Source organism: Spea bombifrons, chromosome 6 (assembly GCF_027358695.1).
Source record: "Spea bombifrons isolate aSpeBom1 chromosome 6, aSpeBom1.2.pri, whole genome shotgun sequence".
Classification (NCBI taxonomy): Eukaryota; Metazoa; Chordata; class Amphibia; order Anura; family Pelobatidae; genus Spea; species Spea bombifrons.
The window spans coordinates 44,492,373-44,724,995 of NC_071092.1; the positions used below are offsets into that span (position 1 = coordinate 44,492,373).

At 43.0% G+C, this 232,623-nt stretch overlaps 2 protein-coding genes across 7 annotated transcripts; both read left to right on the top strand.

The window, feature by feature from the left end:
• Window positions 1-56,018: 56,018 nt before the first annotated feature.
• Window positions 56,019-208,569, top strand: PTPRF (protein tyrosine phosphatase receptor type F). Of its 6 annotated transcripts, XM_053470075.1 has the most exons (35): window positions 56,019-56,136; window positions 85,552-85,708; window positions 122,397-122,542; window positions 123,170-123,311; window positions 164,855-165,040; window positions 174,406-174,423; window positions 176,754-176,864; window positions 188,889-189,158; window positions 189,310-189,891; window positions 190,375-190,508; window positions 190,814-190,958; window positions 192,224-192,529; window positions 193,023-193,216; window positions 193,951-193,977; window positions 195,031-195,148; window positions 195,296-195,874; window positions 195,963-196,060; window positions 196,501-196,754; window positions 196,840-196,930; window positions 197,317-197,523; window positions 198,453-198,607; window positions 199,527-199,642; window positions 200,564-200,596; window positions 201,630-201,727; window positions 201,825-201,948; window positions 202,038-202,213; window positions 202,712-202,831; window positions 204,192-204,346; window positions 204,505-204,790; window positions 204,921-205,099; window positions 205,213-205,339; window positions 205,741-205,866; window positions 206,250-206,404; window positions 206,745-206,880; window positions 206,972-208,569. In XM_053470075.1, the coding sequence occupies exons 2-35, from the start codon at window positions 85,627-85,629 to the stop codon at window positions 207,038-207,040; spliced, it is 5,745 nt and encodes a 1,914-aa protein (XP_053326050.1). In that variant the 5' UTR covers window positions 56,019-56,136; window positions 85,552-85,626; the 3' UTR covers window positions 207,041-208,569. The 6 variants fall into 6 exon arrangements, with proteins under 6 accessions (XP_053326050.1, XP_053326053.1, XP_053326052.1 ...); XM_053470078.1 differs by lacking the exon at window positions 200,564-200,596; XM_053470077.1 differs by lacking the exon at window positions 193,951-193,977.
• Window positions 208,570-214,879: 6,310 nt separating this feature from the next.
• On the top strand, window positions 214,880-228,658 carry KDM4A (lysine demethylase 4A). The gene is made up of 22 exons (XM_053468988.1): window positions 214,880-215,102; window positions 216,322-216,509; window positions 216,660-216,835; window positions 217,832-217,946; window positions 218,279-218,472; window positions 218,602-218,651; window positions 219,067-219,170; window positions 219,923-220,060; window positions 220,286-220,464; window positions 221,163-221,338; window positions 221,803-222,110; window positions 222,559-222,679; window positions 223,041-223,225; window positions 223,367-223,565; window positions 224,034-224,110; window positions 224,234-224,289; window positions 224,574-224,682; window positions 224,769-224,954; window positions 225,404-225,571; window positions 225,975-226,094; window positions 226,331-226,423; window positions 226,618-228,658. The coding sequence occupies exons 2-22, from the start codon at window positions 216,372-216,374 to the stop codon at window positions 226,756-226,758; spliced, it is 3,033 nt and encodes a 1,010-aa protein (XP_053324963.1). The 5' UTR covers window positions 214,880-215,102; window positions 216,322-216,371; the 3' UTR covers window positions 226,759-228,658.
• Window positions 228,659-232,623: the final 3,965 nt, after the last annotated feature.

Genomic DNA, 232,623 nt, shown 5'->3' on the forward strand with positions numbered 1-232,623 from the left:
AAATAGTTAAGCAAGATTCAAGATCTGACGGCTGTAATGTAATGACGTAGAGGATGAGGTTTGGATGAATAACAAGACTCAACTCATCCCAATAATGTAGTTTTTGGGTGTCAGGGAGCATTGAGGGGGGAAAAAACAGCAGGTAGCGTTATTTGACTTCACACTTATCTGGTGATGTTTTATGAGACACAGGGAAAGTCTTTCTTTGCAGGAAGGGCTGTAAAGTTCTGGACTCCACTGCCCATGGAGAAGGTGACAGTGGACAAAGTGGAGGCTTTTAAGGATATATATACTCACTATAATGGTTGACTTAATGGGTATCAGTGCTATCAATTTCTAACAAGAACCAGGAGGTCTACTGGGATGTCCCTGGACGAAGTAAAGTTGCTCCTCCGGGGGAACCGTACCACCAGTCACAACACACCAGTCGGAATTATTATTATTATTTATTGTTTTATATAGTGCCATCAAATTCCGTAGCGCTGTACAATGGGTAGACAGGACACAACAAATAGTATATAACATAACACATTGACTTATAGAGACAACAGGTGAGGAGGGCCCTGCTCAAAGGAGCTTACAATCTAGAGGGGAATGCCAGACAACAGACTTTATTGTGCCCGGGCATAGTCTGCATAGCCAGGGAAGGAGAAATCGACAAACACAAGAAACAGGAAAGGACCAACACAATTACCACATAACACAACGGCAAGGGATTCTACAATGAACATCGGCACCAGACTAATCTCACCACACCTTCAACATACACAACGGAGATTAAAGGGTTAGGGAAGTAACGCTAAAGCATAGACCAGACGGTGAATCTAAATACACAGAGAAATGGTGAAAACACAAAATATTAGAATTTATACCATATAAAATGGGGGGTCCAGCATCTGTTACACAGGTTACAGGTCTTCTTTAATGAAACAGATTGTTCTTCACGGAGAGAAAGGACCAGCGTTCATCTTGTTTGCAACAATAAAGTCCAGCAAGGAGATTTAAATAAAAGATTTAAGTACCGAACAAATTTAAAGGGGGTCAGGATATAAACAAAAATGGCAGTCCTATTAATTTTGGGGGATTAGTAAAGCAAACCACGACAGAGACTTCTATAAGATGTAACAGGGTCTTTAAGTCATTTAAGCAATGATTGCAACTTACATTTTCACTAAATATTCCGCCGATATAGAATATGGCTTTAAAGCGAACATTTAAAGGTATTAATAGCAGTTTTTACTCTCCTCTAATAAGAGGCTGATCTTAAGGATATTATGATAATATTTCGCCCGATACGGTAAAGCTGTTAATCTTCCATTGCACAGCAACAAAATAAACTCATTTACCGCGGCACACAGGTGATTCTAGCGATGGTTTGCCCGTTGTAAATGTGATTTACTCGCACAGTAATTATATCAGTTAAGATGGTAAAAGTTGAATGCTGTTTTTTTTTTTCATCATCCGCTCTCCTTTTCTTTAGAAAGACCGCGTTTTCCGTGGATGCCGCTGGTATCGCCCTACTGCAAGCCTTTGAACTCCTGCAGGAGACATGACAAAAGAGTTTAATTAAAATAACAGGAGGATTAGGAAAGAAATACATTAGAGTACATTAACAACTGTGTTATTATGCAAAGCATACATTTCTAGGGGGAAAAATGCAGTAAAAGATAAACTCTCATCAAATTTAGCCCAAAAGCATAACAAGCCGTGGTACGTAGATCCAAGGGGAGATGAGTAGGGGATGTAAGGTGACTGATATCCCTCGCGTTATTGTCTCATAGAGCAAGTCCCAGTCCGGGTTTCATGTAGAGTCCATTTTGGAGTCCATTTTGAATTGACCCCAATGACCCCCAGAGCATTCAAGAGCGGGAAGCATATCCCTTAAGGACAATGGGCGGTCCCTAAACCCATTGAAAACAATGCATTTTGAGCCCGTACATGTACGGGCTTTGTCATTAAGGGGTTAAGTACACGTCCTGCTCCTACTTGATTGCGATTACGCTCCCTTTAAAGCGCTTATTTCTCACCAAAATTAACGGGGATAGCAGCAGCCAATAGCATGTATGTCAGCCGGATGCTTTTATCGGCCGCAACGTGTAAAACGGACTCCGACGTGTGCTAAAACATTGAGAACGCGAGTGAGTCTGGGAAGTCCTTGTGCGAAGAAAATCATTAATTCTCATGTAAGGATGGCGGAAAATATTCATACAAGTCGGGGTGTAAGATTAGATGTCGGCGCATGCCTCATTGACTCGGCAGAGGTATTCATCAAGAATATCCTCTTTAAAGGACAGTTATTTCATACCACAGGTTTAGCTCAAAGAAGGAAATAAAATAGCGTATGATTGTCCCTTTGAAGTGGCGCTAACGTTTTTTTTGCACATTGTGTACTTAAATACATGTTGTTTTGTTTTATTATATATTTTATATAAATCTCATTGTTATGGGTTTGCTTTTCCTGATGTTTTACTTGGAGGTCAGTCAGTAAGTTTAGGGAGTCGTGTTTTTCCGCATAAAAAAAATCTTCTGATTTATATGTAACGTTTTCCATTGTTTTCAGTACTGTAGAAAAGATCTAAAGGGAGTTATTGTTTGTCTTTGTTTTTTTGTAGCGTAAATATATATATATATAGATTTAAGCCAATAATAAACATGTTTGATGCTCTCTGCCGTGGCTTTTACATATAAAAAAACATCACTACCCTTTTAGAGGTTTAAATAATACAAGAACACCACATATAGCAGTAAAGTATCTGTTTTCCCCCCCCTTTTTTCCTGGTTTCATGGCCCGTAACGCCGGTAACCAGCTCCAAACATTTAAATGGCGACCTCGCCCCTGTAAAACCTCCGACCGGAGAAGGCGGCGTCACGTTTTGGAGTTGAGCGGCGGTGGTTTGTTATGGTCACTTGCTTCCCACTCATATAAATGTTTAAAGGTCTTATTGGGTAAGCAGCGAAGACATTCATAAATCAGACATGACGGCTCGCAGTAAGCTGCCAATATCAGCTTTCAACAAATAATGTATCAGCTACAAAAACGTAGCAGTTATTTTATACGGTCCAAAGAGTGGCGGCTTTTCTGGGAATCTCCACTACATTTTGGGTTTTTAATGATTTCGTCGTAAATTGCGTAACTGTGTAGGAAACTTCTAGAGGAACTGTCATCTTTGAAAACCCGATGTTAATCTTTCTACCATAAAAAGTCTGTATGCTGCGTTCATATTTCTTTTTTCTTTTTTATAAATACATTTTGATAAGAGACTACTGTGGTGTTCTTCATATCAAGACAAAAGGCAAACGAGTATCCTTGTGATTCCTGCACCAGTAATAAGATGGGAAGTGCCAAGTGCATGCTGGGGCAATTCATAGTCTTACCACCATGCATGCTCACATGAGCTCGAACAGCCAGTGAGTTATCTCGCTGACCATATGTCACCCCGACTGAGAGTCTGCTCCCTAGAAATGTCTTCTGGACTTTTCGTAAGCCTAAAGGCCAGGTATTGGTTTCTGGGCTGCCTGGATGGTGCGATCAGATTGGTTTGTTAATGGAACGTATAAGATAATTATTATATTCGTGTATGTAGTAGTATTTTTAAACAATAGTAAATAAATTAAATGAATGTGTTTTAGCTGTTTTGTTGTAATGAATCTATATGCTGTGCTCTTTGCTTTGTAATTTGTTTGTTAATACCCCTAAACATGTGCTGGGTAAACACTGAATACACAAAAATGTATGTCTTGAGTGGATATCATAATATTTTTCACTCCTCCGTTTCTATATAACAAAAGTTATGGTGAGTAAAGGTGATGGAAAACCCTTCCACTTAAAATTAAGGGGGTAGTAGAAGCATTAATATACACTCATCTACAGACACCAGACAAGCCAGAAGGCCTGTTTTTCCCGCAGAAATCTCATGGTGCTGACACATCCACAAGGGATTCTGGGTAGGTTCATGCAAATAAGGTCAACAATGATCACCTGACAAAACTAGCTACTGCACCTCTTCCCGAGTTCTGTCTAAAGGCCGTCCTGTACAGCGGGCAATTACTTTCAAGGGATCCATGTATAAAGTGGATATAGAGGCAAAGGGTGATCATTGTTGACCTTATTTGCATGCGCCTACCCAGAATCCCTTGTGGTTGTACCTGTACCCACCATAACTTATGTAATGGTATTTCTTGGCTACCCCAAGCCTCAAGCACACAAGACCTGTTAAAGGTGAAACATCTGTCCATGAGCGGTGATCTGAAAATGTTATCTCTGGTTTTGTGTTAACACTTCTGTTGCAGAAGAAGAAACACTGATTCTCGGTTAGCATACATGTGGCTCTTGCTGTTCCTGTTCTTTATTGGTGGGGGTGCTGTGGAGCACCAGGTGAATCTTGGTTTGAAAAGCATTAAAGATACCACCCTTCTCCTCAACTGGCGTCCGAGTAAATAATGCTCCCTGCGAGCGTAAAATAATATGCGTATTTGGCTAGATCTTGGCTTTCACCAAGGGAGGGCAGTTTTCCAGGACGCATATAAGTTTAACATATAGCTGACCACCCCAAATAAAGTCCTGCCCTGTGGTATGGGGGATGTATGGACTCTTGGAAGGGATCCAATTAGTCAGTTATACATCCCCCATACTGCAGGGCAGCATTTTATCTGGGTTGGTGCGCAATATGTAAAAATCATATGTACCCTGGAAGACGTGGCCAATGTGGTCACCCTAGCGTGTGCTGCGTGGGGTTCCCTTAAAGCTGATGTTCCACTTAGACAAAGCATAATTGTACCCTGCAGTGTGTTAAGCAAATAACCCTCAGAATAGCTGTCATTTGATTCTTTTCTTGGAAAGTTTAATCACACTGAAATAACAGAGGAACGCCAAAGATTCTGTGATAATAACCAGTGTCTGCTTTCGTAGCGCGTAATTATTTCTAGGAAGCGCTTGGGCATTCAGCAATACTAGGAATGATCTTTCTAATGGTGCATTTAGTTACAAAGGTGTTCTGTTAAATTGAGTAGGTGGAACAGCACCTTTAATTTCATTACCCACAACCGTCCCTCGGAAATTACATTTTTGCTATGCAAACGCATATACAGCAGGCCAGGTTTGTGTTCCCCCTCTCTGGCATTCAGAGGGTTAATGGCATTAACAAGGTAAACCTGGCGCACGTTTGCGCTCTCGCCACGACGTATTCTGTACGGAGGAAAACAATTTCATGCGCAGCTTGGGCCTTCTGTATGTTTCCATAATGTATTATTTTGACAGTGAATCTGTTGTAAAGGAATTGCTGTAATATAATATTATATCGTTAAATATATAATCCGTATAAAGAAAATGGAAAACAAGAACGTAAATGTGTTTGACCCGTGCACCAGCATAAACACTATTCTAAAGTTTGTTATTCCTCCCCACGCCGTGCATCGCGTTTTTTGACATATTTTTGACATATTGTAAGTTGCTGTGTGATCTTAAAGGGACATCACCTCTTCAAATCAAAATGGGTCGTATGCCTTTAAATGACAGGCTGTGGTGCCGATACTAATGAAGTATTTAACGCGGGGTAGGAGCTTCGGGCTGCAGAGAGAAATACTGATTTACTCGTTTTTAGTCGTCTGGTTTGATTTTTGATTTGCTTTTCACGTCTGGTTTTCAGCCCTAACTCAGTTAGTGGACCCACAAGCAGCAAATGACATTTCCCAGTTCTTGTCTGGAGTTAATGTATTTGATTTGTTTGCCTGGTAGAAATGCAGATACGCCAGAGTCCTACATCTAACCCGTTACAATGTATTCAACCGCTCAAAATCCAACAGCCATGAAACACGGCTTATACATTCAAAGAAGGGAAAAAAGAAATTATATATATAGTAGAAGCATTATTAAACACTCATCTACAGACACCAGACAGGCCAGAAGGCTTGTTTTTCCCTCAGAAATCTGGTGCTGCCACAACCACAAGGGATTCTGGGTAGGCGCATGCAAACAGGGTCAACAATGATCACGTTTTGCCTCTATATCCACTTTATACATGGATCCCTTGAAAGTAATTGCCCGCTGTACAAGACAGCCTTCAGACAAAACTTGGGTAAGATGTCCAGTATTGTATTGTTGACCTTATTTGCATGCGCTTACCCAGAATCCCTTGTGGTTGTGGTAGCACCATTAGATTTCTGAGGGAAAAACAAGCCTTCTGGTGTCTGTAGATGAGTGTTTAATAATGCTTCTACTACCCCTTTAGAAAGGTTTGCCATCACCTTTACTCACCATAACTTATGTAATGGTATTTCTTGGCTACCTCAAGTGATAAACCTGTAGCAGGACCTCATGTTGACAAGTCTAATTAGGGGTGAAACAGCTGCCAGTGAGTGTGCCTAAATTGCCCTGATGTAACGTTGGAGTTACCGTGTGTGGTTTTGCACACTGCTGCACATGGTAAATGCATATTTTTGCACAGGCGCATCCTGCACTTCTTCCATTGCACCATTCGGGCATGGAGTGAAACTTATTTTTGAACTCGGCTGGGTCAGTAATGGCCTGCCCTTATTTATTCTTATTATTTATGCATATGTGGAAGCATGTGTGCCAATTTATTATTTGATTTGGATTTTCACGGTCACCAAACCTTATGCGAGGCCACGTTCACCTTTTGTTTTACGATTTGGCACTTTTGTTTTTGGACACTACCTTCTGGTGGTGAAGCCTAAAGGGGGTTACTTCGTAACGGGAGTGCCCCACGGCAATGGGGTCTCACCCTTCGGGGAGAGTCCCAAGATCCAACCCTCCCATGGGGGGGGAAAGGAATTTGTCTGGGTTCCCCTTGTGGGGACCCAGTTTCGTATCGGGCTTCTGCTGCCTCCTCGGAGCACAGAATGCGGCACCAAAGAAGCACGCACCTCGGGCTTCAAAAAAAAAAAAAGCTGCCAGTGAGTGTTGCTTGCGTCTTGGCCTTTTGGCAAAGATCAAGTGTAGTGCCTTATTGGAATGGGGGAAAAGCTTGATCTTAAGAATAAGGTAGTATGGAGCCTGAGGTGTCTTATTTGTTCCGGAGTTACACTCTGGTTGTCTTCTTCACAGCCCTGCACTTTTGTTGGTGAAGAATGATCACAGACAAGCATGGAAGGCCTGCTACAGAAGCACTTCACTCCTTGCCCCTATGGACCTGTGTGTGGCACATAATTTATTTGATTTGACTGCCTAACGGTTGACATCCATTTTTTTTGCACGTGTGCCAATGAATTTTGATTGACCTACGGTTTTCGGTTATGGCAACGTACACTGCAGTGAAGAAGAAAACTGGAATCCAGTTTCCTTTTGTTGGGAGAGGTTCGTTCCTCTTCGGAGCAGGCCAAGCAGGAACGACCCTCCTTCTGGCCGAGGAAGGAAGGAAAAAGTCCTGGCGTATCCCATGGGGGGTTGCCGGACAAATAGTTAAAGTTGGATCTTGCTCTGCTGCAGTTCATCACCGAATTCACAGATGCACTCCATGAGAAGCACAGCACCTCGGGCATCCAGAAAATAAATAAATAAATTACTTTCAAGGGATCCATGTATAAAGTGGATATAGAGGCAAAAGGTGATCATTGTTGACCTTATTTGCATGCGCCTTCCCAGAATCCTTTGTGGCTTGTCTGGTGTCTGTAGATGGGTGTTTAATAATTCTTCTACTACCCCCTTTAATTTAAGTGGAAGGGTTTTCCCCATCACCTTTACTCACCATAACTTATATGATGTATATATATACACACGCATGCGATTATATTTTATGTTCGCTGTACCAGTACACTGTACCATGTTTGTTAACATAGGCTTTGTTGTCTCTGTGCTTTTGGACGGAAATCCCTTTCACCGTTTAGGTTAAAGCGTATTCAGACGATGCAGGAATCGGGCTGATTGCCCTCTTCATGAATGAAATGCACAGCGTCGCAGGTACCCGGCATTATTCACCGGTGACCTCATCAGGAGACTCCGAGCATCCCCAGAAAGTGACAGCTGTGAAAAAGTGTTCGTTTTAATCTAATCGGTTGAAGGGGTTTCAATTTGCTTTCATCTCCTCTCTTGGTAGAAGTGAATGTTAATATTGCAAATAATTAATTCATTTATTTATTGTTTTGAAGGAAGCCACAAGCTGTGTTACATTAACGGCGTTTCATTCTGCTGAGACCTCTTATGAATAGAAAAGAATTGTAGTTAATTAAGCTTAAGATTTGTGCCTAAAACTCAGCTTTTTACTATTCTTTTATATTTTTATTTTTTTATTTTTATTATTTTTTACCCTTTCCATGCCTGGGATTTGTGAAGAGCATTTCTTGTATAAAAAAGTGGCTCAGTCACCATAGCAACCAGTGTCATTGTACTAATAATTACGCTACCATTGTACATGTTAAGCACACTTGACAAAGGTGTTATTTTAAAAGTATAAGTAGAAAAAATCAGGGTGGAAAAACCACCAAAAAAAACAAAAACATAAATTTTTTTATCTGTGAATGAGCAATACGGTGCATCCTGTGTATAAATATTTATCAAATTTTGACAAAATTAATTGAGCGCTCCAGTTCTTTTTTTATGCTAAAGGTTTTTTTGCTTACCTTTTACTTTTTTCCACCAATGCTTCTTCTGTGATACATTTCACATTAATGTCTAATAAATAAAACCGACTAGTTCTATTTCCACGCTGATAGGAGAGTGACTCTGCCTCCTCTAGAACGCCATCATTTGTCACTTGGTTTCCAGTTGTTTTATTTCTGGTGCGGGATTTACATGAAGTCATACACAAAAAAAAGGACCACTTTATACTAAAGGAGACAGAGAGCTTTGAAAATCCATAGACACACAATTTAGGACTCAAAGGGAGATGAGGTGGGTTAATTTAACAGGAGATAGGTAGATAGATGGATGGATGGATAGATAGATAGATGGATGGATAGATGGATAGATAGATGATGGGGAGATGGATGGATGGGTAGATAGATAGATAGATGGATAGATAGATGATGGGGAGATGGATGGATGGGTAGATAGATAGATAGATGGATAGATAGATGATGGGCAGATGGATGGATGGATGGGTAGATAGATAGATAGATGATGGGGAGATGGATGGATGGGTAGATAGATGATGGGGAGATGGATGGATGGGTAGGTAGATAGGTCGATGGAGAGATATGGACAGAGGTAGGCAATCCCAGAGCTATATGAATGCCAATGGAAACCGGACTCATCAAAAGCTCACTGGGTTGGCTTAGTTTGGGCTCCGGAGCTGATCTTAAATCTCCAGGTTCAAGAACTGTCTCTGTGTTGGTTTTGGGTCTGCTGGACTCCACCAAGTTCACTCTGGTTATGACAGGTATTTGTTATTGAGTTATGTTTGGGTGAGCCTGTCCTGTAGCCGGTAAACCCAATTGAGGTGCCATAGATTACTCAATCAAAGGTGTAAACCATATGATATTGCAATCTATACGATAACGTAATAGGATAATGATATATATAGAGCTAGGATAGCTGTCGAAATGTGTGGTCTAACGATGGAGAAGAATGTCAGGTCCCCTCCTTCCGCCATATGTTCCGGACTTGCTCCATCGTCAAGGAATGAACTTCCCAACACTCGGCCATTTGAGAGACAGAGTTCAAGCAGCACAAACCCAGCGAAGAAAAAAACAGCTTTCGTGTAGTTTTGAATTTAAAAATTCAATCAAACACAAGCAAGTCCACCGCTGTGACCACGGCGGGAGTAAATCAGGTTTATAGCCGTCAAACAAGCAGTCATTTTGGTGCGAGCTAAATTAGGGCCGTTCACGCAGCAGCCTGATGACGGGTTAGCCTTGTCGGAAGGTCTTAAACGATATCATAATCTTTATGTCTCCCACCTGTTCCGAATGTTTTATTTATACCGCTCCCTGATTGCGGTCGGAACTTGTTCAAACCCACACCTTTTCGGGTTTAATTTGTAAAAGGGCTTAAATGCAGCGGATCTGGAAAAGTCGGTTCCTTCCTCTGTGTTTGTTGTGCAAATAATTCTCGGGAGCGGAGGCCACTTTTTGTACGTATTTTAGTTTTATCATCAATGTTCCTTTCGGTTTGTTCATCGAACTAAAATAAACCATAAAAAAAAGTCTGCATTTCCCACCAGGCAGATTATTGTTTTCTACATCTTAATCTAGTAATGCCGGGGGCGCTAAAAAGAATCAGGGGCTTCTCGTGCCGTCTTCTCTATATCCACTAGACCGTTTTCACTTGTTGGTCCCATTTTTAGTGGCTTTTATGGACAGTTGGGATCACGGGACAGATCCACTTCTGCTGGGAAGCTGTTCCACTTCTCTACTACCCCTGAATTAAAACTTTTTTTGCAGCAGATCTATCAAAAGTTGTTCAAAACAGGATGCCCCCCGCTGATTTAATATATATATATATTTGTAATGCTTGTTTTCACAGAAAAGCTGACAAATGGCTAATGAAATGCAGAACAGTCACTATTTATTTATTTATTTGTTTTGTTTTAAACCATTTCCCTAAACTCTTTTGAGAGAAAAGCCCACAGTATTGCTCACTCTCACTGACATTCAAAAGATTTAAGGAGTATTTTTTTTAAATAATGAAGAAAAACCCTTCATTTTCAAATATTTTCATGTCGTAACAAAGCACAGCAGGGGGAGCAGAGTGTGGAAGCAGCGAGTAGCGCGCGATTCTCTCTTCTCTTTAGCCCCGACAGTTTCGATATAACAATCGCCTGCCCGGGGGGTCCTATTATCTGTAACTATGTATTTTACAGAGGTCTCTCATTTGCCATCCTCGTGAAATGTGCTTTTACTGAAAACAACATATGGAATCTCGTCTTTTATCATGTTTGCTCCTTTGCCTGTACTCAATTTACTGTAAAGTGTGCCATTTCCGGTGGTATTTGATGTTTAGGGGAACTCATTATATGTCTGTACCTGGGAACTGCCTAAGTTTGACCCGGATTCTCTGGATAAAGCTGCCAAACTTGGGTCTCCAGGTCACTTTCTTTCTTCCCCACGTAGGAAAGCGATATTTCTTCTTTCGCTCTGTATAGTCTGCCTGTTTCCCCGGCTGTAAAGACTCAAATCTTAATCAGTCGTTGGCCTCGTCTTAATTTCAGGAGCCGTATGTCTATCCCATGCATGTTTAATACCCTCACTGTATTACCCTCTACCACTTCTGCTGGGGGTCTGCTCTGCTTATCTACCACCCTCTCAGTAGATGGCATGTTATCAATGAGCTTTTTAGTAGATGAGACTTGATGTCTGTAGAGGGTATCCATCAGAATACCCTGTTGGACTGACCCAGGGTATATTAAGTTCAAACAGGACAGTCTTCCTGCTCGGCATTAATCTTTCTTCGGTGATATAAGCCAGTCTTGTAAAATTAATTCAGATCTACAATCACGGGGATGCGTGATTTGGCAAATTGTTTTACGCTTATCTTTTCCAGCATGTAATGAAATGCTTAAACCGATACGTAGCAGATACGACCTGCAAGGAGACCACCAGCGAGGAAAGAGTCAGACCCCCCCCCTTTAATCGAGATCTTTTTCACTGCTGCTTATTCTACTAAACGTTTCTTACGCCCAGTGGGAAAATCATTGTTTCCAGGAGCAACGGACACTTAACTGTTCTCAAGTGTTCCGTAATCAGACCTTTCAGACAGAGACCCTTCTGGAAAGTTTGAAAGCCTGTCCTCTAACTGACCAAATTATACGTGGGTTATCGTGTTTACATTAAATCGTCTCGGCTCAAATTATGGGATGCAGTTCATCAGCGCTGATTACATTTTCAATGAATGTGGAAAAAAGAATGTAATCCCATCCCTTTTAGCTTGAGAAACACACAATGTGTTTTGTTTGCTTACGAGGTTTTTAATATTTGTAATAATTCCCCTTAACATGCCCCCCTACTTTTCAGGTGTCTAAATCAAGACACCAGTGATGGAAGATGTCACAAGAGGTGGGTCAGGGTCTTGAACCGCACAGCACTTCATTGATTTTACAGATCAGAGGATCTCCCCAACCTTCTTGTGAGCCCAACTTGTGCATTCGTATCCAGGAGAACCTGAAAAGGAACACAAATGTTTAATACGAGTGATTCTATTGGTTGCCGGCAGGGAGCTCCTCTGGCATCAACCAATGAAGGGCAGCTGCTGTTAACTGTTACGGCGTTAACCCTGTGTTAACCCATCCTAGAAAAACAAACACGAAGAACATATGGGAACGTGCAAATATTCGTGGAATACAAAGGTTTTTTTCCCCCCCGAAGACGAACACAAACACTTGGCCAGCTACCTGGTCTAATCCCTACTGCCCACAAAAGCAGTACAATAAGGCAGCTGCCCATAACAAAAGGACAGTGCCCAAAAAGTGGAACTTTCCCTGCAAAAACTGGGACTGTTGGGAGGTATGACTTAGCATACTAATGTTTTGCTTAGCATATTCTATTTCCCATAGTGCACCTGACCTGCTCATCCTGATTGGCCATTAAGTTAAAGTCTTCTAAACCAGCAAGGTTATAAGGCGCATGCAAATAAGGTCAACAATGATCACCTTTTGCCTCTATGTCCACTTTATACATGGATCCCTGGAAAGTAATTGCCCGCTGTACAGGACGGCCTTTAGACAAAACTCGGGAAGAGGTGCAATAGCCAGATCACCGCTCATGGACAGCTGTTGACCTTATTTGCATGCGCCTACCCAGAATCCCTTGTGTTTTTGGCAGAACCATGAGATTTCTGAGGGAAAAGCAGGCCTTCTGGCTTGTCTGGTGTCTGTAGATGAGTGTTTAATAATGCTTCTACTAAGGGCTTCCTGGATCACTAGATCATCAATCACTAGATGTCAGGCACCTGAAATTTTGTGGTAGGAGACCCTAGTGCCGGTTGGTTAAACCCGACCCTTTTAATTCTCTGCCTGCAGAGGTAGTTTTTATCGGAGTCTATATGGTTGTCTTATGATATGTAGTACAGATTTTTTCTAGAATCAGAGGGGTTAAGTAATGTGTTCATTAATTAACAATAATGCTCCAACACCCTTAGAGATGTGAGCGCACACACAAACACGTCCCGCTGACTCGGTGCAAACATGCATTGCCTCGTCATGTTTCTCTGATCGCGGTCCCCTGCTGTTCCAAGGTGTGGAAAGACGAAAGTCAGACAGAGTTCACCATCGCACTGGCTTTGCCAGGGAAGCGCAGCATTCAGGCCCTTAGACATATTAAAACACCTCCAGGCCCGATCAGGGGGCATTAGATGAAATGGTTTTGGCAGAGGAGATAGAAAGTTAGCGTGTTATGTTCTTGTATATCAGGTATGGCACATCACTTCATTAGCTATTGGACTACAACTTATATCACATTCAAACAGTCCCATAGAACTAGGGGGTTATGGGAGTCATGTAATATTCAGAGGATTGTGTTTACCACAGCTTGACACCAGAAACATTTATGTGCTAAGACAAGTGGCAAGAGAAGGGACAGACAAGAGAAACCAAACACATTTAGAGATCGGAAGAGTTAAAAGTCCTATTCTTGAGAGATAGAGCTTTGGCTCTGTGCTTATTTTTTTTTTTTTAAGCCCCAAGGTCAGCGGCTCCGCAGGGAAGAAAAACCAAAAAGTGACCGGAGCTACCTAATCTTAGCCAAAAGGCCAAGGAGCTTTGTCTCGGCTCTGCACAGGGGCAAGCAATGCTTAACTCTAGAAGCTCTAGAAAGCAGGTAATGTTCAGGAAGCAGGTTACAACTTCCTGGTTGCGCTGACAGTAGGGTTCCAATATAATCTGCATTGAGGGATTATGGGAAATGAAATAAAATTTGAATTAAAAACCTTGCGGTGCACTTCATGGAGGCAGGTGTGATGTTTGACTCAAAAAGTACAAATTAAAAAAACTATAAAATGGGAACAATAACATAAATGCACATTTTTTTGGTTCTAAAATGTTACTTTAACACAATTAAAACATAGCACTCTTATTTTTTTTTATATAAGGGGGCTTCCTACAGAAGTGATTACATCGTTACATTGCTAAAAGCTATACAAAAAGAGAATGCTCACTAAGAAAAAGACAGCTGCCTCCTATGGTACATCCCCACCAGGGAGCATCTGAGAATTATTTGGTGCTGTTACAGAAGAAACATCCCCATTTACAAAGCAATCCAGAACCACAACACCAGGCAAGCTTCTCATGCATGTAGAAGATAAAACAACACACACATTTCATTGTCCTCATCAACAGATTACAGTTGATATGCTACTGAAGATAAGAGAGCAAAGAGGTCCACATCAGGACTCACCACTACACTTGGGGTGAACCCCAATAGGTCTCCGAAGGGATGAGAGGATGAGCTGATCTTCATCTACATATTAGTCTGATCCCACCCAAAAGGGCAGTCCAAAACCAAAATGAGAGGCAAATTTCTTCTGCATGAGGGAACCAACAACCCCAGGCATATGTTACATTCATTGGTGTCATAATGGGGGTACAGTTAGTATCCCTGCAAAAAAAGCTGCATAAAACCTTTGGTGACCTTGTTGCCTTTTGGCCGCCATCCCTCATAGAAGATCCAGCTTTTCTTTGGTTTTGGCCAGGCAGTGAATGAAGGGGCTACATTTCCCCCTCTGTGGGGACCTGGCGAGGCTATCACTTTGGAGAAATTTATTCACCTTTCTTTTTCCAGTGGCACACAGGAATCAAGAGTCACCCCAGGATTACAGGCATTTTTTCAAACAAATTAATGTAACATTATATATATATTTTGTTTTTATTAAATGAAATGGACTTTTTATAATAATACTGAAAACTTAGTTGTTACTAGTGTGTGTGGGAGTTGGATCATTTATTTGCTAGCTAACACTATTAATGTCCGGTTAATGTCCCTTTAAACTGCTGGATATTGATTGTTTCTCTGCTTTGCACCGCTTTTTTTCGCCTGGGAATTTCCTGTATTTTAAGAATTCTCCGAGCGGTATCCTTGTTTCAAGCAATGCTGCATTAGTTCTCATGCTGGCAGGAGATGCTAATAAATTATTAATCATATGGAAGCCTTAAACCTACCTATTATGGTTGCAGTAAAGGCGATGCACTCACCTTCTCTGCTGCTTTTAATGTGCTTTACATAATTTATGGGTAATGGCATTGATTGATTTGGGCTGAAAGCCCGCACTCCGGGACTACCAGGAAGTGTCTCCCGCGTTTACCATTTATTATACCGGCCCTGGTGATGGAACAGAGGCAGGAGATAACAATCAGATTCAGGAACGCAGGTGTCGGGCTGATGGACTTTTTAGTGGAACATGGAACTTCAATTAGGTGCCCATGAAACCCTTTAGAACGGACCTGTCCCTGGAATTGGGGGTAAAAAGGAAAACCTTGCATTAATAAGTAATTCATGTAAATAGTTGAACGTTTTTATTAAATGCATCTATCGACGTATTTCAGGTCGCTGCAAGCAGGGCCTCCGGACAAAGCCAAAAACTTTATACCAGAAAGCCCACCAGTGCAATAAAATACAGCACATGGGAAATACATTGGACATAAACTAAAGAAAGAGCCAGAGAAGGCCAGCACTCAGACCAGCATTATAACTATTATCCATCTTTCCACCTAATAGAGCTGGGGTGGGAAAAATAAATAAATAAATAAATCAAGTAAGTCACACATGCCACCATTCTGTCAAATAGCTAAAGCCAGAGGAATTTCATTCTACTATTTTTCCCACTTCACTAAATTCAGACCCGTTTTGGCTTCGCCTTCTTCTTAAAGATTTGGGTGCCTGTCCTTCTTAGGGGTCAGTGACCCAGGCAGCAGAAGACCCCAGGGTGAAGGTCTAGCCCTCGACTGGCTTTGTGGCTGTAGAGGTGAGGCGTTGGGGAGTTGCTAAAAAAACTTCTGCTTGGCCTTCTTTTGGAATTGCATGGTACGTTTGAGTTTGGCATAGATGTTCATAGCATAAGGACATATACTTCTAGCTTAATTCCTCCTATGTTTTGTTGATGGTGACCCTTGAAGCAGACTGCCCCTTAGGGTGAGTTCACACTCTGTTAGGGTAAGGGCCCTTTGCTAGACACTCTATGCTTGAGTCATCTCGTACTTTAAGTGAAGAGCAACGACTGACATTCCTCTGCTAATGGTATATACTGATTGTATCTATGTAAATTTACCAATAACTGTTTACTGTTTGCACAAGATTTGTGTGTTGCGCCCCCTGTTGGACCACCCGCAGATCGCATTAAGAATTCAGATGCCTGGAAATGAGAACACCTTAACTTTTAATTTCTCTCCTAGAGCTCCCCACCATAATCAGGACCCCTCCATGCAGATCACCGGAACCGGCAAAGCTAAAATTGAAAGCGTTATGTTGCTTTCCCACTAAACGACCTGCAAGCAATCCATACCGAGCATTTTCTCTGCATTTCACAGGCTGTTGCCTGTCCTGCTCTCTCTGCCATCCTCTGAGTGATGTTGTGAGTTTTGTGGACGGTTTGTTTCTCTTGGAGATCATTTCCAGACTCTATTTACCTTTCTTTTTTAAACCTTTCAAAAGCGTCGCAGTAGAGACCTGTTGGGACCTGTCTCCTCGCTATTGTCTTAGTGTCGGTCCCCACCTTCGCTGGAGCAGCCGGGAAGGCCCTTCGCACGCCTGCTCATTCTCATGCCACGGCCTCCCGTGTCTTTGGGGATTTTTACCTGCGCGGGCCGATAGACCTGATTTGTGTCTTTGCTTGTTTCATAGCGGTGCTGACGTCACGTCTGCGGTGCATTCTTGGCATAGGGTTTCTTCTAATAATGATGGGTGTGATATTAACAAGTACTTTCCAATAAATACATGTGTTTTTCTTACTGCCAGTTACTAATTCCTCTTTAGAAATGAACAACGCCAACAATCATTTGAGATAACTAATGTTGTTTTTTTTTTTTTTTAGCAGACATTCTCTCAAAGGTGAAATGCTTGGTATTATTTATTTATATATACTATATATATATACTATATATATACTATATATATATATATATTTATTCATTCATTCATTCATTCATTCACTCATTCATTCAATTTATTAATTATTTATTATACCAGAATAGGACATTTCGGTCCAAGACATGCCCAAGTTTGTGTGACTCCTCCCCGTGTTATTAAATTTACTTATTTATTAATTAACTATTATTATTTTAATTGTATCTTATTTCTCTGGTTAATAAGTGATTTAACAACATTGTTGTTGGGTTTGTGCGTTACGCGGTATTTTTCCCCCATGATGCAATGTATATGAAAAGTTTTTCCGCTGACGTGGCGCGTTTATTCCCATCTTCCCCTTCTATGCCATTAGTTTCTATTCCTGCTCAGTGCTTTTATACTTTTATACCACTAAAAAAACCCACAAGAAGATCAGACGGACAGAAGAGTGGCAATTATCAGCTACTTCTCTTATATCCTCCGAACATTTATTTAGACGTTTTTAATTTCAGTTACTCATCTGTTGTTTGCTGGCCTTCAGAGAGAAAGCGGTAAAGGGACCCGAAAAATAGGTACGTCGACACGTCATCCCTTTGCAAGTCGGATTTGGCAAGTGTTCATAAATGTATCTGTGTGTGTCAAAAAATAGAAACATTAAGTCATTGTAACAGAACGCAATGTTCATATTATAATAAATTCATTTAAACTGCATCTGCAATATATCCAACCCCCCCCAATCTTTTGTGCTAGCGAATGGATGTTTCTTAACTCTCATAAATGTAAAAGTTCAGAGTGGGTTGCATGGTATTTTAATTAAGCTTACCTTTATTGCATTCCACTAAGAATCATTTCCTTTGTCATTTAGGATTTAAAAGATTTCTCTACTTTTATTAAATAAAAAGAGTAACATTCTTAGTATTACACACACACCAAGAAAAGACAAAAGAAAATGCTAGACTAAAACTAACCAGTTTCACTTGTGTATTATTATAGCAGATTTCTACATATGTTTTTTTTTTTAAAGCAGCACTATGAGAAGAGACAGAAAATTAAAGGCACCCCCCTGCTCAAGGGCATTTTAAGCTTTAAGTATACGTGAGCAACGAGGTACTTGTCTGGATTCCCCTTTATACTTGTTGTGAACCCCAAAAGATCCCCCAAGGGGGGAATTGCATACAGAGTTTGAGAACTACTTACCCGTGAATGGACAACAACTTAATAGCTGTCTCTATGGCGCGTCCCCACTAAGGGGCATCTCCAGTTTTAGCTCACTTGTGCAATTACAAAGGAAAAAAAGGCCCACAAGGCCAGTCCAGGACTAAACAAGAGCCATAGATGTGTTTTTCAGCCATAAGACTCGTCAGTGGGGTGCGCTTGGTATCCCTCCAGGCTCACTAAGACTAATATTTTGGCCCTCTGTTGTCATTTCACTTGTTCTCCTACCTCTTTCCATTTTTTTTCCATTCTTGGAATTCACCACAAGTGAAAAGGTGAGTCCAGACGTGGACTTTCTAGTTCTCGTGCACCTAAAGATTCATCTATGCCAGAAACCTGTAGGGGCTGAAACTGATGTTTGGGGGTTGTAGTGCTGTTGTGTGTTGGACTTTGCCTTTGATTTCAGCTCTGAGCTGCCCGTTTTCTTTGTTAGTACCTGAGCGAAGACCTGCCATGGGGTTCTCATGCTGCTTTGCATAAATATTTTTGGATGTTTTTTAACCTGATCTGTAAGCTTTGGAAAACCCAAACTCCCTCTTAGTCAAAGGTTTCCTCAAGCTTCCCATTACTCTAAATGCAATTGTGTGTATACAAGGGCCTTATCATGTTTTGTGTTCATCTAATTAATACTATAGCCAAATAAGTGTTTGTGCGAGCTGTCATTTTGTTGCCTGCCCTTAAGATAGTTGTGATATTAGCTTTACAGAGAAACCATGTCGTTCTGGGCGCCCATGTGCAGCCTTCTCAAACAATGCAGATAGAGTCTAGGAAGCGAGTTACAACTTCATGCTTTGGCTGCCAGTAGAATTCTAGTACGGTCAGAGCTGAGGAACCATGGGAAATAAAGACGTGTTGGTATGAAAACGCATCAGCTACGCCTTTGGTGAATTTCAGCTGGAAAGTGAGAATTTGAATAACGCGAGGAAATGTTAAATAAGGATAACGCCAACTCAAGGCATAGATGATCTTCAGTTCTACGTTCGTGGTTTGATCTTAGATTTGACAGTTTCTCTTTGACGGGATTAAATATAACTGACAGATTTAAAGACAGGGACTAGTAATAGGTATCCTGGGGATGCCCGACTTAGCTTTGCCGGCTAATTTTGTTTCAGGGGCCACAGGGACCGCTTTTTGCCCGGCTACCATGGTAGACAAGCAGTGTGTGCCAGATGGTGCATGCTGGCTGCCTGCCCCTCCGTGGATTTAACTGTAGAGCAATCATCTCTGTTGGCCAACAATCAAAATTTCAGGCTAAATAAAGAAAATGAGTTTTAAGCACCAACTCCTTATATCTGATTAGATGTAATACCAGGTAAAATGCCCCTCGGTCCTTCCACATTCAGCACCCTGTAATTACCTCCAAAGCACATCGATCACTGGAGAGCGTCTCTAGAGAGACCTTTGATCGGAGACTTTTTGCCTTTTCTCTAAAAATAAAAAGTTGCGATAATGGGTGGTTTGCGACTTTGCCCAGGGGTGAGCTCTTCCTTTTAAATATATTTTATGGCAAAGTGCTGCTTAATAAGGGGACCCAATGCCTTTATTAAAAATATAGAGCATCGTAGGGGAGGAGGGTCAGGAAAAAAATTAACTCGGAACACTCTCCACTTCAAACACTTTCTACATTTAAATTCAAAGTCTTACTCGCAAAGTGTGTCATAGAAAGCCCTTTGGCAATCAGAGAAGGAGGGTGCCGAGTTGTACGAAGATGTCCTGTCCCAACACCATTTTTTATTTATCTGTATCTTTTTGCCATTGCTTTGCCGCTTTTAAAGATCTTTCTTGTCTGCATATAGATAAACAATCTCACGATGTTCAGCTGGCTTTTTGAGCTCTGTTGGGCTGCCTGAGCATTTTAAGAGTAGTCATTCACAACAGCGGTAGTCCCAACCCCCCCAAAAATGAACACCCAACATAAATAGAAGAGCGGACAGCGTGCGGTATTTGTAGAGGCTGCCAGATAACCATACGTTGTATGTAATTCAATATAAAACAATAAAAAGGTGCTTAGACAAATTGATCACTTACAACAGGCTTTTCTACAACTTCCAGTAACGCTTCTTAAAACACAGTTAGAGATCTCTGTAGAGTTACAGCGATCGGTTAATCAGATCAGACTCTGTCTTTATTAAGTATTACATAGAAAATACTATATTAGTGCTGGAGTGAGTGGGATACATCGTAACAATCATCCGATCAATGACTTCTCTCCTGCATACATAGCTCAGTCCAATTACATTGTACGCCAGAGATATAACGATATATATATACACACACATATATATATACACGAGCTGATATATTTCATAATCAATGGAGAATAGAGTAATCCAGGAGGCCCAATAATGTTTGGTGCATTGAGATTATTCAGGGTAAAAGCAATGATTCATTAATTAGGCCCACTCTGTAATATTAACGACTTTTAGCTATTGTCCCATGGAAAGCACATTGTGTCACGCGGCAGCATCGACAACATGATGTATAAACTGGGAGTTTATTGATTTCATGGAATTACCCAGGTGCACAAATTAGATGCGGTAGAAATTCATATGAGAGGAAATAAACATGTACCATACCTCCCAAATGTCCCTGTTTAGGAGGGCCAGTCCCTCCTTGGGCTCCAAATACTTTGGTCTCTCTTTCCTCCATGAAAACAGCTTTCCTCATCAGGGACTGTGCGGGGAATGGCTGGAGATTCATTTCTTTATGTTATTATGGGTTAGGTTGGTGGAAAGCTCTGCCGTCGGCCTCAGTAACAGAGAGCCAGTCCTACATATCGCTACTTAAATTGGCCATTTAAACTCTTTTGTGCTTCATGGTTTGCAACTGACTCGCCCCCCCCAAAAAAAAAAAAAAATTCTGACGTTCAGGACTAGGGACATACGATGGGGTAAAGTGGGGTAAAGTGTAGTATGCTCTCAAGTAAGTCAGTCATTTACTTGTGTTTCTTTTTCCATAAAAGCACAAGATCAATCCAGACGTGGACATCCTTGGTTAATGTGCCGAGAGTAAAGCCTTGATGAGAAATTGGTTTCTTTGCTTTCCAGATCTATAATTTCTTAGAAACATAGGACATTGAATTTGCTGGTAGATAAGAACCACTCGGCCCATTTTTCCTGATGTAAGGGTCTCAAACCCCTACCAGTCCTTGGTCTGGTACCCTAGTGCAATTTATTGTTCAGTATTGTTACTGAAATCTTGATCTATCAACTGCTCCTCCCTGGTCTATTACTTTAGTTACCCATTAAAAAAACCAAGTGACTTTGATCTTCCTGTAGTAAATCCGTGCTGTTTCTGATCTTACAAACCATTTGCTTCCAGATACACTGTATGGACAAAAGTATTGGGACACCGGGTCATTAAACTAACAGGGACTTCGATGACATCATACTCTAAATACGTAGTCAGTAATATGAAGTTTGCCCCAGCTATTAAGAAGAAAGACTATGGCACATGAGCTTATAATATAGGAGCCAGGTAGACATATTCCCAAAACAAAATGCTTTTCCTCTCATCTATTAAAATCTACAAACTCCTCTATGAAATAAACCACCAAACAGCCCAGCTGTAACCATGACTCCCATGACTCCTGGGACTTGTTAAACCCGCACTAAGGTACGTCCGTCACAAGCTGAATACGTGGGGCTGCCTTGGGCGCTTCTCATTCCATCTCTGACAGCTGCCCAGTCTTGAAATTTAAGCTAAATATGGGACCCTCGTGCCAGGTCTCCTGTCCAGAGATGGACGCAGTGGGCAGCCCAACCTTCTTCTTGTCCGGGCTTCTGTCTGAAAGGAAGTTTTAGGGTGGTAGATAAATGGAACAGCCTCCCAGCAGAAGGAGGAGGGGATTTAAACACACATGGAATAGGGATACGGCTCCTGAATCTAAGACGAGACCAACGACTGATTAAGGTTCTTTACAGCAGGAGAAACTGGCAGATGAGACGGGGGGCCGAATAGGTCTGATCTGCTGTCAAATTCTATGTTTGTATGTTTCACTCACATAGGTAACACGTCATTACTGATTGATGCGCAGTCTATCAACGACACGGAATCAGTCCCGTTCTCCAGTAACCTCGGAACATTAACCAGTCTGATGCTGGATTAAGCTGCCATCGGATGTGGCGGTCCCTTTATACAAACAACGCCAAGTTTTATACACTTATACAATTTCAATGTCTCTAAACTTCTATGATTACTAATATAGCACCCCCTTCCCCTCTTACTCATGCATGGGTAAAAATACTTCATGGGGCTCACTCCTCTCACGTATTATTCACCTATACTGTTATTATCGCAGTAATTGTTTCCAAAATGCCAACACATACCACAACGGGGTACAAAAAGTGGGCAGACAGTACACATTAATGTTCAAACAGAACGCCGTTCAGCAGATCCTAGAAGCTGGAGAGAGGAGGGATGATGGATACATTTACGGATCCCTAAGATAACCTGAAAGCAGCCAGTTCTTACTTCCGATATAAACAGACCTCAGTCTGTGTCCCCAATACCCCTGCTGGGGCAATATGTTTATTAATGGGAAGCTCGGAATCCTTTAGCGCGTATCACATTGTAGCATTGCTTAGTGAACATAGCCATCCGCACGTCTCATGCTGGCCGGCGTGGCTGCGGATTGGCAGCTGTAATTACAGTCAGCAGGATTGCCTTTGCTTTATGTTTAGAGGGTTGGAAGTGTGCGATACCATTATTGCTTTTTGGAAATGGAGAGCGAGCGGCGCTGCTGATTTTAATACTTAGGGCTTTGTGTGTAAGGAGGTGTCTAGTTTTTTTTTCCTTTCTATCTGAGTCTCAGCGTGGAACCCGCAGCTGAGCATTAGTATGAGAAGCCGGTACCGCGTCCTCCATCATGTCGGCAACGTTACCTTTAAAAGCCCCAAACAAACGAGTTTAATTATTACAATTTATGGGGACTTTTTTTCTGCTGTGAGCCCTGTATCCGGGTAATAAACTGTAAATTTTATCACCCGCGGAGCGCGTCTTACAAATTAAAGCTCGCTCTGTGGATTGTACATTAGCGTAAATGCATGGCTGGTGGGTCCTCTGTCCCTCCTGGGGGTTTATTGGGCTCAGAAGCTGGGGAGGGGGGGGGCTGGGCATGCCAGCTTTCTTGTCCAAAATGTTTTCTCAGGATGGTGTCTTTTTGGACAACTTTGTACTGATTGCGCTCAGATTCTGGAGAACCTCTGGTTATTCGAGAACTTCTACGCCTGCAGGTATTAAGGAGTACACCGTCAGTCACTCTGAGCCAACAGTGAGAGCTGCAGATGTTGTATTTCACTGCATAGACAGATATTTCACCCCTTTTTTCTGAAATTGGTATAAATCAAATAAGGTTTACCCTCTTGTCTGCCCACTTCCTTCCATCCACATTTTATTGCCCCAAGCCAAAGCAATCCCACCCATATATCAGTTTTTTTTCTTCTTCTTCTTCTTTTTTAACCCAAGCCTAGCTCGGTACATTTTATTTGTTATTTTTCCTCTTATTAGCTGTCCGTGTGGAAGAAACACACAATTTGGGTTCTTAAGGCTACAGCCATGCCCTATATTTTTTTCGAGATCAGTGAAGCCAACCACAAGCGACCACATGGATTTATTTTCTCATTTCCACAAACAGAACCCTCTTAAACCTGCTTATATCGCAAGCACTTTATCGCTTTGTTAAAGCGTCCTTTTGGTTGCACTATTCCAGAATTTCCTTGCCATGAAACCTTATCTCCCGCACGGCAGTAAGTCGAGGAAGCCGAAATCCCTTTCTTATTATCGACATCCTTTTAAAACGCGCTGGAGATTGACGTGGGAATACTAAGCGTCCTCAGCCGAGCTCGGGTTCAGCTACGTCTGGAAGGGCCAGAAAGTGTGTTCTTGTTGACCGAGGGGGACAGTTAACAAGCTCCAGAACGCGCAGCAGATGCCAGAACCAATCTTTCTCATACAGCTATCTGCAGCGAAGTGAAGTGAGGAAAATGTCCGGACCGAGAGGTTTATTCACACAAAGTTTTTTTTTTGAGGCAGAAAAAGTGAGTTTACGGTAAAGAGACGAGCACTTTGTTTCTTACAAGCAAATTGTATTCAATCGCAAGCAGAAGAAGACACTTAGAAATAAATTGGGCCTCTTAAAGCTGTTGACGTTCCTAGTTTGACTTTTCACATAAGGATCTTTAGGTAATAAATACGGACCTTCTGAACGACAGCCTCTCTCGCTCCGTCCATAAAGGTGACTTTTTGACCTACAGGCTATTATTTTGTGTTGAGTGCCTATTAAAGTCACAGTATGTGGCTGGATTGTGATATTAAGTAGGTTCCTGTTATTCCTTGGCAACATATTATATTATATTTCCCAAAATGTGGGGAATTTCGGCACTTTTCTTTCGGGCGTGAGGTTGGAGACGTGGCTAGGGATCTCAACGTAAGGGGCTCTTGTTGGCGGATCCCTCACACAGAACCTACTCGAGTGATCGCACATATAACGGCGGTGTTGACTTTTCATATCTACTGTATCAATATCTGTTTCTTAGTTGACATTGACACAATTTTCCAACAAATAAATACAAATGCTTTTTTTTTTAATACATTGTTTCATGTGATCGATCTTGAAAGTCTGGATGAATCTCTTTAGTCATAATGATACCTATTTTAGTTTTTTGTCTTTATAGAATGAGTTTGATTCTATAAACAATGTTTGTTGCAGTTCCTCGGCATCGTTCCCCATTTGATCATTTCGCTTGACAGGCTTATCTTTGCTTTGTACATCCTTGTGGAGGAAGAAGCACAGCAGGACATTGAGAACTAACATTTCATGCGCCAAGGAAAGTATATATCACTTCAACAAATGACTGTGCTGCATGAACAATACCCGCATCCCATACATACACTACTGTTCAAATGTTTGGGGTCACTTAGAAATGTCCTTGTTTTTTATTGCAATCTCTTCATAGGCATTCATCATTCTTTTTCACTCCCATCACTCCCTTGTTCCAATGGCCCTTTATCACTCCCATCACTCCTGTGTTCCAATGGCCCTTTATCACTCCCATCACTCCTGTGTTCCAATGGCCCTTTATCACTCCCATCACTCCTGTGTTCCAATGGCCCTTTATCACTCCCATCACTCCCTTGTTCCAATGGCCCTTTATCACTCCCATCACTCCTGTGTTCCAATGGCCCTTTATCACTCCCATCACTCCTGTGTTCCAATGGCCCTTTATCACTCCCATCACTCTTGTGTCCCAATGGCCCTTTATCACTCCCATCACTCTTGTGTCCCAGTGGCACGTTGTGTTCGCTGATCCAAGTTTAAGTTTAGAAGTCTAATTGATCGTAGAAAACCCTTTTGCAAATTATGTTACAGCCAGAAATGTCCTTGTTTTCCATGAAACAGCTAAGTGACCCTAAGCTTTTGAACGGTAGTGTGTGTTATCGGACTATCTCAGCCTCGTTTTGGGGGGACACCTGGAATTATACGTAAACCATAATAATTGTTCTTTCTTAAATTGGTGAGAAAAAAGGCTTTTTGTAGAGATGCATTTTTTACCTCTATGACAAATATGCTTCCAAGTCTGAAGAACGTGTCGCACTTTGCATTTACTTAGCTGGGTCTACGAGAATTATGTATTAACCGATGCAACGTAGTAAACAGAGTGCAATCGCCATAGAAACCATGATAGAGATGCGACTCCCCCCTCCACAGGCGCAGGGGGATTTTCTCGAATAAAGACCCCAATCTCTTCTACTTCCTAACATACAATAAATTGCTTTGAGCCAGCGTGAAGCCAAGCTTTTGGAAGAGTGCCTGGCAAGCTGCATGGACGTTGGGCAATCGTGCGCGCATGGTTGCCTGCATCTTTGATCAGCACTTCCCAACATAGTGAAGTAAACCAAGTTTTGAACTCAATATAATATGCATTTCATAAGTCCAGGCCGTCCCATAAGGGGTCTTTTTTTGCTACAGGTTGTCATTGCATGGGGCCAAATAATTCCCCGGCGGTAGAGTTTCATTACTTTAGGCCATATTGGTGCAGAGGGTCTCCAGTAATAATTAGATGAGAGAATCTCGCTGGTTAGTTGCCCACAAGTTGTCAGCTAGCAGTAAATTAACGTGTTTTGAAATCCAATTGTTTCACTTCCAGAGCAAATAAATCAACTAATCAGCCTTGTGCTGCTTGGAAATTTTAAATAAACGTGACCTCATGTGCCAGCAGACAGTCATGATTCATAATATGAAGTCATTTATAATATTGCATTTATTTGAGATTTATGTGAGCTTTTACCTCCGTGCCGGTTAGACAGAGGATTTTAGCGTCTATCGGGGCAACAATCTATCACATGATTCATGCAACTCGCGTCTGTTAAATAGCGAAGAAAGAGTCACGGCTTCCCACCAACATGTGCAGGGTTCTAGAACAAGTTGAAACATATATTTCTTCTAAATAGTGCACTTTTCATTTGCTGCTAGCCAGAAGCCTCCTCTGTGGTCCGACGTTCGCGTCACTGATTTTCCGTCTACCCGTTGTACAGCGCTACGGAATATGATGGCGCTATATATAAAACAATAAATAATAATAATGCGTTTTCCTAATACATCGTTGGCGCAGAAAACAGCCGGTGGGTAGGGAAAGGAGCGAATGCACACGGAGGAATTCTGCAGAAACCTAGCTGTGTTACCTTAACCCAATGTCTCCGACAAACGCTCTGACTCCTTATCACACAATAGAACGACTCGGTCTCAATCCCCCAGTCTGACTAATGCAAATCTAAGAACTCCATTAGCTTTGCCACAAAGAATGAGCTTGGTGCGGTGTCTGAGCGGGGAAAGTCACCCCCCAAAAAAACACGAATGACACCAATGTCGGCCTCCAGGTCTGCAGATAAAAGAGTTTATATAATAAGATAAAACTAGGTTTTTTTTGTCAATGCCGACCAACGTCACTCTATAAAGCAATGAGGTTTCTGCTCCAGGTTTTTTCTTGGACTTCCCCAATAAGCTCACACTTTAACCTGCTGTCATATTCTAAGGCTGTGATCTCTCTTCTGGAGTTTATCTCCTTAGAGCTACTCACTTCCTTGCCTTGCGCTTGTACTCGAGCCTCCGCTCAGCCATGAAAGCATTGAAAAGGTTAAGGGGATTACTCTTATCTGCTCTGAAAAGAAACTACCTTTTTTTTTTCCTCCCCTCTTGTTCAGATATCTCCCCGGACAGGGAGGAGGTGGAGGAAGATTCCCTGTCAAGAAGGGGATGCGTTCCGTGAATACGGAAAAAAGATTGTTGTGAAGAACATCAGCCCCTCCAGATAAACTCTAACCTAGATTAGCAGCGTTCAGACCAATTTGTCTGGAGAAGAAAGTCTCTCTCGCTTTTTCCTCTGTTCTGCGTAAAGTACATTTCTGCTCCCTGACAAGTTTAAGCTGACATTATTTTAGACAGCGAATGACTTCATAGTTTTCAAAGGTATTCTGACATCGTTTAATGCATATTTAGTGGGGGTTTTTTTTCCTCCCTTTGAAGCGTTTATTCGCTGTGCGTCACCGGCAGATACACGTGCCGTCTATTGAACCGGTCTCGGTGAGCGCCTGTCCGTGGAATTTTTGGTTTTAGACCTTTTAATGAAGCTGGATGGCGCGCCGACCTTGATGGCCACTCTGCTTCTTGTAACAAACGGACAAGATGCTCCCGGCACAGAACGGAAAACAGCATTTGGCAAAAGAATTACGTATAAGAAGGGGGGTTGGTTAAGTTAAAAAACAAACCTTTTAGGTAATAGAATGTATTGGTTCTTTATGTGTCTTATTTTCAGTAGATGTTCTAAAGGAGAAAAAGAGACTGGTTTGATTTTTCTCTTTACCGGGATCAGTGAAACAAGCACTGCATAGCGATCACTGATCCCTCTCTGACTGCTAAGCAAGCAGTCTTTTGTTGCTTTAGTGCTTGTTTTGTTTTTCTGTGCTTGCTCTGCATGTACTTCTCATTTGTGACAGTGCTGTGCTAAACCTAGACAGCCTGAAAATGCATCCACAGGGAAGACATTTGCAGACCACCATGCTTGTATATATATATATATATATATATATATAGATAGATAGATAGATAGATAGATAGATATATGTGTGTGTGTGTGTGTAAAAGCGTGTAAAGCGTACATATATGGCAATATCAGCATGTTCACATCTATGTGATCTAGGTAAAAATCACACCTCTGATGGCAGGAGCAGGGAGTGACTGTTGGTGACCTAATCAATGTCTGCAAGCAAAACCTGATCACTGTCTGCAAGCAAGACCTGATCACTGTCTGCAAGCAAGACCTGATCACTGTCTGCAAGCAAGACCTGATCACTGTGTGCAAGCAAGACCTGATCACTGTCTGCAAGCAAGCATTGCTGACCTACCTGATAAAACTGCTTGTTACTTCTAAAATACAAGCTGCCTACTTTTAAAAAATGGCTTCTTTTGAATTGGGAAAGTTCTAGGGAACAGCATACAGATAGACTTTTGTGACTTTTTTTATTTTTACCCGTATGAAACAGATATGTAGATACTTGGTTCATGTGATGCAACTAAAATATCTGATTTCAGCCTGTCGGGTCCATCGTATAGATGTCGGATAGATTATGGGAGCCCTGCAGAGGACATGGATGGTTTCTGCGCCTCGTTATCGAGTCTCTTCTCCAGCTGTTTAATGAGCTTTCTATGTAAACTCGCCGGATAATCCTTCAATAAGAAAAGGGACCCACCCCGGGCCACGCCATCCCCAACTAACCTGGATTCATTTATCTTTTTTTTTACCATATATTATTGCAGGATAAATGGGTAAATTATGCCAAGGCTTTCTGGAGGTGACGGCGCAGTCATAACTGGCAATTTAGCGTTGTAAAACCGCAAAGTCAGCAAATGTTGTCACCCGAGAGCCCAAGGCAGAACGACTCCATCAGATTGATCAGAAGGGGCACTCGGGGCGGAATATATAAAATCCTGATGTACCTACGGGACGGGATTCACGCATTCTCGTAATACACTTCTTGGCAGAGATGGAAAGTGTCTTGGATTTAAACAATGCTGTGTTGGTTTAATCTTCAAATAAAACGGTGACAACAAACATCGAATTATGTTCTTTACTTTTTTTTATTGTCCTCCATACTGGGTATGAGGGTATCGCAGGGTTCTACGGCCCTAAAAGCCCCAAAAATAGGAGACAGAGGAGTCTGTGAAACCGTTAAACTGGATTGGGAAGGAGAACCGATCTTCTTTAAAGTCTTGGATAGATTCCCGTGGCCCTGTCATGCTGCTGAATGCTGATGACTTTATTCGACTGAGAGTTGAGCAAAAATATATATTTTTTTCAGATTTATTGTATTATATCTCCTAAAAGGAAGGTCTTATTTCCCCCCAAGGGACACTTTTCACCGTTATGTGACAGTTTTGGGGTATTCCGCTAATGTGCACTCATACCGTTTGGATGTCCTTGTTAAGGTGGCTTTTAGCGCACGTGACAGGTGACAGATTTCCGTGGAATGAAAGCCGCGCGTTTCTTATAATCCTCATGTGAAAACCTGTTGGAAATAAATGCTTGATCCCTATGTGAGGAGACCGAGGGACACAGGCAGCGTACTAAAGCCCGGTTAATGCTCTGTAATTGGAATCGGTGTCATTAAATGCCGGTTTTTGGGATATGGGCAATGATTAGGACCTACACTGTGACTGGAAATCGCTGATGGCGAGGCAAGCGGATAAGGAGCGATCATCGCGGTGGTCCAAAGACCACCTGCCAGCTTTTATGAGTGGGTATTACAAGGAGGATTAAATCTAGAAAGGGATAGGAAAATCTATCAATTAGACCCATAAAGACCCTCGGCTGATTCATATCCACTGTGGGGGGGGGGCAAGGCGTCAGGCGCGTTTTGCCTCTTTAAAGAAAACACGTCACTAAAAACGTAATAAAAAAAAATATATTAAAGTGTTTTTTTAACATGCTGTAAAATTATCAGCATGGTGGGATATCCAAAACCCCTTTCTTCTCTCCGTGGCTGAAACCAAGGAAGAGCCAGATCTCCCCCCAACAGGACAGACCCTATTAAGTCTTCAAGGGAACATGGCGGCCAAAAGGCAGAGCCCAGTCATCCCACCAAAAACCCCAGTCTTTAGGGACCCGGTTCCACTATAGCATTTACAGCGAACGTAAAAATCAATTGCTTTTCTTTCGAAAAATAAGGAATGTTCGAAGTGACCCCAAACTTTTGAAAAAGTAACACTGCGGGAACACGGACCGTTCATCTAGTTTGTGCTAACTAGTTTCATGTCAATGCAACACTCCATGTGAAGTCTGTTCAGACCCCCATGCGCATGCACGAAAAGCTCTCCCACAGCCAATCAGTAGCAAGGGTCGTTGGACCACAAAGGAGGAGGGCATCTGCAAGGTTGCAGTTTCTAGCTAAGGTAAGCGCTTATTGCATATGCATATTCTCTGAGTATTCTTTAATAAGCATTCGTCTTTAGAAGGGGGTCTCAGGGACACCGAGCTGCCGTCTGTATTTCTTCTGTATTTTAGTAGGGAAATCCCAGTTATTAGAGATATCAGACAGTTTCCCTTAATACGGGATTGAAAAAAAATCAGAGATTAAGCTTTCCTAGAAAGATACTTTTTATCAATGACGAGTGATAATAATAGACTGGAAGTTCCCTCTGCGATATGCAAAATGTCTTATTGCAGGCCGTGAAATGTCCCTGAATGTTCATTTTTATTTAAATGTCAGATATCGGTTTCGCTGAGAATTTCACTTATCCGTTCTAATGGCCGGTCTTACAGAAATCCATCAAACCGGTGCTTTTTACGGGAAATAGACCGCTTGGCAGTCAGAGTATTGCACAGGTAGACAGCTCAGAGCTAATTGTACAAGTCAACAAATTACAGAATACAATAGCCCCTGTTTAAATGCCCCTTACAGCCACAGTAAGGAAGAATGCATGTTAAACTGGCATGAGGTAGAAGCTGCAGCACTGCAGCTTCCCTCCTCCTCCATGGTCTGATGATTTTTGACACTGATTGGCTGCCAGTGCTAGACCCGAAGACACCTCTAATGCATGGAAAAAAAAATTGGGGGCAGGGGCAAATGTAAATGGGGGATACCACAGATATTTAATGGGACCTTTCAGCTTTCATATGCATCGATGGTCATGTGATGGCTGGAGAATCCCTTTAATATATTTAAAAAGGCTTTGACCCTGCTTTATGGACCATATGCGCAATGCATTCAGGGTGATTTTTACTTTCTACAGTTAAAGTTCCAGATTTTTTTCCATGAAAAGAGAAAAAAAACCCAGTAAAGTCTCAGATGAGAAATCTGCGGGGATGAAGCTACCTAACAATTATTTAAGATTCATTATTATTGTTTTAGCGATGCGTTGTGTAGAACAGAAAAATATGCTACGTTGTCACTACGGAAACCAATCGGATTGGAAAACACGTAAGTGGCGAGCTAACAGCGGAGTGGGTATGGGTGCTGCGTTTTTAGGCAGCTCATGAATAATAGATAAACATTTAACCAAGATTTGAAGAAAGAAGAGAAAAAGTTAACAAAACATCAACAATACGTGTAGTGAATTTTAGCGCTGGGAACATGAAGAATTATAATTATTGGTTTCTACGACTGATAAAAAATATTCAGGTTAGAAGAAGGAAGCTTATTTGGGGTAAACTAATATTTATAAAGCATAGAGAGGCCAATAATACAAAATCGATAGTTTTAAATGAGTGGTGGGATCAAGAAATGGAGGGGCATATATTTTGGCTATTTTGGCCCTCCTGCCCCCTACAGTTGCTGTTTGGGTGCCTACGGGGTAGAAGACAGTCTGCTATCCAACACAGTTCCTGTGCATTTGCCCCTAGTGGCTGGTTTCAGTACTGCATCTGGTGGCTCGCTATCTATGCCACGCGGGGGTTGGGGGGGTCTTCATTATATCAATTACATGAATGTCAAAAAAACACAAGGATGTTCCTTTAACATCAGTTTTACCCCAACTTTTAACGTTTGATTGGATCCAGCACCGGCACAGAGGCCGCTCTTCATCGGCGGCGGGTGCCACGCAGAGGTTATGCCGTTTCTGGTGGCATTATTCATTCATGCCGCGTGAGTCAGCGACACTTCTCTGTAGGAGGAACAGATGGGTATTATTATTTACTCAGGAAAATAGAGGGTTTATGAGAAATAATGTTGAATAATTTAAGTAGTCAACTGTTTAAGCATAATTTAACCCCATCAAACCCAAAATAAATGAAGTCAAGTGGAAATAAAGTACATTGAAATATTACTTAACATTACGTCACATTTTCATCCTCCGGAAGAAAAAGAGATATTTCTAACCCCATTTTAGTCGACCAGATTTGTATAAATTCCATTGCCTGAACCAATCAGCAACAACAGGGGATAGAGAGATTAATGGGGAGGAATAATCATGCAGATCGCGAGAACAGGAAGTTCAAATGGGTGCTTCCGCGGTATACTCATAAAGTGGATACATTGCTTATTTTAACTGTAACAAAGACACAAATCTGACACATAATTAAACTCCTCATTAATAGGAAGCAGCTAATTTGGCTCTCACAGCGTAATCCACGCGTTAGGTTACAAATTATCGTCACCGGCTTTTATTTTTACACAAATCAGTTAATCTTTCCTCAAAAATTATGACATTACATTTGGTAAATTTTCCTGTCAGAATGACTCAAGTATGCCCCAAATTCAGTTCTGTGCAAATCGGAGGTCCGTCAGACCGCTGTAAATATGGGCAAGTCGTCGCACCTCGCCCCTGTCTGTGCATTTTATCCTCAGGTCCGAGTAATATAAAAATACCGGCAGCTTGCTGTGTCCGCCGAGAAGCTGTTGTTTTACTTGGATGCACCTGAAAATTAAACTCTTCACCATTTATTGTTGTTAAAGCAAAACGAAACCACATGCGCCGAAGACCAGAGTATATTCTGCCCAAGAGCGTTAATCTATCTCTTTCTATCACCATTTAGTGAATACGCCCCATGCCCTGATTTCGGATGCTCTGCGGAGCCCCGTGAACTCATCATCTGGGACGGGGGTCAGTTGGATGAAAGGCAGCCCAGGGTGAAGGTAGCGGCAGACGAATGCTTTCCTGGAACATTTGACTTACTCTGCAGCTATGGGCTGTTGAACTGAATAATCAATTATTTCCAAGCGACATAACAAGCACCGTGCGTCCGATCCTTCCTTTATGGAAATCCCCTGGCTCATAAAATACCGAGTTTTTACCCTTTCCCTCTGATCCTCTCTTGGTGGTCACAAAAGATGTAATTTTTCTCTTCCTTCTGAAATTGACCTAGATAGCAAGTAACTTATACCAGCGGGAGCTCACGGGATGCTGTCAGCTGAAATCTGGCACCGGTCGGTCATAATCCTCACTTTCCTACCGAGTAGAGACCTCTTAGGGAAGGGCGTCTGCTTTGTAGCCTCACCGGGATCACTCTCTCCGTCACCGGGGTCATCCGTCTCGCTGTTAAGGGAGCCGCTTGCAAAGCAATCACATTCACTCGCTGTCTGTCATTCATAAATCGCGGAGAACACTCTGTCATGGCCGTCGGTCGGCGATCTCTAATGGGATTTGCGAAGTAGATTCCACCGCGCTGTTTGTTTGTTGGGGTTGTTGATGGGAAACAAATCTCGTAATGATAAATAAGATATAATTGTCCAGTCACTGGCCCATTTCCTACACCACGGCCGATTCGTCTATGCTTATTATTTAGAAGGGGCCCAAACCCGCATCTCATATATATATATATATATATATATTTTTATATATATATATATTTTTATTATTCTATAATAGAAGTATCAACTTTTTTCTCTTTTCATGAAAAAAATCTGAAACATTAACTCTACAACAATAAAAATCACCCAAAGCGCTGTATTTGTTTGATAATTCAAGAGAAAATATCACCATACTTGGGAACTCCCCACGCTCTGCTATCTGAAGCTCTCCTTCTTCTGGGACAGTGGCTTCATGTAGAAACAGGGCTAGCCGTACACATGGGCGGGGTTGGCCCCAGAGGACCTTTAATAAGAAGGCGTGGCCACAAGCCACTCCCCTTCCCAGAGAGAGAGAAGAAACTGACCCTGAGACCCAAGCCATCCGGGCTTCGCCCTGAGACTCCAGGTCAAACCCAGAGAGTTCCGAGGGATGATGTTTAATAAATACAGCACTGCACAAAACGTACGCAATAACCAGCGGAATAAGAGATTCTTTAAATGCCGAGTATGCTTTTCTTAACAGACACGGCCTTTTATGTAACTATAAAACGGTGGCTTTATGTAGCTGTAGTTAGTTGTCGAGCGAGAACCGTATAGGAACCGTTCAGAGCATTAGGCCGTGGCAAGCACAATATTTCTCCTGCACAAAATAACCGCGTTTATCACTTTTTACTTAATGTTTCAATTGGCAATCCTAATATTTTTAGCTTTCCTCTTGCAGTAACTAAGCTTTCCACGGTTGGCAGCATTGGCACGGGGACAAGGATAAAAATACACAGAATGTTTAGCCTGAATTTGCCAAGCTCATCAAACCTGCAGAGCAATTTCTGTCTTCAGATGTTCCCTGAGAGTGCACTTAGGGTCGGACTTTATGCGCTAAAGAAAACTATAGCAGGGTTCCGGCTTTTCCATCCTCTGGCTGCCTACGTTTAATGCGGCAAAATTGCCTTTAAGGAAATGATAACCCGGATGCCGCGGGCTTTCATTTGCTTTCCCATACAAGTAACAATTTGCAGAAAAATCTTCTTTTTTTTATCCTAAATGTTTAGAATCCAGTTTTCCGTGTAGCCGGCTGGACGGTTTCTTTCCATCAAGGCTATGGATTTAGTGATGTTTTCAACAAAAGAGCTACGAATCCGCACCAAAAAAATACACATTTGCGGATGTGACAATTCCCAGGTAGCCATCTGAGATTAATAACCTTGGGTATTAATTAAATATAATTGGACGTAACATGCCATCTGAACTCGGCCCCCCGGCACCTGGGAGCATTCTGAACTCGGCTGGTGTATCGAGAAATAAATAAAATGTTCCCCGCGTTCAAATCCGTTGGCGAGTTCCTGCTGGCCAACGTTCTGGTGGAGATGCTATAAATTTCCGGCCGGTCAGCTGGGATCCTGTGAAGTTATTGGATGAACCTTGATGAGGGTCACATGTTACCATGAATAGAATCCTGTCCTATCGTATGTTGATACATCTTACATCACATTCTCGCCCCGGTCTTGATTATATTATATGTTAATGGGATTGCTCTTAAGTGGAGAAGTTGGTGTTTGATTTGAATAGCTATCTGGCATGTAGATCCTCTGAAGCTGCAGCTTCTCCCCAAAGTAAGTGCCTTATATTTTTAACCTTTTAAAGAATGGATATTAAGGTACTTATACGGTGTTTTATATGCATAATTCTTTGGCGAGTCTGTCTCTTTGTGGTCTTCTTCGGGGCAGAAACTGTTAATTCAGTATTTAGTCGCCAAGTCCCAGCCAGTCTTTTGCTCCGTGATGTTTGCTTTTGTGTTTGATGCTTACCCGTGTAATCACGCTTTGTGTGTCGCTATCGATTGTTTGTGTAGTCATATTGAACACTGTCAGAAGTATGTAGAGTAGAATATTATACACTCAGCCGCACTGTATAATCAACAAATAATAGTAATGAAGGGTCAGGAAAAGCACGATGATTAAGTGGTGAGCGATGCTAAAAAAAAAGGAAACAATGCAAGTCAAACATTGCGTATTTACTAACACCGTGCGGGGAAGCTGGGATTTAACCCTTTGGGATTCAGGTATTAAAATGCTGTGTTGTTTTTTGTTTCTGTCATTGTAGGGTCCAAAGTTGCACATATATTTCATCATATATATAAAAGATACACCTTTGTGTTACGGGGTGGAAAAAAAACAACAACATTAAAGCTGGATAAAATTTGCTAACAAATGCCCCTGCGTGTTTTTGATTTTGTGAAACGTTTTGCAAGAATGAGGACGCAATGTTACAGGAGTCTGCGATCAATGACAGCAGCTGCTTTATTCAGCATAGCCAAATGTTACTGTAGTAATCTCTACCACTTCTACTGGGAGGCTGTTCCACTTATCAACTGCCCTCTCAGTAAAGTAAAAGCTTCCGTACAATACAGCTTTAGACCTTAAAAACTGGTCCCAAAATGTCTTCCTTTTGTACTTTATGACACCTTGGTTATGAATGAAGCTGAAGCATTAGGTCGAGACAAATGAATGAAGTTTATGTATGAATGGCTCTTCCAAGACAGCGAGTGGGATGATGCAATAGGGATAAAAGAAGAACATATGAGTGGTTTGGGCTCGACGTTGCTGTTGTGCGTCTCCGACCGCTTGTGTTCACTGAATGTATTGACACCGGCGCTAGAGACGCTCTGCAGACTGAGGCGGTAATGAGAATGGATGAAACGGGTGATGTGCAGAGCTGTCTGGTGACAAGAAGAAAATTAGAATATGAAGTTAGAGTTATTGGTGGCCCCAGCGGTATAGACTGGATCTAATAGATTGTAAGCTCTCAAGACCAGGGTCCCCTTCTCCTTCTGCACCTGTATCTCTGTGTATGTGGTCAGTTTTATCTATTGTCAGTTTTAAGGTTATTGATCACTTTCCCCCCTATTGTAATAGCGCTACAGAATGTGCTGGCGCTCTATATACAATGTAACGGATCCCACAGCCGGGAGATGGGTCTTGTATCGACACTGTTATGGATTGTACAGGACGCAGGGATGAGACCGGGTTTTACTGTAGTTGTGATAGGAGAGCCCCTCTCGTGTCTCACGGATGCGAGACGCGTTGGAAGGTTGTAGGAAGCAGGTTTTGAGGATTAATTGGATGTAAGCCGTGAGAGACAGGACAGATTCGATAATGACCCCAAGGCAGTTCTTCCAACTATTTACAGTAAGATACGTTTATGGATTAGCTGTCCACAAAAAGAGTTCATTTGTGTAAAGTTTTATTAAATTATCTTCTTGATTTTTTCAATTCCTTTGTGTGCTCTTCTAGGAGTGTTTGCATTAAACCAGGAATTGCCAACAGGCAACCCTGTGAGAAAAGGCCCGCCGGGACACCAGGTACTAGCCACAGGTCTTCAGCGGAAAATCCAGGGCATGCGGTCAACCTATAACGAAAACATGTTTCATGTGATATGGGGAACCGGGCGCCAAAACAGTCGATTCCGGCTTATTTAACCCCTTAAGGACAATGGGCGGGCCCTAAACCCATTGAAAACAATGCATTTTGAGCCCGTACATGTACGGGCTTTGTCATTAAGGGGTGAACAGAAATATGAGTTTCAGAAAAAGACAACAAGGACCACAATCGCCCGTCTAGCTATTATGGTGCCCCGGTGGAGACCAACATAAATTTCCTGTTTACGCAAAGTATAGGGTTTTTTGGGCCAAACAATGCTATTTACCCATCTGACCCATACAATTGTGGCGAAAACTGGATCGTCTATGTGTGTTCTACGTAGCTTTATAATTTAGGTAATGATACGATTCCTTATATCCAGATCTCTAATTCAACAAAACACCCCAAACAGAAATGGCTGTAATTTCATAAAATCATGGCGGCCGACAGCGGCACAAACCGAGTGTCGATGCGTTCTTTAGCTTCATAGCTTCATTGTAGTAAAAGAAATGGAATATTTTAGAAGTCAGGGTGACTGTTGATTCAGAAATAACCCGAACATCACTTTTTTATAATATATTTTATATACGTTTTTAACAGTTATTGCTTTGTACAGACTCTGCGACTTCATGTCTTATTTTAAGGTATCATACAGCGTGGACTGAAATGCCCCCGTGTGTCCCCAGGCTGAATTTGTCCAGAACGTTTTTTTTTTCTTGTGTATTTTTCCCCATGCGTTATTTTTTTTCACGGAATTTACGGTTTCCTCCCAAGAGAGACATCGGAAGTCTTTTTTTTTTTCTTTCAAATAAATCCTTAATGGTTCCTTGCACCTAAAATGTGACGGCGTCGCCAGCTTGTGATAACGTGGTGATATTCTTCAGAATTGCTTATTTTTCTGCTTTTAACCCAAGAAGAAACAAGAATGCGATTCACGGCTCTAGACTTTGGAGAGCGGCCTGTTCGGAGCTGAGAGTGGCCGGGCAGATGCACGCTTTCATTATACAGCTCGAGCGCTAAAAGAGAGGGAATCTCTCCCTGGACATGAAAAACCGCTCTAATCGCCGTTCAGGTGTAAACATAAATGAGATCATATCACAAACGCTGACAGTATCTCCTCGTGCTGCGGAGTACGCTTAACCCACGGGCGACCTGCGGCCTCCGCCAGAATTCTTATCAGAAAATCCCATCTCGTGCCTGTCGCGTGATGGGTCGCGCAGGTATGAAGACATACTCAACCTGAACACATAAACGACCATAAAGAAGGGAACTAAACGCTTCATAGCTGAATCGCCAAGTGGTTTGGGATGTATTTGGGACACCTGGTAGTAGAGAGATTACATGGATGATGGTGGCTTATTTTATATATATATATGACATCATATTCTATAATTATTGTTTTTTTTTTCTTTCTTTGTTCTATTAGAAACACCCTTTCAGCGATAAGAATGCTTAGATGTTCAGTAGTAATGAAATGCCGGGCAGGCTTATCTTTTAATTCAGGTTGCCGCTGTCTAGATGAAAGGGGATGGCGCCCAGTTAGGGGACTAACCGTCCGTCTGAAATTCCATGGCCAGGGCTGAAGATTCTCGATTGATTAGCATTGACCGTTTGCTGTAATTTGTGTCTCTCCTCAATTCATTTGCAGCCCAAACGAGTAGATTGATCTGTCGAGGAATAATGTTCACATCCCTCAAATGCGTGACTGTTTTTTGTTTCCCGGGGAGATGATGGTGACCCCTTTCAGAAAGCCAGACGTAATGTTTTATGGTGGATCATTTAACTGTCCCATTCATCTGATTAAAAAAGATGCCAATGAGTGCCTCGGGGGAAGACGTTTCATCGCTGTAATTGTGTGCGTGTCACTATGAACTCTGCACCAAAATCCCTTCAATTAAACCGATGAGTAAGATCCTCCACGGTCTTTGCCTGTGCGTCCTCGCCATCCATTAATGGGACCGGTCCACTGGGAGCCATTAGTGATAGAAAGATCTCATGCTTTGCTGCCCGATGTGTATATAAGGCAGACCCGCCATGTATATTAGAAGGTTAAACGTGACATCTTTGTGGACTTCGGCCATATCTCGCTATTGAAATTAGAATGAAATACAGAGGGATCTCACGAGAGGGACCGGTCTTCTGTGTAATACAGTGTCCCGGGCAATTCTATGGGGTAAACTATTAGGTTTGTTACTATTTAATAAGCTTTGCTCTGACGCTGCGGAGCTTGGAAACACACATGCGGAAATCGTTGTCTGCATTGAATTTCCCCCGAGGGAGCGTCCAGCTAACGAATGGCTCTGTGGCCGTGCATGGTTGGTGTGGAAAGCGCAATAGATCTTGTGAGATGTACCTTAAGTCTGCTAGAACATGGAAGAGTTTTGTAAATGAGCTGAACCGGAAAACATGGGGAACGTTAACCCTTAATAACCCATCGCACGGTTTCTAGATGATGCCAATTAGAACTTGATAGAATCCTTCAGAATGCTTGCTCTATTCTTCTTCTTCATGTATCTGTATCTACTACTGCAACAAAAAACAATAAAACCCCAACTTCATTCTTGTTGACGCTGCTGTCACTTTATGTACTCTTCTGTGCTAAAATGAGTGTGGACTCCATAGCTTTAATGTCCTTATGTAGAAAATGTGTTCCATTACCACATGCAACACTTTTTGTTTGTTTTTGCTACATTTAATAGAAAATACATTGTGACAGACTTTGTGCCACAAAAATACTTAATAACTAATGTGGGTGTCACGTATGGACTGTTTATTTTATGACCTTTAAATGATCAGAAGTCTTTTTTTGTGTGGCGTATAAAGTGATCATCATACTCTAGCCCAGGGGTGTCCAACCTGCGGCCCTCCAGCTGCTGCAGGACTACATCTCCCATACTCCTCAGCCAGCCCCTTAGCTGAAAGAGCATTATGAGAGATGTAGTCCTGCCTCAGCTGGAGGGCCGCAGGTTGGACACCCTTGCTCTAGCCTATGGCCGGACGATCGTTATCGGAACAACTTGGGAACCATAGTTTGGCAAAAAGTCGGCTTTGGAAGCGACGCCGTCTCTGCAGATACCAAAGATCTTCTGAATTCCGAACGTTCTCTAGTCTGTCTCATCCTTCTTCTCTGACGGTCTCCATAAACAGGTCTCTTTTGATCTAAGAACTCTTACAAATGTGATACGCTTGACTTTAAGACTTTCTGTGTTGATCTGCAACATAAAATTCCCCGCACATTACTGCAGAAAATAATGCAGAGAGTTAACACTCGGCCTAAGATGAAGACATCATGAATCAGAGGTTCTAGCCCCAGCCTATACATCTCAGCTTGAATTGAATCGATTTCTGGTGAATATATGGCAAGGGAGGTTCTAATGAATTTGTCCTGAATATTCCTGCTGAATAGTTTTGTTTCTTGCACATCCTGGCCATTTGGTTTACTTATAGAGCCGCTGGCTAATGGAGGTATTGTAAATATGATCATTTATTTATTGGGAAAGCTCATTTGTGGTCGCATTGTGTATTCAGTGGGAGTTTATACGCACTGCCTTGTCATCATTTATTGGCAAATGCTCCCAAAACTCAATGAAAATATAATGTAAAATAGCCATTGTGTGTTGATAGCACTTTGGAATTGACCCTCTCTTTGTATCCTATATCGCCCCTTTTTCACTAATGGTTGAGTTGGCAGTTAATATGTCTTTGCAGAAGAATTCTATTAAAAAGAAAGCTATATTAATTTGAAAAAAAAAAATAAGGGTCCCCAGTACCCCTCTTAACAAAGAATATATACTCCTGTGTAGCAGCGCCACCTGGAGGTTTGGCGCTTGGCATTGCCTCCACTGTTGACTATAATACAGAACCGTGTATGGATAACGCAAAGACCCCAGGAAACTGGCCGCTTTACATATAACTGATTGTGTCTTGGCTGTAGAACCCAGCAAATATTCTGAGCTACTGAAAAGAAGGGAGATCTGAGGATGGAATCGGGAGTCGGGTCCTGAAGAGGGACTATGCGTCCTAAACATTGATGTGGGGGGGGTGTGCTGGTCTCACAGGACTTAATTAGCTGTTCTCCTCTGCTGTCAATATCCAGTTGTTTCAGAATGGAGCCCTGAGTCTCACGAGAAAAGGACTATTGATAGGTAATGAGTTATTTCCAGTACTGTATGGATAAAGTTGTACCACGGTAGCCATAACACGCCTGAAGAAGAGTCCTAGAGCTTGCAATCCATTATACTTCAGTTGGCCAATAAAGGCACCATCCCAATCTGTTCTCTTATTTTAGGTAAGAAACAGATAATTGAGCTCAGCTTTAGGGAGTAGGGTTATATTTCAGTTGGAAAACGAACAGAAACCATCTTAACGTTAACGTGACATTCAGTTTTATTAATTACATCCAAGTATCGGTTATCTGTCATTTTCTAAAGAAACTACCTTAAAATGACTAATGACGGTTGTGTGCGTTTGTGGCAGAGTGTGGTGTTTGTGGCTGAATGTTGTTGCATATGGTTGAGAGTTTTTATGTGTGTGTTTGGAGGGCTTGTTGGAGAATACTGCGAGCTTCAGTTTGAAAATAGTATGTCTGAATGTCTGAATGTTCGGAAGTGTGGCTAAGAGTGATATGTGTGTTTGAATGTATAGCGGTGTGGCTTGAGAGTAAATATATTTGATTTTAGGTTTTGCCTCTTTGGTTCTGAAGTTCGTCGTCCAGACCTCTCCATGTACATACTGCCAAACAGAGGGCCGACCTCGGGCCAGAATCCAATAATATGGAATTGACAGTCAGTGATACATTTCATTTACGCCAATAGTATAGATTCCTGTGTCAATGGCCATGTCCGACACGGGGATCTGTGCATTTTCTGTGACGCTGGCCTCGTTCCGGGTCATAAGGCCTTGTTTTATTGGAATAGATATAATCCGTCGTGTCTAACATCTCTGTAACGTACAGATTATTTAAATCTTGTCTGACGTAGGAGCCTCATAAACCCAATTTAAACAATAAAATATATGTATTTAGGTTAAAAAGTAGGACAACTCCCAAAATTGAGAATTGAGAGGTTTAAACAAAGTAAAATTTAAAATGTATCCATGTACATCTACTATACCTTTTAAATGAGTATATATCAGAAAAATAAAAATTATATTTATATGTCAAAAGAAGATAAAAGCCCAATATATATATATATATATATATATATTTATTATATTTATTTATTTGTCTAGAAAGGCTCTTATGCCTTTGTAAATGATATAAAACGGCCCCCAATCTCTCCTCCGTTGTTTTTAATCTGTTCTCTAAATCTGACTCCCACCCCCTACTTTTTCTTTGTGATTAGAGAGCGAGGCGCCTCCGGAGCCCAAACTAATCTGGACTCCTTTCCCTGCCCGGCATTCCCTGGCACCAGGTGGATTGCCGGATATTTATGGTTCTCCACAGTACGGATTACAGGCCAAGAGAAAAATGCCTTGCGTATTAGTGCCAAGGAAAACGCACCCTTTAAGTGCCAGCAGTGCCTTAAATTCTCAGCGTTTGACGATCCGATCGTCTTGTTTTATGGGGTCCTCGATTCATTCCATCCAAAGCGGAATCTTCCTATCAGCGGCTGAGGCTTGGACGCTTAGCGCGTCGGGTATTCTTTCGATAGAACAATAGCGTTCCACGTAATGCGTGGAAATGAAAGAAAAGAATGCACGCAATGTTGTCTTTTTATAACTAATTATTTTCGCAAAATACACACGAGTGAAACCCGAGGCTGGCATTACCGCCAGGGACATAGAGCCGCGCAGACTGGCTGCCAACCAAACTAATATTATTTACTGGGAAGTAATTCAGCCTTGTAAATAGATATGTATTTGTACGCAGACATATAATTTCACTGCCGTTGGGCTATTGAGGAACGATCACATTTCTGACACCGGTCTAGCACATTACATGCAGGATTTTTTTTTTTAACCCCTTAATGACAATTGCCGGTCCTGGCACGGCACGGAAAAGCATGTGCTTTACGACAATTGACGTGCCAGGACCGGCACGTCTTTAAACGGGTGTAGAAAGCGATCTACTATCGCTTTCTGCACCCAAAAAGCGTTGCTGAATGCCTCGACCTCGAGGCATTCAGCAACGCCGCGATCGGCACGAAGGGGCCATCTCTGGCCCCTCCACGGGGCGTCAACATCCGCCATACTTTGTATGGCGGCGGACGCCCGTTTTAAAAGCGTTTAGGAGGCGATCGACGATCGCCTCCTAAACTTAAATGGTGTCGCTAGAATGCCTCGATCAGGAGGCATCCAGCGACACCAAACACTAACCTTTTGATGGGCTGTGACCGCTCCGGAGAGCGGTCACAGCCGCAGCTGCCGGCAATCTTCGCCATCAAGGAAGATGGCCGCCGTCCTGTAACAGGAACCACAAAGTTTAAAAGTTCGCTAGATGGTCCAGACCATCTAGAGAACTTTGGCTCCACTTGCAGGTTGAATACAGGTACTGCATTCACCATGCAAGTCAATGGAGCCCAGCTTTCTAATCACAGTGTGATTAGTAAAAATAAATTAAAAAAATAAAATAAAATTAATAATAATTAGAAAAAAATAGTAAAAAACCAGTAAAATGTAAAAATCATTTCCCACTGATGTCACTATCAGGGGAACCTCCAAGTTGAAAAAAAATGTTAAAATTTTTTTAAAAAAAAATAAAAAAAAATATATATATAAAAAATATATTTTTGTGAGCAAGTCCTAAAATTAGCATATTAGCTTAAAACAATTCTCGCATGGAAAGAGTTAAAATACTGGCATATTAAATGCCCGTGGGGTGTCTACTTTTAAAAAATGTATGATTTGATGGGGTAAATTGAATGGGCCAGGTTCAACAACGTCCCAATTAACACGGGGGGAAGGATGGCCACACATCTAATTTCCAATTAGAAAAATGCACACGTACCAAATGTGGCCTTTTAGTTCCCCCAAAAAATGACACACCCATGCATGTGGGGTATCACTGCACTCAGGAGATGTTGCTGAACACATTTTGGGGTGTTGTGTGACAGCGGCACATACCAGGAGCTGTAAATTCATACATAAAGTAGGTGTGTGTGGGAAAAATACACGCACAAAAATATTACTGCAAACTTTGAAAAAATGCTGGTGGTAAAATGTGTGCATGCAAAGAATTAAAATACCAGCATTTAAAATACCCTGTGGTGTCTAGTTTTGAAAAATATATGGTTTTGTTGGGCACACTGAAATGGCCTGGCTCAAAGATGTACCAAATAGGGCATGGGCAGTGGATCCCAAATGCCAAAGTTCAACATTGAAAAAAGCGCATGCCCCAAATGTGGCCCTTTTGCCCCAAAACAGCCAGGCAAAATCATTCATGTGAGGTATCGCTGTACTCAGGAGATGTTGCTGAACACATATTGGGGTGTTTTGTGATAGTGACATATACGAGAACATTTTAATTCATACCTGAATCAAAATGTGTGTGGAAAACCAAATGCAAAAAAATGACTACCACAAAGTTTGACAAAGACTGGTGGTAGATATGGTGCATGGAAAGAGTTAAAATACTAGCATTTGAAATACCCTGGGGTGTCTAGTTTTCAAAAATATATGGGTTTATTGGGCACACTGAAATGGCCCGGCTCAAAGATGTACCAAATAGGGCATGGGCAGTGGATCCCCAAATGCCAAAGTTCAACATTGAAAAATGCGCATGCCCCAAATGTGGCCCTTTTGCCCCCAAACAGCCAGGCAAAATCATTCATGTGGGGTATCGCTGCGCTCAGGAGATGTTGCTGAACACATATTGGGGTGTTTTGTGATAGTGACATAAACGAGAACATTTTAATTCATACCTTAAGTAAAATGTGTATGACAAAACAAATGCAAAAAAATGACTACCATAAAGTTTGACAAAGACTGGTGGTAGATATGGTGCATGGAAAGAGTTAAAATACTAGCATTTGGAATACCCTGGGCTGTCTAGTTTTCAAAAATATATGACTTGATGGGGTAAATTGCATTGGCCGGGTTCAAAGATACCCGAAATGGCACAAGGGGGGAAGAATTACCAGATTTGGAAAAAATGGCTTTGAAATAGCAAAACGCTACCTGTACTTATTGCCCCATAATGGGTAGAAAAAAGCAAAAAAACATAAAAACATTGGGTATTTCTAAACTCAGGACAAATAGTAGAATCTATTTAGCAGGTTTTTTCATTACCTTTTATAGATGAGTAAAAGATTTTTCAACTAAAAGTTAGAAACAGTCATTTTTTTCTAAATTTTTCACCATATTTTATAATTTTTTTAATAGTAAATAATATGATACAATCAAAACAATGTCATCTAAAGAAAGCCCTTCTTGCCCTGAAAAAAACAATATCTAATGTGTGTGGGTTCAGTAAACGGGAAAGAAGAAAATTACAGCTAAACACAAGCAGCGCAGAAATGTTAAAAAGGCCATTGTCACAAAGGGTACAAAAAGTAAAATCAGCCTTTGTCTCGAAGGGGTTAAGTATCTGACCTAATTTTCCCACCTTCCCTTTAGTAAATTGGACTTTGTTTTTACTGTTTTATCCCCCAGCTGCAGTTAAAATACCAAATGGAAAGACATCGCTATGCAGCGCGATCACGCAGGGTCAGGGGGGAGGCGTTCGGTTTTTGTTCCACTGACGGCCTGGTATTTTTAGACGTGTTTATACATTATTCTTCCTGGATTTCTGTGAGTTTTGGTGCCAGGGAGCTGCGCTGCTTTAGTGGAGATTTACCCATCAGGGAACGACTTGCAGATATTACCGCTGACTGCAGAAATTCAGGATCGGGTCATAATCAGGACAGCAGCTTGCAACGTAGACATAATAAACTAAAACTACAGGACCAGGGGCTTGCATGTGAAGTACATCTTAATTTTTCCAGTAGATAAGTGCAACAGCTTCCCAGCAGATGTGGTAGATGTCTGTCCTGAATCTAAGACGAGACCAACGACTGAGTAGGAACAAGTGAGCAGACTAAATGGGCTGAATGGTTCTTATCTGCCGTCAAATTCTGTGTTTCTATCATGGATTCCAGTGAAACCGACTCGTAAGCCAGTAGTGTTTGAAATGTCCTCGGTGGACCATTAGTGGTCCCAGAAACTTCAAGGTTGACCGATAATATATTTACGTGTGCAGGAAACAGAAAATGGTGGAAAGTTTGGATTGGCTTCTTAAGTATTCTTTAAAAACGTAACGTTACATTTAACGTAACATTTTATAGCTACAGTATTTCTGTAGAGATTGGGAAGCATTTGGAAGGCCTCCTGAGTGTCCGCTTATTCTACCTGTTCTACCCACGCGGGGCAGGACTCTATACACCGATACACCGGAGCGTCCAGCCCCAGCAGCTGCCTCGAGAAGTTCTAGGTCATTTAATGATGATCAACAATTATTTATGAACTACAACTCCCATGATCCGGTGGCTGAAGGTTGGCCAGGGAAGTTGTTGCTCATGAACTGAAAATGTCTAAGAATATCTAATGGTTCTCTCAATCATCAGGTGGCATTCATTGTTGTTTCCAGATGGGATCTGAGGTCGGTTTAAGAGACATTAGTTTATTAAAGGGACCTGCTGCCCTCTCACTAACGCAGAACCACGTGGGGATCATCAGGTTCAAACCAATATATCCGCTGAACCCTAACGCATATGGCAGGGCCTTCTCTACTGAATGGTGGTTGTGTGACCCAAGATACATTCATCTGCATAAGAAGGTGTCATGATTTAATCAGGGGCCCCCGAGATGAATTTTATTGCTTCCTTTGTACTTGGTGGCAGCTCTCGGGAAAGCAATATATTTAACAGGCTGTCTAATTCCTAACGCTTCTTTACTGTCACATTAATTAACAATGGGGTCCATTGCAATAGAGCATAAGCTGCCTTAGTAAATGTGAAAGGGTCTACAGGGGGTACCTGTGTAACGTCTGGGGTAAGAATTGACCCACAACAATCCTTTTTTAGGAACTTATACTTTCCCCTGTTTTTGGAATCCTAAAAACAGGTTATTAAAGGAATACCGCATTGGCTCGATGATAGGCCGCACCCTTAAAATTTGGTGCTATTTTAAAGAAAATTTAATTTTTAAAGAAAATAATACACGAGTGGAATAGTAAAAAAAAATACACGAGTGGAATAGTAAAACAGGAATAGATGAATTTTAACATTTTTGGTATCTATTGTGCAGTTTGTCAGCATCTGTTATATACAAACAGAAATTTGGAAAACCAATAGCCCCCTTAATTCATAATGCACCGTACTTATAGATGTGCCCCCTCTGCCCCACAGATATGCATTATGTCCCCCAGATATGATATTCTGCCCCCGATATGCTTTATGCCCCTAGAAATGCCACTCTGCCCCCCCCCCAGACTTACCAACGCATCCCCAGACTCCCTCGTGTCTACCAGGGGCAGCTGGTGGACGTCTGCACGATGTGCGTAGACAACCTCTGCCGCTGCTCGCCACTTCTGCCGGGCCTTCTGTGGAGCACCGGAAGGTTATGTCACACTGGTGCTCTGTTAAAGAAGCCCCCGGCAGCAGTGGGGGTTGTCTGCATCGCACAGAGCTCCACCGGCTGCCGGAGTGGAGGATCCAGGTCTCCTGCAGCGCTGCGGGGGATCTGGATCCTAACCCTGCTGCTTACCCGCAGCAGGGATAAATGAAAAGAAAGAAAATACACCGCCTGGTGCCCGGAACTGCATGTCCCGGGTGTCGGGCAATACGAATTGCGCTAAACCCCGATTATAGGCATAAAATGCGGCATATATTCAGGCCAATACGGTAATATTCTTGCAAAAAAAATGTGTTGTCACCTTCAATAACTAGTCCTAAAATCCATCAAAAACTTTTATTCTTTTCTTTCTTCTTTTCCTGCTGAGAAGCATTTCCCGTGATTTATATGCGATGTGATCTGTATATTTACTGAAGCTATACATCTTCTCAAATCAAAGAAATTGTCCGAACCGAAGCTACCTGCCATTATTGCAATTGTATTATATATTTTTTTTATTATTATTTTGTTTCCTTTCCTCATCCTTTATGCCTGATCCGAGCTTAGCCAGCACATTTCTTTGTGATTTGCAAAGCAAACAGACTTCCTTGATCTCCGTGAGACGATCCTCGCTCCACGTCCAGCCATCGGCATCCAAAAATAAAAACAATGCTCCTCTGTTTGCCCGTCAGAAAGAGCCCCCCGTCAGAGCGTTGTCTTTGTAGCGACAATAACATTCCGTATTTAATGTTTCTTTCACCGGGCTCTCTATGTCAGAAGTGAATTAAGGACAGCGTTACCACCGAGTCCTGCGTTTGGATGAATCAGCATCACCTACGGTGCCAACAACAGTGAACTAGTAATTAAATCAGAGGTGCCGCGTCTTCTGCCTCCCCGACAGACTAAGTAAGGATTAAGGCAGGTGAACTATAAGCTTCCCCCGTTCTGTGTGCCCTCCACACGTTTTATTTCAGGAATATATTCTTTTTTTCTTCTTCTTCGTTTCTTCCCCGTGTCGTTGGTAAGAATACCGTTGCTTCTCTGTAATTTATCGAAATACATTTAAAGGGACAGCGAAGGGCGTGGAATACAAGTCACACTTTTACGAGGATAATTTAATGAGTGCCATGACAACCCAGTAAAAAGTAAAGCAAAAATTAAATTTTATTCATATTTTAATATTAATTTTTACACTTATACAAGGCGAGGAATCTATCAGGGCTTTAATGGGGGATGAAAAGTAAAATGAACTGAAACTCATTTGTCTTGCAAAGCAGCAGCTATTCTATTATCCTGTGTATTGTCCGGGCTTCACAGCTTTCCTGAATATTTATAGGAAGGACTTTTTATTTTATTTTGGGAAAAGAAGAAAAGTCTGTAATAGTGCGGCTATGGTCTTTTTAAAGGTAAACTCTGCTTGTTTTTTTTAGCTAGTGATAGTATGTGTGCGTGTGCGCGTGTGTGCATGCGTGTATATACACATACTGGATGACTGTTTATTTAAAGGGGAACTGTTTTGATTAGGACAATCAGGAGTATGTTGTAAAAACCACATGTTATTAGCATTGCCATAAAGCATCAGCTCAGTGTGGTGTTTGGGCCGGGAAAGTCATCCAAAATATCACATGACTGACAGCGATGGCCACCTCCAGGTCAGCAGATAAAGGGAGTTTATTGGAACAAATGATATAAAAGCAGGGTTTTTTTCCCTAATGTACTGGATTTTATCGATCAGGAGACAAATATATATTTTTATAGAACTCGCCCTTATGTTTTTTTATTGTTCTTATTGCAGGGAGGGTGAGAGAAACGCCAGACTGATTAATCACCATCAGGATTTTTGTGTCACTGCTGATCCTGCACTTTTGGAACGAGTTCTTTATTTTTCACATTTTTAGATTTCTCCCAAAATAATAATTAGCACTTATAAACTACCGAGGTGTCTGGGGAGCTATAATTTACACTACATTTTATTGCCCTCGCTGACAAAGAGCCAGTCTGTTTGGGCACAATCCCTCACATCCATGCATTGTGTTCGCATTATACGAGAGGGCTTAGACATCCCACAAGAAAGGGATCTGCGGCCGCGCATAGCTTCCACCGTGATCCTGCGTCTTTACACATCACTCGCAGTCACCTTTCTTTTAAGCCACCGCTACAGAGGGAGTCTTACCTGAAATTACAGGTGCAAGATTGTCTTTCATTAAAGAGGAATTACCTCCATATTCCTAATCACCATTAAATGCATACTTTCTAGAATACTTGTAGCTTTTTTTTTTTTTTCATTATTGCATTCAATGTCATTGTTTTAAAGGCATTTCATGACATCAAAGTGTTTGCCCCCTCATTGTGTCACATGACCACAGGGTAAGAATTTAGAAAAAAAAAATTGGGACTTTGTGTTCATTATTTTTAGGCAGATATGGGAATTGGGCTGAAAAGGACGTTAACGGCGCAGAGGCCTCTCCATCACGGAACAAGTTAACTTTCCCAACTCGTCAAAAGTGATTTGTCTCAGAATCACCATTAAAAATGAATCATTGCCGGCAAGCGTCTGTGATGTTTGATGGAAGATGAAATCGTTTCCAGGGAGGAGACAGAATGTTTGTCTGCCCTTATTGTAGCAGAAAACAGATTATTGGCAAAGTACAAATAAATAATTGTACGCTGGAAAAAAAACATGATTCATGTGTATGATATACGGAGCGGGGTGTCTTATTCCTGTGGCTGAATTATATGCCATCCCCAGCCCCGACCTTGCGAGTGTCCAAAACATGGGAGTTCCCTGCATATAGTTCATCCAATGCGATAGAAACCCTTGGGTCCGTCTATCGCCCGTTTCTCCTGCTGTAAAGATTCAAACCTTAATCAGTCGTTGGTCTCGTCTTAGACTCAGGAGCCGTATGTCTATCCCATGCATGTTCAAATTCCCTCACTGTATTAACCTCTACTACTTCTTCTGAGTGGCTGTTCCATGTATCTACTACTCTCATTCTGAAAAGAATCTAAAGGGTTCTGAAACAAAAATGTGTTTTCTTTCAAAAACAAGGACATTTCTGGGTGACCCCAAACTTCTGAACAGAATGCTAACTTCCTTATATATATATGTGACTATTCCTCCCCATGCTGATTGCTTCAGGCTGCGTTTGTAAGTCTGGAGTAGAATAGAAGGGAGAGAAATTCTAGACGGGAAATTGATTAGGTGATGCCACACATCTAAGCTTCTATTGTGTACCACAATTTGGTATTAAAAATGCATACATATAGCAAATATAAATGGTGTATTTTCTTGTGCTTGCTTGCTTTGATACAAAAAACCCCAATATTATTAATCTATGATACCAGTGATAATAAAGCGGGGGGGGGGTTCCCTTTAAGCGCCCATCTCGGTTAGTGACATTCTGCCATTCTCTGCTGAAATTGTGCGCTCTCACACTGAAGTCAAAGTGACAGCCATCCCCGTGTCACCCGTAAATCCCACGCTGTATTCTATCAAGAGATTAAACGGTGAAAGTCTAATCCGATAAGAGCCCCCTTCTAATGCCAAACGCTTGTCAAAAGCCAAATGCGCTGTTCAGGGTACGGCAGCTTTGAAGAAGTCGGTACTGGTTCTTTAATTAAAACTTTTAACAATAATTAGACTATTAAATTAAAACATTGTAGGTAATTGGTATTTTTGCATTATTTCCAGTTAGTGAAAATAGTTCATGTACTGAAACATACCCTTTGTGTGGTTTTGGTTTAGTAACATTGTATCCATGCCAGGGCTTTCAGACTGGAATTTCATGGACAGTTTGCCGGTGATCGGTAACACGGCAGTCTCTTACTGGTTAGTCGCGGTATTGCGTAACATTATGAAACACATTTAACATGCACAACTAAGACAGAAGGGGTTAAAACTGGGTCACTTACCGAGGTAGAGGGATATTGGGGACAAATTTTGATCATATGTCCTATATTTTGATAATTGGCCCATTATATATATATTATGAATATTATTATTATTATTATATATGGTGTGTTAAAGCAGGTCTATCACTTTTTGTAAATATTTCTAGATTTGTATACACTAACTACATCTTTATTAAGATATTTAAAGATTAAAGTAGGCTGTATTAAATCCCACCTTGTGAATATATCATCGATGTATCCATCTCCTGTCTCTGATGATTTTTCTTCGCCATTAAATTATCTCTCTGCTGTAATGTTGCTGATTGTTGTTGATTGGATCAGGCAGCCTGGAGGCAGGGGAAATGAGCTTTATGGCAGGAGAGTGATTAGTTTAGTAGACTTTATAAACATTGACGTTATTCCCATCATCCACTAGACCCCCATCCTGACTATGATGCTCATTTGATTCTTTGTAATCCTTTATAATCAATAACTACCCAGGTTAAACCCTTCTTCCCCGGGTCTCTGGGTCACTTTCCACATACAGGGGTGCTTTACATGTTCTGATCTGCAACATGTGAAATGTATCTTGGAACAAACGGCCAATGGGGTCACCCTAATGCATGTTTGCAAATGCAAAATAGCAGGAGGGGTTTTAGCTGGTTATGCCCTGGGTTGCCATCCTCTCCTCATGATGAGCCATGCACCTTGGGCATGCGCCAGTTCACCCAGCTGTACGTCAGCGTATTCTTGATCAGTTCCATGGCAGGCATCTGAAAAATTACTGTAAAAAAGGCTCAATAAGGTCAGCACACAGTTAAAGTTAACTGCTTGTGTGCTGTGCTCTCTATTATCAATTTTGCTGGCACGCCCACCCACCACCAAGGGGTTAAAACTCAAAGATGAGATTATCTGGCTTTTTGCCCACCGATTCCAGAAAAAAAGCCATTATTAAGCACACCTGGTGCAATGACATCACCCATCCCGACCCGTCCCAGACATCCCAGCAGGAATTACCCATCCAGTTCAGCAACATTCCTCGCTAACTGAGAGAGCCGTGCATTCTAACACGGAATCAGATTACTCCGGTGACACACACACATACATTCTAGCAGAAGTCATGCGGCCCTCAGTACCTGTACACAGAACACTAAAACTTTCCATTAGACTCATAGACTAAATAGCTGACAAAAGGCACGTTTACTCATATCTACCCGGGGTGTGAGCTTTGACCAGCTGTCATTAAAAAAAAAAGGTAAGAGTTACGATCCTACGGGGTTAAATTGAGATTTTATCTCTGGAAGCTTTATCCATAACTATGTTTTCTCCCAATCAATTAACTCTACAGTAGATTGTAAATTTACGAGCTTTACCTAGGGCATTGCTTTGTCCTAGTCCGTCAATTATAGTCTTGTCATACCCTAAAATATATTGTGTTAAGTCATGCATACATTGCTGGTTCTATATATATATATTAATAATAATAATAATAATTATTATTATTATTATTTAACTCAAGGTGCGGATAATACAGGTGGGTTTTTCTTGTAATATATGTGTAATATCCATAATCCGATAACTGTGTATTTCCATCCCCTGCCCATAGGTGGCGCTGTCATATAAGCAGCTTATGGGTAATGTAACAGGTTCTCAGGATATTATTTATCTTCGTATGATATAAAATTACTAGGGATGCGAGGTACTTGAAGACTAGTTTAATATTCTATAGATTATTGATTTGGAGGGGGTTGTATTATCAAAAGTAGCTAAAAATTCTAAAATAAATTTAAAGCGAAGCAAGGCAACTCTCACGCCGATCACTTTTAGCACCTTGCATCAAGATTTCTCCTAACATAAACCTTTTTGTACCCAGGGTATTATTTTCATTTCTATTAAAAATCATTATCATAAAATAAAATCAGGGGTACAAAGTATCTGCCAGGTTATCATTTTAGCAGAGCTCTAATAATTATCCTGGTAATTGATTTAATCAATCCATTTGGTTTTTTTGCGTGGTTTTACAACCAGTCCAAGAGCTTTTGATTTAATATGTGAGATCCGCGTTCTTTTTTCTGGGGTTTAGGCCGTTATGGGAACGTTTCCGTCTTCATATTTCCGTCTTCCCGCTGTCCCCCGAAGCGCTCTTTGATAAGTTATTTATTTAAACCTCTGTAGGATTTTTTCTTCTCAAACACCTGTTTTCTTTGCAAACCTGTTATGTTATCCTGTTTTTCTGGCTCTCGGTCTATATTGACTTGGAGGGAAACCACTTTTTTTTTTTTCGAATATATAATTTAACTTCTGAAAGAAGGGCTTCGTCAGCGTAGCATTTTCATTTAAAAGAAGCCTAACATGAGGCCGTTTGTCTTAATTCTCACACTCCATATTGTCTGAATCTAGTTGGATATAGATATTTTTTTCTGTGGTCTCCAAGGCCCTCAATGTCTACACGTCTTAGTATCATGACTTCTGCCATAAAGCAACACCTCAAGGCGTTGTGCCAGAGCAGCAGCGGTAGAGGCCTGGCCATTGGGCCACAAATGGATTCCCACACACATTTAGTCCACGTCAGAAATACGTTACGTAAAATATAGAACCGACGACAACTTAAAAACAGTTCCCTGTGTGTCCTTTTCATACATTTAACACCATCATGGCAAAGCCTGTACATGAACGGGCTCACAATGCATTATTTTTAAGGGGTTAAAGGCCAACAAAGACAAAATGATATTTTGGCATTAGACACACATTTTGCATCTTTCTTCCTGGGGTGATCACATTTCCAGCTGAGTGTATGAAAAGACGGGACTGCCTCCGAAACGGCAGATTTTGGGGTTCTTAGCCAGAAAACCCACTTTGTTTTTTTTTGACGCAGTAAAGGTTGAGCTCTTTAGGGCCTTTTTGGTGGTCAAGGGGTCCAGAGTACTCCTCAGTCAACATGATTCGTTTGAATCGTCCATTATTTGGGTCTTTGAGATACTAACCTGTTCCGGCAGGTTCACCATTGTACACGCAATTTGCAGATCATTCCTCCCCGGGCCTGATGGAATTAGGTTTTATTAGGCAGGGGAAGGAGTCCTTTAACACAAATGTCTTATCAGCTATTTGTTCCTGCGGTGGGAATGTCTCCTTTTGTGTGGGATTTCAAAAGGTACTCTAACAATAACAATGCACTTTTATCCCCTCCTTTTGCCCAAGGCTTACACCAGCCTGGCGAAACCGCGCTTTAACCGTCCAAAGATCTAAAAGAGGGAACGATCTTTTTATTTTGTGTTTTTTTTATTTTTTATCTTGTAATCAATCTCTTGGATGAAAATGTTCCATTTGTTCAGCCGGTGAATATTCAGTTATATTTCATGTTATCGCAGGCCTCTGGATACAAAGTCCTCAACGTCTAAGGTTTGAATATTTACTTTTTTTTATGTGTGCAGAATGCTGGAGTTTAGCGTATTTTGTTTCTGTTTTATTCACCGGCTTAACATTTATAAAGTTCAAACGGCCGTTATGGTCTAAAAATATAGCCCATATAGGAACATTGAAATATATGTATCAAATATAGAATACAATTTGAAAAAAAAAAACACTTGGCTTCTGAGGTTTCTTTATAAGAGAACTGAATCTAAAAAAGGGTATTTCAGGAAATTCATTTTGATTTATTGAATCAAACTTTAAATTTTAATTTTTTTTTCATGATTTTGTGTAAAAATCCGTTGTTGTATCGAATAGAATACACGACGAAGCCTTGTGGTTTCGACCCTCGCTGATGAAATCTGCGTGCCGGAAAGAGTTAATATTTCTCTTCTCAAAGTCAAACAAAAGCCATGGCTGAATGAGTTAGGCGTGGATTTGCGGCTAAGCCAAGCCCCTGCTTGTAGGGCGGGCGAGAGGGCCACTGTCGGCTAAGCTCTCCGCACAATGCTATTGAGAAACTGATAGTCTGTGAGTTGTATCAGGTAAATCCTCCTCTCCACCCCCCGCCTGAGGGATCTACAGTCACGAACACTACCGGGGAGTGAGATGTTCCCCTCTCGCTCTACATCGTGGATTAAATCTCACCATTGGATATAATCGAGTCTGGAATTCATCTTTTCGCTTAGCGGTGTTTTTTTTTTTTTTCCACGTTCACGCTTATTAAGGAAAAAAGGAAAAAACTGCGGAGATCGACCCTCACAAGGCGTCGGTGGAAGAGACCCCGTCTTTTAGTTTTTTTGTTTGTTTTTTTTCTGTTGTTTTTACCCAAGACGATCGTTCTCGCATGTGGAGTTAAAGAAGAGCCGTTGAGGATTTGTCTAGGGAGCAGGTGCTTGCGTCTGTATCATCCACCTCCCGGTGCCTTCAGGATCGGCGGAGTCTCCTCCCTGGCTTGGTAAGGAATTAGAAGTGAGTTTATTCCGCTTTAACCATGTGACGCGAGAAAGTGATCCCCGGCTTCGTCCTCCGGGTCTGAGATTTGGGGGGTGCCAGCCTTCAAGGATCCCCTTGTAAGCCAGGCTGTGAGATTGGAGCCAGTTGACCCCACCGCGGTGACTCGGTGCTCCACCAATACTCAAGCTGTACACTGTTTCAGGACTTTTAGGGCTGGCATCCGCTTGGCACGGACAGGTCGCCTGCCTGCTTTTCACTATGGAATGTTTTTGTATCAGGAACACCAAATTAGCCACCTGCCTCTTTACTGGCTGGTTAATAGCTAGATGGCGTCTCTTCCCGTATAGAGCAGATCAGATACTCAGCGCTCCACACTTTTTTCAGTCCATTAATTTAGGGTACGAGGGAGGAAAAGTCATTTACGTCAAATGTGATGCTTTACATGGTTACAAACCATTCACTATCCTGTCGCTGCGACTCCTAACGGTTGGGAGGGGGGCACTTATCTGCCTATAAGAGCCCAATTACTGGAATTCTATGTTACTATTATATTCAGCGAGGGGAGGGGGTCTAGAATACACCCCGCAACCCCTCTCTGTACCGTTATAATGCCGGATTTTACGTTTTGGGCAGGGAAAGTGGCCCCCAAACCCCTTTTAAGGCTACCCCCGGTTTGGTGGAGGGGGGTCTTCTATATTCTGATGGCTTCTACTTGGTTTTCCGTGCTAGACAGGCAGCTCGGGGCTATTACAATCCGTTGCTGGAAGGGTTAACCTGTCTCATCGAGGGGTTAACGTTACAGTAATGGACAGGATGTCGCTCCCTTATTGTAAATGAAAATCAATGTATGTGGTTGGAGCTCCGCGGTGTAAGCATTTGGGAAGCCTCTGCCAGCAGGGCTGTAAGGCTCCCGGGATAGACTACTATTTTAGGAACATTTTAGTTCTTCGCGGCCCCGGCCAGGGCAAATATTTGCGCAGCTTGGATTGTGCAGCCAGATCTTGGGAGACATTTACTTAAGCGCTGGGTGTCTCCGGCGTTAGTTACGGGGCAGCGGTCGAGGTGATGATGCAGGAAGTAGATTTGTATGAGGTCATTATGCACGGAATTTGTACCTTCTTTTAACCCCTGGGGAACTGGGGGGGGCAAGGAAATGCATTGCTTTCTAATTCCACAAGCGCACTTTTGTAAAGAAGTGGTGTTTTAATTCATAACATTTGGGTAGTGATCATACATACCCTGGTTTGTACTCATGACATCACTTATACACACTATGATGTCGACAATGAATATTAGATTGTAAGCTGCTTTAAGACACCGTAAACTTTTCAAAGACATGGGAGACAATGCTTTTTTGCGTGTGGAGTTGAAGAACCATACCACGCGTGGCGTAATCATTAGTGGTCCCTTTTGGGCTGGCTGAGCGTATTAAGAGTGTCAGTCCAGAGCATCAAGAACGTTAGGAGATGCCTGTGGCTGGTCATGAGAGGACAGCCAGGTGACACAGGAGTGTTTTCTGGAATGTAGAGGGAGCCCGGATTAAAGGAACACATAATTGCTTAATTATTCCACAGGGAAAACTGTGCATGCGCCGCTTGGTTCACTTGCTGCAGTACGGATGTACCCAGCCGCTCTCATTCACACCGAGATGAAAGAGAATCATTTCTTATTTGCGCTATAAAAAAAAAAAAAAGAATCTTTATGCCGGTATTAATTGCCTTGTTTTTACTCTCTTTTCATTTGTTTTTCCCGTTTACGACACCGCCGTTTACTCGCAAAACATGTTGGGACGGTCTTAAAAACCGAACCGCCGATACATCTGTTAATAAACGGGCTTAAAGCGGCAGCTGTCCCGGCTCTCGGCCACCTGTTCCTCGTATCTCCCCACCTGCGATTCCCGTCGAGCACTCGGGCAGCCTGTTCGCCCGCGCTGGCTGTTTGTAAATAAACAGGCGAGGCGATCCAGCTGGTCGGGGCGGTTTTGGGGACGGCGATGGTTAGGGGTGGATGCCAGAACTACCTCTAATTACACACAGCTATTATAATCTTACCCAAATCTGTCTTAGTGGGGAACGTTGCCTTGAAGCCAAATATTCTAATTTTGCTTATATAGATTTAGATGCCAAAAAAATTACCATATGGGTTATCAAAGTCACTTCCAAGGAAGACTTGATTGTAGGCTCTTCAGGCCACATGTCTTAGGAATGGTTGGTCATAAACATTGTTAAAGAGACCGTAATCTTCTAAAATAATTGTGGCTTCTCCGGCCCCCAAAATGGTAAAAGTGGCAGGTGCGCTAGGTGACTGATGGCAACAAGAGCTGGTGGTCCGGGGGAAGGAGCCTGTAACTTCTAAAGCGCAATCTCAGTTTTGATTCTCTCCCTCCCCAGTAAATCTTGCACTTGTTTCTCCGTGAATACGATGCTCGGCTAACGGAAGATGCGCATGTAAATGGCGACTATTTAAATTGTAAATGACGGCCGCAAGTGCAGATTAGCCACAGGTCCCACATCATTCACAGAAGAAGAGCTTCTGCCCCCCTCTCCAAAAAGTTGTGTAATTGGTTGTGTGAGATGCGATGTTCTGCCTGGGTTACGAGTTCGCCGTACGATCCAAGAACAGCACAGCTTGAGAAGACCATATGTCTCGTCTGCCCACCGGAGCGCCGCTGCCATATTGTGCCCGCTCATCCTGGAGAACGCGATGCGGAGGTGTTTCTTGCTGCAGGCCGGGTCAATAAACGGGTTAAAAGACTGAAATTTGTTACAGTAACGAGGAGTCTGAATATTCCATGAAATTAATCGACGATATGAAGGGCTGGTTCTGTTTTTATGGCCTACAGGATAAAAGGGTCTCGGCGTGAACGTTTCACTAGATAACTCTGTGACGTCCGCGCCCGCTCGGATGAAGCGTGTAGACGTTCCTGGGAGTGTACGGCCCCGCTGAGCTTGGACGCGTTCTCTTGGGTTCTTAAAAGTTTCCATATCCTGTATTATATGAGGAAACGGACTTTTATGGCTGTTGTAAATCAATGTCGTAGAAGGACTCGGAAACAAAAAAGTTATTTCTTAACAGTGGAGATTTCTGTTGGCCGAATCCAAAAAGTCCGGCGCTGTTCAGGCACAGATTGGTGGAAGTGAAGCGGTCAGTAGGAACGTTCCGTGGTTACTGCGGCGATTACTCCACTTATGACTCTACTTTACACCAGAAGTCTTCTAATAGACGAACCTCCATGTACGATATAAAACATTTTCAGAGGCTACCAACAAACCCCTGAATTGCATCTTCTTCATTCTCATGTTGATAATTGCTGTACAAAAACAACCTGGAAACTCCTTCTCCAGACTCAGCCGTTGAACCTCGTAAGGCTCCTTTGGCTGCTCGGACTGATTATTGTTAAGTGTCTATAAAGTGAACTCAAAAACTCCCTTTCTTGACTCAGCAACTGAACCGGGTAAGATTCTTTTGGGCACGTGGACCATACCAAGTTATGGGGGTGTACAGGTGGTTCTGGAGCTGTTGGGCTGCTGAGTTCCTTCTGAATTCACTGAGAAGGTAATGACCTCATCAGATACAGAGTTCCTGGAAACGGCCTATTCGTTTAGGACTTTCTGGAATGACTCCATCGGCCCAAACGCTTGCTTTTCCACGAGATTTCTGAGATTTTTGGGAAACCATAACCAGGATCTGTTTATCCGTTTCAGTATTTAGCTCTTTAATTCTTTATTTTGAAACGTTGTATCCCGTGGTAACGCCTTTAGATTCTCAGATAAAAGGGATAATAATTGGGATATTGTAAGCAGAGGCTTCTTGTCTCTCGTCCGGAGTGCTCTTCCTAATCAGATGATTTGTAAGTGCAGCATGTGCCGGACTCCTCCGGGGTAGACAGTGAACGGCCCCCGTGGTGCAGATGAGACGTCACCTCTCGGAATGCGCTGGACAGTTCATGGAACCACAAGATTTTAGCACTAATTGATTTTCACACATAACAAGCTGTCAGCTCACATTATTAGAGGAACAAGTGTCTGATAGGCATGAAGAGTATGTGGAAAGCGGCCCTGCGCCTGTAAGCTGCTCGCATGTTCCTCTCCCTTCGCACTCTGTGTCCGGGCAAAGGACGTTTTACCAGATCACAGGAATCTAAGGATGTTGTACTTTACTGACAGGATGGTAGATAAGCGGAGCGGCCTCCCAGCAGATGTGGTAGAAGTTAACACAGTACAAGAATTTAAACATGCATTCTATAGAGATATGGCTCCTGAATGGCGACTAGATGGGGCTGAATGGGTCTGAGCCGCAATCCAATGAAATATTTCTAGTTCTAGGGCTCCAGCCTCTACAGAACCCGCATTTGTCCCGCACGGAATGCCCTTGTGGTTGCTCGTGTTCTTACGGTAGAAATATCTCCATCACAATATCTGGTGATGCCACCCACATACCTACCAACATCCCCGACGAGATATCGGAGTGAGTTTGATGTCATGCAGGGCGATTCCCACATCACAATCCGCCGGTGTTATTGGAACAGAGTCATGGTGTCACGCGGCATAGCGCTAACCTCATTCCCTACCTCCTCCCCGTTTACTCCGTACAGCGCCGGATCTACACACAAAAAAAGCTTGTGGGGATTGTCTCGCAGCCTCGGGACTGGTGGCATCTATTTAATAATAAAATCTCCAGCCGGATGATGTAACTGCTTGTTTTTGGCTCTGTTAGTATTAAGGTATACACAGTGCGGGGTTATATTTCTGATGAAAGTTCTGATAAACTTTTAAAACTTTGGCAGAAAGTCATTTAGTTTTTCCTGCATGACCCCCAAAGTATCTGCCCATGAATGCCATGGGGGGGGGTAAAAGCAGGTATAGCGCTGGATATAGGGGTACATGCAGACCCCGGATATATATATATATTCATATATATTCAGGAGCTGTATGTCTATCCCATGCGTGTTTAATCCCCTCACTGTATTACCCTCTACCACTTCTGCTGGGAGACTATCCTGCCTACCTACCACCCCTTCAGTACAGTATTACACCGAAGCCTCTAGTTCTGAATGGTGGAAAATGAACCTCTCTCCTTTTATGTGTTTAAATATTTCTATCACATCTCCCCTCTCTCTTCTTTCCTCCATACGGAGATCTCTTAATGATATTCCAGGTCTACAAATCACTTCATTCCCACTGAAGTTCATGGAGTTCTTATTCCTCCCCATTTATCCAACCCTTTGTCTCCGGCATATTTTAACAGCGGGTTCCGCAGCACTTTGCAATGCAAAATGCCATTTTTTGAATGTGTGTCCCCCCCCTTCCTTGCTGTGAAGGGGTTAAATGGGGGGTAGGTTGGTGGAATTGTAGTCTATGCATGGCCTCTGAAAGAGCAAACAGGAGGCTGGGAGGCCGAGTTACTTTGCATTCCTGCAGAAGGGGACCCAGTCTCCCCCCCACTCGTCTCCCCCCCACTCGGCTTTGTGTGCGGGGAGGAGGCGCACAATGAATACTTCTGTACTGGTTTCACTCCCCTCCCCCCAACCTGCACAAAAGGATCAGCAATCCTGTCTGAACAAGAAGAGCAAATACTAACACGGACCAGACCGCGGGCAGCCTTTAATAAAACGTTACCGACACCTCGCTGCCCCCCACAATATATAACATATATCCAACGATACGGCCATGGTGGTGGATAAAGGGAGCAGCCTCCCAGCAGAAGTGGCAGAGGCTACTACAGTGAGGGAATTTTGAACATGCAAGGGGGAGGAATATAGTTGTCCCGAATCTATGATTCCGCGCACCGTTGGTGTAGCCCCCCCGTTGGTGTAGCCCCCCGTGAAGGGCGTTTATCGGCCGCATCGAACGCATACTCCGGCCTCCTGTTTCATTCGAAAAGTCCCAAAGATTTCTATTAGATACATTCGGCAGCGAGAGCCCAGGTGCATGCTGGGTATTACCGTGCCTCTCGTTACAAGGCAGCCTTTAAGGTGTTAACATAGAAACGCAGAATATGCCAGCAGATCCCATGCCTATCCCATGCGTGTTTAACTTCCCTCCCTGTGTTAACATCTACCACTTCTGCCGGGAGGCTGTTCCACGTATAAACCACCCTCCTAGTTAATTATTGCTCATTTTCTCTAGAGCTCCATTCTCTGCACTAAAATATACAGTATTATCTCACAAAGTCAACAAGGAGTTTCTTCTCATTGATTTTGCAGCTAAAACAGTATTTTACCGGAAAGCCTGAAAATATTCTGAAAAGATGGCAAAAGTAGCGCGATTTCTATGCATTGAGGAAAAAATGTATATCTCTGCAGACGTTTAAGCTTAAAAAGCTCCTGATTTGTGTTTTTCTAGACGTTGCGTAAGCTTCACCTACAGGCACCTGTACGGCCCTGCCTCTGCCTGTCCCACCTGGGATGACAGCATCGCGGAAACAGATATTCTATGAAGATGTCATTAAACGGGCGCCTTGCGTGCCCCGGGAAATCTGTGTCAGCATTACATCAGCGGCTGGCGAATGACGAGCGGGCTGTGTGTGGATAAGTGGAACAGCCTCCCAGCAGAAGTAGTAGAGGCTCACATAGTGAGGGGATAGGTGTGTTGGGACGAGACCAAGGACTGATTAAGGTTTGAGTCTTTACAGCGGGCTGGATGGGCCGGATGGGCCGGATGGGCCTTATCTGCCGTTGAATTCTAAGCTCAGCGAGTGGCTCTTGTGAGACCTCCTGAAGGCTACAATGTAACAAACGTGTGCAGAATAAACGAGCCGGCGCTCTCGGGTTCAGTAATTGTGTTTAAGTGATTCAGGTCTCAGGCGCCCCCGACGCGTTTCGTCTCCAATCCACAGCCAAACACGGCTGCGCTAACCGAACACCGCGCATGACCGGCGCAGGCGTCCCTTTTATACCCCAAATATCTGGATGCCGAAGAGTTACAGACAGCCCCCCCCCCGTTTCCTAAAGGAGGGCATTTTCTGCCGCCAAGGACTTCAATTTGCAAATTTGCAGCGACATATTCCAAAGGTCAGACCTGCGTCTAAAGATAGCTCACAAGAGGGATTACTGGCAATTAAAATGGTAATGCCGCAACCACTGGCCGTGGCTAATATACCAGCGGAGGAAACCATATATAAACGAGCCGACGATGATAAGATATGATGAACTCTTGTGTTCCGTCACGAGTCGAAGGAATCGTATTTCAGGGAAGGGCGTAGGAGACCTGGTTTAGCTGGTCAGCTCCAGTGGTAACTTTGTATCTTCTAACCGAAATATTCTATCTTTTGTAGCGAAAATCCACGGGTGTTTATAAAATGAGTTGGTGGCTGGGCGATCCCTCTTTTGTTACGTTGCACGGTTAATGCATCAAACACCTTCGGTTTAGGTTGGGTATGGTGGACACTTCCCAAATGGGAATAACGGCGCTTTGTTGGGTCTTGTGGAGGAGGGATCGGTCAATCTCTTTTATTCCATCTACCCTGGAATCCAACCCAAAAACAAACAATTTTAACTACCCGACAGGCTAATGTTCTGACTTGTTAGGTCTTTCTGCTTGAAGAGACGTGGAGTAAGCCAAGAAACACGTTGGCTTTATCTCAGAAGGTCATAGTCCATGCGCTCTCTCCCTGATATTCCCAGCTGCAGGTAGAGGAAGGCACCATGAAAGGTGCACGTTAGACAAGCAGAGCCTCAATGCTAGTCAATCATTAACCCAAGAAATTCTGCGCGTTATCTGAGATGTTCCAGCCCAATAGATATCACCTAAAAACAAACATAAAAACACACGTATTCATGCTGGAGGACAGGTGTTATACGTCTGATTGCGTTCTGAGGAAAACCGAGCTCTCCTCCAGTCTGTCCTCCTCCTCCCAGGAACCTGATTTCTAAAATTTTCCTTCGCTTTCATTTATTTTATGACGATAGTCGGGGCTCCATTTGTCCAAATAATCTAGATTCTTTCCTGAAGAGATCATTAGACCGCTTAAGGTCATCAGGGGAAGGTCAGCAAAAGGAAAATCTATAGGTTAAAGAATACAATGTTGACGCGGATATCTAAGATAATCTATTTAGCAGATGCTAGACCAATAACAAAGAGATAAATGGATATCAGGAACCCATTAAAAGGTGTCGGGTATCTGGAAGAGCTTTATTTAGTAGAACAAGGAGAATCCTGTTATGTATCGCCAGCGTGTTCTCCCCCAGAGATTTAACTCATTCAGGGAGCTGTTTCATATGATGGCCATGCAACAACTTCATTTATAGTTTATTTAACAATGTTTTCACTCATTAAGATGGGCTAGAGGATCAGGCTTTATTAAAGCAGTGACGTCACTTAGGAGTTGACAAATTTATGGGGTATTGGTAAAGAAAATTGTCGGAACCTGCCATGGAGTTTAAACGTGTTCTTCACACATAACGTCAATATGACTTCTCATAATGTCACTTTGGGTTAATGTATCCCCCGTATAATTTACCGGTCGCCTCATTCCTGCTTCTTTTCTGTTGTCCACATCTAATTCCATGGGGCTTTAACAAGGGCTAATTAGATGTCTCCATTGGAATGTGTCATAGGCCATCAGAGGAGGAACCTGGGAACGGAGATAATTGAGTCCTGCCTGCGTGAGATAAATGCATAGATAACTCCATTCTGTAAATACCGTGGGGGAGGGGCGGGGGGGCTCTAGCTTTCTGTGCTTGCGCTTTGTAAACATTTGTACAGACGCGGCAATGTAAATATTTGCTGCAGACTTCTGTCAGAGAGCAGATCCGATGTAAATGTTACATACAGTTGGGCTTGAAGCTGTGTTAAGCAGACAGCCCGCCATCGATATTGCAAGAAATGTAACTTCTTTATAGACTGCCGGGGCTGACACGAGCGATTTAATTAGTCTTAAAGTTATTTTTCTGTAACTAGATGCTTACAGCACAAGTTGGTATAAGGTAAGGAATGAAGGATTCTGGTATCGCACATTCATCAGCAGGACCTCAGACCCATGTCTCATTCTAACGGCCCACCAGGCCCCGTGTTGCCAGACGCCAACAGAGAGCATTACAACGTCCCAATGAAAAATAAGGGTGTTATAGGGATAAGGTGTATGTAGGAGAAGTAGGAAAAACAACTTCTCTAATGGGAATGATTAGGGATGCCATGAATGTCTCCTGCTCCCTGACCCTAGTTTTCTGCTGGATCGGGGTGAAGTAACCATTAACCATTAACCTGCCTGAACGCTTGACCGATTTCCGGTAAATATATTGCTTTTCATGAACTCCTGTAAATGATTGAAACTCTGGTAATATCTTACTAGTAGCCGTGCCAGCACTGTTAATACTTCACTAACGGAGCCCTCAGAAATATAACCAAATAATCCATAAATGTAAAAGATAAAGTATTTGCCAGCCGCAGGCAGGCAGTGGAGTATTCTTGCCCGGGCCTGAGGAGGTAGTTCTTGGGCGAGGAGGGGCAGCCCTGTTGCCACATAATGAGGGGCAGATCGTCTCTGTTGGGTGATCAGGCTCCCCGGAGTGCCGCTGCTCCATGGGCAGGCTGGGGAAGTCAGAGAACCTTCTTCTCTCCGACGCTTTATCCCAGCACTCAGCTTAGATGATGGTGGCCTCGCCGCAGGAGATGGCTCGGGTGCTTCCCTAGGTCAAGTCTAAGGTTGCACCCGGCCAAGATGCGGAAAGGTGCTGAGTTTCAGCGCAAACATTTTAATTCTTTTGTGCTCATGACCTTTTTAAATGGTCCCTCGCCTCGTGGTCTTCCGATAAGAACCTGACTTCCCCAGAAAACTCTTGGAACTTCTCAAAATGTGTACATGGACATGAAATATGATACATCGTTCACTCAATACAATCCCAACAGCAAATCTTGTGGCCGTCCAATGGTTGGGTCAACATTGATTAAAGGAACACAAGAGATTGCACGTTAAGTGATGTCATAGGAACAATTGTACAGCGCTACGAATATGGTGGCACTATATATATAGTGACGATATATATGACTTTTAATTTTTAAGGACAATTTTCTCATAAAAAGAACAGAGCAATGCCGCCATCTTGCCAGAATTTTCAGTTCTCAGTCCCTACTATGTTCAGTTTGGCCATATGGCGCCCAGAAAGATCTCTGGAACAAATGCGCGACTTCAAAGGAGGCCGTAAGAAACGAATGCTCCGTTTATAGGACTTTACGTTGTTTGAGCACCGAGCGGGGCAGGCTGTGTGTGGGGGGAAGGATCAGCTCCCTGCCTCACAATACGTATAAAAATGATTAATAGTAAAATAAAAATGTATGAAATCTAATACTTCGGGAGCCACGTTTCCAGCTATACCATTGTCTTGTGTTGGAGCGCATTTCAGTTATGGGAACGTCGAGAACACCTGTTTTCCTGAAACATGTTTCCACTCGAGTCCGCGGTAATCTCGCTACTAATCTTAACGTGTGTCACATAATAGCGCTTTGTTCTGTACAAAGGATTTACATGATTTCAACGTTTTTTTTTTTTCAAGGGAAAACATTTTAGAAATAACGAAATTTCCGCAAAACTGGGGACAGGACGACCGTAACTTTGGTTGTTCTTTAAATACTTAATGTAGCAAAACGAATTAAAAATGTACCCTGTTTCAGTGCATTTATCAACCGACCCGAGAGGGTAGTAGAGAAGTGGAAGGGGCTCCCAATAGAAGTGGTATAGCCTAATACACTAAGAGAATTTAAACATGCATGGGATAGGCATATGACTCCCGAATCTCAGACGAGACCGAAGACTCTTTACAAGAGGACCAAATGGTTCTACCGTTTGTGGAAGAGCAGTCTGGGGGCAATTAGTTGTTTTTTGCGACTATATTTGTAGTTGTTCGCTTCTGCTGGAAAGTAGTTCCATGTATCTACCACCTTCTTGGTCAGATAAAAACCTCCATATGTTATATTTAAACCTCTGCCGCTCCCGTTTTAGACTCTGGCCCCCGGTTCATATTATTTTTTGTATTAGTCACAAAAATTTGGGAAAAGAGACGCTCAGAAATGCCTTGCAAAGTCTTGCAGTTAGAAGTCTATTTTCGTTCCGTTTTCTTTTACCTCGCCTGAACTTTAGGTCTCGGTAAAACTGCTTTAACGAGGAGTTCTTATCGGCATAAATAACTTGGATTTTTACAATTGTTCCCCTGAAAACTGTTCACACGCATTTCAATAATTATATTTTCCTTTTATACTCCCTCACAAAGCGGGCTTTGCATCTTTGATAAGAAATAACATCACTGTACGCCTGACAGGTACACACACATCATTCCGTGTAACGCTGCCACTTCTTAAAAAGCATTTTCTTTTGTACTAAGAGGTACGGGATTTGGGGGGGGGGGAGTGCAGGAATTTCTTCATTTATTGAGTTTAAACAAAGATATTTTTTATGAGAAAATCAGAAACTGGCTTAGGTTGGACGGAGCAGCAAATTTGCAGCTAAGATGCGGGGGAAAAACCAAAAAAACTTGTTCTGCGATACTGCTCCACTTATACCCCCCCCCGGGGTAAAATAAATCCTCCTTATATTACATCTAAGCCTCTGACCCTTTAGTTTTGGATGATGACGTCTTGATCTATACATTTTATAGACTTGGCTTTGAGAAGACTGCTAATTTCCAGGTAGTCTGCGGGGTCTTCAGACATTACTCTCGGGGGGCTTGCAGCTCACGATGCATCATTTTCGCTACGGCGGCTGCGGAAGCGGAGATGCCCAAGAGTTCTCGGCTGTCCCCGGGGAGTCTGCTGGCTGGCGTTCGTATTCTAAGCTGCAGATAAAGCCACGTGTGGATTCCACTACCTTTATTTAACCTCCTTGGCAAGCTCACCGGGTGACAGAAGTAGCCGTGCCTTCAGATGTTGTGAGCGGCTCCAGGATCCTAGATCCCCCATTTATGTTATTATTTTTTGCGATCTTTTCCATAAGTAGATTTTCTCAGAGCGTTCTAAGTTTCCTTAGAGCTCTACTCTTCCACTCCTTTGTAATATCTGCAGAGCGTGCGCAAGTCTGGCCTCCCACACGTACGTTCATGGATTCAGTTCTGAACAAGTCTTCTTCTGCTTCCTAGGAAGATATTAACTTCTTCTGATCCGATCCCTTGTCAACATGAATTTAGTTAGAAGAGATAAAAAAAGAAACTTCCTTCAGCTTGGTGCAACCTTATAGTAGAAGAATGCTATTATTTACCATGTAGCTTTTAACCGGGAGCCGCTGTCCGTTCTTCCAAAATGTATGACCAGAACATCTTCATGGCCGTTCTCTTCTGATGCCCATCGTCTCTCTCCCCCATGAAAACAATTCCCATAAAACGTATCCTGCATTAACTAAATTCAACGGTAAATCGCCGGAGGATTTATCAGTTACAGCACAGGTCTGGATCATGTCCCTCCGACACCATGTTACGTAGATAAAAATAGGTTGACTCGGTCTGAGTCTAAATATAACCGCTCCATTTATTAAATTCGCCGCGTGTCTCTCGCACACCCACGCCGGAGGAACGGCAGCTTTTACCACTAGCGAAGCTGGGCATTGTTCAGCGTTCGCGTCACCGGTTTGTTAATATTCCTAATGGGGACAATATGGGTGGTGATGGATTTTTGGCCGGACGGCGATTTATCGGGCTGTCCGCCCTCTCCAAGGTCCCCTTGGCTCTGTTTAGTATTCCGCCTAGCATGTCGAGACCCGGGCCTTGTTTAATCAGTGTGGTTCTGATTGCTTCCTCGTATCCATGGGTCGCATCTTGAATTCAATGTTTTGCATTACAAATACGCTCTCCAGAGACTGCCAGGATTTATGGTTCCATCTGCCACATCTCCTTACAGCAGGTTTCTGTGTGCGGAATTCTTTTTTTTTCCGTCTTTCACTTTAAACAAGTTCTATTAACAGGTGGAATTTGCGCCCCGCTGAGACTACCCTGAAGGTACCCGAGTCAAAAAATAGATGTGGCGTTCCGAGTACTACCTCCTATGGCTGTCGCTGATGAGTGCAGAGCTCATATTCTAGCCTGACAACTATAACCAACATTTCAAACAGCGAAGAAGGGACGCTTTTTCGTTTAGAGGTTTCGAGGAGTGGATGGAGCTTTATCAAGACTTTTTATTTGTCTTCCTCTGCTTCTTCTGCCTAGTGGCACCTCCGTACGCACAGCGCTGGTATTTGTTTGGGTTTATTCCAAGGCTAAAGGTTACCCTTCCTCCCATCAATGTGTCTCTTTTGGTTAAAAAGAATGCATTTTCTTTGTTATTTATAGTTCTATGAATGGTCATTAGAATTCAGAGGAACAGACGCCTAAGGGGGCTACACACTTGATCTTTACATTTCAGACCCCCTGTCTTCTGGCAGCTTCTGACTTTGGCCAACGTGTTTTATGTCGCTGTTGTAACTTGCATTAAACACAGGGACTCATTGTCCTTGTGTCCCCTTGATGTATTAGCTTGTATTGCGTAAACGCTACATTTTGTACACGGCTAGTTTTATATTTTACGTTTTCTAGGAATATTTTGTCGTCCTCCTATTAGGCAACTACTGATGAATGAATGTCCTCGAAAATTGTAAATACTATGAATTGAACCTGAGTATTTTAATTCATGGACACATTCCTAATTCCTACGCCTCAGCATGATTCAATGCTAATAGAATTGCAGTATAAGAATCCACTGCTTTCTCTGATACCTTCTTTGATTTGTTTCCCACGTACAGTTTTGATCAGATAATCATGTAGACATTTACTGGTGATATGATGTTACTCCATTCTTTCTCTTGGAGCTCATCCTTTAGCTTTTCTTACAATCTTACAGCCAGTTGTCAGTTGTATGGGATTCTCCATCCTTGGAAGTAAATCTATAATATCCTGGGTAGATTGTAAAACGCTGGTTAGTGTCCCGAAGATAGTTCTGCATGTATTTCAATCATCCGAGGCCAGCCTAAGCAGAGAGGAACCCATGCATTGCGCAACATACCTGCCCACTGCAGTTGGGTCTCCACCAAGTCGTGACACTGAAGCATAGTCCTCTTCAGGGTAGGCCCTCTAACAGGGATTCTTGTTCTCTCGGTTCATTATAATGTAACAACATATTCCTTACAGCTGTTCTACTAGAAGACATCAGACGAAAGCCACCGGTGGTGGTCTGGGTTTGTTGCCATCCTCATGGAGGAACCACTCCCGGTGGGTGATCTCACCCAAGAGGCCACCAAGGAGACTACAGATTAGTTTGTTATCTATAATTACTGCTGACTCTTGGCTACTAGTTTCCTGGAGGAAACAACTTACCTTGGCCTATTTATCAAGTACAAATTAAATCCCATTCCCAGCTCAAATCCTTTCTCTTTCCCTTTTGTGAAGGCTGTTGCCTGATGTGTCAGAGAGCAGAGACATTGTTGTTTCGTGATAGCACTTCTACCATTACACTTCTTACTTTTCTCAGTTTTATTTCTATTCTATTTTTTTTTACTGTTTATATTTTTAGTGATTTTTGTTCTTCTTTACACAAATAATTGTAATGTTCTAAACTGTAATAGAAATTCATGAAATAACCTCCAAGGATTTAATGCCTTAAAATCGGGCCACTTGGAGAACAATTGGAGATTAAGACAGTTAGCGTTAACCTGAAGGGCAAATCACTTGAAATGCTGGTCTCGTCGTGGTCTCATTTATCAGAAGTGTACAGCCCTGTCAGTCCCTGACCTGGGAGGCGACTCAGAGATCAGAATCATACATTTGGAAATCACAGTAATTAAATTTATGTCCCTACATTTAAATAGCTTCCACAGTCTTCTTTTTTTTTTCCATTGTCCCAAAAGCATCTGTCACGCTAATACAGCCCTTAACGCTTTAAATTCCACCAGACTGCTAGCCTGTATTTTTTATAAATACAGAAATATATGGAACAACCTCCCAGCAGAGGTGGTAGAGGCTAACACAGTAAAAGATTTTAAACATGCATGAGAAAAAGGAACCTTTTGGCGGGGAAAATGTGTATTGCGATAATGCACGGCCTGATACATTTTCTGGAGTTACAAATATTTGTATCTTTTCATTTTGTATCGCTTTTCATTCGTGTTTATTTTCTGCTCTGTAGAACATATTTGGTGGCCAGCATAACAATGTATTTAGCAGCCAGAGAGTTGCCGTCGGGAAGATATTTTGGTGTCGGGACAATGAAAGAGTATTTTTGTAAGGCATTCCGGGCTGAGCGGTCAATGAACAAGAACAGAGAATCTTTAGAGAGAAGGGGACAGAGCGGAGATCCCGGGAGTCTCAAGTTGGGTCTATTGTAGGAACTTCCTTGAAATACAAATGAGGAGCCTGTAGGTCGAGATGATCTATCACTTTGTCAACTCAGAGGTCTGGCTATTGACTGAGAGACTCTTTGCCAACAATAGTTAAGGACCTTGTGTATAGGCGTTTGAGATAGCAAGGGGGGTTGGGGAGATAGGGTCATCATCGGGTACAGGGTGGTCCCAAGTCCTTATGGCCAAAAAGGGGGTTCCTGCCAACTTAAATGGCTCTAAAACTAGAGGCTTAGATGTAATGTAAGGAAGTTTTACTTTACTGAAACATGGAACAGCCTTCTAGCAGAAGTGGTAGAAGCTAATACAGCGAGGGGATTTAAACATGCATGGGACAGGTATATGGGTCTTTACAGCTGGAAGAGCCGCAGACTAGACGGGGGCCTGAATGGTTCTTATCTGCCATCACATTTTCTGCTGGATATTTTTAATATTGACCAGCAAGCTCTGCAGTCCTCTCTGGGCACTGTCCAAATTATTTCCCACAATGCCCTGCTTGCTTATATTACACAGCTCTCCAAAGTGCTGCCCCCTGATAATGGCAAAAGCCCCCCTCCGCAGCCTGTATCCGCCATAATCCTCCTCCTTTGATGCTGGCTGGTCGGACCCATCTCGCGTGTTTCCAGGTAGAGTGCATCTTGAACTTGTTATAGTATTGAATGGCTTGTTGTTTATTTCCTAATTTTCTTTTAATGCGATAAGAGGAAAGCGACGAGGACTAATGCCTTTTTTTTTAATAATGTAACAGACTGTAAAGGAACAGCGCTCAGTCATTTTCATTCCGCTTTGGATGATATTCCTTTGATTCATTTCTTTGGCAGATATATTTGCGATAGATTACGGTGCATTACTGTAAGGCGAAGCCTCCTCGATCTATACCTTTATATATAATATAGCAGGAAAACCGCACTCTGGATCACTGGTGCCCAGCTAATAAAGGCAGTTTGTGTCTGGCTCGCTGGCTTTTAACTGCTTCGGTGTCACAGTCTGGAGGATACACAGCTGGCCCAAAATATAATAATAATAATAATAATAATAATAATATAATAATCATTATAATAATAATAATAATCATATTATTATTATTATTATTATTGTTTTATATAGTGGCATCATATTCCGTAGCGCTGTACATTAAGGTTACCTACAAGGTGAGTATACTAGAATGTATAAAATGTTAGCCTGAGCGGGACCACGATGGAGAACAGTTGAGATTTTGTGCTTTCTTCTTGCTTTTGAGGGTCTTGTAACAAAACATCAAATCTGTGTTTTAGACCAAATAATTATTTCTGCGTTTACATATACACACCAAAATGATGACGCCGTCAAGAAACGTATAATTCAATACGCTGTTATTAACCGAGCTGGGGGAAGCAATTTGGCGCTGCGCTTACCATTTCCTGCTCTGCAATAAAAGAGTTTCCTTTGGCTCTTTTTTTACGAGCATAAGCGCGGCTCGTTAATGGAATGGACATCCCATCTAATTACCCCGAAGACGTACCGTAATCTATAGCTATAATTGGCATTATTACATCATCAAACTGGAGCGTGGCACTGCCTTTCCAGGTCTCTGGCAGCCGTTCAGACTGAGGGGGAGACGGGAACCCTCTCCCTATAATCTCGTTGGCTTCCAGGTCGCAAGTGCTCAACAATTACCCCTTTCCCAAACTATTACCTAAAAGAAACGTAAAACCCAACCTGCTAATCAATCACTGTCTGGCTCCTAACATTAAAGTGAAGTAACCCCCCCCCCCGTAATATTCCAGATAGATTGTTTAGGTAGATCGCAGAAGAACTTCATTGTCTATACACTTCTATTATCTTGTATATTATTAACCCTTAATCTGTCTCCTGGGTTTTACTGGAATTTAGAGTTTATTTTTCTGGGGGTGCTTCTCCCGTACTTCCGGATAATCAAAAAGGATGAAAAGCTCCAAAACCCTTCTTTACCGGGGACATCAAAGCCCCCACGTATCCGGCCCTCGGCAGTTAAACGGTGAAGCTAAATACGATGTTCCCTTCGAAACAATGTCAGGCCTTCAGGCTGCGCGGAGTAAGCAGAGAAGGGAAAGCTGCCATCCGTCAGCAGATACTTGGTAATGAAATCCCGTGTTCTCCGTCGCTCCGTTCTTTGTCTTCGCCGTTCGCTTTGCACTTAAGGGGAAGCCTCCATTTATTCCCATTAGCCGGTCTAAATGTGCAGAGCCATAGAATATTGCCTGGTTAACCCTTACATGCCAGTGCTGCCTCCTTTGAGTGTCTCATTAGTTATACAGCTTAAAAGGGAAACGATCACCTAAACAGTTTAATGCGAGTAAATCAATTCTTTAAAACTTCTCATCTTCTTTTTTCCCCTCTGAATGCTTTCTTATGGAAGGGAACATTTTACTTGATATCAAAACCAGCACATTCATTCATTTCCACTCCCCTCACCCTTATGAAGGCTGCCTCAACAAATCAGCTTTCGCCAGGACGAAGAATGTACTGGGGAGGAATAATCAGAGAGATCCTGAGAATAGGAAGTTGAGGCTGCTCCCATGGTGTCAGGTCCACGTTTAGGCTTTCCTTGATTTCTTTGTGATACACAACCCTCCGTCATATGCGTGCAATTTAATCGCTGGTGCCGGAAGCCCAGCCTGTCCCTAGGGGCTGAGAAAATAGGAGCAACAATTCTGCTCCCATCACAGGGATACTTTTGAAGCCGTGGTTGCATCATATGGATAATACATCACACGCAGCACTGGTATGGACACTACGCTCTGTAAATAAGTCCCATCTAGTCCACAGGCTCGCTGTGCTGGGATAAATAAAATTAGTTGCCCCAGAACTCACATGAAATGCCAGGCTTTGATCTCAGACCCATTTGCCTTGGTCCTACGGAAGCATCAGGCAACTTGGCACCTTCATGCCTGCACACTGCTAAATGAGGATGATGAGAATTGCAGTTTGTTCGCACCCTGCCCGTGGTGTATTGTCTCCGACATGTATCTCTGTTAATCACCGTGTCATTAGCTGGTTAAATGCCCGTATACCGACACAGCCAGACTGACGGGCACCACGAGTCCTAGGGTTATATATAATGGGTTAAACATACCGGCGTGCCAAAACTGGAGTATGGGCCCCTGACGGTCACTCCTCGTATACATCTGAATGCAAAGTGGAGCGATTACTCTGACCTGATCCCCGCCGGATGAAAGCATTGAGCCGATTTCCGAGGAGAAGGATCTTAATGTTCCTTCATTCCCGATGCCGCACTGAACGCTCGTACCTGCTTCGCTCCCTCGGCCGCCTTCAGCTTTATTTCTCGGTGTAATTGGGGTCATTTTGCGAAACACTGATTACTTCTCGGCGGCGTGTAGATTTGTAACGCCTAGCAGCGCTAATTTGACAAACAGGCGTCCATAAAGCACTGCTGCTAGCTCTACGGCCGCGTAGTCATCTCCAGAAGACACTTTATTTGTCATCGTTTGTAAGTAGCCTGTTTGGTCAGCGAGGCTCGCGGCACTAAAATAAACTTCAATAGATTAGAATTCCCCTTCGTCCTGAATGATGCAAGATGGTCCCGGGGTCGCTTTAAGTTAGAATATAAAGTAAGGTGGAAAATGTACGTCACAGGACATCGTTCTCCTAACATGTTGTAGAAGCCATCGCGTTTTACCAGCAGGGGAAAGTTTCCAGCCACTGGCAACCATTTTTATTTATTTTATTTATTTTATTTTACGATGTCTGTCAGCGGGTTTTATAGAGTTTGTATTACACTTGGAGGAAGTATAACTTCCACTGGGAAAAAATATGGGGGGGATAAATGGCTTCGAGACGAGAGGGTAAGGAACCCAAACAGGGTCTGTGAGCCATGACAGTGTATTCTCTGGCAACATGCGATAAGTTTGTTATCACACAAGTAACTATTATGAAGAAGGAGGAATTGTGTTGTGTATCGATGGTCTGGATGTATCTGTTATGGCTTCGAAAATAGCAGATTAGCATATATTCTTTAAACGTTTTATAAAATCTATGTAATTAACATCAATCAAGTAATCAGTATTACCTTGGAAACCTTTTTCTCACCCTTAAAGAGGATTTGTCGCTTTCCTTAAACTCTGTTCAGTCTATTAAATAAATAATAATAATAAAAAAAAATATATATATATATAGATAGATATATACCAGTATATATATGTACTAGGAACTGCCTTTATGTATACACAATGAGAGCAGCCATATTAACTCGCGATCTGCATGATTATTCCTCCCCATTGACTTATCTCCCTCTTATCTATAAGTTCCTGATTGTTGTTGATTGGTTTAGGCAGTCTCTGTAGAGGTGGGGAGATAACCCAAGGAAAGAGAATTAATTAGATGCATACATTTCCTCCTTTTGCCAAATATCTTACTTTCCTTTAGATAAAATAACTCCTTTCCCCACATAAATTTGTCGAACATCTCCTTGTCTTATCACTTGTATTTCTAACTCACTCATACTCAGTGAGTTCAGTACCTTCCAGGACCAGCACTGACCGAGCTGTGTTCTCCATCCCGGTTCCTGCCCTTGAGGTTCATCAAAGAACCACATCTCTTGTCCTAGTCCTATGTATTCACCAAATGTACGCAATGGGGTTTGGAGCCACACGGCGTTCTGCTGAATTGTTTTATTTTGTCTTTTAAATGTCACAATAGGTCATCTCGATGTCATCTGACGCTTTCATATCTGGTTCTTTATTTAACTGTGAAAATGTTAAACACCAAGTCTTATCTTCCTTCTTTGTTTTTTTTTGCCGAGTTTCCTGGACAGATCTCTGAGACAGGTCCCCATCACGGTACTCGGGGACTGGTGTGCGCTAGCTTAGCCGGGGGACAGATGTGGACAAACCACTGAATTTAAATCCATTGACAATACAGGAAACATTGTTTTTAACCTCCTGAATGTATCTTAATAGCTAAATATCACAGGCCGGCCGGCTCTGGTCAGGAACGTCCAGCTCAAAGTACTTAAACTGAGAAGCTCTACTCTCCATTCTTCTCCAATGACGTTAAACTGTTCTCTTCTCTAGCAGGTGGATCCATAGGCGTTGTTCCCTTAAGTAATTAGTAAGCGCTTGAGACACCCAGGTTTAACTTAAACTAAGGCAGACTTAAGTTAGGACATAACAAAGATATTTAGCGTGCATTATGCTTTCTGCTGGGTTTAGTCATAGCTGGGGGGTCAAGGTCCGGTGTTCGTTGGAGGCTCGTCTTCCGAACAAATCTCTTGGCACTTGAAACAAGTATAATAAATACAAGGATTTGTAGGTAGGAACCAGGAGGTCCTTAATCGGGTGGAAACATTCCCAATAATGGTCACCGTATCAACAAAAAGCGTGCGCGTTGGAGAGTCTAAGAGGCTTTAACTGTCCCTTGGTGGGAAAAGCCCCGCTTTAGAAAAGACTCAGACGCCCAATGTATCTACAGCCTCGATGAACTCTACCATAGTATTGTTACCGTACCGTGATACGTATAGTAATCTTTTTGTCTTAAGGAGCAGCAAGAAAGAAAAAAAAAAATAGCAACAAAGAGAAAAAAAAACAATATAATGGGGGAGGGGGAGTTTGTTTTTTGCAATTTATTTTTTGGCAGCAGTCAAAATTACAGTTGCTTTCCCTCCTAAGTGCTACAAAGTGGTTGCGTTGAATCGGATTCTAATGATACCAGGTGTGCAAATCGCTGAGCGCGGTGCGTGAACGGATTGTAAAAGCAGCCGTTCTTGCGGGGGTAACGGCGTTTCTCTGCAAGTGGAAGCGGTACGGTGCCGCCATGAGCTCCGTCGCGTCCCACTCGCTTTTTCTTTTTTTTGAAGATTTTTTTTTTTTATTTTTTTTTTTTAAGTAGGCACGGTATAAATATTTTTTTACTTTTTTTTGTTGCCTTTTTATCTCAAAGATTTTTTTTTTTTAACATATTTCATGTGAATAATCTTACTACAAGTTAGACCTTGTCGTTATTGCGAACCAATAAGGAAATACAAATTAAGCTATGAGCTTCAACTAAGGACTCCATTATACATGTAAAACTCAGGGTTATTTGGGGGAAAAAACTTTGTTGTACATCCATTTGGACTATGCTGCGGAATATGATGGTGCTGTATGAATAATAATAATAATAATAATAATAATAATTCATTAATAATACTAATAATAAATATGAAACCACAGAATACTATGAAGTATATCAACAGCTTGAATTTTTTGGGGTTAATCACTGGCATTACTATTTATCGTCGTATTTCTAATTTGCCGCGTTATTGAACTTTCCTGTTTGCAGGTTTGTTGCGTCGTCACCCTCTGTCGCCCGTGTCTTGCCATCTAGAGGGCATCACGTTCACAACATCGACTGAATTCTCACGAATCAATAACAATTCTTTCGGGAATGATCGGGGATGCTTCGTTTTCAGCATAAAACAAATAATTTATCGGCAAATAGCAAAGCGTGATTCGTAGCCGACGAAAGCTGATCAGCTGTATTAACCTCTGCCACTTCTGCTGTTCCATGTATCTACTACTGTCTCAGTCAAGTCATCGCTCCCCACTTCGCTTATCTCTCACCCTTGGTTCAGTATCTACTCAATTTAAATGCGATTTTCCCCAAAACAGTTACACTGATTGTGAAACAATAAATGAACTCTGCTAAGTTCTATATTGATCACTGATTGACTTTTAAAGCAGCAGTGCCACTTAAGATCACTGGAAGGCGTTGAATGAGAAATATCTCACCGTCGAGGTTTGTAAAGAGTTAAGCGTTATCGTGAAACCCGAAAGAAAGTTCTTTAAGATCCAAAGGGCGAGTCAGTCGAAGCGCACGTCTCTTCCTGGCAAAAGAAATTCAAAGTATAGGAAATTGTACTTATTTTAATAGGCTTTTTCACTTTGCATAGATTTTTCTGTTTGCTTCCAGCCGAATTCTTTGTAATTGAGGCTGCCCGAGGACAGATACTTAGCCGGCTCGGTACACTGAATTTAATTTGATTTTCCTACCCCCCCCCTGTCAGTGTTTAGCATCTAGTTTAGCTTGTAATGGGGCAGTTAACGTGGGGACGGATTATTTGCAAAAAGGATAAAAATCGGATTCAGGAAGTTTGGATTTCTTTCTTCTCCCGTCTCCCGTCAGAGATTAGGTAGCAGCATCTCCAATGTAAGGAAGTTTTACATTACTGAGAGGGTGGTAGATAAGTGGAACAGCCTCCCAACAGAACTGGTTAAGCCTAATACATTGAGGGAATTTAGACATATGGCTCCTTAATCTAAGACCAAGAGTGATTTTTGGAGTCTTTACATCATCTGGCATCGTATTCTAGGCTAAATACTTAAATATTAGTATTTATACATTTTGTGAAGATGGGGAATTTGATGAAATTGCCTGGAAATGTATCACATGATCCTCTTACTGAAAACGTTTTTTTCTACCCCAAAGCGTACTGTTTGGTCGTCGGATCTTCATGCGTTTTGTCACGATGTAGCCGATTCCTAACCCGCGTTGGCTCCTCACCGACGGATCGCTCGGGAAGCTCTTGAAAGGAGCGCGACCTTTTAGAGACGCTTTTTACCATCCTCTGTTACTTCAGTTTTCGCACTATTGATCCGCTCGTACGCGATTTCTCGGAATACGGGATTTCTGGGGCCGCGCGTTTCCCAGAGACGGAGACAAAGCTCACTTTTCTGCTCGTATACATTTCTGAAAAATAACGCAAGGAAAGGGATGAATTCTAGACCCCAACGTATAGAATTTCCTCTCTAAATCCATCTTACGGTTTCATACATGTCTGCGTCTACATGCGATTAAAGCCATACGTTGGATATGAAGTCGTATATTTAGTAGAACGACGGTTCTTTTCCTCCTGGACCGAATTAGCGCCCCAATGATTCTTGGCGATTGACCTAGTGGAACCTTGAAAATAACTCTTACCTGGGTCCAAGAGGTACCTGGAAGATATTCTACATAGCAGGAACATTCTATGGTCTAACTGCATGGCCACCGTCCACACGAGTGCAGCCGTACGTTAGTGAAATAGATACAAAGTTACCTGAAGTTTGCCCCCTAAACATCCTACCTTTATGGACCTTTATACCCCCTTTTCTCGTTGTTCTTTTGAACATCTAATATTTTTGTTTTTGCATAAATGGTAACGTTATGATTTATTGTTACGTTTCACGCAAGCACTCGCCTATCCATGATGCTCTGTTGTTTGAACGCCATGGAACGCGGCACCAATCGCGGCACGAATGACGCAGAGTGCGACGTAATGCCACAAATGGCGTCAAGACGTGTATTGTTCCAAAAATAGCGAAATGCGTCTGTGTTTGCGATATTACTGCGGGTTATTACCTGTAATGTCTGACTTCAGCTCAACCCAGTACCGACCATTACGGGGAAAAAACAACATGAACGGTTCTCGTTACTATGTATCAGAGAATAGCAGAGTGTGTGTGTGTGTGTGTGTGTGTGTGTGTGTGTGTGTGTGTGTGTGTGTGTGTGTGTGTGTGTGTGTGTGTGTGTGTGTGTGTGTGTGTGTGTGTGTGTGTGTGTGTGTGTGTGTGTGTGTGTGTGTGTGTGTGTGTGTGTGTGTGTGTGTGTGTGTGTGTGTGTGTGTGTATAAATATATATATATGGACCTTGGCTTTGCTGTAGATGTAGTCACTTTGATCAGGCACATAGGTAAAGGCTATAAGTATTTTCTTATAATATGGAAATAAACTAAAAGTGAAAGTTATTTCCAAATAATCAACGTCAGCAACCATCAAACACATGAATACTGTTCTTACGGACGAATGAAGTGTTCCCGTATACGAGGCATTTAAATATCCTCCATTTTTTATCATGAAACTTTGTTTCATTTTGTAAGCCGGTTTCCCCAGAATTCCACGGGGTCCGTTAGGCTTCTTAAGTTACAGAAAATTATAAAGTTTTGTTTTTTTTCCAAGGAAGCCAGATTCTGCAGATTATAAACTTGCTGGTTTGAGCATATTGCGGAAAATCTGGAGAAGCAAAGAAAAAAGTTTCCCGGAGTTCTAGGAAGTCTTCTGCCCTAACCTCGGCGCGCTCTCCGTCCGTAGGCAGGGTTCTGATGTTACACGGGGGCTTTTAAATGCGGCTGCTGGAACGCTGACTGGGCTGATCATTGAGAGAAGCCACGGGTCCCGCATGTCTCGCTACGACTGACTATCCTGGGCTGAGGAGTCCGCATCTCGCTGTTTTAGTTTAACTTCCTTTAAACCTGATGCATTATGGCAGTATTCAGAAAATTAAAGATGCAGTCCCGACGTTAAACGGACATCGTAGTCCTACTAGCTCAGGATCCTTCTACTCAATGGGCCGGTTAAAAGTGAAATCATGCCGGCATATGATGTCATACTCCAATGCCCAGTAGAAAAGACAGGGCTTTGCTGAGTTAGGCCTAAGGCAACGTCGAAGGTACATTTAGAGAGTAGAATGTCCCTTTAAAGCCATGACGGATGTGCTGTGCGTATCGTGGAACCCCAGGGCATCAATGACCCAAAATTACTTTTTTTCGTTAGAATAAGACTGGCATATGCTGTTTTATTATATATATAATATTTATTATAATATTATATCATTATGTCTTATATCATGATACGCTTTAAATATACATTGGCCGTCACCCAGGAGTGGCCCTGTTAGGCTTCGCTCTATGTGTGTCCCGCTTACCCCGGAGACATTTAACACTGACTGGATCGGATTTGTTACAATGAAAGGTTTTTGACCCAAGATACCCCTAGAAAGTGCCGTAACCCGAAGTCTGGTCTCATTAAAGACGCCCTGGCAGTAATAGCCAACATTTGGTCATTTATTAGCCTTTTTCCCTCAAGGTTCCGTGTTCTCTCTTCTCTCTCTCTCTCTCTCTCGCTCTTCTCTCTATCTCACTCTCTCTCTCTTCTCTCTCTCTCTCGCGCTCTTCTCTCTCTCTCTATCGCTCTTCTCTCTCTCTCTCTATCGCTCTTCTCTCTCTCTCTCTATCGCTCTTCTCTCTCTCTCTCTCTCTCACTCTCTCTCTTCTCTCTCTCACACACTCTCTCTCTCTCTCGCTCTTCTCTCTCTCTCTCTCTCCTCTCTCTCTCACTCCCTCTCTCTCTCTCACTCTCTCTCTCACTCTCTCTCTCTCTCACTCTCTCTCTCTCTCTCTCTCTCACTCTCTCTGTCTCTCGCTCTTCTCTCTCTCTCTCTTCTCTCTCTCTCTATCTCTTCTCTCTCTCTCTCTCGCGCTCTTCTCTCTCTCTCTCTCTCGCGCTCTTCTCTCTCTCTCTCTCTCTCTCTCTTTCTCTCTCTCGCTCTCTCTTCTCTCTCTCGCTGTATATATGGTCTTCGTTATAAGTAACGTAACGAAATAACCTACATGTGTGGACGCTGTCCAGAGTTTCATTATCCACTAATATAGAAATCATTTTTTATATATATTCCTGAAGATTAAGAACCGGCGGTTCAGCGAAAGTGTTTCCACGGCCAGTAATATAGTATATTACCCAAAGAAAATAACATTTTGCAAGGTTTAAGTCCATAAAATAGCCTTTTGGTGTAGCTGACAAAGGCATTATTTCACTTTGATGTAATTTACAGCAGCTTTTGGCTCAAAGAGGGGCCGTTAATCAGTTTGTGGAGTGAATGCCGGAGGATGGATTGGGAAGCTGGCGCCCGCCGTGGCGCAGTCTTCTGTGCCCTCGTTCATTAGGTTTCCAGCTGGGGCGATGCTATACGTTTGAACTCTGAGTACAGCACATGACCGAGAGACTCTCCTCCGGGGCCGGGGCATGAATAATAATCATTATGTAGCACTCAAACTGCAGGACCCATGCTGGGTGCAGACGCAGGGGTGGGGGGTAACGTTATATAGATGGGGAAACTTCCTAATCTGCTTCCTTAAAGCATCACCCCTGATGTTCTATTGTAATATTTTAAACGGAAACGCCATTTTGCATTAGTATCAGATTAAAAATACATTTTCAAAAACTATGGTGATGTTTTCTTCTTTGAAATACTTAAAGTTTTTGCATAATATAATGTTTTCAGGCAGCAGAATATTAGCCATCTGTATCCTCGTTCTACCAGACAAACTCCCCAACTCCTTATCATACTGCCTGCGGGAAACAATAGAATGACTCAGTCTTAATCGTCCGTCCTGACATTCTACCTAATGAAAGTTTATAGAGGAACGGACTTCATTAGTATTGCCATAAAGCATCAGCTCAGTGTGGTGTGGAACAGGGAAAGTCACCCAAAATATCACATGACTGACAACAATGGCGGTCTGCAGATGAAGGGAATTTATTGGAACAAAACGAGATAAAACCAAGTTTTAATCCTGAACGACATTATGGTATACAGCACTGGGGGGTCATATTACTGTATACAGCACTGGGGGTTATATTACTGTATACAGTGCTGGGGATTATTACTGTATACAGCACTGGGGGTTATATTACTGTATACAGTGCTGGGGATTATTACTGTATACAGCACTGGGGGTTATATTACTGTATACAGCGCTGGGGGTTATATTACTGTATACAGCGCTGGGGGTTATATTACTGTATACAGCACTGGGGGGGTTATATTACTGTATACAGCACTGGGGGGTCATATTACTGTATACAGCACTGGGGGGGGGGGTTATATTACTGTATACAGCACTGGGGGGTTATATTACTGTATACAGCACTGGGGGGTCATATTACTGTATACAGCACTGGGGGGGTTATATTACTGTATACAGTGCTGGGGGTTATATTACTGTATACAGCACTGGGGTTATATTACTGTATACAGTGCCGGGGGTTATATTACTGTATACAGCACCGGGGGTTATATTACTGTATACAGTGCTGGGGGTTATATTACTGTATACAGCGCTGGGGGGTTATTACTGTATACAGCGCTGGGGGTTATATTACTGCATACAGCGCTGGGGGTTATATTACTGTATACAGCACTGGAGGGGTTATATTACTGTATACAGCACTGGGGGGGTTATATTACTGTATACAGCACTGGGGGGTTATATTACTTTATACAGTGCTGGGGGTTGTTACTGTATACAGCGCTGGGGGGTTATTATTACTGTATACAGCGCTGCGGGTTATTATTGTATACAGCGCTGGGGGTTATATTACTGTATACAGCACTGGGGGGTTATATTACTTTATACAGTGCTGGGGGTTGTTACTGTATACAGCGCTGGGGGGTTATTATTACTGTATACAGCGCTGCGGGTTATTATTGTATACAGCGCTGGGGTTGTTATTGTATACAGCGCTGGGGGTTATTTTTGTATAAAGCACTGGTGATGCGACTGCATTGTAAAGGTGAGTGGGAGATGCTGTCGGGCATTTACTTGGTTTGCCCCATGGCCATTTATACTAAAATCATAGCTGAAGATCCATATGATCCCTGACTATAGGTTTGTCTAGGTTAATATAATTGCAGTAAGGCTGTAACTGGACAAAAAATAGAATAACCCACCGGCGAGGGGCAGAGAATGTGACTCTGTGACATATTCCAGGGGTGAGAGTGGCTCTTAAAACATAATTCCCTTGTTTTTTGCCCCCTGGTATCATCGCCTTTGTTTGATGACTTCTGTCTCTTTGCTTTTCGGCTGTGCCTCCTGATGAGACAAATGTAACATGTTTGGGAAATTAGACCAGAGAGACTCTCATTTAACCGGGTGAATGAATTAACAGAGCTGGCACGAATCTCAGAGGCGTAAGCTTTCCCTTAATTCAGGATCACACTTTTGGATTAACCTTTCCAGTATCAGCTGAGAGAGGAACGTACATGTCCTCTGCCATTGAAGGGTTAGCGGACTCCTCAATGTTTGAGGTCATGTGAGTGCATGATAATGGGTGAAAGGACTGGGATAATGGGTAAAAGGTCTTTTTGGCTAAGCCATTACCGTAGGGTGAGCTGCTCCAGAATAAACGCAGAAAATGGTGACCCTGGATTTTTAAACCACGTGGCAGTGCAAATTGTATATCGCGGGAGGCCTTTCGTTAACTTGACTGTACACAAAAAGTAACAATTTCAAAATAGAAAGTCGCAAATTGAGAATCCAAAAAAAATGAATTTTGCCCTTTAATTTTCTTTGTATGACAAACGGCATCTTTATATATCTCTCCCCTTTGTAGGCCACTTTCTTAGCCAAACAGAATTAGCGCTGAAAGCAGCGGTAATAGGTTTGCGAGAACATCGTGTTACAGCCATTGGCTATTAGGACGAGCGTCCCGTGCCGAGTCCACAGTGCGGCCGTTTGCCAAACCCTCCTATCATTACCGCTGCCTCTTTAAAATCACATCTGGAAAACGAGATTTCCTTATTAGACTAATTCCAGGAGATAAGTGGCGCGTTTGCATTATGTCTTCTTGTCTCCAGGGCTCTTATCTCCTTGGGGTTATACAAAAAAATCGAGATAACAAGCCTTGCCGTGCAGCTCAGAGGCCGAGAACCTACAAAATCCATATCTAATGTCTGTCTATTTATCTCTGCTCGGCTTCTGCTAATAATTTGTCTTTTCCCTGTTTCACTATTATATCCTCTGTTATACCCCCTCTTACTGCCCCAGTATCACTATTATACCCTCTGCCTCTGTTATACCCCCTCTTACTGCCCCAGTATCGCTATTATACCCTCTGCCTCTACTATACCTCCTCTTACTGCCCCTGTATCACTATTATACCCTCTGCCTCTACTATACCCCCTCTTACTGCCCCTGTATCACTATTATACCCTCTGCCTCTACTATACCTCCTCTTACTGCCCCTGTATCACTAGTATACCCTCTGCCTCTACTATACCTCCTCTTACTGCCCCTGTATCACTAGTATACCCTCTGCCTCTACTATACCTCCTCTTACTGCCCCTGTATCACTATTATACCCTCTGCCTCTGTTATACCCCCTCTTACTGCCCCTGTATCACTATTATACCCTCTGCCTCTGTTATACCTCCCCTAACTGCCCCTTGTATGACTATTATTCCCTCTTTCAGTGCTGCCCCCTCCGCCATTATCCTTTGTGTCATTGTATTGTCGTTTATATATACAGTTATTTTATGGTTTATGTTTTGACACGCACCTTCCGTTTTGTCTCCCCAGGAGTGAGTCTGCGCACAAAACTCTGGATGCATTAACTACTTAACGTCAGACCTGGAGAGGACTCCGCTTTGAAACATGGTGCCTTACTCACGCCTGCCCCTGCTCATTGTGCCAGTACTGGTGCTTTGCTGCTCTATCAGCCTGACGCAAGCAGACAGTAAGTACCCAGACGCCTTCTCCTTGCCAGTTTCTATTGGTTTCTGTTTTGCGTAGGGTAAATCTCCAATTAGGAAGTATTTAGTTGAAGGTGATACATTTCCTTTGGTTGGCATAAAATTTAGAGCCCCATAAAGGTTCGGAGGTGACTCTACATCTTATCTACCCTTCCCTGATAAAATATGTCAACTTCAACTAAGGACTCCATCTTCTCTTAGACCAATACCCTTATCTCTGTTGAATTACACATCACATCTTCCTTGACTGAAAACAATGTAACATTCTGTAGGAAATTGCTACATGTTTTATAGAGTCATACAATATGCTCTCAAACCATGCACTACACGTCCTATAACTCATTGCCGAAACATGCTTCATTAGTGTGAGCGCTTGCTAATGGCAGATATAGTCTGATGTTAGTGGATTGAATGGATCTAGACTTTTTTGCATTGGTCCGTCATCGACATTTCCCAGCTGGCCTTTGGCTCAGGGCCCAATTGGTCACGAGGACATCATTTCTTTTGTCCGGATCCGTTTCTGTATTGTGTTGCTGGAAAGGATCGGTCTGCCGTGCGGAGCCTACAGCACATTACTCGGCTTTATCTTAGCTATATATATTCTGAAGGATTTCCCATCCATTGAGACCTGTGAAAGCGTTCAGACCTGTCATATTTCACGGGACATGATTGCACCCGGCCGCATATTTATTCTACCTAATAACCTATTTCATCTCCATTGTAGAACATTTACGACACCTCCTTGATATTGGGATCTAACTCAAGGTTCTAAAGCTAAAGGCCGCATGCTATTTGAGATAAGAGCTATCTCTTATCAGTTAACAAGACCCATATTTGCCCATTCTGTCTCCAAATTTATTTAGATCATCCGCTCTGAAAAACATAGCCTCGGTTTGACCCTAATTTCCCCCGAACCTTTTTCTTTCACGAGATATTTTGAATGAAGGCGGTAGGCCTCTTGTTTGGGATAAATTCTAAGTGTCGCACCAGTAACTCAGCGTTCTGTGTGACAAATGCCCAGTATGTAAAAATGACTTCTTTATCTGGGATGGCATTATTGAATTGTTAAACTAAAACCCATTTTAGCTTTATTTCATGGAACGCGTTGGCCCTTTTGTTCTGAGATTGTAATATCCTGGCTCGGGTAATTCTCTGTACGGCGTAATTATTTCACATTGTTCCGAGGTTCTGCAGGCATCCTCTTTATTGTTTAATGCTTCCCTTGAATTAAATCTGCTTTCTCTCATCCATAAGTACTGCTGGAGGGGGGGGAGAAGACAAGAGAGGTCTTATTATGCGAAATGTCTCTCTGTTGGATGATACCCAGGACCGGTGGCTCTTTAGGGAACTGAATCTTGGCATGTGCGAGGGGCAAAGCGCAAGCCTTCGTTATGTGTCTAGGAGAGGATAGATCAGCTGCTGCTGTGTCAGTGTGAAGCGGGATCCTCAAGGAAAAATTCTGTGGATTCAGACAGTCTTCCAGGATTCTTCTAGTCTTTAACACTTCCATGCATGTATGGTTTGCAAATGAAAACAGTGCTCGCCCTCCTGGTTCAGAGATGTGATTTAAGTTAAAATGCCCAACGTGTTGTGCTTTAAGCTCAACGGTGAAGATGGTTATGGATGGCACCACGTCCCCAATTTCCCCATGCTCCCGGGATGGATACGTTGCCCCTTTCTTCCCTCACTGGTAAGGGCCAGATCCCCATCAGAAGAGATGAACGGCCAAAGTGTCCAAAGTGATGTGGAGCCTAAAGGTCAATCCATATTCCCCACCAAAAAGCCATGTGCATGGACCAGCTCCACTGGGGCATTTCCAATGCATGCACGTTTGGTCCAATGAATATTGGCAGATTTCTTAACCCCTTAAGGACAATGGGCGGTCCCTAAACCCATTGAAAACAATGCATTTTTAGCCTACATGTACAGGCTTTATCATTAAGGGGTTAAAAGCCCCAATCATACCTTGCATTGTGTGATGCTGTTCCAGTACCTACAGACTGACCATCTCTCCTCTATGCTGTGGAGAGACCGTATGCTTCCTGGAGAGCTTGAAAACCCCTCTGTGTCTTTTATTGAAGTCAGACCTGACGCTGAGACATTGTGCGGGGCTCGTTTTGAGAACATTGAAATAATGAGACAAACACGCCGCCAGCGGTTATCAGCAAATGTATAAAACACAAACAAAATGAGTTTAACCTCCTGGCCTCTCCGTGACACCTCTTTACCCAGTTTTATATGCAAATGAATTACTTTCTGATGCAGACCTTAATTTGCATGCAAGATCGGGTTGATGACAGCTATGATTTGAATACAGCTGGCGGCAAAGGTTCCTTAGACCATTTCAGTATGGACACCTGGAAGTATTTACATCGTTTTGCAAGTATAGATGTTACATACAGCAACGATAGATGACGAGTTTTAAAAAGGCAAAGCCAAACATAAGCGGGCAGCTTATAACTCCCCATCTGTTACCTTGGGCTCTGCCCTAGATTTGACCCTAAAGAAGCACCCGCCTCCCCTTTACTGCCCCTTCTATAGCCATCAATCTCACTGTGGATCACTGGGTTATGAAGTCATATCCCATCACTTTTAAAGTAGTCTATGGATACTGTAAGGGCTGTGTAAATGGGACAATCAGAGATATCACAGATCCCCCTGTAACTGCCCCAGTGAGCAGAGGCACATCAGGAGAAGATCTACCCCTCAGATTTGTGGTGGGGTGACTACTGCCTAGACTTAGCTACTACAAGACTATATCACTCATCCCACTCTGTTATTTCTAAAGGAGTAGTAGACGAGTCTCATTAAGGACGAAACAGCTGTCCATGAGCGATGATCTTGCTACTGCACCTCTTACCCGAGTTTTGTCTAAAGGCTTCCTGTACAGCGGGCAATTACTTTCAAGGGATCCATGTATAAAGTGGATATAGAGACAAAGGTGATCATTGTTGACCTTATTTGCATGCGCCTTCCCAGAATCCCTTGTGGTTGTGGCAGCACCAGGAGATTTCTGAGGGAAAAACAGGCCTTCTGACTTGTCTGGTGTCTGTAGATGAGTGTTTAATAATACTTCTACTACCCACTTAAATTTTAGTGGAAGGTTTTTCCATCATCTTTACTCACCATAACTTATGTAACGTTATTTCTAAAGAAACATTTCATCTCACCTCTTTACCTATGCGTTTCTCCATCATACATAGTCTAAATATTTTGCTGGCTGGATCTCGTCTGCTGTTGCTGCAGCTGATGGTTTAATGTAGGAGCCACATGGCCAGCTGCTGGCTGAGAATTTTGGGAGTGGCACCCAGTAACATAGAGTTTTGATACATTTGCGGTACTGTGTCACTTTAGATACCAAAGTCCTCCTTGCCCACAGAATGCACGGTTATTCATTTCTCCGGCTGTCTATAAAACAGAAACTGTAACATTTTCCAGGTGACCTGTCGGTTTATCTGTCGAGGAGACTGTAATTCCATTAAATCTCCACTCAGCTGATTCACTGCGATTGTTTTACACACTTTCTCCGGGTCACTCATTTTGCCTTTTTAGTTTTTTTTGTGCATGCGCTTCCAGTCAGTCGCTGTACAAAGGGACCCTTTGTATTTTTTTTGGAGATTTTCATTTCTTCTTTAGGTTGATGGCACAGAAGAAGTCTGTGTTCCGCACCTCCTCCCACCCCGGAGATTACCTGCTTTAAAAATGAATGTTCTTTCATCTTTGGTTCTCAGAGAAGCGAGGAACTGAAGAAGTCTGTATCTGAGCGAGAGGTGGAGCACACGCAACTATTTGTTTTAAATTGGATTCTCTGTTGGGTTCTCTGCACAGACTTTCCATTACATGTTCCGGGGCTTGATAGCCTTTGGCAAGGGTGAGCGAATAAGTGAAGCTTAGTCGTCACTTTGCCCATCTCTTATCCTGTGCTTCTCGATAACAGGTCTTATATGATTCAAACAGGTTACTCAAAAACAATATGTATATGATTCTAATGAAAGTTCTGTGTGTTCTCCAGCCGTAGTCCCTTTCCTTAATAGAGGTCCGGCGGAATGTTCTATTAAACTAAATGTATCAACCGTCACAGCAAGAACACAAACATTTGGTTACTAGGTATCAACCTAATTGTTCAACCTGCTGAGTTTGAATCTACTGTCACGGAATTCCGAAATGATCTATTGGTTTCTATCTTTTTCACTGTTCATCAAGGAGTCTGGATAATTCCCATTGCCAGAGGAGTTTGTCACTTTAGAGGGAACACCAAGTTCAAGAACAACACGTATGTTCCATACGATGTTAGATGTTAATAGTAGGGTTGAGATCAGTGGAGGGAGGAGAGACACTGGGATCAAAAAGAGGGACTGTTCCTTCTAAACGGGGACACTTGGGAAGTATACCTAAGACTTTTGAGAGAAGCATGGCGAGAGACCCATTAGCGTTCCCTTTTTCGAGATATTCTCTGCACAGCCATGCAATCACAGAAAAGTGCTACAATTTATGGATATATGCAATTTTGTCTCCAACAAAAGCGGTTAAAGATAAGAAAATCATCCGAGACAATAGAAAGCACAGACTCTGCTGGCTGATTTCAGTAAAACTTTCTTATCGCTTTACAAACTATAACCTTTCACCAGCTTAAAAAGTTTTCAGACAATGAATTTGTGAGCGTAATATAGTTTTCCTCTTTCTCAGGCAGTTCACGGAAAAGTAGGTTGAACTTATTCTAATGGAAAAGATACTCGAGGACCAACATATTTTGGGTCCATGGTTCCCCATCCAATAATCAGCCTGCGTTTTTAGTAGTTGGAAGCCTTGGTTTGAACATGGAGAGAACTTCCAGGGTAGACAAAAGATTGGTCCAAAGTTTGATGTATTGGCTTTTTAAATTATAGACTTATGACATGATTGACGTTTCGAGGCATGACGTATTGTAGTTGTTGTTACTAGCAGATGACAGGGCATATTCACAAAGACATTGTCGACTTAAATTTAAGTCCTGTTCAGACAAGTGTGGGATCATTACTGGTACCTGAAGCGTTTGCAAAGTGGTTCCTGTCCAGATATGTTTTACGAAACGTTGTGATCTGAATTAATTCCCAGTTTCTTCCCAGAGGTGGGTTCAACAAACTGGTAGGTCCATCGCTCCCATCTCATATCGGTTTAGAAACAATAAACCAGCATGGATTTGGGATTTGTAGGGCTTTAAGAATGCTTATCATACTTACCTACTGTGGAATTTTGAATTGGGATCTCCTTAAGGCTAACTAGTTATTCTGAAGATCTGTTGACCTGAAGGTGAACGAGAGGCGTCAGCCGACTCTCAGACCAGTATTTAAACCAGGCACAAAACTGGATGAACCTGTTTGAGGAGGAACGTGTTGCTTCACGCTGTGGATACTCCGTGGGTGCAGTTAGCTATTAACTCATTTTTTACTGCTTGGCTGAACAAAAGAAATTGGAAAAATACAGATGTCCGACGGTGCGGCGGCGTCCTCAGGTGACACCTGGTATATATTGGAAGATGGATAATGTCCGATTGAAGACCTCAAGGCTTTGGTTGGGTTGGGGGAGGCTCGCGTTCCTTCAGAAAGCATTGTCTTTTTGAATTTTTTGTGACATAAGAGATGTACCAGTTTTGTTTATGTTATTGCTGTGCCATGCAGACTGTATCCATGTGGACCTCACGTGAGCATTTAGACAGAAGAAATGTCCATGAGCGTAGCTGGGAACTCTGCCGGTCAGACCTGGAGTCTCCAGGTGAAGTTGTGCTTCTCTGAATCTCCGGGTCACTTTCTTCTTTCTTCAGGCAGGGGAGCGGTGTTTGGTAATGCCCGCTCCCTGTCCAAATTCTGTCTACTCCTCCGGAAGATAAAGAGCGGCGGGTGGTCGACCTGTGGGATTTCCCAGGTATGGCCATAAGCATTGCTAGGCGATACCACCCATTCTTGTAGACCTGATCCCAAACATTAGGAAAATGCCCTCTGCATGTGCGAAGCAACTCCAGCAATTCCAGCCGGGGTACCTGGTAATAAAGTAATTGCCACCCCCATCACCCTTGCCAACCCTTTCAGCACAACAATTCCCATCATCACCCTTAGGCTGGCTTAGAGTGATAGGGTTTTAAATCACAGACATAGCACCGGGAAGCTGCGCCGTTGTCTTTTGAGTAGATAAAAGCATTTATTTTCCAGAGACAGGAACAGATGAAAACACGAAGAAGACTTCAATCAGCCTGCCAAGGGAACACGATATTGTAAGCCAAGGCTGCGTGTGGATGTCAGAGGCCTTGGTAAAAATTGGCATTTCTCGTTATACTGCAATCTTTGAAAAAAAAGCCACATTTAACCCCGTGGGTTCCAGATGGACAGACAATTTCGTGCTCCAGCTTACAGAATTTTGATTGCTTTGCCGTTGTCTTTCATGTTTTAGAGTGATGGGAAACTTGCAACATTTATACGGAGTCCGATTTCTTTGGGACGGAATGTGGAAAAGCGGCAAGTTTTTGGCAGGGCCGGAAACACGCAAAAAGACCGTGTAACGCCAAACCATAGTGTCATGCTTCCATCTTTAATAGAACTTAAAAAAGGGAAAATTGAATTGATTTTTTTATCTTCTTCTTATTATTTTTTATTTATATAAAATAATTAAATAATTAATATAATAATAATAATAAATATAATAATAAGTCATATAATTAAACTAAATGTAACGTTCTTGAGCTGGGCAAGCAGCAGTTCCCATGGTTTCCATATTAGAGAAAACATTACAAAATAAAGCACCGTTACACTTAATTCATTGAAAGAATGTCTCGGGCCGATCCGCCGAGGATGAAAGCAGCAGAACAATAAGTTGTGTGTTTTTTTTCTCTTTAATTAGAATATAACATGACCCATCTGCCGCTCTCTGTTGTCGTATGGAAATCTTTCGCGTTAGCGGCTCTGTACGAGCGCCGAATGACACCGTCAGACTCGGTGACCTTTTTACATTTTCCGAGAGTCCCTGTCTCCCTTGCAAGTCGGTGAGACGCCGGGATTAAGATGCGCAGAATTTTAATGGCTGTTGTGATATTTTGCGAGCCCCGGCTGGATACCTCTGTTTGATTTGTTCCCTAATGTTCCAGTCGACACCCAGACAATGCCAGCGTGAGGAAGGGGCTCTTTTCTTTCCCCCGAACGCACTGTAAACCTTGTTGTTGTTGATTTTTTTTTTCTATACGCCAGCAATTAAAAGAGGTTGTCCTCTTTTTTTTATTTTCCCGGCCGAACGCTTGCTAACATGTTAGACGGTGATAATAGCGCAGGTGGAGGCTGCATCTGGGTGTCAGACGCTGCGGCTGACGGAACGCATGGAAGGATTGTAAATGAGAACGGAATTAGGAGACAGTGAAGCAGGGTTATTGATCTTTAAAGCAGATTGAGATGTTGCAATACCAGAGATAAAGCGACCGGAAACCAGAATAAAGCTGCGTCTGATTACTCTTAGGTAATACACTTCCTGAAGTGCCCATCAGCCTGTTCAATAACTCCCAGGAACCCTAGCCAGCTTCAGACGAAGGTGGTTGGGGTTGTAGTCTAGCGGCAGCTGGAGGCATCTACCTGAGCTGACTTGATCAGGATGAGAATCCAAGAGGCAGCTCCCCTGCAATTAGGCCAATTCAGCTCCCATGAGTGAAATGGAAAGAGTGTGCCTACAGGTGGCTGAGATTCCTTGGAGTTGTAGTTCCGTACTAGTAAGTCAACTTATAAGGTACCTCCGTAAGTAACCCCCTTACCTTCTGCAATACACAAGCCCTCGTTTGGGAGATTGTAGGGAGTAGGGAGATGTGAGATTTTTTACCTACGCTAAATCTCTCTTGATTCACAGCCAGAGGATTCTAGGAGTTGTAGTTTTGCCACTCTACCTCCAGGAGGAGTAACTGCGGGCGGCTGATCTTTCTTACCTGATCCTCTAAACATAAGAAAGGTATCCCTGGAATGACAGTCAGGAATTTTAATATTTGGGGTTAAATTAAACTGGTCATTTATTGCCATTAGGTTCCTCCAGCTACACGTTCTTCATATAGGATCTGTGGGCTCCCTGCTTTAAATACCTGGAGTAATGCAGAGATCCTAAAGAAGGCTTGTATTATCTGAGTGGTGTAAAGTACAAGGGGAAAAAGCCTACTTTTCACTCTTGGGTAGGAAACATCAATACTTTGCTGGCTAGAAGTGCCTTTAATTTGCATTATGGAGTTACAGAAAAACTATTTTTTTTTTTAAATTAACATTTTTTTAGAGGTTGGAGAATTCCTTTCAGGCTACCTTCTATGGAACTCTATTCTGCTGGGATTTTGGAACCCAGCCTATATCTTAATTTTGACACCAGTAAAAAAAAAAGAAAAAAAAAAAAAAAAAACATTAGTTACAAACATTTAAAGAACTATAAAATTGTATTCAGAAAAACATAATTCAGAACTGCTGATAAAGCATCAGAAAAACAAAAAAAAAAAGCAATGTAGGCCAATGGAAACGCACTAATCTTTCACAAGAGCCTATAAGGAATTATATAAAACTATGATTTAAATAAATGTGATGAATTATTCTTTAGCCGTAATTTTGTGTTGGATTAAAGCGCTGCTGTAGATTCTATATACAGTAACAGCTTAAATGATTTAGCATTTTAATGTGTTTCACAATAAAATGTCATAAATCATCACAGGCTCATATATAAATTATTAGGCATACATTTGCATTCATTTGCTCCGAAGCGGCTTCATGGCAGAAATTCGTGTAGGTGGGTCAGTTAGATGTTCTTGCATAGATGAAACGGTCACCTTCTGTTGTAGAAATTCTACTAATTCTAAGACTACTTTACCAAAACGATGTTATTTTAATAGATATTTTTATTTAACAAAAAGATCACAGATTGTATGTAGGGTAGTAGATATGGAAATATCAATGAGAAGAGAGGTTTCTCTTGTTGATGGACGGGTTAAATTGGTGAGTTGAATGAGGATCAGCAGCCTCAAATCTGAGCATTAGCTGAGGAGGGACAAAGACCAGGAGTGAAACATATAATTGTTGGGGTGGGTCCCACCTGGTGGAGAAGACATAGGTCAGATGTCTGGGACATGGGATCTATCCCACCGGGTGGAGAAGACATAGGTCAGATGTCTAGGACACAGGATCCATCCCACCTGGTGGAGAAGACATAGGTCAGTTGTCTAGGACACAGGATCCATCAATCCCACCGGGTGGAGAAGACATAGGTCAGATGTCTAGGACACAGGATCCATCCCACCGGGTGGAGAAGACATAGGTCAGATGTCTGGGAGACAGGATCCATCCCACCGGGTGGAGAAGACATAGGTCAGATGTCTGGGACACGGGATCTATCCCACCGGGTGGAGAAGACATAGGTCAGATGTCTGGGACATGGGATCTGTCCCACCTGGTGGAGAAGACATAGGTCAGATGTCTAGGACACAGGATCCATCCATCCCACCTGGTGGAGAAGACATAGGTCAGATGTCTAGGACACAGGATCCATCCTACCGGTGGAGAAGATATAGGTGAGATGTCTGGGAGACAGGATCTTGCCAAACATATAATTCTAGGGTGTAAATAATGCCAGCGGTTCAGACTGATCAGAGTCCGTAGAGTCAGCACTGTGGAATATGATAGCACTATATAAATCATTAAACGATAATAATAGACTTTGCTGGGAGGTCCAATGAATCTTCTAGACAAATTGTTATGTCCTGTTTACCCATTATATAGTGCTGTGGGGTATGATGGTACTATATAAATCAATAATTAATATTAATAATGGAAGGAACTTGATTCATGAACACAACCGTGAGCTTATGAAGATACCCCGAAACCACCTAGTTTCCAAGCAGTGATTCTCAATATGGGGTCAAGATATAGGGTGCCACCATATGAGTTACCAAAGTTTAAATGGGGATGTAAAGTGATAAATCAAATGAGAGACTGGATATGGGGCTGAACAAAGTGCTAGAGGAACAACTACCCTGGGTGTAGGGGGGGCCCAAATCACAGGCTCGCAGGAGGCTTATTAGATCTTGGGACATGGAGCTTTAGGTGGGCACAACTACTACAGCTTCAAGGGCTAGTTTACCAGGGATTGTAAAACGTATTCCCATTCCCTTTACTGGGATAGATGAGGAAGAAAAAGAGTTACCATGGTGCCCATTTCCCATCGCTTCTACCACTTCCTCAAGAGTTCCTTGTTACGCCTAATTGACGAACATCTTGTATCTGAGCGAGTTCTCCTCAAAATAAATACAAGTAAACACAGGACTCATTTGCAACAAGGTAACGCATATCTATGGGTAAAGACCACATCTTCCCTTAAAAAGCAGTACATCTCCAGAAACCCTTAATGAGCCGAAATGATGAAAGACCTCAAGAGCCTCACTGGGTTGTTTAAAGCGAAGAAAGCTGCACTCGCTAATGGTAGACTTGCATCTCCCGCTCGCACTCGTAGCAGACTAGCGTTAAGTAACCAATTACTTGCTTGTTGTTGTCCTTCAACAGCAGGTCCAAACACTGATGTTATTAGTCTTATCCAGCTCCTAAGCAAAGCGGCAAATGTATCGCTTAATTATTCATGGCAGGTATATTATTGCCGGAAATTAAGGCATCAACGGAACGGACAGAAACCGCTCTGAATGGGGCGATACCGGAGACAAAGAGAGGAGCTGCCCCCGGTGGGGGGAACAGCGGCAGGCATTCTTATGTATACGCAAGGAGGAAAAGGATCAAGCTTCTCGAGGCTCCTCATAGTATCATTAACTGGGGAGTATTTACAGGTTGCTTTTAAAAATCTGTAAAAATGGTGGAAACTGTTAAAAATATCATTGGGGGTTTTTACAGTAAAGAATACGAGGCTCTCCCTAGGCTTCCCTCCCTCTCTTTCATCCAAACCCGTCCCAGTGGTTTCCGCTCCCCATCAGCTAAAGCCGTATCAATAAAGCCGTTGCAGATTCTTCAGCTTTTTATTTTTTCCTTTTGATCTGGGTTTTATTTGTGGGGATTAAGCAAAGCTATATTAAAAAGTTTTAAGTGTGAGACAAAGCCACCGCGCTCCGGGGAGCTGCACATTTAAGAGAGGCACGGGAACCCATCCTTGTCCTTGAGCAATACCACTCTTTGGGTGTCAAGCCCTAGATTTCTGCCACGTGCAGGCGCGCAGGGCGGGTTGCGTGGTGCTTGCCGTTTTACGGCAGCTGTAAAGTGACGCCAATGGCATTCCGCTGCTGTGTTTAAGCAAAGCAAAGCCCAGCTATTTCTGGAGAGCGGAATGACTCTAGGGGTGACCCGATTAAATTAATGTCCCAACGCGAAGTTCACTGTGATTTGCGTGTAATTGATATGTGTGCAGAAATAAATATACGGCAACCCGCCCTGTTACCAGTGATCTCATGTAGAATGTTGTCATTGAGTTACATTCCGTGGATGGAATGTAACACGATGACAAAATATTACATTAAATCACCGGTAACAGGGCGGGTTGCTTAATCGCTCCACCAGTTAAGGACGTGCGGCACCAGGGAACCAGGTCATCCATAGTGTAAATGCCTAGCTGGGGGGTATTAGAGATATCGCTTTTAAACTACCCAATCACCTAACACGATGATCTGCCCTTGGCATGGTGGCCCCACTGGACGTAGTCAGCCTCGGCCAGAATATGCCAATTTCTACTGGGGTATTATGATTTTCCTTTGGAACATTGATGTTACTCTTGTCTGCTCTTATTGTATCCATTCCTCTTGAAGATGTCACCCGATATCGCTGACCCTTAAGTATACTGTTTGCACGGCAGGTCTTGAAGATAAACCAGAGCGCGATTACTTTGCTGACATTTAGCCACCTCTACCCCCCGCGCGTGCCCTGGTGTTCCCATTGTCGCTTGGCTTCAATTTCTGAGACAAACGCCACGAAAATTGCTTTCATTGTGGCAAATAATAGAGAATGAAGGAAAAAGCAGAGTCTGAAAATGAGGCCGGAACAGAAAAGATACACCAAATAATTAGGTCCCGAAGTCAGAGCTCTTGTAAGTGTGTGATGTTGCTGGAGAGACACGATCGTGAGTGCGTGTCGCGCATGCAAGTGAACCTGTATTCCAGCCAGCAAGCAGGGACCCCATACTGGAACAATGAAGTCCTAGGCGGAGATACCGTATACAGTTCCTCTGTCTTTTTTGTAGCCAAGGTGGAAAACAAAATCAGCATTTTGCTCTGTTGCCGCTTATCAGTGACAGGTACCGCGGCCCCGGCCTCCCCTCTTCCCTCTGCCTGCTCATTATACCATTCAACTCCTTTCATAAAAAAAGCTACCCGTGTTGTGCAATAACATGCTTTCTCTGGTTCACGCTGCGTATGAAAAGATCAGGCACATAGAAAATAAATTCTAGATTGAGCTTTCCAGGAAGGTTCTCTTTGAAGGCGAATAGAGAGTTCCTGGAGCTCCAACGCGGCCAACGCAACCAGTCGGCGAAAAACCTGATATTTATCCGAGTGAGAGTTCCTTAAAGCGGAAAAAAATCCTGCGTATTAATTCCGTTTTATAACGATTATTGTAAAAGAACATTTAAAAGGGCATTGTACAAAAGTGCAGAATAGGCTGGCCCTTTATGATGAGCGCGGTCATAATACGTAAATCCGGTGGACATTGGGCTTTGGTAGTCCATATGTCCATGGGTTTTATTACTCTTTCTTAAACTGGACTTGGCACCAAGAAAAATGTAAAAAAAAAAGTGGAAAACGGATCATCACTTAGCTTATAGAACTCTTTAGCCAAAAATAATACTTTTTATTGGGCCAACATAGAAAAAAAAGAACGCTATGCCATTGTACTTATCATTCTCCTCGCTCTTTAAAGTGGAAGACCATGCCTTCATTCTTAGAAGAGAAGAACCGTCTGAGATGTTGCGTTAAGATTTTTTGGAAAGTCTAAGAACTTTTAAGATGTTTCCAGTAACAGTTGCTCTTGCGTTAACGATCTTATTGCCTTAGAATATAATAATCATCAGTTTGTACTTTATTCCTACCTTGTGCAGGCTAAGAATTGTTTGGATTTTTATTTCACTTTGTTCTTTCTACTTGTATCTGTAATTGGCAGAGAGAGCCAAGTGCTGGGTAAATTAAAATTTGCTATTTGCAGTCATTAACTATTTAAAGTGTGGTGGCTGAGGAAGCAGACTTGGTAACGTCGATAATACATCCGATCTTCCCAGCAGCGAAGAATCCTTCCGTTTAGGCTCCTTGGGGACAGTTACCCACATTTACAGTCAGATTCTAACCCTTCCATCTGTAATCATTAGATGACTTAATACGTCCGGGATCTCAACGCGGATAAGTATGATAGCCTTTGTGTCTTTTATGAAGGTAAATAAACACCCTATAGTTTAGCGTAAAGAAGACTGTAAATGAGCTTATGAGTCCTTTACAATGTATTCTTAAAAACAATAAAATCACTTACCTGCGGCCGCAGACCTTCTACAACACCCGAAGGATTCTTGGATTGGCTGCTGGAAGCCATTCACAAAGATGGCTAATATTTAACCATTGATGTCCTGGCAAATGTATTTTTAAAAAAAGCCCTGGACCAATTTGGCTATAATGGGTGCCCAAAGTGCGTTATAAAAGAGGGGCGATAAATTATATATATATATATATATATGATTGTTTTGTTTACTATATGTTATGCGCTGGTTCTTTTTGCTGTTGTTATGAAGCTTTGGTCTCTTTTTGTCAGCGGCAGGCGCTGGTTGGCTTTCTCATGGTCGCGTGCGAACTGATTTGACTTCCAAGCAGTAGAAAGTGACCATCTCACTTGTGTTTTGATGGGCAGTTAGTTTGCCGGCGGCCTCGAGGAACCTAAAGCTGACAACCTCATTTCCCGCACGCCGTCACGTTTAATTTGTATGTCACTCTTAAGGCCGTCCACTGTTCTCTTTGCGCCTTTGTTTTGATAATTGGGGTTGTGCCCTCATTAGACGGGGGCCGCGTACGAGCCAGAATCACTCTCTCGTTTGTCTTGTGGATCTGTTCCTCTGCAGAACGGAACATCCCAACAGGGACGCCGAGACACGGACACTCTTCAAATTATTATTTTCTCCTGATATCAAGACTCATTACAAAAACTGAGAAAAGAGGTTAAAATGCTAAGTGAGCTGGAGCCGAGTTGATTGGATTTGTGTAAAGGGTACGGCGTTCCATTCGATTCGTCTTACAGTAGGATACGGCGGATACCGAGTGTCAGATCGTAACAAAGCCAAGTTTTTACGCAGGTTGAATGCCAATCAGGCTGCCCTGCAATCCGAGGGGGGGGGTCTCTATTGAGAGCGTTAGAGCTGTCAGAACCATAAGGTTGTCTCTTGCATTCACTGCACCCCTCTCTCTTTTTTGCGTCAGAGCCTTGATCATGGCGAAAACACTGAAAACTACATCCATAACCTTTTAAGCCTTCATTCTGATGGGGACTGATACTTCTTCGTATTCCGTATCATTTCTCCGCTGAAAATGAGGCCGCTGATTGGCTGTTCATCATACCTCTCCGCAGCGACAGAGATAGCAATTCACTGTATGAAATGTCTCTAAAAGAGATGACATCGGCTGCGCCTTCAACAATTGCAGCCCATGTTTAGCAAGAATAGCACAGCTTTTTACTCCTTAAAATAAAATATTATAAATTAAAATATTGTCATGTTATAAGATTGTTACTGAGTACGTCGACGGATTCTGAGCAGACTTTAGTAATTAAAAAAGAGCTTGTATATTGGTTATGGTGGATCTGGCCCCAGTTATATCCAGATATATATCCGGGGTTGGGCTCAGTCATGGAATCCATCTCAATCATGAAAACACTTGGTTAAAGGAGAGATGTGTAGGTTAAAGATGCTGTTCTGCCTAAAGCCACTCTTGGGACTTGGCACTTTGTGGCCAGTGGCCGCCATTGATGTAGGTGCAGCTGACGGTTGGCTATGAGAGGTCATATGATAACCCGGCGTGTGGAGCAGTAGATGGTGAGTATGGACCACTGTCCATTCTTGACCACCTAGCCTGTGCTTTCATGTCGTTGGGCTCATTCACCCACCGTACGCAAACTCTGATTGCCGTTGGAATCCATGCTAAGTACTCTGCCACCCCACCCCCCGCGTTTTTTTGCCCTTTTCCTGGGAATTATCTGCCTCCACCCCGTGCTACGGCTTTTACTTTTCTTTTTTTATCTTTTAAATTCTTAGCTTTTTTTCAGGATGAACACGTCTGCACCTTACACATTGGGTGGCAGGCTCACCCCGGCAGAGTTATGCGTCTCTCCCCGAGAATGAATTAATATCGTAACCGCGTTACCTGACTCGGCCGCTGAACCCTTTAATGTTCTGCCAGAATCTTGATTCAGAGCCGCGCTCCTGTAAAAAGGCTTTTTTTTTTGCATGGAGCTCAGCCTTGTGAACAGGTTCCCATTAATATTGTGATGTATGAGAGGCTCGGGCTCAGGGATTAGCCGTGCTTGGAACGGGTAGCCCCGTAGTTACCGCGTATGGTGCATATAGACATCCAGGTCTCATGATATCGCAGCCCAATACTAAATGTAATTATTACTATTATTATTCATATTAATACTATTATTAATAATCATAAATTGTTATTATTATGCTTTTTATATCGCCACCAGATTATGGATCGCTGTTTATTGCTATACATAAAAATAGCATCACATTTTGGTTCTAAACATTATTACCACTTTTTTAGTACAAAGCTAAGTTAGAACTATAGAGCGTCTCCAGAGACAAAAAAAATGCATTTTAAACTAAATTTAAACTTTTATGAGCTTTTAGACCTCAGAGGTCTTTTTTTTTTCCAGATGAAAGAGGCCTCTGACGTCTCCAAAGCTTATGCTTTTCAATATTTTTTCTCTATGTTGGACCAATAAATTATACCAACTTCAACTAAAAACTCTTTGGCTGCTGCTGTGGGGGGGGGGGGTACATGGGGGTGGAGTTAGCCTCATGCAGAGGAGGAGCTAACCCCAGATAGATCTTGGTGGGGTGGAAGTGGGAGGGGATAGGGGCAGGAAGTAGACAGGGAGTGGGCGGGATTGACCCAGAGACTCTGGGAAACCGTGCTTGCCCCGGAGACTCGGGGTCGATCCCGCAGAATTCTCCGGAATACTGATAGGGTTATATCCAGTGTTCTCAGTTCTCGTACAGAGTAGACACAGATTGAATTCTGCCGTTTTTAGGCACGCCTGTGACCCCGGTTGAACCGAAATCAGGTAGCGATCGCCAGGGTGGTGAATGGGTTGGGTACGTGCAGGCGTTACTCGTTTTTTTTTCTCCTTTAATGTTGATTTTGCGAAGCCCACACACGGCACTCTGGATCTGACTTGTCTGACGTGTCGTTTTCGGTTAAATTATTCTTTACAACTTAAAAGAGTGAGAAAGAAACATCAGCGACTAAGCGTCTTGCCAAACTGTCAAGTTCTAACCTAATCCTATTTATAGCGAAATATTTAGGCTGTCTGGAGCAGAGGCTGTGCAAGCAGACGGGGGGCGCGCTCGACAGGTAGACGGCATAGTCTCACCTGAGTTATCACATCACGCCATTACTCCGTTTTAGAGACCTACGTCTACGGTGGACTTTCTGTGCCTTTTAACGCTCACCTACTTAACCCCTTCTGTGCCAGGTGGTGAAGTATTCCCCATCCCCTCGTACCCCAGGGATACTTGGCACTATAACCCACATCATGCTCATGCAGCATTTGCAGCCCTAACCTGAATTGCTTGGTGCTTTAATGTCACAGCTGAAATCCCTGCTTGAATACAGGTGACTTTAAAGGGAAGTGTCACAGTGACAACTTTTAGCATATTTTATTTCTTCATGACGAAAAACATAATTTTTAACTTATACTGTGAAATATAGGATTTGGGGACGGTGTAATTGTACTAATAATTCATGCTATCTTTATCTCCAGCTGATTTGCTGCTGTTTAAAAGTTGAACCGTACCCCACCTTTTTTAAAATTCACCTTAAATTACTGTATTTTTATATAACATTCCGAACCCTCTCCCCCGAAGTCGGCCCGCGGACCCCGTTGTTCCCTGCAGCTCCGTATGACCAAAATAACCAGCGGCGGATTAAAAGTTTATTTAGCTGAATTTTCTGACAGGTGTGTGTTCCCTGTCGCTCCGGATTAGCGAGAAGGACCCTCCGCGCTGTTCCCCTTTTGCCCCCCCAGGCTTTGCCAGCAAATGGAACCGGGATGCGGGATGTTATGAGCCGTCTGAACGCACCGGATACAGAACGGAATCACATCAACAATGATTTACTAAACAGATAAATGTCCCTGTGTCAGAATAGAGACTTTCTGGGGAACAGTTCTACTAATACAGGATTCCATACATATATATATATACACACACACATAGTTTGGGATCACTTCATTTTTTTTAAGTTTTTCTAACAATCAATTATCTTTTAAACTTAAACTTGGATCAGCGAACACAGGAGTGATGGGAGTGATAAAGGGCCATTGGAACAGAGGAGTGATGGGAGTGATAAAGGGCCATTGGAACAGAGGAGTGATGGGAGTGATAAAGGAGTGATGGGAGTGATAAAGGAGTGATGGGAGTGATAAAGGGCCTCTGTACATCTATGAAGAGATTCCATAAAAAATCAGCCGCTTCCATCTACAATAGTCATTTACAACATTAACCCCGTCTGTTCTGGTCACCCTACAAAACATTGTTTTGTTTTTTCTTTCTTAGTAGATAATATTATTTTTAGAAGCTGGTTAGGATTTCATTGCCTGTCATAAACCTCATAGCTGCTGACTGTCCCAGAATTGCAAACACAGGTTCTGGGAGCCATCGCTCGTGCATCTCGACGGTCGTTGTCCGCATGCCGGCGGTCGTTGTCCGTATCCCGTTTGCGCACCTTGTCTGTGTCCTCTTTCACTTTCCCGGTGATTTCTCTGCGATCTTGGTGCTCTGCCTTTACTGAAAGCTGCAGAGAGTTTATTTAGCGCATTGCCAGGAAGAAAAACATCGAGATTTCACTGACGGCAGAAACATTTCACAATTACCTGCGTGCAGCGGAAGCCGAATGCATTTGCATTTCAATACGGTTGGTGAGAACAGGCAGATTTATGCAAGGGTGTTCAAGCTGTTGTGTTAAAGGGGTGACAAACAAAATCCCCCCATTTCCCTGCCCTGACCTTATCCCTGAAACTGATCTCTAAGGCCAGACTGTTGGGTTGTAGTACCCCAGTTGATAAACTATAACTCTTACAACTCTCAGCCATGTATAAGCATGCCACTTCATGTGCTGGGGACTTGCCCACACCATACGGCAGGTCCCGTACACACATTACATGCGCAGGTCATCTACATGTAAAATCCATACATGCAGCTCCCGTCTGTATGTTCCTCAGGACCCCATGACTGAGTGGTGCGGCGATAAAGAGCAAACGCATGATTACGGATAAGTGGACAGGCAGCAAATCCATACAATGTGATGAAAGAAAAAAATGAAAAGAGCTAATCCAAAAACATATTGATCCGAAGACCTATACATTTACTCAGCGCTCTCCCGAAACAATGTAGCGAGTGATTTGCGGTGACAGGTTCCCTTTAAGGCTCACTCGGCTCCCCTTCTCTTGTTCCGATAGTCTTTGAATGCACTGGGTCTCCCCCCCCCCGTTTAATAAATTGCGCTACAGACAGCAAACATCAAAGAGAGCCAATTACGGGCCGGCTGCCTGATTATACAACAATTTTATGGAAAACGAGGTTCATTGATTTCCTTCACTTGCGCTAACGCCGGGGTGTGTGTCAGAGCCCCGATGCTTTGTGATTTCGCCGGTCAACATCAGACTGGTAGCAAAAGAGATGATGCCGTTTTACATAGAAACATAGTCATTTAGGTCGGAAAAAGACACAAGTCCATCGAGTTCAAGCTTGATGTTGATCCAGAAGAAGACACAAAACTCACGTTGAATGGATTTCCAATTCTGCCTCAAAACGGGGGAAAAACTCCTTCTTGACTCGAAAATGGCCTCGGACTTCTCAACAAGCTCTAACTAATCCTACCCTTATAACCTTATATCCTTGTATATTCTTCTTTACTAAAAAAGTCTTCCAGATCATTTTTAAAAGCATCCATCAAATCCGATAACACAGCGTCTGTAGGTAGCGAATTCCACATCTTTACTGCTCTTACCGTAGAGAACCCTTTAAGCTCTTCAAGTCTCAACAGACGACCTCTAGTTCTTTGCACGTTGCTGTTAATGAACAGAGACCGGCTGGTATTGCCCCCATATGTCAGGGGCATCCAACCTGCGGCCCTCCAGCTGCTGCAGGACTACATCTCCCATAATGCTCTTTCATCAAAGGGGCTGGCTGAGGAGGATGGGAGATGTAGTCCTGCAGCAGCTGGAAGGCCTCAGATTGGACGCCCCTGCCATATGTATTTGTATAATGATCTCATACTCTCCCTAAGATTTTTTTTTTTGTTGTTAAAGGGACGGCAGATTTTTTTTGTATATTTAGGGATATATCCATACTTCCAAAGATGAATGAAAGGGTTTGGAGAGGACTTGGTTGCACTAGTAATGAGTATATAAGATTTTATTATTACCAAAAGTAGAAGGGCACGGAAAAGGCATCTAAATCCCCGCGGACAATATTATTCCATGAGATCCCGCGCAACAAACCTTGAATATAGTTTTTTTTTTCACCATTCCCAGGAAACACATTAGTTTTCAAAAGACAGCAGAATTACCTATTCATAAACCCCCATTATTAAATAAAATCAAAACACCTTTTTTTTTTATAAAATACAGGGTAAAAAGCCAAGAGTTTTTATTTTATTTTATTTTATTTTATTACAGCCATAAACCTCCTGAAGTAACGTGCAATTTCTTCTTAAGTGGTGATGCCAGCCGCACGCCGGGTTTGTGCTCGATGTCGTGGAACGGAAAACCTTGTTTCATGACTACTGGGAATTTCACGTCCTACACGGGAACCCAGAAGCGCTTTTAGCGTTTAGATGGAGAGAACGTACGGGTTCGTTGGCAAAATTAGACTTCAAATGTATTTCGAAGTGCAAAATGTAAACGCCGGAGTGGATTGGAAAGGAGGCGGCTTGTGTAAAACTTGCATATAAAATGAAATTATTTGTCCACGTGGATTACGTCACCGCATTGTTACTAATCCCTTTACATATAGTGATACCCAGCAAACATTCAAGGAAGGAGCAGGGAAAGAGGGACTATCCCTCGTAAACAGGGACAGTTGGGAGGTATAGAGCTGCGTCATCTGTTGCTAAACCACCAACTCTGTATGTCATATGCTGTTTCCGATTCATTTCAGTATGTGTATTTATGCTTTTTTGGGTTTTTTTTAAGTTAGGTTTTCCTTGGCTCGTTAGTAAAGAGCCAACATATTCAGAAGCGCAGTATAGCGGCTGAACGCTGCTTAATCCATTGGGCTCGGGAGAAGGGCTGACATAAGGGTGGTTACCCTCTGGGGTGGTACAGCGTTTACATATCAGTCTTATTGCTTAAGCCGTAGTGGGGGCAGAAGACGGAGACGCAGGGTTAGGGGTATCAGCAGCTTCATATCCTTCAGATACAGAACACAAGATACGGTTTTCTTTCTTTTCCTTCATTCTGCTCTGCGAGAGCGCCGGCGGATGCAGTATTAATGACGATTCCCTTTAAGTTTCTGCTCGATCGAGCACCGGCGGACCCATCAGAACCCTTGTGGACCCGTCAGAACCCCTGTGGACCCGTCAGAACCCCTGTGGACCCGTCAGAACCCCTGATCAGGAGTTTGATGTCTGCATAATGATTGGGGGGGGTATAGGTATAGCAGGCCTTCCGGGGGCTTCTTGAAATGAAAACCACAAACAAGCTTTGTACTCCATCCCCGAATCCCCTAATACAATCATACGCTGAAAGAGGATTAACGCTTTACTTTCCATTTCAGCAGCAGTGTTGGAATTTGTCAAAAATATGAAAAACACAGCATTTGTAAAAGGGGTCAACAGGGTCGACCAAAGTTCCTCCAGCCATACATTCCACCTTATTGGAAATAACGATGATTATTGATTCATTTATATACGTGAAGCGTTAAAACCTTTTACACCTACGTCTGTGAATGTTACCCCCTCTAATACAGAAGAACTTACTTACTAAGCATCTATTATTTATCACCTAATTCCTACATTTGTAAGCAGCCGATAAACGCTCAGAGGATCATCTGGAACAAGCGCTTTCGCTTTGCGACATCACAGGGGTCTGATTGAAATGAGGTCATTAACCAGGATGACAGTAAATGACACCAAACATCTGTACAGAAGGAAGGTGGGTGCGCGGCGTGATTGAGATGAGGCGTCTGTACCCTGGGCAGCGGTAATGGAGCCGGTTAATGCCGAGGGTTGGGTGCCGAGCAAAGCCGCGTTTCTTTTAACGGCAAAGAAGGATGCAAAATAGTTATATATGAAGCCCCGGAGCGTGGAAACAAACGCAACGATAAAATACATAAACTGCTCGGTTAACAAGAATAGCGTTTGCTGGGAATTCAGATTAACGCTGAAAAGATCTCATTACCTCCTGGAAATATGGACAAGAATTTACAGGCAAAGAGATTTATGCCCCCCCCCCCCGCCGAAAGAAACGACTTCAAACCCGCAGTTAATAAATAGCAAGAAAGGGAATACGAGCAGCGATTACACAGAAGGAAATAAGGCAAGGGGCAGGTCAGACTGCACTTACCCCCGGCAGAGGTAGTGTTCTAAAATGAGTAGACATGGACAGGGGTCTCTGAGGAGGAAACCGTTAAACGGGGGTCTACTGCCGTCCCACCACTTGGCGTGGCCCATTTATGATCAATTCGTTAAACATGAACTATAGCTTGGGCTTTGTTTTTAGATCATTCCTATTAGTTAAAGTGGGCAGGAACCTCATTTCTTGAAGACCCTATTTCCTGGGGGGGGGGGAATGCTATTAAATAAAAAAAAATTAGGGTCTAATTCCCGGGCAGAACGTCTTGGAATCCCACAACGCCTCTGCGGAATAATGGATGACATCATGTGTGCAGGCAGTGAGATACAAAGTATTGGTAAATATGGACTATTCAGATGTTTGGATTCGCAGCTCGTGATGTGTGTTATAAGGTCTAGGACGGATGGCCCGCCATGTTTTTGTTTAATTTTGTCATTGTAACCCATTGTACCAAATGGGACAGAAACAGGTTAAGTAAGTTCCCTGCGCGGTGAAAGGCAGCATTGTTCGCTGTATCGCTGAGAGATACGGTTGGTATGTTTGAACTGAGATGACTCCGAGCGCCGTTATACGCGCGCAGTGCTGGGAAGCTCGGTTTGTGCTGTTATCGATTTAACGAGTATTGTTTACTTTGCCAATAGAACCAGCGCTGAAGGTTTCAGAGAGCGTTATTGATTAACAGCGTTTAGTTAGAACAAAATACGTTTAGTGGGACGACCCCCATAACCGATGTCCATTTAAAGTACTAGATACTAGGAGGAAATTAGAATATTGTGATTAATGAATGCGATGCCGTCCTCTAATCCATAGAGATCCAATTAATGAGCAACGATTCCTCCCTTAAAAGCGTCTTTCGTTCCGTACGTCATCCCATTAAAGGGGAGCCATCAACGAAAAGGGCTCTCAGGTCGTATACATTTAAAGGGACAGTTGTGGCTGTTTTGGGGGGCTTCGTTGTTGCCCTTTTTCATCAAAACAAGTGGGACTTGGGGCAGGTAACACCTCTGGGTCTGCAGTACCTGCTCCTATTAAACAAATATCTTTTGATCTGTACTTTTTATGGCATGCTGGATACTTTGAACCAGCTGCTTGTTCTTCCTTCCCAGAAATACATTTATTCAAGATATGCAGGAAATATTATGAATTTCTCCCATAATGCTGCCCGAAGCTCGGCTCTTCCGGCCAGGGGTTGGCTCAGCCGCCTTCAACTTCCAATTTTAACCATCCATCGCTACTTGTGTGTCAGGGGTGTCGGGAACCGAGGATGGCGACATTAAGGATGTGGTACAATTTCCCCAGATTGTTTGCTTTCCAGGCTGAATCTGCAAAATAAAGGCCGTAAAACTGAGATATTAGCAGTTTGCAGTGTTTTATGCGGTGTTCTGGTGATACGTCCTTGCCTTAAGGTGTCCATTTCATTGGCTAAAGTGGAGAGAGGCAGAACACGACCCAAAATCCGGAGATAAATCCGGCGAGACCTGACAGCCGAAATCTGCTTTTGCCGTGTAATTCTGCGGGGCTCCAACTCCAAGAAAAATGTCTGCACCGTGTCGTGTATCAGTCGGAGAATCCCGCTTGGTGCGAGGCATATAAAAAAAGGCAAACGTATTGAGTATGGAATGTATTGTTTTATATGTTTAAAAAAAAGTGCATGAATGATGCATGGATGATGTCATTTAAAGAGCCTTCCTGGGGCACTGGGCTTACAATCTTTCATCCTACAGGGTCTGTAGGTAGGTCAGACAGTTCGGATCTTGGTTTATCCGTTGTTCCCGCAAAGCTGCTTCAGATCCCTTCGACTGCTCTCTTGTTTTAAAGCAACCGAATAATTCCTTTATCTCCAAGCGCGTCATGGAGCGTAATCTCTGTATGGGAGACGCGCGGACGCCCTCCCTCCTCCCCTGTGTCCCAAATTATGGCCAAGACAAAAGTCATTTCCCTAAAAGCAAGGCTTGTGACGGCGCCCAGATGTTGAGGTTCGCAAACAGCCGCCGATTATCCTTTATCTGGTGTCCGGGCTGGCCCTCCTGTGTCATGTTTAAGTGCTATCAGCGGAGCTGCCCTTCCCCAGGGGGGGTCTGTTGCCTCTCCCTCTCCCCCCATTATTATGAGGGGCGCAATCCGTCATAAGTGACAGCCGATTCTTCCTCTCCGCAAACTATAGCATGGAAGCTCTCCTCGTCCCCTCCTATCCCTCCCCAGCCTAATCTCCCCACTTCGAGTGTTTTAGCGAACGCCGTACTTAGCAAAGATGTTAATGCAGGGTCGCTGTTTGTCACTTTAACAGATTGGTGCACAGATAATTGGCTTTTCTTACTTTCCTGATTCTCTTGACGGATGGCGCTTTTCTTTTAAATTAATTCCCTGGATATGCACTTTTCTTTAAAAAAAAATAAATAAAAAACAACAAAAAAAAACACATGCACACTTAAAGATAATAAGCTGTAAATGTTTGTTACCTGGCAAGCAATCCCGGTTTGTGCATAATGCACAGATTATAATCTTGTTGTAGATAAAACCCTCGGTTAAATGGAAATGTCCTTTTTAATTCTGCGTCTACGTGACTCTAAATCTGAACCGAGAAAAAAGGAGAAAAAGGAGAACGCTAGGAGGGGAATAAAGGGTAAACCCCAAAATTGGGGAGGTACAGTTCCTCTTTGAGGCCCAAATCCCTGTTCCACTACTTCTTTTCTAGGAGGTCAGAATGTTTGCTGGGTATGAGGATATCGCAGGGTTCTACAGCCCTAAAAAGCCCCAATAATGTGTATAGAACCCAAATAGAGCAATACCCCTTAAAACAAAATTGCCCCTCTTTGGCCTTTTTTATGGTCGCAAGAACAGGCAGTCAGCTCTTGAGGTTGGTTAAAAGATTTGGACTGGGGCAGGTATCACATTAATACCCCTTACATTTCTAACCTTTGACTTGCTCACACCTGATATAATGTATGGGTCAAATGGTGGTCCGTTTATTGGTTCTTGCCCCTCTGTACGGGGCTGAAAGAGCAGAGCCCTAATACTCCAGCACTTTAGGGCCACAAACGGAATACAGGTTTTCTGGGTAACACATGGCACGTGGCATGAATTAATGATAGGCTGGGAATATTTATGTTGTTTTTGTGTATAGTATGCATGGTAGTGAGACAATGGTTATAAACCAGCCCAGTATATTATAACTTATTTATCTAACATAAAACGCGCTAATGTATTTGCTTCCCAATCCCCCGCAGTGACACGCTTCTCGAGAAAATCGCAAAGGTCTGATAGCCAAAGTATGCAAAACCTATTCACGGAAGAGACTGAAGGGTGAATAAGCCATTAAGGTGAATGAAATATTTATGGGTACAACGTGGGGAGTATGTAGATCGCAGAAAAAGATCAGAATCAACGCCATAACCCTGAAACGGTGTGATTTATCCCGAACGGTCCTCTTTAACGTAAAAGCAAATTAAAGCCCTGGGGGATTTTGCCAAGGTTACTTTCTAAATGATTTGGCTTTACGGGGGGCAATTTTATTGTTTTGCCTGTGGGCAGACTCATGTGTATGTAAAAATGTATATATATAAATATATATATATTGCCCGCGTTTGCAAGCTAGTTTTTAAAAAGCCAAAGATGTTGTGCATTTAACATCACCGGTGAAGATGGGGAAGGTCCAATGCTCCATGTAGAGCCACCATGGACACAAGGTCCCCAATCTTCATCTTCTAGGGCTACACTCCCCAAAGGGATATGTAGCCCCTTCCTTCTCTCCCAGACCAAGGAAGGGACAGATCTTCTTAATCACCGACCCCCCAAAGAGGAAAGTTGCATATTCTCACATCAACTAAGTATCCAATATATCCATGTAGCAGGTTGGGTCTTTCTATGCAAGCGACCACCGTTGAGGTTAGTCGAGTCCAACCTAGTTGAGCAAACGTATCTCTTCCCACTCAATGGTCTTTCTTGAGCCGCTCACCTCTCTGCCCTCAAAGAGTTAATTCTCTATATATTCGAATGTATTTAAAGGTTCTAAGAAAGAGTCCTTGATCTGGAATCCCTGATCGAGCCATCTCCATGCCTACACCAGATAACGTTGCTCACCTCTCCATAATACTCATCACGATGTGTAATTTACATAACACCTTCCGCTCTAAGTAACGTTTTGTGAGTTCTTCGAAGAAAAAAAAAAAAGGAGATTGTCGATGCAGACAAATGCACATTTATTTGAAAAACAAATCTGGGATTCAGCTGCCGCAGAGAAGGGGTAGATACTTAGTAGCATTGTTTGAAGCGCTGCTTTGCCGACGCCAGCTTGATTGAATGCACATATAATTTATTTTGAGGGACGGCTGCCAGATATTATCTATTGTAAGGGTGGAAAGATTGCCCTTGATTTTCCTCTTGTCTCTCTCCTTTTTTTTTTCTTCCGGATTCACCGTTTCCACACCAGGGCGTACATTTAAAGATGAATAATTAGCGATAAGGCCGGCACCAATTAGCGACTAATAGGTAACCTTAAGGGACAGCTGATAAAACATGGCGGTGACCTCTCTCTCCGCAGTGGGAAGCCATTGCCTTTTGTTCTAAATCCGCCTCCTCTGATATGAAGACTTTGATTTCTAGGTAATAGCGTCTGGTATTTTCCTTATAGAATAGCCAATGTGCCGCCTGACCTTTAAGATTTTCATCTCGAAAACCAATTGCCTTTTAAGTGCGAGCGATTGTTGAGATTGCTTTAGCGATTGAGCAAAGATCATTATTCGTCCAAAAAAATTCACATGTTGGAGGAATGAACGCTTCGTTTTTTATGGGCCGGGGGTCAGGGTTGTTTTGAAGATTAAACGTTGACCCCCCCTTCAGAACAGCGAATTTTTGCACCGGGCGAAAAGTCCCCAAAAGATCCAGAAAGGGCTTTTATTGACCCAAAGTTTGGTCTCGGTACGGATACCCAGCATCCTGTTGGTAGAATGATGGGAATTGAAGTTCAAGAACTTTTGGGTCAAAACCACCTGAAATAAAATGTATTATTATTCCGCAGGACTTTGGGAACGCAAATAAATAGTAAATAATGTCATATATTGAGTTTGTTGAGTTATATAGCGCCGCCGTGTTCTGCGGTGCTGTACGATGGGAATCTACATGAATACTAAAATACCTCATTTTCAGGATTGTTAACTGAAATAATGGCCATTTGATTTTCCGTGTGTTTATCCACATTCAAGAATAATAAGGATAATGTATGCAGGGATTAAGACTATTTTATCATAGGAAAGGGACGGGGAATTCTAATCTCAGAGCAATTATCTGCTTTAGATTTTATCCATTTTTAAATAATTTTGGGGGGGGGGGTTAGTTATGTTACCGTAACCGCTGACGACAAAAAAGTAAAAAAATATCTGAGAAACTTCTTTTAGGGATGCGTTCTTTCCTTTTTCAAAAAAAAAATAATAATAATCAATTAAAACGGCTTCTATTCTAATATAACAACGACTTTGTGTGTAGTGTCTGGTTACCAATAGTTGCTAACTGTCCCTGTTGGGGTGTCCAGTCCTGGTGGTAGACCTGAGCTTTCTGCTCACTGTCCTGATCAAAGATATTTGCAGATGCCCCCACGTACTGAGTGATTGCCCCTTTTTTGTCTTTTTTTAATATTTTTTTTTTACTATGACATGGTATTAAAACTGTCCATGCACACAACCTTTATTTATTTAATAGATGAGAGGGTCCCTTTAGCTTGATGAGCTCGGAAAAGGCCACCTTTAGGATTAATTTTAAAAACATCTAAATGACCCACATCAACAACCCAAATAATTTCCCTATTAAACGATTGACTCCCTAGAGATTGCCTTCACTACAACCCTGGACCTCCATGGATTAACTATCAAAGTAGCAGATCTAAAGCATCCGGCACAAGTATCATTTACTAAAGAAGATTAGAAATCCGTGTAATCTGGCAACATCCCCCGCCGCGCGTTATTAACTAAATAAGTAATGAGGTTATTGGTTAATTGCCGTCCGCGACCAGGATTTGTAAATATGCAGTTTGGAGATAAGCTATATCGAAATGTAGGTTCCCCTCTACGAAACTGTATTTTAAATATATTAACGTTGTGTGATATATTATTCAAAATTGCATTTAAAGAAAAAAAAAATCATGAGCTTGGAGGAAGCAAACTTTCATTGTGGTTCCAGAGCATGTCGCTGCTTTGCACATTATCTCACAAGTAGACGGGAATTGGCTGCCATGGATGTGAAATATGGTAGAAGATGGTAGAAGACCACGTCCAGTATCTATTAGAAAATGGTGCCATTGGATGCCATTAACAGCTACTTTCATACATTTCAACTTTGAGTCAAAAGTGTGGCTAGAAGACCTGGATTGGCCTAGAAGACCTGGATTGGCCTAGAAGACCTGGATTGGCCATACTAGGCAGATGCCCAGTGTGATGATTTTGGTGGAGAATATGGGTTGACCCTCTAGCTTCCATATTTCCTTGAAGACTTCGGTGGTCACCCTCTTCGGAGGAAGGAGCGCAAAGAACCGGCCCTCCTTGGTTTTAGCCAGGGAAGGAAAGGGGCTACATATACTAATGGGGAGTGCAGCCCCAGAAGAAGAAGAAGGTTTGGGGACCCAATGTCCTCTGTGGCCCTATAGAGAGCACTGGCACTGTCACCATCTTCACAGATGAAGTTGAAGCATGTCACCACTGGCTTTCAAACCTAAGTCACATCACTGTGTCTTGCAGCCCTAAGAACTCAATAATACATAAAAAAACGGGGAAATGTCCTCCATTTAACGATGTTTTGCTTACTGTTTTAAATATTCACCCTCAGCTGGTCCCAGAGGTGGAGAGGTTTCCAAAAGAATGTAGGAAACAATTAGATTTTTTGATCCTGGTTACATTAAGGTCGGAATTTGATAACTTGCGAATAATACCGTTGCAATTCTAAATCCTTCACATAAGCTACATTCGAAGTTCAAATATTATTCAAGCAAATAATTTGCTCATCTCTATGCAAAACCTCTATGGGAGCAGAGTTGTCAATCAGTTTTGTGGCTCGCCTTGAGGCAAAGATCGGAGGGTCTTCGCTATTCTGTAACAGCTGCGTGGCATTGCATGGTAGACACATGGTTTTCGCATGGTGGTCCAACTCAATAACCGCACACCAGGCTACAAGCCACTAGCCATTTTTTTCTTCAGTGTTTGTGCATATTTTTTTTATTAACTTGATCCGCAGTTTGCTCCGAGCCCCTCAAGCAGCCACATTTTTCATTTGCATTTACAAGTGCATGAGTTTAGAGTACGCAGCCATTTGCAAGTAACTCGGGATTTATCTTCAGGGCTTGACGACGGCTGTTTTGTGATGTGGCAAAAATTGGGTTACTGTTTAAAAACCTCCTGCCCGGGGCTCAGTAGAGAAGCAGTTTATAAAAAGAATAATACTTTGGAGTTATGGGCCAGCGTATAGATATTCTGTGTCTCGATGAAAGGGACAAACGGGCCCAATCGTTTGATAATTTATAAGTAACGGCATTTGCAAACCAACTTTAGCTGAGGTTGCTAGAAAGCTGTGTTTCCAATAAACTGTTTTATGTATGTAAAATGCTTTTCCTATTAAAAAAAAAAAGCCTACTGATCTGCTGTCTCTGATGTCCTCAAGCCAAAAAGACTGTTCACGGTTTCTTTAGGCTTCTTTATTAGTACGGGTGCATACATTAAACACATTGGGTGTTTGAATGACTTACCTGTGACCTTCAGAATACCTGGGAACGCTGAGTCTCTGGGCGAAGTCCTGCTTACCTGGGTATCGAGGTCTATTTCTTCTTCTTCTATGGCCATGATCAGTCTACGTTGTGCGCACTTTAACTCCCGACCAAGTTCATTCTTACTAAAGGCTCTGGGCAGAGCTCTGGGCAACCTACCCTGGGAATTTCCAAGCAATGCCCATGGAAGAACCAGAAGTTGGGAGGTCTTCAACACTGGGGGTTTGGCCCCCTTTTATCCTTGCAGATGGATCATACTATAAACCGAGAGATGACAGATAGATCACATCTTGTATGGTATGTTCGGAAAGAGAGAGGACCGCTCCCTGTGGCCTTACTATACTAAAACAGTATATACTACTGCGCTTTCAGTGCAAGAAAAACATTTCATTTTTGCACTAATTTTTTTTCACATTGCAGGAAATATTTTCCTGTTTATAAAGTTAATTTCACCGGTAGAATATCCCTTTTAATAAAGCCAAAAAAGATCTAGCCTTCAAGCAATGGCGTACCTTGGGTAGAAACAATACGTTTTACTGGAGCAGAGCGTTAATGGATAAAAACGTCCCTGCATCAGAATTTATTAGCAAGGGAAGCCTTAAATAAGTTTTCTCTCCTGGTTTTGTAATACCGGCTTGCCTCTAAAATATTGCCCTTCCAAGGCTCTTCCCGCTGGCATCACCCTGTATGAAATGGTCAGCCTTGCTCCTGACATGCTCGGTAGAGTTATGTCCGTTCTAAGAGAGAGGTTGAGAACATTCCGATGCTGCATTATTGTCCCGTCAGCAGAATCGTCCCCACTTTCCAGCTGTCGGTTTTAAATTCGCCCTAAATCCGAACGCCAAAGGAAACCATGACCGGTAGAGCAACATCTAAACGAAGACCAGAGGTGGTGCTGTCCTAGAGCACTGTGTGATGTCTGATAAAGAACATTAAATAAATACACTTGTGATTTCAGTGGTCCATGTATTAATGGACACATGGGTTCAGACACATGGGTTCATGGCTACCATATTGGTGCAAGTCTTCTTGTGTCCTCCACAAGGCTGAAGGTTGCATAGGGGACGTCAACATGATTCTCTTTGATTTCTAATTGTATTCTTCTGGTGGACCCTTCTTCCCTGATTGTATGCATAGTGCGCTGAGCACCGGTGCAGGTTCCCATCACATCTACAGATTCCATGGTTATTGTCCTCTTTACCCCAAAGTCCAGGAGCTCGACTCATGATGTAGGAGGCCGTCAAGTTCTACAACTGTTTTAAAAACTTAGAATTTAATAAAAACTGGTGAAAATCACTACGTGCTTCATTTATCCCAGGGGGGAAAAAAAGACACCGGCATCTTTCCGTCAATTACATTTCTGATGTGCTTTAGGTGTGAAAAGTTGTAGCAAAGCATTCCGTGAGAAGCGGCACTTCTTGTCCGCGCGCTTTCCTGCAGGTATGAATCCTCGTGGCGGGGAGATGATGGGAGCCAATCAGCCGATGAGATGGAGCATGTTTGTATTTCCCTTGTATTCATTATCTGTTCCATTAAGCACCATTAGAATTAGTGTGTGGCGCACACATGAGCCTGCATGGTAATAGCAGCGTTATTTGGAAAGCAGCAGAATAAAATGCTCATTAATGTAAATTGGAACTCTCTGCAGAAAATCTTTCCGTAGGTTAAATGTCGCATCTTCTCCTATTAGCTACAAGCCTGATAAGGCTTTATCTGCCCCGTAGAGGTATTTAAATGATCTTTTAATATTGGCAATGGGAAGGAATATATTGAGAAGTATCAACATATGGTCTCCGTTTTGTGAGGGCTCTTGGAATAATGCGAGATGTACGCAGAGCTGAATTTTAATCTTTTGGCAGAAATAGTGTGTGGTGGTTTTCTTTTTCTTGTTTTTTTTTTGTTATTTGCCAATTCCGCATTCATTAGAGGTGGGGAGTGCTGCTAGAAAACTGTGTCAAAACAGGATTTTTAAGGAAAGAAACAAAACGGCAAAAATATTGTTTTGGTTACTGTGGAAATTGCACCCCTTCATCCCGCAAGTGTCCTTTAGGGACCCAAATCTCTTCAACTGATTGTAGGTACTAGATTGTTTGCTGGGTATGAGGGTATCGCAGGGTTCTAGAGCCCTAAACGCCCCATTAATGTCTATAGAAACAGCAAATGAAATGTAAAGCCTCAACCCCTAGACAAGTCTCCAAATAAAGATACTGGATATGATATTTGCTTACTTTGGGGTCAGCATGCGCAGACGGATAAAACCATTGTCTAAATGGTGCATTCAGCTGCTGGATCTGCTCGCCCTATGACCTATCATCTATGAGGAGCCACCTGATCCTTTCCAGGCAAGGGTTGCCTCAGCAACCAGTGATTCCCAGATAAATTATCAAGGTGACATCATGATTGAATAGAGTTATGATGTCACTTGATTAGCCCATATTTTGCAAATGTGTTGCCCGTATCCATTCCCCCCTCAAAGTTATAGTAAAGCTTTCTTCTGCTTCTCACTTCTCCTCCTGCTTCCTGAGTGGCCTGAAAACCCAGGTGCAACTGAAATGGCTTCCCCCGGTCTGATAAAGCCTGCTTTCGATGAATATGTTTTAAACAATTTCTCATGCAGGAGACAATATATTTTTTATCTTCAGTTTCCCTTTAAAAAGCATTTACCGTTCGCAAAGCTCGTCCGCCCAGTAACTTTATTTTTTCGCATCCCTGCAATCTCACAAACCAATCTAACAAAACGTCTCGCACGCCCTCTCCCTTTTAGTAGCTATTATTCAATGTCCGTATAATTCAGGCATCCTATCTCTCTTTACCCTAAAGCGGCCAGGCTAGCTGCTTACGATGATATATTATTTATACTCTCCATTAGAGCATCTTCCTCCTTGAAATGTCTCTGTAGCCTCTTCATCTTCCGTCCGGTTTCCAGTATTACATCTCAAGGTCTCCAGATCCAGGGTAGACCCCATTAGAAAGACAGAGGACGGGGCTTCCTCACTCCCTATCAGAAGCTCTCTGTATGTCCCTGAGTTGAGTAGGGGAAGTTCCATCAAACACCCCCGTCAGAAACAAAAGCCCTCGGAATTCCCAACGGACTAAAGGAAGGTCTGCATTAGCAACGGTCCTGACGCGGAGCCAAGTCTTCAAAGTCTAATGGAATACAGAGAAGCTGCTTTTAGTTGTTGGAAACCACCATGGAGGAAATGTATCCATGGGTCCCTGTTTACGCAGCAAAAACAACACTAATATTGCATGTAATTTATTTTATAGAGTTTAGTCAGTGAGCGGTAAAGCCTCACGTTAACACAATGAAAATGGCTTGTAACATAGTTAGCAATGATTCCTGTCTGCGCGGGGAATACAGGTCTTGGGTTTCACAGCAGGCTCTTCTTGAAGTCGGTCGAGAAACCTCACAATGTCCCCAAGAGTTACAGAAGACCTGGGGATAAAATCTCATCCTGATGTGAAAGCCAGTATAGGTGCCTGTTGGGGTATGGGGGAAACAGTCCCTCAAAATACAGGAAAGTTGTCAGCAATGAATACCGCTACTAGTGAAAAGTGCAGGTGTTGGTTTATACGGGTGGGTTTGGTTATGATGTTGTAACACAGTAAATAATATAATTATTACATCACACATTACATGTGCCTTGTTTTGCACATAAGTCATTTCATTTTACAATGTTTACTAAACTATCTATAATAAAGTGTATTATTTTATGATCCGAAGAACCCCTTACTTTTCATGGAGATAAGAAATAACGCTAAGTACTTCCTTATACCAGTCTGGACCTGACCTCTCGGATAGAAGCGGATCTTTATTGCTTTGTTTGTTAATACATTGCTTCTTAATGTCTGTCCTCATGACCCCCTCTGTGCATTTGTACATCGGATCTTCACATGGTGACAGGTAGACCAATCGGCCGCCCCCGTTACTTCCATAGAACCACTTGTTTTAGGACCTCCATTGGTCATTTGAGTAGATCCTGAAAGCCGGTAATGCTGGTAAAGTAAGTTTATGTTACTACAGACTCCCAGTAAGTTTCTGTTCACCCCCTCAGACTATCATCTTTTCACGTGGACCACGAATGACGTTGGGAGCATTTTGGGACTCCTTCAATTAATATCTGTCCATCGAGTCACAGAAGCTGAACACGGAACCGCGGTATCCATGAGATATCTGCGCTGATATTATGTGTCAATCCTTCTCGCATTCGGAATTTCGCAAAAAAAGTTATTTGGAAAGATTTCTCCCTGAACATCATGTCGTGCTTCTTATTATAGTTGCAGATTTACACTTCTAATGTCCCACTCCATTTACTGATGTTTAGCTCCGACAACATCAAGGATTTTGATTCATTTGCAGCTTAATTTTAATGTCCTCTAATGCTGGCTAATTATTTATAATGTACCGACAAGCTTCTCCGAGCCATGCGGTATAATTAGGATGCAAACAGATTGAACTTGGTGAACGCTAAACCAATTTAAAGGCAAACCGGCGCCTGCACAGCTTGCAGTATAACTCATTTATTTGCTAAAGCTACCTATTTTTCTTTACTCTTCTCTGAATGTAGTTGTTTTTGAGACCCCTAGTTTGAATGTAAGGGATTATTTTAACTCGTTTAGTGAAGATACGCGGCAAAATGCGGCAGAAGAAGCATTTTTTTAGTCCATTTCCTGTTTGTGAGGTTGGCTGAACCAATCAACAGCAATCAGCAACTTAACAGGGGAGAGATAATCACGTAGGAACAGGAAGAACAAGATGGCTGCCCTCTTGCTGGATCTGTATGGTGGGTTCCAAACAGAGGTCTGTTGATTGCTTTAATCTGGGAAAAGCGACAAATCCACATTAAATATTAAAAGGTTCTTCCTTTGTAAATCACGCAGAAAGCCCTTGTGGAATCCATCGTTTGGGCCGTTCCCTTTGCCATACATCCATTACCGCCGTATAATCAGCATTGACTCTTATATTGGTATTTACGTGGCTTTTAAATGTTTCACGTCCATTAGGAAGCCGGTGAGTGCCTTGTTAGCTGCAGCCAGAAGCACCGCCAGATCCTTATTCATCATAAACTATCACAGTCATTAGCCTGCGATTCCATTCCGTAACACCTAAGGCCCGGGTCGTATCCATTCATCACTCGGCTTCTGGGCCAACCCCAAGCCTTGCGAGTAACATTAAGCAAACCTGATCTCCCGGGCACAAAGAGCGTTCCGGGAACGGCTGAGATATGAAGAAGTGCGGGGCGCCGCTCCTAAACGCAGCTATTTGTCCTTGCTGAGTAATGGGGGGGGGGCAGCCTCCATTTTTCCGGTATGATGGGTGATCACGTTGTTTCTTATTGTATGCGGGACTGAGAAGGATGATCGTCTATTAATTGGCTCCCAGATGGAGCGGACAAGAGGAGAGGGTTTCCAAAAAGCTCATTTTGCTTCCATCGCGTGTCTAGTAAGAAGAAGTGTTTTCGCTTTATCTCGCGGAGGAAATCCATCCGTTCTATGGTTCTCTACACGTCGCTGTTACCTCCGTGTCATGTTATATTTCATACATTTGTCGGGAAGGGCTTCATTGACAAGATATAGCGTCGTTTTTTCACCAAAACTGTGTTACCTAATAAAATAAATAACAAATAGGGTATGAAAAACTCCATATAGTTATTTTCCGGTCCCTTCTGCAGAGAACTGGATGTGTGCCAGCATTCAGTCCTGATTTAGGTAACATAGTCTAGATTTCTGGGGCACTGTCCCGCTTTCTGGGGCAGATGGGATCACGGGCCGATTAGGAGAATCAGAAGATATCCCCTGATTGGCCCAATAAGCTTGTATGTCACCACCTATGTCACCATCTATTGAAGCGGGACGCGTGGATGTGACATCATACCCCGGCATGCTGCTTTCAATAGATTAAGAGACGGCAACAGTTGACTATTTGTAATATATTTTATAACTGGTGCAGAAAACAAGGGTTAGGTGGAGAATTAGTTGAGTGCCCAAAGTGCCCACCGCCATGCAATAGGCAATCTTGTACTACAAAATTACTTTTTTTTTTTACATGTTGTAGATTAACCAATAGTTTTTTGGGTTTTTTTAGCGACCGATCCACGTTAATTGAAATGCCTCTTGAACAGATATTCGGCTCGGCGTGAAATAAAACATAAATAATTAGATTTCAATGCAAACGAGTTTATAAATATATTTTAGTGTTTGTTTCTATTTTGGATAACGGCAGAAGAATATGCGTATGTAGCTGGTTGGGGGGAATTTACTGTCCTGGAAGTTGGGTTGAGATAAGGTTAAATATTTCATGATAAATATATTTATTGTATGTAATCTTTAACATAGCTGCCCAAGGACACCTAATGCGGTGGGCATTCTGGGCACCCTTGCCCATAATATGTTAAGGTTTAAATAGGTAGGGGCCAGCTGCATGCTGGGAGATGTTATGTTTTAAACAAAAAGAAGGCTAACGCAACCTAAATCATCAGCTTCCCTGGGAAGACAGAGCCGGCAGTAACCATCGACGACCCCCCCGATTCCGCCCGTCTCTTCTCTTTAGAGACGGCGACATCCCGTATCCATTTTCCTGACGCCCCCCGCTGTCCCGGCTCCCCGGTCGATACTGTTATCGCAGCTTGACAGATTTCCATTGATAGCGTTCCGGGGTTATTGACTGACAGACACCTGCCGCCTGGTCATGTAAAATCCATTAACGGTGCCTGCGTCACGTGTGCTTTGTATGTCACACGCCGGGGGTAACGCTTAGGAACCCGGCGCTCTCCCGTGCTGCTGTATCACGGCCCCCCGTCCGCATGGTCTGCATTATCCGCGGGGGGTTCACTTGATGTCAGCTCTTCTTCTGTTGCTGTGACCTTTTCAGCCGCATCGATTGCTTCGCATTTAAATATTGTCTTTTCTTCTTCTTTTTTATCGTTGCTATAGTTATTTCCAAAGTAAACAGAGAATTTCAGAGCATTTATATATTTATTCCCATCGAAGGCGTCTTATGGAGAATTAATTGATATTGAATTAAATGCGTTTGTTAATTTCTGGCTACTTTGTCTCCCCCCCATGGCGGTTTAACCCTTTAACGTGTATTTTCCATGCCCGCTCTCTTTCTGATCGGCTGTTTTTCTTGTCGTTCCGCAGGTGAGCCGGTTTTTGTCAGGAAGCCCGATGACCAGATCGGAATATCCGGCGGCGTGGCCTCGTTCGTGTGCCAGGCCACCGGCGACCCCAAGCCACGCATCACCTGGATGAAGAAGGGGAAGAAAGTCAGCTCCCAGCGCTTTGAGGTAATAGCGCGTTGGGAAGAGGTGGAAGACGCGTCTTCTGTCAGCGGCCCCGATGGGAAGCTAATGAGAGGTGCTCTGATGTGGCGGAACGGCTCCTCTGTGCCGCGGAGGGGCCAGACACGCATCTCACCCCCTATAATAGCCTGCAATAGCCGGCCTTTCTAACAAGCCGCTCCACGGGCCCGTTCCGTGGACATTTCCATTCTCAGCCATGTGTTCGCCACACGGAGGTTACTCTAATCCCTCGCTATGAAGCGCTCGCAGTCACTGAACCGCGGATAATCAGTGTAATGTGATACATTAAGGCAAATTAAGAGGTGTTCTCAGCCATTGAGACAATCAGAAGGACAGCATCAGCCGAATTTCAATAGAACTCCATAGAACTCAGTGTATCAACTGCTTATAGGACGAGGTTTAAAGGGCAAAAAAATTTTATTATGAGAATTCCCTTATTGTGTGTCTGGAGGCTGGAGTCTCTGTCCGTCGGGATGGTGCTTCTGTCTGTCTGTCCGTCTATCGCCTCGTTCCGCGTGTCAGGAGGCTGCAGTTGCCACACTGTTGCTGCAATGAGGAACCTCCGGATCAGGACGGGCACGGGGGACTGATGGGAATGTCTTTGTGTTTCAGGTCATCGAGTTCGACGATGGCTCGGGGTCGGTCCTGCGAATACAACCACTCCGTATTCACCGGGACGAAGCTATATACGAGTGCACGGCCACCAACAGCATGGGGGAAATCAACAGCAATGCCAAGCTGACCGTGCTGGAAGGTAGGACACAGAACGCGTTGGTCACTTTGTTTCAGTACTTAGTAACTTGGTCCTTTGTTAGACGTTATGTAGCTTGTACACATAGCTCAGTAACAGTAACGTCGAACGGTGGTCCTGTGTAGCCATCTCTGCCACTGTATCTTCTCGATGAGAAGTTCCTGCTGTTAAGTTGATGACGTGCAGCCGAATGCTATCCAAACCGGGAAGCCTTTCCTAGAGCTGGGCTGATAAGGTTCAGTATGTACATAATTAGAGATAATCACGGTAATGGCCGCCGGTGACACTGCTGCTTAATAAATGTTGCATGATGTTCATATCCTACGAGTGTTTTTCCTGCATATTTGCAAACGCAGACTGTTAATAGATGAAAGCATCTCTATATCTGGCAACAAGAAGACATAAAGCCGGATTGCAAATGTACTGAAACTCAACACAGGACCGCACTCACAAACCCCCTGTGTCACCTTAAGTCGGAAGATGGAAGAACCAACATCTTCAGCTTGGGTGGAACGTGGCGGAAAAGGCTTTAGAACACGGAGTAACTTCTATTTGTACAGGAAAAATGATTGTGAAATGTGTCGCTTGCAGACTGTGTGGCTTGTAGTTACCTTTGTCGCTAGCTTATCACTAACGCCAGCATGGAAAAGTGCCTGTAATAAATACTGTAGAGGGTTTATCCTAAGAAACTAGGGCTCTGTAAGTGAATACACTGTAACGAGTTTATCGGAAGTGGCGTCGCATCAGTTGAGGTCTAGAGGCTGCTCCGGCATACGTATAATTAATGGCTTTTAATGGGTCGTTAGCCAGTGAATAAAACATTCTTGTGTTTCATCCCAAAGTCACCGCCGGAGACGTTGCTTTGCGCTCTATGCTATTACTCCGGTTGTCGGAGAGAGAATTAGATTCACCCTGAACTTTCCCCCAACCAACTCTCAGGCGGACTCGGGGAAAAGCTCACTTCGTGCAGTATTGCCCCCCGGGGACTGCGTTTTATTGGAGGCAGCGTTTTCAAGACTTGGCCGTGATCTACCTTTTTGAGAGGTCACGAAAATAGCAGGTTTCTCTCTCCTGTAATTACTCTCCTGTAGCCCAGGACAGCGTCCTATCGAGTGGGCTTTGTCCTTGGGATCCCTGGGTCCTGTCAAACATGACAAATCACCCCTAGCTTCCGGGACCACCGGAGGGATTGGAGATGCTGACCTCAGACGTTCTTATTTCTCAGATTGCCTCCTGCTATCATATTACGATGAAATGCGGTGGGCTACGTGCCTTCTGCACCCACCAGCCCTCAAGCCCATAACATACACTCTCTAGTTTGATATCAGGTTACATCTAATATGCAAATATATATGAATTCCCTGTTTTTTTTATCATTTTGGAGATTTGATGTTTTCTGCAGGGCTCGGAAACCTTGGGACCAGCAAAGGGTCCTTGGGTCCGGCTTAGGTCTTACAAACCCTCTCATGAGCAACCCCACACCCTTTACCCTAGGCAACAGAGAATATTTAGGCAGCAAAGGGTTAATATAATGCTGTGTTCTGCGCCGATACCAGAACCGCTGGCAGGCGGACAGGTTCTAGACCTCTGTGACAGGGAATTTATTGTTGTGCATTTGTTTATTTATGTTGCCATTAAAGAGATAATTACGTCTCCTTGCTTTGCAAGCAGAGTATTCTGTTGGACAGTCGCTGGAACAGACTTGAGGACGCCTTATGGAGTCTGCAGGTCTGTTTGGATCCAGTAACCATTCTCAGTAAAAGGATTTGTTTGTGGCTACACGGTAATAACTCGGTGATGTGTCCAAAGCCGGCGTGTATTCGAGGGTGAAGGGGCTGCTATCATGCGGCCAAAAGTTAGATGATGAGATGAAGTCCCCCGACTCGCTTACAGCCGGGTAAATGTCTTCATTGAAGGCGGCGGGAGTTCCATAACCTGAACTAACCTGCCTAAAAAAGAGCTTGCACTTCACATGCGATGCTCTCTCTGATACAGTAGCAAGTTCTTCATCCAACGTTGCAAGAAGAATTATATAATTTCACTTCTTGGCGCATCCTCCAGACAGTAATCCCTCGCCTGTCCCTGCGAGGAACCACCTCAAGGACCCGGCAGGACCCTCCTGAACGTCTCATGTTTATAGAGCACCAGCTGATTCGTTACGATAAGATGGACGCGTTAAGACCTACTGGTGCAGAATGGAGAAGAGGGCCCTATTGTGAGCTTGTGAGCTTACCATCTATTATCAGTCTACGTGTCTCCTATAAGACCTCGGTCACATTATACATGCATGGATAACGAGATAACGTTCTGGAACGTATCTGCACTACTAATGCGGCATGGTATGATAATTCTCAACTGGAATGGTCTCTTTCAGCTTTATAAGGCATGAGTTGGTTAATCCCGGCTCTGGTCAGTGACAGACCTCACTGCGGGGTTCAGAAAGGCCCTTGGGCCACGAGTAGCCTCACTCCTCTGATGTTCATCAGAGCCTGATTCTCTTTCAAGTGAGCTCTGATTACTCTCTTATTTCATATTAGTCGGCAGGGAGCAGGGACTTCAGCCGGCTGGCTCCCCATGGGGTCACCGCAAGATCCGCTACTTGCCAGAACATCGCAGTAATAACGCCGGTCGTATCCCGAGCTCGCTCTCCGTCGGCTCTCCTACCTCCTCATTCCGCCGCGTAGACAAAGCGTGTATACTCATTTTGAGTAATTGAAAATTACTTCTCTTGTTGATGCAAAGAAAGAGGTAGAGGGCAGAAGATGCAGGAGCACCTCAATTTGTTTTTTCCTCTTCTACTGGGCGGCCGATGAGCTGAATAATGCATGAGCCGTATCGAGCACTTTCTGTCTTTTTCAATTATGACCCGAAGCAGTAAAGAAACAGACTCCGTTTTGCATGTCTGGCAGGAGAGCGGAGGGGGGGCAACCGGCATGTAGGGAAGGGTTAGAATGAAAAAGTGACACAAATTCCCCAGGTAAGCCTCGGAGCTGCGTTACGGACACCGCGGCACAGGGAGAAGCGACTTATTGAGTTGTCTGATGATGAGATGCACAGAACCGAGGTCACACATCTCGGAGTGGGTTTCGGTGAACGGATGCGGTGTTAGAATATGAGGTGTAGCTCATAGCGTCCTCCCGCTGGGACGCATTATAACTTTCAGATATCTGAATCAAAGACTCTTACCGTAATCTGACATTTGCCTTGTGCTTCCAGGCTACGCCGTCTGTGAATTTCTCCTACAAACGGGAGGCCCGCTCAGACCCCACTTTTTACGATGCTCGAATTGGCGTTCTACGTGTCACTAATAGCATATATTCCAAACGCTCGACCACCGAGGCAGCCGCAACACACCGCATGATGTCAGTGGGTGCTAACGTCATAAGGCAGCAGATCCACCCGGCAGTAACAGAGAAGCTTGTAAGAACGTGCTGCACTCACACTAGGCTGAAGGAAGAATACTCGGGATCCAATAAAGCTAGTTCATGACGATATATTAATCTCATGTAACATCGCAAGTAGGTTACGGAGCCGCTCGACGCGTTTCGCATAGCGTACTTAGTCGTAAGCTATCATACGTATCACTGTTGTAGCCACAAAAGGTCATGGCTGCACATCTGGAATTATGATGCTTTTTGGTTACAATGTAACCAGATGGTAAGTAGGGGGGCCCTTGACAGACCGGCATATGCGTAATAGAAACAACAGAATCTGATGGCGGATCAGATCTACTCAACCCGTCTCGTCTGCTTGTTTCTCCCGCTGTAACGACTCAAACCTTAATCAGTCGTTGGTCTTGTCTTAGATTCAGGAGCCGTATGCCTATCCCATGCATGTTTAACTCCAGTCCGATGCCATCTCTGGTAGCGTAAAATTATTTTCTTTAGCGACATAGTGACAAAAATTGGTCTTTTGTTACTTTCTGTATATTTTACTAGATAAGAATTCATTACCAAACAATAACTTTGCCCCCAAAATAACTTTTTAAACTATTTTCCACTGATCCACGTCGTCCTGAATCCCCTATAATTTGCCTATTGAGAGATATGAATACTTTACAGATTAATGTATAATTCCTTTTTTTTGCTAATACCCTCTACCCCCCCCCGAAGTTCCTTCTTCGTTACGTTGGCGTTGGACGAGGAACTATACTGTCTCTGAATCCATATTATTTCTTTGGAATATTATTATAATGATGTCCTTGGAGTCCCATTCAGTGTTCAGAATTATATTTATTGCATGTTAAGGAGCTCGACGAAATCCAGGCGAATCTAAATTAGAACAGAGCGGAATATGACAGCTGAAATCTTTTCATAAAATCTCTCTAATTAATTCCTTGTTGTCGTTCCATATTTTATTCCCATCCCCGGTCATCTGACGAAGGTAATGATCCTCTGAAGGGGTTTAGCCCGGCGTACATCACATTCTAACGGGTCTCTTCACTAAACTCGAAATTTTGCTGAGGTCACAGCTAAAATAATCAGGGAAAATCATAAAAGTCTATATATTATATAGAGATTTTAATAGTCGGAAATCGATGGGAAAACGTATAGATAAACAGCGCTATGGAATATGATGGCGCTATATACAACAATAGATAATAATAACAATAAACTATGGTTTAGCGTGATAAATACATAGAATTTGACGAGCCATTCGGCCCGTCTGGTCTCAGCTAACCTCTACTTCTTCTGCTGGGAGACCGCTCCACTTCTAGCACCCAATCTAGCACCCTAATATCTAATGTTAAGTTATTGATCTGTGACCTTTTTGTTAATTTAAAGGGGGGGGGTGTTTTGTGATAAGTTTTTTCTATAAAGAGATAATTCTATCTCCATTCATGAGGAAAATCTGATTGAACGGCGGCTCGGCGTTGTCTCTCTATCTCTCCTATGACAGACTGACACTTTTGAATGTTGCCGTCAATGACATAACATTTGTCGGCATTAAATGTCATCCGTCATCGATGGTCCGCGTTGAGCCTTAACCTAATTTCCTCCATACAATGTCATTAGCTTGTCCCTCACACGCTGCCTCTTGAATATCTTATTAGCCGATTTTTTTTTTCTTATTTTTTTTTTCTTCATTGGCTTCCTTTTGCCGAAAAATAATATGAACTAAACAGCGCCTGAAACGCGAGCCCCCCCCCCGGGGATCGCTCCCGTAACCCATCACGATGATGAATCGGCCTCATTACGCTTTACCCTCTGCCTTCTTCATCTTAAGTAACGTTCTATCCGTTTACGATATTTTGGCGTCCATCGCGGCCCAGCGTCTGCTTGTTTTCTGGGGCTCGGTAGAGAAAGGAGCAATGTCAGAATCCTCCGCCGGCTCCATAAATATCGCACCCTCCCGCTCCCCTTGATCTAAATTCCGAGTGTCTTCCTCAAAGAAACAGATTTGTCAATGATAAACGTTTGACAGATACAAATGACGGTCGCGGGGAGGTGGGCCGGCCATGTTCTCTGGCAGTATGTCCTTGCTCGGAGCTAGCGGTGGCTCGGATCCCGCTCCGTGTGTGTTACCTGCCTTAAAGTCACGCTTAGTTAGCGAGCTAAGGAGGGAGGAACGGGGAAGGGGGGGGCCCACCGAGACACCTGACATCTTTTTACCGTCAAGAAGAATAATAGGAGGACGGGGACTTATTAGAGAATTAGAGGACCTTCGATTAGCGGAAAGGAAAGGCGGCTAATGGAGGCAGATGGGAAGAAGGGATCCCTCAGGTGCGCTGCAGTCATCCGAACGCTCCGATTCAGCGGCGTCTGGGGTCCCATAGCCTCGGAGACTTATTATTCCTCTCCGAGACACGGGACGCGCGTCGTTGGGCATACCCGGCAGGGTTCCATATCCTGAAAGGGCCTTTCGCTACTTCCAATAAACAATTCCGCTTCTTACATTCTGATTAAAGGTGCTGTCCCACCCACTGAATGTAACTTTTTTTTGTGTGTTAACGCTCTTTGCCAATTGCCAACGTACCACTCGAATGTTGCTCCTTGAGTAAAAATACAAGAATTACTCAGTAATGACTAATAACACCTGGTGTCAGACTATTGCATACCTCCCAAGTCTCCTGTTTTTCGCAGGGCAGTCATGATTTTCAGCCGCTGTCCCTGCAAGCGGCTGTCCCGTCCTGCTTTCGCAGAGTATCTGGTCAGCATTGACCTCCTTTGCAGCTCCTACATGGCCGCCTCACAATGATCTGAAGCAGGTCACTCTTTGGGTAGGGCAGATTCCGTAACAGACCTGACTGTATCTCAATATAAAGTCATTTGTCGCAGCTAATTAAAAATCGGAAAAAAAATGGAGAATGGAGGAGAAATGGCGACTTTTTCATTAACGAGTTGATAATTACACCGAGCTTCAGCGAGCCGCCGGCGGCGTGAAGATAATAGACTTTGGGGTATGGAGCGCACCCATCGCCAACGGCTGTCATGTCTTAGAAACCTTTAGTGAAGTTCTTAGTGAAAGTGACATGGGGGGTATACATTAATTAACCCCTGTCCTGTCTTGAAATGTACCCTCTCTTGAGTCCAGCACCAGTTACAAGCCTTTTTAGATGTTTCAAAAGAGGAGAAATGTTGGGACAAAAGTCCATTGCCTAAAATCAGAGGCTTAGATGTAAGAGAGTTTTACTCTGCTGAGAGGGTGGTAGATAAGTGGAACAGCTCTCTGGCAGAAGTGATAGAGGTTAATAAATTGGCTATTCTTCATATAAGACAAGACCAAGGACCATGTAAGGCTTTAGTTCATAAAAACAGGTAAAAATATGATCAAAATGAGCCAAATGGATTGTGTCTGCCCCTGGGTTCCATGGGGGGAGATCTGGACAATGCCTCGCCACCGGTTGTATGTATATCTTCCTCCCGGCGCTTCTGTATATAAGATTCCAAAATCAACAGAGAATCACTAACGGGCCGGATGGGAAATAATGACAAATGTAAATGATTAAAACTCAAAAAAAATAAATAAATGCAGTATAAAAACATATACACACCTGTTTATATATATATACGGTATATATATATAATATTTAGGTGACCGCATCCTTTAAAGCAGAAAAGGGTTCCATTTCCAACCAAATCCATTTTCTACCTCATACTTCAAATTTTGTATGTTTTTTTTCTCCTTTTTTTTTTATTCAATTCTCCATTTGCAGGGAAAAAAAGCGTTTCGAATAAGAAAAAAAAAAAAAACTACTGTATTCAATTTATGACACAGCATTAAAAATTAATACTTTTTTATTCACAGCTTTTTGGTGGATGGTAAAAGAAAATACTGTCTGTCGCAGGAAGTAATTACTTTCCGCTCCGTCAACGCCACTTATTTGTTCTAGAGTAACAGTAACGGAGTTAAATTTACACCGATAAAGCGCTTCATCTAAATTCTTTACACACCCTTCGGTTCAGAAGGTAATTTTCGTTTAAACTCGGATATTGACACAAATGGCAGTGGATTAACACGGCCGGTCCTTAGCATGTTTCGCTCTAAATAAATTATACAAAGTAATAACGAGGCATTATCTGGATTCCTAGTAACGTTGGCCAAAACTAACAGTTTGTACGTAATGTAACACCCCCAAAGATTAATATATATATATAAAGATACAAAGTCTTAATTTTTTCTTATTTACAATCTTTTTTTTTCTTGATTATTCAGATTTTATTAAATTACTGAACCACCTCTACTGGAAGGTTATTCAATGCACGCACGCGTCTTTATAATTGTCATTGTTCCTGCCAAGGTTTGAACTCCGGCCAGAACCTGATCATTCTAATGCAGACCCGCGTGAACCTTTAAGCCACGTCTGTACGCGACGCGCATATTTTCACCGGATGATTGAGACGCGGTCCGGTTCCTGCTTCTCCCGCGTCTTTTTTGTTTTACCCCGGCGTGTAAGAGCGTTAAACGGGCGAACATTAATAGTCAGACCTAACTGGAGACAGAGGTTTTTCTGACTGCGCGGATGAATATGTCTGCCTGCCCGCCGCGGCACGAGTCGCGGGGTGTGATTTGGGGAGTTTATTTTAACACCGGCACGCTGGCCTGGAAGCCTCGTCATCCGTGGCCCTTCCATCATGTTTATGGAGCTCAGTGTTCCGCTCAGACTTGTATTTCTTCTCTTCTTGAACGTGACGAGGGAGGAAGAAATGCTCGTATTTAACGCATCACCGTTCCACTCGCCTTTGTTTTATCGCCTCTCGGCTTCCAGGCACGTCCGTCTGGCCCCCACTACCTCTATCGGCTTCACCGTTACCCCCGGCTGCCTTCGAATGGCACAGACGTGCCGCCTCGCGATGGTTCCGGAGCCGGCTATAAAACCGAGGTTCTTCTTTTGTCCTTTTTGACCTTCCATAACTTTTTTTGTCTTTTTTTTATATTTTTCTTTTGACTACGGCAAGTCTACGGCAAACTCGCTCGTCCTTTTGGCTGCAATAAATGAATGCCCGCACCCTTACTTACACAAATGTTTTGTACATAAACTCTGATGGTCGCATCAATCTCCGAGGTGGCGCGTTTGTGAACTTTTGATGGTCGATTTTCTTGGGAAATTATGCGATTTCAGATTCATGAGCTTTTCCCGTGGAATAATAAGCAGTCGTAAAGGGACTGTCTTAAGATATGGCGCCTGCCTTTGCAATGACAAATATGAGGAGAGATATAGGCATCTATATATATATATATATATATATATACACCCATATTAATAATAATTAATAATATATTGTTATAGATATATATATATATGCCTGTATTAATAATAATAATATAAATATATATAAATAATAATAACAATAATAATAATAATATAGATATATATATAATAATTTATCATAATAATATATATATAAATATATAATTAATCATAATAATAATATATAGATATAGATATATACACCCATATTAATAATATTTAATAATAATAATGATATATAGAGATATATAGATCTATATACATAGATAGATATGGATATATATATATATTTATACCCGTTTCGATAACAATTAATAATATATATATATATAAGCGTATTAATAATAATAATATATAAATATATAGATTAATAAATAGAAGGCCCATATATTATACGTATACATATGTTTTTTTAACCCCTCGCATACACTGCTAAAAATGTGTTCAGATCTCATAAGAAAACTTGGGTTTCAAAGAGGAATGTGTCTTCTGGATCGATTTCCAGCTATTCGTCTCTGTGGAAAAAGTTATGTTACACCAGAGTTTGTGATTTCTGTAATTATTTACTGCCATGTGCATTGTATGTTTTCTCACACATCCGCACATACTAAGTGCCATTTGGGAGATGCGTTAGATCACCAACACGGTGCAGCTGCGAGGAAGGGTCTCCTACATCAGGGTTTGTGTTGGGCAACATTTTGTGATCCGCCGCCGTGCCTGTCCTCTGACAGATTGGTTCATATCATGTCTTCGTATTAAACCAGGTGTTGCTGTAGAAATCACGGCCCGTCTGATGCAGAAGACAAGCACCCAATAAGTCCCATATTGGCTGATGAAGAAATGGCATCAGACGGATGAGCTGCCCTTCCTTACGCCCGTTTAGCCGCGCCAAGGCTGACACAACCTTTTTTTCCCCTTCACATCCACTGTTATTGCTTTTTTCTGGCCGTCTGAATCCTCTCTGATGGTCTAGTGCCCGAGTCTTGTTAGCAGATGGCGACCAGTGTGATAGAAAGCTCTGCAGCTGTAGGATTTGGATTTTGATTGAAGACGGCGCGCCCGCGCTCGGTTCCCTCCATCGCAGCCTCCCGCCTTTCTCTCCGTGCCAATTCTTCTTCTAGGGTTGCTGGGAGAATAATTACCGCTTTGCATATCTGCCTCTTTGAAATGTATCTGTTGTGATTAATTATGGTTAGATTCCATCGGTATACAGGACATTATGTGACCATTTGTAGCAATTTGCCATTATCTGTAAAATGTCAGCTCTGTTTTTCCCCACCTCAGCTCTCAACGTTCTCCTTGTCAGATCATTGATACAGTCCTTCAATAATACATTATCATAACTACTTGAAATTAGATATTTGCTGGGAAAAAAACACATTTAATTAATGTTTTTTTTTTAAAACTTCATGAACAGACAACAGAGAACAAACATTCTGAATCATTTAGCGATCAGGGACCACTTTTAGAAGACTTTGGACACCGAGGACCTTCTCCCCACTCTGTGCCAACTGCAGCCATCAACACATACAATACATACGTGTAATAATACATTTAATACAGATTATCCTTCTAGATTGTAAAATCATCCTCTAGATTGTAAGCTCCTTTGAGCCGGGCCCTCCTCATCTGTTGTCTCTGCAAGTCATTTGTTATGTTACATACTACTTGTTATGTCCTGTCTACCCATTGTACAGTGCTACGGAATATGATGGCGCTATATAAAACAATAAATAATAACTATCTTGTTCCCACTCGCTATATGATGGACACACACAGGTTTTTTTTAGGACAAATGCCTCTTTTTCACACATTTTGCATCATTTTGAAGGCCATGTTTAGGTTTGTGGTGAGCACGACTACCGTAGAGATATACTCTGAGTACAACTGGACCATAGTATCCAAGAAGTACTTGAGTTCCTGCTCAAATATTGGATTAACACAGGCATAAAAGTCAGTTTTGGTGCATCATAAACATTCGTATTTTGTTTTATTGCGTCTTATACCTAAAGCAACAGCGATAAAACAACAAATTGCCAAGGGATGAATAATTGAGCATGCGCAACCTCCGTGGGAGCTCATCCTGCTTCCGGCCAGGACTGTGCTTGCATCAGAGCCCCACGGGGAAGGAATTAGAACGGAAGGGAGCGCAGAGAGGACGCTGAGCAAGCCAGACTGAACCCACACCCAAACAACGGTCTCCAGTGACAATGATCGCACATCGCTAGAGCGTGTGCTCATCTCACACGTGTGAACTCGAGAGAACCCAGATGCACGGTCTTTTATTCTGCGTAGGTTTACATCGTGCACCGATCGTGCCAGCAAATGTTTACATCGAGAAAACACGGAACCTGCAGCATGGCTCGTGCCAAGAGATTTATATTCATATCTTGTAGGGCTGGACAGATCCCAGGAGCCGACTAGCAGCGCTGGCATTGTATATGTTTTGTGCCGTTGTATTGCTCTGTAAAATGATCTGCTTGGCTCCTATGTTCAGCACAGATTTATCCAACCCCGATATCCTTCCTTGTTCTGCCCCTTTATGGCTTGAGATATCAGTTTCTCTGTACTTGCGGATGGTGCCCTAATTTAACAGTCTGTCTGTAGCCTTAGAGAGCTTCAATCGACCCATGCTAGGTCACAAACATCTTCTAGAAGTAACCAGAACCATGGGCTATGGAATCATCTCCTAGATGGACGTTGATGACCTAAAAACTGTAGAAAGTCTCTTGTATCCAGACAACAACGAAAGCCGTATTTACTCTTTATTTTATACTTTCTTAATAAAATGAGTGTCTTGACATTTTAAGATACAAAACTCCTTGTTACTTTTATATTTTTCCTTGAAGTATGTCCTGTTTGGCCAAACATCGTCAAACCCTAGTCTTTTTACCACATCTCCAGCTGGAGGGACTACGTTAATGCATTCTACACGGCCATTTGGCACATGGAACTCTAAGTAAACCTTTCTGTTTCTATAATGAGGAAGAATTCTGGATTTGCTTGTATTTAAGTCCGTGATACGTTTGGTTTGGCAGACAAACGCGGAATGAGACTCTCATTTAGAGCCTCAGGAAGAAGTGAAATGAAAAACCTAACACATAGAGAGATGAGGTTGCTGTGTTTTCCCTGTCAGTCTCGTTCTGTAACCTTGGCGTAATCGAGCCGGCGTCTGCTCTTCACAGCCTCGCTTGTCCTCATTTGCTCCCAATCGTTGTGAAAAAGAAAAAAACCCAACACAAAGGGGCCGTAGACACGTCTTTTATGATCTTATGTTTATTTCCCACCTGATAGGGTGGAGCGTATAGAAAGTGGAGCGGCGCCGGCGGATCGCGGCCGTTATTCTGCGTGACGCACTCGATTGTGTGGTTTGCCTTCGAATTAAATGTATCAAGTGTCTTGTTTCCCAAGAATCTCTTGGGTTACGTCGAGGCAGAAATTAATTGTGTGTTTCAAAATAATGATTCCCAGAGGTCGGGGTGGAAGTGACAGAATATTACTTACGATGCTGATTACTTGGAAGAAAAATATGGAATTTATTTACATATAACTTGGATGATTAAAATGCTCCCCCGTGGTTTGGTTGTGAGAGTTAGAGCATCTTGTTGATGTGTCTGGAGTGGATTCAAACAATGTGTATCCGACGGACTGGGAAGCAGTGTTCCCTCTGAGTTGCGCAGCGCATGCAGTGTTCCCTCTGAGCTGCGCAGCCCATGCAGTGTTCCTTCTGAGCTGCGCAGCGCATGCAGTGTTCCCTCTGAGCTGCGCAGCGCATGCAGCGTTCCCTCTGAGCTGTGCAGCGCATGCAGCGTTCCCTCTGAGCTGCGCATGCAGTGTTCCCTCTGAGCTGCGCAGCGCATGCAGCGTTCCCTCTGAGCTGTGCAGCCCATGCAGTGTTCCTTCTGAGCTGCGCAGCCCATGCGGCGTTCCCTCTGAGTTGCGCAGCGCATGCAGTGTTCCCTCTGAGCTGTGCAGCCCATGCGGCGTTCCCTCTGAGCTGCGCAGCGCATGCGGTGTTCCCTCTGAGCTGCGCAGCCCAAATTGGAAACAGTTAAATAAGGACAAAGACGAATTTCCCGCAGATAAGAACCATTTGACTGTCTAGTGTGCCCGTCTTTCCTGCTATAAAGACCAAAAGGTTAATTAGTCATTATTATCGTCTTAGATTCAGGAGCCATATGCTTTCCCCATGCATGTTTAAATCCCTAAATCCCATCACCATATCAGCCACTACCACTTCTGCTGGGAGGCTGTTCCATTTATCTACCACTTTCTCAGTAAAGCATAACCTTAGAGCTCTGCATAACCCCGAGCCCCCTGTCCTATGGCTCTGGTGCGTCCTCTAATTCTCAAATAGTCCATATTATTATTATTATTATTATTATTATTATTATTTGGCCCAGTCTCCGTACGCTGTTATTTGGGGCGCACATGATGGGACCATCTGGAAGCTTAAGAGTCCTCTGAGATTAGGACTAATTCCCATTTTTTTGATATTTGACATCATTGCAATTTTTTTTCTTCCATCCGGAGTAGAATCGCTGGCAGGCGCGGGGTACAATGTGCTGCATGGGGGCCGTCGCCAGGTTATTTCCCGGCATTATTGTTTTTGAAGGCGAGGGTTGAATGAAGCAGAAACTTCACAGCCACCCACAAGAACGCGAGCGTTCCAACACAAACTGGGCGTCATTATGTTTATAAAGCGGGTAGTGTCCCCGACGTGAGGCTTTGGTGCGTGAACCAAATACAACAAAACAAGAGGACGGGCGATACCGCCATTGTGCTCGGCAAAGTACAGCGCTATGGTCTATGATAGTGCTATATAAATAAAAAACAATACAACCAGGATTTAATTTAAAATGTTTAGATATGTTACATATTACATGGACCAAAAAATATTTTTTTTATAGGATATGGTATACATGTATGTCACAGCGCCGTGTGTAGAGATACACGCACAGCCTATACTGTATAATGAACCTGTGCTGTAACGGGCAGGTAGTGGGAGGGAAGGGGTTAATTCGCAGCCAGAGCTTTTTCTGCCCCGCGTTCGAGGCGCTTCCACCCCGTGACTGCCGCTCCCGAGCTCAGCCTGTCGGCTCCTGTTTGTAAATACAGAGTCGGGTCGTAAAAACGCTGCAAAACGCGATTTGCCATAAAACATTAAAATTCCCTCGTTAAAGACGCCTCCCTCGGCAGAGAGCAAAGCGACGTGATGCTGGAAACGGACACGCTTTTATTGAAATGTTTTCGTTTCACCGGAAAAACATCTGCAGGTTCTGCAAGAATTGGGAGGAAAATCAAACTGACATCACCCCCTCCCCCCGTTTTATATTTTTTTTGTTGTTTTTTTCTCCCTAATCCCCATTCTCGCATTTCCCTCGCTGTCTTGCCCTGGCAGGCTTTAGTAATTATGTATCCTGTGTCTGTAAGCGCTGCGGTTAAGTATGTACGGCAGGTTTCCACGGAAACTACATGCTCCTCCGTTACCTGCGAGAAACCGAGAATCTCCAAGCTAACGAGAGAATCGCTTTTAGGGGCAAAATGTCGGTAAATATTGATAGCCACCAAATTATATATATATTTATAATATTTCTAGGACCCCATTTTGCCAGCCGAAGAGCACAGCTGCTAAAAAGGGGTTAATGAAGTGTTGTGTACACGGTATTAACGCCAAGGGTTCTGACGGAGATCCAGCGCCCCACCAGATGTTCATTTTAGGCCTTTTTCGGATGTTACCGGCCACCGAGCCGATTTGGCCAATGGGAACCATTAAAAGGTGGGGGCGATAAATCGAATTAATTAAAATAGGAGATATAGCACCGGAATTACTTTGTAGAAAAGGACCCGGGGGGGGTGGTCATGGTTATTGAGAAATGTGAAAAGAAAGAAAAAACACAAAAATAGTTTTTTTTATATAGTTTTAATGTTTTAATTTTTAAGCACCATAACATAGTTTTTTTTAGTCTATAGATCTTGACATTTTTGACAAGTTAAGAAAATAAATAATAAATACATAATAAAAATACATAAAATGCACAATGCATTAGTTCTGTGCTGTAATTATTAAATATTAACCCCTGGCGCGCTGATGAAAATAATGACCTTTCTTGCATTAGCTGGCGTAAGGTCTCGGGGGTGGGCGCTGTGTATATTGCGGGCGCACGCCGCACGGGGGGGGGGTCACACTTAATAACGCCCCCGAGCTACTCAGCGCTGGATCTTAGCACAAAACCTTTGAGTCAGTTGTGCAGAAAACATTAAATTACCCAATAGGCATGTAATCGCTCTGCGCACAAGTTTAGAAGACTAATTAGTTTTCTTTTGGTGGTTGAGATGCGCGTGCAGCCTGCTGCTTTATGTCCACATTAATAAGAGCAAAAAAGGAAGATATTCTCCATAGTAACCAGACTTTAAATGCTAAATTAACTGCTCCGTCCGGGGATTCGGCGAGCAAACGTTTAAATATTGAGGAATTTGCCGGAGAATTTTGTTTCCGCTCGTCCAGTCCTGTTGGAGGGAACATTTATCCGGCGGGGCAGTTTAAATGAGCTCGGGGTGGGCATACGGCTCCTGGATCTAAGGCAAGACCACCATAAGGTTTGAGCTTTAATGTCGGGCAAAACAAGCAGACGAGACGGACCGAATGGGTCTGATATTCCAGCAAATTCTGTGTTCCTAAATTTTAAGTTATGTTATCGGGCAAAAACTTTTCTATACTATACTATACAGATTGTAACCCTTTTATAGGGAAATGTAGCCTTAGAAACATTATTCCTAGTCCCAGAAATAATTCCTTCATCACGGAAAAGTCTTATTCACATTATTTGCTGGGAATACTTAATTGCCTCATGACACAAAAGCATGCGCTGGTAGGTGGTTGCCATAGAAACTGAAAAAGCCTTTTAAGATGTTGTTTTTACGCGATTAAGTGACAGATCTGCTAAGGGTTATCATCTCAACATATTGGAGGCTACAAGTAATGTTTTGTCCAAGTGGAACCGCACCTTTAATTAATGGTCAGCCATAACATAAGAATTTCTGTTTTATGAGGTTATGTTCATGAAAATAATTAATCCTGGGGCAAAATGCTGAAACTGGAGAGCTTTCCATGGTGGAAACTCCAGACCTGCTTTATAAATACGTCCTGTGGTCTCCAATGTATCCAAAAAAACGTATCTTCCAAAGTAACGTTGTTACCGATAACCAGAGCGGCGGGAAAATTCTTAGAGGACGTGAAAACAATGAGATATGGCCGCTCGGTAGAAGGTCAGCAGCCCGTGCACCTAGAACCCTTCCGGAGTGAGATTTGTAGCTCAGACAGAAGTTCTCCCGAAACCTTCACCTCGTTAATAAAGAGAGATGAAAATTGTTTCATCTCTGACCTTTTAACGAACGCCTCAGCCCTGGGTTTATATGGCAGCGAGACGCAGCCCGAGCCGATATCAATTCTCATGCCGCTGCGGATCCAGGCAGTGCTCGTGTGTTTGATGAAGGAAAGGGCATGTTTGCTTAACGCTGTTCTCTGTGACGATGGTGTGGGGGGGCATAGTTTTTTTTCTCGCTTACCTTGGACCTTACTGTGAGAGCCCAGGAACCCATCAATAAATAAATTAACATTTCTAAAAGTTTAGGTTTATCTAGGTTATTACAAAGACCCTAGCACCGGGGGTCTCGCTGCATTCTGAAAGCTTTAAGCACGATAGGTGCGGGCACTCCCCGCTCTCTCTAAACATCTCGCACACCAGTTATACATCGGAGGTGTCTCTTTCTCACAACTGTCTACCAGACCTTGTTATACCCTCCAAGACCGCTTACCCGCTCTTACCCCAGAGAAGCCCCTGGTGGCTTTTTATGACCATGTAATATTCACCCAATAGTGATGGATTTTTAGGACATTTGGAACAGAAATAATGCTTTTTATTCACAAAATGTTATTTTTAAAACCCATTTCCTGCTGTTTCTATACATATTATCAGGGCCTGCGATCCCCTCATACCCAGCAGAACATTCCGAGCTCCTAAAAAAGAGGGGCATCAGGGGATAAAGTAAAAGCGGGGTGTTTGGAAGATATTATTCTTGCCTTTCTTTTATTCGGTTGTATCACTAAAAATGAACCCGCTGGACATAATAAAGTCACACCTGATTTCAGGGGCTTTTTTCCAGCACATTAACTCACTATATGAAGCTTGTCTTCATGGAGAATGTCCATTATGTATTATACAATGGCCCAAAAAGAATAGAGATTCTGACTTTTATCTCTTTTGCATATCACCCCGTTGGAGAGTCTGTTGGAGCGATGGGTACGGTAAATGCGTTCTGAACCCTTCTTTTATCCTTTGGATTTCAGACGGGTCTCTCGTAACGTTTCAGCCACCCTTCTTTTCAGCTCCTGCAGAAATATAGTACAATGTATCCATCCGAATTGTATCACATCCCCAAAGCCATTTTATTGCCCGCCAATGGAGCTTTCCAACGTTTGCTGCTTTGTGAAGAATATTGGGATCGGCCTTTAGTGTTTTGATGGAAGCCCGAAACGCGTTTCCACCAAAGGCTCCCTTTTGTGCGGATCATTAGGGATACTTAGTGCAATAATTAAGAATGGCTTCCAAGACAATATACAACAGCGCCACCTAGTGTTCAAGACAGTGGCCACAATGGGGTTCCTCGGTGCTAATTTTTTATCATTATTACCGTATTTTCCGGATTATAAGGCGCACCGGATTATAAAGCGCACTTTCTATGAGCGCCTTATAAGCAATCTTGTTTCATATATAAGGCGCACTGGATTATAAGGCGCAGCACATTACCGTTAAATAAACCATTGCTCAGACTGCAAGTCAAAATTTATTACACTTTTTAACAATAACTTGCAACTGGTTCAGCTGTAATTGCAAATCAAAACGTTTACCGTACTTTTTCAGTTCATTCCTCCACCAGAAATCCATCAAATCCGTCATCTTCAGTGTCGGAGTTGAACAGTTGGGCGAGTTCGGCATCAAGCATGGGGTCCTCCTCTTTATTATCCGAGTCGGTCTCGTTGCTGCTGCTAGGCTCTTCAGTGGTGATTCCAGCCTTCCTGAAAGCTCGGATGACACTGGAGACTGATACATTCTTCCAGGCATCCACGATCCACTGGCACATAGTGGCATAACTCGCACGGCGTTGCCTCCCTGTGTTGGTGAATGTGTGGTCACCTTCTGTCATCCAATGCTCCCATGCAGCTCGCAATTTAACTTTAAATGACCTGTTGATGCTGATATCTAGCGGCTGGAGCTCTTTGGTTAATCCACCAGGGATGACAGCAAGCTCCGAATTAGTTTTCTTCACTTGGGCTTTGACAGTATCGGTCACGTGGGCGCGCATCGAGTCACAGACCAATAGGGATGGGGATTTGTGAAAAAAGCCACCCGGTCTCTTGACGTAGACCTCCTTCAGCCACTCACTCATCTTCTCCTCATCCATCCAGCCCTTTGGGTTAGCCTTAATGATGACACCAGCAGGAAAATTTTCTTTAGTCTTCCTCTTGAAAATTACCATGGGTGGTAGTTTCTGGCCATTAGCCTGACAAGCGAGAACTACAGTGAAAGATGACTTCTCATTTCCTGTGGTACGTATAGATATCGTACTGGTCCCTGTTTTCTCAACAGTACGGTTTACGGGGATATCGAAAGTGAGGGGAACCTCATCCATGTTAATAATGTGTTCTGGCTGGATATTCTTTTCATTTATCTTGGTTATGCAGTAGGTGCGGAAAATGGCCAGCTTCTCTTCATAATCCTTTGGTAATTGCTGGCACACAGTAGTTCTGGTGCGAATGGAGAGATGACGCCTTTTCATGAAACGAAAGCACCATGAAGGACCTCCTCGAAAGTCCTTGATCTCCATGTCACGTGCTAAAGCAGTGGCTTTGAGTCGAATAGAGACAGTGGAGACGCTTCTACCTGCGTTTCTCTGTTCCATAACCCACTGTTCTATTTTGTCCTCCAACTGTGGCCACCTTGCTTTGTTTCCTCGGAAACTCAGTTTGGTCTTCTTTGCTTGGCGGAGGGCATCTTCTTGTTTTCTCCACTTACGCACCATGGATTCATTAATGTTGAATTCTCTTGCAGCTGCCCTATTTCCATGCTCTACTGCATAACTTATAGCTTTAAGCTTTAAACCTGCATCATAAGCATGTCTCTTAACAGGAGGCATTTTTTGGGGTAGTGGGTATAGTTAACGCTAAAGCACAGATATATTGCAAGGATCCTGCGCACAGAGCTGTAAGTATCACTCAGTGTGGCTCCTGACTACGGTGGCCGTAATGCTCAATCCATTTATGGATACTGTAAAAACCCAAGTGAAGAATAAATTCATAGGCGCACGGGGGGGAGGAGCATGGTGTGTGCTGTGGTATGCCGCCGCCGACCCCTGCCGCCCACGATAGAGGTAAAGGATCCTGTATGAACCCCTCTCTTTACTGTCGGGTTCATATATAAGGCGCACCGGATTATAAGGCGCACTTTCTATTTCTGAGAAATTCTCAGCATTTTATGTGCGCCTTATAGTCCGGAAAATACGGTATTTATTGTTTTATATAGCGCCATCAAATCCCGTAGCGCTGTACAATGGGTAGACAGGACACAACAAGTAGTATGTAACATAACAAATTGACTTACAGAACAACAGGTGAGGAGGGCCCTGTGTTTATATATATATATATATAATACGGTATATATGTATGTATGTGCGTGTGTGTGTGTGATTACTTTTTCTCTGTCAGTATTATCTACCAAATGAAACCCAGCTTTTTCGTGTTCCCTGGATGGGCAATTACTATGCCACACTTTTTTTTAACGTAATGCACTTACAAATGTTAAGAGGAGTAAAAAAAAAAATGAATTCATTTCGAGGTAACCTAATTACTTTCCGATCTTTAACATTTCATAGTACAGAATGTTCCACTTTAGCACAGATAATCACCCTTGTTCTGACCTCCTTTAACCACTCTTGCGGGAAGGTTTTTTTTGCGCGTGGCCAGCGATGGCATTATTACAGGGGATCATTAACGGTAATGAGAAGCTGACCAGACGAGCGCTCGCCGGTAACCCGTCCCGAAGAAGGCATCCGTTCGGTCCTTTAACGCGAGAAGAGGAGGGAAACGAATCCATTAATGCGGACAGTCAGGTGTTGAAAAGATGTGAACGTTGCCGGCGTCTAGATGACGGTTATACCGCAGACTGAACATTTCTGGGTGATGCGAGGCGACCCGATTTCTCGTGGACTTACGTGGCTTTTGCTAAAAAAAGAGTGTTTTCACTGCTAAATGTCGCTGGCATTAGGGAGGAGGGTAGCCGTGCCCCTTAGTGAATAAAGCACTGTGTAAACATGCGCAAATTGGCCCTCTGCTGTATTAAGGAGAATTTGGCTCGGCCTAGAGCGAGCCTTCTTACAAAGCGGATTCGCGCATGTGGAGTCGCAGCCATTGTGGGCTCGCACGGCCGTAGTCGCTCTGTGTTTCTCTCTTCTAGGACGCAGGACAGAAGAAGACAACGTGTCTTCTTCCCGTGAGAACAAACCGTCAAGAATGTAAACAAAAAAAGTCATTGTGTTTGTGTTTTTGTATTTTTTTTTTTTGGCGCATGTTCTCTTTGGCAGTTACAAGGTGAATCCTTGGGATTGATTGCCGCCGGCGGGGCGTATGTGACTCAGAGGGATTTGTGTTAACAGAAAATTTTGATGTCAGCTTTTTTTATTTTATGGAATAATTTTCTAATTTTTTTTTTTAAATTTTTATTTTTTATTTTTTTTACGGTAAGGGTAGTTAAAAAAAAATGCAAGCTCGGCAGCTGAGTTCCGAGACGTTCCAAGAATTTTCTTTTACATTCATTTTCGGTGATATAAATATTTAATTTTCCCATAAAGTGTCTTGTCGGTGAAATGTTACCGGTGTTTGCTTTATTTCTCACTGAGCCGGTTAGGGACGTAAGAGGAGGTTTTGCTACTTTTATATACTTTTACTCTGCCGTCAGTACTTAAATATCATGGAGTATGGCGGAGAAGCTAAATGCTGGACGTTGCTCGATAGAATCTTCGATCAGCCATAGCCAAGAACGGCCAAGAACGGACGATCGTAAAGCACAAAACTTTATTTGTTAAGTATTAACCTCTACCACTTCTGCCGGGAGGCTGTTCCACATATCTGCCCCACTTTTTCGGCGAAGTCCATCTCATTTTAGATTATTGAAGCATTCACAAAAGTAAATATGGGCTTTTTAAGAGAATTTGTCCTGTTTCTGCGCGCATGGTGATGGCGACAGACCCCGTGCAGACAACATCTGTCCCTCGACCATCAAAAAAAAGAGCATTGTGTATGGCAAGACACCACAAGGCTATATTCATTGTGTGGTTTGGGCTCTTTAATTATATCCACACCCATGCTCTGCAAGACGTATAATTACATAAATTAAAAGGGATTGGTGATTCTAAATAAAATTATATGTGGCTGGTAGAGAAGGATTAAAAATAGATCCCCGAATCACGCAAACCGGCAGACTGCCCGTCAAGACTAATATTCCGGAGTAGACCTTTGTTCTCCTGCCAACGTTCATGGGGGTCCATCTACGAGGCTCCATCTACGAGGCTCCCCTTCTGATGTCTGAAGAGCCCGGACCAAGCGGAAGACGGCTGTGAGCGCAGTAGCGCATGGACAACTCTGAGGGGCAGAGAGTTTGAGGACAAAGGGCCGTAGCTTGATCTGGGAAGCAGACTTATAGAATAATGTAATTACATGCAGCAGTAGAAAGATACACAAGGAGCCGGCAGATAGAGCCAGACACCGCAGCAGGGGAGTGAAACGCGATCCAAATGGTTAAGAAAGTCTTCATTAGGATACTTCTGCTACTGCGCATGTTACAGTCATGTTCGTAGACCTTTTACTTATAGCACCTTTCATTTAAATTACAACACCCGTGTTAAATTTCCTTTAGGAACACCAGAAGGTGTTGTGACACAACAGGTGGACATGGTCTACCCACCAACCCCTTGGCCATCTGCGTCTGTGTTTCTCACCTGCTTCCATACGACGTGTAGATAACCTTCCCACGTATCATATAGTAACGTCTCCATCTTCCCTCTTCTATAAGAAAAATAATGCATGCTTTAAGATGCCGCTCAATGGTCTATGTAACAAAAAATAAAATAAACGGTCCATGGAACAAAAAAAATAAAATAAATAAAAAAAATTGTCCTTAAAAGATAGCTTCTTCATAAATCTTGCGGAATTGTAACATGTTTGGAGTGCATCCTGCATCGCTACAAAAATAAACATTAACATATGTGGCTAATAAAATATGTGAAATAAATACGACGCCAATTCCCATTTAATTCAGCTGGAAAGTTTCTGTCCTTATCAGATCATCTGGTGGAAAGGAAGATGGCGTTCTCTCTGACAGAAGGAAGAGTTATGTAGCCAGTCAGTCAGTTAAAGAGTTAAACACAAATGGAAGCGATTTATTGGGTTTTTGCCCATGTGGGTCTAGGGGGGAGGGGGTTGTCTATAGAAATGAAAGTTCTGATATTAACGGTAACTTTGTGGCAAGGAAGCCACCGTGGCCACGTCTTAGAGGATCAGCATTCCGTGCCCCCCGGTATAAACAGGAGCTGAGCCGGTTCCTGCAGCGTTGGGAGAAACACAGCCTTCGTTCCCGCTGCCTAAACCCAGATCCTGGACACTTTCCATAGAATCAGTCTCAGCATTTATCTCTATTCCTCCCGCGTGTTAAGTGGAGAAGTTCTTGGAAGGCGAGGAGGAGCCGGCCGACCCCGTCCTAGGTTTCTGGAGATGCCTCCGATGTCTCGTTAAGGAACCGGCCTCTGCTTTGAAAACTAATCATTTCCACCAGGCCCCCGAGCACGTCTCGCTCTCCCCATCCCATCCCGGGCACCTAATCAGGTGTTGTTTTTCTAGGCTAGGAAATCGGAAGGTCACGGAGCTGTCCGTCTCCAGAGACGATCTCCTGGTCTCTCACAAACCCGACAAAGCCCTTCCCCGTTGGCCATTAAGATGCGGAGGCACGTTTGTCCTATTTACGCGTTTTCGCTCGGACCACCTGCTACACCACATCCCCGTCGAGTGCCATCCTTCACTCGGAGGTCCATCACATACCGATGGTCGTAAGGGAGGCCCGTTGGCGTTGACCCAACGCTTTCCATCAACCTCCTCCCTTCCGCTGCCAGCGCAGCCATTAGATCCTTCTGAGATTTACGGCTCGCGTTTGATTTACGCCGGTTATTTTCTTTGTCTGTGTTTACGCCGACAACCGGCACAACTTGATATAAAAGAGAGTGTTTATATATATCGACGCTCCTCGCTGACAGACGTTCGGGAAAGCGATTTATGGTGTAGTCTCTACAAGCAGCGGTCCTTAAACCTTATGAAATATGTCCCAGTTTCCCAAATCCATGAACCCCCCCCCCCCCCCGAAGGCAAAGAAAAGACGGCGGAGGGAAAATATCATCCTGATACAAAGTTTCAAAAGTGTCTTATCACCATAGCAACAGATAGAACGCTCCAATAAGACAGGGACATTCCGCTGGTTACCACTTTTTATGAACGATGCACCAGAGTAGCTTTTTAAGTATTTATTTTGAGAAATTGTTGCAGAAATTTATGAAAGCTGGAGATTTTTGGGGGGATATAGAATATTTTGGCGTAATTAAACAGAGGATTATTTGTTTCGGCTTCCTGGTGATTTGCTCGCACAGATTATCTTTAATTTTGCTTTAATAAAAAATAACGACTTCTTTGCTGATAATATATCGTCACTCCTAATAAAAAGCTGTATTTCCGCGTTCTCTTTAAGTGCGCACTATGAAAAAAATATAGTAGATGCCTTAAAAAAAGGCTAAAATCTCTTTTATTACATGCACGAAAATCAGGTGTTTTTTTTCTAACCACAGACTTCCAGTTACATAAAAACCATAGAAACATTAAAAATGAAGTTAGAGCGGCCCCATTCGGCCCCCGTCTAGTCGCCCGTTTCTCCCGCTGTAAAGATTCAAACCTTAACCAGTCGTTGGTCTCGTCTTAGATTCAGGAGCCGTATGTCTATCCCATGCATGTTTAATACCCTCACTGTATTACCCTCTACCACTTCTGCTGGGAGGCTGTTCCACTTATCTACCACATGTTATCACAATTTAATGAATCTCTCCCTAATGCTTTCATGGCACTGTATATAAAACATCAAAGAAACCCAAGGAGTAAATCATACGGTGCCTTCATGTGGGTTTCTGGAAGTGAATCACAAGAAGGGTGCGGATGCCTCCGCTGATTAGTGATTTCCTCACCCAGAAATATGCAGACAAATTGGGTCACCACCGCTTTTGTCACCGTTCTTCCTCTCGCCACCGCCCCATATATTCAGTATATTCGGTATATTTGGTGGCTTTGATCACTGGGGGAAAAGGGACGTAAATATTTACAAATTCACAAATATTAAAAAGATTTTAAAAATATTAAAAAGATATTACTCTATTTAAATATTGAAAGGCAGGTCATTTATTAAAGGGGGGGTTATAATAATGGATCTGTGGATCTACCATTTAACTCTTTATGCTAGGGGCATTTGGGGGGGGGGGTCGTCCATCCCGGCAGTCGCTTTTCGCACAGTAAAGTGACAAAGAAGTTTCAGTTGTGATAAAAAATATATACTTTGTAGCAGAAGGGCTTGGAGAAGAGATTAGTGTATTAGCCGCAGCCCCCGGCGGGGAGTGAGATCATTCTTTGGGGGGGTTTCTTTTGGACGCGGTGACTCTGAGACGCACTCCTCACTGCTTCTGCCGCCAGTAATACACTCAGCGTTCGCGTTTCTCGTTATGTTCAGATTAATGTACGTGCTCGTTACATGTCCGCCATGTTTAGGTGTTTTATGATGAGGATATAGAGGGTAATTAACAGCGTGTCTCATAAATGCCGGGAACGACTCGTTATGCCCCGACCGCGTGCTTAACATGGATAACTTTTACCCGGCAGACATTATTACTCTGCACAGACAATACTAACCAACCAGAGAACATTTCCCCGCCAGTCCCTCCCAGGCAGTGCTACCCCATACCACCCGAGTGGATCTTTTCTCGTACGGGATAATAATATTAGTTGCAGGGTCAAAAAATCAATTTTCAAAATACCAAGTAAAAATCCAAATTCTCGGAAAAAAGTGATATTTTATAATTATTGGTCAAAAATAAAAATGCTTTCCTGATGCAATCCATTTTTTCTTAAAATGAGTAATTATTTTTTGAAAATTGATTCAGAAACAATCCATCAGTTTTCCCGTCAGCCGGCCTCTATATGCCAATGGTTTCTATATATTATATATTATATATTATATATATAAAGATACAGGATATAATGAGGACGCAGTTGTATTATGCCTGCGCTGACAGGTGATAGCCGGGAAAACAGTTCTATCTCTTATTGAAATTAACTGCAAAGGATACTGTTTCTTTATAGGAACAGCCGAGAATCAATTTCTTCAAAATGTCACCTCTGACGTCTCCTTGGCTAATTTACTTTGAGAAATGTCTTGAAGATTGGAGAGCTCAATATATCTTGAAGCACGTCTTTCAGGACTTGTTTGAGACACTAATAACTCCGTGTCCCCCCCCCCCCCGCGCGCACACGCGGTTCCGTGTACTTGAGGGTAAATGAAAGCCGGCGTCCGCGGCTCAGGCAGGTCCCAAACCGATGGCCGTCTGGGCTATCCCCATGTGGGGTCTGTGAAACCGGGGCAAAAGCAGCGTTTCCCTCCCAAAAGAGAGTGAAAAATGGACGCCGCGCTGAGGCGGAGTGTAAATAGCGGCCAAATGAAGGGAATCTGCGCCGGGGGGGGTTTAAAGCAACAGTCATTTGTCTGAGTGGTCAAGTCACAGAGTAGAGAAAAAATAAAGTATATCTTTTATCAAAGTGAAACCGACAGTCAGACAATTCAGATACTTTTATGTCTCACCCCAAAAAAACATTAACGCTTCGCCTGCCAGAATTTTTTTGCAGCATATCGCGGCGGCGCATACTGTAGGGGGACTTCACCGAAATGTTTAGAAACGGGAGTGATTAAAAGGTCCTCTGTGCGCCTATGAAGAGACTCCATTAAAAATCGGCCGTTTCCAGTCATTTACAACATTAACCCCGTCTGCGCTGGATCCATTTCACGTTATTTTAATAGGCAAAAGTTGCATTTGTTTCACAAACAAGGAAATTCTGCGTGACCCCAAACTTTTGAGCCGTAGTTATATGAATAGGAAACAAATGTTACCTGGTAGGGTTTAAAACTGACTTATGAACAAAAAAAAAAGGCCAAACTCTTTTTTTAATCAGATTTCATAATTTTTATTATTGTGACATTACCCCGATTTTCCTAATTTTCAATTTTTTCCAATACTGTGTTCAACTACCAATGGAAAGATATTGAAATACATTATTAAATGCGTTAAGCATTGACAGGGCTTTAAAACATGTTAACAAATCGTCTCCAGTTTTACCTTTATTGATTTATGTAAAGCATTTTAGGTGACTGTTCGATTTTTAATGCGTACTCTCGTTCTAAGATATAATTAGACCCTTCTTGTCTAAAGGCAAGTTGTATAAAGTTGATATTTTTTCTAAATTTTTCTTTTTTTTTTAAACAATTTTTGTTTGCCGTTCTGTGAGCCTGCTGTGTCATTAAATAATTGTAATTAAATAAAGTATTAAATATAATTATGGGAAAAATAGAAAATAAAAGATAATTATCCTTTTCTACTTAAGAAATGTAATAAATGGTATCATTTTTAAATACTTAATATTTGTGCAATTGTGCATATTAAACTGTCCATCAGGTTGCTGAAAACTAGTTTATTTTTATATAGTTTATGCATTTTTATTATATATATATTTTTTTATTATTATTTTTTGCAATCGCTCTATCAGTAGAAAAGCTTTTGGGGGAATATAAATTTTTTGTAAATTATTGAAATCCCTTTCATTAAAAAAAATGAATTATATTATTATAATGTCTTTTTTTTCTCCCTGTGTTGAATTAAACAGGAAGAATAGGTTTTTCGCTTTCTCCTGATTGAAGGCATTTCAAACCCGCCAGAATGAAGCCACAAACTGAGTTTAATTTCCTGTGCTTTTGAAAGTCCAATTTGGGGCATTTCACTTTTTATCGGAGCGCATTATTTATAGCAGCGAAAAAATCGATAATAATTTGTCTCTTGTTTGGCAAATAATAATGTTATTGTTGGCCGGGCAGACGTTCTGATTAATAGGTGGAAGAGAAGCCGTTCGTGGTCATTAATTTGTCTGGTCGTTAGCGTATGTGATCGGGCTCATTCTGGAGTAACGCATTATTCACCAAATTGCCAGATGGTACAGGGCGACATTTGGCCAATACTTCTTCGCATAGAACTTGTTGGCAAGATGTGGGCAGAGGGATGGGTCATATGGGTGCGAAGTGCCAAGCCGCAGGCATTTTCAGGAGTGTAATCAGAGCAGCCCCGGAGTGGCCTGGGACCCCTGCGCCGGTGCACTCACACCAATGCATTGTTTTAAGCTCTGAACTTCTTAAACATGGCGGGTCCTACGGGAAGGGGTGGGTGAGCTCTGTCTTTAAAACATAGGGCCCTTAGAGTAAGTCTTTTTTAAAGGCCCCAGGGGAAGGCAGATGGGCTTCATTAAAAGCATAGAGGGCATTGGGGAAAGAACCGGCTGGCATTTTTTTTTTAATATAGAGAGAAGATGAATGGGCTTTTGGTCACCCTAAGGGGTTGGCATGATGGGCCATGGTGTTCTGTTGGTGGACCGGCCCGTTTTCCCCGCTCTGTGGCCTTGTTTGGGGGGTGTAAGAGGCACATGCTTAGTAATCACAAATCAAAGAAGTCTTCTCCAGGCTTGTATATGATATACCTGCCTAGAAGTGGATTGGCACAGACTCACCAAAGCAGTCAGAGTCATCTGTTTGATACAGAGTATCTCCACGAGGAACCGAAGAATCACTACGAGGAGGCATTTAAACCGCTCTGTCTCGTGCTCTCCACAAATCATAAGCCACTTGCAAACTTCTACCCTGTATAAATTAAACCTAAAATCATATAGAAACATAAAGTTAGACCCGTTTGGCTCGTCTAGTTTACTTATTTCTCTTCTGCTTTAAAGACTCAAACATGAATCAGTCCTTGGTATTGTCTTTGGATTGGAACATTCGTCATATTACTTTGCAAGAGGAGGAAAATAGTGAATAATATAATATAATAATATAAATAAGGCTTTACTGTACACGTTTATCAGACTTCAGATGGATTTAATGTCAAAGTATTCGCTTTGTGGCAAAAGAGGCATCGAGAAGTTGGCTTCGAAACGTGCGCCCGTAAAACAAACACGTCCTCACTGCGATAATCTTGAAAGTGGAGATGCCGGAGCCAAGGAAAGGGGAGATTTAATTGATTGAAAACTTGGATAATGCGAAAGAACAGACTGTATTGGGTTTGGAAGAAAAATGAAACCTGCGATGGCTCTGAAAATGAAGCCGCAGAAAGAGCTGAACCCGATTTCAGTCCACGTGTCGGGTTCCCTGTGACTTTGATCCACGTTGTGATTACTCTTTATTGGTGATAAAGAAGCCGAACAGAAGAAATGTGTAGCAAATAACGGTGATTACAAGACCCAGAATCATTCCCTTGACACAAACAACTCGAAGAATGGTTATTTATTTTATTTTTATATGACAAATGCTGATATTTTGCCATTGAGATGGAAGTCAGACGTAGAGGGAGTGCGGCTTACAGACGATCAATAGCTAATTCATCTTAAGAACTACATTTCTCTTTTAGCACCTTCTGTCCTCTTAAAATTTCACTTTTCTGAACTGAAACCAAGGTTTTACAAATAATATCATTTTAAAAGTATACTTTTTTTACATGTTCCAATTGTAAAAACTTTTACATATATATATATATAGCAGAAAGCCAGAGAAGTAATATTTTAATAGGAATTTTATTCTATTTTTATGTTGTATTTTGTGAGTTTTTTTTATGATGTAAACAATATAACGCATCTGGATTAAAAGATTTTGTTTACGCTCTTCCAGGGTAGCATCGAGCGTTGATGATGATATACTTTGGGAAAATTACACATTTCTAAGAGCAACCTTTTCATCTTTTCTGCGGTTTCTATAAAACCGAAACTAAATACATTGGAGACAACGCATCACGAAAGCAAATCTTCGAAATTGAAATATTCCAATGAATTGTTTTTAAAGGCGGTTGCTTGCAGCTGGGAGAATATAATCTTGGTCCTATATAAATAAAATATTATGATAATAATAACAATAGCAATATTAATAATAATAATAATAATAATAGCAATAATAATAATAATAATAGCAATAATAATAATAGTAATAATAATAATAATAGCAATAATAATAATAATAATAATAATAGCAATAATAATAATAGTAATAATAATAATAATAGCAATAATAATAGCAATAATAGTAATAATAATAATAATGTGGGTTTAAGGTCCAAGCTTAAAAGATGATAGCTTCTGCTTAGTACTAAATGTGACATAACCATGTGCTTTAGCTAAAATTGGATAATAACGCCATTTTTGACGAACGAGGGAGATGTTCCTGCGTTCTTTAAAAGATCTAGACCAAAAGTTCAAGAGGGCATGCTGTTGGGTGATAAGAGAAATGCGATATTTAATTTTAATTATTTGTAGAACATCTTATTCATCCTGCTTTGGAGATAGATATCTCGATGGTGGACACTGCCTTAGGCCATAAAAAGAAAATTCTTCCTTGGCCCCTGTGTGCCATTACTGACCTTATGATAAGCAGCCCGGGTTATATATCATATAAAACTCCATACTGTCTTTGGAAACATTAAAAGCCATTTCTGGTCCTTCTTTCAAAGACCTTAATCAGTTCCTCCCGTAGCCTCCTTTTTCTTATCTCCCAGAAATACATATGGTTATATATTTGCTCCATTACATAGATGCCCTATTTATTTGAACTCCGCATATAAAAAGAAAAATCAATATTTTGTATCATACCCTCCAGAGGAAGCAGATACTAAAATAGCAATTTTGTTCACAACAGAGAGAACGATAACATTATAAAAACTACTATAAAAAATAAATTCTATTATGTAAGGAAAGCCTTACTGTACCAACTATAACCGCTAAGTATATTTTTCGTAAAATCCTACCATTTCGCAGAAAACCACACTTATGTTTTTATAATATTTTGCCGCTCGGCAGAAGCACGCAGCTGAAATCTCTCTTTTCAGCCATTTTGTCAAATCTTTTTAGGATTTCTGCTAAGTTACTTCTCGTTGTGGGGGGGGGGGATATAACGCTTTCTCTGAATGTGTGTGTGGCTGTGCTTTATGAAATGTAAAGCAATGTATTTTTTTTTTAAATAAGTATTTTTTTTTATTATTTTTTTTAAAATCTATATTATCGGATTTCGCCAGCTGTTTTGGAAGCAGCTGATTGTTAGAAACACCCTGATCAGAGGCTGGGTATCTCCTATACGCTATCTGGACCAGAAAGTATTATGATCTTTAAAGGGACTCCAGCCATTGGATGCTCTTTAGTGAATATGATAGCTGAGCGGCCCCTTTAAATTTTCGTGTGATTCTCATTCGGTCCGATGTTGACGTACAGCTAGATATACCCAGCCACCCGCTACGTTTTTGTGCTAACATAATGAGCGACCGGGCATATCCAGCCGTACGTCACCAGTCCGGACCGTATGGGAATCACATGCGCACGGCAGCACCTGATCTGCCGCTGGAGCCTGGTGTGCCAGATGGGCCGGCTGGGCAAATGCATAGGGGGATTCTGTAGAAGGAGGTAATATGGATCGTGAACTTATGAACTTATGTGTATTATGTGTTGCAGGTCTAGAGTTCTGCTCATTTTCTGGAGCTATTGTTTCCTTTTAAGACTATTATTTTCCCCAATAAGCTTGTGCTTAGATTCATTTAACAAGAATCTTACAAGTTTTTTTAGTATCATTTTTCCCCCCACCAGAATCAGCTGAACTGTTTGCGAAGCAGTGACTCCCTAATTTACTCCTGGAGGTAGAGACCCCTAGGGCTTGTTCGACTTTGGAATCCAATAGGACGAATAATCCTTCCGCCGGGACATTAAACTTCTGATCAGAATCTTAAAACCTCGCCGAGGACATTTGAATCCCATCCAGAATGTTAAATACTCCATCAGAATATCAACACCCTGGTCAAAATGTTAGAGACTCGATCGGAACTTTAGAACCTTTGTCTGAGAATTTGAATCCTGATTAGAACTTAAATCAGATCATTAAAAATCCTATTCGGAACATCAGATCTCCGAGCAAAACCTTAGAACCTTAACCAGAGTTAGAAATCACAATTAGAACTTTAATCGGACAATTAGAATGCTAATTAGAACAACCGAACCTCAATTAGAACATTAAGATCGTGATCGGGACATTGAAACCCCAAGCAGAAAATGAGTACCTTAAGCACGGAATTAGAATCATTAGAACCTTGATCGGAACATTAGAACCCCGATGAGACGGTTAATAAGCCTCAATCTGAACTTTATAATGCCGGGGCGGAATTTGTAGGCCTCAGATTAGAAATTCTAATAGAGATAGAACATTAGAGCGTCAATCAGAACATCGGAATCGTGATGACATTGTTAAAATTAGATCAGATTTCCGTGCGGTTCTCGCGGACGGACACGTTCTGAGTCTGCTTTTTCTGCAGTTTGTGCCTTTGCTGAATAATTGATGTTCCTGGCGTGGCTGCCCATCTGTTCTCTTGTCCATGTATCTCTTTTACCGGCTATCTCATTACACTCGAGCCTCAGCGCGGAGAAACAGCCTGCGTTTTAACCGCTTACATGCCAAGGCACGGCGTCAGGCACGGCGAGACTGCTCATCGCGACGGCGGCGGCGGTTTATAAATTCTTCATCATGGTTGTCACATAATAAGCAACGATCTGAGAATGTTTCCTTACACAAACAAGATTAATATTTAAATGTTACATCTCCAGTCTCATCATAACCTGCAATAATGATAACATCTGAAGCCTTTGCCGGCATTAACCCGTCGCTTGCCCCACTTTGTGGATTTGCATGCGTTGACGATTTTTCATGTCGTGACCTAAAGGGGAATGATACAGATCTCTGCGTTTATAAAGTGATACAAAGGTTAAAGTGGTAACATTAAGAAAAAAAATGTTACAAATGCTTCCATTTTTTTTGTTTCTTTTGTAATATGATTAATGCTCAGACTCGTGTCTCAGCTCTTTGTATGATCGCATTATTATGTTACGTTTGTAACTTTGCACATAAGGTGCTAATCTTTTTATGATAGATGGACCGTATAGACCGTCCATACGCGGCTGGGAATAGCGAGCCCCCATATCACCCGCAGGTCACGGTCCGCAGCCCCGACACACGAGGTGTGAGACGCCTCCACCGCTCGTTAAGACAAAGCTTCCTTCCGCGTCGCTCCGCATGCTTAGGTGACAAGGCGCCAAATCATTACCTTCTAATGCTGACACTATTTTTTTATTACAGTTTATTCAGCTTCGGACAGAAGTTTCGCCACTGATGGGTCTAATTGGGACCCAAAATGACCGCTTCTTGTAACTGAAGGGTAATGAGCCCAGCCGAGTTTCACACCTCGGTTCTCGTGGCTGCCGGAGCCAGCAGTTTTGTCTCAGGGTTTGAGACGGAGGACATTTAAAGGGTGAACGAGGCCATTTAATGAGATATACACAGTCTTTTATTACTGCTAGACTCCAACACAAACACTGCCTCCCGACATCTTAACCAGAGGGTGTTAAAGGGTGTAGGGCTTTTCTAACAACATTTATAGAATTTAGTGACTATTGGTAGAAGAAAAATAAAGCACTTAATTTAATCAGGTTCATTTTTAATGCCATCTTCTGATGTTTCCATACACATTAGTGGAGCCTTTAGGGCCGTAGAACCCTGCGATACCCTCATACCCAGCAAACATTCTGACCTCCCAGAAAAGAGGGGCATCAGGGGAGGAGAGAGGGGCAGAGGGGAGGAAAGAGGGACAGAGGGGAGGAAAGATGGACAGAGGGGAGGAAAGAGGGACAGAGGGGAGGAAAGATGGACAGAGGGGAGGAAAGAGGGACAGAGGGGAGGAAAGAGGGGCAGAGGGGAGGAAAGAGGGGCAGAGGGGAGGAAAGAGGGGCACGGGCACTTGGGTCCCTGACAGAGGCTGACCATTTAAAACTGGGACATGCTTAAATGGCAGACCTCCATTTTTTATCCGTTGTAGATTGCGGTTCTTGTCTATTAAATAAATATACATTGTCCACAAGTAGGTTCTGGTTCTGCGGTCTCCGCTTCTCTTTCTCTTCTTTGGTACAGCATTGAGCGGACATTTCATTCATATCCGAGACATCCGTATCCAGTCTCCTTATTGCTAAACATCCATCTTGTTTAACGAGCTGCTAAAATCCTTGCTCCCCATGAATACTTTATGCTTCCGTAATCCCCTTGGATGGAGAGGTGTGATAAAGCAGGGATCTGAATATCCTTCTATTTCTCCAATTATTCAATTATTTGCCCAGAAGAGTTTGTGCTTATTTCAAACACGTAATAGTCTAATCTATTCTTAAAATAGTGTCGCTTCTTTACTTCTTCCGAAAGCGCTGACTCCTGGGGGGGGGGGGTGACCGGAATCTGGCTTCGGAGAAAATGCTTTATTTGCCCGGATTATGTCATTAAACCGTAACATGTAAATAGAGCGCACATATATATATATATATATATATACAGAGATAGGTATTTACTGACATTGCCTATACAAAGACAATGTCGGAACCCAAAGCTGTTATTAATAAATGTATTCTGTTTTCCATCATTAGCATGGCGTGTGCTTAGCAGGCTACAGGCATGGAACAGGCGTTTAGAACACGCTACCAGGAATGGAATATTAACGATTTCAGATGCAAGCTTCTTTAACATTTTGATCTGATACTATCATAGCGGCCTTCCAATTACCTGTCATCCTCTAGATTATTGTTGTACAACTCCCATTACCCTCAGCCGTTCTTTTGGGGGGGAAATAACATCTTAAAGCAGTCGTTTTATTTAAAACGTCCAGTTATAATCATTTTATTATTATTATTATTATTATTCTTTTAATCTCTCACATGCCGTCCTCAATATTGGCGTAGGTCTCCTCTTTTTTGGTTTCCTTTATTGTGATCTATATGTTGAAGATACTTGGATACGTTTCACTTCCATCAAATCTCTGCATCTTTCACTTATAATAGAGCTTCCTACCTTTTTTTCATGAATAAGATCTGTGTCAAAAAAACAAGGAATTTATTTAAAAAAATATATATATAAAAATCTGTCTTTCCTCCCGTATAGCAGAGAACAAGCGGCTTCCCCGTGAACGGATTAAAGCGGCAAAGGATTCCCGTATAACGAGCTCTCTCTGATTCACGGCTTGTTAGCCGTCCTCCGATTCCACGCACATGAAATTTTAGGAACTGCCCGAGATAAGTGGCTCAGTATTTCAAGGATGAGATCGACTGAAGGACACGGCCGTTAAGTCGTGAAGCAATATTTTCGGGCAAGCGAATTAATTGTCCTTAATTTTGCACGCATTCTAAACGCGACTCGTGACATCGGGACTAATGGCGCAGTCGGCCTTTTCAGGTCCTCTTTGTTTGCGTGACGTACCTCACAGTTATTCATTCTTTCTGCTTTAGGAGAAGCTGAAGCTTCGTACACCGAATATTAAGACAGATAATACATGTATCTGTTTAGTGCCAATCAGTTGTAGTACAAGGAATGAGTTGATCTATATATACATTTAACTGGATTGTGCATAAGATGTCTGCAAGAGATGCTATTTAATGTTCTGCAGGATGACCTCTTATGGCGCAACTCAGTGACATCACACGTGTGACATAACACCGCTGCGTTTTACGTCTTTTGTCTGTAGGACTGCACATTTCATTAGGTTTTATAGCAGCAGGTGGAATGCGCTTAGAACCTTATACTTTAACCAAAGCCTCTGTTCTATGGTGCCGTCTTTGGCATTAAGGGAGATCACTGGGGATGGGAGACTCTTCCATTGTCTATGAAATCAAGCAGAACCCACTAAACGCCCAGTTCATGTAGTATGAGAAGCCTCAGCTGCTGCGGAACCTCCTGTGAAACGGGTTGATCGGCCCCTGCAGCTCACGATAAAACTGAGCCCAGAAACGAGGCAGCTTCTGGAACCAAGTCCGCCGAGCTCCGCTTTCCCTCCATCGATTCCTGGCCTTTGGTGGCCGCTGAAGTCATTAAGTTCACAGTAGCCATCGGTGACAACCAGCTCAGCCCGTGACCAGCTTGTTGGAGGTAAAACTCTATCTTCTGGAAAGCAAAGCCCTTGTTTACGTCTTGGCTGCCAGCTCTCATCCACAGCCGTATACAACGCCTTTCCCGTTCCTTCCGCCGAAACACTGATCAATGCCAGACCGCGCGCTAATAAGCTTCAGCGTCAGGAGATGCCGGCCTCCCTCTCCATCCTCGCGGAGAATCGATATGCCGCTGGGGTAACGCTCTCCTTCTCTTCTCCATTTCTCCTCAAGCTCTCCGGTAACTTAACCCTTCTTAGTTTCAGATCGACCACTCACAAGAAGCACTAATATCTGGTAGGGACCGGGGGGGGGTCACCCCTGCTTGCCAGTAGGTAGAATCGACTGTAAAAATGACTAATTGCCTGCGAAAAAAAAGGTTAAAAACCATATTTCCCCTGTCTACCAAGGTCGGTAGGGGGCAAATTAGAGGGTGGTAGATCTGGGGTCACCTTAACATGGTCCTGTTACAATACGCAATATCTCATCAGCTTTACGTGTCATGTTAAAGGGAAATTAATCGAATGCATCATCCCCCCCCCGATAACATCTTTTAGAGAAACGCATTTTTCTTGTTTTAGCTTCTTCTTCCCGGAAATTGCGCAGAATCTCTTTTGGAATCTTTCTGTTGTCGAGCTCTTTCTGTTTGCGTCGTGTCTTCTCGTGGCGGTCACGGCCCCCGTTGGCGTTGGAGAGGTTATGTGTTCGATCGTTTGCTCGCACCATAGGTTTCCTTCGGCACCGAATGTCTGTGTGTTAGGTGCAGATGGCAGACATGACCTAATCTTTGGTTAAACAAGCGATTACGACGGTCGGTTGCCTCTTTTGCTGCCTTCCGCTCGATGGCCCCCATGGAAGGAATTTGTTGCATCACAAGACAGACAAGCAAATCCTTTGTTTGGTTACAAGCGCCGCTGTGGTTGTGTGTGTTTAAGGACCATCTTGGAGCTTGCCTCTCGCTCAAACCTTCACGAAACATCACGGCGACTCTGTGCTCCCATAAACTTTTATAATAAATGATTTACCGTCGGTCGTCGCGAGTCTTGAGCCTTTTTATGCCGGAAAGAAGCTTCTGATGATCATAATGATGTCACTCAACACATCAATTTTTACAAGACGATTTCCTCTGTTTATATCGTAAAGGAGGCATTTTATCCCTCAGAAACATCCTTTTAGAGATTGCGGCATAGCTATCCGTTGACATGTTGTGCCAGTGGAATTATTAGCAGGCATATGGATTGAATCGCGGTTTCCCTTTTAGTCTACAGCTTGCCCATGTATGCAAATGAAGTCCCGTTCAGTTCTGCAGGTTCGGCTCAGATGTTGTGGACTACATCTCCCATAATGCTCTTACAGTCATACTGCTGGCAGAGCATCAAGGGAAATGTAGTTCACAACATCTGGAGAGCCGAAAGGTTGCCTACCCCTGACCTACAAGGATGGGATGCTGTTGTTGCGCATGGGGCAAACTCGCCGTTATTAGAATATCTCTATAAACCTTTTACCAACACTGTTTTTTTCCACTTAACCATTTGTGTGCCAGGTGATAGATCTCCATGCACTGCGCTGCTCCGTCTGCTGTGCTGCAGACAGAATATTCAAATATCTCAATTTGGGCCTCGGTGGCGGCTTTTAACGGCGCTTTAAATTTCACTCCATATAAATTTTTAGGTTTCTTTTTATAGGTTTCCCTATACTAATCGTTTCTTTGTTCTTTGTCATCTAATTTCCAGCTTATTGGAGCCATAAAACAGGATGGCTGAAATGTCCATACTATACCGATTTCCTTTTTCTTACTTTTATCGTTACATGCGCTTAATGTCTGGAATGGCAATACGGACGGGTGTTTTGCAACAAGAAGATAACGGTTATGGAGGACTTATCTCCCTCATACCCCATTCCATCTGCCCCTTTCTATCTGCAGCCACTCACCTATTTTGGTATCTTCTAGCCCAGGGGTGTCCAACCTTCGGCCCTCCAGCTGCTGGAGGGCCACAGGTTGGACACCCTTGTTCTAGCCCAATTAAAGTGGGTCATCGTAGATCTAGAACATTTATTGCATTAATGCCTCAAATTGTATATCAGAACTATTAAAAAATGTAATATTACCCTTTAGCACCTAACCCAAAGGGGCAGATTTGTGTTTTGGGGGGTGGTCAGTGGCAGGGGTACAGGCAAGGCTTTATAGGGATATTTATTTGTCTTTGTGATCTGTAGATAACTGTTTATGTAATTAAATAAACCATTTAGAAGAATATATACCCAATTTTCCATAACTAACTTTCTGCTGTTAATTTGCACTTAATCGGGGCAATTAAGGCTGTAGAACCCTCTTATACTCTCATACCCAACATCCTGAGCTCCTAGAAAGGAGGCTGTTCAAGAATTTGGACCATATTATCCTTAGAGATGCTTATGATATATATATATATATATATATATATATATATACACCCCTCTTTTTTCTCTTTATAGGGATTACATAACTCCATAGTTCGGGAACTACAATTCCCATGATCCATAGCAAGCATTTCACTGGGTGCAGGCTTCTAGGAACGCATAGGAGTTAAACGTCAAACAAGAAAGAAACAAAAAGTGTAAACTTCAAAACAACCTTAAAAAGCCTACTTTAGTCCCTTGCACGGCACAGAGCGGAGGCAGAGTTTTACTGGAACTCCGTGCCTGGCATCCGTAATGAAATTTTCCATCCCTTTAAGGCTGCGTTTTATAAACGGACGGCCGCGGTGCCGATCGTAAACGCACTTCCAATGGCTTGGAGCGCGGCTTGCGGCGTACGACGGCGCCGTAATTAGGTCTAACCTTTCGGATTGCTTACCTGATAGCCTGGAACACAGCGTGGATTTTTGTTGTGATCTCTACACATTGTGAATGGCTTCGATCTGCCATGTTGTGTCCTGTTCATCAACTTGCGTTTGTGCGGAATAAATCAATAGGACGGGTCAGCAGTGCATTAATTACTCCGAGAGCTGTCTCTCTCCCCTCTTAAAAAAGAAAACTACCTGCTTAAGATTAATTACCTTTTCGTCGCCGGTGGCTGAATATGCCCTGGAGTCGGCACACTGCGGCTCCTCTGTGTGTTAGTGCAGCGTATCAGCTGAGCTATGAGGACCTCGTTGCAATGTCTCAATAACAGATACTCGGGTCTTTTCACGCTTGGAGATCTCGTACACTTTGGGTACTGGGGAGCTCTCTGCTTGATGCCCCAACACTTTTTCCATGTGCCCCAACAATGACTCTTCTGGGCCACGTATGTAAAGTAGCCACCATTGGCAACACAGTTCTCAGTGTGAGGCCATCAGCTGGGCCCTTCCACTGGTTTCCACCATGATTGTTCCGATTTAGAACTTTGCCCCAAAACACCTTTTATAAACCCATTTCCAGCTGTTTTTATACACATTATTGTGGTTTTTAGGGGCATCTTGGGAGGAAAAGAGGGAACAGTGACCTGGGTATGAAAGAAGGACTGTCCTTGATAAAACGGGACCCTTGGGAGGTATACCAGTGGGTGTTGTTGCCTTCGTATTTTCATTGCTCCATTGTAGCTATTTGTTACACGCCCCCTACATCCATACACATTTATTCTTCTAGCATCCTCTGAGCTCGAGGAGTCTGAAGATGAAACATTCATTTATTGTATTTTTGCAAAATATGTTTTCCCCCCATGCGATGGGATGACAGACGCCTCTCCTCCATGCTAGATACGGATCGTTTTTGGGGTGCTGGGGGGAAGAGATTCCTTGCACGTCACAGCTCGGGATGCTGAGTGTGCCAAGAACTTGATTAATTCCTGAGTTCCATCAGTCTTTCTCCTCCAAAGGGAAAAAAAATGGGGGTCTTTCTTTTATCTTGCCCCTCCGGTGGCCGTAACTTCCCAACAGAAGCCCACCCACGCCTCGCCGCTACTTTCAAACATTAATTGGGGCGAAACAAAGCCTGCCTTTGGATTTGTATTTATTTATCCATAACCCGGGCCGCGGCTTTTTAATTTGTGAATAGCAGCTGGAAGTTACGGCTGCGTCTCGGCAGCTGAATGCGTATTTATAGCTCTCCGGCTCACCGCGCGCTCGCATTGTGTGCCGCAGGACAGCGGCTTTGCGTAGCGGCGTCTAAGCTGCGCCTTTCACTTCTTTGTGCTTCTGCGTGTATTTAAAATAAGAGGAATAATGCCTTGGAATGAACGCAAAGTTCAGTACATTAATGTCCCGGGCCTCCATCCCACCCCCGGGGGAAACGACCTCTGCTGACTTTGGGTCCGTTGTTAAGCGTCGGCCCGGGAGAGCTTTAGAAGTTTCTAAATATTTGTCCGTACCCCAGACTGGACTCCGGCCTGCCAGACCACCGATTTATTACTAGTATCAGATTAAAAATCAATTATTGTGCAGTTTGTGTTGTTAAAACAGTTCTTACAAAATATAATGTATATCACATTTATATTGGTTATTTGTATGAGTTTCTTTTCTGTATACAGCGCTGGGGGTTATATTACTGTATACAGCGCTGGGGTTATATCACTGTATACAGTGCTGGGGGTTTATATTACTGTATACAGCGCTGGGGGTTATATTACTGTATACAGCACTGGGGGTTATATTACTGTATACAGCACTGGGGGTTATATTACTGTATACAGTGCTGGGGGTTTATATCAGGGCTTGACAAATTTGTTGGGAATCTAGGCGCCAGGTAAAAAAGTTAGGAGCCAGGATTTTTTTAAACTAACACTTGGTCAGGAGTGATCTGATCATCACCGGCCCACTTACTAAACTCACAGCGCTTGACCTGGAAGCACCCTGGACTTTCAGGTCAGTGCTGTTTTTTTTTAATTAATTTTTAAAAAAAAAAATTTAACTTTCGATGCTGATGTTCCATTGGAGCACAGCATTGATTGATATTTAGTCCCCACAAGCTTGTGGGGACAAATGTTAACCCCTGCAATGCCACGAATGTGTCATACACAATTGTGGCATTGAAGGGGTTAACGCTGCACTGTCGCTCTCATGGAGCGATCAGGCAGCAGGGGGGTGTTGGGGCTGCTCTCCACACTCATGTGGAGACCGAAGAAGCATCTCCCCTGTCCCTGAAGCTGCCTCTGGCAGCTGGGACTCAATTGCTGGTCTATAGACCAGCCATTGCAGGGAGGGGAGTCTTTGATGACTGCTGTAGGCTTCCATGCCTACAGGAGTCATCAAAGGGCTTGTGGGGGCTCGTTTTTGCTGTTGCTGGCCTGCCTGGGCTTCCAGGCAGACCACCAGCAGCAGAGCCCCGTACAAAACGGGAATTAACCCCTAAATGCCGCGGGGTTAACGCTGCACTGTCGCTCTCATGGAGCGATCAGGCAGCTGGGGTGTGTTGTGTCAGGTCCCCACACTTGTGTGGGGACCCAATCAACACACAACCCCCTCCCTGAAGCTGCCTGTGGCAGCTGAAAACACGATTGCTGGTTTTGCAGCAACCGCGTTTTCAGCCTACAGGCTCACTCCGTGGGAGGGATCTCAGGCTCAGGGGCGGGGGCTCTGAGTGGCTGTGCTGTCTGCCCAGACTCCTGGGCAGACAGAAGCATCAGCGCCCCCGTGTGGTGACTCAGCCTCTTACATCCACAATCTTTTCTGGATGTAAGAGGCTGACAAAACCTAGGCGCCAGGACAAAATTCTCTGTCGCCATGGCGACCTGGCGCCTGGGATTTGTCGAGCCCTGGTTTATATTACTGTATACAGCGCTGGGGGTTATATTACTGTATACAGTGCTGGGGGTTATATTACTGTATACAGCGCAGGGGGGTTATATTACTGTATACAGTGCTGGGGTTATATTACTGTATACAGCGCTGGGGGGTTATATTATTGTATACAGCGCTGGGGGTTATTACTGTATACAGCGCTGGGGGGTTATATTACTGTATACAGCGCTGGGGGGTTATATTACTGTATACAGTGCTGGGGGTTATATTACTGTATACAGCGCTGGGGTTATATTACTGTATACAGCGCTGGGGTTATATTACTGTATACAGCGCTGGGGGGTTATATTACTGTATACAGCGCTGGGGGTTATATTACTGTATACAGCGCTGGGGGCTATATTACTGTATACAGCGCTGGGGGTTATTACTGTATACAGCGCTGGGGGTTATATTACTGTATACAGCGCTGGGGGTTATTACTGCATACAGCGCTGGGGGTTATATTACTGTATACAGCGCTAGGGTTTATTACTATATACAGCGCTGGGGTTTTTCATGGGATTTTCCTTTTAATGCCACATAAAATTATTTGTACATATTCCTGGGAGCTGACCCTGGAACTCTCTAAATATTAACTCTTAATACCGCGTTGTAAAAAGGTTCTGCTTTATTGTAATGACAAAAAACTGAATGAAAGTATTGAACTTGTTTTTTTTTTGTATTTTTACAGAGCAGATTCCCCCCGGCTTCCCCGTCATTGACATGGGTCCCCAGCTGAAGGTGGTGGAAAAAACCCGCACGGCCACCATGCTGTGCGCTGCCAGCGGGAATCCCGATCCAGAGATCTCTTGGTTCAAAGATTTCCTTCCTGTGGATATTGCAACAAGCAACGGGCGAATCAAACAGCTGCGTTCAGGTAGGGATTCCATATTTCCAGCGGATGAATTAACCCCTTGTGTAGATGGTACAGGTCACCCCGGATCTGGTTTCCAATACTTCTAACCCAAAAATCAAACCTGCGAAATTTATTAAAGACAAATCACGACCAGCTTGTCCATTTCTAGCCCAGAGAACAACAGGTTCCATTACAACACACGGGACAAAACTCGCAAAAAGTCATGGAAGCCAGGAAATTTATCTAGCCTTTTAACCTTAAACATGGATCAGCGAACACAACGCTCCATTGGAACACAGGAGTGATGGGAGTGATAAAGGGCCATTGGAACACAGGAGTGATGGGAGTGATAAATGGCCATTAGAACACAGGCGTGATGGGAGTGATAAAGGGCCATTGGGACACAGGAGTGATGGGAGTGATAAAGGGCCATTGGAACACAGGAGTGATGGGAGTGATAAAGGGCCATTGGAACACAGGAGTGATGGGAGTGATAAAGAGCCTCTGTACACCTATGAAGATATTCTGTTAAAAATCAGCCGTTTCGAGCTACAACAGCAATTTACAACATTAACCCCGTCTGCGCTGGGCTTCTGATCCATTTCATGTTATTTTAAAGGACAAAGTTAGCTTTTCTTTCAAAAACAAGCACATTTTTAAGTGACCCCAAACATCTGAACGTTTGCGTGTACTTTCAAAATGGAAGTTGAAGTCATTCGATGTATAATGCACAAAGATGAACGTTTCTTGGGTGCTAAAAAAGAAAAATATATTTTTCTGAATCCCCCCCCTCCCATTAAAGTCCGAATCGAGCGGTGTTTTATTAGATATTACGGGAAACGTTCAGCTCCAATTGAATTTCACTTGCTGTAAATTTGGTGGCGCTGCGTAATATTGGCCGTGATAACATCTAGTCTTTGCTAGTCGGCGCCACAAATCGCTTGCTATCTCCAGCCCATCGAGCCGATTGGCCGCTTGCAGGCGGCTCTGAAGTATTTAGATAATGAGGATGATAGCGGTTATCGGAGTGCTCTCCCATTTCCGTCCACATTGTCACATTCTTCAGCGCGCCGTCTTTTTCTCTTTCTATCCAAGTGAATTTTCTTAATCTATGTAAAGGTCAGCACAGCAGGTACCGCCGTTCTTTGACAAACTTTATTATAGGAAGTCTGTGTAATTACTGAACTGATTCAGACACCAAGATCAAGGCTGCGCTCCCAACACTTACTGAAAACGCAGGGAGGGGGGGTGCTAATTACATTTATAAATTCACTGCTTTCGGGAAAAAAAAAGCACGGTGACCTTTAGATGCTTCCTCCTGCAAACAGGTCGTAATCTCGCTGTGTTTGCGCTCAAAGAAAATATCACCCTTGTTAATTATTTTTAACAGCGTTGTGCCGCAGGACTGCCGTTATGGTAAGAAAGGCCACAGTTATCATTATAATCTGCTATATCAACACCATAAAAGTGTGAATGAGAAAAGGGTCTCTTGGTCACGTGCCTTCAGCTGCCGTCAGCTTCCCTTACTTGTAAAAACAGGGATATTTGGGTTTTTTGACAAGTTCTTCTCGCAAATGGTTTGGTCCAGAACAGTAAGACGTTTGGCGGCAGAATGTTCACTTATCGCTAACCAGGACTTCTTCGGGAACATTCCAATATAGAAAAAAACCCTCATGTCATGATTTGAAGACCTCTGAAGCCTCCAAGGTCTGCTAGGAGCTGCCAGGAGGCTTTGGGGTTCTTCATATCCAGGAATTCCAGACATTTTTGACCTAGAAGAACACATTATGAGAAAAAATAATCAGCGCCAAGAGATTGTCCCAAGAAAGGCAAACCTTTCAGATAATCATCCTCGGGTTGATAGGAACCATCCAAGGATCCTTGCGCAGAACCCCATGCAACGTTGGGACCAAACCAAGTACAAGGCTTTGCATTACTGGTTGGGGACCTCTGTGATCTAAAGGATGGAAGGAACGGAAAAAGGTTGCCCCAATTTGGCTAAATCAATACTTAATCTTAATCCGATTCTGGTCATCCATAGCCTTTAGTAGGACACGTTATGTTTACAGATATCACTCTTTCTAAGATTGGTTATTGATCTATCTCTAGGGTTACAGTTGTTGTCTTGATAGAAATATGTTTTTTTTACAAATTGAAAGTACCGGTTTGTCGTTTACGGGCTCGTACGATTCGGGATGAAGAAAGAAATTTACGTCTTTTTTTTTTATGATTCAAAGATTTCAGGGTTTTTGTGTTTTTCTTTTCACGAGAAACTTCGGTTAAAAAAACATTGAAGGAAATGACGAATTTTCTTTCATACGGAATTTGAAGAACTCGTCGGATAAAATATAAAACGGACTCGCTTCTTTCCCTAAGAAATGGTTACATGCAAACGAGACACAATCCAGACAGATACGCCGGGCCTCTCAGTGCAGAGATTAATCAAGCCAGGCGTAAAATAGAAAGGTTGGATAAACACTTCATTTATTATAATTAAAATCTAACAAGACACATCCAAATGTAATTTGTTTCCCCAGAAAAGCTGAGCTCTGCTAAGTGAAACACATGCAGCGCCTTATGTACGCGGTTAGATATATATATATTCATATACAGAGCCGCGCATCTCCGACACTCATCCCATTCATCTTCCTATGGGGTCCAAATTGACATGCGCAAGAAAATGATGTTCTACCCCCCTGATTCACCGGCCTTTAAACTAGCTGTAGACGTCAATTCACATAATGCAGCCGGCGTGATGGAGGCTACGTATATCTACATCTTTTGCGAATGAACTCCCAAAACTCTAAGTCAAGAACCTGATTGCCCCTCATTACCCTGATTGCCCCTCCTTCCCCCGATTGCCCCCCTCGTCGGTTCGTTTTAGTCTCAGTTCTACTTTTGTCGGACCCCTTTGAATGTACGGACTGTACGAGGCTTTGCGTTAATTGTTGGTGCTATAAAAATAAAATATAATATTTAACCCCTTAAGGACAATGGGCGGTCCCTAAACCCATTGAAAACACTGCGTTTTGAGCCCGTACATGTGTGGGCTTTGTCATTAAGGGGTTAATTATACAATTTTCTTTCATTTCAAAGCATATAGAACATCCCCTTCTGCTCAAATCACAAACAGATCGAAGATACATTTCTCACTCTCTTTAATCCTAAATTGTATCCAACCCCAACCAAACACTACTACTTATTAAACGCTCTTAACTTAAAAATACGGAAAACACGCAATTTTAGTGAAGCCTTCGGACTGGATAACGAAAAAAGAACTCTAATTTTCTAAAGAAACAATAATATATCCTCAAAGAAGCCGCGGGAACTTCAGATGGAAGCGTTATCGACTCAGATTGCGGATTACTTTTATTTCCTTTTGAAAAAAAAATTCTATGATCTTCGAAGCGCAGCAGAGACGTATCTCGCCTGTAGAGATTAAAATCTGCTTCTGAGCCGATTTCAGCCGATAAATGTTTGAAAGTTCCGGCAAAGAATGCGCTCGCACCCGTTTTGGGTGAATACGAACGGCGGAGTTATCTAAATTCCATATAATCACCGCCAAACTCTGCCTCTAAATCACATTAATCTGTCTACAAAGAGACGTCAACAAATGACTTTTGGGTGGATGCAAAATCTCCCTGCAGAAACCGGCCGGAGTCGGTAAAAAGAGTATTTTTGGCCAATATCAGACGTTCCTGCGCCGTCGTGTGTTTTAAGGTAATAATGGCATTTATGGCAGTCAGAAGTGCGTCTTGTCGGAAGCGCTCTGTCTTCAGGCGTCTCGCCGTTCATAACGTGTAACATCAGACCACATAGCAAGTGTCTCTGCTTTCTACTCCGCAGTCCCAGCGCAGTCACGCAATTCATTAGTAAATCGACGTTCTCCCCAGCTAAACGCAAATTACTTTTTTTTTTTCTTCACAGGGTGAGATTAAGTCATTTAAAATAGAATGAAAGAACTGGAAATGGTCCAGGATTTATCTGTTTCCTCTTCTGCAAGTCGTGAATTAAACAAAAAAGGGAGATATTCTGCTGCTTCCAAGAAGAAAAAGACTTTGCCTGTTTGCTTTCTTTGTTTTACTTCCTAAACGTAGAATTTTCCGGCAGATCAGACCCCGTCGGCCCGTCTGGTCGCCCGTTTTTCCTTCAGCCTCGTCTTATATTCAGGCTGTTGTAGTTGAAGGCGTGAAAACCATAATAAATGATCTTTCTTAGACAGCCTTTTTACCCACCGTTGGTTGTAAGGCCACAACTACTATCCCCAAATTCTGGAGGAGCGCATCCTTCCAGCACTGGCGGGATCTTATTCCCCGGCCAGGAGTCGCAGGCGCTGCGGTTGTGATGTAACACATGTAATAATGGACTTGTGAGGTTTTTTTTATGTTCAGAGTAGCTTTCTGCAGCTGTATCTCTATCGGCATTGATACGCCGGGTCATTCTCCGCCGTCTTCCATTGTCTGGGCTGCTCAGACTCTTTTTGCAATGGACACGATTAGATTCCGTGTTACTGAACAAAGCAGTCCTCGCCGGCCTCGGAAACGATGACAGAGGGCCGAGCGGGGAAACGCCTGTAGTAAATAGAACCTCGATTTGTTCAAAAACCCTTTAAATTGAAAAATACCAGCTCTGCGACAAAAGCAAACAGCGCAGTTCTCACCTCACTCCGGCCAAGCGTTCCATCTTCACGAAAACCCCTAAAGAAACATAGAAACAGGACTTGCCATCAGATCAGATCCATTCGACCTTAATCATTTCTTGGCTCGTCTTAGATTCAGGAGCCGAATGCCTGTCCCATGAATGCTTAAATTACCCCCACTGGATTAACCTTTACCACTTCTGCTGGGAAGCTGTTCCACTTATCTACCACTTCCTTGCAGTACAAGCTAAGCCTTTGACCCTTATGGTTGTGTGCCAAGGCTGCTGGGAAGTGGAGTAAGCGGAACTTTTCGCTGGTTCCACGGTGACCGCTTCGCTTTATATATATTGTCCCGTAGAATTTATATGACAGGGGCAATAATAGCAGGGGCAATAATAGCGGGGGCAATAATAGCGGGGGCAATAATAGCGGGGGCATATAGTTTCAGGTTAAGGAAGTATAATGGGTATTAAAATTCGATTTATTTTATGGGAAGGAGCATCAGGATTCAGGCTCGTCAGAGCAGAATATTTATTTTATATTTATTTAATTTGAAGTGAATTCTCCCCGTTCCGACTTAGAATTCTTTAAAGCCGCCCCGTGTAGCGTCACGCTGTATATGTTGATTCACCGGGCCGGGTTATATCTGGGCTCACCGGAGCAGCGGTCGCTCTTCTGTTTTTTGTCCGTTGTTAACAGAATGATCTGCATTATTCATGATTACAACCGGCAGCTGTTACCAACGGTCTAGGTAAAAGCCAGCGAGCGCGCAGGTACAGAGCCAAAACGAGTACTTCCAAAAGAACGAGATTAGGAAGTATCCTTTATCCCAACACTTCTGGTACCGGTTTGTGCTGCGTGAATATAAATCGCGAGCTGAACCGTTCAACTGGCCGGTCTTCAACGGCCCCTTCCCTCCTCGGGGGAAATGAGCCAAGAAAACGGGGCATCAAAAATTCTTCGCAAGCTTCCGTTTTCCGTTTAGAGCAGAGTATTGGTGCCAGAGGGCTGGGCAGCGCGTTGTAAGGCTTTTCCAATCTAAGGATTAATACAAACCGCTGATAGCCAGACATCGGCTGACTCTTACATGCAGTGCACTATGGGTAATCTGGCCCTGGCATTCCCCCCAAAAAAAGACGCCAAGGACCAGATATAAGATACAAAGCCGGCAAAATATAGTAAGGAGCCTGCTAACGGGAGTCGGGTGCATTAAGATAAGACGTTAAGGTAATAAACTGAATAATTCTAGAATGGAAGTTGGATTCCGAAGTATCTTCATCCGTCAGGATAAACCAACGTTGCTCTATCTTCCCTGTTATCTAAAGATAGTAATAATGTAGCAGTAACAAGAACCACCGGTCCTTTAGTGGTGAGCCTCAAACTCCACAGCTCTCACTGTTTGTTTGTTTTTTTTACTCATTTTTGTTGGTTTTAAGAGTTTTTAGAAACGGGTGATACCTTTGAGTGGCCGGAGTAAGCTTTAAAGACGTCAGATGTGCGTTGTGCAGATCTAAGAGGCTTTAGCAACCATTTCCTTGGATCTTGGGCCGGTTCTGAGCTATCGGCTGTTACGTGAGTGTAGAGGGTTCTTCTTCCACGTTATCCTCAGACATTTTTGGTTAGTACAGTATTTTTAAGTCAAGGGAAAGCTTCTCCCATCGCTGTGTCGCCGGGCTTTGTTACCATCATGTCGAGTGACACATTTAGAAATGTCACAAAGGTAACACAATAGAACTGGACAAAAGGTTTTTGTGTCCTTTCTTCGCGTTGTACAAACATAGCTGAACACCTTCCACGCGTATCGTTCCAGGATTTTGAGGGAAGAACATGCAAGCCTCGAAGAATTCAGCTGTCAGAGGGATTCTTTGGCTTACACGGTCACTAGACTGTTAAATCCTTTCACCCTCCTGGCGTTCTGTGATCTTCTAAGATTAAGTCTTTTAACTCCTTTAGCTCAAAAAAGAAATATTTCCTAGTAAAACATATAAGGTCTAACAAATATGTAATGCTTTTGGGGACTTTGCTCTACCTAAAGCACGCAAGTGGACCTGCCAGCAAAGAAATCCGTGCCCCGTGTCCTCGGTAGAAGTAGACGCTGAGCACTTGGGACTGCCGAGCGTCATAGCGTGTGTCCAAAAGGCTTTTAGCAACAATGTTACTAGAAGGTCATTTGGAATTTTTAAGGAACGGCCCGTCAATGAGCGCTGTCCAGCGTTGCCATTATATACATTGTGACCCGGAGGTGACCCCTGTCCTCGAGTCATCCAGATGTTGAAGTTCAGAATCGTTTATTTGAATGGATAAAGACATGTGATGGTTCCTTCCATATTAATACATTTTCCAGGACCTGTATAACTCCACAATTCACATAGGCGACTGATTCTATGTTTACTCTGTGCTACATGCAGTAATACGTGGACATTTATTTTCTACTCGGCCTGGAAGCCCCAGTGGCTCCAACGGTCGGAGCAAGGCTTGGAAGTCGAGACACCAGCCGTTCCGGCCTTGGAAGAGTTATCAGTCGATACTCCAGCTCCTGAAATGTTAAATTCCGCGAGAGAGACTGGAAGGCCGGCTTTGAAGTAATCGGGTTGAATTTCCCATTTGTATCTTTTTTATTCCCTGTGCCAGTCAAGGGCTGAAGGGCATCAGATGTCTGATGGATTTTGAAAATCGATGTTAAGTGCTTTGAAATGCAGCTTCTCTCAATAGCTCTTGTTTATTTAACTCTCTGTACGCCTCCGCACAGCAATATTCCACCCCTTTATGGTAAGGGTTAAAGGGCTTCAGAAGAAGAGATGAACAGTAAATACGCAGAGCATTGATGTCTCCTATCGGATGATACGCGTTGTGCTGACGGGCGACTGTAAATTAGACAAGCAGTATTTCCAGCGACTCATTTAGTGCTAACAATAATTTTTAGGTTGACGTTTTTGCACACGATTATTATTTTTATTTTTTCACATAAATTTGCCTCCGGTATTTAAACCGTTACGTGTCGTTACAAGTCACAAAGATGCTGTAATCGTTTGGATCTGTCAGAAGAAGTGTGAGAACTTGTAACTCTTTACGCGCGGGAATTACTCCCTGCTCCCGGACTTGGTTTTAGGACGATATCACTGAATATAGATCAAAAATAAAGATATTGTTAGAGATAGCATACGTTTAACCCGTTCGGTGCTGGCACAGATCATTATGAAGTTGTCCTCTACATTGTGGCTAAATGTCACAGCCTCGGAACGCTGCCTGAAGCTGTCTAGATACAAATCAGCCGGATAACGGCCGCCGACGCTTTGTTATACATGATAAAACACACGTGGGGGGGTAGTCTCAGTATGGAGGACATGGTGGGATGCCGATGGAAAGCCATCATGGATTAGTTAGTAGTCGGCGGGTGGGTTGATGTTCGGAGTGCGGGGGTGCGTCTTTACAATGACTCCCATATAGAGAGTTTATGTTATCGGTGGGAGCGATTACTCCATGATCTGCGGAACAAAGCTTTTCCCACAGGAACGAGGACTCAGGAGTTGGGTATTCGAGTACAGAGCCAAAGCCATGGAAATCTTACATTGCTATCTTTATTGTTATTATACGATCTTATTTTTATAGCGCCAGCAATCCACGCAGCGCTTCTCACAGTCCCTACATCCAAACGGTCTGACAAAACCGGCAGACTAAGACGAACCCCGTCAGGGAACGGCGGCTCTGATCGCGAGCTTAGAAGCTGACATCTCTGTAACGTTACCTCGAATGTGAAAAGCATAACATAACCAAATATAAGAAGACATAAACGAGGTCCTTGCTCTTGGGCGTTGATGTTTCGTTGGATACAATGTTACTTTTGCGAGTTTGCATTAAATGTCTGTGCAAATTAAAAAAAAATTCTACATTTTGTAAATGTTAATGTTTTTCCTTTTCCTTCTGGTAAATTTGTGAAAGATTTGTCATTACGCACTATGGGCTACTTTACTAAACTACTAACCGCCTTTCCCAAGGACCTGATCCCTGTGCAGAGCACGTCGTGTTTTCCTGTGTTCTAGAACTTTCTCCATGATTTCTGTTGGTTGTATAAGATGTCAGCTGCTGTAAAGTGGATCTGTCACCTAAAAACTATTTTTATATACATCCCTAAATAGATGAGAAAGATATATTATTATTATTATTATCATTATTATTATAATTATTTTTATTATTCATTCCTTATTCTTATGGTCCTTTAAAAAAAAAAGTCTTATTACCATAGCAACCAACGGAATGGTCCTATCAGTAGGGATTTTCCATTGGTGGCTATAGAATTTTGTAACAGAATCGACCTCCTTTCTGAAAATACTCATCCTCTGCTGAGTCCTGCACCAGTTATGAGGCAGGATTAGAAAGATCCAAAACGCACATAAAATAAGATATCGAGCAGGAAGTAGGGAGTAACGATTAGAGAGATATTATGGGATGGGGAGAGCTCTATACACAGAGCACAGACCTAGATATATAACACTATATAAATATCCTAAACATGTATGGGACATTTTGAAAGGGAAAAAAAAATGTGAATGTGTTTTAGGTGACAGGTCTGCTCCAAAACAAATGTGGTTAACAGAGACTTTATTAACACCTTTGTTTAATTAAATACTGTGAAGGAATTAACTAACCCTCCTATCCTCCCCGAGCTTCTCTTTCCTTTATTTCTACTCCTATTCTCGTTACTAACAGCCTCTCTCTAATCTTATTTGCATTCAAATTACCTCACCAGGTGGTACACCAATCAGAGGTAAGAATGCTGGGATGCCCCTCTTCAGCTGTTACCACCCCATCGGCCCCTGGGCCACCATCTTCACCCATCGCGCCATTCACAGCCTCCTCCATCAAAGTTCTCGTTTCTCTGTTCCATTCGTTCTTTTGCGAGGCTGAAGGACGAACACTTAGTGAATTCACATTTTTTACACAATTTTTTTATTGTTTTTTTACATTCAACCCAAAAAAATAAATAAATGGAATGACGAAGGATACATCACGGCTCCTTAGTGGATGCAGTTGATTCTGTGATGCTCTGTGTTTTTAGGACATGCTTCACACCCCACTAATTCAGATTGTGGAGAAAGTGGGGATATCAAAACAAACAAACAGTTCAGAAATAACACCCCGGTTTTGGGGTTTGATCACAAGTATTTACTCTTTTTTTTTTTGTGGCTTACTGAATCCACTCAGATCCCCAAGGAACTGTATGATACCTTTTAGTAGACCAGGGTTTATAGAATGAGTTGCCAAGTTAGCTAAGCTTGAAGAAGAAACCTTAGACATCTCAAAAGCTGCGACTCCGGCTCTTACCCTATGAACGCTGGTCTACTAGAAGCCATCGAGATTTCTTCAGGCCGTCTTCTCTGAAGCCATTGTGAGAATATCCATTTTTTTTCCCGAAAGAATATAAAGAGTGTTCACACCAAACAGAAATTCCTTCAGACCTCCATGTCTTGTCTTGTTCGCATTCTTCACTGCCATTGACCCGGAAGCTCCATATTCCACCCAGATAACCACTAACCATCTCCAACATCACTGGCGAGCTTTTCCACGGCGGCAACCTCTGGGGTGTGAATTACCATCTCAATGTCACCTAGTGCAAGCCTTTCTCTGAAACATATCGGGATGGATCCGGTTTCATGCGTGAAATCTAATGTTCTTAATGTTTCAAACCCAACTCGGATTTCTCTGAAGCGACATCTTTTCCATCAGTTATACATAATATAATGTCTGTGTTGTAATGACTTTAGTAGTCGCCATGCTTATTATTGCTAATTGTCAATTGCGCTTAGGAGGGTCATTGGTGCTGTGGCTTCTAGTTCACCGCTCTCATCACACACACAGTCATCAATCCAAGTACCCCTGCTTCAGAGCATCTCATGGTGTACGCAGCATCTATGCCTGTCTTTTGTATATGTGTGCATTTCACCGATTATGTCTGAACTGGGTTTAAAATGTGGTAAATTGTGATATACTGGCCCTGTAAGGGGGAGAATAGCACCAGACCTTGTAGAAAAATAACTCACTGATTCTCACCCAACGCGTTTTGAATGAGGCATGGGGGCAACATGACATGTACAGAATAGATGGCGATCTCGTGGTGCTTTATAGTTTGTATATATAGAGCGTCACACAGCCATGTCACGGCTAAGCATTGGTTATCCCAAGCGGATGCACTGGATCCCATTGTTAAAACATCATTCTAAGTCAAGGTTCTAAATGTGGAGCAGTCCCCATGGAAACCGTTTCAATGTTGCTCTATGTTAAGCAGTTTCCCTGATCTCTATAAATATGGCAGTTAACAGAAGAATTTGGACACCGGTGGCTAATCCCAGCGCTGATTCTCTTTAATAGGAAAGCAGTCAACGTTGTATATTGAGATTTCATACACAGTGCGAGGACGTAGCTGAGGGTAACCTGACCGGGACTTGGCTCCTTAGGGTTCGTTTTAACCCCTTAAATATGCAACGAAGGGTAAACATTCCAGGGCAAAAAGTAATTCTTGGCAACCAAAAGACCAGCATAAAAGTAAAGCAGTAATTCCTATAGTTTACTGACTCCCTTATGCATGTTAGACATTACAGCCAAGATTCTTCTGGGAGTTGAGGAGAACGTGAACTCTTTGGTACCTTTCACATTTTGCTGGCATTTGGACGCCCAGATAAGTTAATGTTAACGCGTTTCCACTAGCGGCAGAACCGTGTAACACTAAGAACAAGTCCCTCAGCCACTCTGTGCCGCGAAATAAGTCCAAACGGCGGCCGTCGAGCTTCTCCCCACAGGCAGTTTCACGCCAGCCGATGGGAGTCTTGTGTACACTTAGCAGGCGTACTCGGCCAAAATCCCTTCAGACTAATTAAAGGGCATTGTTAACGTTCCCCGATCCTGCAATCTCGTATCTAAATAGATTGTGCCAAGTGAGAACTCTTTAATGACATGTTTCTAGTCCTTGCGGCTATGGCAGATAAGCGGTGTCTGGATTTCTGCTGAGGGAAAGACGCCCAGCTTGCCTTCACTTTTGATCATCTTTTTTTTTCTTGTTTTTTTAACATTTCTTTCCCTTTTTGTCCATGTCTTGCACAGGAGCGCTGCAGATAGAGAACAGCGAAGAATCTGACCAAGGGAAGTACGAGTGTGTCGCCACCAACAGTCTCGGGACACGCTACTCGGCACCTGCCAACCTCTACGTGCGTGGTAAGGCCCCATGTCCGCCCGTTGGCGGTGGTCACCATTCTCCTCTGGACCACTGCTGATCATCACTTTCACGGGGGGACCGTTGACCAAAAAAGACCTGGTGTGATAAAGCATTATGGTGGCTACTCTGTAAATATGTTTCATACACAACTTGTTCCGTGCGCGTGTTTCTGTGTGTGTTTGTGTAACGCAGTGAGTAGGAGCGCTTGAGCCTGATGATTACAATGGTTTTGTGATTTGCGAGTGTGCGTCTTCTCTCTCTCATGGCTGTGTTTGTATGACACCCCAGCCTCCGTGGTGCTACAGTAGCAGTGTACGTTCCCCGCAGAGACGAATGTGTCTTTTTGTTTGTCGACTAGCATATGTCTTTTGTTTTCTCCCTGTCAGGCTGATGTTCTAACACTTTCTCCGGATTCTTGGTTAATGAGAACAAAACTTACGTCTGCTCTTTCTGCGACTGCTACATTTTTTAACCTGTTCTGTTCCTGGTTTCTGCTGGTGCAGGAGCCAAACTGCTTAATCGGGTTTCAGATTTTTGGCAGCAGTGGTGATATTGAGTTGTGTGAAACAACATTTTGTTGAAGGAAAAACAGATCGGGTGCTACAACTTAGACAATGCTTCTTGTCCCCAAATTTAGACCTAATTATAGTTTGAAAACGGATTTCCTAAGCTAATATTTATCAGGAAAAGGGTTAATAGCAGTAAGATCAGTAAAGATGAAGAATTCACTGACTAGATACAATGATCTATATCAATATATATATATACATACACGCACACATATATATACATACATACATATAAATATATACATACTGGATAGATAGATAGATAGATAGATAGATAGATAGATAGATAGATGGATAGAGAGATAGATGGATAGATAGATAGATAGATAGATAGATAGATAGATAGATAGATGAATAGATAGATAGATAGATGGATAGATGGATAGAGAGATAGATGGATAGATAGATAGATAGATAGATAGATGGATAGATGGATAGAGAGATAGATAGATAGATAGATAGATAGATAGATAGATAGATAGATAGATAGATAGATGGATAGATAGATAGATAGATAGATGGATAGATGGATAGATAGAATGATGGATAGATAGATAGATAGATAGATAGATAGATAGATAGATAGATAGATAGATAGATAGATAGATAGATGGATAGAGAGATAGATGGATAGATAGATAGATAGATAGATAGATAGATAGATGAATAGATAGATAGATAGATGGATAGATGGATAGAGAGATAGATGGATAGATAGATAGATAGATAGATAGATGGATAGATGGATAGAGAGATAGATAGATAGATAGATAGATAGATAGATAGATAGATAGATAGATGGATAGATAGATAGATAGATAGATGGATAGATGGATAGATAGAATGATGGATAGATAGATAGATAGATAGATAGATAGATAGATAGATAGATAGATAGATAGATAGATAGATGGATAGATAGATGGATAGATAGATAGATGGATGGATAGATAGATAGATAGATAGATAGATAGATAGATAGATAGATAGATAGATAGATAGATAGATAGATAGACCTCTCAGTTGTCCTCTCAGTTGTCAAAGATTTTTTTTTCTTCAAGAACAGCAGCAAAAGTTGTTTTTTGAATGGTAGAACTTAAAAGAAAACTTGTCTTTTTCCACCTCAGTTGCTACATTTGTTACCGTAGCCTTAAAAAGCTCTTTATCCTTTAGCGACACTGTTGCGTTTCCAAACCATTTCCCATTCCCTGGCCTTGTTACATCAACATGTAGCAAATGGATAATCCATGTCTGCATGCGATACCAGTGAGGAGAGCTTCACACCCTTCTCCGTTCCTCACATGCTTCGCTGGGTTTTCTCGAGCCGCCTTCCTCTCTACAGACGGCTGAGGATAATTATGGCTGCACCCACAGAGATACTTCCTCCTCGGAATGGATCTTTTAAGTGACGCAGTGCCTTTTATAAGCACGTTCATTGCTTCCTGCGGGAATATAATCCAAGAGGTTCGCTGTGTGTACTCTGGATGAATATAAAATCTACAATTAGTACCTCTGAATGACGCATTGGGTCCGGAGCGTAACCGTATGACCGAAAATACTTAGATGATGGTCCTCGCTCTGCCCAATGTCTCTGTCTTTATTCTCCGGATATAGATATATATATATATTATACGGAGAATAATATATATACGGAGAATAAAGATTGATACATTGGGCAGAGCGACGACCATCATCTAAGTATATATATTATTTCTTCACTTCCGTTGAGAAATTTGGGATAGGTTAGGGTAATTGGCAAACCAAAAGCTGTTGTATGAATGCAAGTCCAATCAATATAATGGGGTGATTATATTTGATGTCCTCCAAAAATTATTAATTTCACATAACGCTGACTTACATGCTGAATAATAAGCGTGTCCAGCACTGTTCTTACATTAGTGCTCAGATTGTTCTGATTAACGTGTAGTAAATTAGCCCTGGGCATTACTGTTAATGCATTATAGCATGTTGGGCTTGTGGCCCCCGTGGACAGGTTCAGACGCTCCTGCTCTTAAAGGTGAGAAATAGTTAAAAAGTTCGAATAAATAGTTATCTGTTTTCAGAGGCTCCATGTTGTGTCCAAATCTTGTATTCGAATGAAATTCCAGTTTGCTTTATTAGTTTCCGTTGACAGAGCCAAGAGGACATTAGGAGGTTTGCCTGCGCTGTGCCTGCCGCGAATAAGATAAAAAAGCAGGAAATCCTGCTTTCCAGGGTTATGATTTTGTTTATTATATGCGTAATTTAGAATCTCTAACGTACCCCGTGTCGTTAGCATACCCTGATCCGTCACCCTGCAGCTTGTTCATCCATGCAGGAGGCGCAGCAAGTTTAATGTTATAAGCGCTTGCCTAGCTTGTAAGCATCATTTTATTGTGTGAATATACAGGGTTAATCCAGAATATTTCATATATATATATATATATATTTATTTACTTATCCCAGGCTCCCAGTAACTAGTTATCATCACTAGGCTTGTTTAACCCTATCATGGGGTAGGGTTTTTAAGCCCCCTAGGCACAGAAGGGTTAATGTTGTCTTGGTAGGTGATTGGTTTAGGGTATGTGTTTGTTGTTCATCGATTACACGTTACAATGTATAGTATTGATGAGTCCTGTGTGTTTCCCAGCTCCCTGACGTGTGTGTAGCATGTTTCATGTTGCTTCATGTCCTTGTCCTCAGACATCAGAAGGCAGAGGAAGCGATTGATGTATTCCCGATGTCTGTGAGTTTCGGGTTTTTCCGCTTTGCGGTCTATAGGGGAGTAACACGAGGTTATATATAACATCGTATCTGTACCATTAAAGGTTAGACATTATAAACCAGCGCAGCCAATCTGTCCAGGCATCCTGCCCCATCCAAGACGTTCTTCCACAGGACCTGCGATCCTCCTAACCATAAAAATAACCACATCCCCCGCAGAATTCATTATTTCCAATTAAGAACTTCCAATTTCCTTAACCCACAACACTTTAACTCCTACCACCATTCCTAGCCAGGCCAGTGCTCGTTACAATCTAACCTTTACCTCTGAAGAAGCCTGTCGGCGAAACGCGTCAGGTGGTTTTGACGCAAAGCAGGCACTTTTTTATTCATTTTATTCATGTTTTATTTATTTATACTGGATGTCAATACTTTCTTATATTTAATGTTTTATTTAGATAAAACATCATTTTAGATCAATTTAATTCCAGTCTCTTAGCCCAGTAGTTTCAATAGCGCTATCACCGGTTACTGCGCTCTTCTAAGGTCGTTGGGAACGACCTTCTCCTTGGTAATTATAGCAGCTCAGCTTTTTCTTTATTTCTTGTACTCCTCCTTTTTTTTTTACTTTTATAATATTTCACTGGCGCAGGTCTATACCGAACGTCTCATGAAATGGCCGCTCTAAATCATATTGCCTTGTTCGGCTCAAATCCCGCCATAAGCCATGGAATGCAGTATTTATTTAAGGTGAAACTGGGTCAAATCGTTAAATATGAAACAATCACTTTAGAAAAGTAATTGTCCAAATATAACACCATAACTGGCTTCATAAATACCCCCCCCCCCACACTATGTGTTACCTCTTGCTGAGATTATTGACCTCACAAGATGCTCAATTAGCTAATAATGGAAGAATAATATAAAAAAGAAGCCAAAAACAGCACTTTATTCTGCACTCTATTTAAATTCACAACCATGACATTCTATTGTTCTAATGCTTCAAAAATTCTGATTATTTTTTTTTCAGAATAATCTCCCTTTTTAACAATTTCATCCAAAGTTGTATATAATATATATTTTCAAAATACGATATTGTCTTATATACCATAAGTAACGGTAATCTCGAGTATACAGGCAGACTTTAAAACTGGAGATCTATAAATTATTACAAATAAGATTTTACTGGAAGACTCAGTACTTTTATCTCTTTTCTAGATGCAAAATTGACCGGAAAAATGATTTCTGCAAAAACTTAAGGATAAAAGTATCCATTTGCAAACATACACCTGATGGTATAATTTTATAATCGTAAGTGTCTTTTCTCCCTTGAGTAACCCGGAGTGCTGCTTTAGGACTCATCGTCTCCATTACTATAATTACATACCCGGAGCCTTCACGAAGTGATGCAGATGGCCGAAATCCCCTAAATTTAAGACCGCTTTTAACTTTTACATTATCGTACAATCAGATTTATTTAGATCCAGGGGAATACGAAAAAGTCAGAGAATACATTTTTTTTTATATCCGTTAAGAAACTTCACTTCTTTGTTAGCCTGGGAATGATGGGAATTGTTGTCCAGCATCAGAGGGCCACAGAAATTTTTTTTTTTTAAATGCAGCTATTGACTTTTTATTTATTTTCATGAATAAAGTAGTTTATAAACCCCGGTATATGGGGCAGGTACAGATGCATCGGATTGTCGGATTGGATTCTTTTGTTCTGCTGGTTGAGAGGTTTGTCTTCAGCATCTAATGGTTTGGTACCCAGGCAAAATCTTATACTGTCTGTGTAGCATGTAATGGCGTGTTTTTGTCGGTATACACGCGTGTTAAGTTCCTACGTGCACATGCTTAGTGCTCTGTTGAGGGAGCTGCATTTCTTTAATGGTGTCACGGGGTGTGTGTGTGTGTGTGTGTAAGCCTTTGTCAGTATGTGTGCGTGTGTGTGTGTACGGTGCGTTTGAATGGGGTGATTTTTTTTCTGTATGAATGAATGTTGTATGTATGGATGAATGTACATTGTGGTGGCTCCATGCGTGCGGTGTATGAAGAGTGTGTATGTTCCGGTGTACACATGCAGTTTGCTGTTTTTACTCTCTCTGTGTTTCTCCTTGTCTCTCTTCTATCTCGTCATCTTCATCGCACTGCCATCCAAACAAACCTCCATCTTTCAGATCAGCGAGAAGGTTGGTCCTTTTCACTTTTTTTTAATCCAGATACAGATTGGCACGTCTGGTTCTCACCCAACCCGCAGAGCCGGGGCTCCAAAAGAGAGCTTTACTTCTGCAGCCCCCCCGAGACCCTGCTTCTCTAATTATCCCCCAACCCGTGACTCTACCGCTTGCCTCCGTTTGCCTGATAATGCATTTTGTAGCCTCAACCCCCTACCCCCCCGTGCTCGCCGAATTGTGCATGGTCCTCTCCTTTCCCCTTAAACACCACCTCCGCTCCGCAAGGCCTGGAATTGGCTCCTAGATGGTTTCGTTCGTCCTCCATGGTAGGCGAAGTTCAATAATCTGTCTTCCATCGCCGTGTCACCTTTGGAATCTGGCTGCCTTGGCCAGCGCAAGACTTATTTTTGGAACTCATTCAGTATTTTCAATATTCTTTCCACTCGTAAGTACACTGAGGTCACGTCTTCCATGACAGCACGTCGCGCGATCATCAGGATAGAGCAGGCCTCGGTGTCGGGAAAAGAAGTGAAAGATTAGTAAATCTGTCGGGGGAGTTATGTTTGTTGAGACCGAGACGCAGCTCCGTGCCACGCCGCCTTGCAATGATTTATAGGGAATTATGGATTTTTAGAACAAAGATCACCTTTGATGGTGGTACGCGTGATCTTGAGGTCCATTCAAGTATATTGAGCCGTTTCCCACATCCCCATACTGCGAAGTCCGTTACAGAACATTTACTGATATTTAAAAATATATCAGATCAGAGGATTTCAATAGTCCTGTCCGCACGTTAAAGGAGCAGGCATCTATTTTTACGTGACTGCTCCGTTATTGAACGATTCCCAGCAGAGTTCATACCGGAGAACGTTACGCAACACCTAAAACTATTAACCCTTTAAAAGCACATCATAGAAAGACTCTACAGTTGCGCTTGTCAAAGCACACCCTAACTTGTTAGTGTACCCTTAACAGAGTCACCTGCAGTCAAGCAGGGAAATAATACACCAATGGGAACAGTGCTTAACTTTGCTGCTCCGTAATTCCTAAAATTGGTTAAATCTATGAAATAGTCTGTCTCAGGCTGTGTGACCCTGAAAATCTTCCACCTCATCAGAAACGCTGGAGCAGAATCCCGAGGCTGCTGTAAATTCCGAGAGACTGCGGTCTCAGGTGTGGCTCTTCCAGTTGGTTAGACACCTGCCGTTTGTAGCCGAGAGGATCTGATCCCTTTTTATTGCCCCGTAGAGCCGGGTAGCTGCGATCCCCGAGGAGGGCTCCGTGTTTGTTTGGCTGTGGATAACGACACGTACGCTCTCTTTCCGCCGCGTTCCTGAAAGCTGCTCTGCTCACCCAGGCATTTAATTATTGCTCTGCGTCTCCGCAAGGTCATATATTAAAGAGTTCTTTTATCTCCGTGCAGCCGATCCGCTAGCCTCCCTCCCACCCCTTCATGTTATTCTCATCTAAGAAATCTCCCTGAGCGAATGCAAATGGCGGGGTACGGACGCCCCTTTCTGAACTCTTCCATGTGAACGTCCGGGCACCGGGGCCCTTCTCCGTTAATGATATACAGGCCTGCGGATCTATCAATTGTGCCAAATAATCTAACTTAAAAGTTACATCTGAAATATAATAAAAAAGAAAACCCGCCGGGGCCTCACTAAAGGAATTCTATACAATGTCGGCTCTGGCGGCTGTGTTAATAGCCCCTGACTCATTGGAATGGGTCTCTGCGGCACGTCTGTCATCGGCGAATATGAATAAGCAGGAGAATAATTGATTGTTACAGATTCTATTCTTCCGAAGCTTCTTAAAGAGGGACGGTCCCAAATCTCCGTGTCCCTTTTTCCTCCCCTGATGCCCCTCTTTTCTAGGAGCTCAGAACGTTTGCTGGGTATGAGGGTATCGCAGGGTTCTAGAGCCATACAATTAACAATAATAGGTATTAAAACAGCAGAAATACATTCAAATTGTGCGTAAAAAATACATAAATCGATAGGTCGTCAAATCACAAAACGGGTTAATCCCTGCCCCCTGGCCACGCCTCTAACCACACCTCTAAAACAAAATTTTATTTGAATTAAGAATGTTGGGAAGTATGGATTTTTAATGCCTTCATGGTGTTCCTCTTAAAGGGTCTGTAACCCAAAGTTTTGGTAACCTTAAGTAATGTTTCATATTTTAATGTTAATATTGATATCAGAAAATATTAGAAAAAATATAAAATATTAAAATAAAAGTTAAACCGTCCGCTTAGCAGCTGTTCTGCATTTGGTTAATGGTTCCACGCTTAAGATGCTCCCCATGGGCTTTTCTCAAAACATTGCCCCTTTTGGGTACTTTAGCAATAAAATAATCAGCACTATTTGTTTGCTTTTTGCTCCTCCAGTGGTCTCCCGTCGAGGAGCTTTTACTCTGTTTTATGGCGATACACACCCCCGGATCCTGGGTGATTGAACGCTCGAAGAAGGGCTCCATGTTTCTTTCTCACATGGAGATAATGTAGGGTCCGTCCGTGTAGGACACCGACGGGGAGCTCCTGAGGATTTAGGAACAAGCCCTGTGTTACAATCAGGATTTAAAAGGGAGGATTTTTTTTTTAGTGTGATTATTAATCAGAGACCTTGAGATTAGCGTAGGAGTTCCGAATGCAAGATTTTGAAAGAAATTGATTACTTCGAAAATGTCCACTTTGACCATGCCCACCTCCGTCCAGTGATAATCAGCGGGACCTTAAAGACGCCTCAAATGCTCTACGTCCTTAGCCTTGTCCCGGCTCTAAAGAGCTCCTGATGAGCAAGACGTTTATATGATGTGTCTAGGTGTCTCTGGATTTGGGTTCTCCTGTAGGAAGAACCTTGGGGGAGCAGAGGAGGATGGAGGAGATCGAAGGAGTCAGAAGAGGATGGAGGAGGAATAGACCTAGGGTCCCTTTAGCAATGAAGGTGGTCCAGTTGTAGATTATGATGGTATGAAAAAGGGATCTTCTAGAGTCAAAAATGTGATTTTGCCCCTGGTTTCCAAGGTGATTAATTGGCTATAGTGGGTAACGCATAGCCACATAAGCCTTCCAGCAGTAATATATATATATATATATACATATACAGTATATAGATATATACATACATATACATATAGCAGACGTGGAGAATATTCACCGTAGCCGTTAAAGGTAGAAATTCCGCAACATAACGTCTGTCGAACGAGGCACAAAGGGATTGATTTGGAGAATATGTAAAACGCTCATCCTAAACAGTTCCTACAGTTTTATGCGCATGAAAGGCAGATAATCGGGTGAGTTACGCGGCACAATCCAATATCTGCTTTGGCCAAGAAGCCGAGTTCTCGCTTATGGCTCTCGATATAAATATGATTTCTTTCCTAGATCTTTAATATCCCGAGAGATGTCTCCTTTTGTGTCGTAAATCGCCCATTACCCGCTAGGAATCGTCCTCTGAGGATAGCGACGAGCCAGGCGCAGCACGTAGACAGTATTACAACACTCACGCAAATGTGATAACCTAACCTGAGCTCTCGTTTAAGACTTTTTCATATTAAGGAATCACCTTTATATCACAGGGGACAAATACATAAAATACATAAAATGTATATATATCTATATATATAAATATAAAATATATACGGTATATATCTGGTGCAATGTTATAAAATGCAGAGTAAGCAGCAAGAAGGTTCCTTAAAGTAACGAGAGTTTAATAATTATCAGTAAGTAGGGGGTTAGTATTTGAGGGGCCCTTCTTTTACTAATTATTTACTTATATGCAATACACACTTTTGTGGTGCGGTATCGCCCCCTATGAGCAATGTTGGGAGTTGCACCACGTTCACATTTAGGGGGCCTGATTTAGACTTGTACCTTAATCTCGAACGAGTCTGACTTGTTGCCCTTAAAGTCCTAATAGAAATAAGACAACCATGTAAATAAATAAAATGATGTATTGTTATAAAGTGACCTTTTTAGAACAGAATTTGAGCGATCGCTCAGGGGGGCCGATTAAGTTTTTTAAGAGTTATAATGCATCATTTTCTGTATTAAAGCTGCGTTATAATACGGGTTGAAGATGCTGATGACACGACACATCGAGCAGCTTATCTGCAAAATGTAAAAAGTACCGTTTTCATAATTATTTATTGCTATACAAAGCACCATCAAATGCCACAGCACGGCACAGTGGGCTAACTGGCATTTTTGTCACATGTCCATCTAGTTCCTCCAGCTTTCTTCCTATGGTTACAAGTGAAGAAGAAAGTAAGGTGATCCCCCCGTTCCAAACGGTTATGGCAATCCCTCACTTTCCCCCCATTCGCTCCCCAGGGGTGAAAGTAAATTGGGTCATCCAGCCTGTTAATGCGGTGAGATCACCGCAGAGCGCAACACGAGATCCTTGGGGTGGACTGAGCGCCTCCGATCATGGAACCGGGAAACGTATCCTTGGCTTTCTGCACTGCAGGCTGTAACTGCACTCTAATGCCTGCTAAATTATTAAACACTCTTCGGTCTTCCTCCTGCTGCTTCCCCGTTTGCTTGCCTAACCTCCTCCCCGTCGGGGAAGTTGCGGTCACACAGAGTTACCCAGTACGTTCGATCACCTTACAGCGGAGCGTAGTTATCTTGACCCCGGCTCCCCACTGCCTCGGCTCGGCATTTGTTAGATTACATAATTGCATCGAAGTGCTTGGCAATCAGATCATGCTGCAAAAACACTGGCTGTTATTTGCGAAACAAAGTCTAATAGGAGACAATTTTGCCTCTTGTGCGGTTTCAGAGCCCAAAGAATAGCGGATGATGAACGTTTGGGATGCGAAAGGTCTGGAATAGCAGGTGCCACGGCAGAATGTCTGCTTCGGACACAATGCGGTCCGGAGCCTCGTGCAAACATAATGTAGTCTATTTCCAAAGAACGCTAGGTGACTTGAAGAAGACAGGTGGGGTACACATTGTGCCTGCGTAATAACTCTTACTCCTTTGACCCCGGTTTGACTCCCAGTGCATGTTCGAAGGCTCTACCCGGCCTGCATTCCCCCGAGCATGGTTCTTTTTTGCCAAATGTTCTGATTTCTCTTCTTTCCTTCCATTTGACCTCAGTCTGATGCTTCCTAAGTCTTCTCTGTGTCCTCCCAAGTTCTCTGAGTGCTCTACCTTTCCCACATGAAGCATGTTTTGCGAGTACCTTTTATGTTTAGCAATTGCATCTCCGCAAGTCAAAGAGGACAGGACAAGCCGCGGGTTCCGTTCTGCTCCAGAGCCGCTGTCACAGTGGGGTGGAAGGCACAGGTTCATGATATGTCTAGTTTGAAAACCACCATCATGCTAAAGCCATCCTCATCCCCATCAGCCTCACCTTGCGTGGCTGGTAGAAGCCCTTCTCTCTCCATCATATCCATGCAGAATTAACAACCTAAAGTGATAATATGAAGATGAACAATTTGCTAAGAACAGAACCCTAGATAGATCGGGGTCATTTACAAAGATCAATTCCGATGCAAAGTTCTCACAGTGGTCACCACAGGAACCAAGGGAACATTTCTGTGGATTTGGACCATACCATTGTTTGCTGTGGTGCTTTTTAAGTTATGCTCATTACTTATTCCTTAGAAATAACTCCCATTGTAGGTTAAGTTGTATGAACAGCCTGCTCTTCACATAGAAGCACAAATAGTGGCCTGATACATGTTGTTTGTAAAAGTTTTTTTGAAAAGTTTTTTTAGCTTTAAAGCCAGGTTAGTGGTGTAATAATATCCAGCCATTGCCTCCCATGGCCGCGTTTCCAAAGCCTTGGCTGGTAATTTGCCTTTTTTTAATGTTTTTTTCCCTTCTTTGACCATAAAGCAAGTTCCCTTTAATTAAATCTTCAGTAACTGTCCAAACAAGAAACAATTCATTCTAATTATATTTTATATAACGGGAGTATATTTTGTTGTGCCGTACAGGGCAGCAGACTGATACCGACATGGGCTTATTTCAGAGACGGAGCTCATGGCAAACCTTTAAGACTCTGCTTTATGATTCTGCTTAATAAGCGAATAATATAAGTTATAAGCACAAGAATGGAAGCAAAAAGCAGAGTTTTCTGCATTTTTATTGACCCACTTTATATCATGCACCAACCCATAGAGAACTGAAAACAATATTCATAAAAGTACCGGAATACTCTTATTTATACAAATAAATATATTTTTTTTCTGTCCATTAAACAAAACAAAACAAAAAAAAAACAAGAGTGTTGGATGTTATTTTTTGTATAGGAGAGAATGTCTTTTTTTATCAAAGTATCACCATTAATAGGTTTTTTTTCTAATCAGTAGTTTTTTTCTGCATTTTTTAACTGGTAAAGTTACCCGTCATAACTACCGCCACGGATACGCAGCCTGAAAACCAGAGGATATGCTTCAAATAATTTTTTTTTTATCAGATCTGATGTGGAGTCGGTGTCTCATTGTGTTCTCGCATCGTAATTCACAACTGCAAGGCAGCAGATCCATAAAAAAAATCAAGGTTTAATGATATCTCCTAACTTCCTCCTTTTTTTTTTTTTGTTTTGACCCTTTGCAGTCCGTCGTGTTGCTCCACGATTCTCTATCCCACCCAGTAATCACGAGGTGATGCCAGGAGGCAGCGTCAACTTAACCTGTGTGGCAGTGGGTGCCCCCATGCCCTATGTCAAGTGGATGATCGGCATAGTGGAACTCACCAAAGAAGATGAGATGCCTGTGGGGCGGAATGTCCTGGAACTCACCAATATCAGAGAGTCTGCCAACTACACATGTTTGGCAATCTCCTCTCTGGGAATGATCGAGGCCGTGGCACAGATCACTGTGAAAGGTATGGAATAGATGGGGTATAAAGGGCAATAAACGCACGGGGATAAGAGCTTGTCGCATTTTGAGATTTAAGCACATCATACAGAATGAAAGATTGATCAGGAATATATATAGTGTGATTCCCAATGGTAACAATCATTTTTCTTTTGCAGCTTTACCAAAACCGCCAGTTGATGTCATCGTAACAGAGACAACGGCTACCAGTGTCACGTTGACCTGGGACTCTGGAAACCCCGAGCCCGTGTCTTACTATGTGATACAGTATAAGCCCAAGGCTTGGGAAGGGACATTCCAAGAAGTGGATGGAGTGGCTACAACTCGTTACAGTATCGGTGGCCTCAGTCCCTTCTCTGAGTACGAGTTCCGAGTTATTGCAGTCAACAACATTGGCCGGGGACCCCCAAGTGAACTGGTAGAGGCTCAGACAGGAGAACAGGCTCCCTCGAGCCCACCTTTGAAAGTTCAGGCCAGAATGCTGAGTGCCAGCACCATGCTAGTCCAGTGGGAGTCCCCCGATGAAGCCAATGGACAAATAAGGGGCTTCCGTGTATATTACACTACTGACCCACACTTACCCTTTAGTATGTGGCAGAAGCACAATGTGGTTGACAGCCACTTGACAACAATTGGGGCATTGACCACTGGAACCACTTACAGCATCCGTGTGCTGGCCTACACCTCAGTGGGCGATGGACCACCTTCTGATATCATACAGGTCAAAACACAGCAAGGAGGTAATGTCTTTTAGGTTCCAAGCACATCATTTCTGGATCTTTGGGTGGGCTGTGTATGCATTTTATGAATTGAGAATTTCTCACAGTCCTGCTACTTGGGGATTGTGGCATTTGTGGTTCATTAACAGTTGAGCTGCCTGTTGCCTGTTGTGAGCTACAAATGCACTTTGTTGTTTGTAAGTAGATAGTCGATGGGGTGCTTTTGGAAATTATTATTGCACCACTTTGCATCCTTAAAAAGAGGTACCTGCTTGTGGCGTGTGGGAAATCCTGTACAGATTGCAGTCTTTCCTATTATTCCATTATTATTCCATGAATTTGAGTAATTTTCTTAAGCTCCTTGTTGACATTTGTAAAGAACAACCGACCAATCTTTTGAAAAAGCCTTGGGTTTATAGTGTTACAATCATAAAAATTGCTCCTCATCTGGGCAAACAAAGAGTAAGAGAGGTCGCCACTAAACAGTTTTATTATCACCCACAGTACCTGCGCAGCCAGTAGACTTCCAGGCAGAAGCAGAATCAGACACCCGTATTATGCTAACATGGCTTCTGCCACCCCAAGAACGTATCACCAAATACGAGCTCTTATTTTGGGAAGGACAGGATGGACGTCAGGTATGTAAACGTTTCACTGTCTTCTTCTTCTTCCAATACAACCAAAGTCAACCCAGTTCAACTTACCGGGATCTTAGCCTTCTACTCGCTGGCCTACCAAGCCGTGGCTAGTAATGACGCATCTCAGCATGTTGTGGACAGCATCCCAACAGATTGTCGTCATCATGAAGCTACAGTCAGGGTTTCTTATGTAATTGGCTTCTCTGAGAGTATTTATAGAACATGTGCTAGAATTTTTCATCCACCAGGAATCAGATTTTTGCGGCTTTTATCAGTAACGTTTCTTAAATGTGTGTTTTTTGTAGCAAAAGATAACCTTCGATCCCACCTCATCTTACGCCGTGGAAGGACTGAAGCCAGACACTCCGTATAATTTCAGACTCGCTGCTTGGTCTGACATGGGGGTTGGTGTCTATACCCCAGCGATCCAAGCAAGGACAGCACAATCCAGTAAGTTGGAGTGGCTTCAAATGCCGTCTCTGCCTCGTGTCTCATTGGGGGCTAACGGGTCAGGGTATATGGGTTCTGTCCACGACGGGTTTGCCGAATGGTAAGTTCATTGCTTAAAAAAGACACCCATGTCCTTCCTTGCATGCTACCAGCATGACCACATCTGCACCCCTTCCCATGCCATGGAATCGCATTGCATTCCTGCATGCAAGCAATTTTATTGTGAGTCCACAGAGCACTCTTAGGATAAATTGGCAGAATAAAACCAAAGATCCCAGTATCTGTGTGGATTTAGCTTAAACTATCACATTTATATGAAGTTTCCTTAATTGGCTTTTGTTTGGCTCATAGCGATACAGCGTAAATTAGATGACCAGAGAGAAGTCCTCTTGGCCACATTCTAGATGAGCTGTGTTTAGGTTATGGTCACATACGATTAGGTGTACAGAATGTTTGATATGCAATCTTAGCAAAAAAGATATCAATGGAATGTCCCTGCTCATCAGAACATTGCATTGTTGCTATGGTGATAAGATCACTTTTAAAACTTTGCACCACATTCACATTTGTGTTTAATACTCTTGTTGTAGGCTCCTGTGAAAGCATAGTATGTATCGAATATTTCGCTTCTTTGAAACCCATATTCCAGCATCTCCTTACCATCTGAATGCCCTCCCTGCATTTTTTTTTTGTTATTATTATTTTTTTTTAGTGTAACTGTTACCCTGCTCTGAACTAAATGCCTACAGAACCCATCTAAATAAAACGATTGCAGTTCTTATGTAGCATCAGCTTGGTAAAACAAACGCAGAAGTTCACCCCGTTCATGGTGACACCGCTCCTCTGAAAAGTCTTAAGATTCGTAAAGTTCTCAGCATCGTTTCCCCCGAGATTTCACTCGTTGAAGGGTTTAACTCAGATCCCAGACAAAAGGCTTTTTTTTTCCCATAAGCGATAAGATTTAAACTGTGTAAGAAAGGCTGCGAAGCATTTGGTTACCATGGAAACACCATCTTACCAATTGCCATTAGTAACATTTGGTTCAAGGAGAACTTTCTACTTTAATAGTTGCTAAAGTGTTTAGTAGAGCGACTGCGTATAAACAGAGCAATGATTATCGTAACAGTTTCACAAGTGTGGGACTGTATTTTTTATATAGTTTCCGTTGTTTTTTTTTCTTTGTTGTTTTTGTTTTGCTTCCTTGTCATTTTGCACCCGTCATGTTCATACCCCTCGCCCTGCTTGCATTTTTGTTTCACCCTCAGCACCATCCGCACCGCCGCAGGATGTGGAGTGCACAAGTCTTAGCTCCACCGCCATTCGGGTAAGTTGGGTGGCCCCACCGGCCTCCAGCCGAAATGGGATCTTAACCCGCTACTCACTGGCCTACCAAGCCATGGCTGGTGAGGACACATCCCGGCATGTCGTGGACAGCATCCCACCAGAGGTCTCCACTTGGGAGATCAAGGATCTGGAGAAGTGGACGGAGTACAGAGTGTGGGTTCGAGCTCATACAGACGTAGGGGCTGGGCCGGAGAGCTCACCTGTCGTTGTGCGGACAGATGAGGACGGTAAGTGTCCAGTCCCCCCGAAAAATAAACAAACAGGGCATCTATCTTAACCTCTTCACTGTCTCATTCCATTCACTGGTTCTGGGGCAAAGCGTGGAAACAGTTCTGTGGCTGCATGTAATGGATCTCTATTAACATTCTCTTCTTTTTGGGCTTTCCGAGATTGCTTACTGATACAGTTCCGACCGACATCGGTTGTTGTGATAATACTGTTCCTAGTTACATTGAAGTTACTATCCTACAAAACTCCTGCAGAGTTTAAGATTCCAATAAGATTTATTTTAAAGTATGTAAATGATAAATCAACAGAAATTTGTGATATCTCACCACTAATCTTTATGCCTCAACCCATGCTTTTTGGTGTTCCAGCTGTTCGTGGAGCATACGATCTCCCTTTGGTTTGGCCACCGCTGTACCTTTTCGTTTCCTCGCTTCTGATGTCTAAACATGGTAATATCTGACTCGTAATATCTTCTCTCCTACTCCACTCCAGTGCCAAGTGCACCTCCCAGGAAAGTTGAGGTGGACTCTGTCAACTCAACATCTGTGCGGGTAACCTGGAAGTCACCTCTCCCGACAAAGCAGAACGGTCAGATTCGAGGCTACCAGGTCACTTACGTTCGCCTGGAAGGTGGGGAACCCAGAGGAAATCCTATAATTAAGGATGTAATGCTGGCAGAGGCCCAGGTAAGATGTGAACGATGGAGTCAAGCCTAGACTTACCTAAGGCCAAGACGTTTCCCAACCAAACTCCAATCTTTAAAGCTTCAATGAAGAGCACAGATTGGGCAAAATTATGGTCAGAAAGCGTGGTCTCCACTGGTTGACCATTTCTTCCCTCCAGTGCATCCCAACATACTAATCCCTAATTGGTTGCTGCACTCATCTTTTGTATGTTCTGCAGCAACCATAAAGCATGCTTCTCCCTTCCTGGATCTAATAGTAACATTCACGTGATGTCAGCTTTAGTCGGATATGGACTCCTATACATCTCTCCCAGGCTGCTGCTGTCCATTTGCTTTCAGATATGTATAGGAGTTATAGTTCGCTAATTCATATTTGACTACTTGACATATGCATATATATATATATATATATATATAGATATATAGATATATAGATATATATATGTATATAGGATACCAGCCTGGATTTATATAAAAAATCCTGATTGTGTTTGTTTAATAACCTACTGGCATGTTTATGTCCTGTAATAACCCCATCTTTCACCCCATAGTACCTGCATCCACCTAGTTTGTTTTGGTAGACAATGTCATGCTTGCCTGTTTCATCATTAAAACCATGTATCTTTTCATTGTAGTTAGAGCCTTAATAATTACCCTGTCTGTTTGCCCTAATAACCCTGAGATCCTCTGCCTGCGTTACCCATTTACCACCCCTCTTCTCTCTGTCCTTACCAGTGGAGACCCGAGGAGTCCGCAGACTACGTGAGTATCCCTCGTGTTTGTGTCTCTGGGCGGACTGCGTGATCGCATCGTGGCTCCAGGGACCAGAAGGCTGTCACAGAGGCCACAACTGCCCCAAAGGGCTAACCCATTTACACCTGCAGAACATCGCTTCTTATTTATCAAACAACCGCAATGGTCTCCTAAACTACTTTAATTTATAATATCGGCCGCTGGAGTCCTCTCCTTCTTGAAGGCTGTAGGGTGCCCAGCTCTAAATATTTTTTAGCCCTTGTAGCGGGGGCTGGGGCAGGAGATCTCTGTGACAGTCCTGTGTTTCTGATGTATAATCATTGGTCAGTTCGCTGATTCTTTTCCATCCTTAGATCACCTTATTATCTCCTATTTCTCTTATTCATCCTCTCACCGTCCTCCTCTCTCTGGGCCGTAAGGTCGGAGCGGGACGGTTACCTTGCATGGAGTGCGGCCAAAAAATCAGGATTTGTGATGGGCTTTGGTATATCATAGGGGCTAAATCTGAACAAAATGGCTTATGTTGCTTATTGTGGAGGCAGGGTATTTATCATCATGGCACATCATGCCCCCTGCACCCCTCTGCAGATCTCTTCTCCTGTTTGGTATGTGTTTTATGAGTGGGTAATTGGGCAATACAGAAATCAGCGTGGAGCGGCATGAAGCATGATTTGATTCCATTTATTTTTTTTCTAAGGTTAATCCATTGTCTATGCCTCTTTTTCTCAGATACATGAAAATATATGCTAGTTATCACAGGGACTGCACCGTTTAGCGCATGGATTACACTTTCCAGCGTGCAGAATGTCCCACCTGCTTATAGAACTATGGAGATCTTCAACAATAATTATCCTAGAGAGCTCCGTTTTAGTTTTTCCTTTAAAACGAGACATTGGCAGGGGACCCAGGCTCTCAGAATGAGGTTCTAACCTTTGTAAGCATGTATCCTAGAAAAGATATTGACGGTTTCAGTTACGTGCTCCGACGTCCCCCCCTTCTGTGCACATGTGGCACTACATTCTCAATCTGCGGACATTGATTTTGTGTTTTCCCACCTTACAGGATGCTGTAATTACCGGGCTTTCGCCAGAGACAACTTATTCGATCACTGTAGCCGCCTATACTACCAAGGGAGATGGGGCAAGGAGCAAACCCAGGATTGTCAGCACCACAGGGGCAGGTGGGTTCCTCCATAATACAAGTGATGTTACAAACCTAAATAGATAGAGGATGTCCAACGAGGCCACTACCATAGGTGTGATCCATTATTGGCCCTCCCAGGTGTTTCCTCTACCTCAATCTGAACATGGTATATGTTGTTTTCCAGTGCCCGGTAGACCCACCATGATGATTAGCACAACCTCCTTGAACACAGCACTGATCCAGTGGCATCCACCAAGGGAAATGGTAGGTGAGCTGTTGGGCTACCGTCTACAGTACAAGCGTGTGGACGAAGAGAAGTTCATCACTATGGATTTTGGGAAAAACGAGCACCACTATACAGTAACTGGGCTGCATAAGGGAGCCAGCTACGTCTTCAAGCTGTCTGCCAAGAACAGGGCTGGCACCGGGGAGGAGTATGAGAAGGAAATATCTACCCATGAAGATGTCCCCAGTGGCTTTCCCCAGAACCTGCAGGTAGTTGGACTCACCACATCAACTACGGAGGTATCTTGGGATCCACCAGTCTTGGCGGAGCGCAACGGAAAGATCACCAACTACACAGTGGTATATAGAGACATCAACAGCCAACAAGACCTCACCAATACCACCCGCGACACACACATCACTCTAGTAAACCTGAAGCCAGACACCACCTACGACATCAAAGTGCGCGCAAGAACAAACAAGGGCCCCGGACCACTGAGCCCCAGCATTCAGTCTCGTACCATGCCGGTCGACCAAGGTAATGGGGTGCAATGGGTTGATTCTGAAGACACACTTTGGGGGAGACAGCCCTGTAGCACAGGTATGAGCCTCTCTTCTGTTTGCAGTGTTTGCTAAGAATTTCCGAGTGAATGCCGTGATGAAAACATCCGTTCTGCTTAGCTGGGAAGTTCCCGATTCCTACAAATCAGCTGTGCCTTTCAAGGTCAGTGTTCCTAAACAAAAATCAAATTGCGTGCGTCTTTGTTTAACGTCTCTCTCCTCTGGTTGCTTGCAGAAGCTCTTTGTTTCATCAGCTGGGGACGAGCTGTTGTTTGATACTCGAACTTCATTGCACGCCATCAAACACCTGCACGCAGTCCCGTTCCTCGAAATGGCATTTGAATACACACCCATTAACCATTTCATAGTGGACTTCACCAGAGCCTCGGTCTCTGGTAGAATTTCTTCTAATTGTAGGAATATAAAAGTCTTTATAGACTAGGTTAGCTAGACCTGCTCTGGAAAATGTAACAAGGTTAACTTAAAGGTATAGTCTACTGCCCCAAACAGTTTTACCAAATATGAATGTATTATACACCTTCTAAGATGTTGTCATGTACCATTATGTGCCTTATAATGTTATATCGTGGATTGTCCTTCCAGATATTGTACAACAACCAGCATGTAGAGGTGGACGGACACTCCATGCGCAAACTGATCAACAACCTTGAACCCGATACAGACTATTCCTTTGTTCTAATGAACCGAGGAAGCAGTGCTGGAGGACTGCAGCATCGGGTGTCTATCCGCACAGCCCCCGATGTTCTACAGAGCAAGCCCACCTCTGCCAACAAGTACATGGAGGAAGGCAGGTTCACCTTGTACTTGCCACGTGTGCAAACATCTGCCCCTGTCAGGTAGGTGCAGTTAGGCAATTGAGTTGTGCCTTAACCCATCCAGATTTCAATCCACTAGTCAACAGCAACCATCTCTTTCCAACAGGTGGTATTACGTCGTCGTCGTCCCACTGGACAGTTCCAGTGGTAGAATGAGTGCTCGTTGGCAAAGCCCAGAAGAAATGGAGCTGGAACAGGTGAGAATCCACACTTATCTAAAACTACTGAATTGGGTAGAGTCCCACGAGCGATGAGAGCTCAGCTGCTGAGTTGGGGGGGAATAGCTTGGGTCATAACTCTTAGACTGGTCATTCGGGCCAGCTTTACCTTAATAAAAAGACTTGGACTTGATGGAGAAACCACATCTGGTCAAGAGAGGAGATCATGAAAGCCTCCAATGTTTATTGACGCCTGAAGACTTTATGAATTTGTTCGGAGTTTGCTTAACATTATTTTTGTTTCCCTGGCAATCCCTTATATGCAGGTCATGACTGGCTCATAAACACCCCAAACCCTAATAAAGTCCCTGTTTACCTATGTCCCAAATCCACACCGTACCCATACGGCTTCTTTTTCTTTGTAGATACTTGAGGCCATCAACCAGGGATCACATCGCAAAAGAAGACAAGCAATTAGGAACAAGCCTTACATAGCTGCTAGACTCAACATTCTCCCAGACTCCTTTACTCTGGGCGACAATAAGGAATACAACGGATTCATCAACAAGCCTCTGAACCCAGACTACAGCTACACCTGCTTTGTGCTGGCGGCTTTAGAAGACGGCGACGTTGTGAGTGTTCTGGGTTGCACCTTAATCTCATATCATTACACATATATACATAGCCAGTGACATATTATCCATTGGATTCTCTATACATGTGCCTATGGGCCCCCAAGCTCTGAGGGCCTGCAGTGCTCTAATGGATAACCTTCTAATGCTACTCCACCAGCCACATAACAGTAGCTGCACTGTGTGGGACGTGGGTGCAAAGTGGGGTATAAGTGTGTGTATGCATACAGTATGTATGCGCGTGTGTGCGTGCGCCTAGCAGCACCAGAGGGTCTTCATCCGGAACTTTATATGGCCCTTGGTCATAGTACACAATATTGGATTTAAGTTTGAAGGTCGTGGCCACATCACAAATCCTTTGCGTCCTCACAGTCACACGTTGCAGATACATTGTGTCCTCGTCATGCTTGGGCAATTCCACCTAAACAAGGAAAGCCTTCATTTATCTAAAGAGACTTAAATAGCAAAATGTATGTCTCAGCTGGCCTTCCCTACCCCTGTCTCTTGGTATATCTTAGCGAAACCATTATTCAAAGAATGAGGAGAGAAATAATCCTGTTTTTCTAGGAGACTTCTAAAGATCCCTTTGTTACATTATAGAATTCTTTAGAATTTAATAAAAACGTTATTTAGATCTCGTGATTTTGATGACTTCATTACAAATAACAAAAGGAATCACTGACAGAATTAGATCCTAGGTCGTTTATTAAATGAGAAATGTATTTAAGGTGGATATTAACCCTTCATGCACACGAGTTAAAGAACTTTAGTAACAGAGCCGTCAATCTCAGTTGTGTATCTCGGAGAACACGCTTGCAGTTGACAGATTGACTTCAACGCTTAGGTTTAGTTCTGGTGCTAATGGTGATTTATCCTGCATCCAGAAAGCAGTTGACCTGCCGTAATCATTCTTATCTGGCTCTCTCCAGAAAAGGTACGCCGCCAGTCCCTACTCGGACGACATTGTGGTGGAAGTGTCCTCTGCCAAGCAACAAGAGGAGCCGGAGATGTTGTGGGTGATGGGCCCCGTCCTAGCTGTCATACTGATCATAATCATTGTCATTGCTATCTTGCTGTTCAAAAGGTAAGCTATAGCTGGGGTTAGTGTTCCTCAAATAATTGGTATTGTTACTGTGTTTTGTTTTTTTCTTTCTCTTTGTTCTCCTTACCAAGTAAGCGAGGAACCCACTGCAGAAAATTTACTTAACCTGGTTACCTCGCTCCGTGATTATCCACTCTACTGATCTCTAAAGACCCCTTTCTCCCCCTTGGATGTATAAATTACTATAGTTTTAGTTTCTTTTTCACTGTAATATGTTGTGAAGATGTCTCCTGTGTCCGGCATGCCCTTGGCTTTCTGCCGCATGCTACGTCTCCCCTGCGTCCAGTAGTTTCCTTGTAGTTTCTATTAACTTTCTTGTACCTCTCTTTTTTTCTCCCCCCTTTATTTGCCTCTCTGTGGATATCTAGTAAACAAGAAAGGTAGGATCTGTAGTTGTTCTGTCCCCACATCTTGTACTACAGTCTGCTTGAAAAGTTGGTAACGTCACTGTTAAGTCATTTGAGGGGTGGTCTTCTGCTGCCCACCAGATAAACTTGATCTTTGTGCACGCAACTAACCATGACATCAACGTGGGGCGAAAAGTGCTATTTCTATCTCCTTTTCTGCTAAATCAGCTACTTTATATCTCAAAATAAAGTTTGTTACATTATATCAACAACCTCTACATGCGGTTTGAGTAATGTCCTCCTTATAACAGTTAATTATCAGATAGTACCGGTATTAGGAAGCGTATGTTCTGCCCATGTTATTACTTGTTATTAAGTATCTGCTGTTACTTCTGTAAGCTTCTAAACCTTAGTCGGCCTTTGGTTGCGTTTTATATTAAGGATAGCTGTATGCCTGTCCCATGCAACTAATGCTGCCGTAATAACCTCCATCCCCTAAACATATACAAGTTCTGCGTGTTGACTGTATATAATAAATCTGTATTGATTCATAGAAAAAGGACCAACTCCCCCTCTGGAAAAGATGACCAGTCTGTCGGACTGAAGGATTCTCTCCTTGCTCATTCTTCTGATCCTGTGGAAATGCGACGCCTCAATTACCAAACTCCAGGTAGACCCCCGTCTGACCCCCATATCATCTCCCCATCTCCTTTTAATGTTTTGGCTGCTTTAACATGGATGCTATCAATATAAATATATATATATAGAAGGATGGATGGTGGGGGTCTGGTGTTGTGGAATTACTGCTGCAAAGATCTTCAGCCATCCAGAACCTGGGTTGAGGAACATTTGAGCAGTGCCCGTTCCTGGTGGGACAAGTTGACCACTTGAATCTCCTTTTAGTGTAAACCCTGTGCCCCGCTGCAGTACAGGGTGTGCGACGAGTTAACGTATAGCCCTCACCTCTCTGTCTTTTCCACTTTTCCTTTCTGTCCATCTTTCTTTTTTTTCTAGTAAAGCTTTCCTCTTTTATCCCCAATCCCTTTTTAATATCTGGAAAATAAATTCACACACATTGACATTAAATATAGAAGAGTGAATATTCTTCCTTAATTCCGTGGGACCACCGCTGGGAGCTTCACCTGCAAGAAGCGCTGAGCTGGCCCTGTATAAAGCAGAGTTAGATGACTCGGATGACATTCTAGAATAGGACTTTATCAGAGGCTTGTCATTCTGCGGGGCTTTTTTATAGGCGTGTGTGTGAATGAGCAGTGAAAACATGATTTTCTCCTCTTATATGTCATCATGTAACATAGTACGCCTTTAATTAATAGAAGTCTAAACCCTGTAACAGAGAGATACATTGTATCTCGGGGGTGCCTTAGCTGCAGACACCTAAAGTGTAGTCACACAAAGACAAGCAGAGTTGGACATGGCACCGGGGCAGACTCCACACCTTTATCCGCTGAGTGCCCACAGTGCTTGTGGAAGCCACCGGGCTCTCCAAGACTTGATAGGCCCCCTCAGGCCCCATAAATCACTTTCCCTTCTAACCACTTTCTGTTCTTTGCTCCTTTTGTTTTCCTTGCAGGTGCCAGTGTCCCCAGTTACCCGAATATATCAAGTTAGTTTGACAACCTACTGTATCCATCTAGAGAAGTTACCTCTTTCCTCGCTCCTCACTCATAACTCCCCCTGGCTTCTTCTCTCTCCCCCGGCCCTGGCTACAGTTTAATTTGTTAATTTTTGCTTGCACCTCACCTTTCTCTTTGCCTACCCCTGTATCCCTTGGCACCTTTACCCCCCTTTGTTGTTTTTTACACCTTTGGCTCATTCTTTGCTTTTATTTTTGTTTCACAACCCGCCCCAAGTAAGCATGTAATGACGTGTAGGTAGGCAAACTAGTACAGGGATAGCGGGGGGCGCATGGTGTGTGTAGACACGGCCGGCGAGAACACATTGCTTGCGGCTGGCCGTATCTAGCTACCTTTATGCGCGTCCTTCCTCGGGTCCCTGTGTCTCATAAAGCAGTTTAGGATCCTACTCTTGTGAAGCAGTTTAGGCTCCTAAACTAATTCTTAATCACTTTTCACATGTGGCGACTGGGAGACGAAGGCGAAACCAATTATTTCCATAACTCTTCTGGATATCCCCATCCCAACCTCCCTGCCCTGCCTTTTCCTTCTTTCCCTCCCATGCCTTCAGTTTTTAATTCACTTAATCCCACAACGGCATCTCTCTCACAGCTTTTTGGTACCTATTTAATCATCTGTACCTTTCCCCCCCTCATTGCTCCTCCTGAGTTGTCTGCCTTCTCCCTCCATCTTCTGCAAACACCTCACCTTCTCTTGTCTCTCATCTTTTTTTTCAGTATTTTTTGTACCTTGCCCCCTCCTCAACGTCCACTTGTTTAGCAGCATCAGAGCCCGCGGTGCGGCTGTTCCAATGTACCCGGCTCCGCGGTGCTGCATCCTCTCATGCAGAGCATGCGTGGCCACCACGTCGTGGCCCATTTTGCTGCTTCTCTCTGGGGTGTTGCAGCATGTTGTCTGTGTGTCCACTCATTCCGCTGCACTGTCCATCCTCACTCGTGGGCACGGATTGTCCGGCAGCTATCGTGGACACGACCAGTCACCCTTTTCTTTCCCTTGTCTTAGGCATGAGGGACCATCCACCGATACCTATCTGTGATCTTGCTGACAACATTGAGCGGCTGAAGGCCAACGATGGACTCAAGTTCTCTCAGGAGTATGAGGTGAGTCCCACCTTCACTGTGGACCTCAATGGGTCCCTCAAAACCTCCTTTTTCTATACAATTTACTTCTTGAGTGTGACCTTTGCCCTTTTTTTAGTCCATTGATCCAGGTCAACAGTTCACTTGGGAGAACTCCAACCTGGAAGTCAACAAACCAAAGAATCGTTATGCAAACGTTATCGCATATGACCACTCCCGTGTCATTCTTACCTCAGTGTATGGTACGTTGTTCCCACATAAATGGACGCCATTGCCTGTCAATCGCTGAATGCACTCCAAATCCTAAGAACCTTGTCTTCTTTCATTGCAGGTGTGCCTGGCAGCGATTATATTAATGCCAACTACATAGACGGGTACAGGAAGCAGAACGCCTACATTGCCACACAGGGTCCGTTACCAGAGACCCTCAGCGATTTCTGGCGCATGGTTTGGGAACAGAGGACGACTACCATTGTCATGATGACTCGGCTGGAGGAGAAATCCAGGGTTAGCCATAGCATGTTGGGACGCACGATGGGATTAAGTGTTCGCGGGGAACCATGATCTGCTTTAGTTATTATAACCTGATCTACAGTGTCAGCACTGACATTATCGGCAGACTACTAACGAGTTGGATAGTGGGAGTTGTTGGTAGACCTCAGTGCCTATCATCCTCAACCATCTGAGGACTGAGCGAGCGTGATGTAAATGTAATGAGTGCTGCCCACGGCCAAACAGCTGAGAATCACCCACACAGTTATTTTTTATATTTTATATTCTTTTTGATTTACAGCCAACCTGGGGCAAACCGTGTATTACAAGAAAGCATCTCATAATGTACCAAAGAATTATGCCTTTTTCAGCAATTAAAAGTATTACCCAATATCGCTGCTCAGATCCTATACAGTATTTCTTTTCTTTCATGTTTTGTCCGATGTGAGCAGTTTCTTAGCACATACAAAAATACCGTATTTAAGGTTTGTTTTTACCTGCTCTAATTCACAGGTGAAATGCGACCAGTATTGGCCAAGCCGTGGCTCCGAGACATACGGAATGATTCAAGTCACGCTGTTGGACACAGTGGAACTGGCCACATACACCGTGAGGACGTTTGCCCTTTACAAGGTGAGACAACCTGCCCCGAACATCTAAATACGTACCAATCACTGATTCACATTCTGGCTTTTTGGGGTAAACCAGTTAGCGATTTGCAGGCTGATGGTGAGGGCCAATAGATGATTGCCCAGACACAATGACCATGTTGTACTCTGTGTGCGCATGGTTTTTGTCCTATTGCTGGGTCATGTTTGAGGACCTGCCGCCGGGATAAAAGTCACCATCCAGTCCTGTTCACTAAGTCCAGGAGTGTTACTGATGAACGTATCCTATGTGTACATCGTTTCGGGGCGAAACGCATCGGGTTTTTATGTCTCCCAGTATGCGGCAGTTTTTTAAATACAAAAACAAAGAATTATTATTGTTTTTAAACGGCCGTAAAGTGGCGCTTCACGTTCCACTAACATACTGTGAAATTCGCACCTATGGATGCTGCATAAAGGGGTAATTAGTTCTTTAGTTATTAATTGTCTGGGGATTAAGGCAGGCACCCTGTAATATTTTGATTATTGCCAATAACAGATCACACACACACACACGCGCACACACACACACACACTGAACCACCTCTTGGTGTACAGGGAATAAAGGAGAGAAATGTTGCAGTAGAAGGTAGACAATCAAATTAAGACCGTAATGCTTTAATTTAATTTTCATTTATAATATAATTTTACGGTGCGCTGAGCTTAATGAGAGAAACAATAAATGCAGATAGCGGCTCTGGGTTGAACGAGTTCCGGGGTACCTATCACTTGGATTGATGGGGTTTTTTTTAGTGCATTGCAGGTCCCTCGCAGCAGCCATGAAAGCTAATTGGTCTTGTTTTATTTAACCGGTTTATGCGAGAGAACAAACTCTGGAATGCTTTACTCACAGGCAGCTACGTACCCTTTGCCAAAGTAGCTTAATTCGGAACAAACTCAATTCTTGATGTGCAATAAACCACTGGATGACAGTAACCGATCCCGGCCACTGCCAGAGTAGGGGGTGACCGCACTTAATCCTGGCTTACGCGGCCCAGATCTGGACACCAACGCTGACCTTCATCGTAAGCCGTTGGGAAATCGATTATTTGGCTCTGCGTTCAACCCAAATAATTTTTTTTTTTTAATGCCAAGTTTTTTGGAACTCTATGACACTGAGATATCTGGAAGCTCCCCCGTTGGGCAGTGTCGCCGGTCCCAAGAGACCCCTCCATATCTGCCAAGCCATTCAAGCGAAGCCGAGTCAAAATGAAAACTAGTCCTAACCCCGGCGCACCATCCTTGATATGTTAACCAGAGAATCGTCACCCAGGGGTTTAACTCTGACCGTAGGGAATAGACCTCTAGGTGAATGACGCAACGAGTGACCTCTCTCTACTCCACAGAACGGCTCCAGCGAAAAGAGGGAGATTCGACAATTCCAGTTCATGGCGTGGCCGGATCACGGGGTTCCAGAGTACCCCACTCCAATCCTTGCCTTCCTGCGCAGGGTCAAAGCTTGCAACCCTCCGGACGCCGGACCTATGGTTGTACACTGCAGGTACGCACACGCTGATGCTTGCGTTTAGTCTATGAAGTATATATTATAGACCTATTTTATGTTATAAGAACGTGGATGAATAAAAGCCAGTGAGACCAGCTGTGGTTTGTCTGCAGAACCAGATTAATCGGTATTTTCATATTTTTTTTTCTTGGCAGTGCCGGCGTGGGCAGAACGGGATGCTTTGTCGTTATCGACGCCATGCTGGAGCGGGTCAAACTGGAGAAAACAGTGGATATTTACGGTCACGTGACCTGCATGCGTGCCCAGCGCAACTACATGGTGCAGACAGAGGACCAATATATATTCATCCACGAGGCTTTGCTCGAAGCGGTGATGTGCGGGAACACGGAGGTCCCGGCCCGCAGCCTGCTCGCACACATCCAGAAACTGTCTCAGGTGCCCCCGGGCGAGAGCGTCACCGCCATGGAACTCGAATTCAAAGTAGGTGGCTGAGACTGTAGCTTGGGTCTTGTCAGAGCGCTAGCATCGTATGGTGTTGCTCCATGAACAACCCGTCTGACCGCCTGCTCTTTATTAACTGTATTTATTTTTCCTCCCCTTTCCGTTTAAGCTGTTGGCCAATTCTAAAGCCCACACTTCACGATTCATCAGCGCCAACCTCCCGTGCAACAAGTTCAAAAACAGACTGGTGAACATAATGCCGTACGAGCTGAGCCGCGTCTGCCTGCAGCCCATTCGGGGCGTAGAAGGCTCCGACTACATCAACGCCAGCTTCATCGACGGCTACAGGTAAAGGTCGCTTCTCCGTAATCACAATATCTGGACGGACCGGTTACCAGGATCGTGTCCGGCAGCTTGTGGACGCGACATCCCTGACCTTAATCCTTTTTTTTTTTTTGCAGACAACAGAAGGGTTACATTGCAACTCAGGGTCCTCTGGCTGAGACCACCGAAGATTTCTGGCGCATGCTGTGGGAGCACAATTCTACCATTGTGGTGATGCTGACGAAGCTCCGAGAGATGGGAAGGGTGAGGAGGCGAACGATAGAAGATGGTGGCATGTCTGTCGTAGAAGCAGCTTAGACGTCTCTCGTGACGTATTGAAAATGAGTGTTTTTTCATAATAATATGATTATGAGGTCTCACAGTACTTGATTCTTGTAAGGCAGCAGTAAGCAGTCTCTCGCGCTCTTTATGAGCCAATATTCTCGATTCTCCACCTTTTTCTTACCTGATGTAGATTGTATTCTCATGGTTATCCAGCCATCTCCAAACTCCCATCATAGAGCTTTTCGGCATCTCGTGGGGTCTTTGCTTTAGTATCAGTGAAATCCAGCAGCATCCCTCTATTAGGATCCATAGAAGCATGCCGGCTCTGTCTGCGTGAGAGTCTCCGGATCCCTAATCACACTATTTTATTACCTGTGTAGGAGAAGTGCCACCAGTACTGGCCTGCGGAGCGTTCAGCGAGGTACCAGTATTTTGTGGTGGACCCAATGGCCGAGTACAACATGCCACAGTACATCCTGCGCGAGTTCAAAGTGACCGATGCCAGGGTAAGCGCTGACCTCCGCCGCTACAGAGACTAACGAGGACATTTCCTTATCATCTAACCTTCGGTGGAAATAATAGCATTTAATAACTAATAATAACATTTAATAACTAATAACAACATTTAAGTACAGGGTGGAATACAGTACAGTATTATTTATTGTTTTATATGGTGCCATCATATTCTGTAGCGCTGTACAATCTCATAATATAGCACTGAAAATGTTTGATGTAATATTGCTACATTACCGTTGGTTTATCTAATGTTTGCAATTTACCGGGGTCGGTTCCCATGTGATATTTGCTCAATTGATTGTATTTACCGTTATTATACGTAAAGTAAAAGAGATCCCAACATTCCGGAACTAATCAGACCTCTGCTCTGCAGGATGGCCAGTCTCGGACGATCAGACAGTTCCAGTTCACAGACTGGCCGGAGCAGGGAGTGCCGAAAACGGGCGAAGGTTTTATTGACTTTATTGGGCAAGTGCACAAAACCAAGGAGCAGTTTGGACAAGATGGACCCATCACGGTCCACTGCAGGTACAGCGTTAACAATGATATCAGTCGGATAGCTGCTGTAGTATAGGTGCTTTTAGAGCCCAGGAGTGAGTGTACTCTAGCTTTCTAGACTCAACTCACCTGCACATCCCTCTGGGGTAAAGGGGGAACCAAAAAGTTAGGAGTTTGGGCTTGCACCTCTCTGCTTTTGACAAGTTGGGTCTATGTTGAGCAGTCGCTCTCTGCCACCGGGTTTTAAACATGAAACCTTGTAAGTATCGGAGATGAACTAAGAGTAGAGGTTGGGGCTATTGGGACATCTTGCAACCAGTTCACCCCATAGATGGTTAAAAACAACGTTAACCGGCCTTGTCCTCCGCAGCGCCGGCGTGGGCCGTACCGGAGTGTTTATCACGCTGAGTATCGTGCTGGAGCGCATGAGGTACGAAGGGGTGGTTGACATGTTCCAGACAGTGAAGACCCTGAGGACACAGCGGCCGGCGATGGTGCAGACAGAGGTGAGGACGCTCGACCGGTCCGCCATTTAAATCGGTACTTGCTGCAGATGATATACGTGGTTAGCCTGACGCTTTATTCTTCTCCGTGCAGGACCAGTATCAACTGTGCTACAGAGCCGCGCTGGAGTATTTGGGCAGCTTTGACCACTATGCAACATAACTACCACTAACCTTGCTGGGCGAAACGCGTCGGGATCGTGGCACCGGAGCAGTAAACCTGCGTCAGGTCTTTTTCTACAGGCGCTGTTCCCGTCTCACCGAGAAAAAAAAAATACAAATGCAAAGCTTTGCAAGACTTGCTTGGGATATCAGCACAACTCATCCCCGCGTCCCCTTCCATTCAGGTCTTGCTCCTACGGCACGCGTAACATGAAAATGATCACCTTTTTTTTATTTTTAATCTATTTTGTAGAGTGGTTTTTTTTTTTCGTTCTCTCTTTTTTTTCTAAAAGAAAAAAAAGTCCGTTCAGCAAAGTTTTATGTACCAAGCTGCCTTCCCTCCTCCTCCGGCAGCAATTCCTTTTTTTTTTTTTTCTTTCCGTTTTATATTTTTATTTTATTTTTTTATGGAACAAAAAAAAAAAAACAATTATGGCACTATGGGGAAAAACTGCAGAAAAAAATGAGGATTCTGACTGTAAGTATCCCTGTATTTCTGTTCTGTGCCCCTGGGAAGGGAACGCTCCGGTGGAAACAAAATAGCACATTATTTTCATACTCCGAACAATCGACGGAACGACGGACAATTCCTTGGGAAGAAGCCCCGGGTGGTCTCGAGACTTCGGACTTATAGCTGGTGTATGTCTCATCTCATCTCACCCATTGTGCGCTCCCACATGCTCACGGGAGTCTGAAATTCGGGTGTACGATTCGAAGCGTTACAGGTGAAGACCGAGGGACCAAGATTTCCACACAAAAAAAAAAAGCCCTATTTTTTTTTTGTCTTTTTAGTTTAGTTTTCCTTTTTAAATACTTTTTAACTTTAGCTTTTATTTTTTACTGTCCACATCCGTACGGAGCCGCTCGCCTGGCGCGAGGGACATAAAAAAAAGATTTGGGGGGCTCCAAGGATGATGAACGCAAAAAAAAAAGTATATATTTGCTCAAATCTGTAGAATGAAGATGTTTGAAGGTTATATTTTCTCTTTTCCGAGTTATATTAGAGTAAGGGGGGGGGTTTATTTTGGAGATTCCTGTATGGTGCCACAAAACTTGATTCCTCGTATGTTAAAAACGGTAACGTTCATTACAATGATGATCCTCCGGAACCTTCTACTAAACCTTGTGGGGGGGAAAGGACTATGAGTAACAATGGTATTTCTGTATTAATAGTCTATTGCTAATACCACGGGGAACGGGACGCGCCATCCTATGGATATAAAACGATAAAAAAAACAAAAACAAATAAAGGTGGTGGACAACTAATCCAAAATGTATCTGGTGTGAAATCGGAACGGACGCAGGGTCTCTAATGTTGGATAAGGCGATCATTTTTACCTTGTGTATACATTAGTGCTGTTAGGGGTTTGCTCTGTTGTATACAGTATGTTTTCTATTTGTTAATAAAAAGGAGAAAAACTAATAAAAAAAAAAAATGAAGACAAGAACGTACACACACACTCTACTAATACAGCATCTTTGCCGAAAATTCTCGATGTTAATAAATTTGAATAATCAGGTTTCATACAAGCTTGTCTGATGTTTTTGATGTTTACGGGGGTTGGGGGGGGGATTAAAAACCCATTGAGTTGCGGTCTGCATGACGGAAAAAATATGGCCTTTAATCTTCTGAAAGGTGGGTAAAAAAAAAAAAAATTCTGTTCCAGGGATTTGGATGACCGCGAGGATCTTCCGCACAGTATAGTCCGTTGCCAGAAGTCGTCAGCCGTTTGGGAGATCGGACCCTTTTTTGAAGACGAGCTAGCATTTCATTTAGCTGGAATTAGCAGAATGTCCGTTTAACCCTCTGTGTCTGGGATGGAAAAAAAAAAACCCACTGTTACTAATAAGAGCTGTCACTCATCTTTTAGTTACACCGGGCACCGAGCTCACATTATCTCTCAATGTACCGGAGGGGGGGGGCAATCGTTTTTGTCTCCCGTGTGGTATTTGGATCGTAGTTGGCCTTGGGCATGCCAATGTGCTTGCGAGAATAAATAAGTCTATAATTCCGTGTATTAGTGCTTAATAAATGACAATGCGTGTATTTCCGTATATAATGCCCTTATTCAACGTTCAATTCACAAATATCTGTGGCTCAAATAGTTGCCCGCCGTTGACGGCATTGAGGCATTTAACGATTATCGGTCGTTCTACTAGCGGTTTGGCTCTCGCTCCATTATTTTGACAGGTAGGGGGCAGCAACGCGAGCCGGGGGCAGAAGCAGTTAATCCTCCGATGTGTTTAAGGAGCTTGGCTTGGCTCAGTCATGTGTCGGGGCGCTCGTCAAGCTTGCCGGCCCGTGCGGATACGAGAGTAGCCGTTAACATATCAGCTCAGGGATGTCGTCGGATAGAACCTCCGTCGCTGGTGTATGGTAAATAAATACAGATTTATTATAAAGCTGATTTTTTAGTGCAATATTGTAAGCTTCCAGGGCCAGTCCTTTTTCCAGGTGAGGCGGGCAGCTGCCTGAGGCGTCTGGACAGGGGAAGGTCATCGGGTGTCGCACAATAAAATGTCCCCTATGTGTGACAAATGATGCGGCATCCGCTAGGGTGGGTAGATAAGTAGAACAGCCTCCCAGCAGAAGTGGTAGAGGGTAATACAGTGAGGGTATTAAACATGGATAGGATGGGATAGACATACGGCTCCTGAATCTAAGACGAGACCAACGACTGATTAAAGTCTTTACAGCAGGAGAAACAGGGAAGACTAAATGAGCCAAATGGGTCTGATGTGCTGGAAAGTTCTGTGTTCGATGTTAAACTGGACGGCATTCAATTATATCGAGTTATAGATTGGACTCTTATGCCCTATAGACTGAAAAACATTCAGAGAATGAAATCTGAACTCCAGTCTCTCTTTTAAAAGCCGCTGGTTTCTGATCACTCGGCTGTCGCTTTAAAATCACACGAAACGCCGTTCATCTTTCTCGGCAAATTGCGGAAACGATATAAAAATGTCTTAAGTGTCCGAGTTCAGAGCGATCTATTCTTCATACATCTCTTCTCAGGCAGCCGCGTCTCAGAACGGGGTTAGAGTGACCCGTCTCGGACAGCTTGATTGCTGCCGCGGGGCGCGCCGGCCGTCTCTCTGCATTTCAATTTGTATTCTTTGGCTGGAAATCATTATGAGAGCGCAGGAGACAGCAGCCAGCCGGTGAGCGAGGAGCACGGGGCTATCATGGAGCGCCATGTGCCGGCCCTCGCTGTCACCGGCCGTGCCGGTGGGGCTGTCGCCTTCCAAAGTTTGGCTCATTTAGATTAGAGATAAAACTTTTAAAACAAATTCAGGTTAACGGTGTCAGCTTTGCAGATATATTTTACTTTCAAGTATACCTACTAAGTGCCCCTCTTTAAAAGGGCCAGTCCCTCTCTCCATCTTTCCTCTCCTGATGCACCCTCTTTTCTAGGAGGTCAGAATGTTTGCTTGGTATGAGGGTATCGCAGGGTTCTACGGCCCTAAACGCCCCAATAATGTGTATAGAAACAGCAGTATAATACGTTAAATTGTGCAAATAAAATAATATTTTTATTTATTTTCAAATCATTTTTTTATTAATTTTGAAAAACATAACATAACATGTTACCCCTCCCCATGAACCCTGCAGAGTATTACATGAAAATGCATATTTTTCTAAGTCACTCGCGCTTTTTATGCTGAACTGCATAAATATCTGACAATAGTCACATAGGATTTCTCAGTAAAGCCCGTGCCTCTCGCCGCACTCCTTTTTGGCCATCTGGAAGAGCTATCGGGAGAGTTGTGACTTCAATATTCATTATGAAGCTTCTGTTGCAGGGAGAGCTTGGCTGACCCTGTATAATGTATAGTTAAATCATTGCCAGGTTTCCTAGACATTGAATTATACATTATACAGGGCCAGCTCAGCCCTACTCGCTGGAGAAACCTGCCAGTGTTGGCTCTTCGTAATGAGTAGTGACGTTGGACTGTTAAAACCAAAATTCTCTTGCAAAGTCCCCTACCAACTCTCCTCTTAGTGAATAAACCCCACTGCATATTATAAATAAATGTAATATAACATTACGAGCCTCCATCAGGGGAAACCGCATACTCACCTCTGGCCACTAGGTGGCGCTGCATACAGATTGATCCGCTTGCCGCTATCAGTAGAAGACCCCGCGACGTGCGATTCCTGCCTGCAGCAGTCAATTAAAAGTATCTGAAATGAGAATTCGCTTCCTCCTTTTCAATTCAGCCCGGCATATAATAAAACAAAAGCTTTCGTAAATATTCCAACATCCAATTCCTTTTTATTTACTGTTCACGATACGGTTACAGTATATCTAGTGTATCAGCGGTCACCTTGGTGATGTTAATGCCCCATAATGCTATGGGGGTATATACGCTATATGTACACCGGGCCATCACACCTATAGGAGGTTGTTCCATATCCCGTTCTAAAGCCATGGCCATTACTATAGAGCTGACCGTCCTTTGCAGCTATAACGGCTCTTCTGGGAAGGATTTCCGCGAGATTTTGGGGAGTTTCTGTGGGATTTTTTGCCCGTTCATCCAGTAGAGCGTCTGTGAGGTCAGGCGCTGATGTTGGACGAGACGCCTGGCTCGTGATTCATCCCAAAGGATACCGCCAGTGCTGGCTCGAGGAAGACCTAATGAATCATTGAATGAAACCTCAAGCAATGGAGAAGGCAGGGGGTGCTAGAGCTGCAGCTTCTCTCTAAGGGAAGTTGTTTTTAAAAAAAAAAAAAAAAAAAACTTTTAAATAATGCACATTAAAGTACTTTTAAATGCATTTTTTGTTGGTGAGGCTGTACCCACCAGCTCTACTTCTGTCCCACTTTTCGAGACGGGGGTAGAGGTTGGGAAGGACAGTGGGATTCGAGGGCGGAATCCAACAGTCCCGATTTAATTCTCTGGTGTCTGGGACCCCGGGGAATGCATGCTGCGCATGCACAGTAGCACTATCAATTACATTCTACCCCCTAAACTCCGCCGGAGAAGTTGGGGGGTTTGTGTGACGACAGTAGCATTTATGACACCTGCGGTGGGAAGCGGCGCTCGTCCCTCACTGTCGCTGTGTATGTGACATCAGTACCTTCTCCATCCGTTCATATTTTAGGAATTATTTAAGGCGATCAGACAATGACAGACAAATAATGATTCATTTATGATACGCCGTCTATCTCCGTGACGGTATGTGGTGGAGGCATGTGATACGGTCACCGATCTGTCTTACGTGTACGGCTTGCATATGATCCTCTCTGTATCTCTGCATAAATGTGTCCGCGTGAAGCTGCATCCTGACGCTGAATGCTAATCCTGATTATCCTCACCGCCTGCTCCCTGCCAGCTTAACCTCCCCAGCTGCTTATGTTTAAAAGGACGAAGCCGTGAATGAAACGCTTCTTCTGTCCCCCCAGGTCCCCAACTCAAGAAAAGAAAAAAAAATTTATAATCTCGCTCAGGGCCGGCCATCGGCATTCCCGGGAACGCCTCCATCTTCGGAGGGGAAGTGGACGGGGAGTGTGGCGAGTCCTGATATGGGCCATCGTGGCACCTTGTGGCCGCCGGCTGGATGTGTCCGGCTGCGTGCTGAGTGACCTTAAGGTGTGGGCCTTAAAGCGCCAGCGCGGCCTTGTAAACTCCCTAGTCGAGCCGCCTAATTAGCTCATCAGTGAATTTACTCTACTGACTTCAATACATACATGCCCCAGGAGAGCATTTAAACCGAAAGGCCCCGGGATACCACAGCGTAACGCAAAGCAGTGAGATAAGATGCCAGAAACCTGATTATATTATTCATTATACAGGGCCAGCTCTGCATTTAGGAGTAGAAACTGTTAAAGGTGGACTCTCGCCTTACCTTTATACACTTGTTATTGTTTTATGGTGTTAAGGAATATATATGGAACATCGTCGCAAAAACCTGCATAAAAGAGGCGCATCAGGGGAGGAAAAAGAGGGGCTTGGGAGGTATGCTAATGGTTATTAGTGAATATGGTATACAAGGTTTTGTTGTCTTACATTTCTTCTCCTTGTCTTTCTTTTCCATAGACGTATGATGATGAGGACCACAGAACGGACTCGTAACACTTTAATAACATACCTTGGAAATGTAGTCAATCCCCGGTCATACAACCAACAGCATGTCTCACTAAACTGATTTGCATGATTATTCCTCCCCAGCGAATGATTTCTTCCCTATAGTTAAGTAGCTTTTGTAAGAGCTGGGGGGGCTATATCTTCGGGACAGTTCTTTTTTCAACTTTAAGCACTTAGAGCACTTGCCTGAGGTAGAAGCTGCAGCTGAACTCGCTGCTCTGCCTTTAGACAAACATTGGCTGAGAGAGGGAAAGCTTCAAAGCCCCGAGGTATGTTTGGTGGCCCCTGACCATGCTCAAGGCCACCTCGGCACCTCGTGGACAGGCACCTCGTGGACCTTTCTTGGCAGCTCTAATCGCTTGGTGTGCGGGGTTGCATATCTCTTTGGGGGGGTACAGCCCCCTGAAGAAAAGAAGGGAATCTGGTTCCACGGTGGCCCCTAAGTCACATTTTGGCACCTTTTGCACTTTTTTTTCACACCAGAGCACCTGAACCTCGGGTCCTCCAAAAAAAAAAAAAAAAAAAAGGAGCTGCAGCTTTACTTTTCTCGCTTGGTCTGACAATTCAAGTCACTGATTGACCGCCTTCGCTAGAGCCAATTGACTTGTTGGAAATCTACAGGCCCCGACTGACCATCTGTGCCAGGCCCACCTTGGTCTAACCCGTCCGGCCCGGGAATCAATGTCCTTTTTTGGGTGCCGTTCTATAAAATAATTTTGTGTGATTTTCCTACATTTCTAAAAAGGGCAGTCCCCCGATCGGCTGGCGGCTGAGAGTTGTTTTGCAGGATTTTTATTTTGGGTCATTTCTGTGGGTCCCCCCAACTTTGCCTTTTTATCTATATTAAGAACATTTTTAGCACTAAGTCGCTTCGGGGAAAACGGCCATAAGAAGCTCCGGTGATCATTTGCATGAAGACAAAACCACATCCTCTTCCCTCTCACTGTGCGCGTCAATCACCGCTGATACGCGATCCGCGAACCCACAATAGTGGGTCAAAATTTGCACTTTTTAAGCTATTTTGTCTTATTAGGAGAGCAGGTTTCATGTTTCTGATTGGGCCGAGTGTCGATGCCTCCCAACTGTCCCGATGGACAGTCCCTACTTTGCCACTCTACCGCGCTGTCCCACGAGCTCTGGCGCTCACCAGATCCTAAACCGGCCCAGAAATAAGAGCTTTTACCAGGGGATAGAACTCTTCACCTGTACAGCGCTGGCAACATGTACAGGTGGAACTAAGTTCTGTCACACATTGTCCCCGTGACAGGCAGAGTAAAGGTGACGGACCATGCACACAAATCACCCCCTTTACCCGAAAATTGTGTGCTTTAGTGTAATAAAGGAATTACTTTATTCTTCTATAGGTTTCACCAGCTGTTCGTGTACAGAGACACATAAAGATATTTTTATACAAACACACAGGACTCTGCAATCCGCTGTTTGTTATTTCACATCAGGTGCAGGTATGTTGGTCCCTTTGTGTTTCCGTAGGTCCGTGTAAGCCATCCAGCTCTACACACAATACACGGCCCACAAAAAGCGTTCAGAAACGGCCTCTCCGTGTCCCGTCCCAAACGGCTGATTGGTTCGGAAAGCCAATGCAGTTAGCAAGTGATTGGACAGCGCTATGCAGACCTCATTCACGCGGCCAATCACGAATACGAGCCCCGCCTCTAAGCCGCAACAAAACATTTCTCGACCCAGCCCGATGTCCGCACGCTGATTGGCTGTTGGGCTCTCAAGCGTTTGGGAAGCAGTGCGCATGCACAGTGATGCGAAAGCGAAAAGGCGAGCAGAAGAAAGCAGCTCGCACCGGCAACGACCAAGGGCACATAACGGGGCAGGTGCCGTGGACACGGCGTGATAAGAGCGTTAACTGCGACCACAGTGACCTGTGTTACCGACCTGGGTATTTTTAGGCTGTTAAAGGGGCGCGACTTATACCGCTTCGTTCTCTACCCAGCTAACCTACGGTACGTCCTTTCTCTGTGTGTTACGTCTCTATGTCCCCTCACACTACCACCAAACCGGGGCTCCGGGGTGGGTACACATTGGCTAAGATAATGATACCCTCATCAGCCAATAGGAAAGCTGCGCACGTTTCCCTGTGCAGAGCTTCCGGTTACCGTGGGTTTAACCAATCACAGCCTGACATATAAAGATGCCACGCCTTCAATTCGCCGTGCTTCCTGTGCTGGCTGTCAATCACATAGCTGGGCTGTTCTTTAAGAGCGGTGGGTGTGGGGCGTCGGTTTATATCGTTATTATTATTATTATTATGATTATTACTATTACTATTATTATGGTTATTATCTGCATTAACCGGCTCAGGGAGCGGGAACGGCGCGCGGGCGCGGTGAAGGGTTTTACAGACATGAATTACTTTGCAGATTTGATTTAATTTCCTGGTTCTTAATTTCAGACCCAATCACGGAACCCCATTGGTTCAGATGAATTTATTGACTGCAGCATTAAATATTTATTTCTCATATACACAGAAATATTATTGTATAGAACTATTTGACAGGTGCACCTATGAGATCGATAGATCTGTTAGATAGATAGATATGTATATATATATGTGTGTGTGTGTATATATATATATATATATATATATATACACATCTCTTTCCATGGTGCCTGGACTAGTAACCTGTACCATGGATACAGAATAAAGCGCCAAACCGTCAGCATGTGATAGAATTTAAAGTGCTCACCTTACTACTTATACATCGTACAGGGTTTTTGGTGTTCCTCTAGTTTGTGGCAGTGTCACGTGCTTGTATGACATCAGGTTTGCCACATGGGGAGCTGTCATCATTCACAGTCAGAATCTTTACGTTGCTATAGCAGCCTGAGGATTACGATGGTGTAACAGGAACTCGTATAGCGTACTTCCAGACATCATACCTATATGCCAGATACTGACTTTAATGTTGTGTATGTATGTATAATATAATATATATATAAAAATTAGTTTGTGTATGTATATATAATATGTGTGTACATGTGTCATTAAATGTAGTTTTATATCTTATGATTTGCAGGTTAATATTAAAAATCTAGGATAGACCTTTCGGTTTTAAAATGTTATTTTAGATTGTTTGACGGTGTGATGTAATTCTTTAGCGCTAATATAAATACACAAACATGTCATGTTACATCTTTTTTTTTTTATCTGTTGTATCGCAGGCTCGATTTCTTCTGAGGTTCTGAAGAGCCCTCGAGGGTTTGACGCCAGGATGGCTGGCGAAAACGACAACCCAAACCCCGGCTCGAGGATCATGACGTTCTATCCGACCATGGAAGAGTTTCGCAACTTCAAGCGATACATCGCTTACATTGAGTCGCAAGGAGCGCACCGCGCTGGGTTGGCAAAGGTGGGTAAAGCGCACATATAGTGCTGACCTGTCAATCAACGCTGATTCATAGCTGTACACCGGTGGTTTGATCCCTGCTCAGCCCCTTATTTCCCGTTGTTTCGTGCGCGTGCTTCTGCAGTGCTCAGAGCTTTCGAAATATTCTTGCAGGTTGTTCCTCCGAAGGGATGGAAGCCGCGAACCTGTTACGACGATTTGGACGATCTGGTTATTCCAGCCCCGATTCAGCAGGTGGTCACCGGCCAGTCTGGACTCTTCACTCAGTATAACATCCAGAAGAAACCGATGACCGTCAAAGAGTTTCGGCGTATTGCTAATAATGACAAGTAAGAGCGGGTGGTGGAACCGATGTACTATAAAATGTGACTTCTCTTAAGAATGGGCCAGTGCGCCATGTTGCAGTATTTAGACTATAAGCTCCTAAAATAAATGCTTTCCTGAGCTTGAGTGCCAAGTTTACAATGAGACATTTAGGAGCCGGTCGTACAGCACCACATAATATGTTGGCACTTTGTAAATTAACATTAAAGAACTTAGTCCACAGGCTTTAACTTCCCTTCCTTAAAGCTCAACTATTTTATCTTCATGTGTTAAAGGCCCGCTGTACTTCCAACTCTGCCGCAGATCTATGTTGGGTGGCCTTGATTAACAGCATTCCGACGTGCTCTACACCAGCGGTTCTCAACCTGTGGGTCGCGACCCCTTTAGGGGTCGAACGGCCCTTTCACAGGGGTCGCCTAAGACCATCGGAAAACAAACATTTCACAATATATAATTACATATTGTTTTTGTGATTAATCACTATGCTTTAATTATGTTCAATTTTTAACAATGAAAATACATCCTGCATATCAGATATTTACATTACGTTTCATAACAGTAGCAAAATCACAGTTATGAAGTAGCAACGGAAATATTATGGCTTGGGGTCACCACAACATGAGGAACTGTATTAAAGGGTTGCGGCATTAGGAAGGTTGAGAATCACTGCTCTACACCTTGTTTTTCCCCTTCATATAAATTTTACATTCTGTTCAAAGGAGCAATAACCGCTTCTCGCTTAAATTATACGCTTTTACTTGTTTATTTTCAATTCATTCAACCAAATGCACCATTACTGTTAGACATTCAGCCTGCAGACAAAATCATTCCTGCTAAGTGGCTTTTTAGATGTTGCGTACGAGGATGAACATTGAGCTGGCATTGATGAAATAATAATATAACAAAGCATCTTCTTGGAGCAAGATATAAAAAGGCGTATTGTGTGGCTTATCCGGCTTGCTGTATTCTTCTTGGTTATCTCTCAATGCTTATTGCTGCAGGTATTGCACTCCCCGCTACGCAGACTTTGAAGACTTGGAACGCAAGTACTGGAAAAATCTGACATTTAACGCCCCCATCTATGGTGCAGACGTGAACGGTTCTTTGTATGACAAGGTACGTGACGCTGACGTCGTTGGTGACTGATATCCCAGCGATTTCAGAAGTGTGTTTTGGGATTGTACGGCAGAATTTAAGTTGAGCGGCTCTTAAGTGATGGCACGGTGTTATGTATACTGTGTAAACCCTCTGTCTGATCTGTAAATTGACTTCAGCATTTTATAGTTGAATGATTGAATTTGACTATTAGATCTTCGGCCCAATTTGTTTTTATATATGCGTTTCAGGAAAAGGCAATGTTAGTTAATTTGACTCGAGCGGTACCCTGTGTGATGCCGTGTGCTGGTACCATGTAGCTTGCTCTTACCTTGGTCTGTTTTATCCCAAAGGGCATTGAAGAGTGGAACATTGGGCGTCTGAACACGATTCTGGATGTGGTGGAGAGGGAGAGTGGGATAACCATAGAAGGAGTAAACACGCCCTACCTGTACTTTGGCATGTGGAAAACCTCATTCGCCTGGCATACTGAAGATATGGATCTTTACAGCATCAATTACTTGCATTTTGGTGAACCCAAGTCCTGGTAAGATTTGCTTTATGGGAAGGTGGTCGTCGTATAATTGTACAGTATGCGCTGTCACTCTGTAAATAAAATGTAATAGGCTCTTGCTTATTTTGTAACTTTTAACCAATAAATGTTCCCCTCTCCTAGGTACACTGTCCCCCCTGAGCACGGGAAAAGGCTGGAGAGGCTAGCCAAAGGTATGCCAATATCATCTGATTGTTAATAGTAAACTGAATGTCCATTACTGATCCTAGCATCCAAATTCTTTCTATTTACCCAATTTTTACTTTCTAATGTTCCATGTTAAAGGTAACTGTTGCAGGGATACGTTTTTCTATCGTTCCAATTAGAGAAAGTGTTCCTGTTTATCACAGAACAACTGTGTTAGTTAAATGGCAAAATACTTGGGCACAGTGTCTGTCTGTAGAATCCGATGAAACGTTTCTACGCCAAGTTAACACTTTACCAAGAAATCCTCCGTGAATACGGTCGGTGACAATTCAGGCAAATCTTCCTTCTGTTACATGGGAGATGCCAGAACCTGGCTGTTTTTACCAGTTAGTTTGTCTCATTCTCCGGTCTCTAACAGACTCCATGTGTTGTGTGCTTTAGGCTTTTTTCCTGGAAGTGCTCAAAGCTGCGAAGCCTTCCTACGTCACAAAATGACTCTCATTTCCCCCTTTATCCTGAAGAAGTACGGCATCCCTTTTGGCAAGGTGAGTAGGATCAATTGCAGCATCATAGCTAGACTTGTACTCAGATCAAAATGTCTGTAGACTATGGTAGTTGTATTATAACAAAAGCATCAAGTATGTTTGTAGGTATTGTGAGGTAGGTCTGGGATCTCCCCTCGCTGAGGTCAAGGGACAAGCGCTGTCTTCATTCAATCCAGGCACACAGCAGTAAATTCGTGCAATCTGACACAGGGTCAGGTTTATTAGAAAGGTTGCTGGGACAAAAGAAATATAACAGTAACAAAAGAAACACCTTGCCTGTCCGGCACTTACTATACATAGGATGTCCCTCACTACCAGCTGGAGAGCTTCTCTCTGCCAACTTAACATAACATAATATGTCCAGCAACCTTTACTCACAGGTCTCTTCCACAGACAGGCTTTCTGTGTCCTCAGTCAGAGAGAGCTACCTGCCCTCCTGGCTTCCCTTTTATATCCACCCTCTAATTCACTTAATTAATCACCTAGCAGGTGGAAGTCTCAGGTGTTACTCCACATAGGAAAGGAATCTAGGAGAAACATACCTCCCTTCCACCACCAATCCTACATGACTGTCACAGTATCTAATAAAAATATCCATACATATATAACCTGACTAGAGCAAGCTCGCTTGTCTGGCAAAAACATTGAACATCTGACCCTTCAGGACATCGATGCTGTACGATCCCTGTGCTCTCTAACCTCCGGGTAACATTGTTTGGTCCAGGCTTATTATTGAGTGCTTTTTGTTATAGATAACTCAAGAAGCTGGTGAATTTATGATCACTTTCCCATACGGCTACCACGCTGGCTTTAACCATGGATTCAACTGTGCAGAGTCCACCAATTTTGCTACTTTACGGTGGATCGAGTACGGGAAGCAGGCTGTTCTGGTGAGTGTCATGAATGGAGCTTTGGTTAAATGTGTCTGACATTAATGTAATTCTTTGCTGTTTGGGATGTGGATCTTTTTAAAGGCGAAGGCCTCTAGCTTAAAATAAAGTTGGGATTTGCATAAAACGGACCTAGAATCTCATTGATCTTTTGATCAGGTAGTTATTTAACTTTCGTATTTAATGTGCCAACATGTAACCCTTGTACGTCTGCGTTGTGTACAGTGTTCTTGCAGGAAGGACATGGTCAAAATATCCATGGATGTGTTTGTGCGGAAATTCCAGCCTGAGCGCTACAAACTGTGGAAATCGGGGAAAGACGTTGGCCCCATCGACCATACGCAGCCAACTCCAGAGGCTGCCGAGTTCACTGACGACCAAACTGAATCTGAGCAGAAAAAAAGGTAAATCTGGTACTGAATTACACTGCGCTGGAGAGCCTTTGTCAAGAAATAGGACAACCTCTTATTGTAAACAGAACTTCGTGAATGGAGACACTTTTTTATTTTTCTATTTAAGCAATTCTTGTTTTGTATGTGTTCTCGCTTTATCTTTCTAAACAAACACCCTGGCTCCTAATTATACACCCTCTGGTAAAGAATAGAATGGCTCAGTCTTAACGGCACACAACAAAATTAGATAAAACCAGATTTTTAACAATGCCAACGTGCATTACTGTGTACAGCACTGTGGCCCCCCCCCCCGTCACACTGGTTTCTTTGTTAATTGAATCCAACAAAATTAATGTTGGTTTATTTGAAAGGTTGCTTGCTGAAACAAAATGTGTATTCAAGTTTAACCAAAAACATTCCTCTGATTCTGTGTTGAGTTGCTGGTCCAAATATTTTAGTATATAATTATAGCAAATCCTACGTGTTGTGCTTCTCAGGTTTGGGATTAAAGCCCTCAATAAATTAGTGTTGGGGTAGCGTGTAGGGTTTTTTATTTATTTTTTTTCTATATTTATATTCCTTCAGAAATAGTGTGAATAGAAACCTTCAGGAGGATGCATGGTGTATATTGTTTGTGTTCCCTATGTGTGATTGCTGATTAATGTAAAAGGCTGCAGGTATACATAAAGTCTGCCTCTCTATCACTACAGTGTGGCCAAACACCGCATTGGAACCAAGAGGCACCGAGTGTGTCTGGAGGTGCCGAAGGAGCTGAGTGGAGACTTCTCTGCGGAGGACTTCTGCCCCGTGCCGTGCGATGTGGACACCCCGTGTGTCGCACAGGTCAAAGAGGCTGAGAGTGGCACGGATGACGCTATGGAGCCAGGTACAACTTTCTGGAGAGAGTCTGTGTCAGAATTACTGTTGTCAGTTAAAAGGCAGGGATGCAGATTACTGGACGGGACCTATTCTTAGTCTCAACCTCATTAGTACAATACGAAAGGGCTTTGTTCTCGTTAAGATTGGTTGATTCTACAAAAGTAGCGTGGACCCAATTCCATTGAAATTCAGACTTAAACGCCAACTTTCTCCCTTTTTCATAAAGAAGCCCATTTGAATAAATCCGAGTGCTCAAGACCACCTGTGTGTAGCTCGCTAGATGTTGCTCTAACACAAACACTTACTCGAAGATACGTTTACGTATGTCTGGTCGCCCCTCACAAAAACTTTGCAAGACTCAGTATGACCGTTCAGCTTGCTTTTGTGTATGGAATGGGTTACAGCCGTGTTGTTGAATGCGTTTGATAAGCAGCGCTGTGTAGTTCCTCACATATTTATGTTTTATCGCAGGCTCCTCTGGACAAACTTTTGAAACTCTTAAGAACGTTCAGAGTTTCAGTCTCCCAGGACAGGATCCGGCGTTTTCCAACCCAGGCAGCCCATCGACCAGCCGGCAGAGTTCGGCTCCATCTTCCTCCTCCTCTCAGGACAGTTTCCCCGACAGCTCGGGCTCGTCAGACACGGACTCCGACGCACAGCAGAGCAGCCACTCCGGGAAGAAGCATTCTGTTCATAGCTACGCCAAGGGGAATGACAACAAGGCAGTGAGAAAGAAAAAGAGCAACATGGCCAGCTTCACGGAGCAGGACCTGAAAGAGGTATCTGAAACTACTTTGGCAAAGACCGAGCTCTGCTTGGCATTATACCCTGCTGTGTCCTGATCGTGTGCTTTATTTTCATCACGGAATACTTAAGATTTCAAGGTTCATGTAGTCAATGTGTGCTTGTTTATGGCATGATTAACCTTCATGCAGAAATATGCCATTCTGTCTCATTGTGCTGAAAGTATTCTTTCAGCTACATTTCAGGAGTCATCTCATTGCATTTATTTATTTATTTTTTTAATGAATCCAAAGTTCTCACCGTGTAATTCTGAGCATCCTGTAACAGTTGGTGTGTCTTATGTGTCGTTTTAAATGGCATTAGAGCGGATTAGAAGTACACAGTTTAAGCTTTTTGTGATTGGCTGCTATACACATGAATGGCTGAGCTGCTTTTTGGGGTGAACCTCCTTTAACGTGTATCTACTGTCAATTTGTTATCCAGGTTGCTAAAAAGCACATGAAGTCCCTGAAAGAGAACATGAACGCTAAAAGCCGCCGCCAACCTCTGTCCAAGCTCCCTCGTTACCATCCTCTGGTGATGAAAGAGAGCGGCAGTGATGATGGTAATTTCTGATTAATGAATATCTAACTAGCGTTATTTAATGAAATGGTTGCCACCACTGGATAGAGAAGAAAAATTGTTAGCCATACTTTCAGTGAATGTATAAAATGATTGGGCTAATATGTGATCTGCAAACTGACCTGAATGCCTCCTTTGGGGGTAAGTGTTCAAAATCTCACAACCCATGTGTTCACTAGATAGTAGAAATGTTTCGGTTAAAGGTAGGTCTCCTCTTTTGAACCATACGTATAGACCATATAAACTATATTCTCTGTGAAAATATATTCAATTTTTTCTTTGTTACTCAGCGTAAGAGCTTTTATCGGTGCTCAGATTAACAAAATCTTGCTCTCTCCATTTAGATGTCCCGGACCAGATTTTAATGGATGAGGAATTTGAAGAAGCGGAGTCGTGGGCCAAGCGTCTCTCCCAACTGTGGCAGAATAAACCTCCCAATTTCCAGGCGGAGCGAGATTTCAATATTGCGATGTCCCTTTCTCCGCCGCACTGCGCGGTCTGCATGCTCTTCCAGTCTTACTCTTATCCGGTAAGATATAAACCTTTGGCATTTAATGGCAGCTCTTGGAGTCGGAGCTGGGGTTATACCCTTGCCCGAAACGTCTGACGCGTTCATTTTGTGTGTGGCAGATTGTTTGGAGTTGATTTGACTTTTGATTTCGCCCTGCAGTCAGAGTCTGGAGAAACTCCTGTGAAATCTGACCCAAGCGCAGTTGGATTCCAGATGAAGACCAAACCGCTTATCCCAGAGATGTGTTTCACGACCACCAGCAGCAGCACCGAACTCAACCTTTCTGCCCCTTTCCTGGAAGAAGATGGAACGAGCCTCCTCGTAACCTGCAAAAACTGCTGCGTGTGCGTCCATACCAGTACGTATCCCGCTGCTTACCCCGGTCTGTCTGCTATAGCCCCGTAACGAGACATTAGCAAACGATTCAGTTGAGACATTCTTCTTCTATCTAAAGGTTTTAGATAGTTTTCAGGCAGCTGTATATTAGCCATTTTTATGTGTTATCGTATCTCAGTTGACCAGATAAACACCATGGCTTTGTGAATAGAACATCTGTCTTAATCTCCCATTTGGATGCCGTTATTACTGTATACAGAGTTTTATTTAAGAATCAAAGAAACATTCTACTTCCCCTTTAGAAATAAAAGCCGTCTTCAATGAGCAGGTGCCCGTCACCAAGAAAAAGCAGTTTGTAGCATATTAAGAATGGATTGTTTCCTCAAAATTCCGAAAGCAATATTAAAAGAATAAATGAAGTGGGCTGTTTAAATTCTGAATGTGTCCACATTAAACGGCAGTGACTGTAAAACACTTGTCTTCTATCCAGGTTGTTATGGAGTGCCTCGAGAAAAAGCTGTCGACGGTTGGATTTGCTCAAGGTGCGAAGAGAATGCTTTAACAGAGGTAAGAGCCACAACCTATGGCCAAACCAACCAATAATGTAGAAATGTCTCCCTTGTGTCGCATCCACTTATCTTTCCCCAAAGACTGATTCATTTTCTCTTTTCTTTGGTCTCTCCTCTCCAGGACTGCTGTCTGTGTTCTCTGCGAGGCGGTGCTCTGCAGAAGGCTAATGATAACCGGTAAGTCTCTTTACGGGATGATGTGGGGTCATGGGGAGAATATAACCTGCATTTAAATAGCTATCTTTATCTATAAAATTAGACCCAAAACGCCTAATAGCCCCTTTGCCCCATAGAGAACCCACCTCTGATCAGTATCTTGCGTTGGACTGCTCTGTCCTGTTAACAGAAGCCAAAGGATTTATATAAGTTGTCTTTTTACGTATATTAAAGTAATCTGTAACTTGTGTTCATTGAGATCCGTGGTTGCGCTTGTTGTTTGACCCCCTGTCTGCCTGCGTTAGGTGGGTGCACGTGATGTGCGCTGTGGCTGTGGCAGAAGCCAAATTTGTAAACATCGCAGAGCGCCGTCCGGTGGATATCAGTAAAATCCCGCTGCAGAGGTTCAGACTGGTAAGTGTTTGATTGGCGGCTGATTGTGTTGGTCGGTATCTGGATGTTAAACGCTGTCCAAATCTGACCTTGTGTTCCCGTTCCAGAAATGTGCTTTCTGCAAGAAAAGGAGAAAGAGAGTTGCGGGGTGCTGTGTTCAGTGCTCACACGGACGCTGCCCCACGTCCTTCCACGCCTCCTGTGCCCAGGCAGCCGGGGTCGTGATGCAGCCCGATGACTGGCCCTTCGTCGTCTTCATAACATGTTTCAGGCACAAATCCACCAACAATGACGTAGGTCATAGACAGCCGAATGGCAATTGTTTCATTGTCTTTTTGTATTTATAAATCAAAAATAGTTTGTGTGTGTGCATGAGTAGTATTAGTAGCTTTTTTTTGTTTGTGGTCATTTATGATTCTAAAAGTTAGCTTTTAGGTACATCATGGAATTCCCCCCCCCCATGGAGTAGTTGATATCACAAAATTACTTCTGAGACCAAAGTAATTTCCTAATTATTGAAAGGGTACTTAGTTCTCCATTGATCTGTTTAAGCGTTGTCGATGCTCATGGCACTTTTTAGTGCAGCGATTCTATGTATTGTGTATGGTGGCTGGAGTGTCCCTTAAAATGCTGCATTATATCTCGTAAGTGTTTGTGTGTCTCAGTAAACTGCCTGCTGATTTTTGTGGTCTGATCTGACATCCAGCATCGCATATATGTAACCTTATTTCCCTCCTCGCAGGGAAAAGATTCAAACAAGGACATCGTTCTTGGGCAGACAGTAATCAGCAAACATAAAAATGGCAGATACTATCAGTGCGAGGTGGTCAAACTATCCAAGGAAACGTTCTACGAGGTCAATTTTGACGACGGCTCCTTCAGCGATAACTTATATCCAGAGGATATCGTGGTAAGAGCGCACGTCATGGTTTTCTGTGAAAATTCCTAGGAAAAATACACCTACGTTTTTCTTAATGCCAGATTTATATTTATAATGTGTTCTATGAACTTGTCGTTTGTCGCGTTTATACTGTCTTCAAAATACGTTTCCTATGTTCCTCCGTGAAGGCCGTTAAACAGAATAGTCGGACGGAGGGACGTTTCCTGTGTGGTTTTATTTAGACAGTTTCCATGTTTTTGGGTGACTAAGCTTAACCTTGGAGGGGCTAATAATAATAATAATAATAATAATAATAATAATAATAATAATGTTTCAGAAACAGAGCTAGCCTTTTGTACTTAATATACCCCCTTAATACAATAAGCGCTGACATATAGCACCATTATGATGCCAACACCTCCTCTATTCACAGAGTCGCGACTGCCTTACGATGGGACCCCCTCCTGCCGGAGACATTGTGCAAGTCCGTTGGACAGATGGATTGGTTTATGGTGCCAAGTTTGTTGCATCTCACACCATTCAAATGTATCAGGTAAGTGATGGAGAACAGAACATACAAAGTTTAAGGGAAAAGTCTTTACACCGGTAGTAGTAGTAGTACAAAATAAAATATAGGTTCCTTTTTGTAGGACCTATTTATCGGCTGTCTCCGGTGTTCGATACTGAAGCACGTGATTGTGCGGATGTAATGTCTGTTTTGGGGTTTTCAACGTGACTGTATGCCCACAGGAAAACAAAACCTTGATTTTCTTGTATTTGGTTGATTAGGTGGAGTTTGAAGATGGGTCCCAGCTGGCCGTGAAGCGAGATGATGTTTACACTCTAGACGAAGAGTTGCCAAAGAAAGTGAAAACCCGCTTGGTACGTCTTTTTTATTGTTTTGTCTGTCTTGGCCACGCTTTATGTATTTTGGCTTATTTTTGCTGTCTCGGGTCTCTGTGCCGTATGGGAAAGCCACATAATTGCATAGTCTTGCAGTAATCCCATCGGTAGTGTGAAAGCTGTGGGATCTTGTTGTTGTGTCCGGTACTTACCGCTTTATTTTCCCCTCGCAGTCCGTGGCATCTGACATGCGCTTCACAGAAATCTTCACCGAGAAGGAAGTAAAACAAGAAGTGAAGAGACAGAGAGTCATCAACTCCAGATATCGGGAAGATTACATCGAGCCCGCGCTCTACCGCGCCATCATGGAGTGAGGCTGGGACCAGCCAAGGCCACCACTCCTCTCTGCCCAACATCAATAGAAGAGGACAACAGCCTGTGTGTTCTGGGAGCGCAAAATTGTGGCCAAATATTTGATACATTATTGGAAAATGGGACCTTACGAATTCTACTGTGATCTGGCATAATTAACATTTGAAACTTTAAGAAAAAATAATTTAAGGGAAAAAGTCCTACCATTTTTTACAAAGTGGTAACGAAGAAATATACTTTCCTGCTGGCTTGTGTCACCTGCGTTTTGGGCAGCTCTCTGAAGACTTGTGATAAAGTTCTTGCCCGCACTTTGACGACTTTCCGAACAGTGTTAAAGGTGCTTGCTCTCATGTCTTATTCTTTCTTTTTTTTTTAAGTTTTTGACATGTTTTCTTCTCTCCTATTTCAACATAACCCGTGGAGGATTTACTCCAATCGCACCATTTGACCTGGAGAAAAACTGAGGAAACGCGGGAGTGACTTTAATAAATTTCGCTCCTCGCCCTCTTATTGTCAGATCCAAGAAACTGGGATTTGAACATCAATTGAGACTTTTTTTTTTTTCCTGAATCAATTAGATTCTACCTTCCATTTGATAAACTTTGCGTTGGGATATGCTGCGTTCTTGTGCAGAAAGCGTGGACTTGTCTATAAAATAAACTAGCAGGTTCCTCTCACTCTTTGCGGATGGATTTTTTGCGGCAGGTGCATTTTGTGATTTGCGGTTACGATGTCTTGCGCTGGAGGTTGGACGTTGGGCCTTCTCATTTTCTAATCGGTGTCTACCTCTCGCTTAACAGCTAAATGTCTGTTCATGAAATTGTAAACTGATCTGATTTGGTTCCGCCTCTGCCTGTTCACCGTCGCGTGACCGTGAAGTATCACAAACAGGTGCTACAGTCCTACGGTGGAGCCCGCCGGCGTATGATAACGAAACAATCGCACAGATGTATGGGGGTATCTATATAGAGCAAGGGACTTATTTTGCCCACAAGTGGACTTTGGGTGCTACCGTGTAAGGGTGAATTGTCGAGTATAATTTTATATTTGTACTTAAATGCACACTATATCTTTTTATAAGATGAGTTGGAAAAACATTGCATTGCCGCTACTTTTTCTTTTTGTCGAGCATTCTGTCCATTTTGTTTTCTACCGCTGAAGTGACAGTATTTTACAGAATAGCATGTAAAAGCTGTGGGCTTGTTAAGAGTTCCGATACCCCTTGTATCTCCCTGCCTGCTGGTTTTGTAATTTGGCTCTAAATCTTGAGCCAAGACGTGTATTTTATAAAGAGCCGTTTTTAACACAGTGCAGCAAATGGACCGCTTTTGTATATATATTTCTATTTAAATAGGTAATTTAATTCATGCGGTTGCGTGAACCCCTGAAGTGCTAGAAATATCGGGTGACTGCTGGTAAACGGATAAAACAAGTGCAGAATAATCAGAATGGATGAAAGCGGTTGCCGGAATTGCCCCAATCTCCGGGGCAAAGTTGGAACCTCCAAGCCATCAGGAACTTCTCTTACCCCGAGCTAGAAAACGAGTCTACGGAAGCAAGTCCTGTTCTTTGATCGTACCGTGGCTGATGCGTCTTCTGCACTTCAATCGTTGTTTTATTTTATTTAAGTTCTTTCATCGTAGAGGACCTGTTCATAAATGTGTTGCTTACCTACCCGGTGCTGGAGCGGCCAGCTTAAAATTCAAACCTGTGTTTTGAAGAAAGGAAAAAAAAAATGCATTTTGTTTTCTTTTTAAACTAAATCTTTAAATTATATTGCTCGGTAGATCATTCATTTTTAGCAATAAACTTGTGTGACGTGCATTGCTTGTCTGTGAATGTTGTTTGAAAATGTACGGTTTTAAGTAAAATGAATACAGGTTTCGGTGTTTTGTCCTGGAACGGGGTTTGTAGTCTGTTCCTGAATTGTCTGCGTTCCTCTAATGCTCATAAGATGAGACGCTTCTCTGGTAGCGAACCAGGGACCCGTTTATTCAGATTTGCTCCTTCAATTTGTCCAAGTTGCAGTTTCATGGCAGTGGCTTCGCTTTACATTATGAGCGCCAGCTCCAAGAACAGCTTGGATCGCTTTGTAGAAGGCATTTAAATCCGGTGAGATTCTGCACTTTAGTAAATGATCTGTGCTGTGTCAGCTCAGCCATTCTTGAAGTTATAAGCCAGTAACGGCTCTACATCATGCATAGTGAAGCCACGACTCGCCTGCAAACTCCAGGGGTTAATTCTCTAAAGGGATACTTGTGGGTTCAACTTCGTTGCTTTGCTATAAAGGGCCAACACTGTTGGGTTTCTCCAGCAAGAAGCCACCCTGCACAATGTATAACTCAATGGATGAGACTGGCTTGAATACGGTAACCATTATTCAGGGCCAGCCAAATTGTTCATGCTGCAGATGCTTGCTGAGATTGGCTCTTCGTGCTGTGTAGCCAAGGAGTTGAATTCGCAACCCTTTTCGTGGATAGATCCCAATGTGAAAAGCTAGCTGGACCTGGATTCAGTTAAACGTACATTGTAGATGCCCCCTGGGCTGAATAGGTGGCATTAACAGATCGCTCACACTTTCAGTGAGTACAGTATGTGACTCTGAACTAATTACAAGGACGGCTTTACAGTAACAATTTATTTCTGCATAGTCATTTAAAAGTGTTACATCTATCCTTAAAGGTACAGTCTGATCCCAAAAAATGCATTTGTGTGTTTGAAGCATGCTGGCGTCCATTAAGCATGAGCTCTGATGCATTTTACGACGTGCAAATAGGGGCCGGCGTTCTTTAGTTATTGAAGTTATTAAATCAGACTGCTGACCTCAAGCTGCCTTCGCTGCAAGCAGGAAGAGTAATCAGCTCCACCGACTGAGCTAGCCGGGCGCTCTAATCAGATAGCCTACTCTCTAGCACTCTAATTGAGGCCAGTGGATGCTGAGTATCGGTGTCCGCTGTGGATGTATGCCTGTGGGTTTTGCAGGCTCTCCTCGTGTCAATTTGTCTCTAGTTTATCCATCGTTTGATAGAACTTAGTAAAGCTCTACAGCGATTCAAATAGAAGATTAAAAGAGAAGCCCCCTTTCTCGAATGGATTTCTCGGGACAGTACAAGATGAGAATTTGCCTTCCCTGATGACTTTGATTACTTTGACTGCAAAGCACCAAGGATTATTTAAATAGAGGACTCTGGAGGAACATTCTGTTGGTTACTGGGCTGAGCGCTCCAATTGCTTTTTGTACATAACAGACAACGTACATATAAACTACCAACTTTTGACTTCATAGGTAGCACTTAAGAAGTTTGTGTAGAGATGTGTATGTATATAAATACATATACAAAGTATTGGGACACCTGACCATTACACCAACAGGGGCTTTGATGACATCACATTATAATACATAGACATTAATATGTAGTCGGTCCCCTCTTTGCAGCTATAACGACTTCCACTCTTCTGGGAAGGATTTTCACCAGGTTTTGGAGAGTTCCTGTGGGAATTTGTGGCCATTCAGTAGAGAGTCTGTGAGGTCAGGCAACATTGGATGAGACGCCCGGCAAATAATCTCCGTTGCAGTTCATCCCAAAGGTGTTCGCTGAGGTCGAGGCTCTGTGCAGCCGGTCAATTCTTCCACACCAGACTCATACGCCATGTCTTTATGGACCTCACATAAGCCTAATTATTCTTCACTGAAAAGTAAATCATTTTAATGATTGATAACATTCTGATGCATCTCCAGTTGAAGGAGAAGACAATGCACCAGCCGCGTCTCCATGGATGAAGTAACTGCATTAGCCATGTATCAAATAATACTAGAAATAACATGGCAAAGTATAATATATTTCTTGAGCAAACACACCACAAAAAAAATTGGCCCCATACCTAGAAATGTTAGGTTCCTTCCCAGGAATGCTGTCCTCGGGCCAACACGTTCCTCTCCCATGCAGATTCCAAATCTGACATTGTGTTTGATCAAAGTGTCTTGTGTGACGGGGAGAAAACACATGACCAGCATGTGAATGTTCGCACCCGGAATGTGTGTGTGAGAGAATGCTTTGAATAGAATATAACGTTACCTCTCAATGAACACAGCTGTTCTGGTTACTCTCGCAGCTGCTGGATATGAAGCGGAATGTCTGCATTCATGTAACGGAGAATAATTCCGACAATTATACTCTTCCACCAGACACCCAGCATCGGGTTTGCCGAATTAATGGTCTGAATGGAAAGATAGCCGAGCCGACCAACAGAATAATGTATAGATCAATACATCAAAACACACGAATGTAATAAGACATCATACCTGCCAATATCCCAAATTTAAGGCAATACGCATTTCAATATTTTTTTAAGGAGGAATTAAGGAGCCACAATATTAGGATAAATCTGTGTTACGCATGAATAGCCCTCAGCTACTGATCTGCGAAGGACGTATGAAGAGCCCGAGGTATTGTGCTTTCTTCGTCCCAACGCCATTGTGGCCCCAGCTCATGGATGGTATTATAGATATTGAGTAGGCTAGCCAAGTGTGGAAAAGAAAAAGGGTGCAAAAGAGGAGTCCGTGTACTAATGGTGAACGTACCGGCCCGGCTGATGCGAGGGGTTAGTGTAAATCGCAACCCAAACACACGCAGCAAGCGACTGGGTAGACCTCATCTGGGGGCTCCATTGATATCTCAGGCTTCTAATTTGCTACTGGTCTTTAAAGCCAGAAGACCAAACTATACCTGTCTCACAGTTACTCATGTGATCTCAGCCAAAAGGTGAAGACCTCTCGCAGCCCAGACTCCGATAGAGTCTGATAGTATGGTGCTGAGCTCTGTAGTAACCTGAAGATACAGGGGGTGACAACAACAACAACCTCCTACTAATGTATCAGAAAAATATATATCCCCGTAAATAGGGAAGTGAATAGTGAGTTCAGTTAGGGCCAAAGTGACTCGAACCTCACAATTTATACAATTACCCCGCACAAGCAGCCTCTACCCCGGGGGGGCTGAAGCTTTCTGCCATTTGAGCACAAATTGGTAAATCATGCGTCCGATCTCTGTTGTAACATTAAGAGTAACGTGACAGCCGTGGAGGGCGGCATTGTGAGGATCACCAGGGTCTTAATAAGATGCTTTGTCAATACAATCCTTTGTATCCCTGGAGCTGGCGGGAATTTAAAAGTGCCTCCCCAGAGCCAGGATTAAGGACCAAAGACAAGGGCATACATAGGCCTGACCTCTCTGCAGGCTGCGGCTTCATGGGATTTCAACCAATACTCCAAAAACTAGTGCATTAAAACCCTTCGGCGGTGTGTCATGTGCCTTAAAAGCCCCAGGGGTGTCTCTGCCCCATGACATGATGTGACTATCAGGGAACAGAATGGGTTCATAGCTTGTCGTAGGATAGACAACCCTTGCATTATAGTGCATTAAATAAATCATCCAGGTACCCCAGATGGGGCCACATTCTATCATGGAATTATTTTTTATTTCTTTTAATTTTATTTATTTCTTTCATTCTTTCGTTCTTTCTTTTCAGGGCTAACCATTAATAATCCAAAGTGAAGTTGAAGTACTGATACTATAAAACAAAATAAATTTAAAAAGTTTTTTCTTGCAACTGTAATGGTCTGGCCTGTCTATATTTCCACCCAGATATTCCCTCTTTAATGTCACCAGAACTGGGAATTTTCTGGACTATCTTCAGTGTCCACATGGACAGTGCGGTGGGGCACAATCACTGCCTGACCCAGTTCTCCCCTTCCCACCTCTTGAAAGTCTACCTGGGGTTAGTCTTGCCCCTTATCATGACCATGTCCACCACTCCTCTTATAAGGAGCGCGAGAAGAGTCCTTTAACATTTTCAGATGCTCCTAG

Coding starts and splice junctions, on each gene's coding strand:
- PTPRF (XM_053470075.1), top strand. CDS start 85,627: ATGGTGCCTTACTCACGCCTGCCCCTGCTCATTGTGCCAGTACTGGTG. Junction 190,959..192,223: donor AGCAAGGACAGCACAATCCA/GTAAGTTGGAGT, acceptor TTTCACCCTCAG/CACCATCCGCACCGCCGCAG. Junction 201,728..201,824: donor AGTTCTCTCAGGAGTATGAG/GTGAGTCCCACC, acceptor CCCTTTTTTTAG/TCCATTGATCCAGGTCAACA.
- KDM4A (XM_053468988.1), top strand. CDS start 216,372: ATGGCTGGCGAAAACGACAACCCAAACCCCGGCTCGAGGATCATGACG. Junction 222,680..223,040: donor AGAGAGCGGCAGTGATGATG/GTAATTTCTGAT, acceptor CTCTCCATTTAG/ATGTCCCGGACCAGATTTTA. Junction 224,955..225,403: donor ACAAATCCACCAACAATGAC/GTAGGTCATAGA, acceptor CCCTCCTCGCAG/GGAAAAGATTCAAACAAGGA.